The sequence below is a fragment of the Pieris rapae genome, chromosome 14 (assembly GCF_905147795.1).
Source record: "Pieris rapae chromosome 14, ilPieRapa1.1, whole genome shotgun sequence".
Lineage (NCBI taxonomy): Eukaryota > Metazoa > Arthropoda > Insecta > Lepidoptera > Pieridae > Pieris > Pieris rapae.
The window spans coordinates 10,170,657-10,402,500 of NC_059522.1; the positions used below are offsets into that span (position 1 = coordinate 10,170,657).

Below are 231,844 nucleotides of genomic sequence, written 5' to 3' on the forward strand. Positions count from 1 at the left end.
ATAATAATCGTCAATAACTATTAATAACGAATAGAGTTAGCTACACAGTGGAGCCGTAGACGCTAACCGTTATTAATATTGAGCAACGTAATTACGCGATATTGGATTAATCGATCGTGTATAATTCTGCAAGCTCACAGCTTTATTACATTCGTACATTACCAGAGCGAAGTTCGATGAGATTCATAGCATTACGGCGATGGGTAAAGTTTTCTCAGAGCCCTTCCGATTTAGGGTTGTCATCGGCCCTCTTCCACTGCCCTTTACGAGGGGACACCGCAATATGGTGCAAGTAATGAGCGCGCTAGACCAATAATTTTGCTCAGCCAGTCCTATCCTTTATTTTTGCTCGAAATGCATTAAAAGAAGAAAGGATTGCGGACACAAAGTACAGTAATAAAAGATAAAAATCCACTGAATGGGACAGTTGAATTCTGCTTTTGTATACGCGTATTTAATAAAATGTAACGCGATTTATTATTTGCATTGCAATACAAAAAAGTTATTACTTCGTTTACAAATGAAATTTTATACATTATAAGCATACAGACAGCCTAACAAATTATTTCACAAAAGCAATAAGCAAAGTTAAATCTCTAATCTGCTAAAAAGCCAACATCTGTTACTAAAGTTACAAATGGTTTACCGTCAACTTTATTCAAATCAAAAGGGTTGAGCGCATTAAAATATTTCATCGCCTCATAAAATACGAGAGTTATTGTATTTTTCTGTACGCCATCGCTTGTTTCCAGAGATTGAGAGCCATTAACTAAAATACACTAGTGATCGTGCGATAGTGACCCCGCACCCCAGCAAAGCATCACCGATCACAATACAACCCCTGTCACGTTCATTAAACCATGGGTCATTCGTCAGATGAAATTTAACTCTATAGAATCAATCATGGCCACCACGGCTTTGTACTTTCCAGATAAAGTTAATTTAGATATAAATGTTTAGTATTTTACACATTCTTATACCTTTAACCATATTTATCTAAAGAGACATTTTAATAACACATAACACACGTATTTAGATAATACATTTAGTAACTATGAGAGGCTTATTTATAGACGACAAATGTCAGGCATGGATTGGAAAAGTAATTTACAAATACAAACGTGTCATGGTGTAGGAGTTGGGATAAAATGTATTACTTTAGGAGCGTCCTCGAGGTGATAATTTCATTCTGGTTGGCATCTCAATTATAGGACAGGTGGGACGTCGCTAACAAATTCAACCTTGTTTTTGCTGCCCAAGGATAATATTATAATTTATTCTTTGTGATCTTGTGGTCTCTGTACGTAATGTTATGCGAGTCACAGCGGAATACAGCAAAGCGACTAAAGAGTAATGTGTACGTCCCAGTTCGGTTCGATTATACAAATTAAATTAATTAATAACCTTAATATATAATTAATTATACAGAGAAATTTTAAATTAATTCATTAAATGACCGGAAAAAGTCAGTATACAAACCAACGCAAAGATGTTGTTTTTGTTACTATACATTTTCGCTGAATGTGCTAGTACGTATGTAATACACATATCTCTACGGACCTATAACTATACATATAGAAAAATTCAGTCTTGTCACATAACAACCCGGAAAACTATCCAGGTAGAGCCAAAAGCATTAACAGAAAGGCGTGAAACAGTTTCAACAGACGACTGTAACAGAACAGAGCTGTACGTACAATACCTAGTGTTAATTAAATGAAGACCAGCATTCAACGTTCACTCCGACTCGATCTATTCAGAGAAACTAAAATCATTAGTGAACATCTTGCTAAGATAAACTCAATTGTTATTTGTTAAATTTAATAAAGCTAAATGTTTACGGACATTAGTTTTCTGCTTTCGTATTTTGAATGCAAACTATTTCGTATAGAGGATTTTTTTATTTGAATTTATTCATTTAACTTCTTCCTTGACCTGTGACTCATTGGGAATTGACAATTGGATTGTTGTTCGTACATTGAAAGTGTATTGATCCAAATTAAAACATAACAAAATTTCAAATAGAAAGAAAGTCCAATGGTGCAAAGCCGGGGATCGAATCGCTCAGGTATGAGAGTCGCACGCTGAAGCCACTAGGCCAACACTGCTCTTTATGCATCTATGTCACCGAAACGTTCTAGATTGTTTGGTTAGACAGGCAGAAAAAAGTATCTGAATTAGGTAAGTAATGCATTCAGATAAATACGTGTGCTTCAAACCATAGTGTAGGGTTTATAGACCAGTGTCGATAATTTTTGAAACCAAAAAAAATTACAGTAGGATGAAACCCATTAGAAATGCAGGGGAATATGATCAAAATGAAAGGAAAAATAAATTACGGTCGATCCGAGTTCGGGAAGTGGGAGGGGGGTGACTTTTAAGGGGGAAAAATTGTTTATCTTGATTTCCGGCGAAACTACCAGTCCTATGGAAAAAAGTTAAATGGCAAAGTTGTAGGTCATAAAAAGATCTACAACTTTGGTATTTACAATTTTTTCACATAACCTCAAAATTTAGGTGAAAAATTCAAAAAACCAAGTTTTTGGTTTTTTATTTATATCTTTTTTAAAAACTTTTTTTTTTCTACGAAATTTGGTGAAAACTTACCTTATTATGTCCCAAATATACTGTAATTTATTTGATTAAAAATATTTATTTTTTCGCCTCATTTTAACTTAATATCAAAAAAGCACCCTAATTTTCAATCGAAAATTCTGACGTCAAAATTTCAGCTTTTTTCAAAAAGTTTGGAGGCTTTTTGTTCGTTGAAATATCTACTTTCTGATGGTGTACAAAAAAATATACATTACTATAGGAAATATTATTAGAAAATGCAAAAAATTGAAAAAACCTCAAATTCGAAAATTTTCTTTTAATTATGTACAATTTTGAGGTATTTATTAAAATTTACACTTTAATTACTCAAAAAACGTAAGATTTCATGCTTCATTGATAAACGAAAAAAATGCAAATTAAAATATACTTCTATAATTAACAAACAAATAAGTTAATAAAGTTAATATTTAATAAGACATCTACAATATTTTGAAAACGTTGTAGAATCTTCTGTAAATAATATTTGTAGATGCCTATTTATTGCTGTTTTAAGATAATTTATATACCTGAGTGACCAATCAGTGAATTTTAGCCCAGTGTAAGTTATTTCATTGAGAAGTGGGGATGGACCTAGGAGGGTCTGGGCCTTACTGCTACCTGCTATTTCGTAGCAGCTGTAAAACCGTTAGCCAGTATTCGAGATACAGAGTAGTGTACAACATCGTTTTTAAAAATACACCTGCAGGCTGAGTTACTCTAAGTGATTTGTGAGAAATTTACTTTATTCAAAGAAAAATTCAAAATTCACCGAAGGTCACTCAGGTATATAAATTATCTTAAAACAGCAATAAATAGGCATCTACAAATATTATTTACAGAAGATTCTACAACTTTTTCAAAATATTGTAGATGTCTTATTAAATATTAACTTTATTAACTTATTTGTTTGTTAATTATAGAAGTATATTTTAATTTGCATTTTTTTCGTTTATCAATGAAGCATGAAATCTTACGTTTTTTGAGTAATTAAAGTGTAAATTTTAATAAATACCTCAAAATTGTACATAATTAAAAGAAAATTTTCGAATTTGAGGTTTTTTCAATTTTTTGCATTTTCTAATAATATTTCCTATAGTAATGTATATTTTTTTGTACACCATCAGAAAGTAGATATTTCAACGAACAAAAAGCCCCCAAACTTTTTGAAAAAAGCTGAAATTTTGACGTCAGAATTTTCGATTGAAAATTAGGGTGCTTTTTTGATATTAAGTTAAAATGAGGCGAAAAAATAAATATTTTTAATCAAATAAATTACAGTATATTTGGGACATAATAAGGTAAGTTTTCACCAAATTTCGTAGAAAAAAAAAACTTTTAAAAAAAGATATAAATAAAAAACCAAAAACTTGGTTTTTTGAATTTTTCACCTAAATTTTGAGGTTATGTGAAAAAATTGTAAATACCAAAGTTGTAGATCTTTTTATGACCTACAACTTTGCCATTTAACTTTTTTCCATAGGACTGGTAGTTTCGCCGGAAATCAAGATAAACAATTTTTCCCCCTTAAAAGTCACCCCCCTCCCACTTCCCGAACTCGGATCGACCGTAATTTATTTTTCCTTTCATTTTGATCATATTCCCCTGCATTTCTAATGGGTTTCATCCTACTGTAATTTTTTTTAATTTTTTACTATTTTTGAAGGCTTCGGCACTGGTCTATTAGGAATATGATTAATTATGAACTATATAAGACAAAGAATATATATTGAAATATAAATGTCAATGTAAATAGTGGAAATAATTGAATAATAAAGCAAATTCTCCTCGTTTCCTCCTCCTATATTTTCGATATTAGCCGCTTTTAAATTAATTTATCAATGTTACGAGCGTCCTTTGTTACCGACAATCGGTCAATTGCTCAATTCAATGAATATTCTGAGACGAACGTAATGACCCCGATTAAAATTAAATGTATTTATATAAATACAGAAACAAATATTGATTCGACAAATGTTTTTTTTCTTCTTTAACTACGGTTTACTGTATAGTGTGCATGTGTACACTCTATCTGTGCAAACTTTCAAATTCGTCGATACTTTCAAATTAAAGACATCGTCGGATTCACGACAGAAAAATATTAAGCTCTTAAACATTTCTTATTTGAGCCACAAAAAGAACTCTTTTTAAGTATTCACGATTGAATCCATTCTGTTTTAATTCCTATTTCATGCAGATTATCAGTGGGGTGGAAGAAAATCGGAGTGGTCTCAGTAAAAGGCTCCTCAAAATAAAACCTCCGTCTCACGCCCCAGTTGGCCGCTCGGAAGATTTCCCATTCATTCTCTCTCATATGTTTACCGCATTTACAAATCTGCGACGTCTCGAGATGAACAGTATTCTTTGATGTCATTCACGGATTATATTTACTGTACAATATTCTTATTTGCTACGTTATTTGGCAGTTTTTTTATTTACTATTATTATTTTGCTAATATAACTTATTGATTTCCCTTTGGGCATATTACAAATCCATGGGTTTGGTAAATTCGCTTGAAGCGACTCACGGAAATTACATGCGAGACTGCTATTCCTGATGATTTGTAGCCGAAATCCATATGACCTGCGACTGGTTTACATGAAAATAGGAAATTTGATTTTACCGTCCTTCCTACACCATGAGTAAGGATACGTTGCGTTAGGTAATATTATTTATGTACGACATTAAATTATTAATTTAGTTTTGGAGTTTTACTTTATTAACCAAAGAAAATTTAGATTCGGAAATTAAATACAAAATTTAAATGTGAGGAACAAAATAATGTTAATTACAATTGTTTGTAAGCTTCGATGTCACTTAATTAACATCATCGGAATAATAAACGTGTGTAATCCCATTGTTATAATTCGTATATAAATTAAGTGCGTTATCTTATTTAGATTAGTTTGTTAATATTGGTGGTAAGTAAAACATCTCTATGATGATATTAGTATTCGAATTTAATTAATATTTGGCTTAAATATTTTTACACTTTCGATGATCTTAATTTGTTGTATCTCTTTAGTAAACTTTTTAAAAATGTATTTTCTTCATTAACCATATAGCATTGCATTTCATGGTAGAATTTCATCATAGTATTTGTAAGTTTTAAGAGTACAATTCTAAACTTTATATATAATATGTTATATGTCATAATATGATTTGTTTTTTTTTAATTAACAATAATTTGTATATCTATTGGTTACAGAGAATGCCACCACAAGCGGAACCGACGCCTAGTGGGGTAGTATTCGAATCTGATACTCAGACATCCGATTTGGGTCTTGCTAAAGACGTATCGGTGCTTAAAAAAGCAGCTCCGAAGAAATACGAATATGTCTGGTTCAATATCTTCTGGTTCCTCTTTTTACATATCGGCTCCGCTTATGGAATTTATTTGGGTCTGACCTCAGCCAAATGGCAGACTAATGTATTTGGTACGTAATCTCTAAATCATTTCGTTAGGTGTGTTGTATTTGGCCCTCATATTTCTAACTCCAAAGTCGATTTCTCGTAGCATTTCTAGTTCATCTCATGTGCGCCATTGGAATCGGCGCAGGCTCTCACAGACTGTGGACACACCGCTGTTTCAAAGCGAAGACTCCTTTACGTGTCTTGCTTATGATTTGGCAAACTATGGGCTTTCAGGTATTTTTTTTAATATATAATTTTATTTTACGCAAGCTTTTAATTGTAACTAGGACTGCTGGACTTTGCGATAGAATTTTTAAAAAGATAGCAAAGACAATTAAATTAAATTGATAAATCATTCCTACGCACTGAATAGCAAATGACCTGAAAATGACGTAACTTCATTTGGTACTTAGGTACGTACATACGCTGGTCAATATTTACTTTCATATTATTATAATTAATTTAATAAATCAATATTTATTTCAAGTTCAAGTAATTTATTAAGTATTAAGGAAATAATGTGACTTAATTCATATATTACTTTTACTAAAGATATTGGAATTGACTAAACCTTTTTTAATTTATTTTAAAACAAACAAACAAACAAAAATATCTTTATTCATATAGGTAAACGAGTACACTTATTAACGTCAAAAATATTTAATAAAGATACCTAAAAATTACCTATATATAATCTAATAATAATAACGTATAGATAAGAAAAAATTTGTCGCGATTTCTAAATTTTTTATGTTGTCTGACCATACTATTACAACATACAGCGCTAGCTCGCATTAAGTTTCAATCCATGAAATGTAAGCGCTTCAAGCGAAGTATAGGCACATCGAACACAATATACAATAGGCAGGCTGATTAGAAAAAAATACATACATGACGTTCAGTCCTATACAACAGGGCAGAAATAATTTCAAATTATTGCATGTTCTTGTGCCATTACATGTACAATTATATCTTATGTTTAATCTATATATATTTAATATTCATATTCATAATATGTTTAATTATTTACTTTACTTATTTAATTTTACTAATATCTTCACCCCTTTTTCCCGAAGGGGTAGGCACCTCGGATCTTCGCTGGCTACGGTATATCTCTCTCGCTTCATCCCCTTTTCAGGTTCACCATATACTCTCGTCGATTATAGGCACTTTTATCCAGACCCTTCTTTAGTACGTCTTCGATTTTGTCAAGGTGTTTACAACAAAGCCTACCCAAAACTTCACCATCCTTGTATATGCTACTTGTTATCGGCTTCTAATTCATGCGTTCAACATGGCTAAAACACTCTATTTTCGCCCTCACTGCTCGCGTATCCAATTTTTACTTATCCTATCAAGCTTTGTTACCCCAACGCTTAACACTCTCATTTTCTCATTTCACGGTATCTCATTTTCCAAATCTACAAAAGTAAAGAAAAGTTTTTACATGTACGTATCAGATTACCCTGATCTAATTTCTAATTATATGACATTAAATCAATCGAAACACTGAAAAAGTTCTATTAACATCATTGTATACCAGGACTGTATATTCGAGTGGGCCCGTGATCACCGCACTCATCACAAGTATGCAGACACAGACGCCGATCCCCACAATGCTGAAAGAGGGCTGTTTTTCTCTCACATGGGATGGTTGTGCTGCAAGAAGAGCCCTGAGGTCATCGAAGGGGGTCGAAGGATTGACGTCACAGATTTATATGAGGACCCAGTTGTAATGTTTCAAAAGAAGTATGTATTTCAGTGGTAACTGCGAACAGTCTAAATGTGTGTTATAAAAACTAACTAATAAACTATTTTCCTTTTAACGTCACATTTTCCAGACATTACATGAAAATGATGCCAATCCTTTGCTTCCTTCTACCGACGGTCATTCCAGTATACTTCTGGGGGGAAACTTGGCTAAATGCTTTCTTTATTCCTACTATACTTCGTTACACAGTTGGAATTAATGTTGTGTGGAGTGTCAATAGTTTCTCTCACACCTTCGGATACCGTCCGTACGATAAGTGAGTCGCATAAAGTTTTATACATAATATTTTGTCTTTTAAAATTTTGATTTAGTAAATAACAATTGAATGTTTATAGAATTCATCGCCGAGATTGAGGTATTTCTTTTAGAGATAGTATTGGTATTTTTTTTTTATGAAAATCTCTTAACTGAGGAATAACATTTTATTTTGATAACGTTAATTTGAATTCCAGATCATTGAATCCACGAGACAATATAGGAGTTTGGATGATCTGCGTAGAAGGTTTCCACAACTACCACCACACGTTTCCCTGGGACTACCGCGCTACTGAACTACCTCTTTACAACATGCTTACGCCCACAATTGTTTTTATTGAAGCTATGGCAAAAGTGAGTTTTTTTATGTTACAAGAGGCAAACAGGCAGGAGGCTCACCTGATGTTAAGTGACACTGCCGCCAATGGACACTCGCACTTTCAGAAGGCTCGCAAGGGCGCTGCCGGCCTTTTAAGAATTGGTACGATCTTTACTTGAAGGACCCTAAGTCAAATTAGTTCGGTAATACGAAATCAAATATCGGAATTAACAGGGTCGGGGATAGAACATAGCGTTGTGGGACTTCAGCATTCACGGGTTTAAGGTCGGAGCATGCTCCGTCGATGACAACCTTGATGCTCCGATCGGCGAGCTGGAAAACCAGTTGCTTAATTTCTCGGGAAGCCCATAAGATAGATAGAATGTGGAAGTTTCGAGAGCAGTTCTCTGTGCCACACCCGATCGAAGGTTTACGCTATGTCCAAACTTACCACCAGCGCATCCCCCTTATAGTCAATTGCCTCTACCTACCTGAGTGTAAAGTATACAAGGAAATCACCAGCTGAGCGACCACGACGAAGCCATACTAAGAATCCCTAATTAGCGGCCCTCTAGATACCTCAGGAGCTGGCCATCAGAGTTTATAGATGTTATAGTCGTAGTACAGCTCACCGACACAGGCTGTGAGCAAGAGCTAAACTTAGTGGATCATTAAAATAAGAAAAGCATATATAACAACTCTTCTGGTCTTTTTTCAGATTGGTCAAGCTTACGATCTAAAGTCAGTGTCACCTGAGATAGTCCAAAAACGAACCTATCGCACTGGGGACGGCACACATTTCTTATGGGGCTGGGACGACCCAGAGTTCACTGAAAAATTAAAAGAAAAATATGGATCCATTCACAACACTGAACGGAAAGAAGATTAAATATTGTTATATATTTGTATGTAGTTAATTTAGTCACACTTTGGATTCTAATAAATTGTAAAAATAACTGCAACTAAACCATTTAAGTCATACATAATTCCTCTATAGCAATTCTCCCACCCAGTAAAGTAGAGTTGCCAAGCAACGTCACACGTAAGAGTTATGTACTCTTTTTAAAAGTAAAAGTACTCTTGCGTCCATTTCTACTAAATTCGTGTTTTATATCTTTACAAATAAGGAAGTGCGTTTCAAGTATTGTCATGCGCGCAAAACCTACGAAAACTGTATAAAGACTGCGGCGTGGTATTATGGCGTATTGTTTTTTCTCAGGAGAGCTAACTGCTAACTGCTAACTGACACTAAAATCCAATTGGCTTGTAGGCTACTAATTTTTTATTTTGTTTTTAATTTTATGGCAATAGTAGGCAAAAACATATCAAAAGCAAACAAAGGGATAAGCTACTTAAAACATATAAGCTATTTACATAATAGAGATAAAAGTGTTGTCAATAAATTAAAATCGTACATTAAAGTAAAATTCCTGTTATAATATAAATGAATACCTATTTAAACGATCCTAGTGCTTGGATATGAATTGATTCAGTATAAAGAGGTAACGCGACTGAATCTCTCGGCTGCTTTTTCAGACTATGGGGCGATCGTCGACATCTACGACTTTATTTAATGTAAAATCGCAAGCCGTGATCCATGTGGTATCAAATTATTTCAGTATAATTAGTATTATACTGATATAATTTGATACGACCATGTCTCGAATTGTCTCTCCCCCTAAAATATGACGAGGGGCCGATGGCTGGCCATGCGTCATACTCGTGAACTGGTGCTACTTGTGGTGAGTGGTCGTACTTTAATTCTTTTATGCGGTGAAATTAGTTGTGTAGGTGATTTAATTAATTATTGTTATCGTTGATACGTTAGAATGTTCTGAGAAGAACAGTTTGTCATCGTTGTCGTAAGACACGGTAATATGTGCTGACAAGGATATTATACGTTATACCACTGTTTCAGATGGTTTCCAAGAAACCGAGTTATTAATTTTGGCCTTACGGCTAAAACGTCTTATTTTAAGTATTTTGCCGGAGACTATAGGTAAAGATGTATACCTTGAACATAATATATTATGAAGTAAGGGAAAACATCAGTAAGAAGATATTCAGTATGGCCAATCATATTAGAATCCGTATTGATTACTGTAGCTTTGGTGTTATTTGAATTTTCTCCAACTCAAGTCTGGAGTAAAAACTGACAGCTGTCATGTCACTTTTGACTACCACAAAATAATTGTTGTAGTAGCACAGTAAATAGTGGTTTAGTGAATAAATATGGAAATTACTATTTACTTATCATTTTATTATTAAAAATTAGTTAAAATTGTTGTGTGAAAGAGCTTACCGTTTGGTACCTTTACCGCTACTGTTGTTTTTAAACATTCTTACTAAAACAGATCTTTAAAATAATATACCTTTCAATATGCTATCGTCTCTTGTAAAAGAACACCAAGCTAAACAATCTGCGAAAAGGGCAACTCAAGGTATTTATGTTTATTCTGGATTATTTTTAACTATACTTACATTTGATCCCAATAATCCATATAATTTCAGAACAAAAAAGAAAGGAATGTATATCTGCTGCCAATGATTTAACACAGGCCCTTGTAGATCACCTAAATGTGGGGTAATATTCTAATTCTTCATACAAATATTTTATGACTGGACAAGCATGATGCTTTTTTTAGACATGTACTAAATTTGAGATTAGCGATGGTATTTATAAAAATCTAAATCAGTGTAGTTTGTAATATAAATCAATTACTGATTTTCTCTGTTAAATTATCTTACACTGAGAGAAGAGAGATTAATGTTTTAGTTATTCATATGAAATTTATACCCTTATGAACAGAAATAAATTATATGTTTCTAAATTTAAAGTTACTATTCCCAAATGAAGAGAATAATGGTTGATTATGTGACATGGAATTCTTCATTACAAATTATTTCATATAATTTATTACGTGAGTTCCAGATATTGCCTGTAAAATTATATTATATCTTTTCTAGCGGTGTACATTTCAATATTAAATTCATATAATAAAGAAGATATTGCATTGAAGATAATTTCATATAATTGAAGATGTATGTAGGAAAATATTGTAGCATCACAATAATATTAAAGTATATTTTCCATTTTAGTAAAAATAATATTTGTTTTAGAGTGGCACAAGCATATCTCAATCAAAAGAAACTTGATGCGGAGGCAAAGTTGTTACATCAAGGGGCTATAAATTTTTCAAAACAAACTCAGCAGTGGTTAGCTCTTGTTGAAAATTTCAGCAGTGCTTTAAAAGAAATTGGTGATGTTGAAAATTGGGCAAGAAGCATAGAAAATGATATGAAGATTATTACAAACACCCTTGAGAGAGCTTATGAGACAACAAGAGATCAACCTGGTAGTAGTTAAGAAATTACCTGTATTGTATAATTTAAATATGTTTTTATATTTTAAAACATGTAATAAATCATAGCTATGCATGTACAAGATATTTTATCTAGGTGTACTTATAAAATCTATACTTACTCTTTTTTGTAAAGTTAAAAAAATAACAAGTATAGATTATATTAACTAGATTGATAAAGAACAAAAAAAATTGTTAAAATAATACAAATACTTTAATAAAACATTTGTTTGCATTTAACTTTTATGGTGAAGTATTTGTAAAGTCACATGTAGAATTAATTACAGGACTAAAATTTTCTAAAAAAATTACCAATATCTTACAATAGTATTTTGTTAAGATTATGAAAATAACCTGCATTATCACATGACCATTTCATATACATACTTACAAACATATTTGACACTGATTTTGTCTTATGCATTAAGTCTATGTCAAATATTTATTATTACAGTGTAAACTCTTTACAACGAAACTCGAGGGACTGAGCATTTTTTGTCGTTATAAAGAGTTATCGTTATATGGAGTGAACAAAAAAAAACTCCTTCCAACGTCACTTTTCTTTTCTCCCTTTTCAATCGCACGTATCACACAAATTTTTTCGTCAACACTAATCTCTTTCCGTTTACTGGCCATGTTAACAGTTTCAAATTAGGTTTACGACTGATAATACGATAGGTACCCAGTATGTTTGGTCGAAGACCATCACTTCCGAGAAAACAATGCGTCATATTGCACGTGTACAAGGCAATTAAGGATAACAAAAGCTAGACCGACCTCGGATGTTTCGGAGCTTCAGTCTTTTGTTACCTGATAACATTACATAAACAATAATACCGATAATAAATATTTACTGTCTACAAATATGAACACATTTCTTCGTGAGAATGGCGTATCGCTATAAAAAGTGGTTCAATATGTGAGTTTTAACGCAAACCAACCAACTTGGGCTCACTCCAACGCTATGGAGAGTTTATCGTTATAAAGGTTTAACGTTATAAAGAATTTACCCTGTATTAACAACAAACAGGGCTTTTAGGTGGAGGAATTGCAAAATCTGGATTCTATAATTACTTATAGTCATAAATTAAATACTGATTTAAGTAATATCTAGAAAAAGAGTATAAAGTCCATTTCTGTTAAAATACAAAACCAAAATCTTTCATCTGTCTTGTGACTTTTATTAGCAAGTTATGAAATTTTTTGAAAATAGCTTATTTTATTATGAAATAAAATATTAGTTTCTAACGATATGTAACAATGTTATTTAAAGTGCAGGTAGGTCGCATTGATGTATGACAACATGCATCATGTGACTATTGAATAGTAATTTTTTCCTTTGACTCTCGTTCTGAGATATAAAAAATGCTAGAAAGGCTTTTTTGGTGTTTTGTAAATACATATTTATTACATGAATTTATATTAATCGATTCAGTCAACCTCAACTTATGTCTTACTAGTCTGTATTCCCCTAAAGTGTTATTAAACCGTAGGCGCTGTGGAAGAGCCCCCACCCACATACATGCATGCGGAGGCTTCAATAAAATGCCTGTGTATTATGGAACGGAAGAGTGAAGGGCCGGCATTTTCCGTAGCGCCGTAGCTGTCCAAAACACCAATTATTATCAATAGATAACAATAGTTCGGTTAAGTTAGTATATTAATTTTTTTTAATAACTACTTCCGGCACTTGGAAGTGGTTGGGGATGATAACTGTACCTCTGCCTCTTTAAAGGATCGGATATATTAGATGTATCGTAAACATGGATGTATATCAAATATCACTAATGCACGACCGGTGCCGTACCATGAAACACTTCCAGAAAACCGTGAAGTGATGCAAAAGGTTAATCTTATTATATTAGTCGCGTTTTGTGCGGTGAGCTGATAAACAACTTCCACCGTTCCACAACTGCGCTTTTATATTTTATTCTCGACGATTTATGGTATGAACTTATCTATCCTCTGACGACGCGTAGACTGCTACGGCAATTCGCAATTCTACACCTGCCTGTATAAGTCCCTTACATTACCCATCCCATACCCATTAATACCAAAACTGACCGACTCATTAAGCATGTCATTTGAGCTACAGATTCCCTACTCGAAACGATTCCGTCAAACGAAAGCATGATACTAATTGGCGCCTTTGATTGGCTGCGCTTCGATAACGCAGATAGATCTTTTAGGACAGGACTTTGCTCAGTGTTCCACCGTTACTCTGGTGGAATTGCAGACGCATAGGAAGAATAAAGCTGAAATTTTTGACTGTCTTTTCACGTCCAAATCAACCTTAAGTGACCAAGGGCACCAACGAGCATTTTGCCGTGTCATACTTCGATGCTAAATTTTTTAATATTTTTTTGATTCATCGAGAATACAAAGTACTATCCGCATCACTCGACTGTGACGAAGTCCATCGTTCCACAGCCGGGCATTTCTAAAGGCAGTTTTTGCCACGCACCGCCACTATGTGGAATCAGCTGCCCTCTGAAGTATTTCGGAATCAATTTACTTAGGTTCCTGTAAGAAAAAGCGTACAAATCATTCAAGGGCCGGCAAACTCCGCCAACCCTCTGGCGTTGAGAGTATCACTAAACACCAGGTGAGCTTCCTGCCCGATTGAAAATTTGCCCTTTCTATAGAAAATTTCATTCATAGCAACTCTGATTATGCACAATTTGTATAAAATTATACAATCTGGCAGCCCTGGTCACAAACCTTATCAACAGTTATGTGTTGTGATACTGATAACATCGTAAACTAGTATATATTAGATTTATTAGATTATCTGTATTATTATATCTTAGGCTGTTGCTTGATGTACGTTTATCAATTTAATTTTTAGTGGGTGTAAAGCTGAAGAAACTTTCTTGTTCATATTTTAATAGTCTCTTCATTACAATTAAAGATTTGTGTTAATTTTTGATTATCATGTCTTCAACACCAAGAGTTCTTTCTATTCAGAGTCATGTCGTTCATGGTTACGTGGGAAATAAGAGTGCTGTATTCCCACTTCAAGTAAGTTACGGTTTGATGAGAAAATATTGTGATTTAAGTTGATAAATATAATAAACTTCAATTAATATTTTAAGGTTCTTGGTCTAGAAGTAGACGCAATCAATACTGTGCAATTTTCAACTCACACTGGATACAAAGATATTAAAGGAACTGTTTTACAAAATGAGGATATGGAAGAACTCATAAATGGCCTAGTTTTGAATGATGTTGACTACTATACACACTTTTTAACAGGCTATTCAAGATCACCAGAATCCTTAAAAAAGATTGCAGAAATAATTAAAAATTTGAGGGTAAAGAACCCTGATCTTGTTTATGGTTAGTAATACTTGTAAGAATTTATATATCTTACTATGGTTAATTTTATAAAACTAAGGTTATTTGAAGTATACATTAATTATGATAAGTTATAATAACATTTTGAATAGTGACATGATACTGACTGACTTGGAGATATTGCACATAGAGTATAGTTCAAGTATTTAATTCAAAACTTTTTATTACACAATTTACAGCTTATCCTAGTTGTGTCTTGCTTAAATGTTGCACTGTCTTGTTAAACCATGTTAATATACAAAAAAACAAGCTTTAAATCAATTGTTTACTGGAAGTTGTTGCTTGTCACATCCATTCAAAATTACCTTGGTTTAATTTAAATTGTAGGATATTAACACTGTATAGTATATTTTTTAATTATTCTAGTATGCGACCCTGTCATGGGTGATAATGGCAAGCTCTATGTGCCCGAAAGCATTTTACCAGTTTATAGGGATGATGTGGTACCATTAGCTGACATTTTGACCCCTAACCAATTTGAAGCAGAGTTATTGACTGGTCTAACTATGAAAGATTTAGATGGGGCTGTGAAAGTAATACAAGCTCTACATAATAAAGGTGTGAAAACAGTTGTCCTGTCAAGTACAGACTTAGGAGATGGAAATAACATGATTGCCATTGCCAGCAATAAAGGTATACAAATTTTGTGTAAAAACAAAAATGATGATGATGTTTATATAAGCTAATTTAGAATGTGATTATATCTATTACATTTTAATTTTTAGATTGCTGTTACCAAGTACAGATACCAAAAGTGGATGCAACCTTTACAGGCACAGGCGATTTATTTGCAGCATTGTTTTTAGCATGGTCATACAGAACTAAAAGCAATTTAAAATTAACCTTAGAGCAAACCATTGCTACACTACAAGCAATTGTTAAAGACACCTATGAAAATGCTAGAAGTAAGATTTAATACAATATTTATTAAAAAAATTATGTTATGTATATGAACATGTAAGCAAAGGATAATTTTATTCATAAACAAACAAATTCAAAACAAAGTCTATTAGGATAATGCAATTGTTTTAATTATCAAATCTTAAAAATAATGTTTTCAGGAATTCAACCCATTGGAAAGATTCCACCTAAGCTGATAGAGCTACGACTAATTCAAAACAAGCATATTATTGAGCAACCCAAAATCAATATAACAGCTACGGAGATAAAACTTAAGTGATGAAGTGCTTAATTTGTTACTTAAAAACTTAGGTATTAAGTGACAAAGTTACCTGTCCTTTATTATAAGATAATGTTATAAAATATTAAGAAAGAAGACAATAATACTTGTTTATCATTGTTTTTATTAGTATGGATAGTAATAAGCATAGTTTGTTAGTAGCAGAATACTATGGCAACATTTATGAACATGTTCATGTTTGTATACATATTCGTTGCTTATTTACTTTGTTTAGATAAGGGCATACAGTATTATATATATGTGTGTGTGAAATGCCACACAAAACTGATATTTAAATATGAAGCGACCAATGAAGTCTTCCAAACAGATGTCTGTGATTTCGATTCATTCTTGTTATGTAATTTAAGCTTAAATCATTTTTTTTTATTTTGTTACATTAGGAAATAAAAATAGTACAATTATTACATTATATTGGTTTTATTATAGAATTTAATCAAACTATCTTAGCATATTTTTCCCGCATCATTTTAGGAATTTATTGTAATTAAAAAATATTCAGCAAATTTGTTCAAATTAAGTAAATCATGATTATAAATTTCTTGCATTTATTGTCTTGTTAAATGCAAGTATAGTGTGGCAAGTAATTTATGCTGTGCCCAGAAGTCTCGTTCTATGCTTCTGGAAGGGGCTAGGCTGGCTAAATTAGTCAGAACTTTACGCAAAACGGACCAAATATGAGTCTACATACCTAATGTCTTGTTAAGGATACATATCATATCAGCTGCGGAAATATTTAAACATGGTTTAGAAGAAAATATGTCATGTAATTTTTGCTTAAATCAATATTATTATTTTTAATTTTGTTACAATGTTACAAATAAAAGTACAATTAGTATGTGTTGGTTTTTAATGTACTTTTAATTTAAACTATAAGTTTTATTTTTATTATATATATTGATTTATTCAATTAATAGAAAGGATTTGTTTAAAATTTATTCAATTACGACACATGACATGACATTACTAACAGTTTATAATGCCTTGATAAAGATTCCTATTCTTTATTATCAGCTACGAAAATAAGTAATTAAAAAAAATCGACCAAAACATGCCGTCGCGAAGGTTTTCTGAAGAACTTCCGATCCATTTCCACTTAAGATGCATAAGAAGGAGAGAGTGCACCAAATGTTAAAAGGCCGGCAACGCACTTGAGAGCCTTCCAGCAATGTTTGTGTCCTTGGGCGGCGGTGTCACTCAACATCAGGTGAGACACCTGCCCCCCTAGACAAGTGGCATTCGTTATCAAACGTTTCGCAATCGAATAATACGCACGATCTGTCGTGAACGCAAATCGATGCCTAGCCAAACGGACCTAAGTTCGGTTAACGTTGCATCGTTTTCCATTTGCGTTAGATATGCGATAGATATGTGAAAAAACCACAATATTCGCGCGCTGTCAGTTCATTTTGATAAGCTGTTGACAAGCACAATCTTGGTGTTGCTATTATCATGACAATTGCTACATATATGATAATTTTTAACTAATGACTAATGTGTAGTTTCTGTTGTTATTACCCGACTACGGCAAAGCCAAAAGGAAGAGTAATGATTTTAGCCGTCTATGTTTCTATATTTGTTATTTAAATTGTATTTGTTGTATTTATTTTAACAAACGAAATATTTTTTTTTAAATCGGGTGATTTTACAGTAATTGTTAGGGCAACCCATCAGACGTTGAGAAGGTTAAAATACATATGAATGGTTTGATTTTGAAAAAGAAACGATTTTAGTTATTATTTAGTCTTATGTATTATGTACAAATTCTTTAAAATAATATAGAGATGATTTGGTTTTGGAAAAACATTTTTATTTATTTATTATTTACTCTTGAATATACCTACCACGAAGGTACTTATAAATTCTTAAAAATAAATATAAAGAGATGGTTTGGTTTACCAATAATATATATACAGCTGACTAAACAACCGCCATTTTTGTGGTTATCTACAGGGTCCTAGCGGACGATTTGTCATCGCTTAATCGATACGATTGATGCTTACATTATCTGTCAAAATGTGCCATTTGGCTACGAATTGTATGGCGTAGCGAACGACGCCTTTCGTTTATCCAATGCGATAATCGAATCATGACAGAACTATGCCACTTGGCTGCGAAATAAAACGATCGCTGTATTTGCGATAAGGTAGATGACGTAACAAATGTCATTCCCATACATTTTGATTCTATTCTACTTTCGTTTACGATATTAGATGTCCATTTGTCTAGGCCTGCTGGCATGTATAGTTCGTCGGAAATATCTGCGAACCTGGCTTAATGACGTCATACCGTCGCTGCCTTTGTTAACCTTTCTATATCTTTTTCTGATTGGTCAATATTTTTGTCTGCGTCGGCGATTACGTTGGCAACGGTACTGGATAGGCGAAAACGGGGCGGGGTGCGGGGAAGCGCCAGGGGAAGCGCATTCCAGCGAGGTTCGCAGATAACTTATACACGTAATGCTTAGTATGTAGCTACGTTAAATAATTTTAAATTTATAATGCCTTTAAAACAATGTGCAAGAAATTAAAGAACCAAATCGGCAACTCTTATTCTAAAAAAAGGTGATTAATGGTTTCCTTTGTTATTCTGTAATTCCGTGGTCACTCTACTTTTAAAGATTGTTCTTATAATTAAATTAGTACATCGGAAGAGAACTGGACTCGCCGGCCTGAAGGCCCCGACTGAAGGAGTGAGATTCAAAAACACTGTCTCGAGTAGGTATATTAAAATCCTTTTTGACGTAAGGGAGCGGTTATGTACTTAGTAAACTATAACCAGCTACGTATAAATAGAATAGTTCATATGATATTGCTAACAAAAACATACTACTAACCAAAAAAGTTAAGACAATTTTATTACCATAAACTCCAAACGAAAGGATTCCAAATCGGGCCCAATAATCCACAACATTGTTAGGCACATACTTGCCCAGTAAATAATTATTTAAACAGATGCATACTGAGGCTCAGGCAATGGTTGTTGATAGGTACTAGGTTTATATTTCATATTCATTAATAGCCATAATTACTAGAATCAAAATGAAATCACTTCCTAATTTTTAATATTTAATCGCCGTTATTTACTCCCCTCTTAATTTATAAATGATAATGGCAGCTACCATCAGAGCGAATAGTATGACATGAAATATCCAATATATTGAGTTGTAGTAACGTAGCACAACACTGGTATCGCTTACAATGAAGCAAGGGGTCAAATAGATAAGACAAAAAAGACGCATTATTGAAAATCCAATGTCCCACGGCAGTTTCATCTGAAAAAATTACATCCATTTCATTTGAATAACCAAGGAACTACAACAAGGTACTAGATATAATTGGTAGCGCAAGAGCACAATCTAAATTGTATTTGTTTCTGCCCGTGAGCAATAAAACGACCTTAATTCTATACGGTTATATCAAGACGCTATAAATATGTTTATATTGATAAAGCGGGAGTATTTTTCAGTTTTTATGGATAGAGTTGGGATCACGTCTAGACTGTTTTATGATTTTGTCTTATTCTATATACAACTTTATATATCTACGACGAACGTTGTAAATATCTACAAAATACCTGCATAAGGGAGCGTTCAAGTATTACGTCTCGCAATTTTCGGAGATTCTTGACCCCGCCCCCATGTAACGCGCCGTAACGTTTTTCTGGGCCCAATAGATTCACCCACCCAGTGACTCATTAAACCTTAAAATGCCATTTGTGGTGTAAAATATCGGAAAGTCGAAAATAATATTAAAAATACAGCATAATTCAATCCCCGCCCCGCATCGTAACGTTTTAACCCACAGATCCCCCCCCAAATTCGTTACGTAATACTTGAACGCTCTCTAATTGAAAAACCTTTGCAACATATTTCATATACTTTAGTTTATACATATTACTACATAATAATTATTATATCTAGTTTACATTCAGTTAATTTAAAGCCGCACAATGTAGTGCTCATTAACGTTATCAGAAGTCGTACAAACAAACAGGCTCTTATCAATGCAAGATCATTAAGACCAATGAAACTTGGTACCAAATTACAATATGACTTAATTACCGTTCCCGAAGTGTCATACAGTTCGCTGTATTCGGATTCTAAATGTATGTAGACCCACAGAGTCGCCGATATAATGGTTTGAGGCAAAGTTGGGCTGCACCATATTGTCCACGCGAAAAATGACCATGCACTTCTGTAACCATGTTATTGTGTCGCGTAGTAAATCATGAAGGTATATAAAAGTAGTAAATGGAGTTAACAAATGACGAGATGTCTTTGAAGCCCTTCTGGCCTATCCTACCTTTTCTCGGATAAAAATATTATATATACTAGATATAAATTAAATTTAGTAAATAAAGTTGATAATTAATTCGTATATGTATATGAATTTGTTTTATGTTTTGCTTGGTAAACTAAAATAATACTATTCATCTATGTATCGTTATCATAGTATTATTAAATTTTGCTGATATGTTACCTATCTACTATATGACAACAATACTGTCTTCTGTTTTTATTATAACTATAACTTTAAATAAAATGATTAGGGGTAATTAATGTATCATTCGCTAAGTGGTTAACACAGACAAGAGGGCAAAGTGCTAAATATTAGCTTTCAGACATAAATATCTGTCCTAGAAATGTTTTATTTTTAAGACGTTTTTACTATACTAACTACGATTTAAACGTCACTCACCGAACTTCTTTGTTTGCCCTCAATGAAGTCTTATAGACATTTGCCCAGAACCAAAAGCGGGTGGGCATATCCCAACTTCGGACACTGTCTTTCATTTTTGGCCCAATCAGTAATTTCTCATGATCGAAGCATTTTAACATGGAAAAGTTGTATTCCTCTTGTATAGCTGCTTCAGTCGTACCAGCGCTTAAAATATGGACGAGACTATACCAACACGTGAGTTCTATGTAAGTATAAGTGGTCGTTTCTTTTGATATAGATAAATTAACCACTACCTATGCATTAAGAACTCGGCAAAAGAAATAACCTGACGAAGAAACCAGGGGCGACATATGGTATAAAAGAAGTTGTAGGCACCTGCTTAAAAATTAAGACAGTTTTAAACTTTTACTTACGCGATTTTTAAAAGGCTGAACTGAGCTGAAGGGCCAAACCCTGGTATCGGTACACATTTAGCCGGATATACGCCAAAACCCGTCTCCGTGCACACACTCGTACATAGAAGCATTGTTATTTGATAGAACAGAAAGTATGAAATCAGTTGTGGTATATTATACAGGTAGCGAAAGTCTGTTCCGTAATCATCCGAATAAAATTCGTCCATGTAGTAGAACTAAAAGTTATATGTATGTGGTGAAGTCACAATTTGTTTATCGTATTCAAGAGAAACGGCAGAAGTCTGCGCTGGAAAACATAATAATAGTACCTCGGGAGAGTACTTCATTCGTAGAAGCATATAACCCAATGTGCACATGCACACCTTCTTCAGTTTTTGTTCAGTTATTACACGACAATCACCTAGAGTCGCGAAAGATGAGCTAAAATGATCTTCGAAGATTTTCCATCTATAGTAAGGTCCTGAAATAATAAGTTAATGCTACCTAAAATACCACATTGAAAAATTTTGTAAAGTGGACCAGAGATTTTGTAGCTTCTCTGACTATTTCTAACATTGCTAAGTAATGAGCTTACTCAGGCGGTAAAATCTCCACGAAACAAATTCGATTCCCTAGACAAAAAAATAAATATTAGAATTCGTCAAATTACCTTTGTGCAATCCTATGAAAAAATAAGCATACGTTATAATATCGACTGCGCTCGGTTCGTTTGTGATAACATCGCTATCGCCAATAGTGACTCTTGTAACGCTGACTCGAGTTTCGCCTTTAGATCTATGAGCTAAATGGATCTCAAAGGCCAGTCCGACCAGTCTCAAGGCCAGCGTCTGATAGATCCAAATCACGTAGTTCTGAGCTAAATAGTAGTGCAAATAAAATAAATACATCCACGTGTACGCTAGACTTATTTGGTGCAGGTATCTGAAAACATTGTCGATCATCAAAACAATCAATCAAGTTTAAACTGAACTCTCAACTGAAGTCATTGGATAGATTTTCAAACGTTACCTTCTATCGCAACATTTTATGATCACAATGTTTCCCCACACCAGTAGCACGGTGTGATAGATTTGCGTGCCACAAATCAGACAGGACACCAGAAAACCGAGACCGGTTCCAAAGTTACGTTTGAGATTAACCTCGGATATCTTTTTGTAATAACTGCCCAATGTTATGCACAAGACCAGGGAAGAATAGAAAATTATTGTATCGACACCCATTTTTTGTAAAAAATTAAATATTATTTGTAATTTGTGTCATTTTGACAATTCAGTGACATCGGAAAATACATTTGTAGATTAGAAAAGACATCTTTAAAAAGCAAAGGCAGCGCGATAATAAAACAACAGATGATTAAATAAACAATTTACTACATGTAATGTAGGTTCACAATAAAAATATCTAACAGAGGTATCTACGACGACTCAACGTCTGATGCAGATTTAGCCCTTTGCCCCGACTGAAGCCAATGGCCGAGCGCAAAGGAAACACTAAAGTAAATTCATCTCTATTGTTCATACACATTTGTGATCTAGGAATGTAAAGAATTGCAGTATTTACATTATAAAAAAAGTCGATTCAAATTAAATTTTATTAGCAAACTGTACGCAAACGACATATAAATGTCCATAGAATATGAAAAATTATCACAAGGGGCTGACAATTCAACTAACCTATAATACTGCTTACACATTCACCGCTATACTTTAATTCCACCCTAATTCAACAGGATCAGTATCGTAAATTTAATTGACTAGAATCTAATTCTATTCTATTCAGTTACTTCATTAACATTCTAATAACAAATTTGAAAATTTACAAAATATAGAAACACTAGAACATAACAACAGGTACAACAAATAAAACTGTTATTTTTAAATCGGTTCAACTTTGAAATATACGCAATACGTTACAATTAAGAAAGGCAGGATTTTAGTAAAAAAGGTATTTATAAGCTACCGCCATCTATAGACGAACCTTTCAACATTAGCCACTAGAAGTTCCATTCGAGTATTATTTACCACTAAGACCACTTCGTCAAGGTCATAAGATTGGCCCACTGGAGTCACCCGAAGCAGAAAACCTACGTTGAGTAGCCGTAAGCACATTTCTCGTCACAAATACAAATAGGAGAAATACTCGCATCGTTTATAAACATATAAAAGTGCAAGTGGCAACGATTAAATACTAATTATATACAAATCGATATCGAGAGATAGTGACGAACTAAATCTGCATCAGTCTGCCCTCAGTCGGAGCTGTTCCTCGCGATGCGATCTTTCGGTCACTCAAAGGAAAAGGCTCGAAGAAGTCTAAACACGCCTACGTCGTAAGAAGATTATTGCCCCTATCTGTACGAATAGAAAAAGTTACATCTACTTACGTCAAATCTATGAAAATAAATAACAACGAAACGTAAACACGTAGCAAGTATCGACACGAAATGGAAATTTTAAGTACAAATCAATAAATAGTACACGAATGCTGTATTTCTTCAGAAGGAACTTCAGTCGCGCGAGAGAGCCGTTCGATATAAAATTAATTGAGTGATTTAGCTCTATCGGGATACTCTACGTGCTAAGGTCGGCGGAAGTCGGTGCTCGGTCCTAATCCAAATATAATATTCAATATTCAATATTTCATACGAAGCGATCGTAACGTCCCGTTCGCCGTAACTCTAATCGTTCATAATTAATAGAATCGATCTATTGCACGAAACACACGTAAACGCTACGTCCGATTAACGTCGCGTTAACCGTTAACCGTTAATAGTTAATCGTTAATAATAACTTTACAATATACCTACCACATAGTTAATACGACATCCAGAAGGTCATAGTAATTACAGAGTTTGGAGTCCGTGCAAATCGAAATATCTTCACACGGTTCTATCACACGATGCGCATCCGCATTCGCTCTGCACAAATGGCAGTCCAACTCTCACTCGGCACTTTCGGCGGACGCTCGACTGCCCCGAGACGAGCCGAGGGTCGGTTCACTTGATGAGTTGGGCGGCGCTCTTGGAGCGGCGGAACATCTTCGCGCCCTTGTTGGGCGCGGGAAGCTCGTGCTAGTTGTTCCCGTTGGGGGCTCTGGGGAGGGCCGGCGAAGCCACCGGCGGGGGTCGCGCCGAGGCCAACTCTTTCGCCCCGTCCGTGCCGTATATCTTGCCGGCCTTCTTCGCCATCGAGGCGAGCAGCTCCTGGGAGCACTTGTGGGCGGAGCGAAGCGAAGTCGCCCATTCCTTCAGACCTATTTCGTCCTGCAATTTAAATGGTATTTATATTACGGTGAGAAACCGTCGAGCCGATCGAGAGGGCGATTCGTAAAGAACGGAGCTCACCGTGTTGGTGAGCACGACCTTCGTGTCGTTTCTGGTCCTGAGCACGATGCACTGTTCTCCCTTCACGGAGACCAGGTCGGAGGAGACCTCCTCGACTATGTCCAGCAGGATCATTTCCGGCTTAGCGCTGTTTTCCAGGTGCAACTCGAGGCGATTGGGGTACAGCTTGGCGTAGCGCGTCTGCCAGGCGCTGGCGAAGGGGCCGCCCAACTTCTTGATGTAGCCGTGGAGTATGCAGTCGGATTCTGAAATCGGGGACGGCATTCACTCCGATTGAAATTCAAACTCAAATTAGAAACGAGCCGAACCGCTCGCGAACCTTTCTCGTCGGCGTCGAACTTCTGCTTCTGCTTGGATTTCTTCTTCATCTCCATTTTATCAGCCTCCTGGTTGACGGTTTCGAACACCGTCTCGGCCACTTCGCTCTGCCAGCGTTCGGATATGACCAGGGGGAAGTCCTTGTACTGCGCTTGGTCCGATTCGGTGAGCTGCAAGTCGTACAATCATTCAACTACGCCGCTCTCGTCTCAATATTGAGAGGAAACATCGACGAGAAAGACGATACCTTGATTCCCTTGGTGTCCTCCTCGTCGAAGCTGCCGATGTCGAAGGCGTCGGCGGCGTTGACCTCGCCCCTGGGCGGGATGAGGGGCGGAGTGTATTTCTGGTGGTACACTTGTTGCCAGTCGATTCCGGCGAAGAACACGTGCTCTTTCACTTCTTCCGCCCTGCGGTCAGTGGATCGACAGATCATTTACTTTACGCCGGGAGTGAGATCGGTGACTTCGGTGAGACGATTTATCCACAATTTAAAATAAAAAGTATTCGTATGTCTAAATTATAAATGCCAAATAGATAGAGACTCACCCCTTGCCCTTGCAGCCGAGTCTCTTGTTGATGTCCCTCTGCAGCAGACCTTCGAGCAGACTCTTCAGACTCGGACTGAAGGACTCCGGCAGTTCCACGTTCTGGTGAACATTATATTTCTAACGCTAACATGATTTAATCAAATCAATCGAAACTTAATGAAATAGGAATTATTTGCATTTTCATTGATCGCTCCCTGTTCCGCCTGCAATCATTTTTAGATGTGTGGTCTACGACTATTCATAAATTGAAATTCGGAATTTTATAAGTTGCTTGGCAAACAAAAGGCATATTAAATTTGTCGCGTCATAAATAAGCATATTAAGTATATAAAAAATCGAAAGCATCGCGTCGAAAGCATTAACAGTACATGTTTTTTCATAGCATTACTGATAATTACGAATTTAGCGATTAAAAAGTTATCTATGACGTCAATTACAATTATCGATCGGTTCAAATGACGGAAAATGTTGAAATTCAATATATGCATTACAAAAGAGCAATGACGTCGATCGACCCACTTCGAGATTCGACCTCTCAGTTGAACCGAGATTAAACTTGAGCGCGGAACACGGCGATTAACATAGATCACGGGGAATATCATTAACTGTGCCATTCACGAGACAACGTCATCACTAATATCCGAATTGTTCATATATTTTTTCATCCCTGAGGTCGTAGGTTCGCTCCTCGGCTGTGTACCAATTGACTTTCTATGTGCGCATTTAACATTCGCTCGAACGGTAAAGAAAACCATTGTGCGGAAACCAGTTTAGACCCAAAAAGTCGACGGCGTGTGTCAGGCACAGGAGGCTGATCACCTTCTTGCCCATTACATTGACAATTGATCATAAAATGGATACAGAAATCTGAGGCCTACTTAAAGGGTAATTGAAGGCACAAAGTAGAATTTGGATGTAACAGTAATCTTATATTTACCATGGTCAGGGTCATCCGATCGATCTCGTGTTTGTCCTTGGTCTTGTGCTGGCGGAAGGGCGAGTGGCCCTTGAGCAGCTTGTAGAGCATGCAGCCGAAGCTGAACCAGTCTGCCGACGAGTCGTAGCCCGTGCCCTTGGACAGCACTTCGGGCGCCATGTAGCCGTGGGTTCCGCTGAAATTATTATTTCACTTTTGGAATACTTGTAGCAGCAGTATAAACTGGGCTTTTTTTATATAGAACAGGGGGCAAACGGGCCCAAGGCTCACCCGATGTTAAGTGATACCGCTGTCCATATATACTCTCGATGAAAGAGGGCTCGCGAGTGAGTTTTAAGAATGGGTACGCTCTTTGCTTGAGGGACCGTAAATGCGGTAGAAGATGCAGAGTGACCACATCTCTACGCAACGCCAAACTAGTGGACAGTTAATTTTCTACTCTTAAGCGAGCCAGAGTTCGCTATTTTCACTTACACACTAGCGTGAGGCTTCTTCTTGGAGAAATCACAGGCGAGACCCAAGTCCGATATTCTGACGTGACCGTGCTCATCCAGTAAGATGTTCGCAGGCTTCAAATCTCTGTACACGATGTGACGTTTGTGCATATGCTCCAGTCCTGGTAACATTCAATTATAAGTTAGTAAGTTATTCAACATATCAACTGGGAAAGGGATCATTACCGTATCACTTCGAGCCGTTCAGTAGGTAATGTTTGTCAATCTTTCTTTTAATATCAATGGATGACGATAAATCTTTAAAAACCATTGCCTAGTTGCAATTCGTTTCATAAACATTTATTCAGCTCAATTGCAGTCGATCGCGACGTGAGTATGTTTTAAAACTAAAAAGTACTTTTTATTGGAAACGCTTTTGTCTCAGCGGTTCACCAGCAATCGGGTGCTTGCATCGCGAGTTCCCGTTAATATTAATGGCCACACGTTCCACTTGCTACGGTTTTAAACAAACCATCACGGACTATTTTTGAACCGGCTATTTATGATATTGTTATGACTTTCGTTTTGATACGGATTCATCTTTTATAATCGAAATGACGCATACGTCATTTAGGATACAGATGTTGTTTCTGCGATCGTTTAATCTATTTTCCCTCTTCATTTCGTATTTTTAAAGCTTTATGCACTACATCCAATCCACAGCAAGCGTATTAAATATATTTGTCCCTAACGTTGAAACTATTACTTCTATTAAATGTTCCGGTCAGGTTTAAAGATTTTTTTATCGATTTTGACGAATTTTACAAAAAGGTAATAAATTTCTGGCAATACCGATACACCCAATAGATTGCATATGTCTATAGTTTTAACCAGGTTTGAGTATGATCCACGTCTGCCTAGCGGGGCATAGACTTAATTACAATTTCGCTGAAACCAATCTCACGAAGACGGGTGGAACTCGTGATATCATACCTAATATAACTTCTGCGGCGTAAAACTTCATTTCAGCCTCATTGAAGACGCCGTGCTGCGACAGATGGTAATGAAGATCTCCGCCATTCATGAGATCCAATATGAAACAAAGCTTGTCGGGTGTGTGGAAGGCATACGTCATACAGACTATGAATGGGCAGTCCACCTGTAACGCAAATTACGAATGCACTGAATTTAGTCCGACAATTTCATTGTTACGAGTTTTACATACAGGACTATAGATTAAAATTCCTGTGTGTCACACATAAAAGCAGATAAAATAGCTTATTTCTAAATAGACCTGGTTTTTTCATTTTACCTATATAGTACCAGCAAGCTTATATTCCTATAGAAAGTGTGTAGATATTGCTTTTTGACTAGGCGAGTCCTGCAGAATATACTTCTCGCTGTTTTAAATCTTGGTGAAAAGCACGAAAGCAATGTCATTAATTTAAATAATTAGAAATGCTATCGTTTCTGCTATCTACTCATAATCATCTCTAGGATATCGGGCGATTCACCTGACCTGGTGACGTCACTCGTCGCCTTTAGGAAATTTCGTGACGACTGCGCGTGTAACGCTTCAAACTTGCTTTTGTGTTTATTTTCCTTCGCGTGAGCAAACTCTTTGTACACGAGACGATATCTTCTCGATCGTATGGAACGAACGGGCGAACGAGAATATTTCTTTGATGTTTATTCAATGCGAGTTCAATGGAACCTTTATTTATTCTATTACTTATTCGATACATATATGCGCCTTGTCAAACATTTCATTTACAGTGACGCGTAAAATCGGCCGGAATGTTTATTTGAATTGGCGGATGTGGCCGAAATTCGACTGTAAATCACTAAAATTTTAGGAGTACGATCGAATAATCGGATTATATTTTGCAAGTTTTGCTCTGCTAGAAACTTTTACTTTTAGTTAGTTTACGGCACTTGATTGAGAAGGATTTCTTACCAAGCCTCACCAAGCATCTTAAACATTATTATAACAAAATGAAAAATCATACATTCATTAGTAAATAAGTGTTTACTGCTTGCTGCGTAGTCTCGTGTGAAATTTTCTGTGAGATTTTCTAAATTAATTTTTTTTTAATCCATATTTATATAAAATATTAGTCTGCTTTTTATAATTATGAACCATAAAACTATTTTAGCTTTATAAATTTATACATAATATCCTGTTTTAAATTCGAAGAAGTTATAAGAAAATAGTTCGTCTCATGTTAATCGATGCAAAAAGGTTCGTCTATCGGTGAGTTACATAAGATTATCCCTCCTTTGTACAATTATTCTGTATGATTTAAATTTCTAAAAGTAATTCTATGTCTCATTCGTTAAGTATAAATTCTGAAAATTTCAGTGTTTTTCATAAGTTTTCAAATAACAATGGGTCGTTAAAATAAATAAGTAAGTAAATAAGAAAACCCGTGTGTGGAGAGCTTCGATAGAGAAAGGTTTGTGAGGTGAATGTTGGCAAATCAAGTTACCAAATATCTAAAGACTTGATACTTCCCAGGTTCAGTTCAATCTATCATTCAGCACTATAAAAATAATAGAACGTTTCTTGTTAGAAGAAAACTAGTCGACCACGCATCACAAGTGCAGTAGGAAACAGAATCTTGAAGAATATTATCAAAAATAATCGTCGAGCTGATGCTGGAGAACTCACGGTGCAATGGAAGGACATGACTCGCAAAGAGTTTGATGATTGCACTTCATACTTGCAAAAGAGTCCTTAAAAGAATGGGTTTCGGATTTTACGCCGCTACAACTTTTTGCAAGAGAATTACCTGCCAGTCAGTCCAGCCATATAGCAAGAACATCAAAGACGTAGCTACTGGCGAAAAGCATCCTTACAATCGAATGGCGATCTAACAGCCTGGACTTGTCGCCGATCGAAACCCTTTGGTGGAAAATGGAAAAACTTCTCCGCAAATATTCATCAAAATCGGAGAGCGACTTAAAGGAAACCCAGACAGCCAAGAGTCTAAACTCTAAACACTCAATTACGCCTGAGCAGAGTGCCGCGTTGGTTGCCACCATGCCTCTTCGCATTTTAGCTGTCTTTGAGAGCAAAGGCGACACAACTAAGTGGGTGACGAACTATTGTACATTATGTTTTTTAGAATATTAAAAAAAATATGTCATATAAAGTCGTGAAATAATTTCAGTTTTGTTAAAATAAACTTTAAAATATTTCCTCAGATTGTGGCATAGTTTTTATTAAACATTCTCAATTATTTTACCAATATTTCGTTTCTAAATTTTAACGTCTCGGGGCTCTTATATAGACATTTAACTGAAATAGCGCTAAATAGTACAAAAATAGCACCAACTAATAAACATCAGAAGGTAGGAAAAACGGAAGCAATAATCATGTTTTGTTACGAAAGCGTCCCCTTTGTTTAGCCCGCACAGCCATCGGCCATGTGATTCATGTAAGTACACTATTACTGGCTTTATTACGTACGGGCTAGTCGGTTCGTCACGACTTGCTTAGCTATACTTTGATAGATCAAAATGTGGACCGTAGAAGATCACCGACCACCTCTGAGAACAAAATACTGCGGAAAAATCGTATTAACAACTTTCGTATTATCAAAACTAACAGTACGACACGGTGCAAAACGGAGCAATATTAATAAAGGCAGCAGGGCGCTCAACGTACTTTCAAGCTAAAAGATCCATTATAATGAAACAGAAGCGATTTCATTATCAATACACCTTCGTATGCCAATTGCGGATGTTCCATCAAGACAAGGCGTGTCCGAATCAAGATTCTCTTTAGTGTTATTTTGTAGGACAGTGGCAGACGAGGCGGCGCCAACCAACCAGACGGCTGCTCATAAAAGATAAGCTTAGTCGTCGATCTGAATGAGCAGATCCATTAAAGTTTAACTACATCTAATACTCTCCGATACGTTTACTCGGTAATTGCAATCCACGGGTTGCAATATGCGATTAATATCTAATTTATCAAACTCTCCCGAGATTTCTATAATACGGAGGCGGTTAACTGCCATTTTATCGCGTCTCCAGAGTATATGAAAGTGCTCAGGCATAAACGCCATAATATCGTACAACCGTAAAAGTCGAATTTTCTTAGCCCCTAACATAAAACTATATCGTTTATAATCACACGATAGAACTTCGCAACAAGCTCGAAAAAACGTCACGTCAAAACTCTGCATAAATATTAGGCAGTGGAGCGATCTGCCTTCACGAAGCCCGAACACCGGCAACCTTGTTAAAGTTACGGCAAGGCTTTTAGGCAAGGATGCGAGTCGCTAACTCTTGCAGGGGTCGAAATACGAATAAGAATGAGCAACATTATACACAATCTATTAAATCGGACGTCCTGTATTTGAGTGATAGGGAAAGAATCAATTGGGATTATAAAACAAAATGCAGCGGAAGCGGATTGGAGCCCGTCGACAAATTGAGGGCGAGCCAATTCGTTTCAGTCCAATTGGCTGGATATCGTTTGTCCCCGATGCAATATCGCTTATTACCTTTATATATTATATAAAGCTATTGTCCTGAATCAAAGTAGACCGTTATCGATATTGATAATAACCCACATTCGCAATCCGATTGTAATCACTTAATTATGCTACACTCGGTAGTTGATAATATGCGCTAGGTCGGTAGCCCCATCTCCCTTGCGTAATATACATTTTTCGATAAAGTAAACAATTCGACAAGAGCTGACCTTGTCTGAGTCAAACTAGGATAAAAATCCTTGTTCTTATTTGACACTATGACAATATTAATATTCGTCCAAATTACATGTTGTTCATGGGACATAGCTGTTATGTTAGTACAAATTACATTTATCAATTCGCAAAATTTAGTTACAATTTATGGTCCGAGAATAAACACTAAAAATATTGTAAGAAAAATATCTGAAAACAAATGAATATTTACGAACATGGGAAATGTGGTAAAGCCACTCTATTTTTACGCGAAAACATTGTTTACCATACCAAGGCATACATGATCATAAAGAAGGAAAAATCGCTGGCCTTTCCATAAACATCCAAAATGATAGTGTAATAAAAATAACTAAGCATGTTTACTGTGAATCTCAAAACTTCACGACAAATATGAATTTCGATTTTTTTATACATACTTATACATATACATATGTAACTTAAACTTGCGTAATATAAACGACAACTGTATATAGCAAAAATAGGGAAGAATTTAAAACCTATTGTAATAATTTTAAAAACCAAAAATGTAAGTTATATTAATTATTATTAATTACATTAAATATATAATAATAATTAATTTCCCGCTATTAGGACTCTGTGTGTAATTTAATGCTTCGAATACAAAAATGTTTTTGTTCTGTCTACAATTACAACTAATATTTGTAGTTTATTTGTAGGCGTTCGAGTCCATTGCTTCGCTTCACTATATAATATTTCTATCCCAAAAAGGCCCTTACATATTACGTTTTAAATATTGGTATTCAATGCTTGTTGAAGATCTATTAGGAGATTGTTTTCTGAGCAGCCTCCGTTTTATTTGGTGATTAAATAGAATATAAAGTGTTAACGATTGCGGGGAGATTCAAATTACCGATCATTTCGCTTGAGTTCGCTAAATGCATTATCGACTAGCGAAAACACATTTTAGCATTAACATGCCACAGTTCAATAGGCCAATTCATACTCTATCCAAATAGTATTATAAAAGAATGTGTGGCTAAAAAAATAAATAAATTTTGTAGTATTTAGTAAAATTTTTAGGCTACCTTTGACCCCACGAATAGCCAAAGAATGTTTTATCAGTGAACTGATATATCTAAAGTAAAAAAGCATTTTAAACTCACCCCGGTACTGACTAGAGAGAGCATAATTCGCTCGTTGAGCGCGAGGGTTTCACCTTGCTTCATCTTTATACGTTTCTTGTCGAGACATTTCATTGCGTACATTTTTCCTGTGTCGGCTTTCCTGCATCCGTACACCTTTTTACAAAAAACACTTCTTACAACTTGGTAGCTATTTCTTATCAATATCATTCTTCTGGAATGATTCAGTAAATAAACAAACTAATAAATATTTAGAATATTTAATTCTCTCGTAACGCCGTCACGGTTCACATGTGTCTTTCTGAACCTCGAAACAATTGTTTTATTGTAGTAAAGTTATTTCAAATAGTCGTTAAATAACTGGAGCGTAGCATATATTTAAACATAGTTATTATTTAAACGTAAAAATATTTGATGTTAAAATTTACACTATTGGTTTAACTAGATCGTGCCGGTGTCGTCACATGATATGATGATAATCTCAAAGCTCATACAAACGGTACATGATAAATTGCTTACTTCGCCGAAGCCTCCTCGTCCGATGATGCGATGTACGCTGAAATCGTTCATCGTTAGTTGAATGTTCAGCTCTAAATTCTTCCATTGGCAAAACCTCGTGTATTTGTCGCTGCGAAACATATATGAAGTCAATTTCAAATTGTATTTATACCCGAGCTACTCGGTCTGAAACGTGTCAACTAGAAAACTAAAAACATCGATTTTTATAGGTAAAGCAATAAATAGTAGGATTTTTTTTCAATAGTGTAAAACGAATACTTCGTCACGATTTAGTATGCGAATTTCTTACGGAAAACAAACATACGACAAAAACTGTATGATAATTAATGATATAAATTGAACAAACATTTAATTAATTAGTATTGTAAATGTATACCTTTCTAGAAAACTTTTGAATGGTTCTCCTCGTAAATGTTGAAATATCTCTTCAATGTATGGCTGAAACATGCACACTGTTAGATGCAACGGCAAAACGAGGAAAAATAGTCTCAAGAGAAAATATTTACCTCGAATAGGTTCGGTGGTACTTCGTGTTTCAATAGATATTTCTGTACATGCGCTACGCACTCTTTAGAATAATCCTGGAAATAAACAGTTGGATAATCCAAATCAACAAATCGATTTGTATATGCAACGCTGAAATTGCTAAAAGGTCTGGCAGCACCGCTCCAGATGGGAAGGGAACAAAGCGAGGCAGACGTCTGAAATCTGCAATTTATTCCAGGAGCTTCTACACTTTTAACGGTTGCTTTAAGCGGAATTAGGTCGCGTCGAAGGGAATTTATAGAGGTACTTTATTAGCCCGTGTTGATAAACAGAAAACGCAAACTATGGTTGTCTCATTACCCGACGGGACACTCAAAAGATATTTTTTCTACTTCTATTTTCTATGTTATTGTCGATGTTTTACCCTCACTAAGAAGAAGGCTTAGAGCGTTAGCTTCGTATGAATGCGTATAATAAGTAATCTCAAGTTTAAGCATTGCACGATGATTCCTTTTTTTTAAAGTTAGTGCATTCCTTTTAATCTTAATTAAGGCGAGTGTGTATTAAGAGCCAGTGTCGTTGATGGAAATGCGCATTTAAGACGATCTGATTTCCTCGGAGGCGATACGATAATATTAAATCCCCGTACGATTAGGATTAAAACATCGTGTGCCACTCTCTTGGAACGACGCCAAAAGTATGTACTTAAAGTCTAATTCAAAGTTAGTTAAAGACTTTAGAAGCCAATCGCAATCTCTATTTTAACGAACAAATCACATGTCAATGTTATTTACTTTTATTTAGGAGTCATTATATGGATAATGTAACGTAGTAAATTTATTAGTTTATTACGAGTTCAAAGACTTTATTACTCGTTACTATTAGAAATAAAATCATAAAAAAATTGTGGTAACCAAAAATACACCAGTAATATTTAGAAAACAAATGCTATTTGCCCTTTCAATACTTCAAACAACTCGTAAATCTCACTTGCAAATTTATAAATAACAAAGTGAGTTATATCCAGCTATTTATTATACTTACGTGGGAATGAGCAAGGAGTTCTTTCATAATAAAATTATCGTAAATGTCTCTTGCGATCCGCCGCCTCTCCTCCACGCATTCTTGCTTTTCATATAATTTGATCTGCAACAATTCAATCAGTATCAATATCTTTGAACAACGTATAAATAAGCATTTCAAGCGATAAGTTCAATTGTATAAAACCTATTTATTACCTCCTCGTAAAACTTTAATTGTGGCACTGGTTCTTCTGACGTTTGTTCACAGAATTCCTTAAATAATAAATAACCTGAAACAAAATATGAAATGAGTTCATTGCGAGATGCGTGAAACCGCACAAGGATACATCGTAGAGGTTTTTAATTAAAACTAATCCCTCTAATGGCTAATGGCTTCCAGCCACAGGCTTTTCTTTAGTTCCAACATCCAGGCGAAGGAATTAACAGAGACAATGATCTTTAAATGGAAAATCTTTGACGGATAGAAAGTTACGGTATTATCTGGTTACTGGTTATGTACTTAATTGGGCTGTATATGTACTTTATTTCAGAAGAGTGAGATATAAATATACGTTCTTTATATACATTGGCGTTTTATTCACTAGCATAGAATAAAAATATCGAGTTCTTTTTCATAACTACGTATGGTATATTGTACGAATACTAAAATAATTTATAGTCTATTTTTCTTATGAAAAAAGCCTTAACCTGAAAAATGTCATGTCACTCATTGTTAGTGCAAACGAACTACACCATTATTCAGTAGTTTGGTTTGTTTAACTTATTTAATACAAATTAGTACAAACTACTGAATAATTAAATGAAAAAAATAATTTTATATAAAAAAAATGTTGCCGTTGCGACAGTTACACAGCTAAATTCCCGAAACACCATTTAAAGGTAAGTAGGAAGACCGTTACGATTGTTTCTGATACAAAACACGACGAAACTGTACATTTGTGAGTCATCAAGGGTCATCATATCGGCCCTCGGGGCTTATGTTCGCACATTTCATGCAAATAAATACGTCCTACAAAATTCCAGCATTCAGGTGAAATCCGTATTTACATTCGCTTATTATTTTTATCGATACGCGCAAAGTGATTCACTTATTAAATCAGAGATATTCCTGCAATTATGACACGACTAAAATAATTCGTTGAGTCACCACATCTTCATATTTTAAAAACAAGTTTTATAAAAAACCAGAAGCGATAGATCTCTCTCTTAGATTTCTGTATCTACTTCGTGATATTTTTTCCATAGGCTAATAGGTGATCGGCCTACTTTGGCTGACGCAGAAGGGTGCGGTTCCCCCGCGATGTTTTCCTTCAGCGTAAGAGCCTGTTAATTGCGCGCATAGAAAAAGAAAGTGCACAGCCATGATTGGGAAGCACACCTCAGGGTTGAGAGAAAACTCAACGCACTCGCGAGCCCTCTAACACGAGAGTGACCATGGGCGGCGGTATCACTTAACATCAGGTGAGCCTCCTGCCAGTTTGCCCCCTGTTCTATAAAAAAAAGCCAGTAGGCCAGTAGCAGTGCTTTAAAACATACAGTGTTATGCATCATGTAATCTAAGTCTAGAATTAGTTTATGTATGAATGAGTTCTATTAAAACAATGACCGCTTTCTTCAAAGACCATAATATTTGAATTAAATACTCTTCTTCACTTTAATTATATGAAGAACGATTTTAACAAAATTCTTACGATGGATGAAAAATTGATGCTACATGTGACGATGATGTCTTGGTTAGTGACTCGTATAAAAAGCGTTTATCAGAATGTCTATCTGTATCAATTTGATAAAGCTTCTGACAAATGAAGTACATTATAATGTAAATAAAGCACAAAACACTAAGCAATCCAAATGTAATATGAAAAAGTTGCAGCCGTTTCAGAATGAAAACTCAGTAAGTGAAAACACCTAGATACTTAGGTACACAGCGAGCGCCCAGCCCTCGATAAAGTTATTTACTGCAAGTGGAAGCGAACCGTAAATTGCGTTTATAACTCGCCTAAGAGTATACTGTTTATATAAGTCTGTCACACAAACTTGAATAGACTGTTAAGTCTTAATATTATTAACCTAAAACTGCCACTAATTTGAATAAGGTTAATCTTAAAGAAGCAACAACATTCCTTTATGAGCGGATACAAAACATTCACAATTTTTATAATACATATTATATTACCGTGACTAAGAAATTCTAAAACAGTATAATTTACTAACTACAATGTAACAAATTGTTGAATATGTCATTTGCCAGGCGATAACAAACTATTGTCTTTAGTAGGTTGTAAAAGGCGTCAGTGGCAAAACATGAGAATGTTCAATGAATTATGTGAGCTTAATAGTAACAGACTTTCTCATTAATTAAAGCACGTACACTGAAGTTAGTGTTAAAATTTTGCAGACGATTTTATCCCAGAGGAGACGCTCACACCGTGGCTATGTTTCAACGGATCATAAACTAAGTGGTTTAGTAATAATGACTCAGCCTCGCGCAAAATATTACGAGAACTTTGAGAAAGGACGCTTACAAAGGACATAAATATTTAAGCGGTACTTAGTTAGTGTACAAAGAATACGAAGCTACAAACAGGTACCTGAAGCTATTTGAAACGGAATTACATCCTCGTGTTAACTAATATGTTTAAACCGTTTTTTGTATTGACGCATTATTTTTGATCTTGAAAAGGCAGACGTGATCGTTTTACACAAATTCTTACTTCATGAGGAACTAAATGACTTATGTGTTCGACAACTATTAAAATACAACTACATAATTATCAAAAATCTTATGCAGTTCCTTTTAATTTCTATTATTTGTAAGTATAATTGCATTTGATCAAAATGTAATTTTCCCTATCTCGCTTTAATAGATTTAGTTTCTAACCTATAGTATAATGCTGGCATTTCTCTGTGGTAAGACAAAGAAATTTTAAAAGAAAAAACTAGTAGTAAATGTAATTGTTGCCATACGTTCCTTTTATTTGAGGGTAAGCCATCGTAAGACGGCAATAATCCGGAACCGTGCCTACGCAATCATTATGGACCTTTACAGGCCTTGGCCTTCAATTGTATCCCAGGGTCTATATTATAGTTTTGTGATGTTTATGAACAGGCTACAAAGTATCTAAAACGTGCTTCTTATGCGTATTACAAGAGAACCTTGCGATCTATTGATAAAATTCTTTTCAATCCCAAAACCCCTTCTTATCTAAACAAAAATTATTTCAAATTCTTAGGTCCTACTAACTATACGCTACGCTCTTCCAACAGATGTCCACTGGAAATTCCATCCCACAGCTCATCCTTCATAGGCAATATTTCTTTTAGAATTTCCACCATTAAGGTGTGGAATAGCCTGCCCGACTCCATACGATTCGCTTCCTCCCTATCATCTTTTAAAACTCTTGTATATAAACATTTTCTAACCTTATCCTATCCTGATCAATCATGACCTATTTCATTCTTGTATTTCTTCTTCTTTTATATTGCATCGTTATTGCTATTCATAATTCCTTTAAAGAAATTAGCTTTTTAATTTTTACATATTTAGTTATTAATATTCTTTATTTTTTTCTTTAGAGTAAGGTTCTATTTATATGTTTTATATAACTTTTAGTTCTGGCACTTCTTGCATTCATATTGAATTTTCTTTTCTTATTAGGGTTGAATGAAAGAGATCGCTTATTAGCGATAAGGCCGCCCGATGCATCCCTTGTATTTTTATGTATTGTTTTATTTGTGGGTTTTTAATAGTATTTATAAGTACTACAATGAAGTGTCTATAAAAAAATAGAATCTATCATTGTAATGTTTCATGAAATTAAAATATTGGCACAAAAAAAATTATTCTTTGTAGCAAACCATGGTAAAAAGTCTGAATCCGATAACCATATTATGCTGATTCAATAATATAAGACTTTTACATTATAAAATAAAACTGCATTTTTTATTTAAATAAAAACTTTTGTTTATTTATCATTTTTTTGTTTGTTTTTCTAATACTCATAAAAATAAGTGTATCTTGTAAAAAACGCACTACTAAACTGAGTTGACTAAAAAAGCACACTTTTAAGAAAAAGCACCTTACCATTAAGAAGAATGTGTTCACGTCTTTTTGATTTTATGTGTAACGAATATTAATATTTAATTATTATTATATAAATATATATACATATAGGTATTTATTGTTATGGATTATGCTGCCGTTATATACCACACGTTGGAAATTATTATTAATAACTTTGTACAAACATCTATCTGTTAAAACTAATATATAACTTTACTTTGTAAACACCTAAAATTTTTTAACAGTTACATAGCATAATAGCAACATACAGTTTTTACATAAATAATAGAGATGTATGTAAGTAAATTGTTAAATCTACAATATAATTAATATATATATATATATATATATATATATATATATTTATTAAATATATATATATTTACTAAATCATGAATGATAAATCAATGTAATTCATAAAAGTAGTCATGTCCCCCCTGACTATCCTTTTAAGATAATCATCACTCCTGATATGAAAACCACATTAAATCTTTGATAAAATATTGATATTTTTATGATAAAAATTGGTCATATAAAACATGATTTATATAATATGCAATCATATTTTTAGTGGACTCATTTGAGTCAAACCCATTGGTCTAGTTACTGGTAACATTTAGGTCTTTTAATCCATAAAGTATACTTACCTAAGACTTGATTGAATATTTTGTCAAAATTAACTTCATTTTTCTTTTCCATATATTTGTGCATAACACTCCGTACACTGTAACAAAAATGTAATTTGTAAATTTTTTAAATACTAATTTAATTTAATACTTTACAACTGTTATGCTACTAGTATAGAGGTGATACAAGATATTATAAGATCACATCATAAAACAAGTGGTTAGTAGTTAATAATGCTAGGATTTAAATTAACCCAAAATATTAAAACAATTAACAATTCCAATAAAATCAATATCTCAACTTAGTCAATACCAGTACTCTTTATTATTGTATCATTTTTATTAATAAACTTACTATCCATTTTGTATTATAAATGGTCTTAATTAGTAAAATATATTAAAGTGAAATTTTTGTGAGGATACAATAATAGCGTAACTGTTTTTAAAAAACTTTATTATGCAAATAAAATTATTTTATCCTAATTAATAGACTAAATACAATTTAATGTAAGTCAACTCATTAAATTTTTCAGCATACTTCATTGATAATTACTGGTAATTCACAATTTAATTGGTGAATCATGAGTCTTAAAACTTCCTGCTACTATTTTGTAAACAACACAAGTTCTGGTTAGATATTGGTGGGGTCCCTGTCAATGACAATCCATGACATACAGACATTACCTTGGGTCAGGTAGAACAATCTTTTTACTTGCTCTGGCTGCTGGGGTACATTTAGACTTTTCCATTGCCATCAAATAGCTGACGTCCGCCAGTACAGCTTCGAGATCCGCCATTTTGAGTCTGAATTAACACCTTCGCCAGACTAAAACACTAAATCACTGCACAAACACTAATCTAAATCCAGTAGTCCACTTTCAGTTATCATCAACAGTTCTAACCTCATTTACATGACTACTAAGCACTCGCGTTTTACACCATTTGTTGATGAACGCTGACACATTTTCATAATAAGGAAAAGGGCACATTAGAGACACAATGGCAAAAATTAACAATCATTTTCTTATTTAAACTTTTTATTGAAACACGTTACTTAAGATAGATTATTTTATAGCGATTGTTAATAGGAAAATCTGCTTAAACCAAGAATATACTGTACACTACCACTTATCAGCAGCAGTCCATTTCATTTTCCATTTTGGACAATCTTTTCTCGCACTTTGATTATCCAGTGACAACTGACATAAGGTCGTAGATATTTACAATGTCAAGTTAAAATGAATGTAGTATTATTTATCGTTTTGTTTCGCAAATAGCTGACTCGCTAATAAAAATTTTAGGACCATCATCAGTAATGAAATAAGTTATATATTATGATTAGTGTTATAGAAAAATGTTATTTTAATAAAAAGTTATTTGTATTTAATAACTAAAATTACAGTAAATAAACCGGATTAAGTTGGTTTTCATATGTCAGCTAGTGATTAATATGCTCTGTGCCGCCGTCATTGTTTTTGACAGTACGTGTGAAGTCATTTAGTTACGCATTAAACGTCAGTTGTCCAGTATTAACAATTATTTAGATTTAAGTTTCAGCAGTCGTAACAACATGTTGAAATCATAATGATTAATTTATTCAGCTAAGAGCAGTGATTAAGGGTTTTTGATAAGTTGATTTGTAAGTCCGCCAAAGTGCCTTTAGCTTAAGACGTATGTATTTGTTTCATTTTATATTATTTGTTTATTTTTAAACTTTCTGTGTTGCGTACACCGGTAGTTACGTGCTAAATTAGATTATTGTACTTTTTTTAATTACTCGTTCTTTATTTCGGCAATATATAACACTAACTATAATAAAATCTACCAATTATTTTTCGTCACCTTAGTTACACAAAAATGCAGTACTGTCCTCCAAATGTTACCTTGGGAGAAGTATGGGTGGACCATGGAATTTCTCAGTGTTTTATGGAGACAGTTAGTGCTTCCATAATAGGAGTATTTCTTCTTGTATTTGGCACAATTCAAATCATCATGTATAAACGGTATGTGGTAAAATAAATTATTATTTGTTGAATATTTCAGCCTAAAAATTTGTACTAATAAGTAAAACATTGTAACAAAATGTTATAGGTGTGTTTAAATTTATTTTAATACAAATGATTGTTACAGTTATGCTACTGAAGTATTAGATGTCAGGTCATCAAAGTTATTTGTTACACAGTTATTATTTACATTATTTATACCTGTGTTGGGTATAGTCAGATTTTTACTACAAACTATTATTTTTAAAGGAGGCCATGTTTATGGCTACATGGTAAGATACATTTTTTTTTCATGACATTCTAAAAACTAGATAACATATTGTTATTACCATTATTCAATTTTATAAACTTTATGTAGTTTTATTTCATTATTATGTAATCAGTTGAAAATTTAAAAAAATACAAACAATTAAAATGAATTAATATAATAGATAGAAGTACTGTAGCAGCATAATATTCTATGTGCAAAAATATGTCAATTAAAACATTGTATAAATCACCTGAAGATCAGTTCTTAATAACCTTGCCATTTTAAAAGCTAAAATTTTATTGGTTTAAATGTTTTTATTAAAATGAAATTTTATTGAAAGACAGCATTTTCTATGTGTCAATAATTAAAGGCACTTGCTTACAGATTGCAACAATTTCTTTGATCATCAATATTTTTAAAGAAGGAGATGTGTGAACTGATTTGTGCCTGAACCAACATATACTTGTTGACTTTATGTACAATGACTAGCTGGGATAACTGTTTTCTCATAATTTTTGCTTTCAATATACATAGAAACAAGATACTAGGCTAACACCGCTATTATGCATTTTTAAGATAACTTTTTCTTTATTGCAGATTGTAGCTCTAGTGGTAACTGTAATTGTTTTTCCATTATCTGCATACTTAGCCATTCTAGAAAGGCGATATTTGTTACCGTCAGTACCACCGAGAGGCCATGGCTTTGTGTTACTTGCATTTTGGGCTATGATATTCATTTCAGAAAATTTATCTTTTTTAAATATAAATAAAGAAGGATGGTGGTGGCACTTAAAGAAGTAAGTCTTCAGATCTTCTATAAAAACCATAACATTGTAATGCTCTTTCTATAACATGCAACTTTTTTAAATCTCTTTTGTTGCATCGGCTGTTTTTGCTAATTTGTGTTTGCTTCATCATTCTTCACAGTCACCAGCCTTAAATCCTATTTTTTTGTAAAACAATAGAGAAATCTATAACTCTATTTGTATTTTCAGTCTTCAAGACCGCTTAGAGATGTCATTATTTGTTGGACGTTACATATCATGTATGATAATGTTTATCCTAGGAATGAAGGCACCTGGAATCATGCATCAATTCGAGTACCTAGATGGTGATGAGCATAACAGGCGAAATTTATTACCAAGGGTATATATAATATTTATATTTCAATCTACTTAAATCATTGCTATTATATGAATATATATATTTATCCTTTTCTATTAATGCAAAACTATTTTACAAAGAAGTTACACAATCATTAGTCAAAATATTTATAAATTTGATCTCACGGGTTCTATGCTTTATTGTCTATCATAGACGTAATTTTATTTAATCGAAAAAACTTTTAATCTTAAAAACTTTAAACTTAATATCTCAAAACAGAAGTAAAAACGAGGCATAAATGACAAATCATCTGACAAATGTGATGTGAATAATGACTTAGAATTTTCGTGTTTTTACTTTCGTAGTTTTATATTTTATTAATTAAGATGTCATGTCCATATCAAAATTATTATAGTGCAGCTGAAAAGTATTTCTTTAAAAAGGTATTCATAATTTTGAATAAATTATTTTGCCTAAAACCTAGTTCGATAAATTCAAGTTTACATCGGCTTCTTGGCTAGAAAATGTTAATAATATATCCAGAACAGGTAGTTATATATTATTTTAATAATAACATATTCAATTATAAAAAAAAGTGTAAAATCCCGTTACTGATCAGGTTTTTTATTTCCTCATTTGCCAGGTTCATTCGAGCATTGATCATTTTTTCAGGAAGAAAGCCGTTCAACCTTTCGAAATGTATTTACAAAATTACGCACACTTTTGCCTTTTCTCTGGCCCAAGAAGAGTCTTTTGCTGCAATTTTACGTGTTCATATGCATACTAGCGCTTCTTGCGGGACGAGTTATTAATTTATACGTTCCGATCTACAACAAGCTTATTGGTAAGTTAATTATAAATTAATAAACGAAGATAATAATTTACATTTTTTTCGGCATATTTGAATGAAATTGAAGCGATAGCAAGGGTTATCATTTAATATAAAGAAATCTTTATACATTAGTTGTCCGGGTGTGGTTCTTGTACGAAATCTTAGTTATCAATTTAGTGTTTTGACCTTAACTTATACATAAGCGTGCTACAAACTTGTTTTTGCACACTTTGTCGTTTATATGAATAAGTAATTTAGAATTAAAATTTTGACTACATTTGATATAGTCGTATTTTGGCATCATCTAATTTAAATTAATCTTACGTAATATGATGTCTCAAATTAAATAAAGGCGAGTTTATTGAATTTTTTATTGAATTATTTTACTTTATATTTATATAATAATAAATGTGTTTTTTACTAGGTCGTTCGATCGCAATCGTATGCAATCAAGAAATATGACTTTTCAAACGTACTTTGTAAGAGCATATTTTCTTCAAATTTGCTCCCTTAATCATTTAAAATAAAGAATTGTCGAAACTTGTTTGAAAACGGTTTTTTTAAATGCGTGTATTACTAAAGAGTAGACTTTTATCTATTACAGAATATTATTATGTTTTAACCTGATATGAACTTTCAAGGACAGACGCTATGCAAATCAATTTTTTTCTCATACGTCGCTAAAACAACAGCTCTATTCGTTATCGGGTTTTTAGAGACAGGAATACGTTTTATAATGTAATAGATTTTGGCTTTGAATATGTAATGATCTAAACTCGACAAAATAATTCTCTGCCGATTTCATATTTTTCGTTAAAATGTCGTTTAATTAAATTAATCGTTTTACGATGATCTGATCAAGGATTTTCAAAAACGTTCTCTTTCGAAATGAAAGGTGTTGATGGAGGTTATCCATTAATATTTCAAGGATTGTTATCTCAAAATAAACAATGTTTTGTTTCCGCTTTCACTACTAAAATAACTAATAAGAACATGCTTACATAATCTTTTCTATAATTATATTATTGTAAAAAAAAACTATAATTAAATCACACTGGCTTACTGAAATTACCATCCGTATCACCTTGACGTCTGTCGTATGACATGACTGAGCATTTCTTAAGACATTTTCTGCCGCGCATCACCACTATATAGAACCAGCTGCCAACTGAAGTATTTCCGAACCAATTCGTCTTAGGGTCCTGCGTATTAATGCACTTTCGAGCCTTCTGGCAATGTATGGACACTCACATGGGCGGTCGGGCTTCTCTTAACATCAGAAGAGCCTGTCTGCCTCCTGTAACATAAAAAAGAACTTTCACGCTGCAATAAAACAGGGTCTAGCTTTGATCAATACTTATATTAAAGTTGTGTAGACTATAATTAATTTTATAGACAATTTTCTCTGGTTTGTGGAATTTTTTGATAGTAAATATTACTAAAACAGAACAATTATCTCGTCAATAATATTTCAGTGAATAGTTTATCCATTCCACCTCTTTATTTCCGTTGGGACTTGGTGGCCGTTTACGTATTCTTCAAGTTCCTCCAAGGAGGGGGAACCGGTGGAATGGGTCTCCTCAATAATATGCGGTCGTTCTTGTGGATCCGAGTACAACAGTACACTACCAGAGAAATACAGGTGATATATTTGTAAATGTTTATTGGAAACGTTAAGTCAAACTGTATCATCTCATGAATATGTTGCGATAAGTTTTTGCGAAAATGCCATCTTCGTTTAATAAGAGTAAAGTTTGTAGGCACGTACTCGTCATTTAAAGATAAGAATGACAGAGCCCCTTGTCGATCACAGTGTTGGCGTAGAATTAATATCTAACATTCGCCCCTCATAGTTAATTTATGCTATCTCGAAGAGCTCTTCGTCGTTAAATTGCCGCGACTATCAAATCACTTCATTAAAAGGCCTATTATTAATTCATTAATATTTCATTGCCTTTTTTGCGAATGCACAATAAATTAAAATGATTTTAAATAGCTATTTATATCAACGTTGAATAATTCAAATATTATTTTGATGTATAATATATGACGGAGAGGGTAGTGGCTAGGTTCGAGTAGAATATTGTCGTCTAGCGACAGGAACATAATTAATAAAGACTATTTACATTACATACTTAATCTTAATCAAATAGTCTATTAATTTGTAGATCTTAAGTGATGGAAACTAATTTGACTTTGATATTATAAAATAATGAAAATGGCAGCTGATACCAGCGCCATTTCTTCAATATATGCAAACAAAGATTTTAATGCCAATATTATTTTTTGTCTATATTCCTGGGTAAATTAAATAACTAGCTGATATAAATAGCTCTTTTTCAGCTAGAGTTATTCAGACATCTCCACGACTTGCCACTCAAATGGCACTTATCGCGCAAGACGGGGGAAGTTCTGCGAGTGATGGACAGAGGGACCGACTCGATAGACAATCTTCTATCGTATATTCTGTTCTCTATAACTCCTACTCTCGTCGACATAATTGTCGCGGTCGTGTATTTCGTCTCGCAGTACAACGTGTGGTTCGGGGTCATCGTCTTCTCTACGATGCTCTTATACATCAGTAAGTATATTTAGCGTTCGAATGTGTAGTAAACTGATCATTTCGTATATTACGATTTATATACATATCAAATATGTTTCCAGTTGCAACAATAGCAGTGACGGAATGGCGGACGAAATTCCAAAGGCGAATGAACCTCGCGGATAACGAGCAAAAGGCCAGATCTGTGGACTCCCTGCTCAACTACGAGACTGTCAAGTATTATGGCGCCGAAGCGTACGAAGTCGTTTCTTACAAGGGGGCCATTCAACATTATCAGGCAAGAATTCACATCTGACATTCGCGAGGTTTAACCGTCAACAGCGTATTTATTGTTATTTGTTGTTACAGAAAGAAGAATTCAAATCGTTGGTTACTCTCAATATTCTGAATACGATGCAGAATATTATCATTTGTTCGGGTGAGTTATTTACGACTTGTTTCATTGAGTGTTAATTATGTGTGTAATTGATGTTTTATCTTGCAATTGTTTATTGTTTTAAATACATTATATTGTAAAGAGTAATTGATTACACCGGTTTTAATTTGTTTATAAACGTTACCTTTAATTGAATACTTATTATGTGGAAAAGCTTATTTTCCCGTGTTGAGCCGATGTGACCGATTTGAACCTGGTTCATCGGGGCCAAAATGTGAATCCAGATTCTAATACTACATCTTTGAAAAAATAAAAAGAAATCTCGATTTATATGTTTATGTATGATGAATGAAAAAATAACCCAGCCAATTGAAGTTATTTTTTTATTGAAACGTTTATAATATAATAAACTAGCTGCTGTGGTCTCTGGCAGAATGACCGGCCCTGTAGAACAGTCTGCTCCTCAGCATAATGCTGAGCCAGGGCCAATTACAATTACACACACACATTACACACTTAAACGTACCTTGTTCTTTAAAATAAAAAAAAATAGTTATCTCTCATTCTTTCATTCTTTTTTTAATTTTCTTTGATTATTTTGTGTGTTTTATTAGTAAAAAATGTCTATGTCTTATGATTAATAGGACAGTATCCATTGCCCACACGCACACACACAAATAAAATGTTTTTTGTCATGAGGCAAGCGAAGAAGCGCCGCGTTAACAATGAAGTGTCGTTCAATTGTAACCCCACAACGACGTCATTTCGAAATTGTGTAGTTTAATAAACTATCATTTGCCTCAACCGGAGATTATTTGAAATTATTATCTTAAAGTCACCAAATAAGTATGCTCATTATAATTTTAGTTTTTGCTTAATACGCGTTTCATACAGACATTTCGTAACAGGCCTGAGCTGGTTTTGTGCATTCATTAAATCTTTTACACGTCCGCCAATTGAGGAAATTCAAATATTCTATCGAACGATTTTGATCTTTAAAACTATGCGGAAATCACTTCGAAACACTAATAATTTGTTTACTGAAAACGTAAACAAGGTTTTCTATCTTCAATTGTATTAGCTGGGTGTTTTATTATTGCAATAAAACTATTATTAACTATGAAATATTGTATACTCATATAATAAAAACATATGAAATATGTGATTACAATTACACCTCAGGATTACTTGCGGGGTCTCTGCTGGCTCTGCACATGGTGGTGCACACGGCCGAGCTGACCGTCGGAGATTACGTCTTGTTCGCAACGTACATTGTACAACTCTACGTGCCTTTGAATTGGTTTGGTACTTATTATAGGTAAGGATATTTAATTGTCTTTTAAATTAAGCCATATTCAGATGATTTTGAGCATTAAGATCTCTTGTGAGATTAGACTAAAATACATATGTGCAATTCACACGTGGTAGAAGTGAAACCTTCAAAAACAAAGTTTTTATAATTAATCACATATAAATTAAACATTTTTCACTATCTAAATGTATTAAACTTTTCTTTAAAAACAGTATATTTTAATGATAAATTTTTATTTATAAATCTTTAATTTGCCAAAAACTAAAATGAAAAAGCGGCAGTAAAAAGAGGCCTCCTATATCATTTACTCCCACGTTAAATCTTATGAATTTATGTTTCTGTCTCTTTTTACTGTCGGTTTTTCCGTTGCATCCGGTTTGTAATTACGATTCTAAAGAAGTTTCACTATCTATCTCATTTCCTCACACGTTAAATCTTATGAATATATGTTTCTATCTCTTTTTACTGTCGCTTTTCCGTTGCAACCCGTTTGAAATCACAACGATTCTAAAGAAGTTTCACTTCAACATACTTCTGTATCTATTTAACTATTTTTTGAGCCATCGTCTTCCTCCTTTCGCAGGGCGATCCAGAAGAACTTCGTGGACATGGAGAACATGTTCGAGCTCATGCGCGTGGACAGCGACGTGAAGGACGCGGCGGGGGCGCCCGAGCTTCTGGTGAGGCGCGGAGGGATCGAGTTCAAGCACGTCTCCTTCGGCTACGGGCCCGAGAGGCTGGTGCTCAACAACGTCACCTTCAAGGTGGCGCCGGGTTCTACGGTGGCCTTGGTGAGCGAGCGCCTCTTCTCCTAGAACGTCGACGGCTCCGCAAAGCAACACACATCTCACGCGTTACGATGACTCAGGTGGGGCCGAGCGGGGCCGGCAAGTCCACCATCATGCGGCTGCTGTTCCGCTTCTACGACGTCAACGAGGGAGCGGTGCTCGTGGACGGCCAAGACGTGCGCACCGTCACGCAGGCCTCGCTGAGGGCCAACATCGGAGTGGTGCCTCAGGATACGGTGCTGTTCAACAACTCTGTCAGGTGATCTCGATGGCGCAGAACGAAAGAGCACGCGACGACTGGCGACCGTCTCGCGGCCAATCATTGACCATATTTGTTTGGGCAGGTACAACATCCAGTACGGGAAACTGGACGCGTCGTCGGCGGATGTGATAGCGGCGGCCAAAAATGCCGACATCCACGATAGAATACTCACCTTCCCCGACGCCTATGACACGCAGGTCATTTGACATTTCATTGTTTCTATTTATTTGCACGTAAACGTTAAAATAGCGTAGTATTAGATTACGAAAAAAAAACCAAATCCTCAGAATAATTCACCAAAAACATTTAAAAATCTGCCTTCAAGAGTTTTTGCGGTGATTATTTGAGTGAAACATGTAGATAATAATATATTTTAATAATGCAAGGATCTAAAATTGGCTATAATGATATGATGTAATTGTAACTTCTATTTAAAATAACGAAGTTCACATTGTTCCACTAGAATATTCTTGCAAATAAATTATTATTATTTATAAAAGCTGGTGTAATCCATCTCACTATAACTTAAGGTCGGAGAGAGAGGCCTCCGGTTGAGCGGCGGAGAGAAGCAGAGGATAGCGATAGCCAGGACCCTTCTGAAGAATCCCGCCATCGTCCTGCTGGACGAAGCCACGTCGGCCCTCGACACCCACACCGAGAGGAACATTCAGGTCGGTCTCGCCATCCACGAGGGACGTGTTATTATCGGAAGACGCTTTATTATTTTTGACTTTGAACCGTTTCAGGCCGCCCTGTCCCGAGTGTGCGCCGACAGAACCACCTTGATCATAGCCCACAGACTGTCCACGATCATTCACGCCGATGAGATCCTCGTGCTCAAGGAGGGGGAGATCGTCGAGAGGGGAAAGTGAGTGACTCGGGTCGTTTGTCCACAAAGTACACGAAAACGGTATTTATAACGATTTGTAACTTTCCAGCCACGAGATGCTCCTCGCTCAGGGCGGCTTCTACGCCTCGATGTGGCAACAGCAACTCGAGGCTCGGAACAACCCCGACGCCAACGTCGACAACAACGCGGAGGGCAACAACGTCAACAACAACAGGGCCCCTTCAAATGGATACGGTGTAGCGGGTCACGGTCACGGCCACGGTCATGGTCATGGTCATTAGACGTCCGACGTATGGCGGACATATCTGTGTCTTGTTAGGGTCTTCGAGTGCGCGGTCTCTTGGCTACAATAAAAGACCGAAATTACCTTTTGAAGATTTTGTAATCATTATTTGGTTCGCGTATTTAGCTCCTTTGATTTGAATAATGTTTGGGCGTTGTCACCACAGTCCAAATTTAGTCAATTTCGAAGAACCGATCAAATCCTAGTGATATGGAGATTGTCTATTGTTTAGTGTAAATTAATCTTGTATATAAATGAATATGTAAATAACAATTTAAGCAAAAAGCTGTACATTATGTACAATTATTTTACATGCTATCGGTGTTTTTGCGTGCCATTATTTTAAATGATCCCCAATTTGTTATCGGCCTCTTGTTATTTTCATGAAATGTATCTTATTGCAGGCGTTTAAGGTCTATTTTACGATAATAAAGTAGTTGCCAAGGCGACGTCCGCATGAATTGTATCAGGGTGTTAAAAGAATTGTGCTAAATATTTAGGTAAGGTTCATTTTGGAATAGGTCTAAAATGACTAATGATGATGATTGCGTATAAGAATGTTAAATGCAACGTTAGTCGTAAAATTCAAAAAGATTTTTTACGCGATTTGTCTTGTACAAATTTGATTGAAACGATACAAATCTATAAATAAAACATCGTATCCAAAAATGTTGTTTTTTTATTTACGGTTTAGCAAAAATTGTATTATGCCTGAAATATGAGCCGGTGTCTAAAGAAACCTTTATAGAACCTAGTATTAAACAAGTGAACATTTTGAATAGTTTCAGTGTTGTTAAATATATCTTGTTTGTATCTGATTTTTTTCGAATAACAACAGTTAGTTTTGAATTAGTTTCTTTAATATTGAAAAATACAGTAAAAATGTTCCAAAAGTAAAAATGTTAAACGACGTTCGTTTCCGAATAGAGCGGCGTGTCGCCGGGAAGACGTAACCCGGATGACCTCATCCCTAAATAAAATACATGTAATGATGAAACAATATATTACTAGGAAAACACAAATTAATTAAAATTTTATCATGCATTGACTAACCACTCTCTTTAGAACTTAGTTTTTCCTTCAGTCGGGACACGCTTTTAATTTTCTTGTGGTACTCTTGGTTCTTCGCCTGATACTGGGACACGGACATAGAGGGGCGGCTTTTCGAGAACTCGACGCTTCTTATGGACGTTTCGGCCGTGTTTTGTTCCACTTGGTCAATAGTTTTGACATAATCCGAGGATATCTTACGAGCTACAAACTTTTTGCCGTGCTGCAGATTTAGTATATCTTCAAATGATTCTTTTTCCGCTGTTAACGAATGCCTGAGATACTTCTCTCTTGCGTTTTCGTCGCTTCTTATGCGGGAATTTGGCGAGCTGTATGTCAACATCACGTTTTTGTGTTGTGATTCCCCGGCGGGCCTGACGTCGATTGACTGGTTAGATCTGGTTATAAAAATATAATTATTCCTTTAACTAAAATATACCTGTACTCCTTGAGCGTGGGACCGTCATCGTCATCATCCAAAGTCACGTTCTCGTACAAACGGGTCAGCACAGATTGTCTACGGACTTCTATGTCGGACTCGGAGATTTTCAAAGGAGACGGCCTTACAAAGCCCGTGGGTCGCCGCATTGGCCTACTTCCAGTTTGAGCAGCCACAGCCGACGACGCTATGCGCACTTTCCTATATGAAATCGAAAATACATCTTTATATCATTAAATATAGCTTCCACCCGCCATGATCAAACTTTAATATTACTTCATTTATTGTCGCTCAATTTTAAGCGTATATTTTGTCATAAAAAATGTACCGACTGCCAGTAGGTGAACCGTTGTCATCGCCGAAGTCGTCGGAACTGAGCCTTTTTATGATATGAATCTTTTCTAAGTCCTCCATACGAACAAATCCCGTTTGTCGCCTTTTAATTTTGCTGGGCTCTCTGACGGCCCACGGGACGCTTATTGACACTTTTCTTTAAAAGAAAAAAAATATTAAAAAAATAATAGTTTTTAGGAGAAGAAAAAGAATGTCCTTACTTTTCGCCCATGTCTCTCGATTTTCGATCAACGGAAGCTATTCTAGAAACAAATAAAAAATAAATATATACAGTCGCCAATTTAATAAGAAAAATTAAAGTAAATATACTTATCCTTTGCTTCTGTAAGACCTACATAATATACTTTACCTAAACCTTCTCAATTCTTCATCCGTTATTAATTCCGATCTAAAAAAATAGTATATTATTTCATTCGAGAAACTACTTCCAATTAGGTTATATACCAAATATGTGTATAATGTTTGATATATTTTTTATTTGGTACTAGCTGCTTCCACGAACTTTTATTTTCTTGGTTGATTTTTTACACCTTGTGTCCGAAAACCCCTAATATCTTACGGAACCCTATTTTTGTTCAAAATTAGCCTATATTACTCGTGGATAATGTAGCTTTCGAATGGTGAAAGACTTTTTAAAATCGGTCCAGTAGTTTATGAGCCTATTCATTACAAACGAGTTTTCCTCTTTATAATATTAGTGTAGACTAACGGCCCGTCCCGGCTTCGAACGGGTGAACATGTATTTTATACCTAAACATTTTTTGTAGATATTATTATGTTCTATAAGCCTTCGCAGCGATGAAAGATTTTTTATAACATCTTGGGTAACATTATTGTAGTTTTAATAGGTATCCTTTTTTTCTAGTATTTAAAATTAGCCTATATATTAATCAGTGATAATTTCAAATCGTAAACGAGTTTTTAAAACCGGCGCAGTTCTTTTTGAGCCAATTTGTTACAAAGTTAGAATCTTTCCTCTTTATACATAATATTAGGTATACCTAAGTATATATAAGTATTGGACCACGTCTTACTTTCTTGTTCCTTCAAACAGATTGCACTTTCCGACACCTCGTGCAATTCCCTTAATGACGTCACCGGCGAAGCTAACACGATCCACATTTAACCTAACAAAAGGTGAGAATGTAAGGCAATTAATATTTTAATGGGTAAATTTAAATAAATGGAAATACGTTACTTTAGGTATCTTCTAATTTCACGCTCGTCTTCAGATTCTAATGACTCGACTGAAATAATAAGAATAGTCATATTTTCTAAACTAATTTTGTTTAGTGTGACGTTTGACGACTTTCGTATTTTTAAATACCTTCACCTGAGCTTTCCTCTGAATCCTCTCCAAATTTGAATATATCTGATAAGAATGATAGCTCTTGCGCAATTATCTTTTTTGGCACTTGGTCTTCCAGATCACTTTCCAGGCAATAATGACCTTTTAAAAACCTAAAACATATGTAGGTATTATAATCGCATACTTTATTTTTGTAGCCCTTTATGTTGCATTTCTTTAGTTTATTACGCTACAAGGTTTGACAAGCTATCCCTTCACTTAAATTATTTATCAGTTTTATGGCTAACAACACTTGTATTTATTAGTGTAGGTACATACTTCTTCAAATCATAAGTAGATTCAATTTCTTCCGGATCGAGGACATCGGTAAGTGGTATATAGAAGGGCTTTTCCGGTTTAACGACTAGACTCACTGTGCCAACGAAAGAAATGTGCTTATACGAGCTTTCTTCTGGCTCGTATTCATAAACTTCTACATCATATTCGTTATTTTCATCAATTGTTTCGGTTTCGGCTGCTGACGGTCTCCGAGGGTCACTTAGAGATTGACTCTTTAATTGCTTGTCTATTTCTTCTTTCTTACGGATAAACCTGAATCATCAAAGAGGCTTCAAAATCAGTAATGGCCAAAATATCTTATATGTTTGATAAGCCAACTTGCATTTATTTATACATACTCATTTGCACCTTATATTAATATATAATGTGTAACCTATGCACAAAACTCTCAATGCCAAGAGGCTCGTGACTGTGTTGCAGCCCTATTAATAACTAGTAATTAAAATTTAAAAAACGCTCCTTTCTTGCGGACCCTAAGAGTTAAGTCGTATTGGTTTGGAAACATTTAAGTAGTTGTGGTCACCACAAAGTAAGATGAGTGGCAATTACATATTCTGCCTCGATGTCCGATGTTGAAACTTAACCATGGTTAGCACCCTAGAAGACGCAGATAAAGCCAACAACCTATACATGCAAAATTACTGGTCATCGACGAATATAACCGCTCTTCGTTGAACACGGTCTAATGGACCGAAATACTGTTGCCGCCGAGAGGTGTGAACAGTACTTTACTTCCATAGTATTTGTTTTTTAAAAATCATTTATTATCATGTAGGTAACACAATGTAGGACACTTATGAACGTCAAAAAAGAAATATACATTGAATGCTTCTATTTTTACATTTACTGCCAGTTCTCAAATCAAGGGCGTAGAACGGAAGAGAAGAACTGGCAATGAACTCTCCACCACTCTTTTTAATTGCCAAGTTTTTTTCTAATACACAATGTTTTTTTTATTGGACCACAAAATTAGGACAAACACATGTCAACATCAACTTACATACGAAAATATAAAAAAAAGCGGTGCCGTCCCTAGAACATGTGGACACGACCAGCGAAATTAGGTAAATACAATAATGTGTCAAAACAAAAAACAAACAAAAATCTAAAAATAATAGCTATAAATAATTAAAACACTATAAACAAGAAAATAAATTATTGGTACTGAGTTCTAATTCTACTCTTAGCTGAGGCCAGCGAACCATGAAAAATGTCAAAACTCTGTGCAATATCATTATGGTGGCGACACAACCTATTCATTGGAGAGTTTCTGCCAACGTTTGTTCGACAGTGTGGGATGTGAAAACATTTACGATTTTTTAAACGACTCCCGGCCCGAGGAACTTCTATGGACACACGTTCTACAATTTCTGATGATGATGATGAAATAGGAGCACGCACATACATTCTCGTACACACGCAAATATATAGTCGAAACAACTAACATCACCGCATACACGAATTCAAGTAGCTACGACCAGTAACCACAAGAAGCACCCGTCCACGAATATAAAAAGTGAAGCAGAATGCCACTTTTCTAGGATAGAAAAATATCTACATACGATTATCGCTTATTTGAATTTTAGCCAATTATTTAAACTTTCGTAATCATTTTGATTCAAATTATGGAGTGAGGTATTACCGTTCCGTTGCCCGAATGTTTCTTTTTTCTTCGCCAACCGCTTCCTCACCCTCGCCTTCTACTGCTACACCTGCTACTTCTCTAAATTGGATCTCCAAAAATGTTTTTGCTAGAACTTCCTATAAATACGCGTAATTATACAAGACTTTTCTAATTTATAATTTGATGGGTGTTTTTTCAAACGGAGAAACAGATGAACAAATTTAAAAGTATTTGTAATTCTCACTTCAATCAAGCCATCTCCTAATGCAATCAAATCTTCTATGTGTCCTTGTATGTACTCATTAGTTCCTTTATTTATCGGTATATGCTCACACTCCATATTTAGTATACCAGCTTTGTGGATCAAAATTTCTGACATTGGAGATTCGTACCAAGTAGGAACCGTCTCAATTTTTTGTAAAACTGATTCGCCGTCAATCAGTTGACCAAAAGCAACGTATTTCGACGCCATCCACGCAGCTGGTTGTAGCAAGACAAAAAACTGAGTTGAGCAATCCACATGTCTAAAATACAAAATATATATTACTACTTAAGGCAAATCTAAAACGAACCATTATAAAAATTAATTGATAGATATCTCGCAAACTAAGTTCTTACCTTCCATCGTTAGCCATGCATAACACCCCCCGCCTGTCATGAGGAATGATAAAGTTCTCGCATTCGAAATCTGTACTTTTCAGACCGAACCCACCGCACTGTATCCAACTATCTTTGACTATTCTATGTACGGGAGTCCCAGCATAGCCACCCCTTTTAGTTTGACATAATCGGAGAAAATTTAAGCAAGTGTTGGGTACTACGTCTGCGTAAAGCTAAAAAACGCCGCTTAATTGTAAACCTAGATATTAAATACAGTAGAACCTCGATAACTTAAACTTCGGTAACTTAAAAACCTCTATAAGTTCAAAATATAATATGTTACCTTCCCATCAGAGCCAAAAAACCTCCATAACTTAAAATACGTAACCTCTGTAACTTAAATAAGTAATCTCTGAATTGGCCCTCAGTAACTCAAAGAAATGTTTCCATAACCTCTATAACATAAAATTGATTGTCGATGAGTCATTTTGAAAGAGTGTGCAAATCAAAAGGTTTCGGCATTTACTGCTTTAACAACTGTAAGATCATTTGTAGAGCAGTGTAGCAACATAAAAGATAATGTATTCTCTTCTCTATTTGTCATTGAAAATCAAATCGATTTAGAAACTGAATTGTTAAAAACAAAAGAAAATCACAGACTTTTTTAAGTAGACTAAACCTTTAATTGTAGTTTTATTTTTATGTAACGTGTGTAATGTGAATAAATAAATAGGATTTTTTAAATGTCTGTATTTTATAGAACCCATCCTTCTGACGCATTCGAGTAAAAATAGGAATAAGGGTACATACATACATACATACATACATATGTACATACCAACCTCTAATTAACCTATACCTAACATAGACCCTTGATAACTTAAAACCTCTTTAACTTAAAATATATTGTGTTTCCGTTAGACTTTTAACTTATCGAGTTTCTACTGTATTATAAAACTGTTGACTTCAAAGTTTTCTGCGTCTGATCTTCAGGTTTAGATACATATTTTATATGTATATTATTTACCTGTTTTTACCTAGAGGTGTAACTAAGCTGAGGTGGTGAAAGTAATATTGTAACTATAAATAGATTGAATTTAATATTTAGCTAATATATAAGCAAAGTAATGTAAGTTATACATAATACGGACGAATTTATAAATACATACGAACCATGAATATCATCGTGCCAATGTGTTCCGAGTCGATTGAAATGTGCATATATGCGCATGGTCTCTGAAATAACGTTTTTATATAAACACTACGTTTTATTATAACCATGAGTGACAAAAAACAACATAAGTTTAACAGTATAAAATATATCGAATTTTACCCCAGAGACCCGGATGTATTTTACGAATTGATCGACCCCTTCCTTATAATAATCCAATATTATATGATAATAATATTTAGCATTAATTATTTCTCTGAATTCCTTTTCGCCACCAAGAAATTTATCGTTTAGAATTATAGCCACAGAATTGTCCAAACAATACGCCATCGAACCGTATTGTCGCTTTATATCACTCAAAACATGCGGCCATTCGACTGTTGTCACTCCTGTTAATGTAAAATTTTATTATTGTCCCTAAACTCTAACACCTTGTTTCATTAATATGTATATTTTTTTTTAATTGCTCTTTGATCTATACGTGTTACTTGTTTGGTAGATAATTTCATTTCCAATTCTTTACAAGTATACAGTCATATAGTAGCAAATAAATAATTAAATAAAAAGAAGGACAACTGGCGGACAACTCGCTTTCGAATGAACTCTTCCAGGCAACCACTCCTAATTAAGTATAGATACAGGGTAACAAATCAGTACGTAACGGATTTACGAATTATTTAATAGAAATATATAATCTATTTAATATTCACTATTTTACTTATGTGCAAAACATAACCTCTTATTACAGGCGAATCAAATACCGCGGGTCGATACTTATACAACCCTTTAGCTATATTGATGCAGTAATTGAATTCCCTTGTCACCATATCGCCTATAATCATAAATTTCACTCTATCAATAAGCGGTGGTTTTTGCTCAGTCTTTGGGTACTTCGAGTTGTGTACTGAATTATGAATATGTTTGATTTTGTTTCGGTAGTGGTCTTTGATGATACGTTCCCATGGATGTTGGGAGACTTCTCTCCCTTTGTGATTGAATTTATAAAACGACATAGTTAAAAAGATTATGGAACTGTACTGTTTTTAGAGTTTTATTTGGAATCGTACGTCGTTGTCCGGAGTGAAAGGTAATGTCAACCTCAATAGAAAAAGTAGTTAGTTAAAAAGAGTCAAAATTGTAACATTTTTTATTCCTTTCCTATTCTTTTATAGAGGGACATAATTGATGTTTATTTCTTGGACGCTCAAAAGAAATAGCTAAAGTATTTATATAATTTTTTTTTAGTAATAGAGAGCATAAGTAACCAATATTACTAAAATTATTTTGAAATTCTCACTATTATGCGTGTGGAGGCTAGATTTACAGTTAATTCATAAAATGTCACTTGCAAGAGGATCACTCTTGTTAATCTGGAACTACGAATCTGATAATTTTCTTCTTAGCCTAAAAATCAAGTATCACATTTTAGAATTGTAGTCTGTGATATGAGGTTATCTTAATTTAAAAATAAAGACTATAGTTAAATATAGTTTGTCTATGTAAGTTATTGATATTGACGTAAAGTAATAATAATTTACTATTTTTCAGTTTCTGTAGATTTTAATTGTATGTATGTAAATACAAACAAGTTATTGCATTTAAACAAAACTTTAATTTAATTTTAGCTTCTAAGTGCATTCTCAAATAAAAGAGCATCTCTCAAGCAATACTAAAAATGAATTATAGCAAGTCCGAAGAGTTTTCTTCAGTTTCGGCAAAACTTTGCAATATATTACCTGACAGAAGTCATAATACAGGAATGATTAATTCCCTAATTGATGAGCTTATTGCAAAGTTGTACAAAACACAACTCTGTGTTAGAATCAATGTAAGTAAATGATCTACCAAATAATTTGCAATTTTCTTAAAAAAGGAAGTTTATATCTGTAAATAACAACCTTTATTAATATGGAAATTATTGCCTGAATGCTTTCAGAACATTGCTTGCCTGTAATGTAAATAAATAAATAATAAAGAAGGCCTGTAAATTGAAAGATATCAGGCAGATATTTTTAGTTTAGTATAGTTATTTTGAATAACATGCTATAATATATTTCAGCTATAATTATTTTCAAATATATAAATATATTTCAGGATGCTGCTGATATACTTAAAATGATATGTTTATACATCAAACCAGCTGAAGAAGCTCTAGCTGCAAAAGCATCACACTTAATGACCAATATTGTAACTAAGCAAATAATACCTTTGAGTAATAAATATTTGCTGCAAGTTATTTCTTGGCATATAGACTGTATTAAAACAGGCCCGGACTTGATATTACCAGATATTTTACACAATCTGCAATGTATTTTGCATTCTCATGTACATATTGGACAAAAGGTATAACTGTTATAACATTATGCTGTAACTTCTTTTGTTCTAATGGATTAAATTATATTTTTTATATTATATTATTTAAAGTTCTGTTTTAGCTTATGGGAATGTAAAATGTGATATCTTCACATTTTATGTACAAGTTTGCTTTTTGTATTCTCTACAGAGTTTGCATTTTGTAATATAAGATATTATATATAGACACACATTAACTAACTAACTATTAATTAACTATTAGAAATATCTATTAATTTACTGATTTTTTTTAGTTTATTCATGAACTAATTGGACAAAAAGGGTTACTTATCCAATATATTGATGTAGAAAATAGATTTAATTTTACTTCTCAAAATTCATTACAAATATCACTGTTAGTATTAAAATGCATTGTATGTTTATTGCCTATAATTGATGAAAAAAATGAATTTGAAGTAACCATGGATATAAAACAAAACATTTCTTTGATTATTATAAAATATTTAATGAAGGGGTTTGTGAAACATGAAGATGAGTTTTTGTACTGCAAGGTGAGTTACTTGAAAAAAAATGAAATCTTACAAAGCAAATTACATACTGAAATTAATATGTTATCTTATAATATATATGTTTGTATATTTAAAACATAGTTACTCTTTTTCAGGTTGTAATTTCAGCATTAAGAGTGCTGTCTCATGTGTATTTTAACAATCCAGGAGAAGATATTCCATTGCCAGAGTTGATGGGGATTAGTCAGTATTTTATTCTGTATGGTCTCATACAACAGAACAGTAGGCCAGAAAAAATAATGCCTGCTCAACAAACAATTGCAGCTACTCCAGTCAAGCCGGTTGGTGTTAGGGGAGGCAAGGTAATATTTATAGAAATGGTGAAATGTGTCTTGATTTTTATTAATATGACATTGCAGTGAGGTAATCATTACAAAACAACTTTAAAAAATAAAGCAAGTAATCCAAAGTCCAAAAAATAATATTAATTCCTAGGTAACATTGATAATGTTTAGAAAATGAAGAACGGCTTAATGTAGAAACTTGCTAATACTTTTATTGTTTTTCGAAGTAATCTCCGTTCCTCTCTATACATCGTCGCATTTGCGGGAACATTTCCCGCGTTAAGTTTATTTTCATATGAAACAAGTTTTAGATTTGCCGCCAATTCATTAAAACAAATGACAAATGAATGCAATATATAATTTTTTTCATCATATACGGCCCGCACGGTTTTTTGCATTGTATCCAGGGTAAAAACAGGAAAACGGATAGAAAATTATAATTATCGGATGGAACGGAATAAAGGATTGGAAAGTAATCTATAAATTAAAAGATCAATTCTTAGAGATAGATAAAAAAGGAGTTAACAGATATTTATACATATTATCTAAATTTTTCTTTTTACTTATGATAAAAACTGCTAACTATATGTGTGGGTGCATTATTAAAAGTAAACAGGATATGGATGAAGGGCAAGGAATTTAAAGGCAAATGAGACCTTCGAGAAGAGCCGACCGGAATGCAATTAAACAGTTCTAAAATTAAAATTTAAAAAGTTTTCTAAGGAATGTTTCTAAGAGGCCAGTTCTAAACATTTTCAGTGTACCCCACATAGCTTTAAGATTTTAAGTAACAGTTCTTATTTTTTTACGTTTAATCAAATGAAGACAATTCTTAACTAACAAAATGCGAAACATAATGTGAAAATCGTATCTTACATATCTTGTAATTAATACATAAAAGAGCCTATAAAAAAATATGTCTTCATTTTTGAATAAATTTTTAGAAACAAAAAGTTCGAAAACACAGGAACAATGCTATAGAGGGCTTGAAGAAAGAAATACCAGTATCTGACAAAAGTTTGCTCAAAGACATAGATAATTTTGAAAATAGTTCAGCTTACAAACCGGTGAGCAAAAACTATCTAGAATCTCAGAAAGCACGGCCCTGTTGGACTTTGACCAGTGATTCTGATATGTCAGACGTGGAGAACAGTAGGGAGGCAAAGCTAGTCGCGTTAAAGTCTAGAGTGCGGCAGAGTGCTTCCAATTTATTCCTGGTAATATTGAAGGTGAGCATCTTCAATTATTCATATCATGTTGCAATTGCGATATAATACTCGGAATAAAATATAATTTGCAGATTAAGGATAAACGAGAAATGTTCGGCTATTGGTTTGCTCTGTTACCTAACTCGCCCTACGATGACAACTGGCTCGGCGAAGAAAGCTCTAGAAGGACTCTGGCGTATAGTGTGGTCACGGACCCCGTGGCCAGTAGTAGAGCCAGCACTCTCAGTGTCATCCTGGCTTTGCTGTCCGGCTCTAAGACTTATTTGGGTCAGGCAGAAATCAGGTAAGAAATGCAACAGATGTTATTATTACTACTTATAACCAATAAATTCAACAAATTTCATTAAATAACTAAAAGAGAATTTTTCTTTCAGCAAAAAATCAAATTCATCGTTTATACCATTTTCAGTATCCCTCGGCTACTTAGTCGTGCGCATGCATAAGATTCTAGCCTGTATACTGAAATGCGAACGCAGTCAGGTCGTTTTACTAGTGGCGTTAAAGTGCTGCGCCGCTTTGGTCCAGGCCACGCCCTACCATAAGATGCAGGATGGTCTGATCACCGAGATGGTCAGCTGTACCAGGAAGTTTCTAGTACATAAAGGTAATTCGGCTTTTAAATAAATTATTTAAACGTTACGACAAATTCTAATACTTAAAATATTTATGTTTCCAGAGGTGACATTGCAGGTCGGGGCTCTCATAACGATGGGCTGTATTCTGTCGATCGACCCTAAGATTGACGAAGTGCTGAAGGTTATACAAAAAGACGTAAGACCTAGACCGGTCTCGTCGGACAAAGAGAATAAGGCTTCCAACGAATGTGACGACTTCGAAGAGGGCTATTCTGACGACGACCTGCCCTCTGAGGAGGAAGTACAAACAGCCGTCTACAAGGAGTTCGTCTCGAGAGAGACTTTTTTCGACATTTGGATTTTGGATATTTGCTTTAAGAATATAGGATGGGAGTTCAGAGGATTAGACAGAATTGTGAGTAGAAGAAACTGTCACACGCCCCACGATAGTGGCATCGGCCAATATTTCCAGCATCTTATTAACTAACCTAATTTTTTATTTTATTGTATTTTAAATTGGTTTTTCTTCAATATCTTTTGGTTAGTCTGTCGCGTAAATATTATATATTTATACGTTAAGCCTTCGGCGGTTTCTTCTGCATATAATTGATAAAATAGGCAATCAAAGATGTGAAAAAACGTGCGTTTTCAATATTCCCTATTATAATAATAGAGCTGCAATCCATCGCCCATACCGGTTCTGTTGGAGTCACTGCAAGTGCTGTCGGCGATGGCCTTCCACCACCTCCCGCTCCTGCTGAAGCCCCAAATAGATTTCGTGACGGACACTTTACACGAACTCTTGCAACACGAACACCAAGATGTGGTCTTCCAAACTGCGAGGCTCATAAGCATAATCGGGGATTCCTTGCAGAAATTAGGTATGTTCCGTTAACTAATGGCGAATAATCTTCAGTAGCCATCGCGTGGTTAAAGTGTTTCGTTCTTCCAGAGTATACGAGAGCGGACGAACTGCCTCCGTTGGCGCGGCGAGTGTCGATGTGGGAAAAGCTGGCGTCTCCGCTGTGCGCAGTGCTGCAGGCTCATCACAGTTCTTCCGCCAAAGTGGTCGTATGCGACTGCATCGCTAATATCGGGGAACAGTGCTTTAAGGAATTGCCTGTAAGTTTCTAATGCCAATAGAAAATGCCTTTCAATGTAAATACCTATGTATCTAATCAAAAATTTATCTGTTTCGTAGCCATTTCTTCATAGGCAAGTAGTTTATCAGCCTTCCGTGCTCGATACGTGTCTTCTAAGGCATGCCGGTTTCCTCACGATGTACGAACGACTTCAAATGGGCACATCATCAGAAAGTTCTCTGAAACTCACGGCGACTTCCCTTTATTCTAAATACGTCTGTTTTTGACATTTGAAAAGAAGTGCATCATTCGGGCGACTTCGTTCCCTAACAAATGAGTATTAGTTTTGATGGATGTTCCAGCGCCGAACGCAATTGGTCTGTTGTGCCCTCTTGGTGGGTTCGTGCAGCGACGAAGAGCCGAGCGTGAGAGCGGCCGCCGTCAGGGCGCTCGCCATGGCCGTCATGTACCGGTCGCTGAGAGAGGTAACTTCTGCCTCCAGACTGATTCCGAAAACCAAGTTCGCCCATCACTTTTTACAACTTTTATGCCAAAATTATATTGCGTGCTATAATTGCTTAATCGATTGCAGGACGTTTGCTTCGTGAGCGACTGTGGCGAGAATATCCTGAGGGCGCTGACGGAGAGCGCTCTCGTCGTCAGGACTAAGGCCGCCTGGGCCCTCGCCAACCTCAGCGACGCCCTCGTGCTTAATATGTGAGACCTTCGCAAATATGCAAATTAACATTATTATTTTTAAACTCATTCCGGGAAAACTTCCCGAAAGAGGAAAACCATTACGTACAGCGGTTCCGATCTTTTGTTATTTATTCAAATGTTTATAAATGAGATTAAATGACGCACTCTGTTTGGTAACATATTTGGCGATCTCCACGCGAGCCCGGGGTGATAATGACTAAATGATTAAATCAAAGACGAACATCACTCGGTGGACGCGTGATTCGTATGAGGGAGGGGCGATTGCGGAATTTGACACCATTGAGACGAGACGCGACCTTTCCGTGGAAATTTTTGCGTTTCAATACGAAATATGTTTTCTAGATCGTATTACGTCAATGAGTCAATGAATTGCTACGATCAGCCGTCTTATGGTATTTGGTATACTTTAGTCAGGGGCATAAAACATCTATGAGTTTCCAAGATGCCGAAGTTTGCCTTCTGCCCCGAGGCTCGATGAAACGTTTCTTTTAGTAGTACATCAAAGCTCAATTCAGTCTTAATGAGTCCGGTTCCTTCTGGCACAGGGATGACCCGGAACTGGAGCGAATAGACGATGACCTATTATTGCGTCTGCTGGAGGTCAGCGTGCAGTGCGCCGACGATAACGATAAGGTGAATATCTCTCCGCCGCGGGACTTTCGCTTTATTTTTTGTCCGACGGTTAGGTTATTATTCTCCTTTTATGTGCCAGATAAAGATGAATGCCACCCGAGCCCTCGGGAACATGCTCCGGCTCATTCGAGAGGACGAACTTTCGAAGTGCTCTCGGATGAAGCCCCTCTGCGAGGTCGCCATATCCAAGTTGGTGGAATGTGCGAGCAAAGTCAGCAACATGAAAGTGCGCTGGAACGCTTGTTACGCTATAGGAAACGCTATGAAAAATAATACCCTTTTCACTAGTTTCGGCGGGTGGCAGGTAATTGTACTGACGCTATACACTCAATGTCACAGGGCTCGCGAGTTCGTTGCCGGCCTTTATGATTATAAAACATACGTAAATTAAGGTACCCTAAAGGCCGGCAACGCACTCACTAAAAATGGGTGTCTATGGGCTGCGATGTCCGGCCGGCTCGTTTGCCCCTTTATTATATAAAAAAGTTGTCGTAAATAATTTCAGAGTCAGGTATTCGCCAACCTGTGTTCGCTCTCGCAAGAGTGCAAGAACCTGAAAGTGAGGATAAACGCGGCCGTCGCTCTGCGTGCGCCTCGGACGCGTGCGCACTTCGGCCTGCACTTCTGCCTCGTCTGGAGAGGGATAATGGAGGCCATGCAGAACGCCGCCAACGTCGACGACTTCTCCGAATATAAGCACAAGGACCATCTGATCGAGCAGGTAGTTGACGTTTCGTTTTATCGATCTATGATTAGCATTGAGCACCTTTGAGGTAACGATGATTTTGTTTCAGCTCTGCGTGACATTGGCCCACGCGTGCTGCCTCCTCGAGCGAACGGACCTGGCGGACATTTTGGACCCGTTAATATTTAACTTCGAGTGCGCGAAATCTCTGTACGCTCAGCTCTATCAGAAATTAGCCCCGGAAAATATGTCCTGCATGAAAATACTGCAAGCGGCTAAGTACGTGACCGTGGACCTGACGGCTGCGAACGACACGCAAGCGCAGTCTCTGGGGATGCTGCAGGAGATATTCGTCTGGGACGTGTAGAGCGTCCACAGAGAGATAGTGTATCTATCTCTTGCCCGCTTTCAAAAATATTGGCTAACATTTTTAAGGCTCGTTTTCCATAAGAGAAAAGTTCATCCATTTGATTAACTTCACCGATTCGTATTTAAGGAAAATTAACAATAATGCTAAATGTAAATTTAACTCATGAGGAAATTATTTATTTAAATATACAATGTTTATTTAGCAGTTTTTTTTATTTCGGCAACTCTATTTGACATTATCATCGAATAACTAAATACTTTAACCCGCTCCGTGGTTTTGTTCAGATTAAGCACACTGCACAGAGGAAGTGGAAATCTCTCCACGTGCCATAAGCCGACAATTTATGGATAATTTCTACGGCGGCATTAAACTTTGACACGTACTTGTGATAGTAAAGTAGACTTGAGCGATATTTTTGCTTTCATCTGGTCGAAGCCAGTAAGTGCTGCTCGATAAGACGTAATTAGTGGGTCATTGACGTAAATAAAAGATCACATGCCACAGGTGATGAAGTAGAGTCATGTTTACGAGTCATGAACGAAACAGATTAGACTTCAATTCCTCGAAGGCTATACTAGGAATAAGTTCACTATTATAGAACTACATATAATTCACAAATCAGCCAGCGATTTTACTGAGAGCGATTGAATTTTAATGAAAAAACTAAATTTAATCTTTATTTCAATAGAAAGGAAGAAATAATACCGAGGAATATAATTTTGCACGTGCCATTAATATAATATTAATCGACACGCGTATTGATAAATAATTAACCATAAAAGTTTAATAATAATAAAATTGTTGCTGCAACTAGTATATATAGAGAAATATAAAGTTTATTTTTCCACCTAAATGATAACAAAAAATCATATTTAACTAGTTGTCTATATGTATGTCTCTGTTAAGAGTCTAGATTCTAAATTTTACTAAAATATTGTTGCTTCCTTCCCCGATGGGCCTCTAGGCTCTATCAACGCACAGAAGAAATGCTATAAGAAAGGGGGACATTAAAGACAGCAGATAAAAATAATGTCGTAATTCTTTGTACATGCTGTTTTCGATAATGAAAAAAATAAATCAGTGGCGCTACAACCTTTTTATGTCTGGGCCTCAGATTTACTGGATCTGTTTCATGATCAGTTTGGATTATTGAGGGTTGCAAATTAGTCTACTAATGTCTTTGAGAAATAAATGTATATCTTCATAATAAAAAAAATATTAGCCAGTGCAAACTAATGTTTCATTAACCGCAACCGCTACGGTTCATTGTTTATGTATTACATAATATATAGAGATATTTATGGAAATAAAATCCCGACCCTTATTTATAATAGACAGGGGAGACCACACCGAACTGTCTCTGACGTAGTTTACGGCTCTCTGGTACTAATATCATTTAATTAAGTTATTTTCACGCGTTGCTTAAGCCTCAAGTCGAATATACGATGGCAGAAGCGTGACCGGAGGCAATTACTTGGAGCGAAACGATAACTGAAATATTTGTCAAGTAACTTAAATCGCTATTATCAGCTCCGACTCTTTTCGGTATTCAGAGTTTCAATACATACGTGCCTTATTTATCATAGTTCTACAACTTCAATGGAATTCGATACGCATGTTATCGAGACGTCATTGCCTTTAGACATATTTGTTTTAGTGGTAGGATTGTTAATATATAAGCCGGTAAAATTCTACCTAATCATTTCGGTCTGCCTCCTGTAACATAAAAAAAATTGCGTTTAAAGTTAATTGACAAATAATTTAAGGTCGTATCGAAATTGTTAATTCGAACCCGCCAATTGGCTTAAACTGTTCTAAATCTAACAAACATTCTCAATTAAATAGGTATAAATCTATAGAAACGGTTTAAAAAAAATTACAAAGTCTAATCTAATTAGGTCAAAAACGTTTGTTGTAATATATACTTATTCAAAGTTCAACACATCGTAAGCAATGTTCTGCTGATAGGCAGTCAGTCGTCAGTTTATAAAACATGCTCTTCTAAGAATCATAATGCCCGTTTCAAGTGTCTTATGAATAAGAATAATAAGCATTCGTTGTATGAACGCTTTATTCAACTCTTTTATTTAGTTAATCTGTTATTTTAATGAGCCGATAAGAAACGACAATTAATGCTAGTGTTAAATAGCTTATTCAGTTATCTTCATACTTAATTAGTTATTAAACGGTATTATAACCAAAATCAGCCAAATATAACTTGTTAGACAATAAACTATTTCTTTATTGTTGATTTTGGATTTAAGCATCACGTCAGAAATAATTAATTTAAGGTTATTCAGTACATATGCAAAATAAAAATAATACTTTATTATTATGTAGTTACATATAATAGTTAAAAGACACCATTGGCTTAGTGGCTTCAGCACGCGACTCTCGTCCGTGAGCTTGTAGGTTCGATATCCGACTGTGCACCAATGTACTGTCTGTCTATGTGAGCATTTAGCCTGTACAGTGAAGGAACAAAACAGAGTGAAGAAACCGGCATACCTTAGACCCAAGTCGACGGGGTCTAACCACAAAGCTGATCACTTATTATAAGAAAACAAAACATATTATCACGAAACAGATAATGTAACGGCACAGTGGTCTATATATACCAAAAAATATACTTAAATCCTTTTTTTGTTACTTTATGGCCTATAGTCGTAGTAAGTATTAGATAACTATGCAAATATGTAGTAAAATATGAAGCGATTTCAGAGCAATATAAATGAGATTCACAATGTGACGATAAGGCTGTCTTATCTCATCCATGATCCAGAATGGAGCCCAATAATGCGGAAACTGGAGTTTGTTTTACGTATCTAAAACGATTTGGTTGTTTCTGGTTTCTTTTATTATTATATTGCTTCATAACATTTATTTATCCTTATATGTACTTGTGTCTATCATATTATGTATGTCTAGGCTGTTTTCTTGTAATATGATATACATATGTATGTATGTAACCGTTTTATTGAAAGATGGAAGACAGGATAGTTTTAATTTAACAACTGAATCAACCAATTTTATCAGGCTTTCAGTTGGAATAATTATTTTATATCACAAATGTATGTGCTTAATCTCAAAAATTACTAGGCAAAAACGATTTCAAACATCACTATGATTTCGAATATTTGCGAGTCACTTTATTTTAAGCTTTTTACAAATGTGTATTATCATCATTTTTTATTGTTACCTATTGATTCTCTGCCAGCATTACGTGGGAGATTATATTAGCTTGGGAAAAGAAGGAACCTTTTCATCCGATGTTGTAGTTATCATGCAAAGAAACATCTAATCATCTAAGAAATGAACCGTGCGTTTGGAAAACCCTCACCTGAACTTCGCTCTGAAAGGAGGCCAGTCTGTGACGTCGACCTTTTTGAATCCTATCAATAGCACATACGTATACATGTACATTTGCATATGTGTGTGTTTGTGTAAGTTTGTCTGGCCAGAGCACGCGTTCAGCGCGTGGTTATATCCACATCTCATTCTTTCCTATAGCCTCATCCCTCTCACTCTTGACTAGTGCATGGGGAGGACTGATTAGTGAAGTTAAAATACCTCCGACGGCGACGTGATATTCACCCTCAGTCGTGTTCGAGTTGCGCTTCAATACGCTTGCTGAATTTCAACAGTGCTAAGGAGCGACTTTTGTATTACAGATTTCATTTGCTGTGAAACTTGGAATCCATCTGATATCGAAAATCAGCTACGTTCAATTAAATCCTTTGGTAAGTTACGAATGTAATAATAAATATCGAAAATATTATAATTAAAAGTTTGAAAAGAACTAAAAATGGAATTCTGATTTTATGGTATTCTAGAAACAACCGAGTGATTCTTTAACGAGAGCTCAGCAAATGGCCGACATCACATAACTGTAGTGAGCGCCGCTTTCTCTTCTGCATTAACGATTAATCTAATCACTTTCTAGAGAATAATAGGTTGGGCGGCAAACTGATTACAATTAACTTGATTGTCAATATTTACTAATTAACTTGTTTTTATTTTTTTTAAACTTCACGCTTATATTTATTTTCCTTGTCGATGTAGTGGTCCATAATATGGTTTAAGGACAACTCAATCGAATAAAGGAATTTATAACACACATTATGTGTGGTATATTTCTTGTAAATTAACAATTATTTTAATCTCCATTAGATCAACATTTTAATACATTCTTAATTTTTCTTTGACTTGAAGATAAATCTTAAAACCTTCATAAACATATTTTCTTAAAATTTCTTGCCGAACAGAATCATACAAAGAAAAAATCAACGCGCACACAAATGTATTTGAAACAGAAACAGCTGCATACAGTTGACCAATTTTATTTATAAAAACTGGTTTCATATTTTGTTTACCTGTCCCACATTATGTGCCGTATTTGGAGAAAGAAATTGTACCTGCACAAGTCCTTACACGGGTAGCAACGTTTTTTAAAAGTTTGTTACTACTTCATAAAATTACTTGATGTTAAATAAATACCGCTAATAACTTGATAGTAAAATGAATGATAATTTTAATTTAGAATGATGATGATAAGAAGATAGGCCTTAAAATTGAGAGAAGTCCTTTTAACGGAAATCTATGAATCAATTTGCGACACTTAAAGATATTTTTAAATCTTTTCGCCTCATCTCTCAATTGGTAATTAATGTCTTTATCGTGGGGTAAAACCGTGGAGTACGTCATCTCGATCTAAATATAAAAGATGCATCGTACTGACCTATTTAACTTTGCTGAAATATTAGAATTCCGGGGTTTTGTTCAAATTACTTTTATTGTTCTTTCCTGTTCAATACCCTATATATAAACATATAACATAAAGTTTCAATGGTGATATAAATTGTTGCGGCACTTTTAATTATTATGAGGTACTATGCTTTGCTTTACTTTGTACTTGAAAAAATCTCTCCTTTTTTTAATTACAGAAATCAACAAAAGAACAAGATGTTGGCAAGTCCTGCAATGGAGTTACAAGGTGAGGAGACTCCCTACGCCCTTCGTCGTCTGTGGAACCTCACTCGCGCCCGTCTGGCCGGCACCTCTACGACCCTAGACGAACCGGCTTTAGTGGAAACCCTACCTCCTGCTCAGGTAATCATATAAAATGTAATTATAATATGTACAAACGGGTGAATAAATTTCTTAAGAATTTTATCAAAGTTATGTAAGCGCACTTATCAACGAAATCCGAAACTATTAAATATACGTTGTAGACGTATGTTTGTAGACCGTTACCGGTCGGTAAAATATGAGACTAGGACATCCGTTTTAAAAAACAATATCGCAATATTTTGCACAAATTACGGAAATGGATTATAAAAATGATTTAAATTACAAATTTATGTGGGCATGTTTAATTCTAGATTAAAGAAAATATTCCTTTGGGACAACATTTTTCAGCAATGACGCAGTTCTTAATCAATAAAGTCAAGGTCGGAATGGCCTTGTTATGTGAATACTTTCACGTTGCATGTCTTTTAAAAGTTTACAAGTTTAGAATAAAAAATAGTTTTATAAATATAATATAATATTTTGTTTATAGGAGCCTGAAGAAGCTCATAAGCTCCCAGTACCGAGTGACTATGAGAGTGACGTAGAAGAATTCTTTCCTGAATTAGAAATACCAGTAAGTAAACGATTCCTTAAAAGTTGTATGGTATTTCGTTAAATTTTATTTTAAAAATAAAATAAAATTTAAAGTTAAATTTTATTTTTAAAATAAAATTTACTGATAAGTAAAAAGTTAATAAATGGGGACATGAAAGGAATAATTAAGTAATGGCTTGTCCGTGGCCGGTAAGCCACTGATGCCAATCATTGCTGTACTATTGTGTAATATTATGTAAATCTGGTTAGGCTGCGTTTTTAACAATAACAGGAAAGGTACATGTTTGCAATTCGAATACAAAAGCATATTCGAACATTATCAATTTTCACATTAGATTCCTGAAATTTTTTGAAGAACATCTAAGACAGTTCTCATGTTAGTAGTGCGAGACTATTTTTTTGTGTCTTTCCATTTTAATAATTAAATTCAGGATTCTGAACCTCGTAATGGAAAAATTTACTTCGTCTGGTAATTTTCCTAACAATTTGACTTTATACTGCCAATTGTTTACAAAGTTTGTTTACAGCCCCTCCTAAGTAAGACAAGGTAGTGTCATGGGTTAATTAATGTGAGTGCGACACGCCCTTATCTCTACATCATCGTTGTACGTAACGGGATCGAAGTACATCGATAACAGGAATTAAGTAATATTATTTTTATCTGCATTACACTTATTGCGATTCATCGATACTCATGCACGAGGTCGTTCACTCTAGCGAGGTTTCCTTTTGATTTGGTTTTTTGTTAATATTTATCTTCATAAGAAAGGCCACTCAAGGTTACCGAGTTGATTGGATACCTTTGTCGTTTTCCTGAAATCAGCATTTGACCTGCTTTTTGCAGCTTCGATACGATCTCGAATTTTAAGTAGTCTTCGATGTGAAATCTTGGTTATACAAAAGAATAAATAACTATGTATGTATTTGTATACGACCAACGATGTAAGAATTGTATAATATCTTAAAACTAAAACACCAATATTATTGTCGTCGTTGACAAAAATGTTTACACGATGTGCCAAAAATAGCCTGGAAGCGAAATAAATCAAGCCGTGGACTTTGCTCTCGTTTCATCCTTGAGTTTACAAATCAATTGTCTCGCGCCGAGCTTCTAATATTGCTTTCAATCGAAACCAAATTAACGTTTACACTGATGGGTTGAAACCATACTTTAATTTCATTACAAGTTCACGATAGTGTCAATTTGTGCATTTAAGATCAAGACAGAGGGATATTTAATATTAATCTAACGATTTCGTTGTTTTTATTTATAAACTAGACACAATAATATCACAAAGAACATTTTAAGCATACTTCGATTAATATCCATCTCAAATGCCAACATTGAATGCAGGTGTAAGAACCGGTGCCAAATCGTAGAAACAAATAAACATTCGTGTCTCTTATTATGCTTCGGGGCGACTAGACGGCCGGTTATTGTTAGAAATTAATTAAAATTATTATGCTCAAAACGGAGACACCATGCTTCAAATGTAACTGTTATTTCTGCGAGTGCATAGTTGATTATCGTGAGGTAGGTTTAGTACAGTGATCTGTAAAGTGTACCATGCGTTAATTGCGGAATTTTTTAGGACCAATATGAGATTCCAAGTCAGAGGTACTGGACCGAAAGCGACTATGACAAGGAAGCCGTTCTGGACGCTGGCAGTCTGGGAGACATCCCCGCCGTGTACCGCGTGCCCAAGCCTGCTCCTCACCAGATGCCAGTCATCGGGGTCTACATCGACCCCAGAGTTCGAACGGGCTTCAGATACAAAATAAGACCGATGCAGGTGAGACGAGAAATCCTCCTTTGTCCTTTCAATCTTCATCTGTGTGGCAATTTGAGGAATTGTTGCAAAGAAGTGTTGACGATTGCATGCGCTTAAAGATTTTCGCAATCTTCCACATTTCCTTCCGTTTTTAAATCTCAATAAACATTTAAATTAAGAGAAATTAACAACTATTCCTCAAATCGTAATCGTGTTGCTTACGTGGTCACATCGAATTAAACAAATCTTTTTTGGCACGTATGTGATCTATTCGGTGGGGAAAACTTAAAAGATCCATTTAACATTGGGCAAAATTTCATTTACTGAACTGCGAAAGGAACGGCTATAGAAGAAAAAGGAATTGAGTTGAGACGAATATGAAACGGCTATCTGGCAACATGATATCGTTCTTACTATTAATTTTTTTCATTAAGTACATTTAATATAATTGTACGTTAACCCCGGTGTCTTTTGCGGTAAACCCGAACATTTTTGTATGATTAGCTTTTTACAGAACCTAGAGGATGGTGAGTTCTATCCAAACAAATCGTACAAAAATGTTAATGAACAAAACGAAAATTCGAATTATACCTACAACAAGACTAAGTAAAAAAAGCAGATAAACAAGAATTTTCGCTAAAGTTTATTTCAAGCCGCAAACGGCAAGTCTTTGTAACTTTTGATCACGTCTAGGGTGTGTATTGGATATCGTTAGTGAGGTTGTCATAAGACCATGTCATTCATTCTGTGGATATATTTAATTATACAAAAAGAGGACATTCAGACTTCCCTCATATTATGCTTCCGTGTGCGATGTTAATTAATTAGCAAAACATAGTTATGTTTGTAAACCTTGCACCTATGTATTGCAATGTAATGTCAACCTCACAATGAATGTTGTCAGATGCTGTATAGGAGTTTTGATTGTTTCCCAAATACACGAGTTAAAAGGTTTAAATTCAATTCCTACAAACGGCCTATAGCCAGTTTCAGCGGTCAGCAACGGGGACGATTAGGGTCGCGGGGTCAGACAGTCGCAGTGTCCGTTGCTGAAATTTACAGAATGAAAATATCACCAACGACCAACACTGTTAACTAGTGAGCGTTTGCCACTTGTGTGTCGATGTAGGCGATGGTATGTGGATCGTCCAGTTTTTCAGAGCTACGCCCAGTGAGGCGATGCGAGCGCAGAACGAGACCCGACTGGTCGATATAGACAGGCTGACAGCATGTGTGGCATCTAGGTAAACATAAGTATCATTCATAAGGGCTTCGTGCCATTGATTGTTGAGTCCCTCTTGACATTTCTCATCAACACTCATTCATTTATTTCACATTAAGCTTGCATCATATTTTAAAAGGGTCCTATCCCATAAGGATTATTGGGCATTTAATACAATTAAATTGTTAATTTTAAAAAATGTTTCGTTTATAGATTTATTTATTGTTTTATTAGAAATGGATTTTGTTTAAAACTTTGTAGATCTCAATTTTTGTTTTTGTATTTCCATGAGCTTCCTTTCACTTCCGTGTATAAATCATGTACTGGAAATTTTCAGACTTTGGACGCTCAGCCCCTGTCAGTGAAGCCAAGGTATTTGTTCGACGGCAAGGCTCTAACGCTGCAGTCCATCGGTCGAGGATTCGCTCGTCGTCTCACTTTCGAACCCTTGGACTCGACGCTCAATGATAACAACAACTACTTCTGGACGGACTCGCGGCCCGAAGGATTCGTTTTTGAAATTGAAGCGGTCTCAGCGGGAGACAAATTTACGATCTATGACGCAAACCACGAGCCACAGGGAACTCTTGAAGTCGTTCAGCAGCAGGTAGACTATGGCGATCTCATGGACACAACTTGAATTGGACGTTCGTAATGTTCAAACCTTGCATAATTTTTATAATTTTCTTCACAGAAAAACCAATTGGAGCTGGATCAAAAGATATTTGAGGATGGATCTATCGAAAAGAAAGTTAAGATAAATACCCTCTGCAAAGTGGAGTGGTATGAGAACGATGGAGCCACTAAGTTGGTGCCCGTCACGGGAGTGGCTTTACTGAAGAAGAAGTGCGGTAACGCAATCGTGTCCCGGATTGTCAACGTAGCTATAGGAATCAAACAACTGAAGAAGGGATACGAGCTGAAACCTGGTATCAAATCCTCCTCTCGCAGAATCACTGTGAACGGGGCGGATGTTCAGGACATCCCTTGCCAATATTGTGTTGTGGGGTTGGAAAGATACGAACTCCCCGTTATCGGTAAGTATCTTAAGCCTATTAGTGACATCGAATTATTTAGATAAACTTTTTGCTTTAATCTAATTAAAAGTATATCTTTTTAATGATCACGGATGATTACGTTTCAGGAACCTACGTGGACCCTCGAATCGTCCCCGGATTCTACTACCGCGTGCGTCCCGCGAACTCCCGTCGTCATCTGTTCGACGGGCGCAGTCTGCTCTTGCAATCCATCGGCTTGGGCTACGGAAAACGCATTACTTTCAAACCGGACTCCCTCAACGCCCCCGACAATTACTTCTGGTCCGACTCTCATCCCGAGGGGCTGGGAATGGAGACTCGCGCACTGCATCCCGACATGAAATTCACTATTACAGGAAACGGGGTAAGCGCACTGGTTCACCTCTGGAAACTTGCCAAATGTATTTTTGGTTTGACGGGTGCATGGAATTCTCGTCTGCTCATTGATTTCCTGTTCGGTCGATTATAGTAGCGCGACTTCTAAGCGAGAACCTTATACTTTTCAGGGACTTTTGCTAGGCGAAGCGATCGTGTTCCGCGCCGATTTACCCCAGGTCGAGGAGAAGACCGAATACGTGGATATTCCGGGTCAGAGGGGCAAAGCGGTCGAGAAGTACATCCAGGTAGACGTCACTTGCCACGTGAAGTTGGCCACGACCGGGGGTGGTTCTGCGGACTCCGAAGTCCACCTCATGAAGGTGTCCGGAGTGGCCCTCGTGCGCAAAGATCCGGGCCAAAACGTCGCCAAACTGGTGAAAGTCTTCAACGTCGGTCTGGACTCGCAGCTCAACCTACTCTTCGCTCACTCTCAAACCGAGCTCACTTTCCACCCCCTCCCCTAAGAGATCTCCGGATCCGAATGGTATTGCGACGCTCACGATAATAATCTGATCGCATTACAATACCAAAAAATCTTACCTGGCTCCACATAGGCTTGGTCAAACTAATCGATTTAGTAATGAGTTCGCGATCGAAGTCTAACTCAATATTCGAGGGTTTCGATCGCGATTTCGCTTCAATCGGCGCAGCCACAGAGCAGAGGACACCTTTACCTCGAACCTGACAACGGAATGTGTAGTTCGTTGAGCCTGAGTTAACCTTTCTAGGCTCTAGTTCAATATTTTACAACATCAATAGGTTTATAATTAATTATTGTCTCTCAATCCGTAATACTTCATTTGACTTGTGTTTTTTTTATTATTAATGCTTTGACATTACATCTGGAGAGAGTAGCAAAAGACTATACCGATTCTGAATACTGGCGGGATTGCCAATGACTATATCATATTAAACATTTGATTGATGTGACTTATATAAATGTACAATAAAATATATTTTCAAATTATGATTTTTATTTTTATATTAAGTACATATGTGAGTGGTATTCAGCGTTAAAATCTGAATTAGGTATATTATTCCTGTCTTTATTTTTATCAATTTAATTCAAAAATCATTTATTTATGTAGGTAACATAATGTACACATAATAACGTCAAAAATATAACATTAATGCTTCTAATTTTACATTTACTGCCACTTTTCAAATCAAGGGCGTAGAACGGAAGAGAAGAACTGGAATTAAACTCTCCGCCACTCTTTTTAATCGCCAAGTTTTTTTGTTTTACGCAACGTTTGTAAGGAGCTGCAACCATCACACCATGTTTCATATGACACCTTGAGTAATAAGGAATAATAAAATAAATTAAAAACAAAGATTTGTCCTCTATCAGCAGGAGGCAAGGTGAAATAGGAGCACGCACTTACATTCTCGTGAGAACAACACGCAAATACATAGTGAAAACAACTAATATCACAGCATACACAAATTCATGTACGACCAGTCACCACAAGTAGAATCCGTTCACGAGTATAAACTATAAAGCATGGCTAGCCATCGGCCCCCTCGCCATACTTTACATATTTCCAATATAAGAAGTTACTCTATGATATTTTAGGAAGAGAGACAACCCGACGCATATCGTCGTTTTATCGTGTCACGGCTTTGATTATAATATAGTACATACATATTTTAAACCTCAAGTAACGTTTTTACATATAGTTACAACATATTCCGCTAGATGTCACTGTTCTAATTAACGGTTTACTTGGTTGAAACTGACAGTTGAAAATTTGACATTGACGTGAACAGTGAACATTAAGCGGGAAAATAGAACACAGATTACAGAATTCAGAATAGTGAGTACTCGACCGGCGAACTGCAACTACGCTGGGGGTCTCTTCACCGGGCGGCTCGAAGTAATCATACGAAAATCGAGATGTGCGAATTTATATCTAGTTCACAGTGAATTATTGCGATAAGTCGTTTTATAACACAATAATTATACAATTTGAACGATGGCTTTGAAAATAAATTTTACAAGTGCCTTGTTTTTGTGCATTTTATACAGTGTTTGTAGTTTTAACTTGGAGCCAAGGATTCCTGTGATAAAGTTTGGTGAGGAAGGCTCTTACTTTGGATTTTCCGTGGCGGAACACCTTACGATAACGAATGAAAACGATAAGACGAGTTGGTAAGACAGATTTATTATATTATTTAAGATCGTAATGAGAAGCTATGATGTCATTAATCCGAAGGTCGGCATACATGTGCCATGCCACATCGTATATAATATTGTATCCGAGAATGGTTTTACTTATTGAGTAACACGTTATAATTTGATATCTTAGTCAGTATTTATCAGAAGTACGTTGCCCTTATCAAGAATGCAGACTATCGCTGTTTTCGCTGCATGTTTTCATTCGGTCGTACTTTTATCGGGTTATTAATATTCACGAATTATAATATATCTGCTAGTCAATCTTAATATATATAAATTTCCTGTCACGATGTTTGTCTGCGATGGACTCCTAAACTACTTAACCGATTTTAAATAAAATTGGCACTCCGTGAGCAGTCTGGTTCAACTTAAGAGATAGAATAGCTGAAGATCTTTAATTATACACGCAATTTTATTTTATTGCAAATTATTTGATACAATTCTTATAGATGGCGCTGTGTTAAAAGTAACAACGTTTCACATATTAAGCTATCTGCCATTCTCATAAGTTCTCCTACCTTTTCCCTTGAATAGTTTACTACTATGTAATATAACAAAAACCTTAGCCACAGCAATGCTTGGCCGAGTCTGCTAGTTATAATATAAAATATTTCTAAAAATAATGACAGCGAAATTCAAAGCATATTAACTTCCTTTATGATTAACACAAAGCTTTATTAAAAAAATCATTCAAATTATTCATTGATTGAAAGAAATGCGCTCTAGAATTTTAAAGAATAAACAACTGTGTAAGTCAACTTTTAATTGTCAGAACGTTCGTTCTGTGACATATATTTTGTATATTATTTTTCAAGAATTAATTCGCGGACAACTTCGACGATGTTACCAAATATATTTGAGTGGTACAACATTAATTACAATTTTAGTTCTAGTCGTTGAAGAGTCCTGGGTATAAGTGTTGTGTGTTTTAAGATAAATAGTCTTATCAAAATTGGATGGTATCCAATCTCGGCCGAGGAGACAACCACCCACACATATGTATTCCATGTAATTTACGAATATGCGATGTACTCGCTCCATTTTACTCTTATATCGTGAATGATGTACAATTTGCTTTTTATTTACATTAAACACCATGTAAAAATTCATTATTTACAAATGTTAACAATCTATTAGAATCGCATTCTATGAATTAAAGAAGACTCGATGCCATAATTGAATATATTTATTTCATTGTTACACATTATTTAAGTATATGCTTGTGGGATTTGGAGTTGTTTCACAAATACCTTTGTCAGATATAAGTTACGACCCGGTCGCATCGCATGTGGATTTTTACACATACTTTTTAACGTCTCTATTCGAAATTTAGTAACGTGTTGTAGTCACAATTTCACACTTTTATACGAAATTATAAATCGTTTGTAAATGTTAAATTAACATATCGCTTACGTTAATAATGTTTTCGTAGCGTGGTTCTTTAATAACTATTCCCCTAACTGTCCCCTAACGAGAATTTCAAACCAATTAAAATGTTCACACGTTCTCGGTAGGTAACTCCTCAGTACATCCACTAAGCTCCACTTCATTGGTTCAACAAATTGACTGAACAAATTTGTGGTGTGCGTACGCTACTGTTCTAAGCGCGCAAACTAACTATGTAGTAACTTTGATCAGTTTTTTTAATATTCTTCGTACTTTAATTAATGCACGGCAAAAGCGATGTTACCTTTTGATTTTCTCCGAGTTCGGCAAATGGACATTTAAAGCCTTTTCGAATAATTAACAGCGGGAATCTCGTTAATGACTACCGTTTACCTGAGATACTGAACCGATTACAGACTCGTCACGTAGCTTGGTAATTCGAATGGAAATACATTTAATTTATTTTTATTTAAACATGTGACTCTTACTTCATTATGTATGCAAGCTATTGAGTTGTAATTAAAACTTTATCTTATCCCATTCTTAGTTAACATATTGTCGAGTTAAGAGGTTTTAACAGATTTTAAGAAGTTCTGGTACCTATTACTGTTATTTATTAGGATAGTAATTATTATCCTGACAATATATTATTATACTTAATATTATTTGTTTATTTCTAATTATTAAATAAAAAATAATGTTTTTCATTTAAAATTCATGTACGGTCTGAATGACGAAATTTACAAAATTTATTTTGTATTATTAGTTTTGAGTACTACAAAATATTTTTTTTATAATTTCATACTTACTATTTTACTATTTAATTTTAGTAGTTGTTTATTTTAACTGTCAAAATTAACCTAGATGGTTCCTTTATAATAAATTAGAAACGCCCACCTCTCAGAATCATTTTCAGTTCTGACGGTTATCCGTGAGATAATGCACGCCATATATTTGCAGTGAATTATTAGATAATATATTTAACACCGTATTGTAACTCTAATGGGTTTGTCGTTTTATTTGTCTGCTACGTAAATATAATGTTATGTTAGGTAGGTTAAAGAATTTCGGCTAAATGTTGACCACGCGTAAATTTACCCTTGTAAAATTTTATAACCCGTTGAATATTCCAAGGGATTACTTTCAAATGGTTGAAGAGCAGCGAATCGCATGAGGGCAGTCCACCCACATGCCGAGTGGGTTCTGAACCAGTCCTGGCCACAATAAACTATATCAACCGGTAACTTAACACTCGATATTTATGCTAATTAACCTACGGTAGGAAATGAGCAAATCTATGGTATTCATTAGGGTTATTAACTTATTAGGCACACTCTTAATAGAGATAAACGTTGCAATCAACGATGCTAAAGAAGAAATTACATTAAGTCAGATCGCCAATAATTGCGATTATAATACTATATTTAAGAGCAAATTGCTCCGACAATAGTTGCAGAGTGCAGAATGCACTCAATTTGCACACTCAATGTACGACCAATAAATCAATCGATTGACGCACAATTATCATACGGAATCGTATGTCTAGCCTAGCCATTCTCACGTGCTATCAATTGAGCATAGTTACTTTTACAGTCAGTACGTACCCGTAATGTGTGGAATAATAAGCCCATATAAATGATAAGCTTCACAGAAATATGCATCGCTGTCTGGTTAATATAATATCGTATTATCAGCGTAACCTAATTCGCATAACATCTGCCCCAATACCGATAGCTCCACATGAGCTACGCTTGAACATATCAAAATTGACAAACTCGATACTGCATGTAGGAGATACACGCGTTACTGTGACATATACTTTTTGATTTATAAAAAGTATAAAGTATTATGCTAAAGGTACATATATCATGAATCTTTGGCCGGGAAAGGGCCGTTAAGTTTATTGTGTCGACAGAAACGTTTTATTGCTTTATTTTAATTCTATCAAAAGCAGCGTGAGTTTTTTAATTTAAAACTAAATAATACGCAAAAAGAAGAGTTAAATTTTCGGTCCACCGCACTGGCGTTTAACAAGAGCCGTTCTGCATTTTTTGTGACTTGTCTTTACTCGGCTGTATTTTATTTCTTTTTGTTGTGGTTCAAGCCTCGTTCGGCTCGCAGCCTTCGCTGTGAACGCAAGGTCACTCCGGTTTATTCTCCCGGCGTTGGGTAATTTTATTGGTGGTTATTTTTTAGATTACTCAGATACGATTTACGGTAGAATATGAACGAAGAAGAAATTTTATTAAGCAAAACCGTGTAACATTAACATGCGAGTAAGTTGGTATTAGACTCGGCGCCCATGTTAATTTATCCCCTTATCAGGGCCAGATAAATAGTGATAATCCTGGTGATATCATATTTGGCGACGCTGCTGCCCTCTGTTTGACTAAGGCTTGGGATGACGCACACGTCTACTTATATGACAGCAGGATGCTTTCACACTGAATTCAAACTCTTATCGTATTTATTTACTTGTTTGTTCCGCTTTTCATCAGGATTTAACAAAATAAACACAAGGGGAAGAATTTCATGTCCTACCAGTTATATTCATTTCTTAAAAATATTTATTAAAAATATCTGTAGTATAAATATTTTAGAGTTATATTCTTATACGTACACACTGGTAGATATGTGAAGCATTTTATTCCTATTACTTCATTATGATAATATATTAAACATTATACTCACATTTCGTTCGTATCACATTTATGACGAAAATAGTCGCCAAGTCCCATTTAAAAGCGATTCAGCGACTTAGCTGGCACGAAGTAATATTTTCTCTTAAATGAGCCGAGTTCCCAGAGCATTGTCGGCCCGCCATTTATGGACACCTTATACACAGGCTGTTTAAATATTTACTTGAGAATTTTTAAAATTTCACCAAATTTTATGTCTTAATTTTAACTTCATATCAAGATGTACGTTGACAGTTTTGCTGCTTTTGATGGTTGCGGTTTTAATGACCTGTTTATAGTAATAACTTACCGAATTTGTAGCGTTTGTTATGATTTGCTTAGAAACAACATATACTCGACAATACACTATAACTTCCATTTTCCAAGCTGAGGTAAAGACTCGTGAAATCGTTCCCCTGTTTATTGGCCAAGTCTGATATCAACGCATTCCTTCTAATTGGTCGTCTTGCAGTTCTGCCCGGTAAGGTATGGGCCCGGCTGATTGAGACCACTTTCCCTACTCATTTTTATCCGTTAATTAGTTAAGTTGCTCACTTTGTCTGTGGTTGAGCGAAAAGTTAGTATTACAGTTTCTAAAAGCATTTTATCGAGACTCAGTAATGTAGCTCATTATATTTAGTTTACACCGTGTTGCCTAATTAATCGAATCACGTATTTCGTAAACTATTTAGGACGGCACAGTTAATAAGAACAGTTTCGAGTGAATCTATTTAAATGTATTGGTCACGTAGTGTATTGGCGCCGATGCTTTGTTGTAATTTTGATGAAACAACAAAAAACGTGGATAAATTAACAACTAAGTCAATCGATTATCATTGTCCTTCTTGAACCTTCTTGAACAGCTTTTTATGCTATCAGTGAGTATTAAATGTATAAACATATGTGGTTAATTATAACAAAGACAGTAGGTAACATTTGATAAAAAATCATGACGTAAAACATATTTCAGGAGAGAAGTAATTTTAACCTCGCAACTGTAACTATTCATAAAGCAGGTCCGGGTTTTATTATGAAAAAATATATATTTTAGCACCCTGTTGTGCGACCAGTTCCTACCGAGTACCGATTGATGGGCTATTGTACACATCCCTTGTTATGGTAAGTACCTGGCCCAGGGCCACAAATTACCACTCGAGCTCTCATACTCTAACAAATTAGTATTTTGATACTCGATGTTATGTTGAAAATATCGTTTATACTAAAGGTCGAAGGTATTTTTCTATCATTTATTATACTTTATAAACCTTGTAATAGAGGGTATCGCGGCTCATACAAGTTTCAACGTACAAGGTGTCAGGATTCTAAGAAATGCTTACAATACTAAAAGGTGAATGCGCAGGTAAATTTTACTTTTGAGCTTCAATCGGCATCTCAAGCGTTTGTCCACACACCTCAACGTTTCTGTATTTGTATACGAAAACCGAGCCGAGTTGAACCTACATTTAAAAAATAAGTTTACAACATACAGTTTTATTAAGGTCAACACAAACATGAATGATTATTGTATCTCTACCAAGATGTAGAGGTCACAAACTTATCAAATCTTAAATGTAATTGAGTTAATTAATAGTTCATGTCAGGAAGTTATGGCTTTGGAGTATTAAATAATAATATAAATAGTATTTCATTTTTGGTGTTTATATATTGTAAATTAAATACATAAAAATTGAACGATACGCTCGCTCTCAATTATTAAAATCAGTTAATCCACTACTGGTGCAACACTAAAGAAATATTTATAAAATGCTGCAAGGTAGATTATCTGATATCCGACTAAGTATGTACAAGCGTTTATCTGATTTGTATGAGATATGAAGCGAATCAAGAATTGTTGTTTGTTTTAGTATTCTAATGCTTTATATCGTAGCATTTTCCGCTACATATCCGTTAACCCGTACATTTAATAGCTTTTAGTCTTTTCTGTATAAAATCATCTAAAAACCTAGAATATTTTGCAATCGGAATTGTTTCCACGTCATGTGCTAATGTTGACACTTCTTCCTTTGATTGAAGCAGTGTACAGGTCTATAAATTCATTCTAATGTTACTCATGTTGCTAGAAGTACATTTATTTATAACTAATATGTAAGAATTTGGTCAACAAATATCTGCATAGTTTATAGCACACAGCTAATCAGCGTCTTCTCAACATCTTTAAAAATCTCTCTATCGTTACTGAAAACTTCATATGCTTCAAATAAAAGATTAACTTCATTATATCTTTTGGCAACCGTCACCCTCCATTATATGCTTTATACCTTTATATGCGAAATTACTTTCATGTACTCACAGTTTTTGCGTCAATCGAATTACTCACCCACCCCCCACAAGGGTTCAATTTAATTTGAAAATCGTTTGAAATTAAATTTAAGTTACGATGAGATAATAATAAGATAAGATATAATGAAATAGGTATGTACTTATCTTCAAAAATTGCCTAGTAATTTCGTCTTATAAAAGAAAGATATGACAGGTATAATTTTTGTTTCTTTAATTTAATGATATTTATTTTTTAAATTAAAATTTATGTATGTTGAATAGGGTGGGGGGAAGATAATGGTCTTAAGGTTGGGAAACACTGGAGCTTACACACGCGCTAGGCGTGGGTAAGCTCTTAAATCTTTACAGACAATGCAAACAGTCGATAATACTTGTAAAAAAATATTTTTGCTTTATATTTGGAACATCATCGACAATATTTTTTCTATTTTGTATGTTGTATGTTGAATTCTCGTATCAAACTTAAGTCATCAATATGATTAAGTACACGATGAGGATTCAATTACTGTCCACAGAGATATCTTAATACGGAAGAAACGAGATACCAGATGCCGATAGAAGCAGTAGCCCAGCAGACGGCTACGGTGGCATTGTAACATGATCGAGTACAGTTATGGCGCTAACGGCTTATTCAAGGACAACATTATCTTTTCATAGAACATTCAACGTTTAGCAGATTTATCCCTGTTTGCTTGCATCTTCTAAACATGACCAAATTTTGTCTTTCAATTACAGATTGAGATTTACTTCTCTGGAGTTTATTTATGAACCAGTTTTATTGTTTTACGCTATCATAACCGAATAGCTAAAACGAGGTTGTAACAAATATTTCATTGTCGGCCTTACAAAAGAGATGTAAAACGTTCAAAGTATCTCTCTATCTCCCAGCTGCTGCCAACAACCCATTGACTTATAATTTCTGTCCGTTACTCGCTCCAGTGCAGAAATTACAAGTTTTCAAAGTTTTTACAACATTTGAAACGTTATCTGTTTTACGTAACTGTACTTCTAATAGCACTATGTTTTCTAAGAACATGGAGGGTCTATAATTGATCGAATGTTGCGGATTTAATAAAGTAATGTCAACCGGTTTAACGGTATCTTAGCTGTAACGAGCGATAGCTGTGTTTGATTCGTACTGACCTCCTTATGGCTTATCGTGTTCAGGAAGTTGGCTTCGGTGACAGAGACCCAAAGAGCACGTACGAATCATTTCAAGGTTAAAGGTTAAGGCTATCGTTATCCTATTTGCTGTGAATAAATCGAAAACGAAAGTTTTAACCGTTATCCTTAAATAAAGATTACAGGAATGTCTCTCGATCGTCAATGTTCGAGAGACATTATTAAGTGTACATTATGTTACCTATATGAATAAATGTTTTTTTTTTATTTGATTTGATTTGTCCCGTTTTTAGAAATAATTATTTGATTGACGAAGTCTGAAATTATATTTACACATGTTTCGCGACGTTTTCTTAGAAATACTGATTCATTTGGTAAGTTCCAATTTAACCTACTGATTATTTAGAAGTAAATTACGAGTCATGACTGTAGCACCATGAACTCAGCGGTTTATAACTTTTCCTTTATTAAAGAACTTGTTATAAATGATTCATCATCGGAATAGTAGTTTACACGAATGTAAATATTGTTAAATATCTAAATTATTTATTACACACACATTTTTTTATATGAAACTGTTCAACCGTTTAGGAGTTGTTTAAATAAATTCACACGCACAGAAAACTTACTTAGCAACATTGTAAATACATGGTGGAACACATGGAAGGAAAGACGTCATTTAAAGGTATCACACTATTCGTTTAATAATAATATAATAATATTTAGCAAAATGCGCCGCGACCAGGAGATCAGCCCCTTCCGTTCTATATTTAGGCATCACGCTCGAGTGATCGTCCTAATCTCGAATTTGGTGGATGATTCAGCCAGTCCGTTGCCCCCGAGCAGGATATTTTATTTGCAGATCCATTTGCATAATACATTTCAATTAACTTGCATGTCAAGTTGGCGTAAACTTCATTTAAATAGCGACCTCACGACTGGTCTTTACTCGGATTACACTTGCAAATTATTCTTTAGCTTTGCAGCAACAATTCAGGTCTCAGCAACAAAAAATAATCATGTAGTAGTAGTAATATTAATCCTAATTGATACAGACTAGTTATTGGGGCAGATGTAGCAATAAGAGCTGCATCTTGGCACTAGCTGTGGAATTTGCGTGGGCGGTGAGACCCGGTTCAATACATACTTTCTTGTCACCAAACTTTACGTAACATTAACCTTTTGTTTATGCATACAATAGAAATAGTGCCTTCTTTTGAAAATTTTATTATTATTTTACAAAGAAAACCACTCCCTGTCAAAACAAAGTACTATAGAACTAGTCACAAATGCAAAGTAATCCATGTACCGAGTGCGTTACATTCTGTCTTTGCCAAAATAATATAGGCCAAATAGCTACCGATGTAATAACAAGTAGTAATTTGTAAAATATGTACAGTGTGGACAAGGTTTCTTACACTTACGTATAAAATTGCTTTCTTGTACTTCTTTACACCATAACGGCCCACGTTGTATTAGGAAAAGCAAGACTCGGAATACGGCCATTTAGCTGTAACCTATAATTATGGCCCATAAATCGATGTTATCTGTTTCTGCAAATTATATTACGCATTTATAACTGTTTCTCCCTTCATTATTTAAACAATAATGCAACACGTCTCCTACCGCTCTTATACTTTCACGGCTTCGCTTCAGTGACACCTTCTGACCTTCCTGATAGCTAAGTGTCTTCATATTAAGATAGTCTTAAAGGCAGTCAAAACGACAAATTACGTTGCTTAAATTTTATACTAGATTTAAATATTTTATAATTTAGAGTTCGTTTTGATTCTTCTCGGATCGGTATACTTTAGAAGCTTACTTAAGCTTTAGAGAGCATGCGATTTTTGTTTATGAATTATATGATCTACAATTAGTTCTCACGAAACAGTTTTAAAGCCTCTACAAAGTATTAAAAAATTAAGGCGATTGGATGCCGTTAAATTTCGCGACAGTAATTTATAATTTTAACACGGCCAGATAAGGAAGTAACCGCATACTGGCGGATGTGTCTGGATTTCATATAACCCGTTACCGAATTCTTCGAGCCGGTAAGTGGTAGGATTGAAGAAGCTTTCCATGCAATATTCGATAATTAATCATATCCTTATACGGAGTACAAAATAAAAATCTCAGACCTGTAATAAGCAGCACGATTTATCGTTGAAAGATGTTCCCATGTATTGCTAATAAATCTTTCTTAATAACCCAGCCCAAATGTGACGGAAACATACGCTAAAGTGAGTAGTGTAATGTCTGCCAGCTTTTTGCTTATTTAATGGCGTAATCAATAAGGTTTTTCTTTAATGAAGAGATGTGAGATTGCTGATTCGGTGAGCATACTGCACCGTTGAGCTGAAGGCAGATAACATCTAAAGTCTACTTTCAATCCTGAAAAGGTGTAAATTTAATGAAATAAATATAATATGAAGATGGCTTAATTACATAAAAAAATACAAACTCAACACGAAAACAATTATTATTTTTTCATAATTATCTAAGTACTATTGCTGTTCCATCTCTCTTAATTGAATTACTAGAATATAATTTAAATATTAAAACAATATTAAATTGTGTATTCATACACAGCATTTTCGTAAATGCTTCTTTGACTCACAACGATTAACAACATACTGTACAAGTAATACTTGACACAAATATTATTGTAGGTAAAATGAAAGACGCAGATAAATTGCAATTACAAATAGTGAATTAAGATGAACATGACGTGACAACAAAACATCACTTGCATTTTATCAGAAATCTGCGATATTTTTGTAGTTACATAAATAGTCCTGCGCATTCAGTTCTTATATACGTAGGAGATATAGTTACGAAGTTTAAAAAAATCGAAGACCTCCACAAGAATGTCAATGGTGCCAGTTACGTAATACTTGTACTAGTTGGCATAAATATCGGCGCTCGGTGCAATAAGTTCATAGCAGTCGTAAAATGCCTGAATACCTTCAGTCAATTAAAAAATAAATTCACATCTCGGAAAGAGAAAAAGAAATCTCAAACCTTTTATGGGAAACATAACGAGATGAATTCCCGTTCAAAGGAGCCTGTTTTATTGTTTTTTCCTCCTGTCTGTGAGCCCGTCACAAATGAAGTTAACAATGAGTATTATTATGCACACGATAATCATATCTAAGCTAATGAAATACAGGTGTTTATCGCTTAAACCGTTTCCTATTTTGTAATTAGCCCCAGCTGCGTACAATATTTGTGACCTGTGTACAGGCTTAACATGATTTCGTTGTCTCTAACTCACGCGCTCCTAATTTATGAGTATTTCATATATCGAACTAGGGTCGTATTTTGTTCTAACCGGTCTACCGGCACAGAAATAAAAAAAAATCAATACGTGAGTTCTTTGATTGCCAAACTTAATCTGCAAAAGTTGTTTTTTTTTGACTTCTTACACGTGTTCAAAATCGAATCAATAAACCTAGAATATTTCACACAAGCTAGATCATTCAATTTACCCATACAACATAGCACTCATTACGGACATAAAATATACAATAAGTCCCCAAATTGAATTCCCCTAATGTCAAACTAGTGACAGGCGTCGATTGAAACACAATAGTTTTCAGGGTGGTCACATCACATAAATTACACTCTGACGTCTAGTGCACCAATATCTTTAATTACAAACTTTTCACCCGAGAGCAAACATCTGACGAGGGGACTTCCGATTTGATTTTGTATGGACTATAAATATTTTAATGTAAACTTTATGCTTCCTTTGTTACAGGTAAGTGAGCTAAGCGTGCCATATCGTGAATACCAAATCCACTAAAGTATGTTGCGCACATTAATATGATATACTAAATTCCTCTTTGGTGTAGGAGAGAAGGCTAACAAAAAGCATGTTTCTACGTTTTCGAACAAGAGATCGTTGTGTTCCCATTGAATTGACGAACACAGTGGGCTTTTGTTTTGATCCGCAAAGCCACCTGGAACTTGTAAAGCTTGACACGATTCAACAGGGAAATATCATGAGGGCATATAAATATATATAAATCACAATTTAAAACAATACTGTTAATTAACGCCACAATAAATCATGTAACTGTTAGTGGCAGGGTCAAATTTCTTAAGGAGCCATGACCAATGAAAGTTCATTGTGTATATCGATCAATCAATGAAATATTACTGACACGAAATATAAAATTTGGAGTTCCTCAGGCCCTTCTTAACACAAAAGGATTTGCGCACATTCCATATCAAAGGAGCTTACAAAATGGCCCTCGATTTTTCTTTGTTCGATCATGTTCTTTCTTGAAATCAGATTATGTATGCTGAATTTTCGTATACCTTTATTTATCGTTTCACAAAAGACGTTTAATACTCATTCTATTTGTTGTTAGAAAGCGTGAAATGCGTAAAGGGGCTTTTATGGGTTGTGGTAAATACGAAATGCGGCAGAATAAATTCATTTAGTTAATTACATCTTTACTCTACTTTAAATTGGTCATAATGTGTGGCAGAAGATTAATAGCAAACATATGTATTATGTATACATTAAATTCTGGGAAACGATATATATATGTAATTAGTTTTGTGCCAGGATTTGTAAGTATCAAGTTCCGATACAAATAAAATAGCCGGTCCAAAATTGTCGATCATATTTGTCCCAGTTTCTGGTACGTTAAACATGTACGAGCGTTCGTCTGGACGCGTGCCTCGCCGTACGCCAAGCTAAAAGCTATTCATTTTCGTTTATCTAGCGGCACACTAAAGGGCCTCGATGTTTACGCTTGTCTTTAATTAAGTGAATCATTTCAAGAATTTTATTTTTATAAGCACTTTTATTTTCTTTGGGCCTAGTTTATGGGATTTAAATGACGTCATTTCTTTAACGTTATTTAGTATTGATTTAACTGTTTTACAATTTTATTGAAACCACCCTTCCGTCTATGAAGTAATGTTTAAGATCGCGTTCTTTCACAATTTTCGTTTTGACATACATAAGTCTACCTTTGTTTACTAATGAAATGTGTGTAAATCGTTTGTTTCCCAACATTATCGATGAGATCGTTAGCAAATTCTGTATGTAGGTGAAGTAAGTCCATAATTTCAATGTTTAGAAACACGTATTACAATTTTTTCTTGTTGTTATTTCGCTATTTAGTGAAAGAGACCAGTGCCCGTTCTCTAAGTCTGCTCGTCACTTGAACAATCTCCAATCAATCATGGCCGTGACAAGCTTGATTTCGCTAAGACATACCATAGACATGCCAAAATGAGCTTTCGTTTGTTTGTGTATCTTTTATATTATTTTAACAGGAATATATCTTGTTTACTAATTGGCATATGAATCACTTACCTACATATGAACATAGTTCATGCCAAACTACGAATAGCCTAGTAAGTTCTGCGTCCGAGGCACATTCCACAAATCAATTTTATATCTACGTGTCATAGAACGAGAGATAGCAGATGTTAGTTTCTGCTTATTATCCGCTACTACATTTTATTAACAGTTTTCTTATCCAAGTCATTAGTTTTTTTTTTCATTTTGAAAGAAGAATGATGCCAAATTTCTCATGACTTTGTGTTACAAAAAGACACTCACTCAAGATATAACTATTTGAAAAACAGTATACACTTATTAAATATTGATTGTTACATAATAAAAATCCAGTTCCATGTATCTGTCAACTAAATATTAGGAAATCTTTGCAAAGACGGCTAAGAAACTGAACGCTTACTATAATTCATAGCGAAGGTCTGTTGCGAATATGAACATGACAAGTGATTCACCTAACGTCGCGTTATCTTGTGTTAGTATAAACCGATCGATAAATGATTTATTACTTGCTATTTTGCTATCTAGGTGTAATAATGAGTGCTCGACACGTTGACACGTTATTATTATCGCCTGCTTTATAGCTTTAATTAATAAACCGATGCTCAAGATTAATTCAACAACAAATTTCAGACATTATTATTATTATATCCAGGCACAAATAAACGCTTAAAAACAATGGATTGATAAAGAGTTTTAATCAATGGGTTGGAAATTTGAATACAAGGGCTGAGGCGTGAATACTCCTAATTGTGCCGCTTCAATTGAGAATTATTATTTAAATTGTGTTGTATTTTAAGGTTGTCATTTGATTGTTTTGAAACTTTATATAAAAATATCCTACTAACAAAAAGATATCAAGAATATTTTGCGGATTAATACGCTTATTACATTTATATAAATTAGATGCACTAAATAAAAAGGAAAGATATTAATCCCAATAAGGAGGTACAATGATAGCGGAAATCAGCCCCTGATGGGATTTACGAGCTTCGGCTACTTCCCGCTCGATATTTAGGAGCGGCAGTAAACTTACAATGAAATGCTGCTGATAAAGTTGACCTATATCACTGATGACTGTTATAACACTGTTTCTTTTTGGAAATATGAAGTATATATTCAACGAGTAAATAGTACATGGACCCTAAAATTTAAATTTTAACTCAAAACTGACAAACACACAATTCAACGGATAACAATAAATCGAATAATGAAAGACTACTTCCGTGGAGCCATCCATCTGATTGAAATTCGCGATTAATATTAGCAATTTTTTAACAATGCGTGATTTGAATAAAGTAATCCTATTGAAACAAAGTCTTATTTATTTCAGTTCAGTAGTCTCGTATAGAGCATACTCCCTCGTTTGAATTATTGAGTAAATAAACGGTATATGTAATTAGGAGCATAGTTTACAACATAGCGGTTTGTATTAATAGCGAAGTTAGAATTGGGGTCAAATAGCAATTATCTCTCGTGCTAATGTCACCATCGACGGATACAAGTGTCGGCAACAGGTTCATGGCATATGTCAGGGCTTAAGCTATTTAGCGTGGGTACGTCGAATACACAAAGAGAGATAAATCCTTCTTCAACTGGTAAAATATAATTTTTAAGTAATTCTCGCTTCTAAGCACAATATAATGAGCAAAATAGAGATAGTATAGAAAGAAGGGGCCTTGACATCGCTTATTCCTTTAGAGCCTTTGTTAAGAGCTCTCTAGGCGGCGGAAAGGGCCCTTAAGCTTCAAGAGTAGTTGAGCTGGTACCTGTCCCTCGTATTATTAAGCTGTCTATATAATTTGTTATAGATATAATGCTTTGCAGCCCGTAAACAAGTTATTGCATTCAGTGTGTCGAGTGTTTTGACGTAAAAGTTAATTTTATGCGTTCTGTCATCGCAACTAGTTCTGGATTGAAAAGTTTTCACACAGGCTTTTACAAGACATAATCAATAATTAATATTGATGAACGTATTCAGAATGAAATTTCGAGTACCTACTTGAAAATAGATAGTCGTTGTAATAAATCATAGAACATAACATAGAGTATAGGGGAAATTGCGTGACAGCCTTAACCAAGCCTTTCTAGTCGCGCCTTACTATTATATGCCATTAAGTTGCACTTATTCTAAAACAAAACATTTTATTTGCATTATCTCCTACTCTATGAAAAGGCCTCTGAAAAATCGAAGAAATAAAGTTCAATCAAGCCAGGCCACTTTATACCTACGTCATACATTCATATAATGTCCAAAGTAACAGGATACAGCTGTCAGCGGTTGGAGAAGTCATGAAATAAACATTATAATACTTTGTGGTTTTATACCGAGAGAGATGAGTTATTAGTTATTACCTTTTCTAATATCTTGTTTATACGGGTTTATTATACTCAACTGGTGTCGCATTTGTTCGTGTCACTTTCTATGTTACTGATATTGTAACAAGACTCTTTTTGCTAGAGATCAGAAGTTAAGAAAATGGCATAGGTAGGATTTTACTAAAAGCAGTAAATTCTTTTTGAATATGACTTAATATAATAGTATATGTATTTTTTTAACTCTTGATATATATTACCCTCATGTTTCGTACGGATGAAGACGCTACTAACAGCTCGTATACTAGTAATCCGATAATGATCGCACAATCACTGCTTACCCATTTATTTCACTTAACAAACTATTGTCTTGCCCCTACAATGGTTTGTAATTAAATCAAGTTGGGCAATGACTTACTTTCTAAAGCACACCTACTCAAAAAGAAATATGGCCCGCGGAACATTTAAGCATTCCTCTTACTTAGTTGGTTTATAGCTAAGTACGTAACGTTTAATTTGTATTCAAACCTAAAAGTACTAGTAGAGTTATTGAAACAATATGTAATGATGCGTGATCCTATTTACAAATAAGTGATTGACGTGGCCACGTTAACAGGTTATCGAGTTTGAAAGGGTTCATATTGTATGAAATTATTGGGTTCATAAGCTAGTAATTACTGGGGTCAGTGAGCCGCGAAATGGATTGAGCGTTTGTTAGCGTAGACGCGTGCGCATGTTTACGTATACACGATGAAGGTACTATTTAAATGGAATTTTATACGTTGTAAGATGGAAATTTCCACTAAGAAAGGATGTATACCTACTTAAATTATTTATTAGTAATCTTACTGGTAACACATATCTATATTATAAAAGAAAACACGCAGACGATGCACAAAGCCATTACATTGACATAATCTAAGCAACAAAAAACATAAGTACATTGCTTAATAGACTAATATTATAAAGACAAAACTAAATTGTTACTGCTAAAAGCCCAGGTCCTCCCACTTCTTCATATATTTTCTCACATTCTCATTGGAAAGGTCGAAAATATCTTCATCATCTTCAAAATTATTCGTGTCTAGTTTGAGAAACATACTCGTAAGAGGAACAAGTACATCATATTTAATAGAAATGTCTATTAATGTTATTAATCGTACAAAACATCTGATTGTGTTCTTTGAATAGTAAAATGTGCGTTATCTGTTTTGTATTCACGTAACAACGGCTTTCCAGTGAAAAACGAATACAGTCTACAACTTAACACGTACTATGACGTTTTAATATGGGAGCTATTAATAGATTTAAATAACAACTTTAACACTCGGTTTACCAATTATTGAGAATGAAATAGCTTTCGTTTTATTACTCGAATATCATTAAATCCGAAAAAGTTATGTAGATATTTTATCTTTCGCTAAAACGACTAAAGAAACTGTAAACGCGCAAATTAGATTAGTTTTGCACAAATAAAACCACGAAAAATGCGAATAATTTTGATACATTTTTTTAGAGACCGTCGTATTAAAAGTAACCTTGAATTGAAGGCGATAGCAGTCATTTCAGAAGTTTCGCTGCTTTGTTTTGAATGCCAATACGACCGTTTCTTTTATGAGGTAAAAGGGGTCGTTGTCCTTATGACGTCGTTGTCTCAGTTTGTTGCGCGCGTCTTTAGTTGTTTCAGGTGAAACCTTTATCTACTTATTGTGTTTTTGTGCCAGGAGAATCGAGATCGTAATGGACTAAGTAGGATGTGCTGAGTTTTAAAACCTACTTTCAGCTTCCTTCTATCGAAGATCACTGTACTAAAATCAAGTAACAGCGTCAAGGACAAGCCGACTTGCGTTATAATATTAGTCAATTCGTGCTATATATATACATTTTATAAATAAATAAAATTTTCAATATCTTCGTAGTTTAATATAAACAAATAATTTCCCCTAAGAGTAAGGGGCCAGTAACTCAACACCGGGTGCGCAATGCCCATATAACATGTCTTTCATCCCGCCTGCCTTATTACCGCCGTTCGAGTGTTACATTTAAAAAAAGCATTAAGACGATGAGATTGTGGGTTCTGTGCTACTGTAATATAATCCTCAACAATTTGAGATTTGTTAAACTTATTTATTTGCGTCAATAGGGTGTTCGTCATCTGCGGCTTACGTTTGTCGTTTATCACCAGGTTGCTACAAAAAAATGGTTTTCATTTATTTAATTTTAGAACTATTTTTTGGATACATTCGGTAGTAGTTTATGTCATTTTTATTATAGTGTGTGTATGTGTATGTTCTTTATCCTTTTCAACCTGTTAATATATTTTTGAAATATTCGTAAAACAGTGCAAAGCTATGCCATGTACACAAGTAGGTGTAAAGTGTTCGTACATACCGTATTTTATAGCTCGACTCGCCGGTTAGTGCATTAACGACTTGCATTCCAAGCTGACTTACCGAGCTCTACATAAATATAGAGCATATGAATGCACTGCGGTTGATCCCAGATCCTATCGGCCTTTGGTCACAACGTCACCGGCCCGTCGAAGCCCCTAATTTTTGTGTTTCATAAAACACAATTACTGTTTACACACGATTCGATCTATCATTACATTTAAATCAATTACAATGATTATGATCGGGATGCGTGGGCGCAGGGAATGGAGCATAATTAATGGTTTTACGATAAGTGAAACACTTTAGATTAGTAAGGGCTCGTTATATCAAGAGATGGGATTAAAATGGTCATTCATTTATCAAGACAAGAAATATGAGTAATAACTCACAGTACATATACATAAAGAGGAAACTGTCTTCAATACTTTCCTTTAGAACATGAACGCTACTTTAATGGTAGAAGCCTAATGAACAATTAATTAATAAGTGCTAATTCAGTTGAACTAGTAGTTGCACTCTAAACAAGTGTTAGTTTGCAATTCAGGTTTGATTAGGAGAGCACTGACCGACTTTCCATTAAGTTTTATTCACTTAGAATTAAAATGCTGATATTTCGCAATATGTACAAAATTGTATCGCAACTTTGAATTTGTCATAGACCTCAGAGTGTGAGTTCTGCTCTTTATTGCTCTATTTACGAGAAATACATCCGTTTAAGAATTTTTAAGAAATGATTTCCGTAGTATACATAGCAAGATAAAATGTTAAGAAGAACCAATAAACGTCGCAAATAAGCCGTCATAATCTTAACGATGCCTCATTCTTTCTATGACGCCTTTTATAAAAAAGACAATTGTAAATTGTCCTGATATGGACGGAATATAAAAAAAATATACATTTTTGTTTGGCTAACTTCATGATGCTCACTCACACGACGTTTACTCAGTCGCGGACCTTATTCGTACAAGTAAAGGGCAAACTTTTTATGAACTTTTTTATCGATTAACAACAATAATTATAATTTTTGATTTCCTATTTCAATAAAGATAATATATACATGTAAATATGTATATGCTTTCAATCTACAAGTGTAAAGCTTTTAAATATTTTTAGAATAAATAGTATGGCCACATCAAAGGTTCCAATATATGAGGAGATATTTAAATGTTCAATAAACCTAAAGAAATCTATTAAAGGTACGATATCTCAAGTGGTGTTGTGGTTACGGCTAGATAGGGATGAAAGTGCTTCCGTTTGAGATCTGGCTTCAAAACTGGTTCCGATAACAGTTAAACCAATAATAACTTTTGAACTAACTCAAGTACAATTTTTATAATTAAATTTATGATTACGTTTGCCAGATCAATGAATTCATTTCTACAACACCTATCTATGTATTTTGACCTGAAATAGATAAGGTAGTGTGCATTGGAATTAACCATAACTATCACTGTAGTCAACGGGCTTTATTTCTATCGTTAAGATGAGATCAGATTGTTCCGCCACCCACTTCGAAGCTAAAGTTCGAATAAACAAAACTATTGTATGCTGTTGTGATTACTGAACATCCGTGTACTATTCATATCCGTGTTTCGGATTTACTTATTAAGCTTCACTAAAAGGTTTTTGAATTGAAACAGCTGCCGGTGGTTTCATTTATAGAAATCAATTTGATTTAATATCAAAATATGTGGCGGAAACAGTTTTCTAATAGAAATAAAGCATCTAATGCATGTATTATTTGCTACAAGTTTAAAAGTAATGTTCTTTTTTTATTTAAGAAACTCTCATTCTCCGTCCAAATGATCATTAATATATTCTGCAATTCTCTGTAGTGTCGTTTGTATACAAGTGGCGTTATTGTAGCATGTGCTTTCGTAGCGTACGTCACGAACTTCTTGAGAATTCAAATAGGAATGCATCACACACTCGTACCCCACAGACGGCGGCTTCCTTTTTTGTGACTCATGTCTAATAATGAGAAATAATTGCCTCTTTTCTCACATTGTGATTCACTGTCGAAATAAAACTCAAAATATTTATATGCTGGTTATTCCCGTGTGAGTCGATGTGATTCCTCGCGATATGTTCAGCGCTGCGAAGATATTAAGAAATGTTTGTATAAAGACGTAACTCACGGAAGTGGCATAAATTTGAAATTGCTAAAAATTGGGGCACCATGTGCATTAGGTATTTGTGTCATACGCAACAAAGCGGCAGTTTTAATGCTATAAAAGATGAATTGATAAACATCTGTAAAACAGATGCCGTAAAGACGTTCTACGTCCGTGTTTATCACCGGCGCACGCGCATAGGTCACAGGTCGTCGCGTAGTCACTGTACCGTTTTTACTGTAAAAGGCAAATCGATTTACAATTCAAATTTGTACTGTCTTAATAATTAGTTTACTTGTATATCTGTCTGCTAACTGCTTTATCTGTGAGTTGTTGGGGTAAAAATAAACTTAACAATACAAAAGTACTGAACAAGCGAGAAGGGTATTTTAGTACGAAGTAAGGAAAGGTCAAATATATAAATCGGGGATTTTTTATCGCTTAACATTTCAGCAAAATGATTAATAAATCACTGCAAAGGTTCCGCGAAGTCAAATTTCTGCTTCAAATGGCAGTTCAATTGTATGCAAATATAAATTATGATTATTATATTAGCGACACGTTGATGGGCTTGTTTGAATTTTATTATGGTGATGATGATGATTTCATTCGCCGATAAAGTTATTCATTTTGTTAATGACACTGACAAGTCCTGATGTCACATCCATAAAGTGTATTTTATTTTAAAGTAATCCTCGACCTTCTCACTTAAAATTCGACGTCGAATATTATTATATAGTAAAATATTTTAACGGATTGATACATCTCAATCAATAAAAAGTGCTGTAAAATCATGGTAATCTATTAAGTTGGTTGATTAGTTACGAAACGCGTTCGCCCACGTTCCGTCAAACCTAGTTATCGAAAAATAGAAAGTTAAAGGGCCCGCTTTCCCTTTATCTGGGTTAACGTAATCTGCCGATTCTTTTTATTGGGTTACCAAGGGATCATCTGTTCGGATCGTTTAGAACTCACTCTAAACAAATGCATTGAGGTCGAGCGTCAGTTACACAATTCAATTATTGATTAGCAGGAAATCGTAGTTTCGTTTAGTTCTTCAAAGTTTGGAGGAAGGAAGATGACTTCTAATTAACATAATTTTTGTTAAACCGGAGAAATCGTATCAAGGTAAACTTGCCTATAGAATGAAAGTTAATTTCGTTAAAAATGATATTAAACCAATTCGTAAATTAAAAAATAGAGAAAATAAATTACGCTAATTAACTTAGTTGAAGTCTTAATAAGCAGAGCCGATGTATAAGACTGTTAAAGCTCAAAGCTCACGCGCAATATCTACTGAATAAATGCGCAATAAATTGTATCCAATTAGCAACCGACGGCGTTATCTCGCGACAAAGAGAACCGCGCCAGGCCACTGGCGTCAACTAACAAGAGGAGAAGGAAGTCATGAATAAAAAACAGATAACTTTCGCGGAATTTTTTGATATATTGTTATGCTGTAAGTGTATCATAGTCCTAAATGAAGGACTATTAGCTTTTATTATACTTAAGATATGACACATATATTGTTCGTGTTGTAACTATTCATTGAAAAGAAAATCATGAATTTTTATTACCTAACCGTTGTGGAGGGATAATGACGGTATTTACGATTACCAACAGAACCCCAACACGGGTTAGACAATGGGGAACACGATACTCGACCCATCTACTTAATTTCGAAGTAGACACCTTTGTCATGTGTTTTTGTTCGCGGTCATTTCCATAAATTATAGAGGATGGCATCGCTGTACACCGTACCTGCTATTGTTATGGTAAGTAAGGTACGTGAGGACTACACCTTAAAACGGATATTATGAAGCGTATGCTCAAACCCTAATATAACTATATCGAGGCTCAACATCTGAAATTCCGATGACCGTGCAGGTATTGCCAGTAGAAATCCGTTTTAGGTCCCAATTAGCGAAAACCGTCTAAGGTCTGCTCATACATTGACAGAAGCATTGTTCAGTCGAGACTGCAACCAATCAGTTTAAATTATTTCCCTCGGTATGGAGAGAACGTACAAGTAGGGTTGGGTTAACAATCTAGTACTTTATTATTGATACGAAATCACATACTTACTAATATTTTATTGCGTGTGGTGAAAATTGTATGTCAGAATATATGATTTGTTTAAGGAGACTAGAGAATTATAGGTATGAAAATAATACCACCTCATTACATCTGATCTCTCGTATTGTCATATTAGGTTATTGACTTGGCCCATTGATCTAATTCACACGTTGTCGCTCGGCCACCGGACTATTCAATTGCAATCATACAATATCATTTGTTCAATTGATCTTTCCGGAACAAAGCTGCAAGGTCACTATTTCGCGGTACCTGCCTATAAACCGGCATGCAGGAACAAAATAGTTTTATTTAAAATATACTTCAATAATAAAACAATACATATGAAATAAATATTCCTTTTGCCTAGAAACAAAATAAAATCATTTAACATTATATCATTATTATTTGTTACATTATCTTCGTAATGTGAAAATAAATAATGGTGAATGAATGAATGAATGAATGATGATTAATAAGTGTTGTATGAATGATTCGCTGACCCGGATCCTAGGGTTAACTCAAGACTTGCGATTCTAAATTTAAATTTGACGCAAAGGGATCTGAAAAGGATGACGTTATGCATGTATTTTTGTCTTCGCTTCGTGGTGGGTCATTTGCTTTGAAATCAAACGTTATCAAATTTACATGTAAAGTCCGATACGACTATTTGAGTATCTAGTTGTGTACTAAATAAAGAGTTATCGGGACATACGGGAATGAATTTCACTTAAAGGTATAGAATCGTCCTACATTATAAATAACTTCGAAAACGTAACCGTACAAGTAATAATGGAAGTAAAATTGCTACAATAAACAGTTGTATTGACACCTACTGATGGCCGGCGGCTCGCGTGAGAAAAGCTTGCCTTACGTAAATACTGGACCGAGTGCCACATACCGCAACTTCAAATCCTAAACAGGATGATATTACTTACAACTGCGACGATAATAATATTAAATTAATTACACCTTCTCACATGCATATTTAAACAGTGACTGCGATTTTCTGGCATTTCGAGGTGTAACGTTTCAAGATGTTGAAAACTTTATTTATTTTTGTATTTCGAAAAATTACAATGAGTTGTTATTATATAAAAGTTAAACTTAATCTGCTTGCTTAACTTCGGTCTCAGTGCATGAAGATGATATCGATTTACATTTGTTGTGAAGTTAACAGGAACTAAAAATGTCTGCCCTCACTTGCATACTTGCAGAATCTGTCGCCCACACACGGCTCGATATCTGACTAATGCATCCGACCATTATTTACTCGCTCAGAACGGGTTTGCGATTATCTTGGACCACGGTCTCGGTGCTCGTTAGGTGTTTTATAGCGCCAGAGAGTATAAATATATATTTTATAATATATATTTATACTCTCCTGAATTTATAATCAATATTTTAGTGTACGTGGATTTGTTGGATTTTTATTTATTTATGATTGTGATAATATTAAAAATACATTTGTTGCTAATTGCTCTTCATACTTGACATCTTCAGGTATAATCATCTACGTTTAGCTAATGCTCAAACAAAGACGACGCATAGAGTTGCATAATTGATCAAAGTGCTTCTTAAAATACACATTAGCCGCACATACAGTATTCCTCAAGCAAGATTATAACATTAAAGTACTGTAATCTGTGAGTGCAACAAATATTTACAGAGCTTTTAAAGATCTTTATGTAGCGATAGATTAAGTAACAAGTAATGTTAAACAAGGCGTGTTAAGAAATTCTTCGTTAGTTACTGCTTGTCTTTGAAAACGGTTTATTTTCTTACTTTTGTGTTTCATGTAAACGTTGAGATGCGTTCAATTTGTACTTCTAAGAACATTGTTTAACGTTATTCCCAAATCGCTCTCTCTGCCATTGATAATAGTTCGTTGAATGGCTTTTATGTATTTAACGCTGGTGATTGTGAGAAATCAGACTCGTTCATTTTTCTCTTTCGCGTCTGATAAATAAAATATTTGTATAAATTACGATTTTGGTATTAAACTACAGAGGTAATTTTTGTTTACTTTAATTAACGTTCATTTAACTTAAAATGGAATGCTCAGATATATTTATAAAATAATTACTTAACGAAATTATACTTATTAAGTATATTTAAGGAGCTTTCGAGAAAGCGATTTTTATGATTATTTTTTATAATTGGATCTCCATATTTGTGAATCTTTAATGATCTTTACTTGTAAGTAAAAGTGAACAAATAAATTATATGAAAACATGCGAAAGTGGGGCACAATAACCCCTCTCTCCATCTCTTTTATTGTGATCAAAATACTTTTGGTTTTATACCTCTTTATTATCATAAATGCAAAGGAAATCATTAACGACCTTTTCGTTATCGGTTAAACTAAGTAAAGAATAGTGGAAAGTGAGTCGCAGCGCAAGCCATAGAATTTTTGCAATCAATTGATTTTTCTATTATTACCACTATATATGTATGCACAGTAGCTGTTATGGTCAAAAGAGGCCGTATTGTAAAAATATAATCTTTACGCAGTGTACGTTTAGCTGGTATATAAACAGACATATCCTATATGTAAAGAAAGCGAGTTGTCTAATAGCAATATATTATGTTAGCGGGTGGCAACTGGCAGCGCAACATGGGCGAGTCACGAGCAGCAGCTATCTCGCTAATGAGAGATCGCGCCAGATAACTTGGCCAGTGTGCTTTACTGTTATGGGATGCACGCGAAAGTAACATGAAATCAGTAGGAAAATACTATCCATTAATTTTAAAGCAGAAGTCAAGTTAGTTATTTGTGGCATATTCCAATTGGAATCGGAATAAAATAATAAAACCACGACGCCATCTGCCTTCAGATTCCACATCGCCAGTCAAAAAAGCTCCCCAGCAGTGTGATAAGTATGACAGTGCTCTGAGGCAATGAAGTATCCCAGTGACAAGTCACGACTAAGCATTTGCTTAAAGCAATTATGGGCAGAGTTAATTGAGAGGTTTCATGGCCAAGTTGTTTGTTGAACAGGGAAAGTCATGCTTTATGATTAGAAAGCCTTAGAAATTGACGCGTCATTGAATATAACCTACTTGTAATACGTTTCAAAAAGGTTTATTAAAAATTATGTGCTCTAATGTGTGCATATGAATATACCTAAATATCTTAATGATAGGTACATTTAAAATAATACAACAAATCTTAGATTAATAAATTTTAGATTAATAAATACGATTTTGCTTAACTCAATAGATTAGTTTACTCTTCTGATATGTTGTCATGACATAGTTTTACGATTAGGGATATAAAATGACGACTGGAATTCCAATCGATGCACCACACACGAAGGCCGATACATTGTGCACTAAGGTATGCCAATTGAAAATTCCCTTCCCAAATTATCATGCAATACAAGTTTAATTATATGTTTAAGGCTAACAGAGGCATCTTCATTACCGACTTGCAGCGCTGCATTTCAGCATTTAAAATTTAAATCTTAAAATTAATTAATTAAGATGCGTCTTCTTTACTACTTGTGTAATGTGTTAGTAACAGAAGAGTCAGTCCGATCGTCTATGGTCTACGGATGTGGTGGAACTTAATAAGAAATTTGCCGTAAATACTGTTGTTTAAAGTTTTCATTATCAAACATTACTATAGTAGCTTATCATTTAAAAAAAACAAACACGCAACTACACTCGTTGAGCGAGTTTGCTTATCTCGTCGAAGCGGCGTACAAATTATTTGAAAAAGTCTATTAGGTATGAGGGTGTGCAATTATTATTTAATCAATTAAGGTCTTAAATTCGCATAGCGTGTTTAACAAATTCAAAAAGGCATTAAAGATACACGTCAAAGTGAACATAGTAGACTAATATTGGGACGGCTAATGGCGACTTCTACTATCTCGCTCGTATATACATATTAAGTTTCTTATGTAAAATACATTTTTGTTATGAGAAATAAAGTTCTTTAAACATAAATAGAATTTGCTCTTAATAATAACTCAATACATTTATTAAATGTAATTGTTCATAAATTGTATGTATAAAGCAATTACAGTCGTACTTGTATTTCACTGTTTAAATATTATTGATATAATTGAAGGCTGTAAATTACGTTCATTCATCTTGGAATATGGCTCGCGGGCAAATATTCTGGAAGTTGTCAGTTCGGTCCTTTAGTGGTCTCGGCAATAAAGTTTGGACAATGGAGTGTACCGCTCTTTGCGGTGGACCACCGACGGCGTTTGTCATTTGTCACTTTTTATTCAAATAACTTGCAATGGCTAGAACACTTTTTTTATAAGTGGACAAACAGACAACTCCGTCATTTACCTGCGTAAGCAAATTATCTAGCTCTCATTATATAAATATAGTCGCCATAATAAACTAGATGCCAATTGTCTAATAATGTAGGGGTTGAATGGCATTTTGATGGGAATTTATCGCTAAGTGAGGAACTAGGCGCAGCTAGGGAAACGTGATGCCACGGCAAGTAGGAGCGGTCTTTGACGTGAAACGATGTTTGCCTTTCGATACTTAATAGAAAGATAGAGTTCCCTTTCGTTAGTTATACTGTTGTTTCTATATCCTTTTGCTTTATCGGGAATTGTAGGCGCTAAGTGATTATGAGGGCTCACCATGTGGGCATAGCACGAATGCTATAATGAACCCTTTGTTTCGTTAATTGGATATGGGGGTTTGCCCGAAGCTTTAATTTGCACTTTGGAAATTGACGTCAACGCGGCGCACGTTCCACAAAAGCGATTCATTTGTTTAATCTTAAATTTAGGCCGATCGCTTTCTCGGGCGCTTTAAAATGTTTAGATAGGTGTCGCAACTTGCAGTAACGTCGGCCAAGACAATGAGGGCTTAATTGTATCTCCGTGCTTTTACCTATCCCGAAGGTTCAATGAACCCGTGTGGGTGTTATGCTATTTATTCACTCCACGAAGATCAAGAACAATAGTGGAATGATAATGTTTATTCGGTCATGTCTTTGGTATTACGAGCTCCAAGTGTAGGTATATATAGGTGGAGTGGGGTGGAATTTAGACAAATACTATACAAGCTTTTTTCATTCTCTGGTGTTCTTCCATAACTCGTTTATAAAATATCAACATTGAATACTAGAGAATCTAACATTGCTAGTCTACTTTTAATTAATCACTAGAGTCCGTTTAACGGTATATATACTATATGAATACGGTATTATAAATGCATGGATCTCGTGGATTGTGGTCCAATGATAGGGTTCTCGACGCATAACCAATGTTAAATTGAATGCGGGATGATGGAATGGGCAGAGTAATCGATTCGCTTCGTCATGATGTATAGTGTTGTGTTACAAAACGAAACAATGAACGTTGACAATTAGACTTTCTCTTCTAAATCGTTTTGTTGGCGTTGTGATTACGGGAAACCATTAATTGACGATTACAGAGATTTTTCAGTACAAAAGATAAAGTCGCGAACACTAGTTAGTATCACAAAATACGTGACCATAATCTACACCAAAACCAAATATGGTTCCAATAATTTAAAATATTTTAAGAATATATATTTTAAAGAAATCTCTTGTTAATGTAAATCTAACGACGAACTAGGTAATAAGCCTACTTATTTATCACCTCGTAAACATTCATTTAAAGTGTAACCGAATCCTGTATAATTAATTACTAAATTGTAAATCAGCTTAATTAATACGTTTTAAGTTAATTAAATGCGATTTGTAGCTTTTAAAAGTTAGAGACATTTTATTATAAAAAAAAACTCATAGTAAGTAGATATAGCCTATATTTTTATGCATATTAAAGATATAACGTAAATATTGGTAACTTTAAGCCTCAGAAAAGCCTTTTAGGTTCGTTTGGTAACATTGGTTACAAACATACATTTAAAATCGTTTTACTCAATGTGGCTTCTACTGTTGCAGGCTCCTGGTCGGTGCACCTCTGGGCCAGAACCTCCAGCCGAACACGACGAAATCTGGTGCATTATGGAAATGTCGGCTGTCTACGGCACTACGCGACTGTGAACAAATCGTCACGGATGGAAAAAGAAGTGAGTAGGGTCTGGTCGTTAATTAGACAAAGTACATTGAAATTATTCAGTGCATAAAACCTTAATATGATCAACAACAGTGTTAGCAGACATCTACGTATATCGGTACAGCAAGTGTAAAAAAAATACTAGTAGATTGTTTCTATTGTGTAATATACGCCTTAATGTACATGACTTCATTGCCATATATGTAATAGGTATCACATTTAACTAGTGTAGTTTACGCTTACAAATCCAGTAGATAACGTAGACACATCAAATGAATCTAGTTCACACATTTAGTTACTATGTAGAATTCAAGCGGTGGTAACTCAAAGACCGGTTTGCATTAGCTGAATCGAATCTTATAGAGATTATAATTTCACATATTGTAAACATTTCCCTGTCTAATGTGAGTAACTATAAGATGTCGACATATTTTAACTAAATTGTTGTCTTTTGTCGGTGGTGCCCCAAACAGCGAAGTACGGCAAGATAAATACCAGTAAGTGAGCTGTGGTCTCAATCTCCATAAATCCTTGACTAATACCGACTAATCGCTGTTCCATACTACTAATCGTTAATTACCGCTCTGTTGACTTTAAGCGCATGTTGAACTAACTTTCTTAATTTAATTTGCACCTTTACTTGGGAGTTATTTCTATAGAATATTGAAAATCCTAGAAATAACACCTAAATTGCATACGATGACTCAGCACTATACTAGCTTGCAACGCACCCACTCACTACGCTTGCTAGAGCACTTAATGTAATGAAAATTGTAGTTATAAATAATGTATTTATTCAAATATCCAAGTTAAGTAAGAAACTGCTTGGCTATAACGATTTAGTCGTCAGTAATTATAGCGAATACCTAGAACAAAGTAAAAGCCAACGCAAATTAAGACGCACAAAGAGTGTTTGCGGCCAAATTGCTAGGAAATGTATATAATGACGAAATAACAACTAAGGAGGTGATTGGTTTAACTAAGAATTTAACCCATAAATCAAAGGAATTAAACTGCACTGCAACCAATCGCAAAACCACTTTATTTCTGGTAGAAATCGTCTAACAAACCATAGAACTTCTGGGCCGATTAAACTAATAAGCGATAACCTTCGAATTAAACATTGGTGTTTTTGGTGAATTAACGAATCGGCCGTTAAAGTATCGCTCAAAATTAACAGTAGATCTTGATTAATTAACCCGAGACCACACAATTTGCGTAGACGACGCCGTATCTCCATTCAATTCGTTACAGGTTCCGGTTCCTTCCCGTCTCGTGGAATGTCAAAAGTGCATGTTTAGTGTTTAGTGAAGAGAAATGTTAGCTGATCGCATTCGCACGTTATCTGTGCAACTTGACACAACACTTATTTTGCAAAGGTTTTGTTTTTGCCAATGTCTATAGCATACACGCCTGGTTGCAATGCTTTGCATTTGCCAAGGTATCTTGGTCTATCATTGGGATATTTAAGCCATCTCTCCGAAGTGAAAGCAATATCTGCCACGACGTTATTGCTTTAGCTTCGTTACTTTAAAAATATTGTGTTAATGTGTTTAATTAATATGTTTGGGTTGAATTTTGTTTCCGGCAGAGTTGATTCTAATGAATTGATTTTATTTTTTTCAATGACTAATTATCTAAGCTTAAATTTGTTGAAATTAGGTGATGTGCATTATGCTTTATATCCGATCACAATGGTGCGATATTTAATGAGCTCATCACAATCGTATAGCTTTGGACTCCTATCACCTGTCTGGCCCGCATCCCGATGAAATCAAAGACGGTCAGTGGCTGGGAGTGTCGGTTCGCAGTCAAGGCCCTGGGAAGAAAGCTGTAGTTTGTGCACATCGGTGAGCATTATTGAACTTGAATTTTTACTTTTAATGTATGTTGTATTAACAACTAACGTGTGATTTGTTACAGATACATCAGAAAGTCGGGGGAGTCTCAGTTTGGGCAAGGTCTGTGCTACACTCTGGGTAACGACCTTCAATTAGTGGATGTATGGGAGCCGTGTCGAGGTCGATCCGTGCAAAGGTATAATTTAATTCTTGCTATGATATCATTACTTTTGATTACGGAATTGTGCGCGAAGCTGGTTTTACATTATTGTATATGAAAATAAATTGAGCGTAATTCGTGATGACGCCCAAATAATTCGTGATTCAGGAATTAATAAAACAAGGAAATAATGTTAATTACATCACCACTGTTTTCAATATTTCAACTGATTCATTCTACTGCTGTCCGATTTCCTCATATTGGATTCAAGACCTCGCACGATTTTTACCCAGATTTCAACAGATTAAGACTGAAAATATGAGGAGCAGGATTTTTCGATCCTTACAAAGAACTATCCAATCAAATATATTTAAAAAACTTCAGACTCACTTTACTTCATCCTCGAATATTTCAGAGAGCACGAAGAGTTTGGGTTCTGTCAAGTTGGAACCAGTAGTTCTCTACTGGAAGATGACACTTTGGTTTTGGGCAGTCCTGGTCCGTACACTTGGCGAGGAACGATATTCACTCAGGACACCAACGATGATCTTATAGAACGAGATCATGTGGTATATATGGGCCCCGTTGAAGATGGCTACAGTCCCGTTGAAAAATACAGCTATTTAGGTAAGTGCCGTACCCAAACCATTATTCGATGACTTTTTCAGTCGAAAGGTTTTTGTACTAGACAGGTCTTTAGATGACCTAGATATAAATTATAGACCTCAAACATTTGAAACGATTCTGATTTACTTCTCCGCTTTCATTGATTTGCCCAATTCGACGGTTTAAAATTCATGTAGTAGCGACAACTTTTACATACGAATGTTACATTGCAGGAATGTCAGTATCGGGAGCCAGTTTTTTTGGAGAAAAGCCATCGTACGCTGCAGGGGCTCCTAGAGCCCACGGCACCGGCCAAGTTGTAGTTTTCAGTAAACGAGTCATTAACGATTGGGCCAGAACTGATGTAGATATTTTAAATTTCACCTTGTTGTTGAACGGAGAACAGTTCGGGTCCAGTTTCGGTTATGAGGTTGCGGCAGCCGATGTCAATGGAGATGGGTACGTTATGTTCATCTATTTTAACGCAAAAGCGATCACAATTCTAATTTTCAATAAAAAGTTATCACGCATGTTTTTTTATTGTTTTAGCCTCCCTGACCTCTTAGTGGGTGCGCCTTTTTATTTCTCACGCGACTCTGGCGGTGCCGTTTATCTCTATCTCAATAAAAATCACAATCTACCTAAAGAATATTCTCTCAAACTAACGGGCAAAGAGGAATCTCAATTCGGAATAGCCATAGCAAATACGGGAGACTTAAACAAAGACGGGTGTGAAGATATAGCGATCGGAAGTCCTTACGAAGGGAACGGCGTCGTGTACATACACATGGGAGATCGGAAGACGGGACTCAAAATGAAAGCGGATCAAGTGATTAAAGCCGAGTCGTTGCCAATAGTTATGAAGACTTTTGGCTACTCCTTATCCGGTGGAACCGACCTCGATGCTAACGGATATCCCGATCTGTTGGTCGGCGCTTATGAAAATGTATGTAGCTCATATACCATTGTGTTGTAATATAATAAGCGACTTGCAAAGTTTGATATATAATACATTATGTAACCTAATTTATTTCTATTTTGCAGAGTAGCGTGGCGTTAATTCGTACGAAACCGATAATAGATATAAGGACATCGATTCGACCGTCGAATACAATAATCAACATCGACCCGACGACACAGGGATGTGAAAGAGATCCCAATTCGAACTACACGTGTTTCCATTTCAAAGCATGCTGCATAATCAAATCTCTAGTGAGATCGTCGCACAGCAACATTCACGAACTGAATTATGTCGTGGAAGCGGAAACGTTTCCCGGTGGAAGAAAGTATTCCAGGGTGTTCTTCGGTTTAGAGAAATCGAACATCATAAACCAAACTATACATCTGGGAAAAGACGAGGAGCTCTGTCGCGAGCATATCGTGTACCTCAAGAATAACACCAGAGATATACAGACCCCGATCAGAGTGAGTTATTTAGTCACATGCAAGTTAAAACCAGGCCTTCTCAAATTAAAGATAAGCATTGATTCTGTCGTCCCTTTACAGTTCCAGGTGACGTACAAAATCGTCCACGTAGACCCTCAGTTCTCGAGCGCGGGCCGTCTTCCCGACATAGACGAGTATCCGGTGCTAAACGCCACGGCCACCACGGCCTTCAGCGCCAACTTCTTGAACGACTGCGGCCTCGACGCAGTCTGCGTCAGCGATTTGGTCGTGGAGCCCGTTCTTCGGCTGCCCAAGAGTGAGAATTTAAAGCTAATTTTTCATTTTCAATTTTTAACGAAAAACCAACTCCGAAGCAATTCGATATTTTTTTGCAGCCGAAGATGGAAAAGCGTACGCCCTGACCTTAGGCCAAGAGGAAGAGATCCACCTCTCCGTCTCCGTTGACAACTTGGCCGAGTCTGCTTACGAAGCGCAACTTTTCGTGCAGCATCACGCCAGTCTGCATTACATCGCCGCCAACATCAGTGTAAGTTAAGAGTTAATCTTTTGATACCATTGCGCTGAAAGTGCATCGTTTCCCAGATTTATTTTTGTGGTTCGTTCCAGGGCAAGCACATGATCTGCACGAGCGTGAACAAGACGATCGTCTCGTGCCTACTCGAGAACCCTTTCAAGAAGCAAGCCGAGGGAGCGGCCATCACCATCCGCTTCGACGCCAGAGCCTTGGAGGACAACGAGCCCTCCGTGGTGTTCTCGATCTGGGCGAACTCCACGTCCAGAGAGCTCCACCCCGGCAAGAGACCGGTTCGCATCGAGGCGCTGGTTATAAAGAACGCCGAGTTGCTCATTAAAGGGTTCGTTTCAAAAACAATTAAATTTGAGATCTCCATTATTATGTGTACTGAACTGTAACATAAAAACTAAAATATTTCAGAGCTGCGCGACCCGAACAAGTGTTCTATGGAGGCGAAGTGAAGGGAGAATCTGCCATGACGTACTTCGACGACGTCGGCACCAGAGTCATTCATACGTATCAGGTGATTGGCCTTTCTGACCTTTTGGCGCTCTTGGCCTTTTTAGGTCATGTACATAAACGATATTAAGTTCACTCGTTACTCAACTTATTCCAGGTCTTCAACGAAGGCCCGTGGCGCGTGTCCTCTCTGCAGGTGGTGATTTCGTGGCCCCACCAGGTGTCTTCGGAGAACGATCAGGGCAAGTGGCTGCTCTACCCTGAAGACGTGCCCACCGTTGACGGAGAAGGCGGTCAGTACTTCTTTCATTATGCAATTCTTTTTACTATAATTCTAAGATAACGCTAAGACAACAACGCTACAAAACCACTTTTATACATAATTTTAATTAGTTTATTTAAATTTCAGATCAAAGCAACGGGGAATGTTTTATTTCGGAAAGTGAAATAAATCCCCTGAAACTGACGACACGCCCCGGCACCTTCGAGCCCTATCTCGAGAATCTAGAAATGGACCCCTTCCTCAGTTCGGGCAAACTGAGCGTTTCTTCCAGCGAAAAAGAGAACAACTCTACGCGCAAGAGAGGAGCGGAGAATAAGATCAGGAGGAAAAGAGACAGCGATATCGTGAAGGCCGAAGCGTACACAGACAAGGATGGCCTGAGGAAGCACGTCGTCAACATGGTATGACACTTTCCAATGTCGACTGAAGTTTTCTTACTTGTCCTCACGGCGACGTTCTCTTACAGAATTGCCAGAAGAAGACGGCGAAATGCATCCAGTTCCAATGCGTGATTTACCGCTTGGGACGGATGCAGGCCACCACCATCACGGTGAGGGCTCGGCTGTGGAACTCCACGCTGGTGGAGGACTACCCTCGGGTCAGCCACGTCAACATCGCCTCCGCGGCCTTCATCCACATTCCTGAACATTACAACATCCACCAGAGCGAGCATCGAGACGACACCGCCACGGTGAGCCTCCCCCCTTTCGCTAGCCTCAGCGGCACCGTCTAGCTTTACGAACGCCTCTTCGTTCGAACTCTTAACGGTGCCTATACTCTTCACTCGGCAGGTGGAGACGGTGGCGTATCCGGATCTGAAGATCAGCGAGCCTTCGGATGTGCCTCTGTGGGTGATAATAGTGTCGATTATCGTGGGTCTCGTGGTGCTGGTGCTCCTCATCATAGCCCTCTGGAAGCTGGGCTTCTTCAAGAGGAGCAGACCGGATCCGACCCTGTCCGGCAACTTGGAGAAGAACAATCACGAGTCTAGTCCCTTCATCGGCCGAGACCGCAACGGCGTACGATAGCTTTGTCGGCTTTTTAGTTAATGTCAACGACTGTGATGCTCCGTCGAGGATTAAAATGTTATGTGTGTGTGTGTGTATGAGACGGAACTAGATTATTGTTACGCCCTTATGAAAGGTGTGGCTGTTGTTTTTATTGCATTTTTAGGGTTATTGAGATTTTAAAAGGTTTAAATAATTTGATATTTTTAAAGTAGGTCACGTTCGACTGAAATTTCGTTTTTTTTAATTATATCGAATGGTAGGTGGGCAGCTAAAAACGGTGCAAACAGATACAGACATTAATTCACCGATTTAGAAATGTTTAATATTCCGGCCGGCTGTTACCGATTACACAGATTACTTTAAAAATATTATTTTATAAAAAAATGTTTTTGTAAATACTTGCCTTATTATTTATAGGTAAGCGAAGAAGTTGACTAGATTTTTGCTAGTCATGTAAAATAGGCGTAACAGCTCTTGTTATTTTACTTATAAACGTATGTTTAAAGGGAAACTTAAATTTGCTACTTATATTTTTCCAAAACTTAAAATATTATTTTATGTACTTGTATATATTGAGTTATAATTGATATACAAAAATAACTATGAACGATTACGATAGTTTGTCACGTGTAAATAGTTCCCTAATGTTTTATTGAATCAATATATTTTATGCAAATGATGTAAATGGCAAGATTTCACTGAAATGTTATCGCCTCGATTAAATTATTTTAGCTTTAGTTCATAAGTGTACATAGAACGTAGTATTTATACTTAAATTTTGTACTAAAACTTGTTAAAAAGTCATCTTTCGCGACGACTGTGCTCGTGTACTTATTAATATTAAATATCAGGTCTTAAAGTAGTGGTTGTGAATATATTTTGTCAAAATAATGCTTAAACACGACTTAAGAAATAAACACATGGTGCCATTTCCCTCGTTTTTTTCTTATTAAAACCGCAATACTTGTTTAAGGAAACAAATTAAAATAACTTCAGAACAAATAGTTCCGTGATTCAACACACATTTTTAATTAACCAACCGCCACAAACAAAGTTGTTCACACACACAGTCTGTGTGTTCGAAATACATAATTTTATTTTAATAATTAATAAAATAAAATTTGATGACTCTCTTTCACACATTTTTGATTATAGATTTCAACGTCATGAACTTTAAGCGGTTGAAAGAAAGGAATGAGTTTATCTGTTGCCCCAAATACGAATAAGATGTCTTTGCAATATTAATTTGTAACAGATTTTGTAAAAACCTAGAATATAAAACATTTTAGGTCTACTTCAGCTTTAGCAACCAAAGTCTGGATATTTGAAGTGGAGGAATAAATACGGAATTTAACAGTTTACAAGCTCAAATAGCCTGTGATATGCAAATGTTTTCCCATTCTAGGAATACATATATATATGTGTCAAACTGATTACCTTCTTTAACCGATTATACCATATTACATACTAATGTTGATTAGCAAATATATTAAAAAAACATTTTTTGTAAATTAAAAAGTGTATAAAGTTAATTTATTTTATAAGCAATCTACCAAATAGTTATTTCAGTTAAAAGGCAAATCGAAGTCTAGAATAATGATTAGCCTAATTTATATTTTGCCATTTTCGGTATTTCGATACAAAGAATATACTATACTATAACTAATAACTTAACATCATTTGTATATTTACAACAACTCTCTTAAAAAATATCTCTTAGAATTAGTTAATATCAGTTACATATGTGAGACCATAGAAGCCTAGTAGGGTACTTGATAGTATTCATTAGTTCGTGTTGCAGAAGATTTCTGTAAAAAATATAGTTACATTAATATTGGGTTAGTACATTTAAATAAAATAAAAAAATAGTATTATAGAATATAGCATACAGGTATCAATTATTCCACATCATTAAATTGGTCTCGGTATACATCCCTATTCCCTACTCATCGGCAAAGAAGAGGGTGTAGGCCGAGAGAAAATCCGGGGTAAAAAACTCTCGGTACTTTTTAAAAAGGCAAATCATAAAACGAGGCTTATTTTTAAACAAATACCGGAAATTAATTATAAATAGCCTAGTACCAGGCCCTTCTATCAACTAGATAATCGTTAACTTTATTGTAAGCCTTTTTACACAGCTTTTCTTTAATATTCATTCATACATTTCTTAAATTTATTTAATGCAGAAATAAAAGAGCCTCTGGGATTTTATTAAAGAAAAGTATCCCTTTTCCCAAAAAGGAATTACTAACTTTAGATAGCCTAGTACGGGGAAATTGTAGCCTCCGTTTGTTCAGAGTATTAACATTGTGCGTATGTTCTATTCAATTGATAGTAATATTGGTGCAACGAGAAACCAGACCGTAAAAGGACTTTCCTTTCCTTATAAAACAATTTTATAGTTTCGTTAATAGTGTGCGTATCATAGTATCACACGGGTGATTGCGTGTGAAATATTTAAAACGACATTAATACAGTAAAAAAACTACCGTATCAAATATGACAATTCCCATACTTACTTCTTTTTTAACAGAAGACCAGCAAAATGTACATAAAGGTGTATTTTTATGGTCAAAATCATTATGTTTCAGACACGGCCGTTCCATATCACCTGAAAAAGCTATCTAAAATTAACACTCGTTGTCAATACTTTTCCTAATAAAAATATTAATGAATCTAGAGAGATACAAATTCAGTTCAATCATAATACTGCGCAACTTCAGCTCTTAGCTAATAGTTCTATCAAATAGCTTCAGTGCAATTTAATCCACATCAGTGACCACCATAATAATCACTTATGATTTTGGTATGAAGTGCGAAAGCGCCACTTCTTAATCTTAATTTATAATTTCAATTTAGGCAGAAAACCAACCTGTATATAATTGATTGTCTAGATGGGTGATGTAGCTTCCGGCCAGGCGCAGCACCTCGATTTTGCTGAGTTTGCGATCTGGAGGCTCCGTCGGGATGAGCAGGCGGAGGGCGTTGAATGCCATGTTCACGCTGCTTGGGAGTTTTTACATGGACTATAATTTTTAGTTAGGAAATAAAAATCTGTCATACTTTGGCACAAGCGAAATTTCTTAGCGTATTTACTTTAAATAGTGTTTTATGAGAATTTAACGTTCTATTTCTACACTGTCATCGGCACTAATAAGGTAGACTACTAACTTCTGTGTACGATCTCTTTCTCGCGCGTTGGCTTGGCATCGCTGTTTCACAGGTGCGCTTGTCCCATGCTGCACTAATTGTTCCCAACCTTGGCTGAATTGACCCAAATTATCCATAGAGTGATGTCGTGTTTAATTTTGACGCGTATGGTTTGATCGAAAACAAAATGAGTACTAAGCGAGTCCTTGGTCGAGTTCGGTCGTTATATGAGTCCAGATGGATATCGTTCATAAAGGAGTCATTTAGGAAGAACAGCGTGCGCCACTGACTTGCCTCTTAACTGATAATTGTATAAACAGATGCCTTCCGATGAGACAGGGCCGGATTTAACATTAGAATGGATTAACGAATTTTCAGTCTAGGTTCAAAGGCGCACACATGGCACATAATACAAAGGGACGTCCTGTCTTTTATTACCTCTAAAAAAATATTTTGGTTTGATAGACAGGAAATTCTAATTATCTATTGACCTTAATTAGAACAAAAGTCAAATCAAAATATGGTCGAAGATTATAAATACTAGCTCTATTTAAACTCACAGCTTCAAATATGTATTTTATACTTAAATAAATCGATAGAGGTAAATATTATTTTATTTATCGATTTTTATGCAAATATATCTGTCATAAAATAGCCGTTAGTTCAGATCTGTTGTGGCGAATGGCTGAGATGTCATCAAGGATGTAAAACTCGGAACCCTCTTTGCCACGTCACTATTTGTTTAAGCTAACTACACTCATAAATATTTTTAACGTCTTTGTTGATTAGTTATATTGCGCGATTATCTGCTATCGAGAATACAAAAATATTGTTTCTAGGTTTCTTCATTAGCCGAAGTAGATTTATCGTAAGCCCAATTTCGTTAGTCAAATTCATTATTTCGATTTATATCTCAAATCTATTGTTACTCAAAATTATTAAATTCCAATTTAAATGACTTACTAAATTACGTAAATTTTAGTTTAAAAAATACATTTTCATATTCATTGACGCGTTTTACTGAACACATATATGTTATTATCAAATAGCACTTGAAAAACAAATCAAATATAATTTAAATCAGTAGAAAAAAATAATTTAGCATTCCCAAAGGATGCTGATGTTTCGTGGGAACGCCTTCTAATTGGTTAATTGACACGGCTCTAATGGACTCATTCATATTCATTTGTACTTCTAACTAGATACACATTAGAAAAACAATTTCTGTTTTTTAACTTCACCACCACCATTTATTTCTCATATAAATCTGGGCGTATAGTACATTTTTAATTAATGTAATTAAAATCTTTTCATTAAAATCCTCGTAAGTGAATTGAAGACATTACTTTGACATTGTGTTGCACTTTAAGGCGAAATATATTCTTCTTGTCTTTGATCAGAGGTCACCCGTGATCAAACACGGATGCTCATAATCGCAGACGGCTCGACTCTAGAATGAGGATTCTCCGAAGGTTCTACGTCACGTCCCCACCACCAGACGGAGCTCCACGGCCACCACTTTCTCCTCGCGACACCTCAGCTGGAGAAACGGATACGGCGAGTAGTTCACGAACCGCGTGCAAGACGACCGCTTCTATGACGCGCTGTTTCCGTATTATCACTTTCGCCGCGTAAACAATTCCAACAATCCGTGTATTTGCAATAAACTGTGGCTCGAGCACGTAGGCATGTGTTGTTAGAGGTAGGTGGAAAGTTTCGTTTTGTCTTATAATTAGAAGATTTTCGGTGATAAGTTGACCAGTGTCTCGCGGTGAACGCAAGGACGTTGGCTACCTGACTCGACCGGACGATCTAACGATTTGATGAGCTTTGCTAATTCTATTATTTTAAGCGTTCAATGTTTTATATAAAATGCGGATAGTTAACATTTTAGAATATATGTCATAATGATTCGTGTATTGTAGTGTCGTGGGTAAGGTAGCGTAAACACTACCTTTAACCCACGTTTTTACAAAACTCTCCAATATGTCTTACTGTTGCTTAGTTTATTGTTACTTTTTTCAAATATATACAGTTTTTAGTAGTCTTAGGATTTTATCTAAATGTCAATAGCTAACGAAACAAACAAACACGTTTTTCTGTATTTCTTTGTTCATTATTTTTTATAAAATAGAATTTATTTACTAATCAATATTTAAAACAATAATTTAGCAAATTTTATTTAGGTATAGATTTTAAGTCAGTCTCAGAACGGGTATGTTATGTTATGAATCACCTAATTTCAATATCCTGCCAACGACCTATTACAATTCTCTTGTCATTGTATCACCGTTATCTCAAAGTATATTGTATATTATGTAGTTGAAAATTTCACAATATATTCAATATACAATATATTTTTACTACGATGACATTCTTGTTTAATTTTTATGAGAAAATTTAAGGTTTTTGTACTTGTGCTAGTGGTGTGGCAAATACACTGTCATGGAATGTCATGTTAAAGCCATCATTATTAATTAAAATTCTGTATTATGAAGATATTTTATTATCATTTGATTTCATTACATCTCCTAATATAAATATATGTAGTTTTTTGTGAACAATTTAGACATACTGTAAATAGTTAAGTTTGAAGTTTTTTTCCTTTCATATTTCTAAATAAATCAATGAACCTTAAATATTGTATCATTATATTATGTTGAAATTACCTTAACTCAGTTTGGCTCGTAGCCAATCATTTCGCTTACACACTGTATTGTTTGTTAGTCTGAATTTGATCTACCTGTTTGAAGGTTTAATTTAAGTATAGTATCAAGTATGAGTTGTTATAGTTAGCTTTTGATGTCTTGCCATAAACTTTAATTGCTTATCGATATCTAATAATCAGTTCTTTATAAATAAGCCGAGTTCTTAATTTCTGTATTATTTGAATGATTAAAGAAAAATTTAGAATTGCTTTTAAATACAATTGCGTTCACGTATAATTGGGATAGGGACTAGAAATGTTGTGTGGCTATAACTATCAAAATTATATGTTATGATTAACCTTATGTATGTGTAATTGTATTTAAAATTTATAACGCCCATTATTCTAGTGATTTAAAGCAGAAAGTTTTATATTTGGTGTATCTATTTTATGTCTTTACAATTTTTTATCATTATTATTATTCATGTCGTCGTCGATAATTAAACTAATCAATACTTAATGAACTTACTTTTCTAGTAATAAAGCCAAAAGAAAACAGTTATAGTGTATAATATGTGCGAAACATCAGAGTATTAATAAAACCTTATCAGAAAATTAAAAAATCTAATAATGAATATAGAGTGATATCCCGTAAACTGCAATAGCGTATAAATATGTTATTTAAACGAAACGTCGGTGTTTTCGTCTCACCGATTCGCACGTAATCAACACTTCAAATATATGATAATATACTCGTGCGGCGTGAAGTCAACTTGACGAAGGCTAGGTTTGCTCATTACCAATGTGTACCATTGTGTGGTTACTATGAGAAGCGCAGTCATTTTGCATCTATTTCTGAGAGTATAAACAGTTTTATATTCTTTGTAAGAAAGTAGTGTAAAGGTAACCAGCATTGGATTGTTCACAGTCGCCAACACAATATAAAATCTTCTTCGCGTTATTCGTCTTGGTGGGATTAAAGGTGTCATGGTGTCGATAGCTCAGTGAATTTGTGTTGCATATGTCCGTATTATTATTTCATTTTATTTAATATACATGTTATCAGCCTTCTGTGCCTGACCTACGTCGTCGGATTTCTGGTCTAAGAAGAGCCAGATTCCTCACTATGTTTGCCTTCATTGTACGAATGTAAACTTAATTGGCACAGTTGGCTTTGGATTTTGGTTATTTTTATAGAGTAATAAGGCTTTATATTATATTATTCAACTTCACAAAAGAATGCGATTCATGAAAAATGTTTAAATATTATTTCTTTAAACATTTGGTATTTTAAAGTTTTGGGATTGATATGCAAAAATCTGAGTAAAAAGGGAAAATGAATAGACATGATTAAAAAAAGTCAGGCAGTGAGGTAAATATTAGCCGAATAAGCTACCAGTTATAAACTAGGTACCTACGTACCATGCGCAGTCGAAATTTTGAATGTTACGCGAAGAACTTGTTATTGCAAAACAAAGACCTTTGCAATTAGAGTAACGTTCATCAGATAAATATTGTATGTGAATAAAAACAGTTGCTAAATATTATTTATTTAAGAACAGCCTTAAGGTTTCACTCGACGAAACAATATTATGCTGTCGCACTCCATTCCCACCCAATTAGCTATTGAACCTACCGCATGTAAATGAAATGCATATATGTATACGTAGAAATATCGTAACCTACAAAATTTCGATATATATAAAGCAGTTGTATATTTTAACTGATTAAAAACATTTGGTAAGTCGGCCTTGTATGCAATTTATGGGTCAAATTCACTCGCCGCTTAACCAACACGGCTCTTTTGGAACCAGATACAATCTTGAAACATGTCATACGATTTGATAAATATTTTATTGATATGGATTTATTTTAGCTATCATTAAATTATGTAGTCTGTGCTGTGTACCTAGTTTGAATCATATTTATTATGCAGTCTTTTCATTATAGCCAATAGAACAGAAGGAAGCTATTATTACAATACTAACATATAATTTATTGATTTGATAATTGCAACAGGTTGCGTCTTATTCTATACTAGCAGACTCGGCCAAGCGTTGCTGTGGCTAAGGTTTTTGTTATATTACATAGTAGTAAATTAATCAAGGGAAACCGTAGGAGAACTTATGTGAAACGTTGGTACCACGACACGGACCTAAACTAAACTACCTTTAACTCAGCGCCATCTGTTAGAATTGTATCAAATAATAAACAAATGTTAATGTTATCGTAATTTTAGTAAGGATGCCTATTTTTTTTGAAAATGAAATATAGCCTATGTCACTCAGGAATGATGTAGCTTTCCAACAGTGAAAGAATTTTTCAAATCTGCCAAGTAGTTTCGGAGCCTATTCAATTCATACAAACAAACAAAAAATCAAACCTTTCCTCTTTATAATATTAGTATAGATAGTAATGAATTGAATTTAAAATCAACTGAGAGTAGGTCAGTGATAAAGAAAAAATCAGACTTATCTAAGGTTTGATTCGAACAACTTATAAATCATTTATATAGCTTACATAATATGCTTTAAATTTTTTTCTAAGTAATTGGACATTGAGTTTTTCCAATTCTTAACATTATTGGAACGCATTTGAGTTAGGTGCCTTATACACCAACTAAAAAGTCAACGAGTGATATTTTTAAAGGTTTTTTAACAAATTTAGTGTTTTCATGCACTAAATGACTAATAATAGGTAGGTATAAGTATTTATTGTCCAATACCCCAGTCTCACAGGAATCGTACTAACAGCTAAATCTCGACTTTAAATCGAGCTTTACGAAAATAGTAAAATTCGCAAGAACAGAATAAATAATTCTGTTCTTGCAAACGAGTGATATGTTTCAATATTTGGGTATTGCACAACCCAATATAAGATACACTAGGCATCACATACTAAACATATAGGACGTCCTTGGCTGACCATTACCAAAAGTGTGTATATAGTGTAAATTGGACCTAGTACTCTTTCTTTAAGATAGATATGCTTTTAAAAATATGATTTAAGACACACGTAAGTTTGGTTTAATATCACCTTTCCTTATAATTGAAATGCAATTTAACTTTGTTAATATTACAAATAATATTGTTAATATGCAGTCAATGGCATTTTATGACTTGGGTTTTTAAACTTACAGCCTTGAAGTATGGCTGTCCTTTTCAGCGGAGAGAGAATATTTATGGGATTCACAAATTACATTTTGTTACATGCAACATTCATTCATACTATCAATTCTTGTTTTCTGTTCTATGAGCAGGTTTTAATTGTAGGCCCACCAATTGGTTTTGGTACAAGATTAGACCAAAAACAAAACATTTTTTGGAAAATTATACGAAATACGTCAGTTGAGCGAGTTAATACTTACTGCCTACAAACTACCTACATGATGTGTAGGTTAGGTAAAGTTTCATCTGTCACTATTTATTCGCCTTTGATTCTATCAGGTGTATTTACTGATTTGAATACAGTTTTATAAATCAAGAACTATCATTTACATCAGGTAATAATATAGTCAAAATAGGAAATGTCCATTCTTAATAACATTTTTGAAAGTAAATAAATATTATCAGATCTAAAGTTATTTGAAGCACCTGACGAAGCGGATCAAATTGGTAATGATAGTTAAATATTTTGCAGGTGTGTCTCTCCGCGATGAGGGTCGCAACGAGCCGGCGCGGGCGCACGCTAGTGCTTTTAATATTAGCAGCTATTTCACAGTGTCTGTGTGATCCAGGTAACTATACATATACATATAATGAAACCTAATAAATAATATGAAGATAATTTCTATACACCCAATTAAAAGTATATTTTTATATGTAGCGTGAAAGCTATATAATTGGTCAAGATATATAAATAGAAGACCTATAAGAAGTTAAGCAAATTTAGTACACGGATGTAGCGTTCTTTAGACCTCTCAAGTGCAACAAGGATGTGAACTCGTTGCGATAGCCTGTCGTATCACGCATGGTCACGAGTTGAGCCTTCGTTTATCACATACACTGTGTTACTAAGACAACCACGCGGCTAAGGCGAGAACACACTCGATAACATACCATTTTTTCAGAGAGAGTATATAAATGTCTTTTTTCTCATTCAAATTTATTATTCTTTATTCTACCAAAGTTTTTTTGCCATTTCTATGAACACAAATACTCATACGCATCTTTTATATCGTTAATCGTCTGTATACTCGTGGGTTTATTGAAGATGTTCCAAGAATGTCAATATTGCAAATGCACGTTGATTTGAATAAATACGCGGAAATTACTGCTGATGTCTATCTCGGATCAATAAATACATTTTCTTGTCGTATTACAGGAATTGTATTGCGTTTAAAAAATTTAACTAACGGCGAGACTTTTGTGACTGTTAAACATATTTCTTTGAATGACGATGATTTAATTTAAAATATATCATTGAGATATTTCGGATAAAATAAGCTTTTTCTAAGCTGAACTCATAATCCTTCCATTTAAATAGCCCATTAGACGAAGTAAATCGCAGTTGTCATGTCGCGCCTCCGAATGTCACTCGATTGGAAGTCGCATAGAAGACAAAACGTCAAGTTCTTGACATTTACATGACGCAGTCTCGAAACTAGCCGCGGAGCCTTTCCCCGCCCTTGGCTCTACTTCCGCTAACGGTAAAGTCAAGGCTGCCAATTTTATAATTATAACAATTACCGACATAAAACGTGCATCCTTGAGTCTTTATGAGCTTCTTTGATGATAATTATTGGTATAGACCGGGATGGCCTTATTCTTTGCTATTTGTAAGATGTAACTCACCTAAATAATGTGCTATGGTGAAACTTTTCGTATAATATGTTGATACATACGTTTATAATAATTTTGTTGATGAAACTGTGTTTATTCGGTTCTGAAAAACGATGTTAGTTTTTCTATTAATATTTGAATTAGTAAATGATGCACATTAGCAGGAAGGTCGTGAATCATTGCTTCCATATAGAGAATACTTGCGTACAGTGAAAGCTGGCTGAAGGACAGTTTAGCTCCATTTACGACCTCCACCTTTGTATGATAAAATATATTTTTAAACGGTTGCCATTTGTTTTCAAGTTTTTGGCATTGTTCTGTATAAAATATATTAAATCACGTCTATTGATAAATATGAGATATCTCGTTAATTAATCGGAGCAATCGTAAACAAGTAAAAGTAACACGCCCTTATATTCTCACTTTCCATAAAATTTTAATGGTCACAGTGAAAGTCGCACGCGTGTTTCGATTATTTACAAATTTGTGTAATTTTCATTTCGTATTCAATTATTAACGCATTGCATTCATTATTCCTACGAGTAGTAAAAAAAGTAATAGCTTTACATAGAACATAGTCAAAATAGAAATACTCATTTACATTTATATTTACACTTAACATTTTTGTAAAAGGGATTGTTTTTACTAATGATGAATATATAACAATGAATAAACCGAGTTGCTTGTCAATTCAAAACGGAATTACCACATTGTACAATACATCGCTTGTTTTTTTTTTCGTCTTCAAACAATTGGAAGAACAAGTATATTACGTTCATAAGGTTACAAGTGCGGATCTAGAGACGGATTTACGAGTGACAAATCGATTTTAGTACAAAAAGTAATTGATAACTATGAAGATATACAATTCATGCGGAGATGATGAAGGTCCCTGCTAATGGAGGAACCGGAACATTATTTGTAATAATTACTATTTATTATCTATGGCGTAAATAAAAAAAAGGGAATTGTTATTTTGGAAAACATGTTCATGTTAAAAAGTGTTTTATTTTGTGAAACGAAATAACAATGTTGCCCTTACGGTTGAAGTTTTCTTTAAGCTTTAAACTGTCATGCGACACCATTAATTATAAATTAAAAATTATATATATAAACAGTAATAACTTATCACAAACACCTATAATCACTTCCTGATGAATTAAATATGCATTATTTTAAGTACCTACTGGCATTTTCATAGGCCGTGAAGTTTAGATAATAAAAACAGTAATCTTTGATATGGGGGCCTATTTGCTTTTCGTCTGAAGCTCCAGATTCCGTCGCTGCCTCTGTCGCCGAAGTGGTTCTGCAGGGAATGGAACTCTTTATTCCTTTTTCTGCGGTGCCGATCGGTGGCAAGTCTCAGCCCTGGTTTAAGCGTTCTTGCAAGACAGCCTCGCGTCGAAAGCGAGAATGCTTTAAGGCATGGGCAGAAGCGGCGAAATCTCGTGATGCTAATACCAGCGAACTCAAAAAAGCATATAACTCAGCCTCCAGGTCCTTCAAACGGGAAATCACTAAAGCAAAGTCAGAGCACATTGCCAGATTTGGCGAGAGATTGGCCCAACTCCCTTCGGGGACTCGAGCCTTCTGGTCTCTAGCCAAAGCTGTCCAAGGGAATTTTTGTCAGCCCTCCATTCCACCATTGCACAGGGAGGATGACTCGCTGGCCCACACTGCGAAGGAGAAGGCCGACCTTTTAGGCTGTCTCTTCGCGTCCAACTCGACTTTGGATGACCGAGGGAGATCACCACCGAGCATTTCACGGTGTGATTCTTCGATGCCGGAAGTTACATTCCGGCAACGTGCTGTCCGTAAAGCATTATCTTCCTTGGACATACATAAGTCGAGCGGGCCGGATGGTATTCCTCCAATTGTGCTGCGTACTTGTGCTCCTGAGTTGGCTCCGGTCTTAACGCGCCTTTTCCGGTACCTGTACTCGCTTGGCACTGTCCCGGAGTGCTGGAAGATCGCATCGATACATCCGATCCCTAAAAAAGGCGATCGCTCCGATCCGTCCAACTATCGCCCAATAGCGATAACCTCCTTGTTCTCCAAAATAATGGAATCCATTATTAATTGCCAGCTCCTGGAGTATCTGGAGGGCCACCAGCTGATAAGTGACTCTCAGTACGGCTTTCGTCGTGGTCGTTCGGCTGGTGACCTTCTTGTATACCTTACGCATAGATGGGCGGAGGCAATTGAGTCCAAGGGGGAGGCTCTAGCGGTTAGTTTGGACATAGCGAAAGCCTTCGATCGGGTGTGGCACAGAGCACTGCTCTCGAAGCTTCCAGCCTATGGGCTTCCCGAGAAATTATGCGATTGGATCTCCAGCTTTCTGGCCGATCGGAGCATCAAGGTCGTCATCGACGGAGCATGTTCCGACCTTAAACCCGTGAACGCTGGGGTCCCACAAGGCTGTGTTTTATCCCCGACCCTGTTTCTTCTGCATATCAATGATATGTTGCAACTTAGCAACATTCACTGCTATGCGGATGACAGCACTGGGGACACTCTTTACACTGGCCGGGCAAGTATTTCTCGGGCAGATGTCGATGAGTACCGGAACAAACTTGTGTCTGAAGTAGAAACCCTACTACGTGGAGTCTCTGACTGGGGCAGACTAAACCTAGTCCAATTTAACCCCAAAAAGACACAAGTTTGCGCGTTTTCCGCTAAAAAAACACCCTTTGTCGCTACTCCTCTTTTCGAAAATACTCTCCTTAAAGCCACAGCCAGCATTGGAATACTTGGCGTTGACATATCGAACGACGTTCAGTTTCGCGGTCACTTGGAGGGAAAGGCAAAATTAGCCTCCAAAAAGCTCGGTGTGCTCAGCAGGGCGAGACGGTACTTCACTCCGGGCCACCGCTTGCAACTATATAAAGCGCAAATTCGGCCCCACATGGAGTACTGTTCCCACCTTTGGGCGGGTGCTCCCCAGTACCAGCTTCTTCCACTTGACCGTATTCAACGAAGAGCGGTTCGAATCGTTGACGACCAAAATCTCTCCAAGCGGCTTGATCCTTTGGCGTTGCGTAGAGATGTGGGGTCTCTCTGCATCTTCTACCGCATTTACCATGGAGAGTGTTCAGAGGAGTTGTTCGGATTAATACCTGCAGCTGAGTTTCATCATCGGACGTCGAGGCAGAATACGAAATTCCACCCGTATCACCTCGACGTCCGCCGTTCCACAACTGCGCGTTTTTCCAGGCAGTTTTTGCCGCGCACCACCACTCTGTGGAACCAGCTGCCAACTGAAGTATTTCCGAACCAATTCGACTTAGGGTCCTTCAAGAAAAGAGCGTACCAATTCTTAAAAGGCCGGCAACGCACTCGCGAGCCCTCTGGCATTGAGGGTGTCCATGGGCGGCGGTGTCACTTAACATCAGGTGAGCCTCCTGCCCGTTTGCCCCCTGTTCTATAAAAAAAAAAAAAAAAAAAGATATGATGGATATGAATCTTCTTGCAGTTTGCATTCATTTCGCAACAAAAAGCTCAAATATTCTGTAAAAACGTAAGACTAAATAAAACAAATGTTGATAAAAAGGAACAGTTGAGAAGTGTAAACAGTAATAATAATAAGCTAACTTTGTCATCTAATTATACGGTATAAAGAATGAGTGAAGCCTAAATTCTTTAAACCTACGTGTGCAAATAGCGTGTGATCTCATTTATTTTCAATATATACGAACAAAAACCTACGATGTCCAAACGGATTTGTTTTTACCACTATCATATTTTTTCTCAATTAAAGCTAAATGGGTTCATGACTTGTATCAATTTAATTACATTTATCTTCAAACCTAGAACAGCCAATAACTTTTTGTGGCTGTTAGCTTTAAGTATTCAACGTCTTTGAGCGTTGACTGTGTGATTTTTTGAAAAAAACGTCCTGGCCAAGTGTAGGTTTCTAAAGGTGGAACTGGGCTAGTATGTATCTTCTATGACCTTTCATATATAGCAACACAAATATTTCTTAACTTCCCTGTTCTTTAAGTGGATTTAAAACCTGACCTGCTGCATGACCTGAGATATGTTTAAATAATAAAGGTATTTATAGCGTAATTGCATATGCATGTTTGTTTTGCTTTAACCTAGTTTCATATTGTCAATAACTAAAGTTGAGCACGAATGTTGTATTCGACCGTAATTTATAATATTGCTTCAAGATAAGCAGACGCCTACTCGGTTGTACCAAAGAGACTGTAGTTTTATACTGACTTTGTTCATAATTATAACAAGATATTATTTAAAAACGGCTCTCTTAGATTAAGCGAGTTTTTACATTTCTTATTTATATTTCTTACTATACACCATCTTGTATTTGTATGTACTAGAGCGGCTTGTTCTCGTTCACTGCCACACCCACTTGTCAGGTCTTACTATCGACATTGCATGTCATTATTGAACTTTCCCATATATAATATTTGATCTAGCTTTTATTATTAACCAGTCTTGTTAGTTTTTAAAGCCGAAAGATGAGCGATAGCGTCAGCTGGACTAACTCGAAAAACGTTAAATGTTATTCGGTTATAATATCAGGTTAAATAGGTTTACGTGAGTTGTTTTATTTAACCTATAATAAACGCAAAAAAGCGAGTTGCACAAACTCTGATTAACTTACGCACTTATCATTCGTTACATTATTTGATAGTAGAAAAGTAGTTCTCTTCCGAGTAGTGTACCGGGAATAGGCAAAGGAGAAGGAGGAGAAAGGAGGGGTTATGAGTTGGCATTTCAAGGATATAGATTTCAGAAGAGCGTAAACTATTGCTATGGGCTTCCAAAAAATTGTAATCGTTTTTGACATAGGAAGGAGTTTAGTTATTAAATAGGATGGAATATAAAAGATGGAGAACATGACCATCATGTCGTTTAAATTGACTGAGATAAATGTCACAACTGGAAAGTGATATGAAACAATATCCGCACCAGGATGTTTTAGCCGATTTAATGCTTCTTTTATGTCTTTTGTTTATCAACATCTCTGGTTTGTGCGCTTGCAAAGTATACGTATTGATAATTTGGACAGTGTTTGCAACAAAAAGATCGTGTTCCTGCCAGAATTATACTTGTCGTTTCAATAATATCCGATACAGCACCTTGACCAATCTTAGAGCAGTCACCTATCACGTTTCATAGCTTGTTAGATTTTGTTGACATAAGAGCTTTAACCAAGTGGTTACGGAAAGCTTCATTCAATTTCATACTTCTGTCTGCTATCAGCGCATAAACTTAAATGTAATTGGTGATAATGCCTTCTAGTTGTAAAATATTAATAAATTTGAATTCAAATGCTTTAAATTTTACATATACTGCCAGTTCTCAAATCAAGGGCGTAGTAATAATTAGATTAATTTTAGATTTGAAGCTTATCTAAAGTAATAATATTCTTATTATATGCAAAATAACAAGAATTTGCTTTTGTTTCATTTAAATGAAAACATGTTTTGTTTGCTTCATAAATCTGTTATTGCTTTACGTCCATATTTGATCAAAATACTGAACGTGCACGTATTTAGTACAAGACCCTCAAAGATTGCCAGTAATAGATGATCTCATCTAATGGTTATTGCTAAGACACATTTTCCACTAACTAATAATACAGTAATACAAAATTATATAGTCTATTGTCAATATTGAGATATATTTTTTGAGACATACTTTTCTTATTTCAGGATTTTTAATACGATTTTTTATTCGCAGAAGTTTATTATGAAAAACAACGCTATGATGGCTGGTTCAACAACAGAGCGTATCCAGACTGGGGTTCTGTTAGTAAGTGCGATTTAAATTTATCGATACAGATAAAATAATAATTAACAATATTTGCAAATTCTGCAAATTTTGGTTAATATTTTCATATATTTGCCTACACTGTCATACAAATATTAACCTTACATTGAGTTGCCGTATAATTTATCATATTTTATTTGGGAACGTCATAAAACCGAATAGACAGAACGTGAATTTCGAATGACAGATCATGTTTCGACCACATTGCTCAACAATCTATCATTTAATCAAAACCATGCACTGCTGCACCCTTTAGGTGTTACGAGTACTGGCTTTCTAATTTAAGAGAAACTTGTTATAATACTAAATATCTTTCACGTAATTTACTTTACACAATTACTTTATACACTATTTATCAAGTTATCGTGTTGATTCGGTGTCTCATACAAAAGACTTTAACGCGTCCATAACTTTATTTCTCTTAAGAAATAAATAATTCATTTACTTTCTCTAGATTATGGCGTAGAAAACTATGCTACACATGATAGTCTTCAAGAATTTAGTTAATTCACTTTAAATTCTACGGAATAACTTTAACTGAATTTAAAGACAATGTTTTTAGTCTAGTCATGTCTATGCCATTAAGAAACGTGATTAATTACACGAATTGGTAATATACTTTTGTGCAATTATATTGATGACAAATATGTCAAAAAGTCTCGGAGTTAATTCTACAGATTGTTAAGGTCTGATTATGCGAGTCATTATAAAAATAATAATTTTATTACTTTTTAAAACATTTGCAGGTTTTCTCTTAAAACTGAATATATAATGTTAGTGAATAATCTATGTTTTATTTTAGCATCCAGTAAATTTTCTCCTCGTTCCTAATTCGTTGTTCATGTCTATGCAATGTTTAGCATTGCGTAAACTCATGAGCACGATGAAGTGCTAGACGCCTTTGTGCTATCAATCACGATTCATCCAACGTTTATTTTACATAATGATCAATTCTCTCAATAATTTGTGCATATTAATTATTTTTATTAATACAATTAAAACTTTGTGAATGTATATCATGCTGTGTAACGGCTTTATAGCATTTTTTATTGTTAAAGAGAAACAATTTTTTTAATAAATATTATTTTACCTGAAAATATTGATTTTTGGGAGAACTATTTGTGTCTGGGTTTTTCATTAAAAAAATGTAAGAAAAATAAATACTTTCCTAATGTTTACAAATACCAATTTAGTGTTGATCAGAGTAGGCCAATGTTAACTGTTGAAAATTCATATTCATCGTAGTTGTCTCAAAATCGGTGTAAGTCACAATTTTTTTCATACTACCAAACCCGCCTACATCCAAAACACAAGACACTTTTTGATGCTAACTTGTGATGCTAACTGGTGTGCTTCGAATTATTTTAACAAAAGTAATTAAATTTTTTCTATAGGCAGTCGACTCACGCGCAAGACGCCTGCATCCTACGCAGATGGAGTATACATGATGGCGGGGACAGACCGACCCGGGGCTCGAACTCTGTCAAAGATATTCATGAGAGGACAGGATGGCTTACCCTCCCTCGCTAATCGAACTGCTCTTTTAGCTTTTTTTGGTCAGTATTAGAAGATTTGGTATCACAGGAGTACTAATGTCTATGATAAAGGACCAAGACCTGCTCGTAGAATCTAGCTCAATGTATTTGTACTACAAAATCATAAATCATCCACAGGTCAAGTAGTTACGGGAGAAATTGTAATGGCATCAGAGTCGGGTTGTCCAATAGAGCAGCATCGAATCCCAGTGGAGAAATGTGACCACATGTATGATCCAGGGTGTGATGGAGCCAAACATATGCCCTTTCATAGAGCAGCGTACGATAGGGCTACGGGCCAAAGCCCTAACAGTCCAAGAGAACAGGTTAGTTCCGATATTCATAGAATCTATATGTCTGCGTTAGAAGCTCGAGTTGATTTGTTTTCTATGCGTCTTAATAGCACTTGCTTGTTCGCCGAAGTAACCTGCATGTCCTATATACACAGGCACACATAAATGAAAACCGTAATTTAACAAAACAAAACTGTTGAAAACAACGTTAGGTATTACATTTATACATCATAACGGTGTAACGTAAGAATTTTCACAGTAATGTTAACGGTAAATCACATATTTTAAGATTTATCATTTGCGTACAGGATACAGTGCAATTACAACAATCACACAAAACTTATTGTTACAAATGGTTATTATTACGTTAATACCTCAAATAAAGAATAAACCTCACAAAAAGATGAAACGGAAACCTATTATTTGAGCTTTCAACCAGATTTACACAAAGGATAGTTAATTCTTACTCGTAGGATACGTCGGTCCTAAAGGGATATTGACTATAGCTGCGTATATCACAGGGTTAAATATAAACTATATAATAAATCTCCTTCAAATTCTTGTAATTAAATTCCAATGAATAAGTGCAGTAAATATCGATGAAAAGTTGACATGGCCATAAAACCAACAGTGCTAATAGAACATACATTTTCATTGGTCGTTTGATCTAGTTTCACATTTAATCGCTTAATTTATTTGACATATTAAATGCATAACATACGGCTTGACAATCGAAGGTTAGAATGGAAGCAATAAAATTTAATAGCACCTTCTAACCTAGATCACACCTAAGACCGCATACATTAGAACAGGTATGACCTGAGCCTATGTATGAGGATCTCGCTCCTTTACAGAATGTTAATTAATCTTTATGAGATGGAGCCTACGTACACTTGATGCTATTGACATCGAACGAGTAAACCGTTCAAGTATTCATAAAATAGTGCTTGTTGGTTCATTAGTTTTAAACCTAAAGTCATCGTTTGTCCGGCCGCCAAGAAGTTTTAATGCGTCATTCAAGTGAATTAAAATGATGAAGGGTTTTGAATTCATGATATCATTAGCGTCATTGACTTAAAGTATAAGTCATATGCGTGTTTAATGAAATGACTAATGTTTCATTAAATATTAATTATCTTAAGGGAGATCCAAAAGAAGATGCCGGGTCTCTACGCGGAGCAAATTTTACGCAAAGCAGTATTGTTATTTAGTCATACATATAATATCATCATATAAAGATATTTCCGGTAATTTGGGTTTATAGTTTAAAAGTTGAATATAGAAATAATTTGGTAAGTGTGTTCATGAATTAAACAAAAGTATTATAAAAATAATAATCCGATTCTAACTTGTTTCAGATAAACCAGATAACATCGTGGATTGACGGCAGCTTCGTTTACAGCACGAGCGAGGCCTGGGTGAATGCAATGAGGTCATTTCAGGTGCCACCCAGCAGTTCCGCCTGCACATTCTGTACTTTCATATGATACTTCAATCGTGACATACTTTTTACCGACAACGTTGTTGTTATCTAAATTAGTATTTTTACTGTTCTCGTAAAATAGGCATGGACGTAGAATATTTTTAATTGTTTCTTGTATAATTATGCTGGTAAAACAAGTTAAAAGTTAAAAATGATATGTTAATTTTTCTATTATCGAAACCTAAAGTTGTTTTTGTAAACAAAGCAAATGTTTAAATTAAAATTGTACTAGTTTATTTCGTAAGCATTCAAATGATTTCGTTTTCGTTGTAAATACATCTTATATCTAAAATGGCAGAGGAGTTAAAACAATCATAAAATTACAGAACGGAAGCCTGGCGAGTGAAGGCGGTTTGCCGTTGCGCAACAAGAAGCGGGTGCCTCTCTTCAATAACCCCGTTCCGCACTACATGAAGATGCTTAGCGCTGAAAGATTGTTTCGTAAGTGGTTTAAGTAACAATAGCTGAGAAAAATTACAACATTTATGACCCTCATTATTTGAAAAGCAGTTGCCTGAAAGAGATAGTTTTTTTTTAGAAATAAGGCCGCCCGTTAACCTCAGCCACTTTTTTTTGTAAATGTTTTCAGTACTTGTATTATTAAAATACACATAGTTATAAATAAATAAACAAAAATAATGTCTGTCGAAAAAATGGAAAAAAATATAAATGATGTCTGCAGTGTTAGGAGATCCGAGGACGAATCAGAACCCAGCGATGGTCACCTTCGGGATACTCTTAATGCGATGGCATAACGTAGTAGCAGCTAGAATTCACAAGCAACATCCTGACTGGACTGACGAACAACTCTTTCAACGAGCTAGACGCATTGTGATCGCGAGTTTACAGGTAATTAGTATATTATTATCAATATAACTATTACTTTATATACTAAGTATGTTGGCTAATTGTGCTTTCCTTCATACCACTTCTACGGCCAAATGTTAGAAATTAATTGAAAATTGTATGATCGTGACAAAAATTAAATAATAATTGTATTGTCATTTTAATAATTAGCATATTTAAATAATTATTTTGTTACCAATAACAAAATGAGATTAAATATTTTCCTATACATTTCAGAACATCATTCTCTACGAATACGTACCCGCATTTCTTGGTGTTCCGATCCCCGCGTACCAAGGCTACCGAGCAGATGTCGCACCCGGAATCACTCACGCGTTCGCCGTGGCAGCCTTCCGTTTCGGCCATACCCTCGTTCCACCGGCCATTCTTTTAAGAGACAGAAACTGTAGATATGGCAGAGCTCCAGGTGGTCATGATGCTATACGGCTATGTCAGACTTGGTGGGATGGAAACGTATGTATGAAAATATTATTTTGATAGTTTGAGACCGAAACTCCCTAAAAATATCTCTTCTCATTGAATTATTTCATCTTTACTAGATATTAGTACTAGACTTTGCAATAAAGAGTAACATGTTTTTTCAGGACTTAATGTCTCAAGTTCCAATAGAGGAGGTTCTCATGGGAATGGCGTCTCAGCTATCAGAAAGAGAAGATGCGCTTCTCTGCTCAGACGTTAGAGACAATTTGTTTGGACCAATGGAATTTTCTAGAAGAGATCTTGGAGCTCTCAATATCATGAGGGGACGAGATAACGGCCTACCTGATTACAATACGGCAAGGTAATTATCAGACATTATGTTTATGGTACTCAAGAGTTTACTTAGAACCTAGAACTATACTTACTTGATAAATATTGCAGAACATATTTTGGTTTACCAAAAATTAAGACATTCAACGAAATAAACCCAAAATTATTTGAGGAAAATCCAGATTTACTGCAAAAGCTAGTTCAAGCTTATAATGGAAGATTGGACAATATAGATGTATATATAGGTAAGCAATACTAAATTTTATAATATAACATAAGTTCCTAAAATTTTCAACTTACACCAGTAACTAATTCGTAGTATTAATTCATTTTTCCATAATAGAGACATGACATGAGTAATATACTCAAGATTTTTGATTAAATTGTTGCAGGTGGAATGCTAGAATCAACTGGTCATCCGGGAGAATTATTCCGGGCGATAATTATTGACCAATTCACAAGACTTAGAGATGGGGATCGATTCTGGTTCGAAAATGACGTTAATGGGTTTGTACTTACAGTTTCATATATGTTGGATGTTTTACTAAAAATTGAATTGACTTGAAAAAAAATGTCTTATCTTATTCTAGCATATTTACTCGTCAAGAGATCGAGGAACTGCGTCACATTTCCCTTTGGGACATCATAGTGAATAGTACCGCGGTTGGTCCAGGAGACATACAACGGGACGTGTTCCATTGGAGCGACGGTGACCCTTGCAGACAGCCCTACCAGCTGAACGCATCCAAACTGCCTCCGTGCAAGTACCTCAAGGGATATGATTACTTCGAGGTTGTTTGAGTTCCAGCTATGGAAGATATAATATATCTTTATAGATATGTATATAAATACATAGAATATATATAAAGTGATTATTTGATGAAGTGTTAAACTAAAACATACTCACTTATCTCATATGTCTGATTTGGTCAACGATCCTATGCTGATTTAAAATGAATGTTTAATTTTTAGGGAAATGAATTCGCATATATTTACACGTGTCTCATATTGGCATTTGTACCAATTCTTTGCGCCGGAGCTGGATATGGTGTGGTTAAATTACAAAACAGTAGAAGACGCAAATTAAAATTACAGCAAGAAAACTTGAAAAACACTCAATGTAAAGGTAATATTCAGTCAGTCATAGTTTTAAAATTAGCTATTGTCATCGTATTTACAAAAACGTAAATAAGAGCGATGGTTTGATTTAAATATGTTTACATGCTATCATTGAATTCTATTTTCACATATTTAAGATAAAATTGGTTTAAGCTATTTACGTTATTGTAGGTGCGGTCGATAAGATGGTATGCAGAGAATGGGTTCACGCATCCTACAAGCGTCTGGTCAAGCTTCGCCTGGGTCCTGAACCAGCTCTACACGTCACAGACCGTAAAGGGGAGAAATTACGTACTGTGCCACTGGACCACACCGATCAGTTCACTGTTATTGAAAGCCAGGTATGTGTTGTGAATTTAAAAAAATACATTCCTATAGTCTACAAAAGAAATTCAGGGTATGATTATTTTTTCAAAAATTAAATTACATTAATCTAGTGTTTCTATTTAAATATTAGATGTTTAATTAAGATTGGTTTGACATTTGCAGGAAACTCGAAATAAACGCCCGCTTGTGTTGATCCGAGTACCACGTGAACACGATCTCGTGTTGGAAATGGACTCAGTGGGCTCGAGGCGAAAATTCCTTCTTAAATTAGACACCTTTCTCACACAACATAAGAAAACCTTGAGTCTCGCACAGGTACGGAAGCTTAAATGTTACGGGTGTAATTTATTCACTTACGTCGTATTTAAAAAATAAATATTGTTAACAAGAAACAAGATGGCATAGATATTCATTTGTTTTTCTAGAAGCTGTTATTTAATTTAAACGATATTATTATTAAAGGCCGCGCGGGATAATATTCTTACATCAGCTGAGACCCGCGAAAGGAGACAAAGGAAGTTAGAACATTTCTTCAGAGAGGCATATGCCATCACATTTGGTCTTGCACCAGGAGAAAAAAGACGAAGAAATGAGGATTCTGATTCCGAAGTATTATAAATATATTTATACACCTACTTTTGTATATTACTTACATGTTTTACAAATGTTATAAGATACTTGTCCTTTTTCAGTCAATAGTAATGAGAACATCTCTATCGAAGAGCGAGTTTGCAAGCGCTCTTGGCATGAAAGCTGATGCAGTGTTTGTAAAGAAAATGTTCAATATTGTCGACAAGGACAGTGACGGAAGAATCTCTTTCCAGGTGAGAATAAGAAAGTGAAACAAACCAAGCCGCTGTACGCTTGTTTTCACAATCTGCAAATGAAGATTGCTTTTTATAGTAGAACATTTTATAAATACGTTTAGTTATCTGGATTATGTCATTTATTTTTTCAGGAGTTTTTGGATACAGTAGTTCTGTTCTCCCGGGGTGCGACAGATGACAAACTCCGTATAATATTCGACATGTGTGACAATGATAAAAATGGTGTAATCGACAAAGAGGAATTGAGCGAAATGTTGCGGTCTCTAGTAGAGATAGCCAGAACCACATCGTTAAGAGATGAGCATGTCACTGAATTGATTGATGGAATGTTTTCCGTAAGTTTATCATTATGGCTCTAAAAATTCTTGAATGTTTAATTACACTTAAAGATGGCTTTACTTATACAATACTACGTTTGTGGAAAATATCATGCGTTAAATTTTGTTTAATTGTGTTACATGGTTGAATATTTATCATTTTTGTTACACATTAGCAAAACAATTCATTTTTATTTGAAATTGGTTTACTTTTCATTCTAAACAGGATGCTGGTCTTCAGCATAAAGAACACCTGACATATAATGACTTTAAGCTAATGATGAAGGAATATAAGGGAGAGTTTGTAGCTATTGGTCTGGATTGCAAGGGCGCCAAACAAAACTTCCTCGATACTTCCACCAACGTTGCCAGGATGACCAGTTTCCAAGTAGAACCCTCTATGGAACAGTCTAGGTGAGACGAGGCGAAATATTCATTAAAATTAGTTTAAAGTTGCTAATATGTGAGAGGAAATATTATTTACTTTAATTTTCAGACACTGGTTATTAATCAAATGGGAATATCTCACCACTTTCCTCGAAGAGAACAGACAAAATATCTTCTATCTATTCATCTTCTACGTGGTAACCATAGGTCTCTTCGTGGAAAGGTTCGCTCACTACTCCTTCATGTCTGAGCATTTGGATTTGAGACACATAATGGGAGTTGGAATTGCCATCACCCGGGGCTCGGCTGCATCTCTTTCTTTCTGCTATAGTCTCTTGCTGTTAACTATGTCGAGGAATTTGTTAACCAAATTAAAGGTACAATTAAATGTTCTTGACAGATTTAAGTTAATTAAGTTTTTTGGCACATTCTTCGAAATAATTTTAAATGTGTAATCTGGTATTTACATAAATGTACTATATTTTAGGAATTTAGCATCCAACAGTACATTCCACTCGACTCAAGTATCCAGTTCCATAAAATAGTGGCATGCACTGCTCTGTTCTTCTCCCTCATCCACACCGCGGGTCACTTGGTTAATTTCTACCACGTGTCCACGCAGCCCATCGAAAACCTCCGCTGTCTCACCAAGGAAGTTCATTTTACTTCTGACTTCCGGCCGGGAATTACTTATTGGGTATTCCAGACAATTACGGGTGAGTTTTTTTTTTTCATCATAGTTTTTCTTTTATTACATTTTTTTTAAGTTATAGTCAAAAAAGTTTGTTCATAATGTTTTCACAATATGTTGTTACAGGTGTAACAGGTGTTCTGCTATTCATAATAATGTGCATAATATTCGTGTTTGCGCACCCCGTAGTACGCAAACGCGCCTACCCGTGGTTTTGGCGTGCACATTCACTCTATATAGTTCTGTACGCACTTTGTCTAGTCCACGGTCTGGCCAGGCTTACAGGAGCACCTCGATTCTGGATCTTCTTTATGGGTCCTGCTATCATTTATACTCTGGATAAGGTACGTCGACTTTACTATAAAGACAGGAGAAAAACTATCCGTAAATTTATAAATATACTAGCGGATCCGACAGACGTTGTCCTGTCTACACGTCTTTAAATTCAAAATTTCAATTTTTAATAAGCCATTTTGATGAAAATTATTTTTATTTAAATGTTATGACATCTATAAATATCTAACGATCCAGCACATGGTCACACACGATATAACACAATGATAACAAAACTTTTTTTAAATTTCGGGACAGACTAAAATTAAAATTCGAATATTATTTAAAATTTGACACTGCGATGGTAGCGCCGTCTGTCGGATCCAATGTAAAACATTCCAAAATCAACAACAACTAATAAATTGAAAATTAATTAAAAAAACATTGTCCAGCGGACAAAATTGTGAATCTAAACCATTCCCAGATCCCCTTGAACACACACAAAAAATTTCGTCTAAATCGGTCCAGTCGTTTAGGAGGAGTTCAGTCACATACACACGCACACAAGAAATATATATATTAAGATGGAAGAATTTATTTTACAGGTTGTGTCATTACGCACTGAATACATGGCGCTGGACGTCCTAGAAACGGAAATGCTACCATCAGATGTAATCAAAATAAAGTTCTATAGACCACCAAACCTGAAATATTTATCAGGTAGAATTATTTTTAAAGTACTAAAGTACAATATAGTTTCTGTTTAAAGTAATCTATAAACAACCTATATGTATACTTTGTATACGTTATATTCCTAATAAAGTAAGTCTATTTACATCATATAAGAGAAACTACATGCCCATAGCAACATATACGAGCATCATAGACGAGCATGGGCCTTGCATGGACACCATAATTACTTGTTTATAACTTAAATTGTGGAAACCAATACTATTGTACTTCGTACTGTAAGCGAACTGAAATAGACTAGATAGAAATGAATATTAAAACATGTTTACAGGGCAATGGGTTCGTCTGTCCTGCACTGCGTTTAAAAAGGAGGAGTATCATTCGTTCACACTAACATCAGCACCACACGAGAACTTCCTTTCATGTCACATTAAGGCCCAAGGCCCCTGGACGTGGAAACTCAGAAACTATTTCGATCCTTGCAACTATAACCCGGAACATCAACCAAAAATTAGGTAAAGGTTAAGGTTAAGACTATAGAAATGAAGTACATAGTTATTCAGTAGACTAGTTTATCAGTGATGTAGTTATTTCAAAGGTTACAATAAATTTCACTTATTAAATTGTAGAATCCAAGGTCCGTTCGGGGGTGGAAACCAAGACTGGTACAAGTTTGAAGTGGCCGTGATGGTGGGAGGAGGTATTGGAGTCACTCCCTACGCCTCCATACTCAATGACCTGGTGTTTGGTACTTCCACTAATAGGTATTCTGGAGTCGCTTGTAAAAAGGTATAATATTTTTCAGTTACAATTTATAGATTTAACTTAATTTATTAAGTAGTGTAAATAAAATAAAAATGTAACACATGAACAAGTTATTTAAATAAATAATTGAAATTCAGGTATATTTCCTGTGGATCTGTCCATCGCACAAGCACTTCGAATGGTTCATAGACGTGTTGCGTGATGTAGAACGAAAAGATGTTACCAATGTTCTAGAGATACACATTTTCATCACTCAGTTCTTCCACAAATTCGACCTGAGGACTACTATGCTCGTGAGTTTACCTTACGATTCCCTTCATAAGATTGTGTTAACATTACAGTACCCTTATTGTTTTTATTGCAGATTATTTAACATGATTTAATTTTTCTCAGTATATCTGCGAGAACCACTTCCAGCGGCTCTCACGCACTTCTATGTTCACGGGTTTGAAGGCGATCAACCACTTCGGAAGACCGGACATGTCTTCATTTCTTAAATTCGTACAGAAAAAACACAGTTATGTAAGTGTACAACTTAATTTAGGACATTGTAAATTCGTGTATACTTTGCTAAAACATGTTTAATGACGTTGATAACTTCTCATCTCTAGGTGTCCAAGATCGGCGTGTTCTCTTGCGGCCCGCGGCCTCTGACCAAGTCGGTGATGTCGGCTTGCGAGCAAGTCAACCGCACGCGTCGCTTACCCTACTTTATTCATCACTTCGAGAACTTTGGATGAAAACAAACTCAATTTTGATAATTCTCTAGTTTGTGGTACAACATTTTACAAAATGATATTAATTCCGTAAATTATTTATAAACCTTTTATCATTTCGAGCCACCGAGTCAATTTATCGCTTCAATTTATTCATGCCCATTTATTTTTATTACTTCAAATCACACTTATGTTTTTATTAATTAATTTATTATTTATTATTAGTATAGAGATACAGAAATTCAATTAATTATTCACATTTGAAAAATTTAGTACAACTTAGCATTTTATAAATATAAAAGAGTAGATTCCTCGATTCAGGTAAAATTGAGTCAATTAATGTGGAAATACTCAATCGACGGCAAATTATATTTATTTAAAATTAAAACAATGTAAATAATGTAGATAATTATTTTGTATTTTAAAGGTATGGAATAAAAAATCCTGATATTATTTGTTTTATTTTATTCTTTACAAAATAAGATTACCATTATGAAACGCAATTCTAAAATATTTAAATTGGAAAACCAATAGGAAATATATTGTAACTTATACAGATGTACTAAGTATATAAATCGCGCAACAAAATCTCTGAAAGAATAATGATAGGCCCATTGAGGCTGCCCCGACGGCATTGTACCAAACATAATAGTTATTCTCAAACCTTCATTTACGCCTGTGTTATTATTGCTCGGTGATTTAAGGCCATTACTGGCAACGCAGCCTTGCTACTTCTTGACAAATTGCTTTGTTTTAAATTCCAATACTATTTTGTTTAATATAATTTGTGAGTAAAAGTCATTCTGAATTATTTGGAAACAATTTTGATTGAAACCTTATCAGTTGGAAGTACGTCTCTGGGAATCGCTTTAATGACCGTTAATTTTAATTAAACCTCGACAGATTGAAGATGGACCCAGCCGAAACAGGTCACTTCCAAGGATAGCTAAGTATAACCATACATGGTGTATACGCAGCCAGGACCTTATTAAGTAACACTATAAGTAACTTAAGATAGTAACACTATTAGTAAATCGTTCTTAAATTAGGCGTCGCGATGATTGAGTTATGGCAAAAACTTCTCCATCACGACGCACGTTAAGTTATTAAGAACGGATTTCGTTCGAATTACATTGGTATCCTTCGTGGCCATTATTGCCTGTCGAGTTCACTGTGTGATTGCAAAACATTGTAAATCGTAATCTACGTACACGATTACGACCTTCTAATTTCGATAGGCATCTTGAGAGGCTTCTTCGAGATCAATTAATGTTGCTGTTATGGTAGCTGATGCACTTTGTACCAAGTCGTTGGCCGTGGATATATAGGTAAAGGATACACTGATATTATACCTGTTCAGTTCAGGATATTAAACAAAAAACTCGCGAAATAATAAAATCAAACATTTTCTACTAGTGCACAAGGTCAGAAAAAAAATTATATGAATTTTAAATGCCTTATTCTTCCTCCACGAATGTCTCGGTGCACTAATAAAATTATTACATCCGCGTTACACACGCATTGAAAAAAATTATCTACGAATTTCGACATGATCCTTATCCTTCGGATTCATTTGCCCCAGTTCGTACCCGCCGAGTGGCGAAGAGTTACTTGCCAGTTCTTCTAGCCCGCTGTAACGCTTTGACTTGTAGTTAATGTAAATTTGGAATCAATTTAAGATCTTTTCTGTTTTATAATCGTTCTAGTTTACCTATATGAATAAAGTTATTTTAAGTCTGACTGAGTAATAATTCGAGTAGTACCAGTAGTCCGCTAGCTCGCGACCATGCAGTGTGTTGGCCTTCGAAACCAGATTCTTATATGCATCCGTGCGTTAATGATTATCTTGTTATTAATGCAAACAGTTTTATGCGTTTAATGAAAACTGCTTGAAATGACTACGAGTACCTATGAAAAATTTAATTTATCCGCGGGCGTATTCTGCATTTTAAGTTAAATTAAATGCTCTTTTGTATTTGGTTATTTTTGTTGTATTTTTGTCAAGAGACTGTTCATGTATTTAGTGTCAATATAAAGTGTGTCAGAGGGTGGAACTGTAGGATAAAAAAGGGTTTAAACATATTTATTTTGTATTACCTTAAGAAGTTTACTAGTCGAATCGCTACCTCATACTTCTATCAGATATGATCCAATGTTACTTTACTAAGAAATTATATATAAAATTCGAGGTGCCAAGACCATCAAGAGAAGATAATTTTGGATTAACGTGGTCTAGGTGCATACTCTACGACAAGTATATTATTATCAATATGTAACCCAAGGTAATTTTCGTTGTATTAATGCTTCAAGATGATACTGATATAGTTATAAAATATGAATATGATATATGAATATCACTAAATCTAAGACGAAGACAAAGTTAATAATTAAAAAAAATCCATTAACGGCAAAGAAAATCCCAGTTTAATGAACTGTGACGAGCAGTAGCAGCGCATTTACTCAAAGTATATATTTGTATCCTACTTGTAATACGCGCAGGCAGTTAAAGCTTGCTAATGCCTTCCATGAAAAGCTAAAGTAAATTATTGCTAAATGTATGCTGTGGTTTAAACCACAGTTTTCGTACGTAATAACTATCTATCTTAACACTTATTAATAACTAATTAAGTGTTCACTAAAGCAATGGTATGTCTCCGCATAACAACGTATAAAATTCATTTAGTAATTATGAATAAAAGGGGCTTCGGTGTTAAGATAATAAAATCGTACTACAAAAATTATTCTACAAGAAAATGATAAAATAATGTAGGTAAATTAAATTAACGACCCGTGCTCATACTAATGTTGTCTCTCAGATTACATGCTCTGTTTACCACAAGTTATATAATCTGCTCATGTTTCGTGTCAGTAAAACATGGCGAAGGTTACCTTATTGGACGATTTAAAAAAAGAAATACCGCTGCAATTCGATTTCCAATAAACAACTTTTTATTCAATGCTTTTTACGTATATATCTACTAGTAGCCTACCACGCTGACATTTTTTAGGCATTATTAAGTTCCACAAGTTTTCTCTAAAGGTTTTAGAGTTTGTATGAAACATTTTCATTTGAACATTTTTCTAAGAGATATTTTGCCATCCGGCTACTCTCGTCTTTCAATTTGTTGGGTTATAATTATATGTCCTCACAAACAACGTGTCTCTCTATTTGTAAAATAATTTAAAAATATTATTGTCTAGATCCAGAGATTTCCTCTACAATCTCACCTAGACATTTACCTCTTTGTAATATTAGTAAAAAACAATTTTTTTATAAAGGTATGGTGAGTGTATGTCAAGTATTTTAAATCCAAAAATTATCCTGTTTTATCATATAAAGCTAGTCTTTAAACAGAGCCATCCCTAATAGTCCTCAATTTTAACCCTTTTCTCATTATGTCCGCTATAAGGGAAAGATTCTGTAAGACACACAGAACACAGTCATAGATAAATTAGGTTTTGAATATTTCTAATATCCGGGAAGGTGAATCAAACGCATACATTAGAGGAAATACTCTGAACGGTGGATTCGCTCGGATGCACTCGTGCATTTCCTCGTGCGATCAGCAGCACGGGCTTATTAGGAAGTCAATCATAATTTATGTTTTAATGGATTCTTAATAGTGAAATGAGTTCAGTCGTGTCAGTAGTAGTAACTTTATTGAAGAGAAAGAAGTGTTCAGGTTTTCAACTTCCAAAAAAGCGTTAGAAATAAATGATCAATTAAATTTTGCTGAAAAAAAACCTCATATCACACATCAAAGAAAGCCATCGGCGCCGAGTGAAAGAAAGAAATGAGTTCGTCTCTTTCCCCCGCACTTTCATTACGCAGGTTCAGAGGTACGCGAGCGCAAGTGAGACTTTAGTTTTCATCGATCGCGCGGCGACGGCGCTCTCACCCGGCGACCTCAACCATTACGCAACCGTTGCTTGTTTCCTAGTGTTAATGTGTACTCGGTGCTCTCCTCGACGACATGTAATCTTGTTGCCGAAAACAAACCTAAGTGGAGTTCGTAAAGGTGAATAATCTCAATGTTACAGCGTTTTGCATTCACGAGCCAAAATCCTTGCCCTCAATTAAAAGTATTTACGGCACTTCTCATTTGAATTATACGGATGTAAATGATTATTACTATGTATTTTCTATAATATAAATAATTCTATAATATGTTTTAAAGTGATCTTGAGTAGTACCTAATCTGCTCGTCACTTACTACTCGACACCGTTTAATGGACAATTTTTTTTATAGTTAATCTTCACGACGATTAATGAGCCTTATTTGCCGAAACCTAATTTAAAAGATTTGCGTTGCGATATAAAAAAGATTATTCTACATTATCTGAAATTAGTGCGTCTAGATCTCCATAAGTTTTAACTAGACGTTCTTTTCATTGTTATTTTCTCAATAAATGCTTTATCACTATTTCAACAAGTAATTATGTTACGTGTCACGTGAACGTACTCTTTTCATATTTGCGGTAACAGTCAAGCTTCCTTGAAGCATTTCGAAAATGTACATTTAAGAAAATTACTGTTTTACATAAGATAATGATAAAAACATGTACAATATTGTTACTTGAATTCACTCCGTAGATATGTCGCAGCCAACTAGCTTGATTAGCCGTTAAATTAACTAGCCGTTTAACTAAAGTCCTTAAAGATGTGCAGCCAGTTGATCAAACAGCTAGGCAAATGACTTGGATCAATGACGTTTAACGTTAAAATGAAACTGTTTAAAGTGACAATCTGGCAACTTTGATGGTGTTTTCCAAAGTTGAAAAACAACAGGTGCAATGGAAGAGTGTAGTGACAATAATTATGTGAATTTGACTCAAGCATTTTATTTTTAAAAGAAATCTTTGGCTATCGTACGAACTGCCTAAAAATTAGCCAGTTTATTAAATGTTGTAACAAACGCTACGGTTGGATATCTTTCCGGCCGTACATTAGTTAGCCGTTTAGTTGAAGGGCTAGGCTGTGAATAGAACGGCTAATTATGCTAGTTGGCTGCGACAGATAGGTACACCTAAAGTGAGTGCGCTTTAGTTATTGTCTACATCCTGCATAAATTGCAATCTTTGAAGCAATGAAAATGAATCTAAATAATCATTGTTCCGTTTCGTTTCAACTAAATCCAGTGTCTGTATTCAAGTATTACAAAACTAATGATCTCAAGTACGGGTTTAGTATTGGCACTTGAATAAAATATGTGTTTGGCGACAAATTATTATCTCCGTTGCATAATTTAAAAGAAAGTTATTATAACTAGACATAAAAGAGGTCGGTAAAATATAAAATAATAGTACTAGATAATGACGTATTCGTATTGAAACGTATCAGTAAACCCACATAATTCGCTCCGATGTTGACATATTCGTACTGTTTCTTGTTGTTGATCAGAAATATTCAAAGTTTCGTACACAATGCGTTACAATTTCACACGTCTACAATACATTGTTACCTCGACCACAGCTAATAGAATCTATGTATTGTGACGTAAGCCATTGTCTTTGCCCAACCATGTGACACCGCCAACGACCCTAGATCAAGAGAACAATAAAAATAATAGATAATCTTTAAATCTTGCTTAAAGACATCACCTTCATTGTAACTACGTACTGAGCTTTAAGCCTACTGGGAAACATTCTTCGTCTAACATGGATTCATGTAGAAACAATATACGAAGCTCTTCAATTCTATCATCTATGATTTTAGACTAACTGATACATATACATAATCTTTTTTGTAGTTATAAAGTGTAGGAAACTGTATATACAGCATTTGATATCTTGAGCCCCAAATGAATCATTCAACCAACATTTGTTTTATTATTTGGCCTCAATCAAGTAAATAGACGTTGTCTCACGTTTAAATATTTGCTAAATTACACGCGTATAAAGGTATAATATTCAACAGCTCATTTTTTTAAGTAGAAAATATTGGAAATGTAACTTATGTGAAATTGTCGGAGTGGGCGCATAAAGTATTTCGGGCAAGGCCGGATGATCGATGTTTGACCGCTCTTGCGTAAATTATGTACAACGTCAACAGGGCCAAGATGTCACCCGTTTTTTTTCTATTTACTTTATTAATAACTCAATACATTACTTGCACATTAGAGAAAGAAAGTCGTCACTGGACTAAGTCGAATATTTGGTTTGTTTTATTTAATAACTTAAGGATTTTACTGCGCTCCTGATAGATGGTAGAGCGTATATTTTTATTTTGTACCGTCTGTGCCAAATATCTTTGTTACGCCTACTATTACAGTTGTTGTGATCTTTTAAGCATTGCAGGTTTCAGCTCTATATGCAGTATGACTTTGTGACCAAACATCCATGTTTCAGTTTTATTATATTGTATTTGGATTCAGAGTAAAACGAGCTACAAACACTATATGTATGTGTGTTTACTTTTATTGTTAGGTACTGTTACTGTTCTTAGTTATAAGAGAACTATTTTATTTTATTTCGAAATAATAAACACGCTCTTAACATTTCATTTTTCACTAAACAGGTACATATAAATGAATTCTAAATAATGCTAAATACATATTATAAATCAATTATATGTATTTATAATAGTAGTATTTTTACCAATTTAGTTGCTTAAATATATCAATGAGGTTCATACTTTAAGACTTAAATAATTTCAATGTTTAAAAACTATATTAATTTAAAAGAACACAACACTGCTTATATTTAATATTAAATTACTTTGAAGAAAGTTAATTGGTGTATTATTTATATTATGTAAATGATTTTTAATGAATTCCTTTGAATTGAATTAATTTTTCGTGGCTTGCTTTAAAATTATTAGAAATGCACAATTCCATAAAAGTATTTCTGTAAGTTTTAAGTAAAAAATGAAACAGCTATATTATTTACTAACGTAAGAATGTTCTCCAGGATGTTCTACGACTTATACTTATTCGATATCTCTGTATGCTCCGTATTTTTACTCATAATAGTGGCCATACCATACAGTGACGATGATATGTCACCTACTACGAGTAGGTGTAGGTGTGTTACACTGGAGGCTGTAAGGCTTGTAAGGTTTATTATTCATTTTGCAACTATATTCTAAGAAATAATATGTTTAAAGAATGCCCTTTATACAGCAAAAATTGATAATTTTGTATAAATAAAATATAGTATAAGTAAAACCGTAACCATATTAAATGAAAGCACAGAAATAACTTACAATTACTTAGCGATAAAGTTAAGCTCAAGAACGCCTAGTTTCTAGTTATAGTCCAAAGGTTCGATTGCGAAAAACTCTAAATTGCGACACTCAATATCGCACCAGGACAAAGCGAGTCTAGCCAGTCCTAACAAAGGCCACCGCTGCTACTTAATAAATTAATCGGAATTATCTAAAGAATTAATCAATTTAAATGATTTAATACTTAATTTTCTTTTAATATATTGTTTCAGGTCGAGCAGTTACGTGAGGATGATATAACCAACTCGCAGTGTTAACCGAGTGATAATATGTTGACTGTGTGTTTAACGATTTTCGCGGCTGCCTCAATACTAAAGTTGTGAAACGCTCATCGTAACGCCTTAACTTCACCACTTTTGAGATGAAAAGGGAAAATACAATAAAATTCTTTTCGCAAATCGGTAAGTATTTGATTATTGTGTAATATAAATGTAATTAATTACGCTAGTTTGTGAATTAGTCTCGTGTTGAGAGATTATATTTCTTTAACATAATATACGTGTACCTTTGCTTATGTGGAGTCAATGAAAATTGATACTAAAACGATGATGTAAACTTAATAATCCCTGACAGTGAAAGTTTTTTTAACATAGCTATATGTACATCCGTTTAAAGGCTTATGAATAAAAAAACTTTTTAAAACATGTCTCTCGCACCAGGAGACCGTTAACGGGATGAACAACAGACCACGTGATATCGGGTACAAGCCCAGGAGAGGATAAAGATACAAAGCGTGAAGATTACTATTATTTGATATTCACTTTTTCATAACTTATATTTTAAGTTACAAGAATCAAATATAATATATGTATAAGCAATCTATGGCACCGATAAGTCAAATCACCTCTACTAACTACTAACAAAGTCAATTAAATTTAAAAAACGAGGACATCGATTCTATTTTAACAATAGGTATCGGGATGGCTATATTATTAGTTTGATACGGCTGTGAGCCGAGGTACAGTATAACACTTGTATAATTGCCGAAAGTTAGCTTTCTACTGAGCAAAGATTATTGGCCAATGACCAACAAGGCCATAATTATTGAGGCACCTTTGTTTATTTTTGCGCAGTCACCGCGAATGGTCGTGACCGTAAATGTTAATGCTGGTTTTAAATCGAAATCAAGGTGTATGATAATTCGGGGAAATAGATTAGAATGTTCTCGATTTTATTATTATTTAACTTAATTATTAAATGTGTAGATAACATTTACGAAAATAAAACAGGTAGGCTACATTACCAGATTTTTCGGAAGATCATGTTTTAGTTTGGAAAAAAAATTGCTTAAGATTTGATTTCTGTTTACAAATACACAAGACTCTCTGTTCAAGTTTTTGAGTTCTAATAGAATTATTCTATAGGTAAAAAATGATTGACCTCGCAGTACCTTGAACAGTTAACCCCAATGCCCAAACACCGTTGAGGTGCTCGTAGGAAGAGTCGTGCTATGAGAAACGACTTCCTGCCACGCGATCATAAATTACCTGCAATTTGATCACGAAGCACAAATTGTGCAGCTAAGGTCGTCCGAGTCTTATACACAAAACATTATTTTATTTAAGAGTATTTTGCGAACAGATCGACTGTCACTACTTTGTTTTATTTTAAAAAGTTTTAAAATGATTATTTAATCGGATATATTAAAAATACATATTTTATTATTGTTTTCATATTTATGATTTTTCTAGTAGCGTTGTTATCTGCAAAGTAATCATTTTCTTTGTAATTACTTTAAAAAAACACAATTAAGAAAAATTTACGACCATATTGTATTTTCGATGCGCAGGTAATAGAATAAGAACGACACACAATGGTGCTTATGCAATATGGAAATTTGGCAAGAAAGCGACTCCGTGACACGCGTCATCGCGAAGTATATGGCCATTGTAAATTATTTATTTACTTTTTGCCTTTAGGCAACGTGTGTTTCGTTTCATTTTTATTTTAAAAAGATTACATAGTAAGTTGAAATCTGTTTATGAGAAAAATCACTCGTTTGCCATCGAAAGGTGGAGTTGTCCTTATTGTCAAAGTCATAATACCTGTAAAAACCCTTTTGGTACATCCGGTTGAAACTCCCAGGTGCGAAATAAAGGTTTGTTTGGCCTTCCGTTAGCGACAACACAGACATTTTTCCAATAAAGGCCAAACGCGGAAGCGTAAATTAAGCGTACTTTTATTTATATTACTTCATAACTATTATCAACTTTAAACTTGTTCTCTCATTAACTAAATAATAGTAAATTTACAAAGTAATGATTATTTTTAATGCGATAAAAATTGGTTTTATATTGAAAATAAATGCCATTTCATAACTTATAAAACCGAAGATCCGATATTTAAGAATTTTATCAGCGTTATCCGCCTTCACACTCGCACTCGGAATGTGGTCGAAACTCTGCCCGCAGCATTGCCTCGAAGTGCATTTTCAATTTCATAAATCTATGCTAATTACCTGTCATTTGCTCATCAATAATACGAAGCAATATTTTTGTGATGGTTACGTTGTAGAAAAAGTCAGTTCAGCCTGGGAGAAACTCACTTACGCAACCGAAAACTTGCGTGTCTAATATTTCATTGATTTGTCATTTTACGGTGCAAAAGTCATATGACTAAAAACTACATAATTTTAACAACTTTTATACACTGCTAAAAAGTCTTTACGCAATTTGTTATATTAATCATAATATGTAAAACTAAATCACATTAAGTAGTTGCCAGTTTTTAAATACTTTGGTCAATTGAGACGCTTAAACGAGTAACCACAACCTTCCGAGCACATATTCATCAATCAAATAGAACTCCCGCGGCAGAAAAGGTCATAGAACAGTGAGCGACAAAGCAATATTCCGGTTACTTTATCGTTTCCAAACAATCCGTGAAAATCTTTAATCTTCATTGCGCAACTATTACATTACAATGATTAAGTGCCATCGCTTGTAAGCGCTTGCGACATTTTTACTGTTACTCCTCATTTATCATTAGCTGTAACTAACTTACCGTTTTTCTAACGAATTTTAGTTCAATCAAATCACTTACACAATCACTTTATGTATAAGCCATCACCTAATTTCAGGGATCTGAAATATTCAGGTAATCTTTGTTGACTCCCATTTTACATAGAGGCCGTCAGTAATAGTTCGGACAAAGTCGGACAAGTTGATCTCAACTACTTTGAGAGGCTACCATATTCCTATGACTTCATTTTTTTATGAAAACTTAAACAATATTACATTTTAAAAAGTCTGTATTTCACGTATAACCACACAAACGTCACGTAAAAAGTGGTAATTTTCAATTCGAGTAAAAAAGAGTAACTTTTAAATATTCAGAATTTAATTTTAGATGTTGATTATGTGAAACTTCATTCTTCAACGCTGATCAGCACGAAATCACAGTGATGCCGAATCTGAAGCTGAAATAATAATAAATACAGAAATTTTCGAATGATTTGTAATAAATATCTAACTAATGTCTGTCATTAGGTAAAGCGCAGGTGCACGGAAGCATCCTGTTTCCTGTTCGTTACTTGATGAGGTCACCAAAAGGTCGCTGGTACTAAGACTTTCAAGGTGAACTCTAGGATACCGTTCTAATACGTTCCGCTTTTATAACATCACGTATCAAAGAGACCTCTCGTTTTTTTATTATTATTTTTTATTATTAACTCTACAAGACTAGCAATAGCCCTAATAAAATAATTATGAAAATGTGGAACTATGTTTGCGCCAACCCGGAAAATTTTGGTTTATTTTTAACATTAGGTAGAATAAAAATAATCGCATACATTGTCTTCGTTTCCGTAATATTGCGTATATGTTCTAATCAAAATGCAAAACTATATGTTTACATATTTACTATTCAGTCAACATTTGCGGCAAAACCGGGTTATTAAAATTTGAGTAAATTACATATTTGAGTAAAATTATTTTAAGAAGCTATTTGGTGAATAATTACTGCAGAGGATGTTTCACAAGTAACCTCGCTCACGAACGTGACTCGAGTATTGTTGATGACGTGATGAAAACTTCTATTTTAGTTCGAAAAACTACGAGTATTAGTTTGATGGGTATAAAGTATAAGACCTTTCGGTTAGGTTATTAGGAGGTCTTTCTGTGAGAATCTACCTAAAAATAAAACTCTTTATTATCAACAGTTACAATAATATAAAAGCATTGTTGAAACAGATAAATTAATGGTTAATTTTAAATCAACTGTCTAGTTTTCATTCCGGGTGTGGGTAATGTCCATCACGTTATTTTAATATAATGCTATTCTTCATTTTATAGACATTTATAGTTTTTATTTGTTCCGCTTGTAAATAAGTATTTGCCACATATTTAACAAATATGATAAAACTAACCTATCGTTAAGGGTATATTTCAAATCGTAGTTTATCATTTATATTGTATAAAACATATTTTAATGAAATGCGAGAACAAATTAAAATTCGTACTCGAATGTCGTAAACAGAATTAATAGTATCAATCCATCATCGATATAGATAACCTCGAGATCGTTGGAATTTTTCACCACAAAGGAATCATATCCTATAACTTTTATGGAATTTTGTAAATTTGGCTATTTTTATTTGGTCTGTGTTAACATTTTCTATTTTATTTTTGTTTTGTACCTTTTTACAGCTAGTTTTAAAGTATAAATATTAAAATATTGTTCACATCTCATTGGGATTTGATCTCCTCTCTTAATAGCTAGCGTATTTTTTAAAATTCATTAGATAGCGTATTTTTTTAAATTAACTAATACAAAAATTATGACATGGTTGCTGTAGTAACACAACAACACAAGGCCTCCCTTTGATTAACTAAGATTAAGTACCTAAATCACTTCGACCAGTCATACCAAATTCTTTCCACTTCCTTTCCACAAATTAATTATCACAATACCATCAACATCTATTAATGTTCTCCGAACTCATAATAATAAATAGATTTTTGTCATATCAATATTTTCCATATTTATTAAGGCTTTGTCAAACTGAAATTGGTAGCTTTGTGAATGTTTGGTTACATTTGCACATCACATGTACCAAGCCAAGATGAATAAAAAGCAAAAGCGACCGGCGGCGGTGTATTTTATATTTATATACCTACTTAAACTTAACCAAAAGTGGACGATTATTTTATTTAAACGATGTGATAGACGGAATCGTTAATTTCATAATAACAGAAAAAAGTCTAAATCTAAAAATCGTTTCACTTGTAAATTCTATACAACTAACTAACTCTATCAAAATTTGCATTTTTTGTAAGCTTTCTTAGATCTCATTGATTTGGATTTTGGTGGGTAAAGACAATGCTTATTTTATCTGTAATGTTAACGGCATACATATTACCTATATAGATATTTATACATCTTTAAGAATACTGTTTGTATTTATTTAATAATTTATAATTATCAAAAACACTCTTAATATTTTACTCGTAAAATCATATTCAACCTATTATATTACGAAACGGATATTTAGCTTAATGCGGCGGTATTTATGTTCTTTGATTCACTTCAATCCGGCACAGAGATTAGTGATATATTGACTTGATTGTGTGTAATAAGAGCATAATACGTTGCGACAAAAAACTGAGTCCGCAATTTATAGCTTATAGGGACATACCGCTTCATTATGCCAAATTTTAAACCATAAACCGATGGCTCTAAATGCAAAGGTCTAATAAAAAAATTGTTATACTCAGTATTTCACTTAGCAGCACCAAGTTATTAAAAAATAGTGCACATTTCAACGTTTTACGATACTCTCTGTTTGATAGTCTATAAGTTTAAGTTAATACTAACAAAATTAATGTTAGAAGTTATTCATTATTGTTAGAAGCGTTGGCACATTTCTACAAATTGGTTAATCGTCTTCTAACACTTTTTATCTACTTGTGATGAATATAATCATTTTAAACATTAATAAATGTGAATTGACATTTCACAAAGAACCAAAATTTCGTCATGTCACGAAGTACGGGCGTGCATCACGCGTCCCTCGTACGTGGAGCAGAGCACGCTAACACGCGCTCCATGTTTAAAAACATCTCACATTTTCATTCAATACTTTGTATTGTGTTCATGGACTCTGCTGTTGTTCTTTGATACAACGAAGTCCGGCTGCACAAGTAATTATATGGTATATTTATATATACACGATTTGGTAAATGTAAAAGATATAGTTAAATAATAAGGTCCACAGATCGTGTGTTTAATCTCAAAAATAATTACGACGATTAAGTACTCTTAATCTACTAGAACGGCTCAAAAGCAAATCGCAAACGACAAAGAGACGCCAGATAAGCCTCTCTACGTGCGCGTGAGTCGACGGCCGACAGAACCTTGAATACAGCGCTCCTTCCCTCAATATAATAATGAACTGTTCAGTTCAACGCGAGACTTTAACGATTTGACACGACCGATTTACAATTAGAGAAAAAGCCACCCTTAAGCGAATCTATAACGAACTACGCGAACAAGTGACCCAAACCTACTCTTGTGAGAAATAACAGTGGAACTGTGATGTTTTGTGCAAGAATACTCCTCTACAATCAATACACAATTTCATCTGTGGGAGTGAAAAAGGTATTATTCGTGTTGGTGTCATTTCTATAGTTTTATTCGTTGCACAATAATAATACAAATTCTTGCTAATATGAATTCTATGTGAATCGAGTTTAGAGAACCTGTTCCTGGCCATTTGGCCGGTATTCGAAATAACAATATTATTTATCATTTACTTTTAAGAGGGTAATAGTTACCTCTACTATCTACATATATATATCTCTCAGATCGGATCACTACACTACACACACACTACATTACTTTTAAATTTTATTAACCAGATTTAATAAATATTATAAGCAGACTTTTGTAAATTAATTTATTAATTTGTAAATTCCCAAGTAAAATCTAATATGGATGAATATAACGGTTAAATGTAATGGCCATATGCTTTGATTTTTGGCAATGACTTCCAAAAATAGCCAAATAGAATCTTCCCCTATTCTAAATAGAAATAAACAAATGAACACTTTATGCATTCTATACTTCGTCAACTACAAGTAACTTAATACTAATATCATACACACTAATACTCAATCGTGTAATAAGGATATAAATTGAATGCATTTGACGTAACGGAATGTAACAATGCCGACTGATTGTCGCTTCGGATCCGGGCCGATTGTCAGCAAAGGTCATACTCACCCGCTTGTGTCGATGGCAGACGTGATATGCAAATGCCTCGAAAGTCGCAGCGTGATATCAATTATACTGCAGCCTACATTCACTTCTCTTTATGTGAATATAATTGTCTGTCAGGGTTGTATTATCGCATATCGATCAAACAAATTTAACTCCGTTCGTGAACCACGCGTTGTTAAGAGTCAGATGAGACCTGCCTTTGAATTGCCTATTTCACCTTTTTAATTAACATTGCATAAGAACTAAAATCAGGAGCACGTTATCACAAGTACAACGTTTAATTAAATAATTATGTTTGCTTGTAAACAGAAACCGTTCTGAATTTGTCATTCGACCTTAATACGGCCTCGTAACTGTGACACACCGCTACCGTAAGTACAATACACTTAAAAATATTCGCGGAAATTATGCAGGAAGACAGTTTACATCATGTAACTTACTGTTATTATTTTTACTGGTTTTAAACGTTCAGAACTGTTATTTGAGCTTTTCGTCGATTCTCGATGATTTTTTTTATCGGTGGGGTAAAAAGGACACGGCACGATTGAATTCGAACAACACTAACACTGCGTTCTGCTTGTGAAATAAATCGAGCAATGTGCAAGGTTGAGCACAGCAGTACTTACGTTTATTACGCCCGAGCACTATTATTGAATTCTCAATTAGCTATTTATTAGGTGAAATAGTATTAAATATAATGAGATTTCCAAACGAGTCTATTAAACATTTGAACATCTTTAACCTGTTACTTAGAGAGGTCAGCCGGAAAAGGCCTTCGAAATAATGAAAAATAAAAAGACATAATTCCTGAATACTTACATTCATTAGTTTAAGGAAAAGAAATACGACATTCGTGGCTGAATAAATGTTTATTTTTCTTCTATATACCACCACTAACGGTTAATATATTTACTGAAGAGTTAAATTATATTTAGAAAACTCACTCTTGTTTAGCGTGAAACAATATCAGACATAATAGGTATGAATAATAATAACTAGAGTAGAATCAATACTCACCTCTAACTGTATACAAGGAGATCGTAAACTTTGCTCGTTTCTATCTAATATATTATTGCAGGGCCTTGGCTTGAATTCCAACGGACCGTTGTTATTATGCCGAGCTGTCATTTGAGAAGGTTGTACCGAAGCACTGCTCAATGCGAACGTGTTCGCTGTCGGGTGCAGCCTGCAGCTAATGTCAGCTGCACTCAAAAAGGCTTTGTGGAAACCCCAAATTATCTCAGATTGTGTTTTTGCAAAACTGAGTAAACAAATATTAACTGTAAATATATTTCATATACATGCCTTTTATATTGCTTATGTTATAATGTATCATTACTAGCTGATATATAAGTGATATGATCAGAGTAATGATGTAGTCGAATAAATGACGTTTCGTGATCTAATTTAATGGGAAGGTAAAGCAAAATTTGTAAATGAGATTCCAAACTATATATTATAAGACATAAGTTCTTGAATTTTACGATGTTTGAGCAAATAATTTAAGAAATCTATGTTTTTTAATGTAACGATATATATTTAGTAATATTTTCCAGCGAATCGCATAACAAAATATTTATTGATAAGGCAAACATTGGTAAGCAAGGTCAAGATCCGACGGCCGGAACACTTCTCTTATATAAGAGCTACCTAACAACTTCTCGCAAACTAATCCATAATTTAAATTTTATTAGTGTGAATATGAATATCCTTCAATGCTTTATTATTTGCTTGGAACGTTGAGTTAACTTATTCAATAGTAAATGAGGTACCTTCACTGCGCAACGAATGTTTACTGGAGTCAATATTGTTAAAGGGCATGAGCCGTGCAGCTTCCATTATGGCGCAACTTATTAAAATTTAAGTAAATAAATGTTAAAAGATCTAGTTCTCTTCTACGATCTTTCTCTTATTAGCGTGACTTCGGAAAGCAATCCCATTTTTGTTTTCACACTTACCTAATTACTTGATCTTGAATGCTGATAGCAGTTGTAATTTAATATAACCTCCCATTGTCGAGGTTCATTTTTCTAGGTTGTGGTAACCGCAAAGTTGTTAGGGAAATTCTGCAAGGACAAGACAAGTTCTTGTATGAGAAAACTTAGTCTCCGGTTAGTCGTGTAGGTATGTACGTGAACCTTAATGTCTTGAAGTGACCAACATTTATTAACATTTGACATCTGTATAAAAAACTTCATTTTTGGGTGTTTTTCGCAAGATACGAGGTTGCTAAATATTAAACAAGTGAATAACTACAACGTAATGATAATTAATTTTTGCTGAATTCGTTAGAAACTGTAAAACCATTAAGTTTCGCAAACGTCACTAAAATAATAGTTGTGACTTTCATTTGAGTAAATTGTGGCTATATGTAGTATATAAGTATAATAATAACGTAGACAATTTAAATATATCTACTAAACGATGAACTAAGTAACCCAATAACATGAAAAACGCAAGAAATTCCTTTTCACAGTTACAATTAGCCGTTTTAAAGAATACGGCTAATAGCCGTAACCCTAGGTAAGGTATCAATGTTATTTCTCATGAAGCTGAGTCCCTAGTCGAACAAAGTTAGTCATATACTACATATGACAGGTGAAATATTTACTTACGCTTAAGAAAATCCATAAACCTAGACAGTTATAAGATTTGTTATCAGTCAATATTTTCTTTTTAAATTCACGTATTATTTATTACTTTAATTGCAGTTATTAAAACTAACTATTTTTTTTGGGCCATTGATCCTCAAAAGAGGATAATGTTTGATAATATAAATATTGAATGATAATGATAAATATTGTTTAGACTCAAATCTTTGAAACTTTATCTCTTTCTGTGATTACGAAAATAATTAAAAGAGTACCAAGAGTTTTTTTACGTCGGCTTTTTCTCTCAGCCTACACCCTCTGTCTTCTTTGCCGATGAGTAGGGATGCCTACAGTTTCGAATTTAATGACGTGGAATAAGTGATACCTTGATGATCTTATGTTCCAAAATAAACGTATTTTTTTTAATAAATATTCAAAGAAAAATAGAGTTTCTGAAAGTGCAAAAAAATATATAGTAAAGTTTTTTTGACGATACAAGTAAATAAATATTATTATTTAAGTACTAACCAAATACGTTCCAATGAGATTAATAATAATATAAACTAGAATAAGTCCTGAATACATACCTCGTTACAATGATACCCCTTATCAAGTAGAAAAGAAAAAAGAAATTGTATTAGTTTGGGAATTAAAATTAACTAATAATACTGAAATTATTTTTAACAAAAGCTATAAATAAAAACATATACCTATCATAATATATATACATAACATAATCCGGGTAAATCTCAACTCTCAACGATTACCAAAAAATGTGTCGATCGGCCGAGTAAAATATTTTCATTAAATTTTATTAAACTATTTTTTTAGTGGCCTCATGGCCACTAACAATTCAGAAGTAAAGAGTTTGGTGATGAATCTACGAGATAAATGCGCTGTTGGTCTGATATCTGGCCGACTTCTCAAGCAACATAACGAAGTTTTGGTACCACCCATCACTTACATATGCAACCTCTCCATGGAAACAGGAGTGTTTCCCGACATCTACAAGAAATCTCTCATAACGCCGTAATGCGTATCTATGAGGCAGGTGACAAAAACCTTGTAGTGAACTATAGACCTATCTCCTTACTTCACATCCTGTCCAAAATCTCAGAACGATAAATGAACAGGCGATTGGTTCATTTCCTCGATAAATATCTACAATATTATTTCAGACTCTCAATATGGTTTTTGACTAATGACGCAGTTCATAACTTGACCGATTTTATAGTTAGGAATATGGCCAGGAGGAAAAAAGTGATTGGTGTCCATAAGAACTTGTCCAAAGCATTTGACACCGTTTCTGTTGAAGTGCTACCGCACAGAATAGTGAGATTGGGCATCAGGGGCGCGACCAACCACAAAAGACCAACTCTTCGCGAGTCACTTGTCTGGACGCACGCAAGTTGTGATGGTGGGGGATTGGCCTAGTATTGAGCTACCTCTGACCGTCGGTGTGCCACAGGTCAGCGTTCTTGGACCCACACTGTTCCTTACTTATATCAATGAATTGTGTGGGATGAACCGGCCTTTGCTGATGACGCAGCCTTGTTGTTCCATGGTCAGGATTGGTCTGAGGCGTTTCAACATACTCAGCTGTGTCTGAATTTGGTGTCTGATTGGCTATATCTCTGCCCAAGTTCTCTGGCCCTTTACTCCTATAAGACCAAATTCATGACCTTCGAAATTACGAAGCATGAAATTTCGTCTGTTCTTGTACTTGTATCACATGCTGGATCATGTTTAACCAAAGTGCAATGCGGATGTCCAAAACTTAACTCCACAAGTACTGTGAAATACTTGGGTGTCATGCAAGATAGCAACCTTAATTTTCAAGCTCATATTGATCTACTGACCGGTAGAATTAGAAAATTGATTTATATATTCAACATTTCACACATGAATAATAGACCTGTATAGTAATTTTATTCTCGAGGTATATTGTCTTCACATATAATTAAGTAATGTTTACAAATGTTGTGAATTCTATTTAAAAAGAGTAAGTGTGGAGTTGCCCATTCTTCTCCACAAGAAACTATCTTTTGGAAGGTGCAACTAGAATAATCTTTATATGTTATTTAACGTTCAAAAGTGTCATTTTAGTTTGTCTAATTGGAAAAAAATGATTTGATATGATTTGATGGCCTACGCAGTTGCTGTTGTTTTGACCGAAATCATCTACATAATCGGGTTCAGCATCATATAATTTCACTTTTTATTTAATTTGAGAGTCGTGTTACTAAGTAAGTTATCATTGTTAAACCTAAGCTTTGCAATTTGTACTCAGTAAAAATTCATGAAAAGTTCAAATTTTATTCAATTCTCATTAAACCTACTGTAAAGTAACTGATACGCATACATATCAATTTGATGGATGTAAAGTAGTTAAGAATTCTCACATTACAACTTAAACAAAGCCTAGTTAGTTTATCCGAACATCTTTTGGTTATTAAGGTCAGCGGGTCAACGGGTTGTCAAAGACTTCGTAACTTTTGGCAAAAGTAAAATGTTAATACTCTTATATAACTGAAACATCCACGTCGCTAGTTCGACATTATTTATTCCTCAGATTTATGTTTATAAACTCACGTACCGAATAAGTGTGACCAAACAAGGTACCATTGTAATTATTGACGTGTCTTCAAGTTAAAATTACACATTTTCCCCATAATATCATAAAGAATTACGTGATGATAGAGCGATAAACAATAGTATGAAGGTTAATCATCTATAGAAGGAGTGCAAGAACATCCTTAAGACAATCATAATAAGAATGTCTTAAGTCCTTGTGTATGACCGGCCATCACAGGAGTCCTAAACGAGCAAAAACATAATGGTGATGCCTCATGTAGCCTTCAATTAATAACAACAAGATTATATACAACATAGCAAAAACCTCTTTTTTGTCTAAAAGGTGCTTGTATTTTATATATATTAGGTTCTTACATATGAAATTGGCGTATTTCGTACCGGCGGCCACTTTAATCACGATGTTCTCCTGTTTGGTAAGGAATGCCAAATTCAAATTTGTACAGCTATGTACTCATGTATTTGTGCTTCGATGACCGTCATTAATTTGTTTTTTTTCTTCTGTTTTTTTTCTGTTTGCGTCACTCATTTTACAAAATGGAAAACTTAAAGTATCGCATTATTTACGAGTACGAATTTCGGTTTTCTTATATCAATAATATAACATAAGACTAGCCTATGTAATTATTTTAAATATTTTTATTCGATAAATATAAGTGGGTATCTAGTAATGAATTTCTACGCAAAGCAATATAATCCTCATAATGCAAAGAATTATATCAATCAACAAGTGTTTTTCTTAGATCCACGTTTGGCCATGACTTGTTGTTCGCCCTTGCTATCACCTACGGCTGAGCCCCGAAGGTCGCCAGCACATGTGACCTTACTACAGGCACAACGACCCCACAAGTTTCCGGGTTAGGGCAACGGTCCGCATGAATATGACAATTGGCAATAGTTCAAATTAACAAACCAATCAAAGATTATTTATTCTTAATCTATTTTACTCTCACTTAATTGTTCTTCTTTTAGAATACCATGCAATAATGGTTCTAAAAGAAAACAATCTAAAAATAAGGAATATTTTCTGCAAATTTTCAGCGTTGTGTACAGTTTTTCGTCGTTTTTATAATGTAGGACAGCCAAATACGAGTATATTATGTTGTGGCTATTAATTAGCTGTGTATGTCATCTAGCCATCTCTCATATACAGAATATGCACTTTTTCGACAATAATATTATATTGAAAATTTTTCACAGTCCACTCCAAGCATCTTGAAAAATGTTCTTTAACACTATAATATTTTATAGGTACACGTATCTTAGAGTACACTGTATTATCTTGTGCAGTCATTTTATAAATAATGTATAACAGTGTTACATATTAATATTTTCCGAATGCGAATAACGCAAGGAAGGCCATTGATACAAAGCCGTGGTTTCGTGGTGACCTCAAGGTTTTGTTGAGAGTCAGTCGCCTAACCACTGCGCCAGCCCTGCTGCCTTCACTACGGTTAATAATAATAGTGATGAGATTATTAATAATATTCATTTATTCATTCTTTGAATTGCAATTCCTATTTCCTATTCATGCTGAATTTTTAAACGACTTTTACCACTCAAATGGAGAAGAAAGAAATGTTTACGTTACGTTTAATGCGTTGTTAGAAAAATATAAATAAATTAATTCATTCAGATGTATTGGTCGTGTATGAGACAATTAAAATAAAAAGTACCGTAATATCGTATTATTTGTGTCAAGTACAATACACAAACGGCCGAAGGCAGTAATTAAATTTTAACAGCCACCATTTCGGATCAGATTGTTTTTACAATAACCGGTAACAGTAAAAACTTTTAAAAGAAGGGGCTCCAAGTAGTAAATGTTTCCAGTGAGCTTTCAGTAAACAAAACAAATAACCTTAATATTATCTAATGCTCCTATTTTCAGGCTGGGTGAGCGATGAAGGGGTGGTTTGACGCTTTCCGCGAGGAAGGCGGTCCGACTCTGTATGCTTACCATAACCGCACCGCAGTCGCAGCAGACGTCCCAGCCTTGGCGCTTATCGTTGGCGCGGTGACTCTCTACATAGCGTTTCTGGCTATTTTTCCAGGTGTCAGGAAGGAGGTGAGCGGTAATGATCTTTAGGTTGCAACATAGCTTTACAATTAGAGTATCCAGGTGTTAGAGATAAATTAGCACTATAGACATTTGCACGAGGCATAGAGCTAATTTATCTCTAACACCGGAATTTGCACGAGGCATTATGACTGATTAAAATGAGCATCAACATTGTTATTGACATCTGCAATGCAGCTTTAAATGCATATGACATTAATTATGATAAAAATGTCTCATCTAAAATTAAAACAAATTGAACCCTGTTACTAATAGGTATTTTAACTTTTAAATTTTAACTGTTTTTTCTCTCTAATCTAATTTTAATAAATTTACAGAGATTTTCAACATTCGTGATAGTCACACTGAGTTTGTTCGTCGGCACAGTTATACTTGGTAAGAATAGCGGTTGTTTATTTTGTTATAGCAAGAAGTCCGGTAACTCCCCAATGGAGTACGGCCAGGCCCACTATGTCTATTTAATATTTTTGGGCCATAAAATGCCTATTTTACGGACTAATACTGCTTATTTTCTAAATAATACTTCTAAATTTGTACACAGTTAAGAGCGTACCACTTCTTAAAGAGCCAGGAACGCACTCGCGAGCCCTGTGGCATTGAGTGTACATTGGCCGCGGTATCTCTTAACATCAATGAACCTCCCCCCGTTTGCCCCTCTTCAAGAAAAATACTTTTTAATTATTCATAATTTAAATTGATCTTATAGCCACTTAATAATGAAAGGATAACCTTAAAGTTAGTGGGCGTGATAAAGTGTGGTTTTACAGAACTGCAGTAATTAAGTAATCTTTTGAAACAAAAGGAATACAGATAAAATCTAGCCAACCGGAGCTTAATTATGAAGTTAATTAAAGTAGCAAATGTTCATTTGCCGTTTTATTTTATCCTTGAGACAAAAATAATACGAAGATTTTACATAGGATACAGGTATGGACGTGTGTTCAAAAACTAATCTCTAGGGAAAAAACTATCTTTCAGTATGTAAACACGGATCTTCGTGGCACGTGGCCGGTACGCGCATCGCGCGAGCAGCCTACCGCGCGTTTTCCGCGGAGCGCATCGACTGTTGGCTGGCCATACACGTGGGTTTGGGACATGTCAACGTCACCCTCTCAGGTATATCAACTTATAAATTTAAAGACACACTATAAGCATGAAGAGCAAAATGTAGCCGATTAGGGCTAATTTGTTGTAATGTATTTTATTCTTGCTTTTTTATTTTTATTAAGAGAAAAAGAGTTTGTAAAAGATAATAATCGATCCAAAATAATACATATTTCCAGCCCTTCCGTGGGACAATCTGACTAAAGGGGACCCCGGCGTAGACTACAACGAACAGTTTCAATGGGAAGAAGCCGGTGCTATACAGGAGTGGTACCGAGCTGGCTTATTTCGTGGTCTTCCATACCCCTTGCTCTCGGTGGCTGAACATTTTGCCGTGGAGCACGAAGGGTTCGAATGGGGGGCGAAGTACCGGGCGGCGGGCTACACAACCACAACGCTCCTTTGGTATGAAAGTGCATGTATGTATTTATCGCCGTTGGTGTCGTTGCAGGGTAAGCTTTTACAGGTCCACGCGTTTGTGAATTACTTAGCCGACCGTGCACTCAAGACTTCAATTATTTAGTATTTAGAAGATGTACAACAACGTTCGCACTTTGTCAGCATTCATCAAAAGGCAACTCATCATGCTTGTTATATGATGATTGTTTTAAATATTTGAATCCCTTGCAACGCTACCGACTGCATTCAGTTTTTAAAGCGAAACTATACAATTGACGTATTCGAGCGTTTCAGGACGGCATTTGCGTTATGGCTGGTGATGAACCTCCTCCTTGTGGTTGTGCCACGATATGGGGCTTATGCTATGACCGTTCTCGGAGTGACCCTTTGTGCTGCTTCAGGCGGCTACTGGGCGTCATTACCCCAAGATCCTCTAGTTGTGAGGTTGGATGGTGCCATGCTATTATTTTCTATGGGATGGTGCTTTTGGCTAGTCCTTATGGCAGGTAATACCTATTTACAATTAATGCCATCAAATACGTGCGTAGCCAGAAACAGGACGTCAATAAGTCATTGCTATAAAATTAAATGTATTTCTTTGCAGGATGCATTTGTCTAGTTGTAGGATTATTCATATCTGCATTGGATCTGGCTTGGCCGCACAGATTTTCTACGATATTAGAAGTTGACTACGACACTCCTTATGATCGTCATGTTCTCATTGTGGATAGCCGCCAGAGGGCACGACCTCAAGCCCAAGCTTCGTTACCTAGTAGAATATTAAGGTATTATTTACTTTTCAGAGCTCTTTAACAATCTACTTATACTAATCGTATAAGAATAAATCAAATTTACGTCTGTTCCGTACATAGGAGGCTATCCTCAAAGACCCGCGACACAGAGCGACAGGTATCGATGTCCATAGTGAACGAGAGTCGAGAGCGAGGCAGAGACAACCCCGCCTTCCATCACGAGATACGGAAACCTAACTCTCCCTGGAGGTATCCTCTCTTCAGACGGCAAATTGACCGGTAATTCCAATTTTATACGGTACAAATTTCAAGGTTTTTTTGATTTATTTAAAAAAATTGACTTTAACTTTTTTTTAGTGTGGATTCAGCTTCAAGCATAGGTTCTAGCATAAACGGTAATAATTCTGGGATCAAAATGTCACCTTTAGCAACACAAGCAATTCCAACTCACAGGTGTGTGTTTCTTCGCTACTTTCTTCTGTCATAATTTCGTAGAAAGAATAGATACATACAATTAAATACATACATTTGATGGAGTCGATATTCTTATTAGGCATTACTATATATGTAGCATATATGTAAGTGGTAATAAGTAATGTAAATCTTTATAATTTAATTAAATTGCGCGCTCCTGTTTCACCATGTTTGCTGCTGATGGAAGTATTTTTTTATAATTAATTGCTTGCTAAGTGCACAAGTTCATAAGTGCACATTATGTTACATATATGTAGGTTTTATGTGTCTTACTGGCACTGACTACAGACCGCTAGAGGTCTCGAGTTCCATCGACAGTGGAAAAAATAGTTATTTTGGGTTGGACGCACCAAAAGGTCTATAAGATCATCACACAAACGCTAAAATTTATGTCTGCCGTTTCACCATTGGAAGACTAATAAATAATATAACGTCTATAAACTGATTTTCAGATATAGACCACAGATACCAGCAGCAGAACGTGTTAAGGACATGTGGTGATGGCGGATTCATAGGTTAACCGTCAGTCAGAGTTGAGATTTAGCGCAGTTTTTAACATAAATTTGTAAATATGTACATTTCATAAGAATTAGTTAATGGACTGGACATGTTTAACCAGTGTCTTTATTATTTTATCATTATAATTGGATTCGGGTGGCAAAAGCGCCTAACGCATATTGGGAAAATTACTGAGCAAGTGTTTATTTATTATTGCATATCTTGGTATTCCTATAAATAAGTTATTACGACACAAGTGAATACTTTGTGCCATGTTAAAGACTATATTTCTATTACATTTCATACACTGTGGCTTTCTAGTCGTTTTTGAAACGGAATAAAATTGTTCAAAATTAATTTTAGTTTCAATAAATGTAAGTCGGATTTTCTTTTCTGCACTTTTTGATACTTGGATCGTAGAAATAATCGTATCCATCTTAAACGGATCTCCTTAGGATTACAGATAGGGAGCTTAAATGCATTTTTATTAATTGTAAAATTAATTGAAATTGCTCGTAATAATAGTATGAAAGGTCGAATAGTCGAACTAAACAAATTTTGTCAAAAAAATTACAATTTTTATAAAAAATAAAATTTGTGAAAAATCTATCGTAATTCTAATTCTTCTTCAAAGAGAAGGCAAAATGTTCATTTCCAAAACGATTATTATGGCTCGGTGTATTCGTATGATAGCTGTATTTGATTATTAATTTAACGAAATATTTCAGCAGGCTTCATAAATTTATAATAATCATTTTAACCACAAATGTTATCTATACTGCGATACGTATAATACTTGTTTTAAGAGAAAATATGTGAATCTAAACTTGTACAATAACAACTCTTAACATAAGGATAGTTTTAATTAAGCCTTAAAAGTCATTTATTGTAAGCATGACGTAGATATAAGTTATTTATTCTCGAACAGTTATGTACCCACAGAATTATAAAGTGTCTTGTACAAGATTTCAAAGCCTCGATATTAATGTGCTAAAATAAAATAGGTTTTATTTAGGAAAGGCAAGAAACTGTGATCAAAAACTTTATTTATTGTGACATAAAAATACATCTCTGCAACGCAATTTTATTTTATTACATCGAATACAATCTAAAACAGAATTCAACAATTTCCAACAATCTTATGTTTTTTCTTAGTAAGAAAAACGTTATTCACATACGAAAATTTATTGAATATTATATTAAGTTTGATACAAGAAAAAAAAATACATCACTGAGTTTGTTCCTTGACGAGGTGTTCAAGGTTTAATTGGCAAAGAAAAGCACTCCAATTAACAAAACCTTCCCGAATTATTGTTTCTGTTTCAGCCCAAAGCTTACACTGAAATCATATATTGATTAAAATCCTTAAAACATAAAAAAATTTCTTTCTAATCTGTGAGATTGGAATGACTTGTTGGCTCTAGATAAACTAAATATGGTGATAAAATAGGTACAGTTGAGTACAACTTACAACAAAAACTTTATTCTATTATATATCGCTATAGAAATATAATTTAATAATACTTACTTCGGTATCCTTAAGCGGTGGAGCGTGTCTCACAACTTTTTGATAATCTCCCTCACTAAGGTTGTACACGGGACGAGTTTTAAAATCGAGGAATGTCAACAAATCTTCATACACTATATTACAGTCGGCATCCTTGTTCAGCCTACAACATTTAAAATAGATTCCTTCATAGTAATAATCCCAAGTCAAAAATAATTATGTAGATGCTTAATCACATACACTTGCAGCATGCAGTCCATGAGATCAGTATTGATCGGCAAGCGGTTGGCTCGGAGGAGTTGCCTCATCCGTGGCACTGCTAATACTCCTAAACCGTTCGCATCAGCGTGCAACAGAGATTCTCTTAATTTATCCCTTTCGTCCCAGAGACCACGCGTCAGGTCCGAAAACACCAAGGACCTTAGGTCAAACATAAAACATAAATTCCTTCGAATGAACATATTCAATACCTACTATTTAAAAAGCGAGACCGTTCATTAAAACCCAAGCACCTCCAGGTTACAAGACATACTTTATATACAATACCTATCGTATTACAATATTTTTTATTCACATCATAAGTGTCCACCTCTTGTTTTATTATTATTTAATGGACTGACCTGATCATTTCCCGCCTAGGGCTCTTCTCTTTACCGGGATCTCCCCGGAAGTGGCGTATTAATGTAATAAATTCGTGTTCCGTCATTCTTTCACACATAACTTCTTTGAGCGCTTGTCTGTAAACAAAATTCTCCCAACAAATAAACACCTTCCAACTATTGAAACATTACATTAATATATTGTTAAGCATTAAGGCCCTTCATACTTATTTACTTGCGTAGTCTGAAGATGACTTTATTGGGGTCTACTTACTTGAAGCACCTGACAGACATGAGCTCTCTGTTGTCGGGTACCACGGCATCCATATATTTTGCTACAAAATTTTTGTAGCCATTTTCTTGGGTAGCCAGAGTACGACGAATTTTATCCATAATTAGGGCTAAGTTAGCCATAGGATACTGAAAATAATATTTTAAAGTTAAAGTTCTATATTATAGTATAAAAAATTTACTAAATCAAGGTAACACCGACCTCGTCCTCATTCACTTCCATATACCGCAAAGCGTATTCGTCGGCCCCTATGAGACGAAAGCAGTGTTTATTGATAATTAGTTCATTCCCCACCCACATATCCTTGTCGGTGTAGGCGGGTGGCTCTTTGGGAACGAAGAAATCCACGTCAGGAAGGTACATTTTGTCGCGACGGAAGAATTTACCTCCCTGCATAACATTTATTCACTATGGGAGACATTCATACATTCACAACAAGGAACTCGAGACTATTTCAAAAACAATAGTACATAGCAATTTCCATAGATTTATTTATCCATTACTAATAAACTAAACGCCTACCTTAAATCCAGAGTTACGTTCACCAAGCTCAAAAATTCCGATAGTATCATCAATATCGGAGCTTATCCTCAGGGTTATCGCTGATGAGGCGAGCGGCAAAACGTAGAACGTGGGAGTCAAACCCGACACTGTCATCATGCAAATACCATCAATTATTTTTGTTCTTTAATATTGGCATTTACCTGTTAACTAAATTTTATCCTAAGAGATTTGATCTCACACATCTCATTATTAAGTAAACATACCTATGACAAATGCTAACTATGATTTAACTATGACTAACTATGATGCTAACATTAATTGCATTTCCTCTAATAATTCAGAATGTAAATAAATACCGGTCTTTATTCAAGAACTTAATAAAATCCCTATGAGGCGGTTTCGGTTCAACTGTGCGGCAATTTTCAGCTGAGTCATCGTAGCTTCCGTATCCGTTCCACGGGGGAAGTTGTCGTTCTGCCACACTTGTGCTGACACACTCTGTGCCTTCGTCTTTTGGTATTGGGAGAGGATTGAAAGAATCTATGGAAATAAAATTAAGTTGGAACCTGGGTTATAACCCAGGTTCCAACTTAATTGCCATAAATGGCATGGAGGTATATCATCCAAAGGCAACTGCCATTAAGATGCTAAATAACCTTTAAGCCAAATCAAGCAACAAAAACGTTCACTGACCGAAACCATACGTGACTCTATAATACTCCTTAGTGAAGGGGTCGCAGTCCGTCAGTACCACCTTGCGCCCGTAAACATTTACAACAGCCCCAATGCTGAGATCCGCGGGACTGTACGAGGGGCATTTGGGACCACCTGTCATTTCTACGTGAGAAGGGATTTTCTGAAACATAACCGTACCAATAAATAATAAAACGTAGTAAAAATTGCACATATTATATGGGCTTAAGAATAATTTACTCTTGGAAGACGCATTCTCTTTAAGAACATAGGTCCAGCTTCCATTCCAGAATTCGGAGGAAGTACCTCCTTGATTTCAATCGTGTCATCCGCAAGAAAGTAATGGATTTCCAAAAGATGCATAATACCAAACTCGCTATCTCTGTCATCCCAATAACCATGAAACCTAAAACAACGAGTATGTATGTGTATATATCTATCATTATTGTGATTTATTATCGAAATATAAAATTAATTTCTAGAAATAAACGATACCTTAAAACTTGTCTATCGAAATCCAGAAACTGACGAAATGGACGATGTTTCGGGGGCTTCCCTGTGTCTTGCGCTCTCTAAAATAATATTTTAATAAATATTATTCTAATGTTTTAGTAAATATTTTACGCCTACAAATAATTGCTATCTTATTTGTTGCTGTACCTCGATTGCGTCTGGCCAAGGTATGGGATCGGGAACATTTATTCCCAAACGATTCAAAAATACCCTCGTAAAGTTGTCACAGTTCACAAGCTATTATAAAACAAAACAAACGAGTTATTAATATTGAAATCTAAATTCTATAACATTTCAAAAGTTCCTTTTGTCGGACCTTAAAAACTTTGCCGAAGAACGTCACTTCGCGACCTATATTCAAATCCAGTACATCATAGTAGCTATCGTAACTAAATGGAAGACGAATTCGTTGGCGGCTTATTAGAGTGCCTGAGAAAAAGAACAAAATATAATATAGATATTAAAATATTCTTCGACAAGTATTTAAAACTTTGACGATCTCTGGACCATATTTACTGCGGCTTCCATTAGATGGAAAGATTGTGGATCATTATTGCTAGTGGCAGAAGAGTCTCTTAACTTGACATGAAATTGTATACAGAGTGTGTCTGAATTACGTTAGGTACATCTAATTAATTTGAAAATTTGACGGGTAAAACGATTTTTAAATTTACTTTACCTTGAGAAAGACCGCTGTTTTCTGTTTTTGGTTCCATCACTTTTATTGTACCGTCTTCTAAGAAGAAAAAGATTTCTACTTTTCTAAGTATATGTGATCCTGATCGCATTTCGTGAAGTGATTGTTGGAAGAAGGCTTGAAACCTTAATATCTGTAAAGAAAACCTTGAACTGACCAATACCAAGTTTCACCTTTAAGAAGACATCATTAATTTCTATGAATAATAGAAGAGATAGAACTCTTTATATTAATCAAGTTATTTAATAAATAAATAAATAAATAAATTTATTACTCACATTTTTGTCGTACATTATCCAGGTTGGTAAGTCAGGCGCTTGCTTACGACAGTAAAGAGAAGGCACTCGATTCACTCCTTCCGCTTTATCCACCAACATATTTACTTTATCGATGGATGTAAATACTGGCCGAACTCCGAAACTCGTTTTTCCTATCTTAATATACTCAAATATTTTAAAAAATATTATATAAAAATATGTACATATTTAAACTATCAACTAAATACCTACCAATGGGTTAGTGCCATATCCTGGCAGCAAAGGAAGGCGCGGATTTCGCACAGACATGATGCTATTTTATAAAACTTTCTCAAATCAATTTAAAACGTTACAATATAGTTAAAAAAAGCAAAAATATGATAAAACAATTAAGTTATTGTATATTTCTCAGCTTCGATATTAACTTTATTTATTCGTAAAATGTTGTCTATCAAACTTTACAATAGTAACCATGGTAACCGATTCAACGGTAATAATTCTAGAGTTGACTGGATTTGGAACTACAACAGTCATACAACGTGGGCAAAACTGAAAATGTTTAAAACGGGCCAGTTAGAAATTGCCATTGCCAATGAAAACTTTTATTGAATTTAAATTTTACAACTCTGATACAAAACAGCCTTAGGTTACCAACCTAAGGCAGTTTATTGCTTTCATTTGTCATTTGTTTTTGTGAATTGGTGGCGAATCTATAATCTATATATATATAATGAAAATGGTCTTCGTTTGAGGCTCAATCACGCCTAAACCACTGATCGTATCGACATGAAACTACCACTATTCGATGCGAAATAGTGGTTTATGGCTATTTATTTTTCGAATTCTAACGTTTCTTCATTTTTTTATTGCTGTTTTACTTTTATGAACATTTATCCCGTTAATTGCAAGCGTTTTCTCTTGATTCTTTTGTTTCCATGGCAACGGAGTTTACTAAACGGATAATGTTCTTTTACATTCAGCTAAGAATTCCAATTTCTATAGTTACTCATCACGAAATCTCGGGAACTATAGGACTTAGAAATGTGAAACTTGGTAGGAATATTACTTTCGTTATGTAGAGGTCAACTAAAAACGAATTTTAAGAAATTCATCCCCCCAAGGGGATTGCGGGGGCGTTAACAATGAACAATTCCCGTTTTTAAACTATAGCTCCTATAAATTCCAAATTTGGTAGGAAGAATTTTAGTGATTAATGAAAATTTGCCTATCACCGATTGTACTGGCGTGAGTTTTCTCTGTGGTTTCTCATGTGACTGTGTTCCGCCTGGAACTTAATATAATAATATTTTTTTTTACTTTTTGAAGGTGCTGATGGTTCGCGCGGTCTGCCAGTATGGTCAGAGCTTTGATGTCGGTCAAAATTACTCGCCGTTTGAATTTCGAGTTTTCAGTTTCATGTTAACGTTAACACGTTAACATAACGTCGTTAACACGAGTATTTTTTACGTCCCGGCAAACTCAACTTACGAGCGACGAGTCGTCGAATGTGAGATGGAGGAAGATTTATACTCATTTCTCCATGAATCGGACCATTTCTATTGGACAATTTTTCCATTTATTCTTTGTTTTGTTGTTCATCAACATTTATTTTTATTATAATACTAGCGGACCTGACAGACGTTGTCCTGTCTACACGTCTTTAATTTGAAAATTTCAAACTTTTTTTAATAAGCTAAAACATTCTGGACCATTTTGATGAAAATTATAATTCAAATGTTATGACAATATCTAACGATCCAGCCCATGGTCTACAATAACACAATGATAACAAAACTTTTTTTTAATTTGATCGCAGCGCTAACTGTCGGGACAGACTAAAATTCGAATATTATTTAAAATTTGACACTGCAATGGTAGCGCCGTCTGTCGGATCCAATGTAAAACATTCCAAAATCAACAACTACTAATAAATTAAAAATTAATTAAAAAAACATTGTCCAGCGGACAAAATTGTGAATCTAAACCATTCCCAGATCCCCTTGAACACACATAAAAAATTTCGTCAAAATCGGTCCAGTCGTTTAGGAGGAGTTCAGTCACATACACACGCACACAAGAAATATATATATTAAGATAATAATAATTATAATTTATTATATCAATAAATTTTATTTTAAGTGAATTTGACTCTTCTTTGAAAAATATTGTAAATTTCAGAAAAAAAATAAAAATTAACAAAAAAAGCAAAAAAAAATGAATAAAATTTACTTTATTTCCTTTGAAAATTCGACCAGCGAAGCGGGCGGGGCCGGCTAGTTGTTACATATAATTGTTGTGTGTTGTGAGAGTGAACCTTAAAGGTAAAGAAAGGAAGAAGTCAAGGAAAAAAATTGGTTGCCTGTAAAGTCGGTATACGGGCGAAAGTTTTACGTGACAACGACTTTGAGTGGTAAAATAATTTTAATGTGAATATTCATTCGTATAGTAGGAAGAAGGATGAAATAATAGTAACAATTTAAAACATTTATTTATACAAAGAATCTCGCACTGAATTTCATATTAACAAAATTTCATTTTTACCTTTACACATACATACGTATTTATATACAAATATACATACAATCAAATAGAAGCGCAAGACATGAACCGGTGTGTATGCCTATCTCTCTCACTCTCTTTCTCTCGCTCTGTCTCTCTCGCTTTTAGGCGGGCTAACTGTGCTCGAGTGGAAGGGACGCGTGCCTTTCACTTTTTATGTCTGTCTCTCTCGCTCTTAGGCGGGCTAACCATGCCCGAGTGGAAGGGACGCGTGCCTCTCACTCGCTCTCATTGTGAGCGCATAACGTGAGCGGAGCGTAACGCAGTTTCTTGAAGTGTCACCCGGCAAACCAATTTATAAGACATTGTCACGTCAAAAGATGATAGCCTCATTCTTTGGTGGGAAAGGTTTTTTCGCAACAATTGTGCTAAAAGATGGAAAAACAGTTACTGCAGACTGGTAATTGTCAATCGCTGTTTGCCTGTTGTCTTGGAAATCGACATCTACGCCCTCGAAGCAAGATGATGAAAGAGATGTGAAGACACAACGACAATGCTTCAGTGCACTCTGCAAAACGGACTATTGAATATTTGAGTATGGCAAGTGTCAAGATAATGAGTCATTCGCCACACTTTTTATACATATTTCGCGCCAGTTTTAGCCGCGCACCACCACCTTGTATCACTGTATTGCGGCGGTATCACATAGAACAGGGGGCAAACGGGCAGGAGGTGAGCCTCCTGTTCAAGAGAAAAATACAGTGTTGACACTGAATGACGCTCATTTATTCCCAAGAAATAAAGATAAAATTCGAGATAATATGCGCTTTACGAGCCCTAAAGTTGTGAAAATGGGTGAAGAATGGGTTCACTGCTTTTCTCAGTGGTTCCATCGAATGCGACGATGTGTAGAGAGGAAAAAAAAGAATATTTCTAATAAAGATTAATTCTTCGTTCTTCATGAAACTGTTAAAATCGGCTCTGTGGATCATCGCAAAATATAATTCAATAGTTTTTGTGATAAAATTTACATCTGTGACTTCATCGTGCCGAGTCCTGACATTTCAGCTGTCAAAATATTAAATAGGTATAGAAAATAAAGAAACTACAAATACTGTGTGCTGGAAGTTCCAAGGAAATAGATTATTCATTATTCCACTAATAATTTAATAATAAATCTGTACAATTAACTTGAAGTCTTAGACATAATTATTAAAATAAAACTTAAATTGTTAGATTTTAGGTGGTGCGTTTAAATTTCTGTGCTGAAAAAACCTCTTGTAGTCAGTCACCAACTTTATTAAAAATTGATCATCACAATGATTGACTTACTAAATAAAATAGATTCCTTCTTCATTTTTAACTCGAACTTTGGCCCTCGTGAAGGAGATGTAAGATCAAGTAATCATGTTTTACGCTGACAATAAACAAAATTATGATTATTTTATTTTTTTAGGAATTAAAAAGGGTTCTATATTTTTATCCTAGTCAAGTAAATACAGATATTCAAAAAACACAAGTTGGTTTATGTGAAGCAGTGGTTAAATTTATGACGTAAGCTGAAAACTTTCCAGTGTAGAAACTTATTCTACTTTAAAATGCATCCTTCCTAAAAAATTATAAATTTGTTTAGAACATTCTCATCAGCGCCTTGTGAAGCATTGCAGACTCAGTCGAAGAGATATATTTTTTACCAGCCTGAAATAAACTTTTGGATGGTTCTAGTAAGTTTTACAATTCTAAATTACTTTTAAATTAAGAAATAGAGGCATTGTTATAACTTATAAAAATTTATTAACATTGTACTTATTTTTTAGGTAATTTGCATACCATATGCAACAAAATTACCTGGAGATATCAAAGAGGCTGTAAGTGTTGTACTTATTTGTACTAGTAATAATCAAAGCTAAATTATAAAAACTTAACTTAACTAAATCTGCATAGCAACCTATGCAATTCAATAACAACAATAAATGTTAATGTTTTTTGGATTTTTTCTCAGATTCGAAAAAGCCAAATTAGATACTAGACAGGTTTTCAACATTCAAGTTGAAATTATTATCAACTTGCACTTTTGTTGCAAATGGTGCAGTGAAAGGTTTTTTTCTTAATAGTTTTGTTTTAGGTTGAACCAGCAATAATGTATGACTTCATGATATCATCATATAAAATGTTTAGAATGTTTATGGGATTGTTCAGAGATATTCTACCTGAAGATACATATGCAATCTGTGAAAATTTTTTTACTCCAGTAAGTGTTAATACAATAAAAGTTATGGAATGATAATTCAAGTATAATTTCATTTGTTTCTAAATATGTTTTCAGTATATCTCTAGCAGAAATGTAACAAATGATCTGAGCAATGTCATACAGGGCATTAACTATTTACCTTTAGAGAAAAATACATTTTTTAAAGTTATTTGTTTTATTGATTTACTTGAAGTAACTTATCCGGACTTCAAATGTATTTCATTTTTGTATAATAATCAGCTTATCTGGTAAGTTTTGCTCATGCTATGCTGATATTTACAATTTCAACAGGTAATTTATTTCAAGTCTTTTGCAGGAATGGCTTATGCAAAGACGACATGCTTACACTATACCAATATCTAATACATAATTTGCTACCCAAACAAGTGGAAAAAGAAATTCAAGGAGGTGCTGTTACTGCAGCTGAAAGACATGGTCGTTTCATCAGTCCTCCTGAGGGCATACATAGTGAGGATGATTTAAAAAAGATTATTAAAGTTTACTTAATACGAGAAGATGATATTGAAGCAAAGGCATATTATCTTGTTATTTATAGAACACTCAGTGCTACTGTTAGCTTTACTGTAGATGGTATGTATATCTCAAGATTTTTCAATCAAATATCTTACAGCTCTATGCCACATTATTATATTGTACAAACTGTTTTTTACAGAAAATACCAATCTGGATTTGTCAATATTCAGATCACTTGACACATTTATTGGTCCAAAACTTTCTACAATTGCCTCCTCAATAGGAGAACAATGTACTATACATGCTTTAGCAAATGCTCAAATTACCCCAACTGATCACAAATTTTTGTATTTTAATAAACTCAACTTGGCTTTAAAAACATCTGTAAGTATGTAATTACCCAGTTAGGTTTAACCTATTAATTAATCATCTATATAATATATATTTTTGTTTTAGATGCCATCAAACAGTATAACTCCATCTACTGCAGTTAGCCCAGAGGTTTTAAATATAATTGCTGAAATACACAATGATCACAAAAGGTAACTTTCATTGCAACTTGTCTACGCAACACAATAATTAGTTTCACAAATCTAGATTGTTTTATGTCCTTCTTTGCAGCCTTGGAAAATATGGTGAAATCATTATAAAAACTCCTGATGAATATTGGATAACAGGAAAATCTTCAAATGACAGAGAATTTTATGTAGTTATGCAAAAAAATGCCAACCTGAAGGAGATAGCAGGTATTTATTCAATATTTAACATCAATACTCTATTTCAATATTTCTGTTACATAATTAATTTATATCTTTCAGATGAAGTGAAAAGAATATGTGAAATGCAGATGAAAGGAATTTTCTTTTATCCCATGTAATGAATGCAAATAATAGTATTTACAAACATACTATATTGTTTATTAAATAAAAATGTTCTATATTTATTACATTGGACTATGTTACATTAATATTCTAAATTTTACCAACTATTCTAATAATATTTACAAAAACAAATGTATTTTTAAAATACACAATGTTAGTCTTTTGAAAGTTTCTTATTTTCTTTGATGGAAAATTTGTTATAAGTTTTGATAACAAGTTCTCTATTTTCATATCCCCATGCTAATAATACACAAATTAAACATGAAATACCAACAACCAAATGTCCCACAAGATTAGTATCATAAAACTTATCTTCAGAGACTTTGCATATAATACCAGTAACAGTTAAAATAGTTAAAAAGAATTTACCCACAAATAGCCCTTCCAATGGCTTGTAACTAGTATCATTATATTTGTCACAAATAAAATGAATACTATGCAGTATACGAACAAACATATTTATACAATTAGATATAATAAATCCCACTGGGCCAAATAAGTATGTAAAAATATATGACAATAGCAAAAAGCTTATAGAAAAGAAAACCATAAGATAGTTGTAACTGTTAAGTTGACCACTAGTCATAGTAGCAAAAGTGTAACACTCTGTTATACCATTAATGGCCAGTAAAACAATTGCCAAACAGTGACTCCTGAGTAATTGCACTGGCAAGCCGCTTGAAACAAACTCCTTTCCACCATATAGTGCAAGTAATGTTCTTGAGTAACTCTGACCATACACAAATACAATCAGTCCAATTGAACTTACAATCTTACAAACTTGAGAAAGTACTGTACAAGATTCCTGAATCTTATATTTATCTTGTTTATGGAGTGGTAAATCACGGTTAAGCATTTGAGTAAAATAAAAATAACTACTTTCTTCAATTGGCCGAAATATAAATCGAGCTGCTAAGCTACCTAGATTATTAACCACATCATATACAGCTTGCTCACTAAATGACATGACAGGGCTCATAGACATAACATACTTTTCCCCTTCAGTTAATAATTGTTTCACAACACCCTGCTTAGCAAAACTAACAGTAAGACTACTTAAGTTTTTATCAAAAATGTTATTAAATGAACCTGAAAATTTTGGTAAGAAGTCTCTTATTGATGTAAAGTCAAAGTCATCCATGTTGGTATATAATTTATGTAAAATTCTGTTTGGAACTATTTTAGACTTAATGACTCCTTTAGAATACAAAGGTTTATTTTTAATGTACCAATAAAAGAAAAGATAATATGCAATTACAACAACTGCTATACTAACTACCTGTGCCACTGAAAATGCTATTAGTGCCAATGACCGATCATAAATAATAATTGAAAGAAAAAGCACTGTTCTAACAAAGATATGTACTGTGTCTAGGATCACCTTTAACTTCACAAAACAATAAAGTTGTGCAACAAGAATTAAATTAGCTGAACACAACTCCAAAATGCATGAAATTGCAACACTCCAACATCCAAATGTATACTGAGACACAAGCTCTGGGTGACCCAAAGGCAGGATATACAACCAAATGTATACAAAAATAGTTGACAGAATACAGCTTGTTGGTACTGATAACCACGTCTGATTCATTATATGATTCCAATTACAGTTATCCTTCTCTCCTAAGCAAGCTCTATAGAAAGGTTCTCTACTTAGGAACAATATGGTACTTTCCAATAACAATAGTCGAACATTCATTATGCCGATAATATCATGTCCAACATTTCGGATGACCCATGCATTGATAATAAATGTTATACATCTAAAAAAGATTTGAAGAATAATATTAAAAGAAGCATTTTCTAAACTACTCATTAAAAGGTTACGACTCATTTTTAGATTTCAGTTTTAACACTTTTATACATTAACAGATATTCCTTCTGAGGCAGCTGCCTGTATACTACGTTTTACCACATGTATCTTTTTATTAGATAAACAGATAATAAACCAATGGTCCTCATATGTTATAGATATCTTTTTAAAATTTTCATTTGGAGCAAATGCCACTGGATCTACACTGAAAAGTTAAAACAAATTAGCACATACTTTTTAAATGCACATACAGTAGAAAAATTAAATAACATCATTACCTGTTTGATAAACTGATTAGATCAGTAACAATGGTTGCAACTCGTTCGTCGTTTTCTAGTTCTCCACCCGATTCCAGTACAGCACCATCCTCTGTTAATATTAAATATCCTAGTCTGTCTGGAATTTTTTCCATTATTGCTGAAATTATGATTCTCAATACTATAATGAATAGACTTACATAAAACATTAATACACATTAATTTTCCTTACCTTCCACGAAACTCATTCAAACTTTCAGTGTAGAATAGTGTCTATTCTAAATTTTGCTTGTAACAACTAACAAAAAACAAATTATGTTTCGGCAGGTTAAGATTGTAGCAAAAAATGGTATCGCTTTTAATCCGCAAATAATTGTAATTTGTAAAAGGTATTATTGTGCGTACTGCGTAGTGAGTAGTGACTAGTGACCAGTGACTAGTGACTACTGATTGTCTCATGTCTGACAGTGTCTGTTAGTGAATAATATACAGATTGATGAAGCAATGAATAATGATGACCTATCGTATAATTTACTCTTTGGACTATGGACGTGTGAACTGTCCGCCGACTTTTTTCCTCTTGGCCAGCACGGTTTGTGCGTCAGCCATGCAAAAAATGTTGTGTGGTTTTATGAAACCACGGTAAAAATGTAACTTTTTTCACATTATAGACAATTAACTAATTTTTTTTGGAATAAGGGTATAAAATCGCTTTATCAATCTTAATTTTATACTTGGAAAATTGGAATGATAATGGGACTTAGAAAAGTAGACTAAGTCTCCAACTAATTCGTCTCCGTCTATTTCTAGTATACTGTAGTGACTACAGTATACGGTCAGCTGCTGTGAACTATGTGCGCTGCCATATTGGCCTTGGCTGCTATGACGAGCGCCTTTCACTTTATCCGCTTTACTCCGCGGCCGACCGTCACGCGACATGCGCCACACAGACCAAAAAGTTTGAGACGATGTGATAATAGATTCACTTAAAAATAATAATTCTTTCATCCGCAATAAGTGAAAATGAAGAACTTCATACAATATCGTCGATCTTATATGACAATTCAAAATCTTATTTAAGTAACACAATTTACACTTATAAACGTCAAAAAGAAATACATATGAAATGCTTCTAATTTTACATTTACTGCCAGGTCCCAAATCAAAGGGTTAGAAGGAGAAATAAGAAAAACAATTAAGAAAAAAGTAATAAAATACGTTTATTTTGGAACGATCATCAAGGTATCACTATTTTTCCACGTCATTAAATTTGAACCTGTAGGCATCCCTACTCATCGGCAAAGAAGACAGAGGGTGTAGGCCGAGAGAAAAAGCCGGCGTAAAAAACTCTCGGTACACTTTTAAAAAAGCAAATCATCAAACAATACTTATTTTTTTTTTTTATAGAAAAAAAACGGGGGCAAACGGGCAGGAGGCTCACCTGATGTTAAGTGATACCGCCGCCCATGGACACCCTCAATGCCAGAGGGCTCGCGAGTGCGTTGCCGTTCTTTTAAGTATTGGTACGCTCTTTTCTTGAAGGTCCCTAAGTCGAATTGGTTCGGAAATACTTCAGTTGGCAGCTGGTTCCACAGAGTGGTGGTGCGCGGCAAAAACTGCCTAGAAAAACGCGCAGTTGTGGAACAGCGGACGTCGAGGTGATACGGGTGGAATTTCGTATTCTGCCTCGACGTCCGATGATGAAACTCAGCTGCAGGTATTAATCCGAACAACTCCTCTGAACACTCTCCATGCGGTAGAAGATGCAGAGAGACCCCACATCTCTACGCAACGCCAAAGGATCAAGCCGCTTGGAGAGATTTTGGTCGTCAACGATTCGAACCGCTCTTCGTTGAATACGGTCAAATGGAAGGAGTTGGTACTGGGGAGCACCCACCCAAAGGTGGGAACAGTACTCCATGTGGGGCCGAATTTGCGCTTTATATAGTTGCAAGCGGTGGCCCGGAGTGAAGTACCGTCTCACCCTGCTGAGCACACTGAGCTTTTTGGAGGCTAAGTTTGCCTTTCCCTCCAAGTGACCGCGAAACTGAACGTCGTTCGATATGTCAACGCCAAGTATTCCAATGCTGGTTGTGGCTTTAAGGAGAGTGTTTTCGAAAAGAGGAGTAGCGACAAAGGGTGTTTTTTTAGCGGAAAACGCGCAAACTTGTGTCTTTTTGGGGTTAAATTGGACTAGGTTTAGTCTGCCCCAGTCAGACTCCACGTAGTAGAGTTTCTACTTCAGACACAAGTTTGTTCCGGTACTCATCGACATCTGCCCGAGAAATACTTGCCCGGCCAGTGTAAAGAGTGTCCCCAGTGCTGTCTTCCGCATAGCAGTGAATGTTGCTAAGTTGCAACATATCATTGATATGCAGAAGAAACAGGGTCGGGGATAAAACACAGCCTTGTGGGACCCCAGCGTTCACGGGTTTAAGGTCGGAACATGCTCCGTCGATGACGACCTTGATGCTCCGATCGGCCAGAAAGCTGGAGATCCAATCGCATAATTTCTCGGGAAGCCCATAGGCTGGAAGCTTCGAGAGCAGTGCTCTGTGCCACACCCGATCGAAGGCTTTCGCTATGTCCAAACTAACCGCTAGAGCCTCCCCCTTGGACTCAATTGCCTCCGCCCATCTATGCGTAAGGTATACAAGAAGGTCACCAGCCGAACGACCACGACGAAAGCCGTACTGAGAGTCACTTATTAGCTGGTGGCCCTCCAGATACTCCAGGAGCTAGCCATTAATAATGGATTCCATTATTTTGGAGAACAAAGAGGTTATCGCTATTGGGCGATAGTTGGACGGATCGGAGCGATCGCCTTTTTTAGGGATCGGATGTATCGAAGCGATCTTCCAGCACTCCGGGACAGTGCCAAGCGAGTACAGGTACCGGAAAACCTTTACCCTTTTATCAACTAGACAAGCACTAGCTTTATAGTAAGCCTTTTTACACAGCTTTTCTTTAATACAATTCTTAAATTTATTAAAAGGCAAAGATAAAAGAGCCTCTGGGATTATATTATTAAAGAAGAGTATCCCTTTATCCAAAACAGAACTGGCAATTCCAAATTTTTTGTTTTTTCACAATGTTTGTCTGGTATCTGCAACCATTAAACTATGTTTTACACGACATCTTAAGTAATAAAAAATACTAAAATAAATAAATTAATAACAAAGATTGTGAAATAGGCACATAAATTCGCGTGGGAACAACACCCAATTTCTATGATATCAATCAATCATATAGCAAAATGAACTTTATAGTGATATAGATGTAGATATGGTAACGAATATAATATATTACTTTCAACACTATGATTTTAGGCTCACCGCTCAATCTATCTGGTACTTCATCTAAGCCTGACACGTTGAAAATATGTGTTGACTGTCAAGTGACCTGTAAGTTAAACGTCATCGACGTTTAAACTTTTTCGACTGAAGTTATTTTCGATTTTTGAACCATTCGCATTTTGTAGAAAATTTCTGTATAACGTTTTTAAAATATTTCTATAAATTTAGAATTTAAAGAATAAAAAATGTCCGGCAAATCTAACAAAGCGTTTACAAAAGAAGAAGAGCTTTTGTTACAAGACTTTAGCAGAAATGTCTCAACAAAGTCATCAGCCTTATTTTATGGGAACGCTTTCATTGTATCTGCTATTCCGATTTGTAAGTTATTAATTAAAACTTTTAATAATTTATTGTTTGAACTGATACATAAATGTAAAATTGGTAATCGCAAGTGTACAGAAAGTGAAAGTCCTACTGATGTGGCAATTGTGTCATTCAGTAAATCTCAATTGCATTTGTTTTTTTTTTTAGGGTTATTCTGGAGAGTGCACTCTTTAGAGGTAAACACATCCCTAGCATGGTTCGTGTTTGTAACAGCAATCTCTACATGGTTGTTGGCATTGGCCTATCGCAATACTAAATTCCAACTGAAGCACCGTGTCGCTGTCCGTAGAGAAGACGCTGTTGCCCGCGAAATGTCTCGAAAATTAGCAGATGACAAAAAGATGAGCAGAAAGGAAAAGGATGAAAGGTATCTACAATTTCTGTTAGTTATCTTAGTAATCATACTTAAAGAGTATCTAGTTTATAGTGATGACCTTGTTTGTATGTCTTTTATTTTTACAAGATAAGTAAATAGAAATGGTTTTTTCTCTAATATTAAGTTACACATATAACCCAAGTTTGTATCTACAACAAATTACCTACGGCAGTAATTAACAATCTAATCATTACAATATGTTTTAACAAGCTTTCTTTTGACTATTCTCTTAAGTATATTCAAGCAGATCTGTGATTTTTCCAACTTACTAAAATCACAAAACATATTTTATTACTATATCAAATTTGCTTAAGCTATACTTAGTTATTTATTAACTTAACAATTATTATTGATAACATTTGCAGGATCTTATGGAAAAAAAATGAAGTAGCTGACTATGAAGCAACAACTTTCTCCATCTTCTACAATAATGCCTTGTTCCTGACAATAGTTATCTTGAGCAGTTTTTACTTACTGCGTTCATTCACTCCTACAGTGTATCCTTTTATTTTAATATATATTGCCATTATAACATAAACATTTGGAGGAAAGATCTATATAACTACTAGCCTAGTGGGGAACTTTGCACACTTTGATATTTCAAATATTTTGGAACCAAATTTTGTCTATGTTGCATAGGGTTTATACAATTTGAATGGTGCTGCAGCATATAATCAAAGTTGTTTTAGAAATTAGTAATTACAAATGGTACAGGTGATAAGGTACCTTAGATGCAAATGAATTTATGGTTGTTATTTCCTTAACATGCTCCTTTCAGTAACTACATAGTGTCGCTGACTGCTGCCTCAGGACTCCTGGCCCTCTTATCTACAGGAACAAAGTAAATGTTCAATAACTTGGTGTGAAGTGTGTTTGAAACCGAGTGAATTGATAATATTTAAGTAAGATTCAAAGGTACTCTTCTGTTTAGATTATTTAAGAATGAATTTATTTTGTTAGGATAATTAAACAATTTTTTAATCAATGTTCAGTTTTATTTACAAAACTCATAAAAGCACAATTATTTATTTATTTCAAAATTGTAATTTTTCAGTCAGGGTGGGCTAAGTACCATACATCATCACAAATATTTATTTCATCTTATCCTATTTGAGTATTATTTAGAAGTAAGTAAAGCAAAATCTATGTCTACCACATATTAAAAATGATTTAAGTATAAAATATTGTTGAACAATAAAATTAAACTAATCTCTGAAATCGAGTAAGAAGCAGATTCTTTATGTCACACAATGCCATTGATCTATAGATCAAACATCAAAAATTTCTCCGTCCAAATTCAGTGTTCCCGCGGGAACGCGTGATTGCGCGGGGCTCAGTATTCAGTACATCATGCCGACGTGCAAAGGGTCCGTGCGTTGGAAGAACACGTTGGGATTGCTGCTGAAGGTCGGCTCCACGCTCGTGTACACGTTGGCCTCTTCTGCGCGCACCATCACGCCTGTAAAGGGAAATCCGCGTTAGGCAGCTAAGGAATAAACCGATGGCTAAAAGCATATAAAAAAATTATTATTATTTACATTTGTTGCAAAAAGTGTAACGTGCTACTGAAGACCACAACCACGATTATTTATATAGGAGTTAAAAATTGCAGCATTACCTGGTGGTAACATGTAGTGATAGGGTGGGTAATGATTGTAGTTATAGTGCGTTAGTAGGTGCATGGGATAGTGCGGGGCGCACGCGGTGCGTCTGTGATGGTGTGAGGTCACGAAGATGCCGAACGGATCTGCGAACAACCCGGCGTGGCCATTAGGTGTCGTGCGAAAGAGATAATCCTCACTTTGGTAGCGCGCATTAGCGTCGATACTTAACTAACCGGCTTGCTGAGCTGGGGGCTCCTTGCGATCCGAGATCGATGAAGCCATCGCCGGCGCCGCCGCCGAAACCATGCCGTACTTGACCGGCTTGAAGTGAAAGAACGAAGGCGAATAACCGGAACCACCCGCGCCCAGGGAGCTGAGGCCTTCCTCGCGATCGGCGTCCCAGCGGCCCTCTCGGCCCAGGGCGGCCAAGCGGCGACCTTTCGGAGCGAACATAAGAGCAAAGACTACGGCGCACGTAGCCAATAATCCGGCCGCCACGCACGCGTCTTTGTGCTGATCGGGAGCCCCGAGAGCCGCCGCAACCCAGCACACCCACACTGCAGCCGTCGCGCCACTCGCGGCTGCAATATGCGTGGCTTCGCGATAGTTGTCCCGGATACCGCGCGATCGAAGTGCAACCCCGCACACCACGGCTATTAGAAATGCAGCGTAACACAAAGATAGTAATAGATCGGACAACGCCGTCTGGCACCTCGTCCCACTGGGTGCCACTCGTGGCGGCGACCCGCCTAGCCACTGCGCCCCGATGGCGACCTGTATCATGATCGCAAAAAATAACAGAAGTCCTTGGTAAGCGGCGGGGAGGTATACGCCACCGTTTAGACTTAACAGAAATACACATTTCACTAATAATGTCACGAACACGATCACGTACGCCACTCCGGTCGCAAAACGTACAGCCCCGCAGGTGAAGGTCGTAGGCGATGCGACATACAGGGCTGCGGTGCCTGCGCAAAGAAAAAGCCCGAAGAGCAACGTCTGTCCTAAGAGCAAATGTCTGTGGCTCGGCGCTCTGCGACTGGCGCCCCAAATAACGAAAGCCTCGAAGCCGCAAATAATTAGCATGATTACGCTCGCTAATGCTAAAATTGGAACCGCCCACGGTTCAAGTCTTAAAGCCGTCAAAGTTGCGACTTTTGTGGCCGGCATGGTCATGTTATGCGGCCGCGCTGTGGCAATAACTTTTGGGCGGTGAGGAATCGATGTTGAAGATGACGTAGATATCTTTTCCGGTATCACGAAGTATTCTGTACTCATTTCCAAGCGATGTGCTTCCGTCCGAGCGGGGCGTCGATGGGGAGCTTCCGTTTCCAGTTTTGGCTCGTCATATTCAAAAGCTAGGATGTGCTTATCAAAATCTTGTTCGTAAGTGGCTTCATCGTTTTGTGCAAAAGTTTGTCCTGGATTTGCATTGCGAGGCGAGTAAGGCGCGGGTTTCCTAGGGGCGAGGCGGTCACCAAACCGAGCTGAGTCAGTGATGGTCAGTTGTAGCACCGCTATAAGAAGCAGTGTAGGCAGCGCCAGTCCCTCCATAAGGCCACGCCGGCCCTCAGCTACCCAAGTCTCGCAGTACAGACATCTGTCTTCTGGCTTCAAGTGTCGCCGCTGAAAATAAAAAACATACCTGTTATATGTTGTTTTTATATATGTTATATAAACTCACTTCTATCGAAACGCTTCTGACCTAATAAACCGGTTTGGTTTTGGCCCGGGGCTTCCAGGCATTTTTTAGTTCATTTTTGCGTAGCATTGGCCAAGAGAAAAACGCTTATCCCAGATCGTAAGCAGCCACCACCTTATTACCTATTATTATTAGCGGATATGGAAGAGTGACGGTTTTGTTAATCATGGCTAATCGGAATAACCAGCATCTTGCAAGCTGATACATATTTAAAAAAATGCCGTCAAAAAAAATATTTGAAAGAACACAGACATTATTTATCCTCATGTCATGATGCAATTTTATCGATAGTACAACTAAAAATACTGCAAAAAGGGACTTGCTCCTATCTAATAAATTATAAAAAGCGAGTTCAGCATACAATGACGTGCTATAATATAGTAAGTATTCATAATTGTAGGTACATTTCTGCACAAGTCTAGTTGTGAATAAGCAAGCACCGGACGTGGCATGAACTGTCCAATGTTGTGGACATTGCACAGACAGGGCAACGAACGTATTAATTCTCATCCCTAAGGGCCAGTTCGATGGTCAGTAACTCAGTTGCGCCTGGTAACGACCTACCAGTTTCCAGTAAACTTCTTTTTAACGTCGCGAATGCGCATACGTGAGAAAATAAAATACGACAGGATTGCAAAAAGTGAAAAAGTAGCGCTATAGGAATTGAATTATATCGCATGTTCCAACAATATTCTTACTAATTTGTAAAATAAATGAAATTTATTGAATGATTTTCTTGGAGTAAACAATATTTTAGAGTTCATATTTTTAAATCTATTAAAAGAAATACCTATTAAAGAATGTCGACGGAAACGTCGATTCGGCTCAGGTTAGTTCAATAATGGAGAAACGTTACGTAAGTACGTTAAGGAATACATGAATAAATATTAGTCTAATGGGATTAAATATGGTGCTTTTGTGTGCTCTAAGAAAGGAAGATAGTTTTTAAAACTGATTTGTGTAAGAAGATTCCTGAATTAACTGTTAGCAGCTAATTGTAATAATTGGTACACGTTTTTTTCATAACGTCAGATAATTCGGAGTTCAATTTAATTGTAAAAACTATACGAGCTCTTTTTTTCGTTACAAATCGTCTCAAAGAAAAGAGGTCTCTATCCTGAACAATCAACGAAAGTAGAATTGCGTTCGTCCACAAACTGATCGCCTAGGGTCTATTGTTTTCATTTCTCAGATAAGCAAGGTAAGTACTACTTATAAGGTAATTCACCTTTTTTTTAAAGAAAGAACAAGAATAGTTACTTTTACTATCTTATCCGATATAATGACGTCACATCCACCTCGTTGCTTAGTGCAAAACCGTGTTAACCTAGGAATTTATCTAGTATGGAGAAGAGAGATTCGGTATTTTATTCGCAAAATAGCATGAACTATTACCGTTGAAGTGTGCAATTATGTTCTTCCGTCAGCTTATACTCTTCGTCGATCTTCGAACTTTTATTGGGAATATAAAAAGTCACGATCTCTGTCAAATCTTTTCCCGAATAAGGAACATATCGCAATTTGCAGTTGGCACGCCACTTTATTGTTTTTTCGAAAGTTCACCTTATGCACATGAATATCCACTTTTTACTTTTGCAACAAAAAATAGTACAAGTTAGTTACAAAAGATATTATCGTTCAATATTGTTGTACTCAATATCGATTTCTCTCTCTCCTCAAGGTGTGTTAAGGTGATATTTGCGTGGCGAGAAAGTTAAAGAATTCCATTACGTGGTATATGTGACAATGAGACTTAGGGAAACAGAGCGTTGTCATGTGCGGCCGCGCGTTATAAAAGTAACAGCTTGAATACTCCGGGTGAAACTCGGCCGAACTGATTGTGCAGACTCCAAACTCACGTCGCTACCGCCTCACACGCCACACGAAAAATTATCCAATATGTCGAACGCTGCTCGTGGTCGTCTAGATGCAGCAGATTACCCACAAAACGATTCACTGTTTTTGTTTTGCGCCATGCACAGGTCGTGACGAAGAGGCATATGTATATCACATATGTCTGTCCGTGTCAGTCCGTCTCGTACAATTATAATATGTCGATCTACTAAGTACTATCTCTAATATATAAATCACAAACTGTTACTATAGTTAAATGAATAAATAGTCACAAGTTAGGTACAAGCTTTAATGATTTATTTTTATTCGCCTAGGCCGATAAAATAACTGTGAAACTAACTGTGTAAGAGACTCTTATGGTATGAAACAAAAGAAGCAAAGAATGCTTTCGGTGTCCATAATAATAGAGGTTTAAATGCGTGTCCAGGTTTAGACATGCTCCAGCCGTATATCTTAAAGTTTATGACGTCGTCAACTATACTAGCTCTTGAGTTTAAGATCTCGCACGGACAGTTCCATTATTGGGAGAATAATACAACCGTACAGATATTATATTAAGTTGAAAGCGTCGCCTGGGCAAGAGAGAGGAGCTGTAAAGTTTCACTCGTTTTGTACAACTCATATATTTCTCCCATCACCTTTACCCACTTTCATTGTCCTCCTACAGCCCTTGAATAGTCTAGCGACGCCCTTGAGGTGAGCACTTAAAAATACCTACTGCTTGCAATCTGTTATTTATTTTATAACTTTAAAATAAACTTGTCTTACAGAACCCATACTCCTAGGTAATCCACCGTCACTTCTGAGTTTTCGAAGCATACTTCAATTAATTTAAAATAATTTTACATTAATGTTAGTTCACGGTAAAAAGCATTTCGTATTTAACGGTCTGTTACAGAGACATTATGACAATTTAAATTTCACTTTGGCCATGTAACCGATGCGGTGCCATTTATGAGATAATATGAGATATATTATGCCTTAATAAGTATTGTTTGAAACGATACATTTAATAATGAATAAAGTCAATTAATTCGTACATTCAAATATCTAACATAATATAAAAAATTTCTTATATTCCATTAAGTTCAATGAACTCTCTTTTATATACCTACAATTGTTCTTTACTTCAAATCATAATATAAATCATCTTGAAAAAAGCGTTATAAAGATATAGAGATTCTTAACAAATCTGGTTTCATGGTGTGTTTAATATACCTACACACAGTCGTATTTTTGCGAAACATTATTCAATTCCCATAATACTTTTCTAAGAGTCTTTAGCTTAAAATACTATATTGGTGTTAAGTACATTATAAGAAGCGATACTTAGAAAAGCCTTTATTTACTTTTAAAATCAAACTTACGATTTAAAGTAAGTAAGTGCACTCATTCGCTTTTTGTCAAAGACCAGACAGTAATAATGTTTCATATTCTGATAATCTAGTCTGCAAATATACCTAATATTTTCAGTAAAGGCTTATTAGTAATAAAATGCGAAGAACAAAGTGAAAGAATACGTAAAATAATTAAAATATGCAAATCGAAGCTTTTAATAAATGTGTTTTTATATAAGTTCTACGGTAGATACAACATAAGAAAACTTACTCACGAAAAGTTTTCTTGAGAAGCAAATTGATTGTCACAACACTAATAGGTTGGTTGTTTTCATGTTATGTTAAGGCTTTCGCGAGTTGAGTCTCCATGCGTACAGATGCCGCGAAGAGCGAGGGCGCACTGGATGACTTTGGCTCGTGATGCGTGTCGGATGCACGTGCCAGACGCCGCACCGGTTTCATATTATAACACAAACTTGACTGCAAATAAGACGTGAAACAAAATCTTCTAAATGAGTGGGCGGGTAACTTGATCATTTAAATATGAGGTAACGATCGAATTCCCATACAATGAAAAAAATAATGGTGATTAGAGCCCCAAGTGACGGTCAGACATAGCTTTTTAGCATTACATATCACACTATATGAAACGCGAGCGATGCGTAAGAAAAACTACATGCAGTTGAAGTTTTGAAGAGGCAATGCCACTTTCGTGATATGCTTCATTGCTTTTCATTAAGTGTTTACTGCGCTCTCGTCTTTGTAACGCTTCATTTCTTGTAATATATGACGCAGAGTCGTTCCCTACAGTTCACGATAATACAAGATGGATAGCTTTAGCAATCTCCAAGCTAGTAGAAGAAAATCACCTATCACAGAATATATATTACCATATATATTTAGGATTGATAGAACTATAATAAGTAGCATGAGAATACATGTTTGGTATTCAGTTTACAGAGTCCTAATAAGTCATTACACTCATTCAAGTCTTAATAACACACCTGTCAACTGGTTTTGCGTGATAGGCTTCAACAAGTTATTACTAATCCAAATTATTTGTGTACGTAACGTATCTGTTATCTGTAAATATTGGACGGTGACATGCACGAATCATTCAAAGCCTTATTTAATTCGGTGTTAAGATTGGATTAAACCTAAGGATTAAACGAATACAGATCTAGATCAGACAGCATCATGTTCAGATGCATAATCGACGCTCGATATCACGTCATTTATATGGAGATCTTATTGTTGGAAATAAATGATATCTTTATTTTTTTGGTTAAGGTTGAAGGATCAAATATACTGAGACTATACTTAATTCGGAGAATTGTAAATTTGTTAGCTAATTTATTTTAACATTAATTTCTACCATTTATGAGATTATTAGAAACTAGATCCTAGGCAAGGGTCTGCGTGTACATAAATAATTATAAAAATAACCTTGGGGCCTAATATTTGATGTAAAGGCCCAGCGTTAAATTGATAATACAATACATGCACGTAATCGATCACGTTTCAAACAGCGCTCATTTAAATACAGAATTGTAAAATCAGTCTATATTCTAAACAACACGAAAATATATTAAAAGAAGTTTTTATTATTAATTTTAAAGAGGAAAACTTCTATAACATCACCAGATCTTACCAATTAATTAAACACATCTCACATTTATACATATACGCAAATGAATGACACAAATTTTTAAGGCAAATGACACACTAAGTGACAAACCTATCAGCAATGTAATAGGGGTATTGAAATGTAATATTATGTCAAATTGTGGTCGGGGTATATTTAGGATATTAATCGACGCTCTGATCAAACGAATGAGCTAACCTCTATCTCAAGTCTAGGAGAGCAAATTCATATAAATAAAGTATGGCGGCATCTCCAAAAATGCCTTAAATAATTCGTGCTCATCAAAGCAACAATAACAAATGCAACCCTATCTATCTATCCCCAGTCTTGTAATGCGATCGCTTGTGCAGCTCTGAAATAAGGCCCTTCTAGTCTAGTCTAGTAAGTCTTGTTTTAAGCGCGATATAGCGTGGAACGATTATATTTTAACGTTTTGAGTGTGCGATTTGTCGTCATCGTCACTGTGCTCCTCTTGTAATAGAAGACTGTCTGGCGGGCCACGGGGCGGAGCCCTGGCGCTGCCGCTCCGTCGTGACCCCCCACGGCTGAACATTCGCGACAATTGCGCAAATTTCTTCCTTGACACTGAAAAAAAAACAACTTTTTGTAACTTTTTATTTTATTCTTACCGTCGAATCATAAATTATTTTCAATGTTCGAGTCGAAACAAGCATCGCATGCAGTTAGCAATGGTTGTATTTAGAATACAAAGGTGAGATTGGCGCCGGTAGCGCGAGCGTCTAGTTGGAAATCTCGAGATCTATAGACGTTCGTAAATAATTGTATGATAATCGTTTTTCACTTACACTTGCCCATATTCTTCAGTCTTTCTTTAAATGCTGCTTCGTCGTCGTGGCATTTCGTTTTATTTCCCTGATCGCTATCCAACGCCGCGATGAACTCTTGGTTCCAACGCAATTCAGCCATGAATTCCTCATTTTGCAAGAATGTGGCGATTCGGTCGTCATCCATTTCCAGATTTAAATCAATTCTTGCGTCGGTGTTTGGCGGAATTCGTAGGAACATGGGCGGTAAAGGTCCTAGCATCCGTGGAACCCACTTTTTTCGCACAGCCAGAGGCACAGATTCATCTTCTACATCACTGCAAAAACTCATTAAGGATATACGCGAATGCGTCGCTACTGGAGTGATTAAGGTAATAATTAGGTACATTAAATAAAGGGGCATAGTGCCAAAATACTATATATGTAGGAACATAATATGAATTCACAAAAAAAGCTCGAAGGGTTCGAACGATCTCAAGCTCAAGCAAGGAATGATTCTCTCGCTTCAGTGTCAATGACGGTTGACAAATGCAAAATGAATCTTACACAAGTGCTGCAGTGTCGTTGTCTTCGCCGTTCTCGAGCGGTCGATTTGTTCGCCGATCTCTGCGACGAGAGGGCGAGCTGCTCTCCACGCGCTCTATCTCGAGCCGCAACCGCTCGTTCTGGTTGTCGGTACTCATGGCCAGCAGTTGGTCGATGGTCGCGTCGACGGCACCCTGGTTGGCTCGAAGCACCGCCTCGATCACATCGTCGTCCATATCGGGGAACATGGTCTTAAAATCCGTCATCGCCTGGGTAAATTCGAGTTGCATCGTCGAAGCCATCGCGCCGGCAGCTCTCGGTCTGTCGGGGGATGTCACGTCCTCGAATCTCTAGCCGGCGCAACGGCTGACGCGTCAAGATTTAGCGCAGTGATGGAGACCGCTGCCGATGAGGCATCGGCCATTCTCGTGAGCCGCTGATGGCGCGACCGTTTCGTCCCGCGAGCCCCTAATTAGCGCAACCAACTACACTCAATGCAATACTGCGCCCTGCCCCTAACGTGACCGTGGTGTGCGATTTTCACTTTCTGCGTTTCAGGTGCACAATGCGCTTGCGTGAGTGCAAAGCGACGCGGAGGGAGCCGTCGATATAAATAGAGCCGCGTGAAAAGGCGACGGCGAACGGCAGGCGCGCATGTCCGACTGTTGTTTGTAAATTATTCACTTTCCTCACTTTGACCTTTTTATATTCTGAACCGTTCGCAGTCATACATCATTTTGTTTGGATAGTATAGATTTTGTGCATTTCTGCAACCAAAATATATTGAAACATTTATTAGATATATTTGTTAAAACTATAAAAGAAACAATAAATCATTGTTAACAGTGATTTATTTGATTCAATCACTTATAGTGTACACACATTAATAATTTTTCTTAGCATTAAATATTTATTCTACAATGAAAACAAACATAATCGTACTTTCAATTAAAAAAGGTTGCCCAAAAAGTAAACAATATAAATATATTTAGCGTTTATTGATTTAGATGGAGAGGCTCGTGATCATAGGCCGTCATGACTTCTCGTCTACTCACGATTAGAATTAAAAAAATATTATTTATGTAATTGATACAGTAGCTTGGAACAATATTAATACAACGAAGTTGAGGAAAAACATTTCACGTAATTTCCGTCCATGCTTTGATAGAATGAAATTCTTTCAGCCTTTCGAGGAAACCAATTTGATATTACCTTTTAATAATTCATATGTAAGTCGGAATATAATAAAAAAATTGCACAACTAAATTGTCTAATACTATTAATTGGATAGTCATACTTTTTACAGACGGCTTTCAAAATATCTTTTTTATAATGAAGCAATTAAATGTGTTAATTCATTTAATATCGTATCTTTTATAAACATAATGCACCAAGTATATTTATATATTGATATATATTATAGTCATAGATAAAGGTTTCTCTTTTTAAAAAGAATCGGTCGGTTGTTGGAAATGAGATAAAAAAGGGTTTTGGCTTATTAGTTAAAAAATATTTTGAGTTTTAAAAGAACCAAAGAACAGAGAATAAATCTTACAACAAAGTAAACGTAAATCCATAGTAAAACGAGTAATACAATTTTGAATTATTATTACAAAAATAAGTAAAGAAAAAATAAGACATAAACGTCACAAACATATTAAACTTTATAAACAATAACAGAAAGTTATATCAAAACAATTGTACGAGAATAACGGGAACGCGTTGAAAATTTAGAATTACGATTAATCTATATTCTATACATTTGATATAAATGTTGTCTCCCAACCACCGTCTATAACGTACGACACATTTAGAACGCTTTACATACTATTTTTGTTAAGACGAAAGAGTGCGCCTAGACCGGGGCGTGCGTCCCCGACTGGGGCAGCACCACGACGGTGTCGGAGGCCGGAGGGGTCGCAAGTGCTCGAGGCGCGTCGACCTGCGCCATGAGGGTGGCGGCGAGGTACGAGGGCGGCGGCGTTTGCTTGACGGCCTCGTCGTAGTCGGGCAGCAGGCTCGAGTAAAGCGGGGCCGGCGCGGGGCCCGAGGGGCTCGCCAACCCCTCGCCAGAGATCACGAACGGGGTCAGGCCGCTCAGGGCGTGCGAGCGCATCGTCAAGTACTTATAGCATCGCCACACCATGTTGATGAAGTACGCCTGATTAGAAAACTCAACTTTATTCCAACTCCACAAACGAGCTAGAGGGTGACCTATACGGATACTCACCTTGATGAAGATTGCGACGAGGAACGAGCACAGAATGACGAAGGCTAAGGCCGGCACGGGCAGAGACAGCAGTTGGGCGCGCCAGGGCACGCGGCGGGCCTCTCGCACGAGCTGGTCGACGGAGCGCACGTAACAGAGGTACCCCATGCCCGTCAACCTGTCGCAGGAAGGCTCGCGATCAGACTTCGCTACTGCTCCGTCATTGTTTAAAATCGTTAATGTAATTTTTCTATGCTTACACTGTGATAGCAAAATCAAAAATCTGAAGACAGAAGAAAGGCAGGATGTGTGCAGGTTTCCCTCGTGCAGCTCCATAGATCAGCATCAGTGTGATGGCCAGAGTGCACACAGTTACAAGGGCACCCACATCTATATCATCTGAAAAAGTAAAAGCAAAAGGCAATAGAATTTTTTACATTAAATACCTTCAGATGACCTTTATAAAGTTACAATATCTTACGGTAAATGAAACTCCGCTCCTTTGATTTAATTGCATATTGAGAATAGGCACTGGATGGTGATTCAATGTTGGGCAATGCAGTAGGTAAAGGGGATCCTACATCACGCCAGTCAACAAAAGATTCCTGCTCCTGTTCAAAATCTTGTATTAATGCTGGATCCCTCACCACAGCAGCCAAAAACCCTAAAGCTAGTAAATGCAGTACCTGTCAAAGAGACAACAATAAACTTTTCTTTCTTTCTAAGAAGTCTTTATTTAAACTTGGTATACAATTCTGCTTAAATAATTTACCAAATGCCATGAACCAAGGAGCATAGTTCCAGTGCGAACATGTAAGCACATTAGGCAACGCCATTCTTTGCTATGCTCTGTTCCCATCTTATTCCGAAATCTCAGCATATTAATCTGTATAAAGAAAATATTTAAAATCAAATTAAAATTTTTATTCATATTGTTTTTACATATAGACAATATCATTTTAGCTGGAACTTGCGAAATAATAAATTTACGTAATCTTTACAGTATCTAAACTGAAAATTTTTGTAGATTCTTAACATGTTGTGGACCAAATCTATACTACACCTAATTTTAAAAGTGCCCATGTTTAATATTTAGTGTTGTTTTATTTAACTATAGACGAAGACAATAATTACATATGTTTAGAAAATCAACACTATAGGCATTTTAAATTGAAAATTCCAAACGAGAGAACGAAATGAGTTATGAGGCAGTGATATTTGACAAATTATACTATGATAAATTTACGAGTATAAATACATAGAACTTACAACGTATACAGTCGCCCGAGGGCTAAATGTTGTGTAATTTACGATACACAGGATAAATAAGAATTCACTGTTACTCACTAACTATTCAATCGAAATTCCAAGATTTAGCAAATTATTTTGGAAATTATTTTTGAAAAAAAATTAACTAAGTATGTCGTATGTATCAATTCTTTAGGTACCAAATACCAATGTAATTTACAAAATTGAAAATCCAAGTTTTGATAGTTGACATTCAGCAATGAGTCATTGAAGAAACTATCATTTGCTATTTATTATCTCTCAGTGGTGACAGATAATAAATGGCAAATGATACTTTCACTTGGTGAGTGTCATTGGTGTGTTGAATGTTGATCAATAACTAATAATAACAAGATTGTAATGCACAGTATTCTTAGATTTTTAAATAAATGTGATAATAATAAGCTTTTACTTTACCTCAAAATTAACAATAGATTATATTTATTGTTTTACTCTTTCTGAGTTAGTAGTATGTAAGTGCCATCTCCACTTCCTTGCAATGTTATCTGTTATTGGTTTCTGCCGGTTATCCCTACATAGTATAAAACAAAGTCGCTTTCTCTGTCCCTATGTCCCGTTGTATGCTTAAATCTTTGAAACTACGCAACGGATTTTGATGCGGTTGCGACAACTGTATGTCGCTCTTTCAAGAGTGACCTCCAGAGAAAACATGTTTGTATTGTCTAATGACAAAAAAGCTGTGAACGTTGTTTATAAAGACATTCGGTAATATCTTGTGAAAATAAAATAAATAGTTAAAATGTAAAAAGTAAATAGGTAAAAATATAGTGTATGAATTTAGATATTCCAAAGATAGCAGGAAATCTTCATGGTATAAGCCAGAGCGGGCCGCTATGTTTTTATATATAAAACGTTGTATACAACGTTCACAGTTTTTCTGTAGTGTATTTAGTATCAGCATTACACCAGTGCGAAGCCGGGGCGGGTCGCTAGTATCTTCTATTTCACGAATCCATTTACCTTCATAGCGGTCTACCAAGTGCCAATACTTCTTTATCGGGCCCTTATATCTCTTCATATATGTGTTCTGTGCAATTAACAAAATGTGTATCTGTACTTTTACTAAAGGTCAGATCTGTTCCTTGAATTCAAATTTTCTAAAATAAACGTTCACATTTGCCACCATTTTATTCATAGTTCATACAAAGTTTGTAATTTGTTCAAAGTTTAATAAGAAAATCGGAAAAATATAAGTATGGTATAGTACAGTATAGTTTAGTTTTTAAAAGTAAAGTAAGGTGTTTTTGTATGATATAATTCTCTAGAAAAAATGAGTTCCTTTAAGTTTAGTATACCATTGCAAAAGGACGAGTTATTAGAATGTCATGCAGGACAATATCACGTTGAAGATGTCGTTTCACCAAGACTACTTTTATCGAAATTTCAAGGTAACAAAAGAAACTATGTAAAATGCTTGTATTACATGAAATGTTTTATATAATTTATCCGAATTTTGTAGATGCTGCTCGAGCTTACAACTCCCAGGGTGTTGATTATATACTTGAATATTTTGATATATACTTCTCAATATTGGTTCATGGTACAAAACTAGAGTGGAATATCATAAATAAAGGTAATCTTTAAAACAAAACATATATATATACGTTGTACGTCAGATCAAATTAAATCAAATCAAAAGTGATTTATTCATGTAGGTAACATCAAAAAAAAAATACATTGAATGCTTCACACAAAATAAATAGTATGTTTTTATTGTATATGTTTTTCCAGGTTATGATCATATTCTGAGAACTGTTAAAAATTTATCTAGCTACCTAGAACCTATACTGCAAGAAAGAGATCTTGACAGTGAAGTCCGTACTAAAAACCTAAATATTGTTAAAATGACAATTTATTTATTCACTCAAATTATGAAAACAAAGGATACCAAAGTAGCAGCTGATGTAAGTATCTAAGTAAATAAGGTCCAAAGAGATGTTTTCAAGTAACCAAAATCATATTTCATCAATAAAATAAGTGAAGCATTTAAATGTTTACATTTACTGCTGATTTTCAAATAAAAAGGTGTCAGTAAATGAGATAAGCTAGCAATAATCTCTCCATTTTTTAAATCAAGTACTTGAATTTGAATAGAAACATATTAATTCTCATAGAATTCAACAAAGTTGACATTGGGAAAGAAAGGCAAGAAAACATCAGAAAGTGATGAAATCAGTTGTTGGACAGAAAATGATAAAATGATTGCACTTGTTACATTGCACCAAATTCTACAACAACCACTACCACGCCTTTGGGACCCACCTCTAGCTGAACAAGATTTTGTATCGTAAGTTGCACCTGTCATGTAATATATTAGATGTGGAGTGATTTTGTCTTTTGTTGTATATTAATAAACAACATTTAATGATCTTATTATATATCCATAATATTTGAAAATTAATTATTTTATTTCAGAATGGTTGTTGAGCCATGCTACATTATAATAGAAGATCAGGCAATAAAAAACAAAACATTGAGAGAAACTGTATTTCAAATACTCGGAACTTTAATTAAAAAGTATAACCATGGTACAGCATGTATTATTAAGTTGGTGCAGGTAATTGCTTCATATTTACAGTTTATTGGTTTTTCAAAGCCTTGATAATGTAAACCTCAAAAAAATCTTTTTTTCATATGAAATGTTTTTGTTCAGGTACTACAGATGTATGAACATGCAGTGTCCCCGGTGTGTGCAGGTGTGGTGCAGTTAACCAAAGACTTTGGCCTGGGAACATTCGCTCCTCAAATGGTTAGTTTAAATATTGCTATTTAATTTAGTATTTGATAATTAATGGGTAAGTTTAAAACGGATGGACTCAAAAACTACTTCCAACACTTATTTTAGCATAGGTGGATTTTGTATCTTTTAGTAAATTTTCTTGGTGATTGTGAGTGCATTCTTAAAAAATGTGTGGGTCTCATGACGCCTAATAGCAATGACTTAAAACTAATGAAAAATTTAAATTGCTTACAAAAAGCTGTGCTCGAGGTTTGGATTTATTATAAAAATATTTTAAAAGAAAATTTTTTATTAAAAGAGATGAGAGTGAGTGAGATGAGATTGGGATAAGAGTTGCGCCCAGTACGAATATAATGCAAACTATCTTAAGTGAATATAATAGAATATAAGGAAATATAATGAAAATGAACCCACTAGCAAATCATATTGCATGGTGTCATTTGCATTGCAAATACCTGTACGGTTGTAAACTATACATTTAGCCCTCCCTCTCCTAAGAACCGCTTTATCACAGCAAAAAATAGATGTAAGTATAAAATTTTCCTGGTAATGCTCTCAAACATGCTTATAATGTAGGTTCGTGAAATAGCAGAAGCGTTAGCATCCTCGGAGGAAGAAAACAGCGCAGGCACAGAACAAGGAGCGGCCAAGAACTGCGGATCCTTCCTCTTGGAACTCACCAAGGAGCTTCCGAAAGAGATGACCGGCGCCATGGCCACCGTTCAACCTTACTTGGAAAGCGACGAGGTGATCCTTACGTTTCAGGATTTCCGTCACGAGACTCTTGGACAGCCTTTGGTCTATTTATCTTTTTCGATTTCTCTTACATTTCTAAGTATTTTTATTCCAGTCGTACACATTGAGGATAAGTATCCTGGGGATGATGTGCGAGATATTAGTGATGGAGTTGAAAGGAGAAGGCCTCACCGACGAACAGAGAATACAAAGAGATGACCTTCTCGATGACTTGTTTGAGCACCTGCACGACCAGTCTGCGTACGTGCGACATAAGGTAAATGTGCTACGCGAGATGGAAAGAGTCGCTTACAATTTAGATTTTTCCACCGGCCTTTCAGATTTCTCCATTCTTAGTCGATCATATGAAGGTCAAAAGTGAAGTTTACTGCTTTTAACAGCGTAAAGAAAGAGTTGCGGCCGGTCTAATATAACAGTATTTATTTGTCTTTTTGTTTGAATGCAGCGAAATGTAGAACTGACCCTTAACCCAAATCTAGAATGCCCGCTGCCGAATTAAATAAAGCCTATTTCATACTGGCATCATTTTGAAATAGGAATATAACATATTATACAATGGATCCGTCTCGTGATATAAAAAATGTCGTTAGCTGAACGACTTCACTGTGAGGGAGCATCAGCCAGTTCGGCTCGCGCTCAGGTTGCCTTTCTGATGCTTCAGGTTCTCCAATACTGGTCTCGTTTGCAAAAGGAGAGTTGTGTGCCCGTCACCAGACAACACGTCGTATTGGAGCGAACGGTCGGAAGACTGCGAGATAAGGCGGCTCTCGTCAGGAAAGCTGCCATTCAGCTAGTCAAGGTGACCTCTTCCGTTCGATTTTGGAGCTGGAACGCGTCTTCTTCTAATAGTATTTATTATTATTTTTTTCGTTTTCTAGATCTTTCTAGAGTGTAATCCGTTTTCGGCTCAACTCAAGTTGGACTCGCTCGAGGAGCAGCTCGCCGCGGAGACCAAGATTCTTGAAAGTCTTCAAAAGAAGCTAAATCCGGATCCGGACCCGGAACTCGTGAAAAAGTGGGATGAAATGGAGAAAGATGTCGTGAAAACGATTAAAGAAAAAATGAATTTATTGACCCAAGACGAAATGGAGTTGTCGCAGTCCACCTTAGACAATTTGTATCGCGCCATTCGAGCCAGTTTAAGGGAAGAGAACTATTATAAAGCGTATTTAATAGTGAAGCACGTCGAACGACAACATCCCGAAGCCAAGTTCCTGAGATGCAGTCTGCCCAAGAGCGACCAGGTACGTGACGCCGAGATAATTAATATATCATCTAAATCAATAAAATATCCCTATATCGCTATAATCCCTATTTCCGCTCTTTGCAGCTGGAATACTTCGTAGCCCTGTTGCGGAATATGTACGTGACGCCGGAGAAAAGCTATGCGGTTTCCGAAGGCGAAAACGAGATGGCGCTGCTGAAGCGCACGGAGGAGAAGGAGAGCATCGTCGCGTTTCTTCAAGAGTCTGTGCGCTTCTGCAGACTCATCGCCGAAGCCGTTCCTCTGATCGACGCCCTGCTGACCTCGAAGCAGGCGGGAGACGTCAACGAGGCCATCGACTTCTTCACGGCCGCTCATCACTTCCACGTCGAGGCGGCCAAAGTCGGCATTTCCAACATGCTCGTCCTCGTGTGGTCTCGAGATCAGGTCGGTGTCTCTTCGATGTCTTTAGTCTCGACCGATATCGAGATGCTTGATCACTGACCACGGCACCTTCAGGAGAAACGGGAAGCCGTGGAGCGGGCCTATCGGGAGATGTACTTGGAGTGCGAGAGCAGAGCGGAACGAGCCCGAGCCTTCACCGTCGCCAAGAACCTGGTTTCCCTGCTTTGGATAGTCGACCGAGACTCGGCGCTGGCTCTGCAACATTTGGTGGAGAAGTGGGTGACCAGGGGAGATATTTCGCCCGCCGTCATTCAGGTGAGCTTTCGCTCGGGTCGGGCTTCGCCTGTACGGCGATTCCTGTGTGAAATTGTCATTTCGCGTTACAGGTGTTCTGGGAAATGTTTCTGAAAAAAATCGACGGCACCACCGATTCGGACGGATATGCGGCCCTGTCCCTGCTGGTCATGATCGCCAAGGCCAAACCTTCCGTGGCGGTCGCCAACTTGGAGCTCATTCGGTCTCACGGCCTCGCAGGAGACTACGACTCGCGGGATCTGAGCGCTCAGCTCCTGACGTCTCTGGCGAAGAAGGACCGGAGGTACCCCGCCGACGACCCGATCTTCGCGGCCCTCCGCGACAGCCTCGTGGAAGCGTTTACGAAGTTCGAAGACTTCGTGTCGTTCGCCGCGAACGCGGTCGACTTCGTCTACGCCGTGTGCGACACTCCCGACGTCGTCTCCTCCGAGCTGTTGGCGGAGATGTACACGCGTATCGAAGAGAAGACGATCGACGCGGAGGACGACTCGGCCGACGTCCCCGCGGAGTTGCTGTCGAGGTTCGTCTTCGTGCTGGGCCACGTGGCGCTGCAGCAGCTCATACACCTCGACATTTCGGTGTACAGCGAACTGAGGCGACGCAACCAGGCGAGTGAACCGCCGCCCTCTGCCGCTCTCCGCCGGCGACGGCGCGAGCGAACGTAACGACGTAGACTTTTCCGCTTCGCAGGTTCGAGAGGAGCGGAAAGCGGAGGAGAAGAGAAAGAAAGCCGCCACTCCCGCCCGGCGAGGCAGAGCGCAGGACCTGCGACGCCAGACTCTCATGAACGCCAGCAACGCCAGCGCGTCTTCCAGGGGCGTGCGCACCCCGAGCGTCGGATCCGGAGCTCGGCAGACGGTCTCGTATCGGTTCCCTCTCCTCGAACGACCCGCGTGGATCTAGACTCGGTCTGATCGGTTGCGATCGCAGGCCGACGGCACGATGACGGAGGAGGAGGCGCTGGAGGGCGCCGTGGCGGACGACGCCGACGCCGAGTACGTGAGGGCCGTCTGCGAGAGAGACGTCGTGGGGCCGGGTGCCGCCCTCGCCCGCTACGCGCCGCTTCTGCGCCACGCCCTGACCGCGCCCGGCGCACCGCAGCGGCTGCAGGTCGCGGCCGCTCTCGCCTACACCAGGTCCGCGCCTCGGCCGCCTCGCGCGTCCGTCGCGGGGCTCGACCCTCACGATTCCCCGTCGCAGGTACATGCTGGTGTCGAGCGCCGTGTGCGAGGAGGGCCTGCAGCTGACGGTGACGATGCTGAAGCGGTGCCGCGGCGTCGCCGTCCGGAACAACCTCACGATCGCCTTCGCCGACCTCACTCTCCGGTTCCCGAACCTCACTCAGCCGTGGACTCCGCACGTCTACCGCATGTGAGGATCGCTCGAGACCTCGACCTCGACGAGGACGAGCGGTGGAAGGTTCTGAGGCGACGCGTCTCGTTTCAGTCTGAGCGACGAGGAGCCGGAGGTTCGCCGGTGTGCCGTCAAGATGCTGTGCTTCCTCGTGCTCCACGAGATGGTGCGCGTGAAGGGGCAGATCGCGGACATGGCGCTCTGCTGCGCCGACCCCGACCGGCGAGTGGCCGACATGACCAGGCTCTTCTTCAAGCAGCTCTCGCTCAAAGGGAACGCGCTCTACAACGTGATGCCGGACATCATTTCGAGGCTCAGCGATCCCGAGCTGAACGTCGCGGAAGACAAATACCGGGTCATCATGAGGTGGGCGCCCTCGGGTTTCTTTCGGATCCAGCCGGCGGGGCCTCTCGCCTCGCTTCTTCTCACATTGCCGTCTCCGTTACAGGTACATAACCTCCCTCATTCAGAAGGATCGTCAGACGGAGGCGCTCGTGGAGAAGCTCTGCCAAAGATTCAAAATGGCAACGGACGAGCGCCAATGGAGGGACCTCGCCTTCTGTCTGTCTCTGTTCACCTACAACGAGAGGGCGCTCAAGAAGCTCATCGAGAACCTCGACTGCTACAGAGACAAGCTGCACTGCGCCGGAGTCGTGGAATCCTTCAACACGCTCATGAGCAACGCCTCCAAGATGGCCAAAAATGAAATAAAGGTCGGCGTCCGCAGGCCGGGGTCCCGTTCTCCGCTTTCGTCTCTCTTTCGCTTTCGGCTTTTCAACAATATTATTCCCATTTTGTTTCAGGCCTTAGTCACGGAACTGGGGGACAAAATCGAGGACTGCTTCGCGGTGACGGAGAACGACGAGGAGCAGAGAAACGAGAAACAGTCGGACGAAGGCGAACGCCCCGCCCCTAAAGCCACGCCCCGAAGGAGACCCGCGCCGAGGAGAGCGCGGACCCGGTCGCTCAGCCCCGACGAGAACGAAGCCCCGAACGCGGCCGCGACGCCGGTCGGCGTCCGGAAGTCGGCCCGGAAACCCAGAGCCGCTCAGAGGAAGACCGACGACTGCGAGTCCGACGAGTCAGGTGAAGCATTTCGAACGAATCACAAAACATCTCACGCCATTGACTGCCCACTTTATACCCATTTTACACTGTCTTTCAGATGATGATGATTTCCAGAAAAAAGAAGTCTTCAAAAAACCCTCCACGAGGAAGGGCACCCGGCGGAGAATTTAACCAATGGAATTTATTTATTAATTAACATTAGTCATATTTTAAGATTTACATGTTATACCGATATTTCTCTTACGTCAAATGTGTTCCTAATTATATTTCTGCAATGTGCTGTTCTCTATGTTTCTCCTTATCACCTTTTCAAATAAAATACAATCGTTACATTAAACGATAAATGTTAAGTAATGTTTGCCGTAACAGATTTGATTGAAACTTCTCGACTCTTCTTTGAAGCCGTTTCGCTATCAGTTTGATTCGCAGTTGCCACCCTCTGTACCCATTTATCTTTTGATACGAAGACCTTAAACGTACGAATGACTACTTTTTAATGATAGTACTTTATTTTATTTTATTTATTTTTATTTATTTTCCATTAAATTTTCCTATCTTTACAGTTACAACTAATGCGATAGAAATCCATTAAACTACCCACACCAACTAACCTACATACAAACAATAAAAAATTAAACTAAAATTCCTAAATCTTATAACTAACAATATAGCAAGCAACTCTTGTGAACTCAGCCAGCGTACAAACAAATAGGTCCACCTCAATGGAAATTTTGTTAATGATCTGTATTGCTCGCGTGAGTGGCGCTTTGCTAACCAAGTTGGAATGTGCGCGCGGTACATCCAAAAGCTTAGACGTAAGCCTCAGGTTTCTACTTGGTACCCGTAGACCCAGTCTCTCTATTATATCCGGATTATGCACCCGACCCGTAAGTATTTTAAATATATAAACGGTCACAGCTACCTCTCTTCTGAGGCGTAGCTGGTCGTACCCCACCATACCCAGAACAAACAGGGTCGGGTACATAAGCGGATACAAGGGATACACTCCATACAGTCTCCTGTAGAGGTAGCGAGTGAATTTATTTTGTACTCGCTCTAACATGAGACTGTATTTAGCCTCATATGGGGCCCACACCATTGCGTTGCACTCCAAGTGACTTCTCACTAGCGCGTTGTATAAGATTTTGATCGCACCGATGTTCTCAAGGCCACAAGCTGTTCTTAATACGAAATTTCTGTAGGCCTTTTTGCATACCATCTCTACATGTCGCGCGAAACCAAGATTCGTATCAAAATAAACTCCTAAATCCTTGACCTCTGAGACTTGCGCCAAGGTTAGCCCACTAATGGTATAATTGTACCGAGTGATTAACCGTGCCCTTGAAAAAGATATCACTTTGCATTTTGCCAAATTAAACTCCAATCTATTTCTCCTGCTCCAGTTAACCACTCGATCAATGTCTTCCTGCAGCCGAATGCAGTCATCTATACTCTCTATAGGCATGTACAGTTTGAGATCATCAGCGAAGAGCAAGCACTTTGCATTCTTGACAACTTTGTATCTCTTATGCAGCGTGGCTTTTTGTTTATACCGGATTGAAGCTATGTATTATTAAACTAATAATTATTTAACATAATTTTAAAATTTTCCGACGTTTCTGAAGCTTAACAGCGTGCGTGGTCACAGCGACTGAAGACAAAAGGTGTTGAATGTCAAAAAGTATCACAGCTGTAGAAAAAGTTACAATTATAATATACATATATTCATTTCCCCGGAGTCGATATTGACTAAAAAATTAAAGGTTTTTGCAGAAATTGCTCACGCTGTCCTCTATTATCGCGGATTGTTTGTTTTGAGATTTTAATTTGGTGTTTGATAATTGTAGGCCATCTTCTCTATTGAAATTGGGGTGTTTTTTAGTTTCAATTCACAGTCGCAATCCAGTTTGTATATACCTGCATCTTGCAACGAAGTGTTACTTTTGATTGGTCTTAGGAATCGCTAAATCTTCCTATGCGGCTTGAATTTTGTACTAATAGAAACTCGTTTTAGGATCCGGCTAATTGTATCTGTAACTCCCTTTACATATGGCAGGTAGGCTGGCGGGGATCTGTTTGTGTCCTGTTTTTGTTTCTCTGACGACGCCGGGGGATGCGCAGCTTGTTTCGGTTCAGCGCCTGTTTGACATGCTGTAGTTCCTCCTCGAGGTGGGCAGCATTACGACGTTGGGCTCTCTGAAACAAACATTTCCCGACAAAAAGCAGTTGTGTAGGGTGGTGGTTGTGTGTATAATTAAAATGTCCAAAAGAGGCAGACAGTTTTTTCTCTTGTAAAACAGTAATATTAATGTTATGAGAGGCAGCAACCCGGAGAGCACTCTCACTGAGTTGAGCGATGCGGTTTTGTGTGCTTTGCAGATTTTTATATATTGTATATATTGTGCGTATGATATTTGGGTTGACCCCAGCTGACCTTCGCGGCTTTCGCGATCTGCTTATATAGATTTATCGCCTTCTTAGCCACCGCTGCTGTAAGTTCGTTAAAAGTAGGCTTGTTGTCTATAATTAGTCCTAAAATTTTTATACTTTTTGAAATTTCAATGGCTACACCAGCCATGGGATAAGCCTCGGCATATCGTATTTTGTCCGATTAGTTATTACCATGGACTTGGTTTTATTTGGCGCGAATTTAAGTTTATTGCGCTGTCCTCACCTCTGGACTTATGTCAGTGCTTGTTTGGCGCTTTTTTCCGTTTCCTGTGCGCTGTCATTCGTAAAGACAAACACAATGTCGTCAGCAAAGGCCTGGACGTAGACATTTTGGGACTCTTAACTCTTTTAGGAGGGGGTCTACTAATAAATTCCAGTGTCGGTCCGCTTATCGAGCGCTGCACGCAGCCTTTGCTTGTGGTTTTTTCATAAGCGGTTCCTCCGTATATCAATCGGATTTTTCGGTCTTTCAAGTTGCTGTCTATAACCCTCCTAACACCAGGGGGGGCAGCCCTCTTCGGCCAGTCTAGTTTTGATTGCCGGCCACCAGGCATTATCAAACGCGCCTTCGATGTCAAGGGAGATTAGTGTGACAATTTTTTTTTCCTTTAGACCTTCCCTAATGTGGTTAAGCTCGCTAAGTCCTCCGTGCCTTTTTGCGGGACGAAGCCGTACTGTCTCTCCGACATCCCCGGTATCAGGTGCCAGTTTAACCTTTAAACTATCAATTTTTCCGTGATTTTTCCAAGTACAGACAGCAGCCCAATTGGTCAATATGCCTTCGATTTGTTATATCTTTCTCAGTCCGTACCGGTTTTCACAGTATGATTACATTGGCTTTCTTCCATTGGGCCGGGAAATGCCCGAGAGCTAGGCAATTGTTGCCAATGCCAAATAGATGGAGGGACTTGCTGATATCGCATGTTCGCATATGTCTGCGGTGAACCCGTCTTCCCCGGGTGCCTTTTTGGGGTTGAAGCTGGAAACGCTTTCTGCGAGATCTGTATGTGTAAACGGTTGTTTAAAGTTATCATTATGAATTATGCGGCTCTACTCCTTACCTCCAGCTGTTCCCTACTTTCTCCCAATTCCGTATCCTCTGGGAAGAGGGTCTCTTCTAGGTATTTTGCTGATTCTTCGGGTGTCAGCGTCTTTCTCCAGTGTGGTTCACTGGTTTAGTACAATTAATCTTAAGTTAAATTTGAAACTATAAATGTAAAAAGTAGTCGTTCTCAAATAATAATTAAGGACGAGGAAATAGACAGTACAGCGAAACAGGGCTCCTAACTGTGAGACAACTATATTTAATGGCAATATGCAGGCTTTTTTGGAAACAAACACCCCCTACACCAAATCTAACCAAACGCAAACCTTTATATAAGCAACCTAAAAAATCGCACTTTTTTCGCTCAACGCTTTTCTCCTTCCGAGGCCCATTCATCTTTAACCACTTCATTAAAAATAAAATTATCACTAACATTTCAAAAATCACACTACATACTTTCACTAAAAATCTCAAAAAATATCTTGTTAAGCTGTCCTATACTGATACAGAAAACATTCTTATCGTACAAAAATAGTATAGGTATAAATTTGTTAAGTTAAATTAATTAATTAAGTAACGTTTAGATGTAAAAGGAAGAGACTGGCTGCCCACAACACAGGGAATCTTAGTGTGGGGGCCAGTGCACTCTACTTTATAGAAACATTAATGTATTTTGTGTCCAATAAAGTTATTTCTTTCTTTCTTTCTTTCTTTCTTTCTTTCTTTCTTTATGAAAGGGCACAACAAGCAGAATACAATAATTACTATAAAAAATTGAAATACAAGATGGCGGCCGCTACAAAATGGCGGATAAGGTAGGTTTTATCAATCCCATCAATATGGGTATCAAATGAAAGAGCTCAACCAGTATAATACAATGAATCCCTCCAAATTGATTTCGCAAGAGACGGAGTACATCTTATACACCCGAAAGCCATACAGTTTCCAGCTAAGTGTAATTAAGGGACGGCTGAAAGAAGAATGTTGCTTTTAATACTATCATGGGCTTCTACAATACATAAAATGCAGGGCAGCACTGTGGATCACGCAGTCGTATACTTAGGTGCGAAACTGTTTGAAGAAGGTCAAGCCTACGTGGCTCTTAGTAGAGTAAGATCTTTGCAGGGACTACGTATAGAGGAGTTGGACTGCAATAAACTAACGGTCAAGCAACCTTGCAATAATTTAGCACTAAAGGAATTAAACAAAATGCGAAATAAAAACTAAATACTAGAAAATAAAAATAGGAACAAAAACTTTTTCAGTTAAACGGTTTTATGTTAAACATACATTGCAATGTTTAAGATAAACGATAAAATAAAAAAGGCACGCACGCAAAAGGTAATGGGGCATCTCCATTCAATTTGTAGACAATTGACGTGCCCCAGGGTTTTATTTTACTCTTTTTTTTTTTTTTTTTTTTTTTTTTTTTTTATAATCATAAAAAAAAAAACACACTCAAAAAAAAAAAAAAAAAAAAAAAAAAAAAAAAAAAAAAAAAAAAAACTAAGTAATATAACAAAAATTTGATATTGTTCTAATATTTTAGTCTTGATAATAGATGGCGCCAACTGAGAAATAAATTTTGTCCAAACGCGATATTGTTACATGGCACAAACGACGTAAGACGTCGTTGATTATCTATTACGTCTTCGACGGTTAGGTTAGGTTAGGTTAGGTTAGGTTAGGTTAGGTTAGGTTAGGTTAGGTTAGGTTAGGTTAGGTTAGGTTAGGTTAGGTTAGGTTAGGTTAGGTTAGGTTAGGTTAGGTTAGGTTAGGTTAGGTTAGGTTAGGTTAGGTTAGGTTAGGTTAGGTTAGGTTAGGTTAGGTTAGGTTAGGTTAGGTTAGGTTAGGTTAGGTTAGGTTAGGTTAGGTTAGGTTAGGTTAGGTTAGGTTAGGTTAGGTTAGGTTAGGTTAGGTTAGGTTAGGTTAGGTTAGGTTAGGTTAGGTTAGGTTAGGTTAGGTTAGGTTAGGTTAGGTTAGGTTAGGTTAGGTTAGGTTAGGTTAGGTTAGGTTAGGTTAGGTTAGGTTAGGTTAGGTTAGGTTAGGTTAGGTTAGGTTAGGTTAGGTTAGGTTAGGTTAGGTTAGGTTAGGTTAGGTTAGGTTAGGTTAGGTTAGGTTAGGTTAGGTTAGGTTAGGTTAGGTTAGGTTAGGTTAGGTTAGGTTAGGTTAGGTTAGGTTAGGTTAGGTTAGGTTAGGTTAGGTTAGGTTAGGTTAGGTTAGGTTAGGTTAGGTTAGGTTAGGTTAGGTTAGGTTAGGTTAGGTTAGGTTAGGTTAGGTTAGGTTAGGTTAGGTTAGGTTAGGTTAGGTTAGGTTAGGTTAGGTTAGGTTAGGTTAGGTTAGGTTAGGTTAGGTTAGGTTAGGTTAGGTTAGGTTAGGTTAGGTTAGGTTAGGTTAGGTTAGGTTAGGTTAGGTTAGGTTAGGTTAGGTTAGGTTAGGTTAGGTTAGGTTAGGTTAGGTTAGGTTAGGTTAGGTTAGGTTAGGTTAGGTTAGGTTAGGTTAGGTTAGGTTAGGTTAGGTTAGGTTAGGTTAGGTTAGGTTAGGTTAGGTTAGGTTAGGTTAGGTTAGGTTAGGTTAGGTTAGGTTAGGTTAGGTTAGGTTAGGTTAGGTTAGGTTAGGTTAGGTTAGGTTAGGTTAGGTTAGGTTAGGTTAGGTTTTTTTTTTTTTTTTTTTTTTTTTTTTTTTTTTTTTTTTTTTTTTTTTTTTTTAAATGCACCTAATAGGCCTACCTTCCCCGGCTACTTTATCGCCGGGGGCGTTGTCTAAGCTACCCATCCGTCCTTTCTCACATTCATCCTCTAAATAATTGAAAACACAGCTTTAATTTTTATTAGGTTTTGTACAAATAATTTCAATTTCAACTTTCTTAAATATTACTTTACAATATTCCAACTTATCTAATTTTCTTTCCATATCTATCCTGAGACGTGGCCCGCGAGGCGGGCAGCTTTCACTTATCCGTGAGTATCCTTATGATACCCATTAGCAAGTGGGCGCCGGCCGCCTCGCGGTCCCCGCCCCTCCCTTACTTCCATTAAATTTGGCGGTTCTTTTTATTATTTTTAAGCAAAATTCCTCCAGTTGCGATCTGTAACAGGCTAGCATGCCGGGCAGTCCTTCAAGACTGACCACCATGCCTGTCATCTGTTCCAGGTCGCATCTGGAGGAGGCAAAAATGGGGCACTCTATAAGTAGATGCGGGATGGTTTGTTGCACCCCGCTGTCACACTCGCATTCAGCTGTCTCTTTTAATTTGAAACGGCACAGGTACTCGGCAAAAGGCCCGTGGCCTGTGAGTATCTGTGCCATCTCAGGACTGAATCTCGCTACTCTCAGTTGCTTATGAGCGCTCGCAACATCTTTTAGAAAAATCTTTGTTATTCCGCCCGTAGTCCCTTCTCTGTATCGTTTGTCCCATTCTTCTATTGTTTTCCGTCTTACTTCTTTCCTTATGTACGACAGCGGGTACTCTACGTGGACTGCTTTGACCTTAGAGGTCTCCGCAGCGGCCCTCGCGAGTTCGTCCGCCCTCTCGTTCCCCTCCGTGCCGACGTGCGCTTTCACCCAGTGGAGTCTTATGTTTTGGCCCTTTTTTCGGCTCTCCACCAGGTGGCTGCGGATCTCGACTACTCGGGGGTTCCGAGAGCGTCCGCCCGCGATGGCCTCGAGCGAGGACCTCGAGTCGCTGCAGATATTCACGTCAGTACCCGCTGCCGTCGCCTCCCTAACTGCACCGACGAGAGCCGCTAGCTCTGCTTGATACACGGTGCAGTAAGGGGCCATCTTTATCTTCTTCCATTTTCGTTCTCTACCTCCCTCCCATTTCGTCCAAGCCGCTCCGACTCCCTTCTCTGTCTTGCTCCCGTCTGTGTATATGGCCGCTATGTTTTCGTTTTGTATTTGGCCAGGGTCAGTTGTGATGGCGAAGCTTATATCTGGTCTTTCCGCAGGATGGGGTTGTTCTATCGCAGGTACGGCACGCTCAATCCGGTCTCCTTCGCGTATAAACGGGGATGACCCCCTTCTGGCCTCAAACATCGCGGCGGCTTCTTCCACCCTGAGGTCGAGGGGCAGTATCCCCGCCAGTAGCGTCGCGGAATTTAGCGATGCCGTCCTGTATGTTTTTGCGATCTTCTGTCCGAAGGCCCGTTGCACCGTCTCCAGTTTTTTCTTTGTGCACATTTTCTTTACTGTCGGTGCCCAGGCTGCCGACGCGTATGTTACCGTCGGCTCAATGACGGCTTGGTACACCTGGAGTACCATGTCTCCCGTCATTCCCCATTCCAGCTTCGCCATTCTCGATACTTTTTTATATATGTCTGCCGCTTTTCTGGTGACATTATGCACATGCTTGTTGAACGTGAGCCCTCCGTCTATTGTCAGTCCCAGCAGTTTTATTTCTTTCTCTATGGCTATGTCTTGTCCGTTCATCCTTATCATTGGGGTATCGAACTTCAATCTTCGCGTCAGGACCATTGCCTTGGTTTTTTGTGGCGCGAAGTTGAGCTTGTTCTCGATACCCCACTTTCTCACGTACTCGAGGGCTACGTTTGCTCGTTGCGCGATCGAGTGCGTGTCTGTTCCACTGAACAGCAGCACCACGTCGTCTGCGAATGCCTGTGCATAAGTCCCGTCCTCTTCCAGTTCGACCAGTAGTGGGTCGAGCAGGATGTTCCAGAAGGTGGGGCCGCTAATCGAGCCCTGAATGCATCCCTTTTCCGGTCGCCTCACATGCTCTCTGTTTGCGTAGCGTACCACCACCTTCCTGCCTTTAAAATAGTCCTCCACTACTAGTCTCAATTTCTTGGGACAGTCTTTCTTTGATAGTTGGTACTTGATAGCTGGCCACCATGCGTTGTCGAAAGCCCCCTCGATATCTAGCGACACCATCAACACTATCTCTTTGTTTTCTATATGGCTTCTCGCTTTCGTCAGGATATCGTAAAGGGCATCCTCCGTGCTCTTTCCTGGCATAAATCCATACTGCCTCCTGCTCATCTTGGGGAGTAGGCTGTGTCTAATTCTGTTGATCATTACCTTCTCTAGTATCTTCCCCATGACTGGCAATAGGCCTATTGGACGGTAGGATTTGGCGGCCGTATAGTCCTCCTTCCCTGGCTTCCTCAGTACCACTATCGTGCATTCCTTCCATAGATCAGGGAAGCATCCCACTTCGAGGCATTTATTAAAGATGGCCAGGGGAACCTCCGGATTCGCCGTGATAGCTGCGCAGCAGATATCCGCAGTGAGTCCGTCGGCACCCGGGGCCTTCCTCGGGTTGAAGCTTCGAGCAGTGCTGATGAGCTCCGCCATTGTGATTGGCACTTCATCAGCGCTGCTTCCCCGTAGGCTGCTAGTCATTTCCTCAACCGTTTTCCTTATTCTTTGGTGGATGTCATCATCCATCTCACAATTGTCAGGCGGGAAGAATTTCTGTGCCAGCAGCTGCACCGATTCTTCGGAGTTCAACGAAATGCCCTTCTCTATTAGCGTGGTGTCTTCCCTGATCCCTTCCGCCTTTCTTATTACTTTATACATTCTGTCCCATAAGCTCTCCCCTTCTTGCTTCGTGCACAATTTCTTCCACCCTTCCTTTTGAGCCCTTTCGATCTCTTCTTCGTACATCTTTTTTGCCTCCAGGTAGGCAGTTACTACGCACTCTCTCCTCCTTGGAGCTGCGTATGAGATCCTTTTCTTTTTCCTTACCATGTCCTTCTTAAGGGCCTCTATTTCCTTGTTCCACCAGGGTGGTTCGAAGCTTTTCTTTCTTTGTTTCAATTTGGGGATATGCTTCTCGGCGGCTTTTATTATTATATTTGTGTATTCCGTTACTGCGTTGTTGACCCTGGCCTTGGTGTCCAGTTCTTTTATCGTCCCTTTGTCTAATCCTTGTTGTGTCAATTCCGTTTTTATTTTCTCTTTAAAATCCTCCCAGTCTGCGTTTTTTGTTTTGTATTTGCGGGTCGTCTTCGGTAGGGTGTGCGTTTGGGGTTTTTGAAGGGCTGTAGTCATAAATATTGTGTTGTGATCCGAACTGGTAATTGATGTGTCAACCCACCATTTCGTTACCTTGCTGAGGAGAGCCGTTGTACATACTGTGATGTCGACTGTACTCGTGTATCTACGGCCCCCTCTAACGGTGTCGAAGGTGGGTGTGTTTCCACAATTTAAGATGCTCAGCCCCTCTTCATCAAGGAACCCTCGTAGTTCCTTTCCTCTTGTGTCTTCGTTCCGGCTCCCCCACCACTCACTCCATGCGTTCACGTCCCCTCCAATCAGTACCATCTTGGTTTTTAACTTTCTCGTGAAGCCTCTTAACTGTACGAGGTATGGTTCGATGGGTTCATCGCCTTCGAAGTACACTGATATTACCCCTAGTTCCCACTTGTCCGTTCTCAGGACGGCGGCCACTATGTTCTCGGTGGTGAGTGATTTGTCTTGTGAGACCTCGATGTGTTCATCGAAAACAAGTACCGCCGCCTTCACCGGTTTCTTCCCTGTGGGAACGCACTGCACTACTCTGTACATAGGGCTTTCTGCCATCTGTTTATTGGCCCCTGTGTACGGTTCCTGGAGTAGTGCTATCTTTACCTTCCTACCCCCCGCTTCCTTTATAAACTCCTGGTTCGCGATTCTCTTTCTTCCAAGGTTCGCCTGTGCCAGGAGAAAGCCGGTGTTTATGTTGGAGCCCTCGGCTTTTTTAACAGTACGCGTAACTCAGCCTCGCTGCCCTGTCCCATCCCTGCCGGGTTGGGCAGCTCTGGCTGAAGGCTCCGTGCTCTGCGTCTCTTCCTTTCATTGCTTTACAGTTAACGCAGCTGGGAGGCTTTCCTTCCCCGAGGATCTGGCAATCGGCCCTCATGTGGGCTCCTCCACAGTGACTGCACACCTCTGTATCTTTTTTACAGTTCCTGCGGGTATGTCCATACCCCAGACACATTGTGCATTGGACCAGAGGGGATTGGTCCTCTACCCAAACCCTCTGCAGGTCCACGTGTATCCTGCCAGCCGATGTCAGGGCTTGCCAGAGTTTAGGCGTGACCTGCAGGACCACGTGGCTCTCCAGAGGGTTTCTTGCCTTCCTTCTATACTTTTCTACTATTGTCAGCTCTCTTTCCTCTAGGTGCGCAGTCACGTGTTTGTTCTGGTTCTTTAGGGCCCGGGCAATATCCTCGGTGGTGTTGCAGGTCAGTAAATTTTTTATTTTTACGAGAGGGTTTTTGTTGGAGGTCTCCTTGACCTCCATTTCTGTGCCCAGTTTTTCTTTAAGTTTTCTTCTCTCTTCCTCTGTCCTGCAACCCACCACAACCTTCCCATCTCTTGCTTTTCTTATTTTTTGCACTTGCCAACCTTCCTCCTTCGCGTTTAGCAAGTGCCGGATGTTCTGCACCGTTTCCTCTGCCGTGTCGGTCGCGTTCTTCGGCGCCACCACGACAGAGTGCAGTGCAGGTTTTTGCCCCGGGCCTTCTATGTCGTTTTTGCCCTGACCGAGATTTACTTTCGTCGCTTCGGCGTACGATTTCATACTTGCAGCCCAGTTGTTCTGCCTCTCCATATCCTTCTTTTCCTTCTCCTCAAACTCTTTCCTTATCTCGGTCAGGACCCATTCATCTTTCTTTTTTGCCAGATCCTCTATTCCTTTCCTACATTTCTCCAGCCTACTATTTTCTGCTTCCAATCTTTCAATTTGTCTGTTTAGCTTATCATATATATTTTCTTCCATGTCTTTTTCGTTTCTTGTTTTAGTTGTTGTTCTTGCTGGGCCGGTTAGGTTAGGTTAGGTTAGGTTAGGTTAGGTTAGGTTAGGTTAGGTTAGGTTAGGTTAGGTTAGGTTAGGTTAGGTTAGGTTAGGTTAGGTTAGGTTAGGTTAGGTTAGGTTAGGTTAGGTTAGGTTAGGTTAGGTTAGGTTAGGTTAGGTTAGGTTAGGTTAGGTTAGGTTAGGTTAGGTTAGGTTAGGTTAGGTTAGGTTAGGTTAGGTTAGGTTAGGTTAGGTTAGGTTAGGTTAGGTTAGGTTAGGTTAGGTTAGGTTAGGTTAGGTTAGGTTAGGTTAGGTTAGGTTAGGTTAGGTTAGGTTAGGTTAGGTTAGGTTAGGTTAGGTTAGGTTAGGTTAGGTTAGGTTAGGTTAGGTTAGGTTAGGTTAGGTTAGGTTAGGTTAGGTTAGGTTAGGTTAGGTTTTTTTTTTTTTTTTTTTTTTTTTTTTTTTTTTTTTTTTTTTAAAAGCACCTAATAGGCCTACCTTCCCCGGCTACTTTATCGCCGGGGGCGTTGTCTAAGCTACCCATCCGTCCTTTCTCACATTCATCCTCTAAATAATTGAAAACACAGCTTTAATTTTTATTAGGTTTTGTACAAATAATTTCAATTTCAACTTTCTTAAAATATTACTTTACAATATTCCAACTTATCTAATTTTCTTTCCATATCTATCCTGAGACGTGGCCCGCGAGGCGGGCAGCTTTCACTTATCCGTGAGTATCCTTATGATACCCATTAGCAAGTGGGCGCCGGCCGCCTCGCGGTCCCCGCCCCTCCCTTACTTCCATTAAATTTGGCGGTTCTTTTTATTATTTTTAAGCAAAATTCCTCCAGTTGCGATCTGTAACAGGCTAGCATGCCGGGCAGTCCTTCAAGACTGACCACCATGCCTGTCATCTGTTCCAGGTCGCATCTGGAGGAGGCAAAAATGGGGCACTCTATAAGTAGATGCGGGATGGTTTGTTGCACCCCGCTGTCACACTCGCATTCAGCTGTCTCTTTTAATTTGAAACGGCACAGGTACTCGGCAAAAGGCCCGTGGCCTGTGAGTATCTGTGCCATCTCAGGACTGAATCTCGCTACTCTCAGTTGCTTATGAGCGCTCGCAACATCTTTTAGAAAAATCTTTGTTATTCCGCCCGTAGTCCCTTCTCTGTATCGTTTGTCCCATTCTTCTATTGTTTTCCGTCTTACTTCTTTCCTTATGTACGACAGCGGGTACTCTACGTGGACTGCTTTGACCTTAGAGGTCTCCGCAGCGGCCCTCGCGAGTTCGTCCGCCCTCTCGTTCCCCTCCGTGCCGACGTGCGCTTTCACCCAGTGGAGTCTTATGTTTTGGCCCTTTTTTCGGCTCTCCACCAGGTGGCTGCGGATCTCGACTACTCGGGGGTTCCGAGAGCGTCCGCCCGCGATGGCCTCGAGCGAGGACCTCGAGTCGCTGCAGATGTTCACGTCAGTACCCGCTGCCGTCGCCTCCCTAACTGCACCGACGAGAGCCGCTAGCTCTGCTTGATACACGGTGCAGTAAGGGGCCATTTTTATCTTCTTCCATTTTCGTTCTCTACCTCCCTCCCATTTCGTCCAAGCCGCTCCGACTCCCTTCTCTGTCTTGCTCCCGTCTGTGTATATGGCCGCTATGTTTTCGTTTTGTATTTGGCCAGGGTCAATTGTGATGGCGAAGCTTATATCTGGTCTTTCCGCAGGATGGGGTTGTTCTATCGCAGGTACGGCACGCTCAATCCGGTCTCCTTCGCGTATAAACGGGGATGACCCCCTTCTGGCCTCAAACATCGCGGCGGCTTCTTCCACCCTGAGGTCGAGGGGCAGTATCCCCGCCAGTAGCGTCGCGGAATTTAGCGATGCCGTCCTGTAAGTTTTTGCGATCTTCTGTCCGAAGGCCCGTTGCACCGTCTCCAGTTTTTTCTTTGTGCACATTTTCTTTACTGTCGGTGCCCAGGCTGCCGACGCGTATGTTACCGTCGGCTCAATGACGGCTTGGTACACCTGGAGTACCATGTCTCCCGTCATTCCCCATTCCAGCTTCGCCATTTTCGATACTTTTTTATATATGTCTGCCGCTTTTCTGGTGACATTATGCACATGCTTGTTGAACGTGAGCCCTCCGTCTATTGTCAGTCCCAGCAGTTTTATTTCTTTCTCTATGGCTATGTCTTGTCCGTTCATCCTTATTATTGGGGTATCGAACTTCAATCTTCGCGTCAGGACCATTGCCTTGGTTTTTTGTGGCGCGAAGTTGAGCTTGTTCTCGATACCCCACTTTCTCACGTACTCGAGGGCTACGTTTGCTCGTTGCGCGATCGAGTGCGTGTCTGTTCCACTGAACAGCAGCACCACGTCGTCTGCGAATGCCTGTGCATAAGTCCCGTCCTCTTCCAGTTCGACCAGTAGTGGGTCGAGCAGGATGTTCCAGAAGGTGGGGCCGCTAATCGAGCCCTGAATGCATCCCTTTTCAGGTCGCCTCACATGCTCTCTGTTTGCGTAGCGTACTACCACCTTCCTGCCTTTAAAATAGTCCTCCACTACTAGTCTCAATTTCTTGGGACAGTCTTTCTTTGATAGTTGGTACTTGATAGCTGGCCACCATGCGTTGTCGAAAGCCCCCTCGATATCTAGCGACACCATCAACACTATCTCTTTGTTTTCTATATGGCTTCTCGCTTTCGTCAGGATATCGTAAAGGGCATCCTCCGTGCTCTTTCCTGGCATAAATCCATACTGCCTCCTGCTCATCTTGGGGAGTAGGCTGTGTCTAATTCTGTTGATCATTACCTTCTCTAGTATCTTCCCCATGACTGGCAATAGGCCTATTGGACGGTAGGATTTGGCGGCCGTATAGTCCTCCTTCCCTGGCTTCCTCAGTACCACTATCGTGCATTCCTTCCATAGATCAGGGAAGCATCCCACTTCGAGGCATTTATTAAAGATGGCCAGGGGAACCTCCGGATTCGCCGTGATAGCTGCGCAGCAGATATCCGCAGTGAGTCCGTCGGCACCCGGGGCCTTCCTCGGGTTGAAGCTTCGAGCAGTGCTGATGAGCTCCGCCATTGTGATTGGCACTTCATCAGCGCTGCCTCCCCGTAGGCTGCTAGTCATTTCCTCAACCGTTTTCCTTATTCTTTGGTGGATGTCATCATCCATCTCACAATTGTCAGGCGGGAAGAATTTCTGTGCCAGCAGCTGCACCGATTCTTCGGAGTTCAACGAAATGCCCTTCTCTATTAGCGTGGTGTCTTCCCTGATCCCTTCCGCCTTTCTTATTACTTTATACATTCTGTCCCATAAGCTCTCCCCTTCTTGTTTCGTGCACAATTTCTTCCACCCTTCCTTTTGAGCCCTTTCGATCTCTTCTTCGTACATCTTTTTTGCCTCCAGGTAGGCAGTTACTACGCACTCTCTCCTCCTTGGAGCTGCGTATGAGATCCTTTTCTTTTTCCTTATCATGTCCTTCTTAAGGGCCTCTATTTCCTTGTTCCACCAGGGTGGTTCGAAGCTTTTCTTTCTTTGTTTCAGTTTGGGGATATGCTTCTCGGCGGCTTTTATTATTATATTTGTGTATTCCGTTACTGCGTTGTTGACCCTGGCCTTGGTGTCCAGTTCTTTTATCGTCCCTTTGTCTAATCCTTGTTGTGTCAATTCCGTTTTTATTTTCTCTTTAAAATCCTCCCAGTCTGCGTTTTTTGTTTTGTATTTGCGGGTCGTCTTCGGTAGGGTGTGCGTTTGGGGTTTTTGAAGGGCTGTAGTCATAAATATTGTGTTGTGATCCGAACTGGTAATTGATGTGTCAACCCACCATTTCGTTACCTTGCTGAGGAGAGCCGTTGTACATACTGTGATGTCGACTGTACTCGTGTATCTACGGCCCCCTCTAACGGTGTCGAAGGTGGGTGTGTTTCCACAATTTAAGATGCTCAGCCCCTCTTCATCAAGGAACCCTCGTAGTTCCTTTCCTCTTTTGTCTTCGTTCCGGCTCCCCCACCACTCACTCCATGCGTTCACGTCCCCTCCAATCAATACCATCTTGGTTTTTAACTTTTTCGTGAAGCTTCTTAACTGTACGAGGTATGGTTCGATGGGTTCATCGCCTTCGAAGTACACTGATATTACCCCTAGTTCCCACTTGTCCGTTCTCAGGACGGCGGCCACTATGTTTTCGGTAGTGAGTGATTTGTCTTGTGAGACCTCGATGTGTTCATCGAAAACAAGTACCGCCGCCTTCACCGGTTTCTTCCCTGTGGGAACGCACTGCACTACTCTATACATAGGGCTTTCTGCCATCTGTTTATTGGCCCCTGTGTACGGTTCCTGGAGTAGTGCTATCTTTACCTTCCTACCCCCCGCTTCTTTTATAAACTCCTGGTTCGCGATTCTCTTTCTTCCAAGGTTCGCCTGTGCCAGGAGAAAGCCGGTGTTTATGTTGGAGCCCTTGGCTTTTTTAACAGTACGCGTAACTCAGCCTCGCTGCCCTGTCCCACCCCTGTCGGGTTGGGCAGCTCTGGCTGAAGGCTCCGTGCTCTGCGTCTCTTCCCTTGATTGCCTTACAGTTAACGCAGCTGGGAGGCTTTCCTTCCCCGAGGATCTGGCAATCGGCCCTCATGTGGGCTCCTCCACAGTGACTGCACACCTCTGTATCTCTTTTGCAGTTCCTGCGGGTATGCCCATACCCCAGGCACATCGTACATTGGACCAGAGGGGATTGGTCCTCTACCCAAACCCTCTGCAGGTCCACGTGTATTCTGCCAGCCGATGTCAGAGCTTGCCAGAGTTTAGGCGTGACCTGCAGGACCACGTGGCTCTCCAGAGGGTTTCTCGCCTTCCTTCTATATTTCTCTACTATAGTTAACTCTCTTTCCTCTAGGTGCGCAGTCACTTGCTTATTTTGGTTTTTTAGGGCCCGGGCAATATCCTCGGTGGTGTTGCAGGACAGTAGGTTTTTGATCTTAATAAGGGGGTTTTTGTTGGAAGTTTCCTTGACCTCCATTTCTGTGCTCAGTTTTTCTTTAAGTTTTCTTCTCTCTTCCTCTGTCCTGCAACCCACCACTACCTTCCCTTCTCTCGCTTTTCTTATTTTTTGCACTTGCCAACCCTCCTCCTTTGCGTTGAGCAAGTGCCGGATGTTCTGCACCGTTTCCTCTGCCGTGTCGGTCGCGTTCTTCGGCGCCACCACGACAGAGTGCAGTGCAGGTTTTTGCCCCGGGCCTTCTGTGTTGATTTGGCCCTGACTGAGATTTACTTTCGTCGCTTCGGCGTACGATTTCATTCTTGCTACCCAGTTGTTTTCCTTCTCCTCGAACTCTTTTCTAATCTCAGTCAGGATACCTTCATCTTTCTTTTTTGCCAGATCCTCTATGTCTTTCCTACATTTCTCCAACCTGCTATTCTCTGCCTCCAGTCTTTCAATTTGCGTTTCTAATCTGTTATATATTTCGGTTTCCTTGCCTTTTGCTTCTGTCGGTTTTGTTAAAGTTTTTGTTGGGCCTCCCGCCAACTCCTCCTCAGCTTCTTTTACGATTTGGTACAGCCGCTTTACAGCTGACTGTACCCCTGTTTTTATCTCAGTTTTTATGTTTCGGGACTCCGCCAAGTGGTTAGGTTAGGTTAGGTTAGGTTAGGTTAGGTTAGGTTAGGTTAGGTTAGGTTAGGTTAGGTTAGGTTAGGTTAGGTTAGGTTAGGTTAGGTTAGGTTAGGTTAGGTTAGGTTAGGTTAGGTTAGGTTAGGTTAGGTTAGGTTAGGTTAGGTTAGGTTAGGTTAGGTTAGGTTAGGTTAGGTTAGGTTAGGTTAGGTTAGGTTAGGTTAGGTTAGGTTAGGTTAGGTTAGGTTAGGTTAGGTTAGGTTAGGTTAGGTTAGGTTAGGTTAGGTTAGGTTAGGTTAGGTTAGGTTAGGTTAGGTTAGGTTAGGTTAGGTTAGGTTAGGTTAGGTTAGGTTAGGTTAGGTTAGGTTAGGTTAGGTTAGGTTAGGTTAGGTTAGGTTAGGTTAGGTTAGGTTAAGGGCCTCATAGCCTAGCGGTCTTTGTATGTGGCCGCTGTGGTGAGGGGTACTGGGTTCGATTCCCGGTTCGAGGATAAGTTTTCAATTTATCCTCGGCCTTTGGTAGGGTTGTACGGTACCGGGCGAGTGCTTAAACCGTACATGGTGGGCACGGTTGAATTTCTATAGTATGCAGTGGGCAACTATGGAAAGGAAACTGTGTAGGTTTAGAACGTAGCAATACGTTCTAGGCCGAGAGTGGTAATTACAAGTGGTCAAGTAATTCAACATTCTTTTTAAGGGCCTCATAGCCTAGCGGTCTTTGTATGTGGCCGCTGTGGTGAGGGGTACTGGGTTCGATTCCCGGTTCGAGGATAAGTTTTCAATTTATCCTCGGCCTTTGGTAGGGTTGTACGGTACCGGGCGAGTGCTTAAACCGTACATGGTGGGCACGGTTGAATTTCTATAGTATGCAGAGGGCATCTAACTGTAGAAAGGAGACTGTGTAGGTTTAGAACGTAGCAATACGTTCTAGGCCGAGAGTGGTAATTACAAGTGGTCAAGTAATTCAACATTCTTTTTAAGGGCCTCATAGCCTAGCGGTCTTTGTATGTGGCCGCTGTGGTGAGGGGTACTGGGTTCGATTCCCGGTTCGAGGATAAGTTTTCAATTTATCCTCGGCCTTTGGTAGGGTTGTACGGTACCGGGCGAGTGCTTAAACCGTACATGGTGGGCACGGTTGAATTTCTATAGTATGCAGAGGGCATGGAACTATAGAAAGGATACTGTGTAGGTTTAGAACGTAGCAATACGTTCTAGGCCGAGGATGGTAATTACAGTGGTCAAGTAATTCAACATTCTTTTTAAGGGCCTCATAGCCTAGCGGTCTTTGTATGTGGCCGCTGTGGTGAGGGGTACTGGGTTCGATTCCCGGTTCGAGGATAAGTTTTCAATTTATCCTCGGCCTTTGGTAGGGTTGTACGGTACCGGGCGAGTGCTTAAACCGTACATGGTGGGCACGGTTGAATTTCTATAGTATGCAGTGGGCAACTATGGAAAGGAAACTGTGTAGGTTTAGAACGTAGCAATACGTTCTAGGCCGAGAGTGGTAATTACAAGTGGTCTAGTAATTCAACATTCTTTTTAAGGGCCTCATAGCCTAGCGGTCTTTGTATGTGGCCGCTGTGGTGAGGGGTACTGGGTTCGATTCCCGGTTCGAGGATAAGTTTTCAATTTATCCTCGACCTTTGGTAGGGTTGTACGGTACCGGGCGAGTGCTTAAACCGTACATGGTGGGCATGGTTGAATTTCTATAGAATGCAGTGGGCAACTATAGAAAGGATACTGTGTAGGTTTAGAACGTAGCAATATGTTCTAGGCCGAGAGTGGTAATTACAAGTGGTCAAGTAATTCAACATTCTTTTTTAAGGGCCTCATAGCCTAGCGGTCTTTGTATGTGGCCGCTGTGGTGAGGGGTACTGGGTTCGATTCCCGGTTCGAGGATAAGTTTTCAATTTATCCTCGGCCTTTGGTAGGGTTGTACGGTACCGGGCGAGTGCTTAAACCGTACATGGTGGGCACGGTTGAATTTCTATAGTATGCAGTGGGCAACTATGGAAAGGAGACTGTGTAGGTTTAGAACGTAGCAATACGTTCTAGGCCGAGAGTGGTAATTACAAGTGGTCAAGTAATTCAACATTCTTTTAGGGGCCTCATAGCCTAGCGGTCTTTGTATGTGGCCGCTGTGGTGAGGGGTACTGGGTTCGATTCCCGGTTCGAGGATAAGTTTTCAATTTATCCTCGGCCTTTGGTAGGGTTGTACGGTACCGGGCGAGTGCTTAAACCGTACATGGTGGGCACGGTTGAATTTCTATAGTATGCAGTGGGCAACTATGGAAAGGAAACTGTGTAGGTTTAGAAAGTAGCAATACGTTCTAGGCCGAGGATGGTAATTACAGTGGTCAGTAATTCAACATTCCTTTTTAAGGGCCTCATAGCCTAGCGGTCTTTGTATGTGGCCGCTGTGGTGAGGGGTACTGGGTTCGATTCCCGGTTCGAGGATAAGTTTTCAATTTATCCTCGGCCTTTGGTAGGGTTGTACGGTACCGGGCGAGTGCTTAAACCGTACATGGTGGGCATGGTTGAATTTCTATAGAATGCAGTGGGCAACTATAGAAAGGATACTGTGTAGGTTTAGAACGTAGCAATATGTTCTAGGCCGAGAGTGGTAATTACAAGTGGTCAAGTAATTCAACATTCTTTTTGAAGGGCCTCATAGCCTAGCGGTCTTTGTATGTGGCCGCTGTGGTGAGGGGTACTGGGTTCGATTCCCGGTTCGAGGATAAGTTTTCAATTTATCCTCGGCCTTTGGTAGGGTTGTACGGTACCGGGCGAGTGCTTAAACCGTACATGGTGGGCACGGTTGAATTTCTATAGAATGCAGTGGGCAACTATAGAAAGGATACTGTGTAGGTTTAGAACGTAGCAATACGTTCTAGGCCGAGAGTGGTAATTACAAGTGGTCAAGTAATTCAACATTCTTTTTTAAGGGCCTCATAGCCTAGCGGTCTTTGTATGTGGCCGCTGTGGTGAGGGGTACTGGGTTCGATTCCCGGTTCGAGGATAAGTTTTCAATTTATCCTCGGCCTTTGGTAGGGTTGTACGGTACCGGGCGAGTGCTTAAACCGTACATGGTGGGCACGGTTGAATTTCTATAGTATGCAGTGGGCAACTATGGAAAGGAAACTGTGTAGGTTTAGAACGTAGCAATACGTTCTAGGCCGAGAGTGGTAATTACAAGTGGTCAAGTAATTCAACATTCTTTTAAGGGCCTCATAGCCTAGCGGTCTTTGTATATGGCCGCTGTGGTGAGGGGTACTGGGTTCGATTCCCGGTTCGAGGATAAGTTTTCAATTTATCCTCGGCCTTTGGTAGGGTTGTACGGTACCGGGCGAGTGCTTAAACCGTACATGGTGGGCACGGTTGAATTTCTATAGTATGCAGTGGGCAACTATGGAAAGGAAACTGTGTAGGTTTAGAACGTAGCAATACGTTCTAGGCCGAGAGTGGTAATTACAAGTGGTCAAGTAATTCAACATTCTTCATAAAAGGGCCTCATAGCCTAGCGGTCTTTGTATGTGGCCGCTGTGGTGAGGGGTACTGGGTTCGATTCCCGGTTCGAGGATAAGTTTTCAATTTATCCTCGGCCTTTGGTAGGGTTGTACGGTACCGGGCGAGTGCTTAAACCGTACATGGTGGGCACGGTTGAATTTCTATAGTATGCAGTGGGCAACTATGGAAAGGAAACTGTGTAGGTTTAGAAAGTAGCAATACGTTCTAGGCCGAGGATGGTAATTACAGTGGTCAGTAATTCAACATTCCTTTTTAAGGGCCTCATAGCCTAGCGGTCTTTGTATGTGGCCGCTGTGGTGAGGGGTACTGGGTTCGATTCCCGGTTCGAGGATAAGTTTTCAATTTATCCTCGGCCTTTGGTAGGGTTGTACGGTACCGGGCGAGTGCTTAAACCGTACATGGTGGGCACGGTTGAATTTCTATAGTATGCAGTGGGCAACTATGGAAAGGAAACTGTGTAGGTTTAGAACGTAGCAATACGTTCTAGGCCGAGAGTGGTAATTACAAGTGGTCTAGTAATTCAACATTCTTTTTAAGGGCCTCATAGCCTAGCGGTCTTTGTATGTGGCCGCTGTGGTGAGGGGTACTGGGTTCGATTCCCGGTTCGAGGATAAGTTTTCAATTTATCCTCGGCCTTTGGTAGGGTTGTACGGTACCGGGCGAGTGCTTAAACCGTACATGGTGGGCACGGTTGAATTTCTATAGTATGCAGTGGGCAACTATGGAAAGGAGACTGTGTAGGTTTAGAACGTAGCAATACGTTCTAGGCCGAGGATGGTAATTACAGTGGTCAGTAATTCAACATTCCTTTTTAAAGGGCCTCATAGCCTAGCGGTCTTTGTATGTGGCCGCTGTGGTGAGGGGTACTGGGTTCGATTCCCGGTTCGAGGATAAGTTTTCAATTTATCCTCGGCCTTTGGTAGGGTTGTACGGTACCGGGCGAGTGCTTAAACCGTACATGGTGGGCACGGTTGAATTTCTATAGTATGCAGTGGGCAACTATGGAAAGGAAACTGTGTAGGTTTAGAACGTAGCAATACGTTCTAGGCCGAGAGTGGTAATTACAGTGGTCAAGTAATTCAACATTCTTTAAAAGGGCCTCATAGCCTAGCGGTCTTTGTATGTGGCCGCTGTGGTGAGGGGTACTGGGTTCGATTCCCGGTTCGAGGATAAGTTTTCAATTTATCCTCGGCCTTTGGTAGGGTTGTACGGTACCGGGCGAGTGCTTAAACCGTACATGGTGGGCACGGTTGAATTTCTATAGTATGCAGTGGGCAACTATGGAAAGGAGACTGTGTAGGTTTAGAACGTAGCAATACGTTCTAGGCCGAGAGTGGTAATTACAAGTGGTCAAGTAATTCAACATTCTTTATAAGGGCCTCATAGCCTAGCGGTCTTTGTATGTGGCCGCTGTGGTGAGGGGTACTGGGTTCGATTCCCGGTTCGAGGATAAGTTTTCAATTTATCCTCGGCCTTTGGTAGGGTTGTACGGTACCGGGCGAGTGCTTAAACCGTACATGGTGGGCATGGTTGAATTTCTATAGAATGCAGTGGGCAACTATAGAAAGGATACTGTGTAGGTTTAGAACGTAGCAATATGTTCTAGGCCGAGAGTGGTAATTACAAGTGGTCAAGTAATTCAACATTCTTTTAAAAAGGGCCTCATAGCCTAGCGGTCTTTGTATGTGGCCGCTGTGGTGAGGGGTACTGGGTTCGATTCCCGGTTCGAGGATAAGTTTTCAATTTATCCTCGGCCTTTGGTAGGGTTGTACGGTACCGGGCGAGTGCTTAAACCGTACATGGTGGGCACGGTTGAATTTCTATAGTATGCAGTGGGCAACTATAGAAAGGAAACTGTGTAGGTTTAGAACGTAGCAATACGTTCTAGGCCGAGGATGGTAATTACAGTGGTCAAGTAATTCAACATTCTTTTTTGCGGGCAAGGCGCTGGAGTGGGTAGTGGCCTCTCGATTGTGCCGGCACCTCTCTGTTGAGGGGCCGGATCTAAACGAGGCACAGTACGGCTTCCGAGCGGGAAGGTCGACGCTCGACGCACTTCGGGACCTGAGGTCTCACACCGCTGGAGTGGTAGACGGGGGAGGGAGAGCATTGGCAGTATCGTTAGATATTGCAAATGCTTTCAATAGTCTTCCCTTTGGTGTGATCAGAGAGGCCCTTGCTTTTTTCGAGGTCCCTCTGTATCTGCGCCAAATAGTGGGGGACTATTTTATGGAAAGACGGATCGTGTACTCCAATATGGAGGGCACGGTCTCCTACCACCCTGTGCGGTGTGGAGTTCCTCAGGGCTCAGTACTTGGGCCGCTTTTGTGGGACATGGCCTACGATTGGGTGTTGCGGGGCGCGCTTCTTCCGGGATTGCGCGTCTTCTGCTATGCAGACGACACCCTCGTGGTGGCCAGTGGGGCCAGTTTTGGAGAGGTGGCTCGACTCGCAACGGTCGGCACCTCCCTTGTTGTGAGACGGATAAGGGCCCTGGGCCTTAGGGTGTCTCTCGATAAGACGGACGCCCTATTGTTCCATGGCCCTAGGAATGGTCCACCTCCTGGGGCGGTCCTGATGGTGGAAGGAGTGAGGGTACCGGTGGCGGCCAAGATGAAGTATCTCGGTCTCATCTTGGATGGGCGCTGGAACTTTGAGGCCCACTTTGAGGCTCTTGGGGGGAAGCTGGTAGGGGCAGCGGGGGCGCTTGCAAAACTCCTGCCGAACATTGGGGGCCCAAAGCAGAGTGTGCGCAGGCTCTACTGCGGAATTATACGCAGTATGGCCTTGTATGGGGCCCCAATATGGGATGATCGGTTGGGGTCGAGGAACCGCACCCTTCTCAGGAGGCCGCAGCGAGTGATGGCGGTTCGGGTGGCTCGTTGCTACCGGACTGTCTCGTTCGAGGCGGCATGCCTGTTGGCGGCGACTCCTCCCTGGGAGTTAGAGGCGGTGGCCCTAGGGTCCCTGTATCGCCTCAAGTGCGAGACGAGAGCGGATGGCCGATGGGCCGAACTGGTCGGACCGGCGAGGAGGCAGGCCAGGGAGGTCATCCTTGATAGGTGGGCCCATGATCTGGCCACGCCGAGGGCGGGAGTACGCACTGTGGAGGCGATTCGCCCATGCTTACGGGAATGGGTGAATCGCCCGAGTGGAGCTGTGTCCTTTCGGATGGCGCAGATTCTGTCCGGGCATGGATGCTTTGGGCGGTTTCTGCACAGGGTGGCAGGGCGGGAAATCTATCCTATCTGCCACCACTGTGGCGCCCCAGAGGACACGGCGGAGCACACCCTGGCTGAATGTGCCACCTGGTCGAGGCAACGCCACGACCTGGTGTCGGTCATCGGGACGGACCTCTCGCTACCGAGCGTTGTTGCAGCGATGCTAGGTAGCCAAGAGGCATGGCGTGCGGTGGCTTTCTTCTGCGAGCGCGTTCTGCTGCAGAAGGAGGCTGCCGAGCGTCAGCGGGAGGTGCGTGGCGATGGCCGGAGGGGTTGTGCTCGGCGGCGGCGGGGCGGGGGCGCGGGGGTTAGACGCGGAAGCCGTCTGCCCAACAGCGTCCCGCTGCGTCGTCGCTGAGCCCGTATGCAGACATATTTGCCTAAATTCCCTGGGTTGAATGCCTAGTGCGACCCCCGGGGAATTTAATGTGGTGCCAGACGTCATTCATTCAGAATGGATGAGGCTGGCACTGCAGGCGATATGGAGGGTTCTGGAGGAGTTTTTAGTGGGTCGGGTTTCTCCCCTCTGACTAGCAGAGGGATAAGAGTTAACCATCCCCACAGTCCCCGCGTTAGCGACTGCATACGCGCGCGGGCCTGCATCTGTGCATTTCAACCTCCATTATAAAAAAAAAAAAAAAAAGGTTAGGTTAGGTTAGGTTAGGTTAGGTTAGGTTAGGTTAGGTTAGGTTAGGTTAGGTTAGGTTAGGTTAGGTTAGGTTAGGTTAGGTTAGGTTAGGTTAGGTTAGGTTAGGTTAGGTTAGGTTAGGTTAGGTTAGGTTAGGTTAGGTTAGGTTAGGTTAGGTTAGGTTAGGTTAGGTTAGGTTAGGTTAGGTTAGGTTAGGTTAGGTTAGGTTAGGTTAGGTTAGGTTAGGTTAGGTTAGGTTAGGTTAGGTTAGGTTAGGTTAGGTTAGGTTAGGTTAGGTTAGGTTAGGTTAGGTTAGGTTAGGTTAGGTTAGGTTAGGTTAGGTTAGGTTAGGTTAGGTTAGGTTAGGTTAGGTTAGGTTAGGTTAGGTTAGGTTAGGTTAGGTTAGGTTAGGTTAGGTTAGGTTAGGTTAGGTTAGGTTAGGTTAGGTTAGGTTAGGTTAGGTTAGGTTAGGTTAGGTTAGGTTAGGTTAGGTTAGGTTAGGTTAGGTTAGGTTAGGTTAGGTTAGGTTAGGTTAGGTTAGGTTAGGTTAGGTTAGGTTAGGTTAGGTTAGGTTAGGTTAGGTTAGGTTAGGTTAGGTTAGGTTAGGTTAGGTTAGGTTAGGTTAGGTTAGGTTAGGTTAGGTTAGGTTAGGTTAGGTTAGGTTAGGTTAGGTTAGGTTAGGTTAGGTTAGGTTAGGTTAGGTTAGGTTAGGTTAGGTTAGGTTAGGTTAGGTTAGGTTAGGTTAGGTTAGGTTAGGTTAGGTTAGGTTAGGTTAGGTTAGGTTAGGTTAGGTTAGGTTAGGTTAGGTTAGGTTAGGTTAGGTTAGGTTAGGTTAGGTTAGGTTAGGTTAGGTTAGGTTAGGTTAGGTTAGGTTAGGTTAGGTTAGGTTAGGTTAGGTTAGGTTAGGTTAGGTTAGGTTAGGTTAGGTTAGGTTAGGTTAGGTTAGGTTAGGTTAGGTTAGGTTAGGTTAGGTTAGGTTAGGTTAGGTTAGGTTAGGTTAGGTTAGGTTAGGTTTTTTTTTTTTTTTTTTTTTTTTTTTTTTTTGTTTTAATTGCTAGTAGGCCTACCTCCCCGGCGACTCTCGCCCCGGGGCCGAGGAAGCTAAGCTATTAAATAATTTTTTCAGTTGTAATCTTTATTGTAAAAAATGTATAAAGGTAGGTGAGGTGGCTGAGGGTTGGCTTCGCTATTTGATACGATTGACCTTCGCTGAGCCACCTGCTTAGAGTCCGCGTCGTGACAATTACATTTTTGTTAATAAGTTATTCATAAAATTACAAATTGGAAAAAAGAAAAGTTACAAAATACAAATATTACTGATTAGATAGACTTACAATTAATTGACTTACACATTGGTATCTTATGCTAGTGATTGTAGGTTCGGTTGGGGCGGCTGAGTATCAGTCATGCTATTTGATACAATTTCTTCCTCTCAACCGCCACCAACCGCACCGTAATTATGATAGAACGGAGTGCAAAAAGCTCATGCACACAGAGCTTGATAATTTAAACTCCAAAAACTAGGAGGTATAGCCGCTGTTGTGTTGGTTGAGGGTCGGTCATGCTATTGGATACAATCCCTTCCACTCAACCACCAGCGTCGTGACCATGGTTAAATAAAAATATAAAAATAATAGTAAAGAACTAAGAGTAGACATAAAACATAAAATTGTTGTTATACAAAAGTAAAAGAAAAAAGTATGACATTAAAATTATGAAAAACTATTTAAATATATGTTACAATTAATTGACTTACACATTAATATCTTATGCTAGTGATTGTAGGTTCGGTTGGGGCGGCAGAGTATCAGTCATGCTATTTGATACAATTTCTTCCTCTCAACCGCCACCAACCGCACCGTAATTATGATAGAACGGAGTGCAAAAAGCTCATGCAAACAGAGCTTGATAATTTAAACTCCAAAAACTAGGAGGTATAGCCGCTGTTGTGTTGGTTGAGGGTCGGTCATGCTATTGGATACAATCCCTTCCACTCAACCACCAGCGTCGTGACCATGGTTAAATAAAAATATAAAAATAATAGTAAAGAACTAAGAGTAGACATAAAACATAAAATTGTTGTTATACAAAAGTAAAAAAAACAAAAAGTTATAATATTAAGATTATGATGAACTATTTAAATGTTACAATTAAAATAAAGTAAAAATTTAATAAATTTAAAAATGAAGTTCCGCAAGTAAGGCGGTTGACAGCCTAGAGTTGTGTTATCTAAGTGAGTATGTAGAGGGTGTATGCAGTGGATTAATGAGTTAATTATGGGAAGGAAGGGATGTGGGGATGATCTATGTATTAAAGTGTGCAATATGTGTGGTTTAGTGTGATGTGTTATTGTGTGTATTTGTTGAAATGATTGTTTTGTATAAAGTATGTGTGTAGGCCATATGTGTATATGGAGGCTCCCCAAGAGCCAGTGGCGTGCGTTGAGATCATAATCAACTACAATGTCTGAGCGAGTGTGAGGTGATATGCGGTTTAAAATGTGTATTGCGAGTTGTCTGGTAAGGTTTCCTGCAAGCAGCGAAACCTGATATGTGGTGTTGATGATTGGTGTATTTGTGGTTAGGCGTAGTTGACTTTGGCCTCAACGCGGGCGCGCATGGCTCTGACCTTGGGGCAGCTTTCCGAGTCGGCTCGGTGTTGAGTGTCTGTGTTGGTCTTGTGTACGGTGTTGTGTTCTGTGCAGTTGGTGCATTTTATTGTTTGCGCCTTGCATTCTGCTGTAAGGTGGTTGGCAGAGCACTTGGCGCAGGTGGGGGAGTTGGCAGGGCAGCGGCTTTTAGTGTGTCCGAAATTTAGGCAGTTTTGACACTGCCTAAATGGTGAAAAGTTGCCGCTGTGGACCTTCTGTATACCGATGTTGACTCTGCCTAGGTCGGCAAACGCTTTCCAGGCAGAGGGTGTGGTGTTGAGTACAGTGTTATAAAGTGTAGAGTTTCTGTTTGTTGTTTTGAATTTGATACTAAATGTGTGATCGGCTAGGGTGGGGTTTTGGTCTTTTATTGTGTTTATTAAATCGGTTTCGTTTATGTTTTTGTTAATTCCTTTGAGGATAATCATCGGGTCCAACCGCTTTTCTTCTTGTGATTTGATAGTATTTTGTTTTTGTAAATTAGTGAGAAAGTGTGTTTTGTGTTCGTCTTTTTCAAAGACGAACTTTAATTTGTTTTTAGATAGCGGCGAGACCTTGGTAGGGGCGTATCCGCCCTGTCGAAAGTCGACGGTTTTTGTAATTTGTTTTATCAACTGCTCCGTTGTATCGAGGCCCTCGCCAGAGACCACAATAGTGGGGCCAGCAGGAGGTTTGGGAGCGGAGGTGACCTTAGCATAAGATAGATATGCCTTTTGCGAGTCAGCCGCCGCAGGTTGTGATTCCGCGGGTGTCGGTTGCGGTCTTGCCTTTAGTGCCCTAGTGTGCTCCTGCAGGGCTCTACTGCTCTCCACAAGCAAGCGAGAGTGGGCCTCGAGTTTGTTCAGAAGTTGTATTTGTGTGGTGTCTTTGCTTGTGTCTGTGTTTTTGTTGACGATATTGTTGTTGGCCGATGGTGTGAGGGGTTTAAGGGTAGGAGGGGTGGGGCGGGTGGTGGTGGCGGGTTCAGCGAGTCTGACGACCCCGAAGAGACCTTCGATTGCCTCCGTTATGGCTGTTTTAAGTTCGCCTTTTAAGTTGCGAGAGGCGGCTAGTGCGCGTAGGCCAGTTTCCCTATATTCTTTGGCCATAGCCAAGTTGTCTGACACTGGTGGTAATGGTTTTATCGGTCGGTCGAAGGCGGGGCTCAGCATCTCAGCCAGAGTCCGCCTGGCGGTTGTAGAGGATGTTTGGGGAGATGGTGAGGCGGTGGTTGTGATTTTGGGTGGGGTGCGGGGTAACATTATTTCGTGATGGGTGGGGGGGGGTCGAAACTGGATTTGGTCTATTGGACTAGAATCGCCTTTAACAGCCGATTCAAATGATATGTGACTCGGGGGGGTGCGGAGGGGGGGTAAAATTTTTAGGGGAGGGGGGGTAAAAACTCAAACTGGGGGTTGATAGGTAGGTTTGCGGACGACTGTATGGCTATATTAGTGTTTGGCTTGAAGAGGCGGTTTTAACGAGCCCAAGCTCGGTGTGTTTCTGTGTATATGAGTCTAGTGTTAAAGATGAGGCTGGTCATCCGCCTTACCTGGTACTTCCGCACAGGATAACTCCTTCACCGCTGCACTGTTGATGCTGGAGTTTGGTGTCGTCTAGAAGCCCGCGACGAGGTCTACCCGATGGTGCTGGTGAGGAGGTAGTTCCTGGTGATCACCAGGAATTTTGGCTCCTGGTGGAGCTGGTGATAAGTGGTGAAGTAGCGAAGAAATCGGTTCTGATGCAGAGAAGAGTTGCGGATACGATGAAGTCAAAGTTTTATTTTTATCTGAAGTGGATCCTGTGGAAACCCTGGTTTGAAAGTTACAATTGCTTATAACTCAGGAACTATTAAGCGGAAAATGAAAATCTATATGCCGTCTGATGCGCCAGACGACGCCGGTTCTGCTGTTATGGTGTTCGAAAACCCAGGGGCGTTAGAACGCAAAATATTTACAATAATATTGTTTTTTCCAGGTTTCAGGGGCTATCAGTGCTCCGATCTCCAAAAAAGATGTGTCTGCGGTTAGCTGTTGTAATTGCGCGCCGTTCTATATATGTCTTGTTGTAAAATACTGAAGCGCCGCGATTTGGCGACTGAAAAACCAGTTTTCAGCCGCTGAAAAATCCAGTTTCAGTCGGATTGATGCAATATTGGTATCAAACGACGCGTCTTGACAAGGGCTATCGTTTGATGTATAAAAAAGATATGGTTGTAGATCGTTATAAAAAGTTATTTGAAATTTACCACTATAATGTCTGCCAAATCCACAAATATGTGTCCTTATCGACCAAAATATGGTCGAAATACGCACCACACTGCACTCTATCTATAAGAACTCACTTAAAAATTTTTACTGCACTGATAATATTTTTAAAATCGAAAAAACTGAAATTTTTAATGTTTTTGGTCGAAAAAAAATCGAAAAAGAAAACTTGGGATAATGAAAATAGCACTACACGAAAGAGCGGAATTTTCCGCGTCTTTTGACGTATAACACACTGCACTTAGTACGCGGGAACTATTTTTAAAGATTTTTCTTAACTTTGAAAAGGCGCGGAGCGACGTGGAGTCGACCGTTTTTCGTGGCGTCTGGACGCGGACTGGTTAGGTTAGGTTAGGTTAGGTTAGGTTAGGTTAGGTTAGGTTAGGTTAGGTTAGGTTAGGTTAGGTTAGGTTAGGTTAGGTTAGGTTAGGTTAGGTTAGGTTAGGTTAGGTTAGGTTAGGTTAGGTTAGGTTAGGTTAGGTTAGGTTAGGTTAGGTTAGGTTAGGTTAGGTTAGGTTAGGTTAGGTTAGGTTAGGTTAGGTTAGGTTAGGTTAGGTTGGTTAGGTTAGGTTAGGTTAGGTTAGG

General features: G+C 36.9%; 20 protein-coding genes and 1 non-coding gene across 36 annotated transcripts; 12 read left to right on the forward strand and 9 right to left on the reverse strand.

Moving 5' to 3' along the window:
* The first annotated feature begins 5,772 nt into the window (after window positions 1-5,772).
* On the forward strand, window positions 5,773-10,793 carry LOC110992385 (acyl-CoA Delta-9 desaturase-like). Its single transcript, XM_022258187.2, has 6 exons — window positions 5,773-6,030; window positions 6,111-6,241; window positions 7,551-7,756; window positions 7,849-8,034; window positions 8,231-8,387; window positions 9,071-10,793. Exons 1-6 carry the CDS (start codon window positions 5,805-5,807, stop codon window positions 9,239-9,241), a joined length of 1,077 nt encoding a protein of 358 aa, XP_022113879.1. The 5' UTR covers window positions 5,773-5,804; the 3' UTR covers window positions 9,242-10,793.
* On the forward strand, window positions 10,663-14,229 carry LOC110992373 (biogenesis of lysosome-related organelles complex 1 subunit 1). The gene is made up of 3 exons (XM_022258161.2): window positions 10,663-10,793; window positions 10,864-10,936; window positions 11,473-14,229. Exons 1-3 carry the CDS (start codon window positions 10,733-10,735, stop codon window positions 11,717-11,719), a joined length of 381 nt encoding a protein of 126 aa, XP_022113853.1. The 5' UTR covers window positions 10,663-10,732; the 3' UTR covers window positions 11,720-14,229.
* A 244-nt stretch (window positions 14,230-14,473) lies between these two features.
* Window positions 14,474-16,678, forward strand: LOC110992357 (pyridoxal kinase). Its single transcript, XM_022258131.2, has 5 exons — window positions 14,474-14,735; window positions 14,810-15,053; window positions 15,438-15,704; window positions 15,797-15,976; window positions 16,133-16,678. Exons 1-5 carry the CDS (start codon window positions 14,649-14,651, stop codon window positions 16,249-16,251), a joined length of 897 nt encoding a protein of 298 aa, XP_022113823.2. The 5' UTR covers window positions 14,474-14,648; the 3' UTR covers window positions 16,252-16,678.
* Window positions 16,679-19,053: 2,375 nt separating this feature from the next.
* On the reverse strand, window positions 19,054-22,631 carry LOC110992338 (lysophospholipid acyltransferase 7). 4 transcript variants are annotated; one of them, XM_022258098.2, is made up of 7 exons: window positions 22,376-22,631; window positions 22,017-22,288; window positions 21,676-21,827; window positions 21,365-21,582; window positions 20,970-21,155; window positions 20,333-20,465; window positions 19,054-19,543 (listed from the first exon to the last, which is right to left on the reverse strand). In XM_022258098.2, exons 1-7 carry the CDS (start codon window positions 22,585-22,587, stop codon window positions 19,352-19,354), a joined length of 1,365 nt encoding a protein of 454 aa, XP_022113790.1. In that variant the 5' UTR covers window positions 22,588-22,631; the 3' UTR covers window positions 19,054-19,351. The 4 variants fall into 4 exon arrangements, with proteins under 4 accessions (XP_022113790.1, XP_045486931.1, XP_045486930.1 ...); XM_045630975.1 differs by lacking the exons at window positions 22,017-22,288; window positions 22,376-22,631 and having other exon boundaries at window positions 19,056-19,543; window positions 21,676-21,975; XM_045630974.1 differs by lacking the exons at window positions 20,333-20,465; window positions 20,970-21,155 and having other exon boundaries at window positions 19,443-19,543.
* An 86-nt stretch (window positions 22,632-22,717) lies between these two features.
* Window positions 22,718-40,688, reverse strand: LOC110992337 (G protein-coupled receptor kinase 1). 2 transcript variants are annotated; one of them, XM_022258097.2, is made up of 16 exons: window positions 40,193-40,688; window positions 39,530-39,606; window positions 35,015-35,088; window positions 34,821-34,922; window positions 33,797-33,871; window positions 33,667-33,728; window positions 33,291-33,399; window positions 32,793-32,927; window positions 27,944-28,109; window positions 26,991-27,132; window positions 26,517-26,691; window positions 25,578-25,678; window positions 25,276-25,438; window positions 25,030-25,198; window positions 24,711-24,955; window positions 22,718-24,629 (listed from the first exon to the last, which is right to left on the reverse strand). In XM_022258097.2, the coding sequence occupies exons 1-16, from the start codon at window positions 40,303-40,305 to the stop codon at window positions 24,438-24,440; spliced, it is 2,100 nt and encodes a 699-aa protein (XP_022113789.1). In that variant the 5' UTR covers window positions 40,306-40,688; the 3' UTR covers window positions 22,718-24,437. The 2 variants fall into 2 exon arrangements, with proteins under 2 accessions (XP_022113789.1, XP_022113788.1); XM_022258096.2 differs by having other exon boundaries at window positions 25,578-25,696.
* Window positions 40,689-41,025: 337 nt separating this feature from the next.
* Window positions 41,026-50,275, forward strand: LOC110992341 (ATP-binding cassette sub-family B member 6). 2 transcript variants are annotated; one of them, XM_022258103.2, is made up of 17 exons: window positions 41,026-41,179; window positions 41,356-41,511; window positions 41,639-41,783; window positions 42,359-42,558; window positions 42,757-42,907; window positions 43,538-43,709; window positions 45,173-45,339; window positions 46,041-46,278; window positions 46,362-46,537; window positions 46,609-46,678; window positions 47,819-47,954; window positions 48,532-48,739; window positions 48,817-48,995; window positions 49,081-49,195; window positions 49,529-49,669; window positions 49,745-49,866; window positions 49,937-50,275. In XM_022258103.2, the coding sequence occupies exons 2-17, from the start codon at window positions 41,366-41,368 to the stop codon at window positions 50,127-50,129; spliced, it is 2,559 nt and encodes an 852-aa protein (XP_022113795.1). In that variant the 5' UTR covers window positions 41,026-41,179; window positions 41,356-41,365; the 3' UTR covers window positions 50,130-50,275. The 2 variants fall into 2 exon arrangements, with proteins under 2 accessions (XP_022113795.1, XP_022113796.1); XM_022258104.2 differs by having other exon boundaries at window positions 41,034-41,147.
* Window positions 50,276-51,018: 743 nt separating this feature from the next.
* LOC110992354 lies at window positions 51,019-58,065 on the reverse strand. Its single transcript, XM_022258126.2, has 16 exons — window positions 57,754-58,065; window positions 57,180-57,406; window positions 57,020-57,082; window positions 55,865-56,079; window positions 55,491-55,770; window positions 55,265-55,383; window positions 53,602-53,874; window positions 53,302-53,435; window positions 53,173-53,221; window positions 53,009-53,101; window positions 52,324-52,362; window positions 52,175-52,216; window positions 51,949-52,110; window positions 51,621-51,821; window positions 51,185-51,555; window positions 51,019-51,101 (listed from the first exon to the last, which is right to left on the reverse strand). Exons 1-16 carry the CDS (start codon window positions 58,028-58,030, stop codon window positions 51,034-51,036), a joined length of 2,613 nt encoding a protein of 870 aa, XP_022113818.2. The 5' UTR covers window positions 58,031-58,065; the 3' UTR covers window positions 51,019-51,033.
* A 526-nt stretch (window positions 58,066-58,591) lies between these two features.
* On the forward strand, window positions 58,592-65,672 carry LOC110992355 (HEAT repeat-containing protein 6). Its single transcript, XM_022258127.2, has 16 exons — window positions 58,592-58,845; window positions 59,112-59,360; window positions 59,624-59,881; window positions 59,995-60,201; window positions 61,128-61,412; window positions 61,484-61,695; window positions 61,787-62,016; window positions 62,089-62,402; window positions 62,661-62,868; window positions 62,940-63,109; window positions 63,432-63,554; window positions 63,662-63,786; window positions 64,335-64,422; window positions 64,502-64,726; window positions 64,928-65,143; window positions 65,217-65,672. The coding sequence occupies exons 1-16, from the start codon at window positions 58,693-58,695 to the stop codon at window positions 65,472-65,474; spliced, it is 3,321 nt and encodes a 1,106-aa protein (XP_022113819.2). The 5' UTR covers window positions 58,592-58,692; the 3' UTR covers window positions 65,475-65,672.
* A 3,385-nt stretch (window positions 65,673-69,057) lies between these two features.
* LOC110992342 lies at window positions 69,058-76,475 on the forward strand. Of its 2 annotated transcripts, XM_022258105.2 has the most exons (8): window positions 69,058-69,217; window positions 70,421-70,586; window positions 71,038-71,121; window positions 72,695-72,895; window positions 74,434-74,703; window positions 74,791-75,133; window positions 75,241-75,497; window positions 75,640-76,475. In XM_022258105.2, exons 2-8 carry the CDS (start codon window positions 70,440-70,442, stop codon window positions 75,973-75,975), a joined length of 1,638 nt encoding a protein of 545 aa, XP_022113797.2. In that variant the 5' UTR covers window positions 69,058-69,217; window positions 70,421-70,439; the 3' UTR covers window positions 75,976-76,475. The 2 variants fall into 2 exon arrangements, with proteins under 2 accessions (XP_022113797.2, XP_022113798.2); XM_022258106.2 differs by lacking the exons at window positions 69,058-69,217; window positions 70,421-70,586; window positions 71,038-71,121 and adding an exon at window positions 72,048-72,636.
* Window positions 76,476-77,333: 858 nt separating this feature from the next.
* On the forward strand, window positions 77,334-112,626 carry LOC110992339 (integrin alpha-PS1). Of its 2 annotated transcripts, XM_022258100.2 has the most exons (17): window positions 77,334-77,663; window positions 105,299-105,426; window positions 105,887-105,910; window positions 107,146-107,263; window positions 107,337-107,450; window positions 107,830-108,041; window positions 108,254-108,479; window positions 108,570-108,966; window positions 109,065-109,445; window positions 109,527-109,722; window positions 109,802-109,953; window positions 110,034-110,281; window positions 110,362-110,464; window positions 110,558-110,693; window positions 110,810-111,084; window positions 111,150-111,374; window positions 111,475-112,626. In XM_022258100.2, exons 1-17 carry the CDS (start codon window positions 77,488-77,490, stop codon window positions 111,709-111,711), a joined length of 3,348 nt encoding a protein of 1,115 aa, XP_022113792.2. In that variant the 5' UTR covers window positions 77,334-77,487; the 3' UTR covers window positions 111,712-112,626. The 2 variants fall into 2 exon arrangements, with proteins under 2 accessions (XP_022113792.2, XP_022113793.2); XM_022258101.2 differs by lacking the exon at window positions 105,887-105,910.
* A 3,525-nt stretch (window positions 112,627-116,151) lies between these two features.
* On the forward strand, window positions 116,152-139,547 carry LOC110992372 (dual oxidase). 3 transcript variants are annotated; one of them, XM_022258160.2, is made up of 29 exons: window positions 116,152-116,545; window positions 121,130-121,226; window positions 127,981-128,052; window positions 129,465-129,626; window positions 129,744-129,931; window positions 131,257-131,340; window positions 131,708-131,822; window positions 132,064-132,230; window positions 132,465-132,701; window positions 132,833-133,029; window positions 133,110-133,243; window positions 133,391-133,505; window positions 133,589-133,790; window positions 133,971-134,124; window positions 134,289-134,458; window positions 134,607-134,759; window positions 134,907-135,053; window positions 135,137-135,268; window positions 135,403-135,606; window positions 135,815-136,002; window positions 136,085-136,352; window positions 136,463-136,691; window positions 136,793-137,010; window positions 137,545-137,659; window positions 137,961-138,144; window positions 138,259-138,418; window positions 138,532-138,687; window positions 138,788-138,916; window positions 139,006-139,547. In XM_022258160.2, the coding sequence occupies exons 2-29, from the start codon at window positions 121,145-121,147 to the stop codon at window positions 139,132-139,134; spliced, it is 4,491 nt and encodes a 1,496-aa protein (XP_022113852.1). In that variant the 5' UTR covers window positions 116,152-116,545; window positions 121,130-121,144; the 3' UTR covers window positions 139,135-139,547. The 3 variants fall into 3 exon arrangements, with proteins under 3 accessions (XP_022113852.1, XP_045487095.1, XP_045487097.1); XM_045631139.1 differs by lacking the exons at window positions 116,152-116,545; window positions 121,130-121,226; window positions 127,981-128,052; window positions 129,465-129,626 and having other exon boundaries at window positions 129,916-129,931; window positions 131,257-131,330; XM_045631141.1 differs by lacking the exons at window positions 116,152-116,545; window positions 121,130-121,226; window positions 127,981-128,052; window positions 129,465-129,626; window positions 129,744-129,931 and having other exon boundaries at window positions 131,272-131,371.
* Window positions 139,548-142,969: 3,422 nt separating this feature from the next.
* Window positions 142,970-165,125, forward strand: LOC110992360 (dual oxidase maturation factor 2). Of its 2 annotated transcripts, XM_022258137.2 has the most exons (11): window positions 142,970-143,129; window positions 146,548-146,736; window positions 160,628-160,804; window positions 161,134-161,191; window positions 161,795-161,932; window positions 162,100-162,325; window positions 162,614-162,825; window positions 162,924-163,104; window positions 163,192-163,350; window positions 163,429-163,524; window positions 163,998-165,125. In XM_022258137.2, the coding sequence occupies exons 3-11, from the start codon at window positions 160,640-160,642 to the stop codon at window positions 164,044-164,046; spliced, it is 1,284 nt and encodes a 427-aa protein (XP_022113829.1). In that variant the 5' UTR covers window positions 142,970-143,129; window positions 146,548-146,736; window positions 160,628-160,639; the 3' UTR covers window positions 164,047-165,125. The 2 variants fall into 2 exon arrangements, with proteins under 2 accessions (XP_022113829.1, XP_022113830.1); XM_022258138.2 differs by lacking the exons at window positions 142,970-143,129; window positions 146,548-146,736 and adding an exon at window positions 152,698-152,932.
* A 113-nt stretch (window positions 165,126-165,238) lies between these two features.
* On the reverse strand, window positions 165,239-169,467 carry LOC110992362 (EF-hand domain-containing family member C2). Its single transcript, XM_045631113.1, is given in 17 exon segments — window positions 165,239-165,382; window positions 165,572-165,713; window positions 165,791-165,970; window positions 166,171-166,287; window positions 166,424-166,569; window positions 166,643-166,831; window positions 166,964-167,015; window positions 167,017-167,091; window positions 167,302-167,485; window positions 167,639-167,801; window positions 167,879-168,044; window positions 168,134-168,210; window positions 168,299-168,388; window positions 168,468-168,580; window positions 168,831-168,981; window positions 169,127-169,282; window positions 169,358-169,467. Coding segments are annotated over 17 exon segments (2,169 nt in total). The 5' UTR covers window positions 169,415-169,467; the 3' UTR covers window positions 165,239-165,271.
* Window positions 169,468-172,678: 3,211 nt separating this feature from the next.
* On the forward strand, window positions 172,679-175,329 carry LOC110992331 (vacuolar fusion protein CCZ1 homolog). 3 transcript variants are annotated; one of them, XM_022258088.2, is made up of 11 exons: window positions 172,679-172,995; window positions 173,061-173,158; window positions 173,238-173,328; window positions 173,422-173,472; window positions 173,730-173,855; window positions 173,931-174,103; window positions 174,172-174,446; window positions 174,529-174,713; window positions 174,786-174,871; window positions 174,951-175,075; window positions 175,148-175,329. In XM_022258088.2, the coding sequence occupies exons 1-11, from the start codon at window positions 172,924-172,926 to the stop codon at window positions 175,204-175,206; spliced, it is 1,341 nt and encodes a 446-aa protein (XP_022113780.2). In that variant the 5' UTR covers window positions 172,679-172,923; the 3' UTR covers window positions 175,207-175,329. The 3 variants fall into 3 exon arrangements, with proteins under 3 accessions (XP_022113780.2, XP_045486962.1, XP_022113781.2); XM_045631006.1 differs by having other exon boundaries at window positions 172,679-172,850; window positions 175,148-175,328; XM_022258089.2 differs by lacking the exon at window positions 173,061-173,158 and having other exon boundaries at window positions 172,680-172,995; window positions 175,148-175,327.
* On the reverse strand, window positions 175,252-177,190 carry LOC110992330 (protein RFT1 homolog). Its single transcript, XM_022258086.2, has one exon. It carries the CDS (start codon window positions 177,042-177,044, stop codon window positions 175,365-175,367), a length of 1,680 nt encoding a protein of 559 aa, XP_022113778.2. The 5' UTR covers window positions 177,045-177,190; the 3' UTR covers window positions 175,252-175,364.
* Window positions 177,191-177,204: 14 nt separating this feature from the next.
* LOC110992332 lies at window positions 177,205-177,752 on the reverse strand. The gene is made up of 3 exons (XR_006750618.1): window positions 177,513-177,752; window positions 177,302-177,419; window positions 177,205-177,228 (listed from the first exon to the last, which is right to left on the reverse strand). It is a non-coding gene; the product is annotated as an uncharacterized LOC110992332 (transcript).
* Window positions 177,753-180,699: 2,947 nt separating this feature from the next.
* On the forward strand, window positions 180,700-182,321 carry LOC110992359 (translocon-associated protein subunit gamma). Its single transcript, XM_022258136.2, has 4 exons — window positions 180,700-180,954; window positions 181,108-181,327; window positions 181,702-181,833; window positions 182,115-182,321. The coding sequence occupies exons 1-4, from the start codon at window positions 180,822-180,824 to the stop codon at window positions 182,179-182,181; spliced, it is 552 nt and encodes a 183-aa protein (XP_022113828.1). The 5' UTR covers window positions 180,700-180,821; the 3' UTR covers window positions 182,182-182,321.
* A 134-nt stretch (window positions 182,322-182,455) lies between these two features.
* LOC110992358 lies at window positions 182,456-188,702 on the reverse strand. 3 transcript variants are annotated; one of them, XM_022258133.2, is made up of 4 exons: window positions 188,109-188,693; window positions 183,174-184,566; window positions 182,955-183,083; window positions 182,456-182,795 (listed from the first exon to the last, which is right to left on the reverse strand). In XM_022258133.2, the coding sequence occupies exons 2-4, from the start codon at window positions 184,492-184,494 to the stop codon at window positions 182,677-182,679; spliced, it is 1,569 nt and encodes a 522-aa protein (XP_022113825.2). In that variant the 5' UTR covers window positions 184,495-184,566; window positions 188,109-188,693; the 3' UTR covers window positions 182,456-182,676. The 3 variants fall into 3 exon arrangements, with proteins under 3 accessions (XP_022113825.2, XP_022113824.2, XP_022113827.2); XM_022258132.2 differs by having other exon boundaries at window positions 188,105-188,692; XM_022258135.2 differs by lacking the exon at window positions 182,955-183,083 and having other exon boundaries at window positions 188,105-188,702.
* A 740-nt stretch (window positions 188,703-189,442) lies between these two features.
* On the reverse strand, window positions 189,443-191,520 carry LOC110992347 (CUE domain-containing protein 1). The gene is made up of 3 exons (XM_022258111.2): window positions 190,810-191,520; window positions 190,285-190,580; window positions 189,443-190,063 (listed from the first exon to the last, which is right to left on the reverse strand). Exons 1-3 carry the CDS (start codon window positions 191,088-191,090, stop codon window positions 189,897-189,899), a joined length of 744 nt encoding a protein of 247 aa, XP_022113803.1. The 5' UTR covers window positions 191,091-191,520; the 3' UTR covers window positions 189,443-189,896.
* A 101-nt stretch (window positions 191,521-191,621) lies between these two features.
* Window positions 191,622-194,485, reverse strand: LOC110992346 (lysosomal-associated transmembrane protein 4A). Of its 2 annotated transcripts, none has more exons than XM_022258110.2 (6): window positions 194,345-194,485; window positions 193,770-193,883; window positions 193,479-193,683; window positions 193,258-193,396; window positions 193,019-193,175; window positions 191,622-192,949 (listed from the first exon to the last, which is right to left on the reverse strand). In XM_022258110.2, the coding sequence occupies exons 2-6, from the start codon at window positions 193,875-193,877 to the stop codon at window positions 192,644-192,646; spliced, it is 915 nt and encodes a 304-aa protein (XP_022113802.2). In that variant the 5' UTR covers window positions 193,878-193,883; window positions 194,345-194,485; the 3' UTR covers window positions 191,622-192,643. The 2 variants fall into 2 exon arrangements, with proteins under 2 accessions (XP_022113802.2, XP_022113801.2); XM_022258109.2 differs by having other exon boundaries at window positions 194,267-194,482.
* Window positions 194,486-195,369: 884 nt separating this feature from the next.
* On the forward strand, window positions 195,370-202,431 carry LOC110992365 (condensin complex subunit 1). Its single transcript, XM_022258146.2, has 20 exons — window positions 195,370-195,693; window positions 195,765-195,878; window positions 196,037-196,209; window positions 196,420-196,592; window positions 196,721-196,862; window positions 196,959-197,054; window positions 197,622-197,792; window positions 197,896-198,057; window positions 198,463-198,600; window positions 198,680-199,045; window positions 199,132-199,452; window positions 199,525-199,725; window positions 199,797-200,333; window positions 200,416-200,583; window positions 200,656-200,861; window positions 200,926-201,096; window positions 201,172-201,444; window positions 201,527-201,791; window positions 201,882-202,164; window positions 202,244-202,431. Exons 1-20 carry the CDS (start codon window positions 195,576-195,578, stop codon window positions 202,315-202,317), a joined length of 4,152 nt encoding a protein of 1,383 aa, XP_022113838.2. The 5' UTR covers window positions 195,370-195,575; the 3' UTR covers window positions 202,318-202,431.
* The last annotated feature ends 29,413 nt before the right edge of the window (window positions 202,432-231,844 follow it).

Excerpts from the sequence above, each read along its gene's own strand:
- LOC110992355 (XM_022258127.2), top strand. The coding sequence starts at position 58,693 with ATGAATTATAGCAAGTCCGAAGAGTTTTCTTCAGTTTCGGCAAAACTT. Across the intron at positions 59,361-59,623 it reads ATGTACATATTGGACAAAAG|TTTATTCATGAACTAATTGG; the intron begins GTATAACTGTTA and ends GATTTTTTTTAG. Across the intron at positions 65,144-65,216 it reads AGGACCATCTGATCGAGCAG|CTCTGCGTGACATTGGCCCA; the intron begins GTAGTTGACGTT and ends ATTTTGTTTCAG.
- LOC110992331 (XM_022258088.2), top strand. The coding sequence starts at position 172,924 with ATGATTGACTTACTAAATAAAATAGATTCCTTCTTCATTTTTAACTCG. Across the intron at positions 172,996-173,060 it reads TTGGCCCTCGTGAAGGAGAT|GAATTAAAAAGGGTTCTATA; the intron begins GTAAGATCAAGT and ends TTATTTTTTTAG. Across the intron at positions 173,329-173,421 it reads TAAACTTTTGGATGGTTCTA|GTAATTTGCATACCATATGC; the intron begins GTAAGTTTTACA and ends CTTATTTTTTAG.
- LOC110992338 (XM_022258098.2), bottom strand. The coding sequence starts at position 22,587 with ATGGGTGTCGATACAATAATTTTCTATTCTTCCCTGGTCTTGTGCATA. Across the intron at positions 22,289-22,375 it reads ATAAAATGTTGCGATAGAAG|ATACCTGCACCAAATAAGTC; the intron begins GTAACGTTTGAA and ends CAATGTTTTCAG. Across the intron at positions 21,828-22,016 it reads TTTCATAGGATTGCACAAAG|GACCTTACTATAGATGGAAA; the intron begins GTAATTTGACGA and ends TTATTATTTCAG.
- LOC110992347 (XM_022258111.2), bottom strand. The coding sequence starts at position 191,090 with ATGGCTTCGACGATGCAACTCGAATTTACCCAGGCGATGACGGATTTT. Across the intron at positions 190,581-190,809 it reads AACGACACTGCAGCACTTGT|TGATGTAGAAGATGAATCTG; the intron begins GTAAGATTCATT and ends GAGTTTTTGCAG. Across the intron at positions 190,064-190,284 it reads ACTGAAGAATATGGGCAAGT|TGTCAAGGAAGAAATTTGCG; the intron begins GTAAGTGAAAAA and ends TTTTTTTTTCAG.
- LOC110992385 (XM_022258187.2), top strand. The coding sequence starts at position 5,805 with ATGCCACCACAAGCGGAACCGACGCCTAGTGGGGTAGTATTCGAATCT. Across the intron at positions 6,031-6,110 it reads ATGGCAGACTAATGTATTTG|CATTTCTAGTTCATCTCATG; the intron begins GTACGTAATCTC and ends GATTTCTCGTAG. Across the intron at positions 6,242-7,550 it reads GGCAAACTATGGGCTTTCAG|GACTGTATATTCGAGTGGGC; the intron begins GTATTTTTTTTA and ends ATTGTATACCAG.
- LOC110992358 (XM_022258133.2), bottom strand. The coding sequence starts at position 184,494 with ATGGAGGGACTGGCGCTGCCTACACTGCTTCTTATAGCGGTGCTACAA. Across the intron at positions 183,084-183,173 it reads GCCCCCAGCTCAGCAAGCCG|ATCCGTTCGGCATCTTCGTG; the intron begins GTTAGTTAAGTA and ends GGTTGTTCGCAG. Across the intron at positions 182,796-182,954 it reads TCACTACATGTTACCACCAG|GCGTGATGGTGCGCGCAGAA; the intron begins GTAATGCTGCAA and ends TTCCCTTTACAG.
- LOC110992337 (XM_022258096.2), bottom strand. The coding sequence starts at position 40,305 with ATGGCGGATCTCGAAGCTGTACTGGCGGACGTCAGCTATTTGATGGCA. Across the intron at positions 35,089-39,529 it reads AATATTCAATCAAGTCTTAG|GTTATTTATTATTTAAGGAA; the intron begins GTAAGTATACTT and ends ATTTTGTTTCAG. Across the intron at positions 33,729-33,796 it reads TACCACCGAACCTATTCGAG|CCATACATTGAAGAGATATT; the intron begins GTAAATATTTTC and ends TGCATGTTTCAG.
- LOC110992346 (XM_022258110.2), bottom strand. The coding sequence starts at position 193,877 with ATGCTGAGATTTCGGAATAAGATGGGAACAGAGCATAGCAAAGAATGG. Across the intron at positions 193,397-193,478 it reads GGAGCGGAGTTTCATTTACC|ATGATATAGATGTGGGTGCC; the intron begins GTAAGATATTGT and ends TTACTTTTTCAG. Across the intron at positions 193,176-193,257 it reads TTTGATTTTGCTATCACAGT|GTTGACGGGCATGGGGTACC; the intron begins GTAAGCATAGAA and ends TTCCTGCGACAG.
- LOC110992372 (XM_022258160.2), top strand. The coding sequence starts at position 121,145 with ATGAGGGTCGCAACGAGCCGGCGCGGGCGCACGCTAGTGCTTTTAATA. Across the intron at positions 133,030-133,109 it reads CCTGATTACAATACGGCAAG|AACATATTTTGGTTTACCAA; the intron begins GTAATTATCAGA and ends TAAATATTGCAG. Across the intron at positions 136,003-136,084 it reads CCCTCTATGGAACAGTCTAG|ACACTGGTTATTAATCAAAT; the intron begins GTGAGACGAGGC and ends TTTAATTTTCAG.
- LOC110992354 (XM_022258126.2), bottom strand. The coding sequence starts at position 58,030 with ATGTCGTTTTATAAATTCAATCACAAAGGGAGAGAAGTCTCCCAACAT. Across the intron at positions 56,080-57,019 it reads TTGGCACGATGATATTCATG|CTTTACGCAGACGTAGTACC; the intron begins GTTCGTATGTAT and ends GGCGTTTTTTAG. Across the intron at positions 52,217-52,323 it reads GAAGAATTGAGAAGGTTTAG|AATAGCTTCCGTTGATCGAA; the intron begins GTAAAGTATATT and ends ATTTGTTTCTAG.
- LOC110992360 (XM_022258137.2), top strand. The coding sequence starts at position 160,640 with ATGAAGGGGTGGTTTGACGCTTTCCGCGAGGAAGGCGGTCCGACTCTG. Across the intron at positions 161,933-162,099 it reads TGTCAACGTCACCCTCTCAG|CCCTTCCGTGGGACAATCTG; the intron begins GTATATCAACTT and ends ACATATTTCCAG. Across the intron at positions 162,826-162,923 it reads TTGGCTAGTCCTTATGGCAG|GATGCATTTGTCTAGTTGTA; the intron begins GTAATACCTATT and ends ATTTCTTTGCAG.
- LOC110992365 (XM_022258146.2), top strand. The coding sequence starts at position 195,576 with ATGAGTTCCTTTAAGTTTAGTATACCATTGCAAAAGGACGAGTTATTA. Across the intron at positions 197,793-197,895 it reads CTTACTTGGAAAGCGACGAG|TCGTACACATTGAGGATAAG; the intron begins GTGATCCTTACG and ends TTTTTATTCCAG. Across the intron at positions 201,445-201,526 it reads AAATACCGGGTCATCATGAG|GTACATAACCTCCCTCATTC; the intron begins GTGGGCGCCCTC and ends TCTCCGTTACAG.
- LOC110992339 (XM_022258100.2), top strand. The coding sequence starts at position 77,488 with ATGGCTTTGAAAATAAATTTTACAAGTGCCTTGTTTTTGTGCATTTTA. Across the intron at positions 108,967-109,064 it reads TGGTCGGCGCTTATGAAAAT|AGTAGCGTGGCGTTAATTCG; the intron begins GTATGTAGCTCA and ends TCTATTTTGCAG. Across the intron at positions 110,465-110,557 it reads GAGTCATTCATACGTATCAG|GTCTTCAACGAAGGCCCGTG; the intron begins GTGATTGGCCTT and ends AACTTATTCCAG.
- LOC110992359 (XM_022258136.2), top strand. The coding sequence starts at position 180,822 with ATGTCCGGCAAATCTAACAAAGCGTTTACAAAAGAAGAAGAGCTTTTG. Across the intron at positions 180,955-181,107 it reads TGTATCTGCTATTCCGATTT|GGTTATTCTGGAGAGTGCAC; the intron begins GTAAGTTATTAA and ends TTTTTTTTTTAG. Across the intron at positions 181,328-181,701 it reads AGAAAGGAAAAGGATGAAAG|GATCTTATGGAAAAAAAATG; the intron begins GTATCTACAATT and ends TAACATTTGCAG.
- LOC110992357 (XM_022258131.2), top strand. The coding sequence starts at position 14,649 with ATGTCTTCAACACCAAGAGTTCTTTCTATTCAGAGTCATGTCGTTCAT. Across the intron at positions 15,705-15,796 it reads TGCCATTGCCAGCAATAAAG|ATTGCTGTTACCAAGTACAG; the intron begins GTATACAAATTT and ends TTTAATTTTTAG. Across the intron at positions 15,977-16,132 it reads CACCTATGAAAATGCTAGAA|GAATTCAACCCATTGGAAAG; the intron begins GTAAGATTTAAT and ends TAATGTTTTCAG.
- LOC110992330 (XM_022258086.2), bottom strand. The coding sequence starts at position 177,044 with ATGAGTCGTAACCTTTTAATGAGTAGTTTAGAAAATGCTTCTTTTAAT.
- LOC110992373 (XM_022258161.2), top strand. The coding sequence starts at position 10,733 with ATGCTATCGTCTCTTGTAAAAGAACACCAAGCTAAACAATCTGCGAAA. Across the intron at positions 10,794-10,863 it reads TGCGAAAAGGGCAACTCAAG|AACAAAAAAGAAAGGAATGT; the intron begins GTATTTATGTTT and ends ATATAATTTCAG. Across the intron at positions 10,937-11,472 it reads GTAGATCACCTAAATGTGGG|AGTGGCACAAGCATATCTCA; the intron begins GTAATATTCTAA and ends TATTTGTTTTAG.
- LOC110992341 (XM_022258103.2), top strand. The coding sequence starts at position 41,366 with ATGCAGTACTGTCCTCCAAATGTTACCTTGGGAGAAGTATGGGTGGAC. Across the intron at positions 42,559-42,756 it reads TGGTGGTGGCACTTAAAGAA|TCTTCAAGACCGCTTAGAGA; the intron begins GTAAGTCTTCAG and ends TTGTATTTTCAG. Across the intron at positions 43,710-45,172 it reads GATCTACAACAAGCTTATTG|TGAATAGTTTATCCATTCCA; the intron begins GTAAGTTAATTA and ends ATAATATTTCAG.
- LOC110992342 (XM_022258105.2), top strand. The coding sequence starts at position 70,440 with ATGTTGGCAAGTCCTGCAATGGAGTTACAAGGTGAGGAGACTCCCTAC. Across the intron at positions 71,122-72,694 it reads TTCCTGAATTAGAAATACCA|GACCAATATGAGATTCCAAG; the intron begins GTAAGTAAACGA and ends GGAATTTTTTAG. Across the intron at positions 72,896-74,433 it reads ACAAAATAAGACCGATGCAG|ACTTTGGACGCTCAGCCCCT; the intron begins GTGAGACGAGAA and ends GGAAATTTTCAG.